This window comes from Anolis carolinensis, chromosome 4, assembly GCF_035594765.1.
Source record: "Anolis carolinensis isolate JA03-04 chromosome 4, rAnoCar3.1.pri, whole genome shotgun sequence".
NCBI lineage: Eukaryota > Metazoa > Chordata > Lepidosauria > Squamata > Dactyloidae > Anolis > Anolis carolinensis.
Window position 1 is genome coordinate 189,556,354 of NC_085844.1, and position 221,478 is coordinate 189,777,831.

Sequence of the window (221,478 nt, forward strand, 5' to 3'; positions counted from 1 at the left end):
GCATGCTTTCTTTACGTCTGCTTTTGAAATGTGGGACCACTCCCCTTAGACCAGGGCGGCCGGCCACTGTTGGCCGGCCCCACGCCCACCCCCCACAACCCATGACACAAAGATACACTCCATAACCGCAAACCGTCAAGCCTCTGGAAAAATCTAGCCATTTCTGTAGTCAATGATTCCATTACATTGTGATATTTTGCAGCCAAATTCATAAAGTACGCAATAGCAACATATCATTTCAGCATATAGAACGACTTCTTATGTCTCCTTGGTTGTATTACATGAATTTATGGTGATTTATTAGGAAAATCATAACCTCATATGATGTGTTATATGCTTTTCTTCCACAAGTCCAATCCAAGAAATTTACTTATTTCAGCTCAGGTAGGCCCGTTCAGCTTTGATCAGTGAGACTCTTCTGTGTTCATGTTGGGTCAATAAGACATAAGATAAAACTGAAGTCACAGTCAGCATACAGCATAACCAGCTTAAAAAACAGTGGTGTAAAAACACGGCTCTAGTCCGAGGACTGAAGAGGAGGTAGTTTGACAGTTAAAAAACAATACAGTGCGAAATACTATTGGCCTGGCCACCAATTCTTAAATAGGCTACAAACGACCACACAGACCTCTAAGGCTTTTTGGAAGAGGAAGGTTTTAAGGCTCTGATGTTAGGTTCATGTTTCCATGGAGTTGCACTTCAGGGAAGACTAGTGTGTTTTACAGGGGTTATTAAAGTTCTCCTGCAGATGAGCTGGATAGAGGGAAATGACTTCTGTTGGTATACAGTTAAAGTAAACTTGAGGAAGTACAATTATGAAAGATATTGTGTGTAATGGAGTAGAAATGAATTCAAAGTAGAAACAAAGCACAAATGTTGATTCCAAAGGAAACATGAAGACATAATTAAGTAATTGTTTTTAATAGCAAAAGAGTTTCTGAGTGGATTGATTCTCTACTTCTTACTCTGCGTAAGATTATCATCACATGCTGTCGACTACACCCGCACAAGGCAATGGTACAGTAAAAGAAGACAATTTGGAGAAGTGGTAAAGGCCAAGGTGTCCCACTTCTTTCAGTGATTCCGCGTGCGTGGCCAGAGGGCAAGGGGAACCAAAGGCGGCCGTTCTGCGGCCACAACGTTGAGTACACTGCCTTTCAAGGTGAATGGGACACTGTCCCCCAGTCTGTGATCACTCCACCCTCGTTATTACCAACAGACCAGCAAGAAACAGTTCCCACGAGACGGAACTTGCACCCACACATTGAAAGCAGCCGCAAAGGCACACGCCCTGATGGGCAAACGGCACCGTGCGCGTGCGCGGCCAGAGGGCAAGGGGAACCAAAGGCGGCCGTTCCGCAGCAACAGCGTCAATCACAGCCTTTCAGGGTGATGGGAGACTGTCCCACTGTCTTTGATCATTCCACCCTCTTCTATTGTTTTACCAACAGGCCAGCAAAAAACAGTTCCCACTCGGCGAAACGTTCCGCCAACACCTCGAAAGCAGCCGCAAAGGCACACGCCCTGACGGGCAAACGTCACCGTGCACGTGCGCGGCCAGAGGGCGAGGGGAACCAAAGGCGGCCGTTCTGCGGCCACAACGTTGAGTACACTGCCTTTCAAGGTGAATGGGACACTGTCCCACAGTCTGTGATCACTCCACCCTCGTTATTACCAACAGACCAGCAAGAAACAGTTCCCACGAGACGGAACTTGCACCCACACATTGAAAGCAGCCGCAAAGGCACACGCCCTGAAGGGCAAACGGCACCGTGTGCGTGCGCAGCCAGAGGGCAAGGGGAACCAAAGGCGGCCGTTCCGCAGCAACAGCGTCAATCACAGCCTTTCAGGGTGATGGGAGACTGTCCCACTGTCTTTGATCGTTCCACCCTCTTCTATCGTTTTACCAAAAGGCCAGCAAAAGGCAGTTCCCACTCGGCGTAACCTGCGCCCACACATTGAAAGCAGCCGCAAAGGCACACGCCCAGAAGGGGGAGCGGCATATACCTCTGTAAAGTTAGAGTCTGGCGTCACGTAGTCCGCGAGGCAGCAAAAAGAAAAGAAAAGTAAGAAAAAAAACAAAGGGCAGCAAAGACCCCACCCTGAGCCGGCCACAGTTGGCCGGCATGCATCCCTGAGAGTTCGGCCCGGCCCTCCCACAAAGTTTTTTGTTTTTGCGACTTAAGCCTCTACCCACACCAACACCCCACCACCCAAGGGGAAGGGCGTGTACCTCTTCTATCGTTTGACCAAAAGGCCAGCAAAAGGCAGTTCCCACTCGGCGTAACCTGCGCCCACACATTGAAAGCAGCCGCAAAGGCACACGCCCAGAAGGGGGAGCGGCATATACCTCTGTAAAGTTAGAGTCTGGCGTCACGTAGTCCGCGAGGCAGCAAAAAGAAAAGAAAAGTAAGAAGAAAAAACAAAGGGCAGCAAAGACCCCACCCTGAGCCGGCCACAGTTGGCCGGCATGCATCCCTGAGAGTTCGGCCCGGCCCTCCCACAAAGTTTTTTGTTTTTGCGACTTAAGCCTCTACCCACACCAACACCCCACCACCCAAGGGGAAGGGCGTGTACCTCTTCTATCGTTTTACCAACAAGCCAGCAAAAGGCAATTCCCACTCGGCGTAACCTGCGCCCACACATTGAAAGCAGCCGCAAGGCACACGTCCTGAAGGGGGAACGGCACCCTCTGCGTGCCAGGTCAAAGGGGGAGGGGACCCAAAAGCGGCCGTTTAACGACCACAGCGTAGACCACGGCATATAAAGGAGAAGGGACACTAGACAACCATTTGGAGAAATGCTGGCAAAGGCGGAGGTGTCCCACTGTCTTTGATGATTCCCCCCTCCGAGTTATAAAGGCACCCTCCGCGTAAGCGTGCAGAGGGCTAGGGGACCCAAAGGCGGCCATCCCATGGCCACTGCGGCGACCACACCCGCTCAAGCCGATGGGACAGTGAAAGATGAAAATTTAGAGAATTTATGGCCAAGGTCGAGGTGTAGTAATCCCAGCGGATAAAGACATCCTCAAAGGTTCAGATGGACAGATACCTCTGTAAAGTGAGAGTCTGGCATATTCCTACACCTAAAATGATTATCTGAAGTATCCACATCAAATATAACAGTGCTCTTTCTGTACAGGAACTGCGAGGATCTGGAGAAGACCTAACAGTCATGGCTCATGATGGAAATATTTTTTGCCCCCCCCCCCCAAAAAAAAGGGAATTGAATGAAATCCGAACAAAACACAAAGAGGAAGCATTTCCTACCTTGGCTTTTATGGACTAATTTTCCACAGAATATCCTTCTACCTCTACAGAGTCAGTATTACAGGAGAGAAAACGTTTTGTAACTTCCAAATACAGAGATGGGCCAAAAGTATATTAAGTTCAACAGGGACAAATGAAAGATACTTCTCTCCGCGATGGCTGTTCGGCAGTGGAACTGTCTCCCCCGGACTGTGTAGGAGGCCCCTTCTTTTGAAGCTTTTAAGCATAGGCTCGATGGCCATCTGTCGGGGATGCTTTGAATGAAACTTCCTGCGTCTGTCTTGGGGGAGAACTCGATGGCCCATGAGTTCTATTCCAACTCTACTTTTCTATGATTCCATGATTCACTGATTCGGGAAACGGCCCCTTGAGATGGATGAACCCAAAAACGACAGTGGGCAACGTTGAGTGATGAAAAAGAGGAGAAAGGAAGGGAAAAGAGAGAGGAAAGCATTGTAGGATAGAGGAGAGAGTTGTTGGACAGAGTCCAAAGGGGCCACCCCCCCGCCCGGCCGCCCAAAAAATTGGCCAAACTTACTCTGAAGCAGAGTTGCTTAAAGGAGGAGAACTGTTGCTCTAGGAGCAGTCGGTCTCAAAATCCAAATCTGGGAAATTCAACACAGGAAGGTTGGCCTTCAGGAAAACAAGTTTCTCAACTTTTTGAGGGTCCAGCAAGCTGCGGTGGGGCGTGACTACATCTCCCGCTAGGCTGAAGACCCTTTCGCTCTGGACGCTGGTGGGAGGACAGCTGAGGAACTGGCGGGCTACGTGCGACAGATCCGGCCACATGTGTTCACGTGAAGCCCAATAGGACAATGGATCACAAGAAATTATCTCTGGAGGCTCCTCAAAGTATCTGTTGACCGAGCATTCGGCCGAGTCTACCTTTTGAGCAGAAGCCAGCAAAGAGGATTCTTCAGAGCAGGCAAGTATGGCCACCGTCTCTGCAAAGAAAACGTTTCCTGTTCGCGGCTGGAGATCCGTATCCCTACGGCAACCCCCTACCGGCTCCCCGGGACTTTCAGTCTCGCCACTAGCGCTAGTGCTGGGGGTGACAGGCATTTCTGGAAGAGGGGCCGCTGTGCCCGTTTCCTCCACCCTGGCAGCAAAGACCTCCCTCACAAGGTCAACAAGTTGGGCCTTCCACACGGTAAAGTCTTTTGGGCAGACGTTGTACTTTAGCCGTGGATCACACAAGGCCGCCAGCATATGGACCTTGCTGGAAAGAAGTGGCTCTAGGCGTTTCCGTACAGCAAAGGACAACCTCCTCACCACCTCCTGGACCGGCGGTGTCAGCGGTCCAGCCAGGGAGTCCAGTGTTCGACCGGCCCCAAGCCTTTCTAGGTGCCTCCTTAGCCTCAAGACCATGGGCACTGCCTGGCTCAGAAGGGCTTTTGATTCCGAAAGGGTCTCAGTGGCATGTTTGAATGGCTTTAGTACGTCTACTAGCTGGGAGATGGTGTCCCACTCTTGCTTAGTTGGAACAAGCTTGCTAACAGGCGCAACCAAAGTGAGGGAGATGCCGTGTACCGCCTTCTGCTGCTCGACCATGCGTTCGAGCATTTTTAAGGTTGAATTCCACCGAGTCGAGACGTCCTGGAGCAGCTTGTGCTGCGGGAGGCCTTCAAGGCTCTGCCTGTCTCTCAGCTGCCGGGCTGCCTTGATGCTCCGGTGGAAGTAGCCTGCGATCTTTCTACAGCGCTCGATCAGCAGGGAGATGTTTGTGTTGCTGGCCGACTGCTCTTCCTGGCTCTTTAAACCTTCCTTGACGGTATTGTGAAGCAAGTGAGCCATGCAGGACACATTCTGAAACCCGGCACTTTCAACCGCTTTGATCATATTTTTACCAGCGTCCGTCACCATAAAGCCCCTCCTCATTTCTTCCGGCCTACACTGCATCCATTCCCCCATCATGTTTTCCAGATAGTTGCAGATGGTCTCTGCCTTGTGATCACGATCAACTACCTCCAATGCGAGGAGTGCCCAACGATGGGATGTATCCATAGTGCCTTCCTTCTCCCACCAATGTGCCGTGAGAGAGAGGTAGGAGTGGCCTCCTCCCAAGCTTGACCAAATATCAGAGGTAAAATGGATGTGTCCTCCCATGGCGGTACGCAACATCTGGATAATGCGTTCCTTACAGCCCTCGTACAAGCCGGGGATTACTTTTCTGGAAAAGGTGTGACGGGAGGGGATTTTGTAGCGGGGGCACAGTCGTTTCATAAGGCGTACGAAGCCTTCTTGTTCTACCAGGCGGAAGGGATGGTGATCTAGGGCAATCATCTCTCCCACAGTTTGGGTTATCTGCTGGGGTGTGAGTAATGTTTCCCCCGTTTTCTTTCTGGGTAATGGAATGGCCCAATCCTCCAAGGTGGACTGTGTCTGCCTTCCACCATCTTCACCAGGAGAACTTTGCGTGCTAAGGCTGCCACTGGAAGGGCTTGCAGTTCCCCCTCCTAGCGAAATGGAGGGATGGTGTCACTTCATGTGAGAGCTCAACCCCGAGGTCGCAAGATGTCTCGTGTCTCTGCCTCTGCTGATATTTGCCCCACAGTGTCTACAAACTGCCAAAGTAGCACTCTGAGAGTGGACATGGAAATGGTCCCAAATAAATGACCTTGGCCTCCCCACAGCCACTGTGGCGACGCCCTCAGAGATGGGAGTCGTGGGCACCCTTTCAGCAGCATGAGAAAGTCTACGTTTTGATGGGAGTACCTCCTCTACCTCCTCCTCACTGTCAGTAGCGGGTGGAGGGGTGGGGTTATCTATATCCTCATCCACCACCTGTAGTTCCATGACGGCAACACCTGTATGTTCCATTGATCGTCCAGTTGTCTCAGCTCCATACGACAACCGGCTCCGGGTGGATGCCTGTGAACTTTCTGCATTAGAACAGCCAGCTTCTTCATCAAGTCCACCCACTCCCATAGTTCGGCGTTCCAGACGGATGGGACCCACCTTAACTTTTTTGGCCCCCCACAGTGTCCTGGCTGTGGCTTGACCACTAGCAGGACTTGCTCCCCCAGACCCGCGTACAGCTGAGCGCTTCATGACAAGGGGAGTGTTTTCAGGTAACAGAAGGGATGATGGTAAGGTGTTGTGTTACTGGTGGGAAATATTTGTTGAATCTTGATTGGCAACGTGTTATATTCTGGCCAATTAACTGTCGCAAAAGCGCAGTCTATAACATTTAGTTAGTTTTATTGGTTTTCAAGGGGATACCTGTACTTTCCAGTTCTACAGGGAAGTATGGGATATGCAACTCTTTCCCAAACTTGGCTTAGGATTATCAGAAAGCGTCCCTGGCTGAGACACAAGCAGCCCCGCTTGTGTTTGAGACTGGGGAAGGGACAAAGGCACCCCCTTCTTTCCCCCAAAGGAGTTGTATTTTGTACAGGGAAGTATGGGATATGCAACTCTTTCCCAAACTTGACTTAGGATTATTATCAGAAAGCGTCGCTGGCTGAGACACAAGCAGCCCCGCTTGTGTTTGAGACTGGGGAAGGGACAAAGGCACCCCCTTCTTTCCCCCAAAGGAGTTGTATTTTGTACAGGGAAGTATGGGATATGCAACTCTTTCCCAAACTTGGCTTAGGATTATCAGAAAGCGTCCCCGGCTGAGACACAAGCAGCCCCGCTTGTGTTTGAGACTGGGGAAGGGACAAAGGCACCCCCTTCTTTCCCCCAAAGGAGTTGTATTTTGTACAGGGAAGTATGGGATATGCAACTCTTTCCCAAACTTGGCTTAGGATTATCAGAAAGCGTCCCCGGCTGAGACACAAGCAGCCCCGCTTGTGTTTGAGACTGGGGAAGGGACAAAGGCACCCCCTTCTTTCCCCCAAAGGAGTTGTATTTTGTACAGGGAAGTATGGGATATGCAACTCTTTCCCAAACTTGGCTTAGGATTATTATCAGAAAGCGTCCCTGGCTGAGACACAAGCAGCCCCGCTTGTGTTTGAGACTGGGGAAGGGACAAAGGCACCCCCTTCTTTCCCCCAAAGGAGTTGTATTTTGTACAGGGAAGTATGGGATATGCAACTCTTTCCCAAACTTGGCTTAGGATTATCAGAAAGCGTCCCCGGCTGAGACACAAGCAGCCCCGCTTGTGTTTGAGACTTGGGAAGGGACAAAGGCACCCCCTTCTTTCCCCCAAAGGAGTTGTATTTTGTACAGGGAAGTATGGGATATGCAACTCTTTCCCAAACTTGGCTTAGGATTATCAGAAAGCGTCCCCGGCTGAGACACAAGCAGCCCCGCTTGTGTTTGAGACTGGGGAAGGGACAAAGGCACCCCCTTCTTTCCCCCAAAGGAGTTGTATTTTGTACAGGGAAGTATGGGATATGCAACTCTTTCCCAAACTTGGCTTAGGATTATCAGAAAGCGTCCCTGGCTGAGACACAAGCAGCCCCGCTTGTGTTTGAGACTGGGGAAGGGACAAAGGCACCCCCTTCTTTCCCCCAAAGGAGTTGTATTTCGTACAGGGAAGTATGGGATATGCAACTCTTTCCCAAACTTGGCTTAGGATTATCAGAAAGCGTCCCCGGCTGAGACACAAGCAGCCCCGCTTGTGTTTGAGACTGGGGAAGGGACAAAGGCACCCCCTTCTTTCCCCCAAAGGAGTTGTATTTTGTACAGGGAAGTATGGGATATGCAACTCTTTCCCAAACTTGGCTTAGGATTATCAGAAAGCGTCCCTGGCTGAGACACAAGCAGCCCCGCTTGTGTTTGAGACTGGGGAAGGGACAAAGGCACCCCCTTCTTTCCCCAAAAGGAGTTGTATTTTGTACAGGGAAGTATGGGATATGCAACTCTTTCCCAAACTTGGCTTAGGATTATCAGAAAACGTCCCTGGCTGAGACACAAGCAGCCCCGCTTGTGTTTGAGACTGGGGAAGGGACAAAGGCACCCCCTTCTTTCCCCAAAAGGAGTTGTATTTTGTACAGGGAAGTATGGGATATGCAACTCTTTCCCAAACTTGGCTTAGGATTATTATCAGAAAGCGTCCCTGGCTGAGACACAAGCAGCCCCGCTTGTGTTTGAGACTGGGGAAGGGACAAAGGCACCCCCCTTCTTTCCCCCAAAGGAGTTGTATTTTGTACAGGGAAGTATGGGATATGCAACTCTTTCCCAAACTTGGCTTAGGATTATTATCAGAAAGCGTCCCTGGCTGAGACACAAGCAGCCCCGCTTGTGTTTGAGACTGGGGAAGGGACAAAGGCACCCCCTTCTTTCCCCCAAAGGAGTTGTATTTTGTACAGGGAAGTATGGGATATGCAACTCTTTCCCAAACTTGGCTTAGGATTTTCAGAAAGCGTCCCTGGCTGAGACACAAGCAGCCCCGCTTGTGTTTGAGACTGGGGAAGGGACAAAGGCACCCCCTTCTTTCCCCCAAAGGAGTTGTATTTTGTACAGGGAAGTATGGGATATGCAACTCTTTCCCAAACTTGGCTTAGGATTATCAGAAAGCGTCCCCGGCTGAGACACAAGCAGCCCCGCTTGTGTTTGAGACTGGGGAAGGGACAAAGGCACCCCCTTCTTTCCCCCAAAGGAGTTGTATTTTGTACAGGGAAGTATGGGATATGCAACTCTTTCCCAAACTTGGCTTAGGATTATCAGAAAGCGTCCCCGGCTGAGACACAAGCAGCCCCGCTTGTGTTTGAGACTGGGTAAGGGACAAAGGCACCCCCCTTCTTTCCCCAAAAGGAGTTGTATTTTGTACAGGGAAGTATGGGATATGCAACTCTTTCCCAAACTTGGCTTAGGATTATTATCAGAAAGCATCCCTGGCTGAGACACAAGCAGCCCCGCTTGTGTTTGAGACTGGGGAAGGGACAAAGGCACCCCCTTCTTTCCCCAAAAGGAGTTGTATTTTGTACAGGGAAGTATGGGATATGCAACTCTTTCCCAAACTTGGCTTAGGATTATCAGAAAGCGTCCCTGGCTGAGACACAAGCAGCCCCGCTTGTGTTTGAGACTGGGGAAGGGACAAAGGCACCCCCTTCTTTCCCCAAAAGGAGTTGTATTTTGTACAGGGAAGTATGGGATATGCAACTCTTTCCCAAACTTGGCTTTGGATTATCAGGAAGCGTCCCTGGCTCGGATCCCTTGTTTCCAAAAAACACTTTTGCGTGGAAAAAAGAAAGGAGAAAGCCCACCCCGCCCGCAAGAAGAAAAATGGCGCCAGGAAAAAAACACCCACAGGACAGCCCTTTGCAAAAATAAAAGAAAAAGAAAGACCCAACTAACACACACCACCCAAACTCAGCCAGCCGCCCCACCTTTTCTCCCGGTCTTCACACAGCCATGCTGTGACGCAGCAATCTTTCCTGCCTGCCAGTGCCTGCACCAAACTCTCCCTTCCACCCTCTCCAAAATTCCCAGTGCGACTGAGCCACGAGGCGTGTGCACGCTGTTTTCATTAAGGACGTCCTACCAGCCCCTCCCCCTGGTTAAACGTGCTCTCTGATTGGCTACAAGGTGCAAACAACACACTAGATTGCCCCAGTGGACTTAAACAAGTTTGGATGATTTGCCAAAGCATTTTTTAAAAACGGAAAAAAAGGCGCCATAACGGAAAACGGCCAATCGCGGTTCAAAACCGCGATATCCAGGCGTGTGGACAACCAAGGTTCAATATTGCTTCAAAACAAACGAAAATAACGAAGCAATAATGGTAAACGGGGAAAACGAATTATTTGAGCAAGCCTACTGTCTACATCTATAGAGTTGCAGCTTTTCAGATCTCTGAAATACTGTGACAAGGCAAACGGAATACTGATTCACTACTTTGTGTCACTTCTGTTAAACTAAAAGTATCAAACTGCTACAACTATTAACAAGTTTGGAAAGGCAGTTCCACCAGGGATGCAAGAATGACTTATTGCCCAATCTGTACAAAGACCCAAACAGGGACATGATAGGTATCAAATGAAGAGCAAGCAACAAGTGGAGGTATTAGGATATTGATAATCTCCCAGAGCAAAATGGTTGGCATGGCTAGGACAACAATGAGAGCTGTGGTGGAACATTTCCCCTCCTGAGTGTAGCCTTACAAAGTGAAATGTAGGTCTGGCATGTTGCGATCTCACAAGTCTGGCTGCTTATTTCTATTAAAAAGGATAACTTGGCTAAACAAACAATTGACTTGATGTAATAAATAAAAGCAGTTCCAGTTTTCTTTAAGCACACCATGGTTATTCACCAAAAGAAATTTGAAAATATACACTATGTTTGTTTGTTTGTTTCTTACCTATTATAACTGAGCCTTCTTAGGATTGATTTTAAAATAATGCCAAGACTTGGAAAAACAATAATTTGCTTTGCGGGTTGTGTGGAATAGGTCATGCTGGCATTTATAAGTAAGATAATGCATTTGCAGAAAGGACAACTTTCTGAATCAGCTAGCTGATAACCCTGAAGATTGGAAAAAATATTGTTTGGACCACAGCTCCTGCAATTCTTCTGGCTGTGAGATTTTAAGGGTGTTTCCCCATATCTGTTTTGAGTCTGCAAGAGAAAATTACTTTTAGAAGGGCCAAGGCAGTTTCATATAACCAATTTAACTTGAGGAATCCAGAATAGTTGCTTTATTGGCACTTTACAGTTTCTGCTGCCTGGCTTTTATGGCTCTAGTTTCCACATTAAAATTATTGGTAATTTCTTCTCAGAAGACTCAGAATAAGTGTGATATTACACTGCCCCCCTATGGGCTGATTAAAGATAGTGAAATACCAAGAACAGAGAAGTTTTGTTTTGCTTTTAACAGGACAAAAAAATGGAAGCACAATTTTTATTGTGACTGGAAAGCTGTTTTTTTTTTTTTTTGGTAAGATATTGATTGGTCCAATATAATAAAGTTTTTTAATTCAATGGGAATTAATGACCTGAAAATAAATAGCTGATGTTTTCAGAATGTTTTGAAAGAGGGAAGGTAGTTCTTCCTTAGAGAATGGGAAATGCCTGGGCCTTTCTCAAAGTAGCAGTTGTTGTAAGTGAGAAAGAAGCAGTTACTGGGAGTTATCTAAAGGAACCTAGTGTGTGCAGAGTGTTTCTGGGAATCCTATCTGAAAGACCAAATTTGTGTATGAGTGTGTATATTTCACTTATCTGTTGTACTTTTATGCTTTAAAATGTAATATTACAAGAAAATCCTTCACTGAAATACTGTTGTTGATTTGGGGTCAAGGGAATCCCCCCATGACACAAAGCATTTGGAAATAAAATAATATATCATGATACCTTGACTTAAGAGTTTAACTCATTCCATGACTAAGCTCTTAAGTCAAAATGCTCTTATCTCATAGCAAATTTCTCATTGCAATGCTATTAATCTATTCCACCAGCCCGAACCACTCCCTCTATTTTTGTTACTTGTTTTTAGATAAGAAAATGTAGTTTATAAATAACAAATAATGCATACTTGCACATTCACATGGAACAATAAAAAATAAAGATAAACTTTAAAATGGCAGAAGCACAAACTTGTGGCACAATGATAGAAGCACAAAGTGAAGAGGCAGAAGTATCATTTTCTTCATACTGTACTCATTCCAGCTTCCCTTCCTTTCATGTTCCCTGTCCCTCTCTTTCTTAATGAATCCAAACATACCAGGAATAAAAACCACACAAAATCAGTTAACCCAAAGTCTCTCAGAACAGACAAGAGCAAAGCAGACAGCAGTCTTCCAAAGAGGACAAGAGCACGGGGCACTGAGGCCGCTCTCTTGAAGCCCTAAAGCCCTGTACTCTCGTGCTAGCACTCCCCCTCGCACTACCTCTTAATTAAAAATTCTACTTTTATGTCAAAGCAAAACCTGGGCCAGTTGACAGCTCTTAACTCAAAATCCTCTTTAAGTTGGGATGCTCTTAAGTACAGGTTCTACTGTACATAATAAAATTGATTTTTAAAGACAGAAATCAGAATGGAGATGCATAAGTAATTACAAAAAACATTTGATTTAAAAAGTAGTTAAAATAAACTTTTAACATTACTGAAAGTGTCAGAAGGTCCTGAGGGGAAAAAAGCAATAGTGGTCAAATTTGTTCTCTAAGAGACACTATATTTAAACAATATAATATAATTCAAACAATTAAGACATGCTTAGGAAATTCTACTTTCTGAGTTAGCAATGCAAGACATTTCCATGAAACAAGTGTTTTGCCTTTTTGAAATACAACTTTATTGTAATTTTTCCAAGGCATTTCAATAGCGACAATGATTCATTGTGCTTTTATAGAAAAAGCTATAGTTTTACCAGTGAGTTCTTGCATCCTGAACAGTTGAAAGAACCTCTGGTTAATAACCCTGCGACTCACTACTCTCATGAAACGAAGTAAACCTAAAACATTTCCAGGTTTTGAATCCTACTGTGAGATAATAAAAAACTAGGTCTAAAGATCGTTCTGGTAACAGTCATTTCAGCTGGGAGTTGCAATGTCCTGTAAGCAAGTTTACTAATAGCAAAGAAAATGAAGTTAACTCATGTGGTTCAATTGGTTTGAGGCATGGTGCCTAGATATTTGCATTCCTTCATCCTGTCATGTTGTGGCACTTTCTGTGGATAATTTAACATACAGTGCTAGAAATCTCTCATGAACTCTACTTAAAGGGCAGAATCTCAAGTTCCAGAATGCCAACAGAAACTAAACTTAACCTAACTCTAGGGAGGAGTTGAGTCCCAAAGGTGGGTCCAATGACTAACTAGATAAAAACTTTCATGCAGAATATAAAACAAATGTACACCCCTCTTCCATTGCTAGCAACTGATTGACATACATGGTACTCTCAAATCCAATTTCAGTCTGGACCTTATTTCTTCAAATAAGTATTCATAACCAAGCATTCTATTCAAGAGACAATAATGAGGAAGATTTGTTGTGGTACTTCTGAATCTAAATATTATCAAAGACCCCCAGACCTCCTCCCCCCCAATAAAGGATACGCATAAATTATTCCCAATAATTAGTAGTTTTCCCAAGGACGGAGGGCCAGACGAGCTGGAAACGCCCCCTGTCCCACCACCTCTCCTCAAGCCTCCTCAAGATCAACAGCAGCCCCACGTTCTTGCCCCCGTGCCCTACAGGGGGGCTCCCTCCCCTCCCAGCTCAGCTGTTCAAGCAGAACTTGGCTGCTGGAATGGATCTCCACAAGGCTAGCAGAGATCGACCGGCTAGCTTCCCTTTCCCTAGCCAAGCCAGATGACTACAAAGTAGCACAAACACCTCAGTTCCCTTGCTACCATGTATCCCTTCCCTCGCTACTGTATATGCCTCCATTTTTATTTTATTTTTTGCTTTTTCTTAATCTCTTTTGTATGAACGTGCACATGAGAGAAGGAGCCAAAATACAACAAACACCACTAATGGCCCTTCCAGCTGCTGCTTGGCTATGGCGAAACCCCTCTTCCTCACCCCTTTCTCTCCCCCGCTATGAATTATTAGCACAAAGCAACATGTCAAGTCTGTTTTCTATTTCTACTTTTTTATCATTTTGTTTTTCATTACTATTAAAAACTATAAAATGAAGGCAAATGTTCATGAGTCTGTGAACTCTAGTAACCTTTTCTGAGTCACTCCAGATTCCACCTTCCACTCATGAGAACCTGAGTGGGACAAAAGACATTTCTGGGCCTCAGCAGGAATCCCGATACCAGCTGCCTGTCAGCTCCTCTTTGGAGCTCTCTGCCACCCTGCAAGACAAAGTTCCAAGGCAAAACTGTGGTTATGATCCCATCACTGAAAATACATCTTAGGGACTCCTTCTTTGTCTCTTGGCATGGGGTGATGTCTGGGACAACTCCCATTGTGGACAGTGGCATCTACATAATCCTGTCAAGTAGGCTCTCGGACATCCCTTTGTTCACCACATTCCATCATTGCACACCCAGAGGAAGGCACAGCCCCTGGAGCTCCCTCCCTCCCTCCCTCCCTCGGACCACCTCTCCAGAACCATTGGGAGCCTTGGAGCTTCCCTGCCCAGCAAAGAGATCCCTGGGGAGAGGGAAATTTCAAAACTATAGTGGTGAATGGAAATTTATGTTTATAAAAATATCTGTTTTACAAGCATGTTTTTTGTACTTTGGAGCACCTGTGCTATATGCAAATTGAATAAAGCCGCTGTCATTTGCCTTCATCTTGGTAAGGCTCTCCGTTCTGGATTTCTGCTTCGTTTTTCTCCGCGGTTAGCAAAGCTTGTCAGGCGTCCCTCGCTTTCCACAGGACATAGAAATGCTCCACATTTTGGCATCATAAAGAACATTAGAAAAACGATGTTGACTGTGAAGCTCTTTAGGAAGTTTCATAATTTGCAGGTAACTCCTAAAAGAGCTAGGTGTTTCAAGAACATCAACATTATGTCAGAGGACGCTTTACCACTGGTTAGAATGACCCCCACAATAGCTATCATATTAGTTTTTTAAGAGTAGTGTTGTTTTTTTTCCTGCGAAGACTGCTAACCAAGTAGCAACTTATTGCCCTGCCTGAGTGGTCCTCTGAAAGTGAAGAATTTCTTGTTTTTTTATTTAAGAGTATGAAAGTCTTTTGTTTTCTCAGACACCAGTGGATGGTTAAGGAAATCCAGTGTATACAAAGGATATTGCTGCATGAAGCAAGTCTTCTCCTAGCATGAGTTTACTGAGGATTTAGTTCTTTTGAAGTAATTCAACTTTAGCTAAAACAAACAGTACAATGATAACATCTTTCCTTCCAAGATTGGAATTTTATCCTAACAGTGGTCTGATAAGTGATCTGGATTATAGTAAATCTTTAAGCGTTGTGCAGATGTATAATGCAATATATTTTATTACATAATTATTGAAACAAGGTCAGTCAACTTGTAGCCCTCCAGATATTCTGAGCTTGTAGTTCAGAGCATGTCTCATCATGTCTAAGGCTGCTGGAAGTTGCAGTTCAATGGTATCTAAATGACCACAAGATGCTTTCTGCATGTTAAAATGTAACGTATTTTTCTTCTAAAATGTGGATCAAAAGCAGTATCAAGGCTCCTTATGTACAGAAACAGAAGTTAACATTTCTTATTTGAGGTTCAGATTTATTACACATGTAAGCCATTGTAAACTCTTATACTAATTCTAACAGATCATCTCATTTTTCTTTCCATGTTGAAAGGTGAGATGGTACTTCAATGCTGTGTCTTCATATAGTCCTGTTGATTTACAAAATCTTAGATCTTGCTTGCCCAGTTCTCTCCCTCTTTATAGAATGAATGGAATGATTGCTACCTTTCAATTAAACCACAGCCAGTAAACAAAATTTAGCATATCAGAATAGAATCACAATTTGGTGGCAACTTCCCTGAACCCAATTAAATAACTCTGAACATTTCTCCATAAATTTAGCTTTAATGAAAAAGGTTAACATTACATTTTGATGACATAATTTGGTATAAAATTATTTTGTAGCAAGTTTTGCCTTGGAATACAACTTGTATCACAAATGAAATAGAACACAATGGAATACAATTTGATTCAACAATTATTTCACCACATCTAGCCTAGCCTGATGGGTAAACCTTCAAGAGTTTTACATCATCCACAGGCCGATCTTGTGCATTGGTTTCCACCATGCCAACTCTGTTGACTATTCCAATTCCCTGGCAAACACGACCAAATATAGTGTGCTTCCCATCAAGCCACTGGGTTGGTGCTAATGTGATAAAGAACTGGCTGCCATTGGTATCTGGGCCTGCATTCGCCATAGCAAGGATGCCTGCACCTTAAGGGGAAAAAAGACTATTAGAAATGAAAAACTCCCAAGTTAATTTTTCCTGACACAAAAACGGTAACATTTTATTCTATTTTAGAATTACTTATCAGTTCTCAAATGAAATCAGGCTATTCAATGAGATCAATATAACTCCTACATAGGAGGTATCGTGGACTTTGGAAATGTCAGATGGATGAAGACTCTAAGTTTTGATGAATGAATTGTAGAAGGAGAGCAAGGAGGCTGTTCAAAAGTCTCTGTTCTGTCTATATCTTTTCTATTCCTGCAAATTTGGCTTCTCTTCCTGTGTTCCACAACTTTCTATTCTGCCCAAACCAAGGAAAAGGAGCACTGGGGGTAGGGGGAGACAGGAACATGCAGCACACAGAAATAGGAGGAATTGGATTCGAAAGATAAGTGAAGGCCCAAGTGCAGGCGGGGCTAGTTCTTTCTCTTCGTCCTGTGAGTCTTTGTTCCACCTGGAATCTTCTCTGCTTTCATGAGCAAAAACAGAGACCTGTGGCATGCAGTTAAGAGGAGAAATTGCCCAGCATTGCTTCACTTACCACGTGGATCCGGCTTGTATTCCTGTGTTCTGCGAATTTTCATTCCACCTGGGCAGAGGAAGAAGAGTACAAAGGGGAACAGAAACATGCAGCACACAGGGAAAAAAAGAGGAACCTGATCCCCTGGGCTAGTTATTCCTCCTCTTCCAGTTTGTCACATGTTAAAGGTCCCCTCAGTATCTTCTTTCCTCTGCCCAGATGAGCCATGCAGAAAAAGAAAATGGAACTAGAATCCACAGAGTAAGTGAAGTGGTATGCAGGACTATCCCCTCATTCCAATCACAACGGTGATGCTTCATACTCGGCCCCCCGGAGATGGTCACTTTTTCCCCATTTTTGTAGGGAGGCTGTGCCCTAACCCCCACAAAAGTGGAGGGACAATTTAAGAGGTAGTCAATTCTTATGATTTCACTCCAAAATTGCTGTGTCTTTGTAAATTTGCAGCTTTTTACCAAATTGTTAGATTTTTCTACTGATCTCCACTAAACTAGCACCACCATTCTTACATTTTGATGTTTATTCAAAAAATATTTTTTCACTCAAATTTTACCTAATTGGTGAGCCAGTCATATGTAGCACCTTAACTTCCTTCTTGTTTACAATTTCCACTCAGTGCACTTTGCCCAGCTCATTTTACGTTTTTATTGCTGTGTTTCTCAAGTGTTTTATAATGATTGTGATTTTTAATGCCTTTTAAATTTATTTGTGTGTTTTTGTATTTGATATTATTGTTTTATATCTGTAAGCCGCTTTGAGTCCCTCTGGGGAGATGGTGGCGGGGTACAAAAATAAAATTATTATTATTATTATTATTATTATGTTTATAGCACTGGCAAGCGGCCAACGAGGCATTAATGTTTGGTTTGGTAGAACTGTAAGATGTTAACTTGTCTTCCTTCCCCTGATAATCCCCCCCCCCCCAAAAAAAAAGCTTCAGGGGAATTCTGTTTCTAAACTGCAGAAAGATGCAAATTTGCATTGGTTGATCCTATAGCACCAGCATCACATAGATTTAAGACACTAAGCTACACCCAGTTCTAGTTCTACCTACAGTTAGTTGTAAATGGCAACTCCATTTATTTCAAATGATCCATTCTATGAAGGACTAACAATGGATTTAGACCACTGTTTTTAAGATAATGAATTAATGTTCTAGTCTACTTTACTGTCCTATAATGATCTACATTGTGAATCAAGCAGGAAATATATTTATAAGTCTGGAAATGTCTTTGTTTAGGTTATGAAGCATTTATGAAGTCTGGATTATTTGAAGATCCCTGAAAACATTACCTACCTGTAAACTTTAGCTCTGGCTGAAGTTCATCTTCAAATTGTTTGCCAAAGATGGATGCTCCTCCTCTTCCTGCCAAATAACAGGACTAAACAAATTAATATGCAGAGCCATGTTTGAGACAGAGGCATACTCATTGTTTCTTGAGAGCCTGCACTGACACACTATCTAATTTTTATTTAAGAAGTTATTTTATAATATTGTAAGAAATAAAGCACTGATTGTAAATAAATGCCAATGCATATTTTAGCCAGCTATTCCCCAACAATTGTTCTCAAGGTGTTTTGCATTTCATTTGGATTCTCCCTGACAATATACCAAGGCTGATGGGAGTTGGGCTCAAACACCTAAAGCTGGACAATTTCAGCAAGTTCAGAGATCAAATCTTTCCCACCAGCCCAAAAAGGGCTGCTTCCCTACTATCATGTTTCCAAAGATAAGAGGAAATATGTGATGCATGCATCTTTATAACAAGGCTTAAGAACACTTCTGAGAGACTTCTTGAATTTTATTAGCTTCAGAAGAAAAACACATGACTCACACAAGCTTTGGAGGTGCAAAAAAACTCAAACATAACTCCATACATGGGGAATTTCTCATCAAGCCATATGTTGCGGGGTCACCATCTTGCAAATGGCTGAGGCTGGAGGCAGTTTGTGTGCTATAAGAGACATTTAGTGGTCATCATTTGAAACTCTATGCTCCACCCTTTCAAGGGGTAAGGGTCTTATTCTTGGGAGATGCATGGTTACAGAGATATAGTTACTTTAATTTGAATCCATCTTTTTGGAACACCCTGTACTGTTGCTATGTACGGTGAGCCCCTGGTATCCACTTTAGTTTGGTTCCAGGACCCCTCTGTGGATATTAACATCTGAGGATACTCAAGTCCCATTATATCAAATAATGTAGTAAAACTGTCATATATAAGGAGTTTGTAAAATTGTGTCTTGTATATAACAGAAAAATCAAAGTTTGCTTTTGGGCTTTAGAAAAAAAAGATTTTCAAGCTGTGGATGGCTGAGTTCATAAATGCAGAATCCGTGGATACAGAAGGCTAACCGTACATTAATTTCAACTCCTTAACATCATATACTCCTTAACATCATATACAGGCGGTCCCCAAGTTACAAACATCTGACTTACAAATGACTCATAGTTACAAATAGGAGTGAGACAACAAGAAGTGAGAGAAATCTACCCCTGAAAGGGAAATTCATTCCTGGAAGAGTTATCATGGGGAAAAGGTGTCTCCACTGAAACTTTCTCACCAACCCTTGTTTCTATAACAAGCCAAATTTTTCAAAACCCAATTCTCATTGGGACAGAAAGTGGGGTGAAATCTTCTGAACAGGGGCACAGACAGCAAAACAAATGTCACGGGGGTTTTAACCCTTCCCTATGCTATCCAAAGCTAGGTATCTGGAGTTATACTTACAAAATGTACCTGTTCCAACTTACACACAAAGTCAACTTAAGAACAAACCTATCTTTTTCATAACTTGGAGACTGCTTGTACTGCACTTATTTGGAGCACAATCTTACCAGTTCCTGTGGGATCTCCTCCCTGGATCATAAAGTCCTTGATTATCCTATGAAACTTTGTTCCATTGTAATAGCCACGCCTGGCCAGTTCTGCAAAATTCTTACAGGTCTTGGGCGCATGTTTCCAATACAGTTCCACCACTATGGGGCCCATCCTGCAAAGTAAAAGCAGAAGAGGATTTCAAACACATGTGTTCACTTGTAATTATTCTAGAAGCAGATGGGAAAGTTATTATTGAAAAAATAGCTTGTTTCCATTACAGTTCAAAGCACCCTTCCTTGTTACTACGTGTTACCATTAATATTATTATCTTTATTCATACCTAGCCTTTCTCCCCATGAGGACTCAAGGTGGTCAACGCTCCACACTAGGCAATTATTTATTCATTTATTTATTACATGCATTTATAACCCGCCCTTCTCCCCGAGGGGACTGAGAGCGGCTTACATTCTGCCACGAGGGCCAGCAACAAATATACTATAAAACAAGTCTAAAAGGTGCAGCATCTAAGAAGGAACTTTCTACCTTTTTTGAAAAAAATACAGGCAATAGCCTTCTCTGCCTAAGAGTTTTGGTGCCTCACTAAACTATAGCTCCCATGATTCCATAGAGCCATGGCAGTTAACACAGTGTCAAACTGAATTAATTTGACAGTGTAGATCAGGCATGGACAAACTTTGGCCCTCCAGGTGTTTTGGACTTCAAATCCAAACTCCAAAGCCTACTGTTAGGAATCGTGGAAGTTGAAGTCCAAAACACCTGGAGGGCTGAAGTTTGCCCATGCTTGGTGTAGATGTGAGTTTTCTGGGCTATATGGCCATGTTCCAAAAGCCATGTTCCTGACATTTTGCCCACATCTATGGCAGAAGTTGTGAGGTTTGTTGGAAACTAAGCAAGTGAGATTTATATATCTGTGGAAAGTGCAGGGTGGGAGAAAGAACTCTGTCTGTTGAAGACAAGTGTGAATGTTGCAATTGGCCACCTTGATTAGCATTGAAAAGACTTGCAACTTCAATGCCTGGCTGCTTCCTGCCTGGGCGAATCCTTTGTTGGGAGTTGTTAGCTGGCCCTGATTGTTTAATGTCTGGAATTCCCCCGTTTTCTGAGTGTTGTCCTTTATTTACTGTCCATTTTAGAATGTTTAATACTGGTAGTTAAATTTAGTTCATTTTCATTTTTAAAAAACCCTCTAAAATCAGGACAGTAAATAAAGAACAACACTCAGTGGAATTCCAGACAGGAAACAATCAGGGCCATCTAATCACCTCCTAACAAAGGACTCCCCCCAGGCAAGAAATAGCCAGGCTTTAAAGCTGCAAGGCCATTCAGTGCTAATCATGGAGATTAACTGCACCATCCACACTTGCCTCAAACAGAACAGAGTTCTTTCTCCCACCCTGGGCATGCCACAGATATATAAACCTCCCTTGTCTGGTTTCCAATATCCCTCAAAACCTCTAAGGATTCCTGCCAGAGATGTGGGCGAAACGTCAGGAGAAAATGCTTCTGGAACATGGCCATACAGCCCGGAAAACTCACAGCAACCCAAAATTATTTCTCTCTACGTTACGACCCTCTCTTCACTCACGTGGTCTCCACAGTAACCGTGGGAGGCTGCCAGGTGTCGGGGGGCACCGCCGCCATGCTGGGCTTTCCCCCGCGGATCCCCCTGGCTGGGGGATTCTAAACTCCGACGGACACTTCCGGTGCTCCTGTCTTTGCCGCCCCCTTTCGACAGACGAGAGGGAGGAGGGGGCGTGGCCGGGTGGAGGCGGCTGCCCTCGGGCCAATGAGCTTAAAGGAGCGCGGAACGTGCTTGTGACGTAGCGCTGGAGGGGAAATTTGAATGTGGCTTCTTCGGTGGCGCTTTTGTTGCCTCTGGTCCAAGAGCGGGAGCGCCTCGGTGGTGAGAGGGAAGGCAGTGCGAGGAGGGAAGGGCGACTGCATGCCGCATGGGGCTTGGAGCAGGCCTGGGCAAAGCTAGGCCCTGCAGGGGTTTTGAACTTCAACTCCCACCATTCCTAACAGCCTCAGACCCTTTCCTTTCCCCCCTCAGCCCAGCTGAAGTGGGCTATATTTCAGATATTGGAACTGACAAAATGACCTCTGAGGCTCCTTTTGCACTGCCATATACAATCCTGATTATCTGCTTTGAAGTGAATTATATGACAGTGTAGACTCATGTAATCAAGTTCAAAACACATAATGTGGATTGTCTGCTTTGATAATCTGAATTATGTGGCCGTGTATTCCTGAGTGGCCTGAGTATTCCTTGCTTAAGAAAACCCTATGAAATTCATTGAGTTTTCATGAGCTGACAGGTGACATGAAGGCATATGCACATACATAGCCGGAAAGGGTTTATGATGGTAATGAACTTGCCTTCTGATGAACCTATTTGTATTTTATTAATATACTAGCTTTGGGATCCGACAGTGCCCGGGTTATTAGAAGAAGGCATTGTTTGTTTTGGGATGTTAGGTAATATCAGTTACGTTTGGTCCAGATCAGTCATTGGCTGGATTCAGTGCTGTCTGGATAAGGGTGAACTACAACTCCCAGATTCCCAGGACAATCACCCCCAAACCCTGACAGTATTTACAGTTGGCCATGTTGGGTCTGTGTGCCAAGTTTGGTCCAGATCAGTTGTCAGCTGGGTTCAAAGCTCTCTGGATAAGGGTGGCCTACAACTCCCAAAATGAAGGTCCATTCCCACAAACCCATGCAGTATGGTCAGTTGTCATGGAGCTTCTCTGTGCCAAGTTTGGTCCCAGTCCATTGTCGGTGGGGCTCACAGTATCAGTGAAGGTATTGCAAGTCCCATTATCCATGGCAAGTTTGGCCCAGATCCATCGTTGGTTGTGTTAACAGTGCTCTCTGGCTGTAGGTGAACAACAACTCTTGTAAATCATGGTGAATTCTCCCCAAACCTCTCGTTCAGTTGCTATCAATTCCTCTGTTAACTGTGTGCCATAAGAAAGCATGGGAAAGGGTTAAGGTAGAGGCAATGGGCAGGGTCATGCAAATTAAGGAACCCTGGGATGTCCATTCTGAAGGAAAAACAGAACATCTCGGATGAAATGGTCCCCACATGAAAGTCTTCACTTGGATGGGGGGCAGAGTGGTGTTGGTGGAGGACACTGGCAGGGTTTGTGCTACATGTTCATGGTGCTCACTATGATCTGCATGTCAATGGAAGGAGGGCCATTGGGTCTCCTGCTCAGTAGGAACTATAGCCTGTTTGTGGAGGTGGGAGGCTGTGTAAGTGGACACTTTCGGCACATACACATTTTTCAATTTTATTATGTGTATAGATTTTAACTGAACAACAAGAAATAAAGACTTTAGTGACCTTAGGGATCTTCACAGAATCATAGTTGGAAATGATTCCTATGAGTCTAGTTCAACCTGTTGCTACTGTTGGAAATGAGGCTCTGAACCCTATTTAATTTAATTGACTTCTAATTCTAACATTCTTTGACACTGTCTTTAACTGTTTTCTTTCTTACACAGTTATTCAATCGTTTCCTTAGATTGTACCTGGAAAACATGGCATTGTCAATAGAAGGTGAGCATTTGAATACTATCAAGAGTAGTTTTTAATAGTGTATACAGATAAACAAAGCTTCAAAGTTGTGTGTGTTGATTTTTATATTCTTACCAAGTCCATTTTTCATGATTGCCTTTGTAAAAATTACTTTTAAAAATATATAGAGGTGCTGTATATTTAGTGGGCCCTTGCTTTCTGCTGGGGTTTGATTCCAGGACCCGATGGAAAAAAAAGAAGTGAAAGCTCAATTCTCATTTTGTATAAAGCTACAGTAAAATGATGTCCCTTATATTAAATGGCTAAATTAAAGTTTACTTGTTATTTTTATTACTACCATATTTATATTTATTTATACCCTACTTTATCTCTCCCGAAGACTCAAAGTGCTTTAACATAAAAGTATTAGAATACGATTTAAAATATACAAACATAAATTAAACATATATAATTTTCAAGCCATGAACAGTTACAGAATCTTTTTTATACAGAGGCCAACTGTAAATCTAAATACTTTTGGCTACTAATTATTCAAAGGCAGGTCCTTTAACATTGGCATCCTCATGTGGTGCCATTGTGAGTATGTAGTAATAGTTAATGTCCTCCTTTTTTCCTGACATGGAATTCAAGATATCTTCTTACAACTTATCATCTAATTATCAGTCAGCAAAAATAAAAGTGGGTAAATCTGTTTAATTCTGTGTTCTGCAACTTAATCCCACAGGATTTAGGGCATGGGAGTTTGCAAGTGTAAAAAGGAGCTATGAAGTGTATTCCATAAAGTGAGCATTCCTATTTGTCCATTGGAAGAAATAGCCGTGCTCTTTCCAACAAGACAGTGTTGAAATCTTGTGGATATTGATCAAGACCTTGCTGATCATCATGATTCAGAATTGCTATTTCTTCTCCCTTTAGGTATAAAATTTATTACAGAAGAGACCCTTGATGCTGATCTGTGTACTCCATTAGATGGGTAAGGCTGGTGCTTGGAAGTCCGAGTAATGTGACTCAGCTCTACAAGCCAGCAAGAATTGCTGGTATCGATTGAAGTTTCCAATCGAAAGCAAGCTTAATTTGAAAAAAATGTATTTCCATCACTCCTATAGTCATGAATATTGTTGAATCACCTTAAAAGAAATACTTTCCTCGTTTTGCAGTTCACCTTTAAGTGCTCTACAAATGGAGACTATAAGGTCCAAACACTATGTACAGCATCTTTGTATGTGTGAACTGGGTGTATATGGGCACATAAAAGTAGAGTGACCACACCTCTGCTATCATACAGCACCCAGCTATCTCTTGGATCAGGTCCTGGGCTAAAAAGAACTCCATATATCACTCCTTGATAGTGAGATATATATGGTGGTGTAAAAGGGAATTTTGGGAGGGGACCATTGCATGAGAAGCAACACCTGCAGGCATTTCCTCTTTTACATAGCTATTAAAGGTATAGAAGCTCTGTCCTGCATTTTACTTGGCAATGCTGCTGTAGTGCATTTCTCATTTATTTCCATAGAAACAGGCCTTGGCAGTCAAAGTGATGCCAAAGCCAAACTGAGTTGTTTCAACAATGTAGATGTTTCCAATATCCCTAAATGCAAATATGTAGTATCCTGGGACTAGATGTCAAGTAATTTATTGGCATTTGGTCATTTAGGTAACTAAAGAAAGATATCACCCACAGCTATGGGGATCTTGCTGTAGCTAGATACAGACAGGAAGAGAGGGACCCTATTGTGTACCCAGCGAAAAGTATGTGGTGCAAGCAATTGACATGAATGTTTTTCTCAGGGAGAGCGAAAGTACTGGCAGACAACAGGTCTTTCAGTGGATGCCTCTCAGTCCAGAGAAGCTGACAGAGGTCATGAAGGAAGCCAATATGCTAGCTTCTCAGCTGCAGAAGTGCCAACTGGGAGAGAAGACGGGGCTTCAGACAGTTCCCGAATGTAAGCCTTTACCACTGACCAGGCTTTTGCAAGAGGAGAAGCCAAGCTTCAGGAAAACAAGACGAAGGACATTTGATGTGAAAAGCAGCATAATGGAAGCACTTCTGCCAACAGTAGACTCTGAAACTGGTTCAGCTCAACGTTCTCCCAAAGCTCCTTCTCCCAAGCAGGGAGGTCGGGCTTCCTGCAGTGTGGACTTGCCAGGTGCCAAGAAACTCCAAAATAAACCAAAGACCTTGAGTGCTGAGGATCAGCAGCTGAAGAAGTATGGACTTAGGCAGTCACTCAGGGCTTCGACTTTGATGAAGTCTACCGTTAAGAAGGTATGGTGGCTGGAGCAGCACCCACATGCACTATGTTTACACTTAATGTTTGTACACAGAGTAGTTTTGTCATTAATCCTGGTTCTTATCCTGATTATGCAGGTGTTGTTTATCCACAGATATGGCTTGCACAGCAAACAGATTTTCACATAATAAGTCCACATTGGGTTAGATTCAGGTTTCAATCCATACATTACAATTGCTCCAAAATATTGCAAAGACTGGAAACAAACAAAGGGAGCAAGAAAAGGTGCAGAGAGGTGCACTTTTTTAAGAAGGTGAAATTATTCATTGTTGAGATGCTGAAGAGCAGAAAAGCTCATCTAGAAATGAAGAGGTCAGGGACAGCAAGAGGGCTTTGAGCCATAAAATTCTCATCCTTGGAACAGAACTATGGGATCTCTGTTGAATGGAGTAGGCAGGAAGATGCGCTCTGTAAACTGAACAGAAGCACCTTCAATGAGTAGAGCCCTTTTGTCCCTTGAAGGTAGATTTTAGAGCAAATGTATGGAATCTTAGGACATAACTTTCAATTAGGCATGTATAAGATTGCACTGTTGTATTTCCCTTCTGCTGGGGTAGGGAACATGCAGCCCTCCAAATGTTGTTGGACTATAGCTCCTATCAGTCCTAGCCAGTATAGAGCCAATAGTGAGAACTCCTGGGAGTTGTAATCCAATATGTTTTCCCTCCCCTATCTTCAATCATTGGCTAGCTTGTATAGGAACTCTTTTATGGCACATATTGATGTTACTATAGGCTGAAGAATTCGGCTGAATGTCTAGTTATTTGAAGAAATTTTTCTCAGCCACTTGTGATCAAGCTAGCTCTTCATTAGAGATTATACTTTTTGAATATTGGCACCTATCCACAGACCAGTTCTTCTGATTTTTTAAAAAATTGATTAAAACCGTAGTCTTGGATTTTATTGAATCTGTCTGAATGTTCTGCTTAGTTCTATGCCTTTGTCCACCTGTTTAATATTTTAACTGATGTCCTTTGATAATGGTATGTTTTCATTGCCTCTAAGCTGCTTTGAGGGGCTTCTACTGGCAAAATGAATATGCTGTAATTTAAATTGGGTGCACTGCTGTGTTTCTTCTCTCTTAAGCCTCAAGTGGTTAGTAGGAGCAGCAGGAAAGACAGACCACCTCCACTCACCAGCCCTGATAACACAGAACATCAGCAGTCCACAGAGCATTTGAAGCCAGTCCCTCGAAACAATAGGAAGACAGCAGGAACTACTGGCAAAGATGCTCCCTGTAAAGAGCCACAGGTACTTGTGTGATGTCAGCTAAACAAAAACATACCAGAAGGGACAGAGTTGGGGTGTATTCAGTTGATAAAGGCTGTGGGCATATTACAGAAAAGCCCTCCAAATGAAGGTTGAGGAGCCTCTTCCAATGGGGCCCATTCCAATGATAGGAAGGGGACCAGCCTATTTAGCTTAAAGTTCTTAATGCCAGTAGGAGAAACTTTTCAACCTTTCAAATTGAGAAAGAAAATCATGCAGAAACCAGGAAACCACTAAATGATGATGTTTTTGGAAAGGGGGCATAGACATCTGTGGGAAAGACTGAGGACCAGATTTGGGTTCTTAGAGGTCCTAGACTAACATCTGCAGGAAAACCTGCCACTGTTTCTATCTTTTTCTGTGGAGATAGGCCATAAGTGAACAATTAAAAGGACAGCTCATGATAGTAAATGCACACTTGCTACAATTCCCTTCATTCCCTTATGTGCATGCAGCCTTTGGGCTATGCAGCCCATTCTCTGGAGGAAGCTACCTTTTAAGTTTCAGAAAGTTAGACATCCCTCTTGAGGTATCCTAGCAGGAGATGTGTAGCATACAATTTGATTTTCTTTCCCAATCTTCCTGCATCAGTCGAGCCATAAGGATTCTTCCAGGAGAGGTACCACAACTGTCGAACGTATGAAAGGAAAACCAGATCCTAAGCTTTGCCCACCTGAGACCAGAGCTCTGAAGAAGTCCCTTGCTGCTCCAAAAAAGTCAATGGACCTCCAGAAGGCAAATACAAGTATGTTGACGTAGACACACTCTTCACACACACTTTGTTAGGCTACACAGAAATATATGGCTTTTGCTGTGGAAATAATCAGCTTATTTTACGTGAAATAGTTATACTTGGGTGAAGGTGTAAGGCTGAGCTTTGCACAGCATTTCCTTCTGTTAGCCTTCATAAAACGACCCTTGATCATGTGATGCATAAATAGCATCCTGTGTTTCTTAAAATGTTACATAATATATTAAAGGGATGGATCTATATTAGGTCATAATGACTCACTGAAGTTCCATAACTTGGGTCATCCCTCACTGCTGACTTTGGTGGTTTGCACTGGTGAGAGCTGCAATTCAATAATAAAGAAATGCAATTCATCCATCCTAGTTTACGTACTCTGCAACACCACTAAATCAACTTTACTGAAAGGTATCAGTTTTGTTGGAATTCCCTGGAGGGTTCCAGTACCTTGCTTCTTTTCATGAGGAAAATCCTGTAGTTTTTGTTTCTAGTTTTTTTAAATAGTTCCACAAGAGGATCTTTTGCATGGCTGATCAGTTTTCTTGGGAACCCTTGGTGAGAAGGACCTTTTAAAATGCTACTTTGGATATCCCATCATTTGATTCTCCTTCCCTGCGCATTTGTTTATGGATTCATCTCTAGGTTGGTGAGAACCAAAGTGATACCTTCCTTTGGGAAGTTCTTCTGCTTGGAAGCATTTTAATTATTTGTCTTTGAGCTTTTCTTTTTCCCCCCACTCAGATCAGTCTAAAACAGCAGAATGTGACGAGCCACAGTTGCAAGGTATTTCCAAGCCTCATAGAAGCTCTTATCAGATTAGAAACACTTGTTCTACCACATCTCAACTTGCAAGCCGAATCCCAGTCCCAAAAGCAACCAACTGCACCACTACCTCAGGCAAGTGTCCAAAGACACTTTCAAGGAGGCCCAGTCAGCTCCAGGCATCAAACGTGGGACTGCCTGGTGGAAAGGGATCTCCAGTACCAACTCCTGCTAACAAGAAAGGTAAAAGTACCTGGAGTTTGCTAAGGAAGTTCTTGGTCCTGATTGAGAAGATGTTAGGAAGAGAAGACATCAAGTATCACTGAGAGGGAAGTTACATGGTCCCTGTCTAATGGAGAACATACTGGTTCTTGTTGGCATATACTTCAAGTGGCACCAGTTCCACTTGCATCCAGGTCTGTTTCAGAATCGTGTTCTCTTCTTCCCCTTTTATGTATTTTTTTTGTATTTTAAATTATTCTTATGTCCATGGATACAATATCTGTCTGCTTTCAGGGACATGATTCTCTAGGGTTTGTATAAAATGGGAAGTGGGGGGGGGGATTCTGGGGTTCACAGGATCAGTAGATTGCCCTTAGTGGATGGTGTGAGGGGGAAAGCAGTATTTTAAGAAATTGGACTGGTTTGCCATTGGATCACTGTTATCAGAGTTTGCTTTCCAATTTCTATGATATCATGATATTTGTTTTTTCAAATGTATACTTTTCAAAGCTCTAGAATGCTTATTTAAAGGCCTGGAAGTATATGATCCCAGGCTACACAGGGTGATACAAGTTAGAAATGACTTAAATTGTATGAAAGACCAAGATATAATATTAGGGCAAGTATATAGTGGGTTGTGTGCGAAAAAATAACTTAAGCAATTGTAGAGTCTTGAATACTGGTTTATTTATGTTACAGGAGGTTCACCTTCCATTAAACTTTGTCCTACATCCTGTTGGTTGGTCCCAAACAATGTAGATGAACTGAAGGGTGAATCAGCATGTAGGTCAATTTATTTAATTTAATGAGTCTGCTCTAGCAGGGGCTAACAACATTGTCTCTTTTTATATTTTATTTGTGCTTGGAACCCTTAGCATGTGCTATTAGACAAATTCCAGGATCAATGGGTTTGAGGAGGTCGGTTTAAAATGTATCTTTGAAGATGATCTTTCATTATCCAGTTTAAAGCACCAGCAGTCAACCCATTTTGATGCACTTGATTAATATTATTTATTGAAGTATCTGACTAGTCAGTTAACTGCTTCAAGGCAGAAATCCTACCAGTGGGAGACAAGATGGACTTTAGCATATTTAGAACATGGCAGTTTTGATACTTCCCCAAGTCTATTAGCTTTTTGGATATAAATATTTCAATGGATTTATCTCATATTATTAATCTTAATATAAATAAATCGATACAAAATATTGTACAAGATTTAGAGAGAGACAGGCTTAGATATACCGGTAATTTGTGGAATTCTATTTATACCTTGCAAGTACAGTAGAGTCTCACTTATCCAACGTTCTGGATTATCCAACGCATTTTTGTAGTCAATCTTTTCAATGCATTGTGATATTTTGATGATATATTCGTAAATACAGTAATTACTACATAGCATTAATGTGTAAGGAAATACTTTTTCTGTCAAATTTGTTGTATAACATGATGTTTTGGTGCTAAATTTGTAAAATCATAACCTATTTTGATGTTTAATAGGCTTTTTCTTAATCTCTCCTTATTATTCAAGATATTCGCTTATCCAACGTTCTGCCAGCCCGTTTATGTTGGATAAGTGAGACTCTACTGTATTTAAAAAATGAAGTACATTTTATTTTTAAAAAATGAAATACATTGTTTCACTTCGAACTTTGGTGAAAAAGTTGCAAATTTCAGTCAAAGAGGGAGAGTTCTGCCTTCCAGGGTAGTGTTTTGCCAAATATTTTAGCAGTTAAAACTATGTATTGTCTCATCAACTACAATTTGACCAAACAAAAGAATTTGACTTTATGGAGGAATCCCGATTTGAAAACTGGTAAGCAATCATATTTATGAAATGTATGGGCTGACAACAGGATTATTACACTAAATCAGCTACTTGGAATTGGTAGTGATTGGTGGAAGTCAATCTAATTTTGAAAAGTTTCTTAATATTTACGGTCATGTATATTCTTCTGAATAATTTGCCTCTTTCTTTGAAACTGACGAATGGCCAGTAGAAGTGGATTTTTCATGCCCCGTTGACTGCAAAAAGATTGATACTTTGTTACTGTAAAGATATTTTTTCTCCGCCTGTGATAATGGATAGAAAATCTAAAAATGCTTGCAACATTTTGAAAAGATGATGTATTGGCAAAATTTACAAATTAATTTATATTTGGACTTTTGATAGTTATTTTTTCTTCCCTTTGCATTTTTAATTTTCCTCCAATTATATTGCAACTAAGAACCCTTTTTAAATGTAATTTTTTTAAAAAAATAGTTGGGACTAACAACAGAATTTAGGCTTTTCTGTACTATTCTTAGGAGGAGGCTAACTTGTGTTCCTCAGCCACTCAGAATGTAGTTCATTAGTTACGATTCGAAAACAGCTCAGAACTAGGCACTTTTCTGCTTTTTAGTTACTAGGTGAATGAATCATAGGTATTTTGATTTTGCAGGCTGTGCTGTCAGAAGATGTCTTTAAAAGAAGCATTGCTACTTCTCATAGAGCTCTAGACAATGATCAGAGTTTGGGGAAATTACTTTTTTTACTACAAGTTTCAGAATGCCCTGACTACATGGATAGTGCAGAGGGCTCTGGTTTCTAATCTGGATTCAGTTATTTCATATTAGCCTCTACCAAGAGGGATATTTGGACATTTCTGTACAACTGAAGTCTCAGGAAAGCCAGTAATACACATTTCTAATTTTCTTTTTCATAAAAGAGTAGCGTAAATACTCATGTATAAGTCAACCTCGTGTATAAGTTGAGGGCAGGTTTGGGGGGCAAAATTCTGGATTTTGATATGACCTATGTATAAGTTGAGGGTCATTCCACGGAGCAGGAAGGACTAAGCTCTCAATTTTCTCCATTGTACTTCTAGAAGGGAATGGTGTCATTTTTGTTAAGAGTGATGGTACAGTATTCACATTGGCCCATGAATAGTTGACCCAGGTTTTTCGGGCTAATTTTTTTTTTACTAATATTTCTAGATTTACACATTAGTATATGGGGTAGTTCTGGCCACTTTTGACTGCCTTCTAGATGCAATAAGCAAGGCTGACATCTTCATTTCTGTTTCTTTACTCACTTCTTCAAGCTTCTACAGTTCAGCAGACAACCTCAAACAGCCCTTCCCAGAACATCAGGCTGCGGCTGAGGAAGAAAACCTCTGACAATTCAAGGTGAAGTTTTGGGACCCTGGGTTTTTAAGACATAGAAGTGGGCTTGGGTGGGGAGGGTAGCAACATGGGAGCATAACATAGTAACACTGAGGAATTTGTTACTACAGTACAGTTCTCTTATCCACCTACTCAATATCCATGGTTTCATTCAACCAAATTCAACCTATAAACTTTTGTGGAGCTCTCTAGGTTTTCCAGACTTATTCTATGGCATGCTTCTAGGCCAAGTATAGGAAAAATATAGGTTTTGCTTTTATATGTGGTTTTAGGTATCCACAGGAGGTCTTGGAGTATATCCCTTGTTGATATGGGGGTCATTCTATATTCTAAGTTAAACTGTGAAGGGAAAGATATTCTGGGAATTTCCTGTCGCAGTTGCTAGAAAGGCTTGGTTAGCCTTGATTACATTTACAAGTCTACTTGCCTTGCGTTGTTGCTAGCTGGATCTTCTAATGCAGAGACTGGCAGCTCTTTCTTCCAGAAGCCCTTGTACCTCTCCCACCATTACTGTGCTGTGGTTTGCATACTTGAAAGCTGCACCAGTATGCATAGAGTCAAGCTGTGTTCTTTATGCTTGTTGGAAAAGTGCTCGGAAGAATTACATTAGTTTCCACATATTACTGTGATGTGAACCAAGACCCTTCACAAATTAAAAATCAGTTTCCAAACTGAACTTTTCCTCATTCTGCACTTACAGGAATGGGGATTGTGTGACCCTCCAGATGTTATTGGACTGGAACTCTCAGAATAGTCAATAGTGACAGTTGCTGGGAGTTGCAAATCCACAATTCCTGGACGGCCAGACAATTCCCATCTCTTGTGAACTGCTATCTTTCTTCCTTGCACATCTGAGTTAGCAAAGTATCTTGAGCTGGTTCTTTACTACATAAACAAGAGCTGACATGGAAACCGGTGAGAATATTTGGCTGCATACTTTTGTGTGAGCAGATGTGCTCTTCTAGGATCTTTTTCAGCAACATGGTAAACCTGCTTGCTTTTCTTCTGCTGTGAGGCTATGTATTTTTGCAATTCTATGAAGATGCAACATTTAATAATAGGCATATTTTGGGTATTTCTTTTCATTTTTAAAACAAAGCTACAGGCTGGATTCCTGAATCACAGTTGTGAATATGTAACCAAGTGTTGCATGCTCATGACTTACATATTCATGGTTCCTATGTATTCCCTGATTTCGAGTCTATGCAAGGATTGTGAAATTGCTCCCAATCTACACTTATTAGGACTGGTTAATTATGTAGCCAGATGCTTCTGTGATTTTGTCTGCTCTCCACGAGATAGGGTGGATTTGCCAGTGAGGAGGAGCTTTGGAGCCTATTCAGTAAATTGTGGGGTGGAATATCTGCATGCAGACCTGCTGTGCTATTTTAATCCACCCAGGACTCTGCTAAATGTCAAAAGTATACTCGTGTTTAGTACTTGGGGAACAATTCTGAAGCTAAGAATGTATTCCTAAATTTCTTGGGGACAGGCGTTGAACTTCTGATCAACTGAGACTTCTTTCTTCTGAAGAAAAGCCTGGGCTGCCTGCTTTCCTCTCTGCTGTTATCAGATGAAACTTGTTACCACTTCTTAGAGGTCAACAACGGGGCTTCTGTTATGGACCTCCACTATAATTCCTATGCCCAGAGTCATACTATTTCACACCTACAAGCTGTAGATCTGGGACCCACCTATTCCTCCTTGCCACTACTTCATTAAGTGTCTTTTGATTTATAGCTCAGACTGGGATGGCCAGAAGCATGCTAAGCCAAGAAGAGACTTTGTTAAGTATTTCCAGTTTTATCACAAGTAGGGAACTTTTGCTTCTCTGGCTCTTTTGACCAGCTCCCATTATCCCTTCTCAACTTTATTATTACCATTGCTAGGGGATTGTGGGAATTGTAGTATGAAACATCTGGATGGTCAGTTTCCCCATTCACTTATCAGCTTAAGACAATCTTAGCTAACCTGATTCTCTCAAGGTATTTTAGACTAAAGTCCCCAGATAGCATTGCCCTGGTGCCTCTGAAGAATGTAAGCTTTGGCCTAAATACTTCATTGAGAAAAGCAGTGTTGATGTGGACCAATGCAATATTCAGTTTTCCAAGGGCAAACCACTGCAGCACAAAGCTGTACAAGTATTATGTTTTTTAAGATTATGCTGTTACTGGAAAATATGTATGCTAATAATAATTGTCATTTTGTAAAAGAGCACTATCTATAGGTAAAACATTTCACTAATGATGTAGGAGTGCGTTGTGAGAATTAATGTTTCTTTTGACGAAGTTTGCTATGTGCTAGTAGTAAGACAGCCCTTGGTTCTCATTTTTATGTGCAAAGATGGGCAGCATTTATTTCAAATTCTTTATGATGACATATTTGTATATATTATCCTTTTATGGTTCTCTGTAAAACAGTGTCCCAAGATATGAAACCTAGTGGATTCTATTTTGCCCAGATTATGGTTTGTTAGCTGCTTTTTAGTTCCAAAAACTTGCATACAGTCAGATACTTAAATGTGAAAATAAAGAAGGCTGCTATGTATTTGTCTCTTCCACTCATATCCACTCTGAAGCTCTTCTATTGTTAATGGTTACAAGAGGAAGAAATTGAAGCACAAATGTTTCAAAAGCTTCACTTGTTCTACTCTGCAGCTGCTGGAAACACAAGAGATTTGCCTGCCCCCAAACAGGTCATAGCTCTGTAATTACTGATTTTTTTTCTTCTACTTCCTGAAATTAATTTATATTTTTAATTACTCTTACCATCTTTCTAGCTTTTCTGTTCTTTTTTCTCAAGATACATTTCTGTGAGTGAAGGAAACAAAGTATGTCTGTAAGCAGAAAAGACATGCTTTGTATTGTGTTCTTTATGTGATGAAATGACAGTTACAATATGATACATTAACAAAACTTGATCCATAGCGTCCTGAGCATCCTTTGAAGGCAAGAGATATGATTGAAAGCCTGTGGAACAATTGTTTAAAATGTAGAAAATCACCTTTCAAATATGTTTGAGGTAAGGAACGGGTGATGAATGACTCCCACAAACAAATCACTACTCAATTTCTTCTTAAATCTTGTGTGAGAGTGAGGGTCATCCTTTTCCCATGGAATAATTGCTGTGTGTTGTACTATTAAAAAATATTTTTTTTAAAGACCCAACATCTAGGAATGTGTTTAGACCCCTGACAAAATTATACATGTGTGTATATTAGATTTTGAAATAAAGAAACAAGCAGCAACTTGTCTCCTTCATCAAATAGTGTACAGGAGTATGAGAACACATGTAGATATATATAGCTAAGAACCACTTCATTCCTCTGTATATGTGTGGGCATTATTAGCCACAGATACATTCTCCCAAAACTGGTGGTCAAATATTCCTTGCAAAGATCTTTGCCATTATTAAGCAAAAATGGTTGTATCACAATGCAAGGTAGCTCCCTCTGTTTCTTGTGGGAATTAGGATCCTTTGCATGCTTCATAAAGATTGTTAGTATAAGGTGGGTATGGGTAAACCCAGGCCTGGGGGCCAAATGTGGCCTTTTGGGCTCTTTTCTGAGGCCCTCTCACACCTTCCTATAAGCATGAGGACGTGGTGGTCCGTCCATGTCCTCATGCTGAGAGGACACCAGGAAAGTCACATGTGGCAGCAGCCCCAGCCCCAGGCAAAGCCACGGGAGTCAGCTGGTCCTTGCCAGCACACTCCCCTTCTTCTGGGCCTCTGTCCCCAGTGACAAAGAGGGCAGCTCTTCTTTCTCCTCCACCGCCGCTGCCCGGGCATGTGGCTGCCTAGGGCTTTCTTTTTCTTTCCTCCTGCTTGTGTTGTTCTTCATTCCAAGGTGGGGACCTGCACTTGAGAAAGGTAGCAGTAGCAGAGAAGGAAGTGAAAGAGGAGCCACCCTCCTCATTGCCAGGGGCCGAGGCCTGGAAGAAAGGGAATGCACTGGCTCCACAGGTGCCAGTGAGGAGCAGCTAAGTCCTGTGAAGGTAAAGGCCAGGAAGAGGCTCTGTTCGGGGTGCTGATGAGCACAACTTCCTGGGTACGGCTGTGGACTAGACAAGCTGCCATGTATGAAACCCTCCCCCCCCCCCCCCCGTACCAACCCATTCCGGCTCGCTATGTGGCCCCCAAGTTAAGTTTGCCCTTGCCTGGTATAAAGTAGGTAATGGTTTTCTGCTGCTGCTTAATCATTTATTTTGCAAGAGCTGTATCCTTCATGGAAAGTGAGCCCAGTTTCTTCACCTGTTTTCCCATCTCAACCACTAGCAAGACCACCACCTACCCATCTTCAGGAAATATGAGCTATCTTGGTTAGTGACTAAGAGTTAGCATAGTATAGTAGTTTAAGCATTGAACACTGACTGCAAAACAGGGTTCAAATCCCCATTTGGACATGGAAAACCACTGGGTGATTGTGGGCCCAAAACATGGCAAAGATAAACCTTCTCTGAAGAAATTCTGTCAAGGAAACTCCATGATAGGTTCATCTTAGGGTCATGAGAAGTCAGAAGCCACTTGAAGACAGCAACAGTCTTGGTTAATTGTAGTCAAATGGCCACATTGCATGTTAAAACCACATTTTCTAGCATAAGATATAGACACAACACTGAAATAGAGCCACCTGCCACAGAACTATGGTTTTATTTTTTTAGGGAAGGGGGTGAACCCTATAATATTTACATTGCCAACCCTACCTGTACACTTCAACTTTTTGTACCAAGGGAAAAGTCAGCATCATATCAGAAGTTAACAAAATATTGTGTTGCTCCAAAGGACTGAATTATACCAGGTCTCTTTCCCTATCCTCTTCACCTCTGCCCTCAGGGCCAAAGCTGTGCTTCTCATGGAAAAGTCAGGTTGCTTCCCTAAGTTTTCAGCATCTTCAAGAGTTGTCAGGTAGACATTCAAAAGAAGTACCTTCTCCTGGAAATGCACTGGTGGACAGGGGTTGGGATCTTTACTTTTTAAATTTCTCTGTGCTGTGTAGCTAGTGAAGACGCTGGCACTTTCCTGGCAAAAGGGAGAAGAATCATACCCATTTGTGGATAAGCTCTGTTGTAAACAATCTCCTTAGCTATTGCAGGGGAGAGGAGTCCATGCCAGTATTCAGAGAACGGGCCTAAGCCTATACTGACAAGTGCCCAGGTCTGGATAACAGTGACAAGTGTTCATCACCTGGGTAGAGAAGCAGAGAAGTCTGCATCTGCCAGAACTAGACTTTCAGAACTAGTGTCAGTTTACTCAGACTCCTTTTTTATAAATTATATAATGATGCAGGGTCCACACAGTTGATTTTGTACACTCCTACTACAGTTGGTAGGATGTGTGTTTCCAAGTTGAGGCAACTGGTCTCTTCTGATGACTCACAGATAATATAGATCATCCCCATATATTTCCACATTTTTCTGCCTAAATTCCATCTAAATACATAACCAATCTACTGTACTCCAGGTCTACTGGACTAAAACTCCATTATTCCTGGCTGGAGTGGCGGCTGTAATCCAACATCAAATGTGCTGGCTGTAGGAAGGCTGCTTTCATTTGCTTCAGGATCTGACTTGGATGGTGATGATTTTTCCCTTGACTCTGGTTTGTTCCAGCCCCTCCCCTAAGATGGCACAGCTTTGGACAGACAGTCTTCATTAAATATATGTATACATACTTTAAAAAAACATTAAAAATAAATTAAAATGCAGACATGCCAAATACATCATCACCATTGGTGAAACAGCTAACTGGCTTTTTATGGATAGCAGATAGATTCAAAACAATAAACTGGTTGCAGTGGATGGAGCAGAAGCCAAGCTTTTGTATGGAGTTTGCAACTGGAGTCCGTCGCTCCTTGATCCCATGATATCTTGAGGTTTAACACCTCTCTGGTGACTTATAATAGCTCTCTAGTGGAAGGACTCTCCCACCCACTTAAATCCTGTTCTCCTTTGAGGGCAGAATAATCTGAAGACATTTTTTTTCCTGGAAGTTACAGCTGTTTCAGAGAGCTGATTCTGATCACTACTGCTTTCCAGTTTGTTTCAGGTAATGGTTTCTAAATATGAGAAAGTTCTTGCATAGGAAGTTACTGTAGGCTACTCTGTATACTTGGGTTGCAGTCTGAAACCTCAGATTTAGAGGTATTTCAAGGATTGGGGTGGGGAAAGGTTACAAACTTTTTTTATCTACTAGGAGTCTTGTACCTTTAATAGTTTAAAGAGGCCGAACTTTTACAAACAAAAGTCTTCCCAGTTATAGGGAAAGCTTCAGCTGCTGCATAGCTGACTGTAATGGAATCCTGGGTGAAACTATTCAGCAAATACTAACTGGAGAAAGAGCTCCATCTGTCTAGGGAGGGTTTTATGGAAGACACTGTATAGCAGTCATTGGCCCTCCCTTAAAAATGAACACTGTAGGGTTTGTGGATTTCCACTGACACTTCGTTGGGATAGAAAAATACTTTCTCCCATGTTAAGAACTGATAATGCAAAATCTGAGAAGGAAAGTTTCTCAGATTATCTCTGTCAGTTTCTCTACTGGCTGCTTTTAATATGCCCAAAAGTAATCAGAGGTGATGGCTATTTACTTTTTTAGCTCTTTTGAAGGGATTGCCTCATTCTCTACTGTTAAACATCACATACCTCTTTGCACTAATCTATGTCCCATGCAGGAAGACTATGTCTTTCCATGGGGGAAAAACAGAGTAAGTCCATGGTTTCCCTGATCTCCCGTTTAGTGCTAGATTAATTGTAGCAAGCATATCAGAGGAGTTGTCAGGAAGAAAAAAAGCCATTGCTCATTTTCATATACATATCCGCTCTCTTGGTGATAAAGTACAAAGTTCGACTGGAATCTTCTTGTTTACTTACACTGGAAAGACATTGCAGAAAACTTGGAAATACTTGGAAAGACATTGCAGAAAACACTCTGATTTCCCCCTGGCTCTGTAAGGGTATCCAGTAGGTAGCAGGATATAATTCCACCTCATCCTCTTACTACTACTTGGCTCTACCCAGGCACTAACACAGCTTGCATTGCACAGCCAAACAAAGTAGCAGCTTTCACCCTCATGGCCCGCCAGTCAGTACACTGGAAGTGGTCTGGGAGAACAAAAGCTGCTCCTTTCCCCAAGTATACAACACAGGTTGGCTGGTATGTAAACCTTTGAATGACTGCAGGAGCACACCTTAAAGCTACTGGATTTACCTTACACAGCTAGGAAAAAGAACAGTACTTGCAGTCTAGTGTAAAAATGCTAGGCAAATTTTATACTTTACCAATAACTCATAGGATCCTGTCAGTATGGGGTTAAGCATTAGAATGATAGAATTACAGAATCATATAGTTGGAAGAGACCACAAGTGCCACCCAGTCTAAGCATCTGCCATGCAGGAAAACACAAAGGATTTCTGACAGATGGCCATTCAGCCTCCAAAGAAGGTAGAGTCTACCACACACAAAGACAGAATATTCCATTGCCAAACAGTTCTTACCATCAGAAAGGTTTTCCTAATTTTAGGAAGAAATGTCTTTTCCTGTAGTTTGAATCCATTGCCCTGTGTCCTAGTCTTTTACAACAGCGGAAAACATGCTCCTTCTTCAATATGACATCCTTTAACATGGTTATCATGTCACCTCTTAACCTTCTCTTATCTGGTCTAGGACACTTTAGGCTTCCAACATTGCTGCTTATTATGTGATGAGTGAGGAAGGATTTCATTTTCTCATTTCTCTTAATGAGGATGCAGCTAAATAGCTCACATTAGAACACTGTGTGCAGTGGAAGCAAAACTACATTAGACTAATCCATGTCTTTAAGAGGTTGAAATTGATTCCTTGCTGTATGCTTAAGCTTAGAAGGTGGCAAACACAGTAGATTTTACTAAAGTGCCAGGCTGACATTACACAGGTTTAAGAGAACCACATCCTATTAGGTCAAAACATTCCAAGAAAAGGGTTAGGAAACTGGCAAGGAGGGAAGCCATCCAAGGTTGGATGGCAATGGCCAAGATTCCAGAGGCAACGATCAGCATCCTTTGATTAGCTAGACTAAGACAATGGTCAAGTCCCAATTTAACTCCTCGTTGTGCAAACCTTGTCTAGGTCAGTAAAGCGCATTCCATTTGCGCCCCAGCTAAAGAGACTTCAACATTGCTACAAAGCTAAAGATGTAACCCAGAGGGGTGTTTCATCTCTTTAAATTAGAACATCCTTCAGCAGTGGTCAAGTTTTTTAAAAAAAAAAAAACACACCAAAATAAACAGTGCCTTCACCCCTCCCCAAGCCGCCCCCCTCTTCCCCTACTCCATTATCAGAAGAAAAAAAAAATCTCTTTCCCAAGGAACATTATAAAAAAGTACTTTCCAAAAGGACCCAGCATGAAAATCCCCAATATGAGCAGGCATCAGGCTTGGCTGAGTGTAGAAAAATGAAGGCTTCTGAGGCAGAAAGGCAGCACCCTTTTGGCATGAGAGCCAGGTGCTATCGGGAGACGTCAAGGCAGCATCCCTGCTCCAGGCCAGTGGCATATGGACCAGGTGCTGGCTGGCTGTGAGGAGCGGGAGGTGGGACTTTTTCTTTTTGTCATTTTTTATTAAAATACTGCAGCACGGACTGACAGCTCAGCAGGCATAATCTGCGGTGCTCAGCAGCTGTGGGCTGCCTCTTGGTGCAATCCCGATGGGGCCAAGTCACTGGATCGGCAATCCGAGCTTGGAGGAGTAGTGGTCACAATTGAGTGGTTTGTCATTGATCTCGGACTGAAAAGGAAGCATTTCCCTTGGGTGCCAGTGACTTAGATTGGGTCCTACCCCCTTAGTTCCACTGGGCAACCTGAAGCAGTGAGGCTGGAGCAAGCAACATGGCAGACAAGGGACACAATCCACAGATGGTGCACATCAGTACAGTCCACGATCAATGGTGACTGACATCCTGGGGAAATGGTCCTGGGTTTTTGTAAGAATCCTACCATTTCATTTAACAACAAAATTAAAGGGGGAAACATAGATGATTCTGGTTCCTGGAGTGCAATTACCAACGGAGTATTGGCACAGGGTCTAGAAAAGGCTGTTTGGATGATAATTTCCTTCCCCATTCTTGCAATAACAAAGCCAGGATGTCAATTACTATCTTTTCTATGGGTTAAACTACTAGAGAGTGGCCTACCCAGGGTTTAAGCAAGCTTCAATTGCACACTGGAAGATGTGTTTAAACCAGTGCTTATGGATTAGAGAAAAGCACACTTATGATACATACACATTGCAGAGGGAAGCAAAGGCTGTCTCCTAAGAATGTATACACAAAGGGGAGGAAAGTAGGCCTGATTAGACAGAGCTTAGCACAGATCTCATGCAGCTCTCCTGCACAGCCATGACACTCTTGGCCATAATTCAATGTTGCAATCTTCTGGTTGTAGGAGTAACCAAGATTAATTAATACCCTCCAGAAACACCCATTCCAGATTTGTTTCCCTATCCTAGAATCTACAGTTCTCAGTGTCACCCACTTCCTAATGGCAGCCCTGCTCCATGTGCACTGACCCCCTCCTACTCAGCCCCATTGTCAAATATGCAAACATCTGCACAATAATGCATATTTGGAGGCGTCGACATGTGGTTGTTGCTGAGCCTCCCCCAGTCCAGCTTTGATAGATAAGGACAAAAATATATATTCCAGCCACTTAGCAGTTCCAGACTGGGCAACAAAGCAAGAAAATCCCTGAAGACTTGGAGGTGGTCAAGTTTGTGTTTCTGTTCCTGTCCCTTTGACAATGATCCAAAGTGCATCTGTTCAAGAAGTTCCGCCTCCTGGGACCTGCCATTCCCCTGGTGCAGGGGTGACAGCAGGTCGGTTTTCATTTGGCACTACATATGGTGGATCCAGCTCCTTGGGCTGTGCTGAAGGAGACAACATTCCTCGCTGCGGTTTGAGAGCAATCCTGGGCTCCCGGACTGGCCAAAGCACAAGAGAAAAAGAGTCTGGTGTGTGCGGCATCAGATTGAGGTTTCATCGCTCCTGCTCAGTGATCAAACACAAAGCGAGACGGGACGGGGGGAAACAAACACATGAGCATGGTCATGAGCAGGTCTGAGCAAAGCACCCCCCTGGGGCTCATGTGTTAATGGAGAAAATTAAAAAACAGAAATCTGGGCGATTGAAGAGAAAGGTGAGAAAACGAGAGAAAGAAAAGGGAGAAGAGGAGGAGGAGAGGGTGGGTTAGTGCCAGAGAGCTGAGGAAGAAGTTAGAATAGGACAGCATTCCCTCAATCCCACCTCCCTTATATCATCACTGCACCCAGGATAATACTTGGACTGACTGTTCACATCTCAGAGCAACCCTGGGGAGCAGAAGAGCCCATTGTTGACATCAAATGAAGCCTCATGTACTTTAGTTTTCACAGCCTAAGAAATGTATCCTTCTTACAGTAGGGCAACCTGGTACTTCTGCCCTTCAACTCCCAAATCACCTCCCACTTAGGGGTATCAGGCTGATGGGCTACAAAAGGAATGGTTCTACTCTTGGCCAGAAGTCAGAGAAGAAATGAGGCCAAGACTGGAAAGGACAAAAAGCAAGGGTAGTGATGATTCTTAACAGGCCCCAGTGAAAATATGGCCCCAAATTTCAGAGGAACTGCAAGAGGTTGAGAATACAAAGTAGTGGCAGATAGAGAATTTTTTTTTGAGAGGCACAGCTTTGGGACAAGGTGGGGTGGAGTAAGAGATATAGTGAAGTACCAGCCCAGAAGGATTAGAAGCACCAGGCATGGTGCGGATGAGGGAGATCCACACACAAACGTAGAGGGCTCACATGTACGAGCTGCCAAGCAGAGCCCACCAAAGAGAAGGCTCCAGCATACTCACTCGGAGCCTGAAGAGTCCTCATCCACTGTGCCAGTCTTTATGCTCATAGTGATGGGTGTCAAGCCATTAAGCTGCTCCTGTAACGTCTGGCGAGGTCGGGGTGCCCCGCCCCCACGGCTGCCATCACTGCCTGAAGAGCCATGGGATGACACCATTCCTGAGCGACAGCTGGCGAGTTTGTTGTGGATGCGCTGGATGCTGTTCTTCTCACTGATGGGGGGTAAGCACTTCTTCTTTAGGATACCTAGAGAAAGAATGTGGTGGAGCCAAGAGAAACAATTCCTGAGGTGGATTCTCAGCCAAGGACAAAGCACCACACTGCATTTGTCAAGTCATTTGCCTTTCCATAGCTGGCCAAGTATGTTAGGTGGAGAAGATAGTAGAATAGATGAAGTCTATGGCATGAAGCCAAGCAGTCCACGTAACTGGCCTGAGGTGAATCAGCCACACACATGCACAGTTGTGCAATGTTATATTACATCATACAATTTGTGGCAACATTTGACTTTTTCTGCCTACTTTCTGCTAAGAGGCTACATCAAATTGAGGTTGGAGTGAAATTTACTGAGACATCTGATAGGAAAGTGACAAAGAATTGTGACTGCCTGTTGTCTGGAGCAAGACACAGGTGAGTCTAAGCAGAGCTCAACATCCTCTGCACTCAGAAAAAGACTATCCAGATCAGACAGCATGTCAAGTTACATTCTGATTTTAGGTTTTTTCCCTGACATTAAGTCTAGTTGTGTCCAACTTGGAGGTTGGTGTTCATCTCCATTTCAAAGCCGAAGAGCCGGCGTTGTCCATAGACACCTCCAAGGTCATGTGGCTGACATGACTGCATGGAGCACTGTTACCTTCCTGCCACAGTGGTACCTATTGATCTACTCATGTTTGCATGTTTTCGAACTGCTAAGTTGGCAGAAGCTGGGGCTAACAACGGGAGCTCACCCTGCTCCCCGAATTCGAACTGCTGGCCTTTTGGTCAGCAAGTTCAGCAGCTTAGCGGTTTAATCCACTGAGCCACCTGGAGCTCCTACATTCTGATACCTGTATAAATTATGCCAATCAATAAAATAGACATATTGCTTTAACCTAATGTTTTATTTGTCATTGCCAGTCAAGCACTTGATATCTACTGAGGTCTTTTTCTCATTATACTTCACTAGACACTATACACTGACTTCTTGTTTCTGAGCTAAGATTTTCAAGATACAGAATTTATAATTAAACATTAGAGGCACCCATAAATAGAGAGGGGTATGTTCCCATGGAAGCATGTGAGTGGTTGTTTATATCTTTCAGGAGTCAAACCTTCTTACCTTTATAGGGCTGGGCAGTGGAATGAGGCAGTGAGCCCATTATGCCCTCTCTGGTCTGTGTTTCCCCATTCTCCCGAGGTATCTCTTCTGCTAATCCCATCCGGTCAATCTTGCCAACTGGCTCCACACGTAGCTTCTCCGAGCCAGCATGGCCATCACTCTCGCTTGCAGTGGTCACAAAGTCACCCGGCCAGTAAGGTTTTCCAGGACCAGGGAGGTTATCCACTGGGGAGAACAGAGAAAGGAAACATAACCTTGAACAAAAAGCACAAGGTCTGTTCTGTCTCTCTGCCTTTTCAAGACCCGTGAAGAAGCCTTGCCACATTTTATAAAGAGAAACAAAAAGAGTCACCCATGAGCATGCAATTGATATCAAAACGCTTGGTTTTGGCCCGGAGGAAATTACATTACTCTGAGATGGTAGAAAAAGGCATTTTTCCTATCTTGTGATACTATCCTTGTAAGGTTTGGCTTCCCATGGGGCAGAACATGGCCCACACTTCAGGTAGTGAATTGGGCACTTTTCCCTACACCATCAAGAGAACTGACAATCTTTTTACCAACAGCAGGGCTGTTGCCAGGCTCCAAGGACTTGGTAACAGTCATACCAGAGAACCCTCCTAGACATTTTCCCTTTATTGCAGTGGTTCTCAACCTGTGGGTCCGCAGGTGTTTTGGCCTACAACCCCCAGAAATCCCAGCCAGTTTACCAGCTGTTGGGATTTCTGGGAGTTGAAGGCCAAAACATCTGGGGATCCACAGATTGAGAACCACTGCTCTATTGGGTTGAAAATACATGGCTTTCCAGGTGTCTGCTGAGTGGGAAATACATGGCCTTCCAGATGTTGTGAGGTAGCAAGTTCCACGAGTTCTAGAATAGCTGACATTGAGAATAAAACCTGAGAAGTGGCACAGTCTCCCCCCACTGCCCACTCTCCGAGCAATGGCAAATGCTGCAGCAAGTGTGCCCTGGGATGGCCACTGAGTCCAATACCAAATTCTGGCATTACTGATGCCTACCTTGAGGTCAATGAGATGTCCAGTAAATATTTTTTTAAATCTTCCACAAGTTTGACTCCTGTTTGCATTGCTTTTTACTGCTGTTTTAAATCCCATTGATTGCTTTAATACTATTCTACAATAGTGTGATGTTTTAATACATTTGCTGTAATTTAATTACTTTTGTTTAAAATTATAGCAAAATAAATAAACAAATCAAGCAAGTGTGGGTAATAACTTGGAAGTATACTGAAGGGATGGATACACATAAATCAAAATCAATCCGATACCAATAATGAGTGTAAGGAACAACACTGCTCTAGTATTCAGTGCTTATGAGATGACTTCTTGGAGCAATACCATAAAAACACAAACACACAGGGGGAAAAGCTTTGATAGATAATTGTACCCACATGATCCTACATTCTTCTTGGGTCTTGTTCATGGATCTAGCCCTAGAATACTATACAAATTAACAGCTTTTGCCACAGCATTCTTACAGGGAGCACAGGGTGAGCATCCCTTATATGGAATTCCAAAATCTGAAATATTCAAATCCCAAACAGTCCACATGGGTGGCTGAGATATTTACACCTTTGCTTTTGAACAGTTGAGTATACAGAAATGTTGTCTCTCACACGAAACTATTTTTAAAATACTGTATAAAATTATCTTCAGGCTATGTGTATAAGGTGTAAATGAAACAAATGATTTTTGTGTTTATATTTGGAGCCATCTCCAAAACATCTCATTATGTGCAAAACCGAAATCTTAGCACTGGTCCCAAGCATTTCAGATAACGGATACTCAATCTATTTATGCTTACAGAATTGTACACCCTCCTGAATGCCAAATTTTGTGGGAAGGCTGAGACATTAACCACCTACATAACATATGTATGTAAAAAGCATAAGCAAAGAAAACATTAATCGAACTGTCCAAAATCAATTATAGATGCTCTGAAGGTGCAATCCTAATATTCTAATCTACAGTGAGACCCTCCCAAACCCATTTGCCCATCATTAGAAGGCTCCGATATTCCTGGAGGTGCTAAAAGCCATTTCCAGCATTACCCTTTGGAGTGCTGTGTGCCACCAGTTTGTCATTGTTAGGGCACAGCAAGTTCTCCCAGCAGGGTTCTCTGGGAAATTCCTCATCCTCTTCACTATCTGAGGAGTGGGTGGAGGCGTAGGATCCACTCTGGTCATCCTCCAGGGAGAGGTCACTGTCAGAGTCAGTATCACGCTCTGTGAGCAGAAAAGACAAAGGGAGGGAGGGAGGGGAGACAGAGGTCAGGATTAAAAGGATTGCTTGTCTAAGCACCACCTTGCCCCCAAAATGCCCCCCAATCTACTCATACATACTCACCCTATAATTAGTTCACAATCTAGCCTTCACAAATAGGACTTAAAAGCTCTGAAGGATTTAAATAGGATGTCTGTTTAGGGGTGGAGGTGCAACCTGACTTTGAGAATGTGTAGAAATGTTGCTAAGTTAATCATTCTTGTCAAGACAGGATGACAAGGCAATTCAATCTCCAGAGTTTGTTAGTCCCCAGGAAATGTTTTGCATCCAGTGTGAGTGTGTTTTTGTTTTAAGGTTTCTGAAATTTGTGCAAAGTGTATGTGCAAAAAAAACTACTATCTTTTCCCCATTAAAAGCAAAAGACGTATTTGCAAGAAATGAGAAGGAATAACTCATTCAAAAAATTAAAAGGCTCTCCAACACCTTTGGTTTTCAAAAGCCCATGAGGTGGTAGCAGCTATTGTTTAGCTACACATTTTATGCAATTTAGGCTAAAAATAATAATCACAAACTAAAAATTCTCTGAAGAGAAACGGAAGTGTGAAGTTTCACAAGCAAGGATTTATATGCCTACCCAATTATGAAATGATTCTCGTAAGTGATTTTGGATAAATCTTCATTGTGGCATATAATGAAACTATTTAGTGTAGCTGCTTCTCCTTAGTCCAATCCACGTATACTGAACAGCCTGAGATCCAGTGATGCCATGAAGTTTAAGTACTTTTTCATACAGTGCATAAGCTCAAAAATTTGTGGGCACAAGAGATAGTGATGCTTGTCAGTCTGGGCTACTTTAAATGACAAAGTCATGCGAGTGATGGCTAGCACTAGTCTTCAGTGTATGCTATGACTCTCAATACCCCGGTTTGGTGAACATGAGCAGGACAATACTATTGTGCTGGTTGACGTTTATTCTGGTCTGACCCAGTATGGTTCTTTCTATGTTCTTATGCAGGCAAAGTTTCAAACTGGGCAAATGTATATCTGCTTCAGCAAATACCAGTCAGAATCAACTTAGTCATGGAAAGCAGACCTAAAAGATTTTTATTTTTCCTTTCCTCACCATTGTTTTGATCCTTGGCTTCCAGAAAGAGTGAGCTGGGATCTGCAGGCCCAAGGTGCACCTGGCTGTTGTTTAAGCCAGACTCTTCCCTGTAAGAAAAAAGGCAGAAAAGTTAAATAGCAGCCCCTAGCTTAGAGTTCCCCTGGCACATGGGGGGAAACTTTGAGTGAAGGAGGAAATAAGCTACAAATGCCCCATACACACTGTTGCAATACATGGACATGCCCACTTTGAAGAAACTTCTGGTGCTGGGGGGGGGGATCCATTTCATACGGAACAGGATAAGGATCACACAAAAATATGTCTCTAATCCTGACACTAACAAGATTTCTGCTAGATGTTCGTTTGAAAAAGGAGTTTGTGATGCAATCATTATTCTGATTTAAGCAATCCAAGAACACTTTTTGCTCTGTTCCTTCCCAATGGAAGATTAACAATCTAGAAAAATCATCATAGTCTGAACAGCTGGTATTTTGTAATCCTAATGAGTGAACAAAAAGAAGAAGCAAAAAAGAAGACGCTTCAAAATGATAAAAAGAAGCAAGCTTCAAAATGGTATTGGAGTCAAAAAAAAGGCTTTAATAAATGAAAAAAATACCTAACATGTTTTAGTGGAAACCTTATCCAGGAGTACAAAGAATTCAATTTATTCAGTATTTCTAGTAAAGCAGCATTCCTTAAGTTATGACTTTAAAATGCTAGTGGACCACTTACCGCAATCTAGCTGTCCTCCCCAAGGAGAATTTTTCTAAGTAGCCCCCATATGCAATTATAACATTAATTGATTATAAGTTAATAAGACTTAAATAAAGATACAGACAAGAAAAGAGGGAACTGGCTTTAACAGCAGTGTGGAATGTTTGTTCATGAGAAGTATTCTACCTCTTTAATTAGGCAAAAGCATCCACATAAACTGAACACTGACTACAGATAAACAATAAGAGGACTCAGGTGCATCTCATGCAATTACAAGTAACAAGTTATCTGAAAGCAGTGGCTCACCCTCTCAGATCCAAAGACAGAGGCTCATACAATCAAGGTAAAGAAAGGGTAGCCAATTAAGCCTATAGTAATCACTGGTTTATTCCATACTCAAGTGAGGTCTGTCCATAGAAATGCTACTTGATTTCTGGCATTAGAATTACCTGAGCACAAAAGGGATGTAGCTGTGTTGGCTCTTGCCTGAGCGGACAGTGCTGTGCAAGGAGCCAGTGGAGTCTCCAAAGGGTGTGTGGTAGAGCTGCCCATCCACATAGGTGTTGTTGCAGTTATAAGCCTGGAGAAATCACTGCAGTTAGTGGGAAGGAAGCTCCAAACAGCAGGGAGACAAAATACTTTCCACTCCTCCCACATCCATTTCATTTCTCAGGTCCACCCCATGTGCTCTGCTGCCCTGGAGACTAGCACACGGAACAATGGCTTCAAGCTACAGGAAAGGAGACTCCACCTGAACATTAGGAAGAACTTCCTCACTGTGAGGGCTGTTAAGCAATGGAACTCTTTGCCCTGGAGTGTGGTGGAGGCTCCTTCTTAGGAGGCTTTTAAGCAGAGGCTGGATAGCTATCTGTTAAGGGTGCTTTGAATGTGATTTTCCTGCTTCTTAGCAAGGGGTTGGGCTGGATGGCCCACGAGGTGTTTTCCAACTCTTTGATTCTATGCTTTCTATGGCAGGCCTCCTCCAGTTGACTGGAGATTTTGGAAACAATGAAAGCCAGAAAACATCCTCAAGGAAGCACATGTCTCCAAGGGTGCACTGTTTAAAATTGTGTCAAAAGCAACTTGAGGCAAGTTGGTTCTGGTGTGAGAGAATTGGCTGTCTACATAATTGGCCATTGTTACCATCCTACTGAGAGGCTTCTCTCATGTCCCCGCACACTAGAGTTGACAGATGGGAGCTCACCCCGTCTCTCAGATTCGAACCAGCAACTTTCAGGTCAGCAGTTCAAAGGGTGCACTTTCCTCTATGGCAGTAGTTCTCAACCTGGGGCCCCCAGATGTTTTTGGTCTAAAACTCCCAGAAATCCCAGGCAGTTTCTACCTGGGGACCCCAGGTTGAGAACCACTGCTCTATGGTGTGTAAGATTTCAATTTTTTCTTTGCACCTCTGCTGTTTTAGATCTAGAGAGTCCTTTTTAAAATCAGGAGACAACTTGAAGTCATTACTGGATTCAAAAAATAAGTCACTCCAGCCTAAAACAGCTGAACCCAAAATATAACAAAATCGCCACAAAAGGTAAAAATAAATAAATAAAAAAAATAAGGAGTTCAAAATTCCTAGGCCTGTGGGTTGCCTTGAGGCTACGAAGAAAGGTGTGAAAAGGACTGCCTCCTGAAATCAGGGGCATGGGCTGTATAGGATTTTCAGTATTCAAAGATGTCTTCCATCATTTCATGGCCTTTCCATAAAAATAGCTAAAGCACAATAAATTAGGAGAAACATGCACCTGCACATACATTTTCTTGATTGTAATATATAACAGCTTGCTAACTCCAGCTTTTCTAGGTACAGAATTTGCAATACACCCTCAGGCGAAAAACCTCCTTGTCATATCCATCAGTATCCCACACAGTTTTTGTTTATAAGGCTGCTGGGATGTTCTTCCTCCAACACTTACAGCTGTCAAGGTAGATTTGGTGGTGAGTGTGGGGTCTGTGCCATGCTTCTTGCCACAACTGGATTTGAGAGCCTTTCTAACTTCTTTGCATAGGATGACACAGAGGAGGAAAATTAAAGGGCCCTGTTAAAGAAACAAAGGAGATCAAATGAATTGTGATCTCAGAGCTTTTAGACTGTATCCAAAGTGCAATCAAGACTGTCAAGGGAAAATAAAACCAATTTCACAAAACTATGAAACAGCATGAAAGGACATTTGTAGACTAATTTGCAAAGCCTGTTTTCTACCCCCCCATCCTGTGGCTGCTTTCTTATTACCCATTTGTTCCCAATTCCAAGTATACAGTGTATTCAAACGTCTCTCAGGAACATAACAACAGATTTGTTAGATCAAGCCAAAGTCCAATTAGTCAAGGGTTGTGTTTTCTCTCACAAAAAAGCTTCAGAAAAGCAGTTACAGAGGAGAAATGCTGCATTCCTTGCTAACCCAGGTGCTGTATCCTCTCATGGCCACAACCAGAGATTTGTACGAGGTAGATTAGTGAATCTGAAGAAGGAGATTTCCTTAGCCATCATGTCTAATAATCATCAGTCCTAGCCTCCAAGTATGTATATAGTTCCCTTTAAAACCTAAGGCATTGTGGCTACAGCCCTGCGTTCAACTGTGCTGATCTCTATCACGTAGACATGCTAAGTGAAGCACAGAGACCTGCTGTACCCAGAAGACCACATGAAAATCTTTCAAACTTAGTTACAGTTTTGGCAGAAGTCAGACTAAAGCAAACCTGTGTTTGTGTAAAAGGGAAAGAAAATGGTGAAATAGAAATGTAGATTGCAATTCTGTACATGCTAACCTGGGAGTAAGATTTGCCAAACTTAATGGGACTTACTTCCAAAATGGACTTTTGTACTGTTTGCACTGCTAAAGGAAGGCATTTGGAATTGCTATCAATGGACAATGCCTTCGTGTGTAAAAGAGAAAGGACATGTACCACTGTACATTGGGCAAACATGACTAATCTCTAAAAATTCCACACCAGCTCCGTCTCCCACACATATTATTATTCTTATAATTATATTTATTTATACCCCACTTTATCTCCCTGAAGGGGACTAATTTCCCCTGTGCCAACTATACCTGGAGACAGTTGAAGCCAGCAAAGAGGTAGTGAAAGAGAATGGCATCACTGTTGACGGATAGCAGGGCCAGCAACCAAGTGACACTGATCAGCAACAGGGAGACGAAACCTGAGCGGAGGCCGGAACTACGATTGAGAAGGAACACAGTCAATGAATTCTCACTCATACAGAACCTCCAAAGCCTCCTGTCATAAACCAGGCCTGGATTCCATTTCCTAGCTTAAACCAGGCCCCAATCCTATACCATTTCCTCTACTTGATTTCCAAGTGTGAAAATTTGGAGGACAGTCCTGGATTTTTATTTTTTTTAGATGGGTTTTACTTTGTAAAAGAAATCCAACAATGATCACAAGAATGGTTATAAAGCATCAAGCACTGGGATGAACCAGCACTGAGTGTGCCAGTGAGTTGCAAATCATAAAAGGAAAAGTGAGCTGATGCAGCATCATAAAAGAGGAAATGACAGGACCTGTAGCACTGGGAAGGATAAATAAGATGACATAATGTGCACAGCCTCCTTAGTGGCGGCCTCCTGAAATCTGTAGAATTCTGTCTCAGTGTTTATTCACCAAGTTCAAGCAAGACCTAAGGCTAACATTTTCACCTTGCCTTATAATAATGGAGGCAATCTATTGCGTGCTCTTCTGTAGAGGGTTCTAATGTAGGCATTCTTACCGGCTGTTAGGAATTGTGGGAGTTGAAGTCCAAAACACCTGGAGGGCCCAAGTCTGCCCATGCCTGTTCTTAATGGTTAAACTTAAACAGAGTTGCACTAAAGGGCCTAAAGATTCCTAGAGGGAGCATATTAATCAAACCCACAAAAAAAATCAAATATGCAAAGGTTAAACCCACAACTGTGGAAGTCCAACTGTAAATGAATAAATGTTTACAGTAGGGGGACAATTGTGTGATGAATATGATGATGGGGATATTCAGGCAGTAGGCAAGCAGCAAGAGAAACCAAGATGTCGAAAGAAGTGACAGGATGGTGCAGGTAATGGAGCAGAACTGTTGGTCCTCACAGTGGGTAAGTAGAATAGAATATAAGCAATACCAGACTCACACTGTTCCTTTCTTCTCAAACCCCTGTTGCTGAGCAGCACAAGTGGCCTTAGTGGCAAGAACATAGAGGAAGACACTCATCTGTGAGAAAAGAGAGAGAAGATAGTTTAGAACAAGTCTTCTTTCCAGTCCGTCCAACATCTTCTCAAGTCTGGCATATTTCTATGCCATTAGAGCTGCTGTCAACCCTATTCCTCTGTAATACTTTGTCCTTTCCTAGCCTTGAGAAAACCAATGTTCTTTCTGTATGATGGAGCTGGAAAAATACATTGAGTAAAGGGAAAGGCAGAAAAGTGTTTCTTCCAAGTAAGTCCTACAATGTATTCACATAAGATCAGATAACTTCTGTGTGCCCTGATGATCTTGCACCTCCTTGCCCCGATCCCTTGTATCTGTCTACTCACTGCAACAGCAAAAGCAATGGGTCCAGCGAAGCTCCAGATCAGAGTATCATAGATCGACAGCCAACAGAAGTCTGGGTTCCCATAGCCTTCTGGATCCAGGCCCACAGCAAGTCCTACAAAGGATTTAACCAGTAGAGGGAAAAAATCTTTCTCTGGTAACTTCATCACTCAAGAACCATCACTATAACAACAGCTTTCAATGGGAACAGCAAGTCTACAACTGAGAAGTCCAAAATGTAGCTTGGTAGGGTTGAGGCTCAGTCCATCCAGTTCTACCTCAGTTTTAGCCTGGGCTGGTTTGTCTATGCCTAGCTTGACTTGACTGTCAGATTCCAATACAGTGCAAACAGAGCCCAAAGTTACTTGTCATCCTCTGTGTTTGCTAAACTAAGGTTTCATAAAGTCTATGACGATAGTCATGAGCAAGAATCTAAATAATGCCCAGCCTATCTCTGTGATTGCATCTCCCCCTATGAACCAGTGCATGCTCTAAGATCTTCTGGGGAGGCCTTCCTCTCGCTCTCACCGGCGTCACAAGCATGGTTGGTGGGGACGAGGGAGAGGGCCTTCTTGGTGGTGGCTTCCCGGCTCTGGAACGCCATCCCCAAAGAGATCAGACTAGCCTCCACTCTATCCTCATTTCGTAAGGATTTGAAAACCTGGTGGTTTCACCAGATCTTTGAGTAGAGCTCACTTAGCCTTCCCAGCTATGCTCTCTCTTAGCACTTTACCCACTTAGAATCATAGAATCGTAGAGCTGGAAGAGACCTCAGGGGCCATCCAGTCTAACCCCCTGCAAGAAGCAGGAAAATCTCATTCAAAGCACACCTGACAGATGGTCATCCAGCCTCTGCTTAAAACCCTCCAAAGAAGGAGCCTCCACAACACTCTGTGGCAGACAGTTCCACTGCCAAACAGCTCTCACAGTGAGGAAGTTCTTCCTTGCCCACTCTGTCTCGCAGCACCTAACATGCCTAGCACTATATAGTTGGTCACCCCCAATGCTGAATCCTGATCATTGTATCTGGGTTATTGATGGAGTTTTGTCATTAGGTTTTAATTCTTGTTACTAATTATATGTTTTATTTATGTTCATGTGGTATAATGCCCTAATTGTTGTATGGTTTTAACTTGTTGTATGGTTCTGTTATATTGGAAACCGCCCTGAGTTCCTCAAGGAGATAGGGCGGTATATAAATAAAGATTATTATTATTATTATTATTATTATTATTATTATTATTATTATTATTATTATTATTATTATTATTATTATGATGTTTGGTGCAAGCTCCTACCTGTGATGAATGCTGGCACACCCCAGCCAACCATGTAGTAGAATCGCATGGGTCCATAGTTGATGTCACGCACCTCACTCAGCATGCGGTAGATATGCAGTGCTTCTAGCAGTGCCCAGGCAAAGGTACACATATAGAGAAAGTGCAGCAAGATGGCAATCACAGTGCAGGCAAACTGGCATGGGAAGAGAGGAAGAAGGGAGAGGAGTTAGAGAGTTCAGTCTCAACAGGCACAGATACCTAAATGAAAAGGAAGCTCACAGGTGGCTGTATATCTATCACAAGCTGCACAAATCGCATTAAGGCAGTTCAGCTGACATTTCTTGTCAGTCTCAGAGGAAAGACATGGCTGACACTAGATAGCATTGCACTGTTCTTTAGTCCCCCTCAGAGTTGTCAGCAAAGGGCCCCAAAACCAAGCATATACCCTCTTGGTGCTGCCAGGCATGGCAATGATTGACCTCATAATCTGGATCTATTCAGCCAAATTTCCTACCTTCCTCCTAAAACTTCCTTTCTTTCACTATCACCACCGCTACTACTATCAGCATCACCCCTGGAACTCACCGGAAGGTCAGCCTGGTTGATGCCCAGCAGAAAGACAAGTTCAGAGAGAAACAGTGAAACCACAAGATTCTTGCAGATGCTTTGTTGATTGGATCGCAGGACTCTTAAGCCAGCCAGGAAGAGGAAAGTGAGCAGAAGGCTACCCAAGGTCACAGCAATGGAGGCATATGTGATGGTCTTCAAGGGCAAGATCTCACCATTCTGATAGAAAGAGAAGGTTTATTTGTAGACTCATCCAGAAGACATGAATTTAGCTCTTTATGTAATATTCTTCCATCCCTGAGAGATGAAAGCGTAATCTCTACCACAGTCCCAGACCTCTTTTTACATTTTCCCCTTTCACCTCAACCTATTCACATGCATCCTAGATATAGGTCCCTACTTGTCTCACCTCTCTGCGAGAAATGTCCATCAGCACAGCAAAGCTGGTCATATGGTTACATTGGCAGCTGACGTGGGTCTCATTCCTGAAGACAACCTCACAGCCTTTAGCTGACCAGCCACCAGTCCCACTTAAGCTGATAAAAACAACAGAGTCAGTGTCTACTCATTTGGCTTTACAAAGCCACTGAATGCATTTCCCTTCCCAACTGGCTTAAATAAACTTCCAGATTTGTTATTCAGCACATGAAACTTACAGAATGGAGTGGTTCCAGAAAACACAGATAGGCTTGGTGCGCTCTTCAGTTTCCAACAGCCGAAACTGCACCGTAATGGGTTTCTCGAGGGCTCGTTGCATCAATGCATCATTGTCATGAATGTTGATGCTCACCACTGGGGTGTTTATGATGGGACGCTTAGGGACTCTATGAGAACACATGACCCATATTAAATCACATATTTATACAATGTGTATATTTCAGCCTTATTTAGTTTTGCACTTCTATGTTTTCTAGCATCAAACACGAAGCCGATATTGTTGTTATCATTATGATCCTATCCTCATTCAACACTGGAGATCTCCTATTTAGTAGACAGGAGGACAGGAAACTGTTTAAAAGTTGTTAGGGTTCCAAAGACATGAAATCTTATTCCTTCAGCCAATATAGACGAGCCCCTGGTGGTACAGTGGATTAAACCCTTGTGCCGACAGGACTGATAACTTGAAGGTTGATTACTGACTTGAAGGCTGTCGGTTCTCATGCAACCTGAGGAGAGCACGGATGAGCTCAGGCTCCATTCAGGGACATGAGAGAAGCCCCCCACAAGGATGGTAAAAACATCAAAATGTCCAGGTGTCCCCTGGGCAACGTCCTTGCAGACGGCCAATTCTATCACACCAGAAGTGACTTGTAGTTTCTCAAGTCGCTCCTGACATTAAAAAAGCCAATGTAGAGAGGACCATAACATGGATAGGAGAGAAATTTAATATACTCTCTTTGAGGTACTAAGTTTCTTTTTCTTGGGTATCTAAGGAGCCGTTATGCCCTCTGCTGATGAGTGTATGCAGTTTTGTCAGAGAGGGGACGATATTACCTCAGGCTTCGCTTATCTGTGTCATACTGCTCTGGAAGCAGACCTGCCAGAGTGCGGTAGATGATCACACTGGCAATGGCCTGGCCCTCACTCAGATCTGGATGCCTCTTCTGTCTTGTCATCAGGGCAGGTTCGTCTTCGTCACTAGAGCCAGGAAGGTGCTTGGCGTTGGGCACAGAAGAGTCTGAAAAACCAGCATGGGACACTGAGCAGAATTTTACACTTCCACAGAAGCGAGTCAAACCAGGCTAGATATTTTTATGGAGGTGTTTACTTAGTTGCAACAGGTTTTTCTTTCTTTTAAGTTTTATACCATGCTCTTCTCCAGAACAATTCCAAAATAGTGTCTCCATAATTCTGGTTCCCTCAACTGTAGGAGATATTTATGAACTTTACTTCCAGCAGAGATTTGTACATGGTATTGCTTCTGTGTTATGCTATTTCACTTCCTCTTTCTAGGTTAGTGATTGAGAAGCAAAGCTCCAAACAAAGCACAACGTTTTATCAGCATGCAACATCCATCAAAATATACTGTGGCTGGACGCTATTTGGATCAAACATTGCTGCTATTGGCTTTACCTGGAGAACTGCCTGTTAACTTAGGATCTAACTCTTAATCTAGCATCAGGTTGAATCTAAGGAAAGCAAAACAATTCTCACTGGTTTTCCTGAAAGTTCCTCAGCCTGTAGTATTCAGCCTCTTCTGTCCTAGTCTCCTTTTTGTATTCCTCATTGAATTTTATTATATGTCTTTCTACCATGTTTTTAAATAAGAAACACCCAGACAGAAAAAACAGAGCAGAAAATTCAGGGAAGGGCTGAAATTTGCCCAGTTAAAATTTCCTAGCTGAGCTGCTGAACCTGCTGACCATAAGGTCTGCGGTTCAAATTCGAGGAGTGGGGTGAGCTCCCGCTATCAGCCCAGCTTCTGCCAACCTAGCAGTTTGAAAACATGCAAATGTGAGTAGGTCAAAAGGTACTGCTCCAGTGGGAAGGTAATGGCACTCCATGCAGTCATGCTGGCCACATGACCTTGGAGGTGTCTATGGACAATGCCGGCTCTTAGGCTTAGAAATGGAGATGAGCACCAATCCCCAGAGTCGGACACAACTAGACTTCAGGTCAGGGGGAAACCTTTACTTTTACCTTAAAATGTCCTAGACACTCATGTGGAAAGTTATAGAAGGAAGAGAAAGTCATGCAAAAGTGGAATTTTAAACAGGAAGAGAAAGACTAAAGTAAGACCCCTCTATACTTGTCCTTTAATTTCAGCTTTAGCCTCCTAGTGGCAACTTTACATTAGGGAAGAAAATCCCTTTACACAGGAAAACTCATCAGAAACACAATCATGTTTACTTTGGATCCAGTTCTGGTATACAGTATTAATTTGAATCAACCATCTGCTACACAGACGTTGGCCTTTGTTTCTACAAATTCTGCCAATGACGATCAAGCTCTCCAAAAAAAGTCTTCCTGCATATATCTGCAACTGATGTAAGAAATCTGTCTTATTCCCTGCAAGACAAATTTCTAAACATATACCAGATCTGTATAAAGACTTCAGTCCAAGGTTGAGGGAGTAGGAAAATTAGTTTAGCATTTGGTATTCTGAAAAACAGTAATAGAATTCAGGATTATCTATTTGCTTGTTAATGATTCCTAACTGTCCATAGTCAGGGTCCAACATGAAAGCAAAGCTTGGATAAATGATCTGCTCTTCTCAGGCCTATTTAAGTTTTCAAGGGACCTTGACCAAATGCATCAAACTCACATTTGCCTTCTGAAGCCTTGAAGACACTTTCAGGCAAGATAACTGTAGTTTCCAGGTCTGCAGGCTTCTCGCCCCGGAGTGCTTCATAGTGAGGTAGCTTTGCACCAGCAAAGTTCATCTTCTCCAGTCTCACAACAGAAATAACTATCAAGAATAGATAGGGACATAATCTTCTTTAGATAACAAACCAATTGAATTGAAGCTTATAACTCCCAGGTTTTTTTGCCTCATATCTTTCCCTTTCCGAGGAAAAGGGCAAAATATTATGAACATTCAGCAGTGCAATTGGCCTTCTATACTGATGATTTTACCATCAGTGGCTTATATATGGCAAAATCAAGGTTTGCTTTTTTGGAATATATATGCACACACACTCCCAAAAAAAGGCAAACCTTGATTTTGCCATTTCATATTATGGATATCATTTTACTATGGCAGTGTATATAATAGAACCTCAGCATCCATATATTTTGATATCCACATGGACCCTGGAACCAAACCTAAGCATATACCAAGGCCCCACAGTATTGCTTTATTCACATTAAATGTTTGAAAATTTGACTGACTGATAAAAGGCTACAATTATGCAACTAAGATATTTTTAAGTAAGAAGGCCCTGATTATTATTCTCTCACCAATATTGGGTGTAATGATGGTGAAGGGGTTCAAGTATGTCTTGCGCATGTTCTGGGCCAGAGTGCTGGCATAGTCCTCAAAGTGCTTTAGCAGCTGTGCCGTGCCACCCTCTGACTGCTGAATCAGTTCCCAGTGACGCTTGTTGCTGTTGTCCAAAAGGGCACTGCCAACTTTGAGTAGATTCTACAGAACAAGCAAAAAGGGGCAATGAGAAACAACTGGAAGTAGACATTAATCCCAAATGCAACATAATGGGGTAGGGAGTTCTCTTTAGGATTCACAGCAAGGACAAGCAATTCCAAGAGTCTAGTGGGACAGAATATCAACTGCTGGAATTCTTCAGATCAGGCTGTTACTTTGGTACTCATGGTATTTGACAGTCCAATACTACTGAGAGCATGATCTTTATTTAGGCCAGTGGTTCTCAACCTGTGGGGTCACAGATGTTTTGGCTGGGATTTCTGGGTGTTGTAGGCCAAAACACCTGGGGACCCAAAGGTTGAAAACCACTGGTCTAGGTGTAGATGCTCCTCTTAGCTGAAATCTAGGCCAGGGGAATTCTCAAGCCTGATAATGAAATCCACTCACAGACCAAGGCAGATTGCTCTAAACCTAAATGGTGCCAGGAATCATACTGCTCAAGATGACCTGAACCTCCCTCCTTTCTTCCTCTCATAATGTCTTACAAGCACAGTCCTGGACAGTTTGGTTTTCCCCAACACATGACAACAGGGTGTTCACCATGTGTTTTCTGCTTTGCCACTTGCTTTGGGTGCCCCATATTGCACTAGATAGCTAGGTTCCGCTGTAGCAATTCTATGAAACTGCAAAAACAACCAACAGTTCTGTGCTCTAGTGCCCAATTTGCTAGCTGCTTCCCTGCTTCCTCCATGAATATCTGTTATTTTACCATGACTTTGTGATAGTCAATATGGTGTAGTGGTATGGCAGTCAGACTAAGACACCAGGAGAGCAAGGTTTGAAACCTGTTAAGCTATGGAGCCCAACTAAGTACCCTTAGGCAAGTCACACTCCCTCAGCCTAAGAGGACAACAGTGGCAAACCTTCCTTAAGTAAATATTGCCAAGAAAACCTTCTGTTAGGTCACCATGAGCTGGAGTCAACTTGAAAGCACACCACAACATGCAATGACTTCAGGTGAATTTCAGCCTAGGGATATACCTCAGTGAAGTGCACGTCCTGCGTAGCTGCCAAGCCAAAGCCTTCTTGGGTGCTCTCGTGTTTGAGGAGTTGTGCTGAGAGCAGATAAGCCACCTTGATGTCACTACCAAAGAATCTGGCTGTGTTCTGTGTGGCATTGCGAAGCTGGAGAGCCACTCGCTGAGACTGTTCTGTATCCAGAATAGATTCATTCCGCAACAGCTTCTCTGCCTACTCCGCAAGCAGGACAAAGACATTCAGTACCAGGCCCTTAAAACAGAATCACTGATCAAGTGCTATCTTCAAACTTGTCTCAGACCCTTGCTGTGAAATAGCATTGATCATAACTGCGCTGATTTGTTACATCCTGGTTCTGTGCTACTACAGATGAAATATGCAAGCACAGAATTTAGAGCTTATCACAGAATACATCCACTCTCCAGTTTCTAGTGTTTATAATTAAATGATAAGATTTGAAATGCAAGGTAATGGCTTGTTAAACCTCCAGAACTGTAAAAGGCTGAGTATAGCTATCACACAGTGGCTAGAATGCAAGGCATTCGCGCCTTGTATGGCCTCTCACTAGAGCTAAGAATCTGCACAAAAGTAGTCAATGTGCCATTTAAATTTGTGTTTGAAAAATACTTGTAATATGAAATAATATATTTACCATTGCCCAGTTCACATAATTATTTGTACCTTGATGCCAACTGCGAACTAGATCCTGTTAGCCACTCAGTATTTCCACAACATAGTGGGAAATGTGATAAAAATGAATAAAATCTAAACATACGTTTTTTGGGCGCTGAGGAACAGAGTTGGTACAAATTGTATATGTGTGTGTGTATGTGTGTATTTGCACTGATCATATATCATTCTGGCTACTATCGAAGCAAAAACAATGCACTTTAAATTGATACTATAAAACTATAACAATGAATAAAAATAAAAATACTCTATTTATAACCCACCCTATCTCCCCGAGGGGACTCAGGGTGGTTTCCAGCAAGTAACAAAGTGGCAAACATTCAAATAACAAATAAACAAACAAATAACAAATCAAACAATAGACAAATGAACTCAATATATATAAAATTATAAAACTAACCAAAAAAACCGTCTGAAAATTAAACATTAAATAAACATAAAAATAACACGTCACACACATTTACCATATGATAAACTCTTAAAAATTAGACTAAAAGGCATTAAAAGCTGAGATGGTTTACAGCATCCAACAGGCTGTAAACATTCCTTCATCAATCAGAACAATTTGTGTCACTATCCAATGAATATGATCTGTCCAGTCAATGACTTGAAGGTGGTAATGGTACATCTACACTGTAGAATTAATGCAGTTTGACACCACTTTAACACAAATGGCTTTATGCTATGGAATCTGGAGAACTGTAGTTTGGTGAGGCATCAACGCTCTCTGGCAAAGAAGGCTAAATAGCTTGTAAAACCACAACTGCCATGATACCATAGCATTGAGCTATGGCAGTTAAAGTGGTGCCAAACTGCATTTGTTCTACAGTGTTAATGCACCTAATGAGAAAACTGCTACCCCTCCATCTGATCTTACAGTGAATATTGTGAATACAGGACCAGAGAAACAGCTGCAAAGCTTTCAACATCTCGTCTTCATCCTATGGTCAAGGGACAATTATTGGCTCACCAAATGATCCCAGAGAACATGTGAATGAATCTTGAGATCAATGAAACAAAAGCATTATTATTATAATTTCTGTAAATGAATAGGGATAGTGTCCTGTTTGACACCAACACAAACATATGCAAAGAAGCAATCTCACAGATTTCTGGCTTGGTTCGGAGTCAAGCAGAAGATGAGAGAAAAGCACTTACAAAGCCTTTGAGAGGAGCAAAAGTCAGAGAGGTGCAGTTGAACAGGTTGGGTGCCATCCAGCCCTTGTGTTCATCACAGTGCCTTACAGCAGTACCTGGAGGTTGACAGAAGAGAAGGGTCACTTGAAAAGATATGTCATAATATACTTACAGAGCCAATAGATTGACCATTGCTTTTTGTTAATACTTATTGTTTCTATTATTTGTGAAACTCACTTTGTACCAAAATAGGTAGGCTAATGAGATTCCGTATTTACTCAAATCTAATGTTCACCCTTTTTAACTAAATTACCTTTTCAAAATAAGAATGTGCATTAGATTCGCGTAATATGGTAAATACTTTTTTAGGTTTCAGGGTTTTGAAAACTGAGGCGTGCATTAGATTCAATGGTGCATTAGACTCGAGTAAATACAGGTAGTTTTTGCTTTTAGAGAAGCATACAATACATGAGATAGTGATATAACTCTCCTTTGTCAAGAATTCAGAAAAACAAGGCTCTGTTCACACAAAACCAATGCAATCATTGAAGAGATGCAAAGGTGTTTAATTACCAACAGATCCCCTTGGACAAGACGCAGCTGCAGGCAAGCCAAAGCGGGTGCGTGGCCACCAAATATTAGCTTCAATAGCACGTGGACAGCTATCATAATTCACTGCAAGGCAAAACAGACGGTTTATGAGTATATATTAACTCTGTGTAGCTTGTTAACTAAAAAAACTAATTAAATATTTTAATTATAAATGCACGTGTGTAGGTTTAGATGGGAAAGTGATGAGGTATGTAAATTCAGCATAGAATGGGGGAAATGGCTAAGATGTTTTCCTCCTTTCCTCATAACACTAAAATCCAATCTGATTCAATGAAGATGAATGGTGGAATATTAGAACAGGTAAAAAGAAGCGCTTCTTTGCATAGCTCATAGGTTAATTATGGAATTTGCCCCTTTCAGGGCCTGGAAAACCCAGAAAGAATAAAGCTATCAACGGCTTCTGTTTTCAATGCCTACATAGTACACCATCAGTATTAGGAGCAAGACATCTCTCTCTACTAGTTTCTGGCTGGCAACTTATTGGATTAGATACATCTTTTGTTCTGATCCAAGCAGACTCTTCTTATGTTCTTAAAATTATTACTAGAATCTTTTCACACTAAACAGTTATACATTTATGATTCCACTTTAATTGTTATGGTGGCATCCTACGAAATCTTGGAGCCTATAGAACACTAGAGCTCCCTGGATTATAATTCTGAATGCCCATCCTCAAACTCCCAATCCCAGGAGTCCATGGGATGGCATTATAATCTCTAATGCAGAATCACTGAGCTATAGCTATTATGAAAAGACCCTGATATTTACCTCATTTACAGTGGACCACGGTGGTCCATGCCTTGGTTTCATCTAGACTGGATTAATGCAATGCGCTCTACGTGAGGCTGCCTTTGAAGACGGCCTGGAAACTACAACTGGTGCAAAGTTTGGCGGCCAGGTTGTTAACAGGAGCTAGTTACAGGGAGTGCTCGACACTGCTCCTGAGGCAGCTCCACTGGCTGCCAATAACTTTCTGGTCCCAATTCAAAGGGCAGGTTATGACCTACAAAGCTCTTAACGGTTCAGGTCCTGCTTATCTTCATGACTGTATCTCTATGAACCAGACAGGCTCTCAGACCTGTCGGGAGGACCTTCTCTCACTTCCGCCTCCATCACAAATGAAGTTGGTGGGGACGAGGGAGAGGGCCTTCTCAGTAGTGGCCCCCCAGCTCTGGAACTCTCTCCCCAGGGAGATCAGATTAGCCCCTACCCTGTCCACATTCCGCAAAGACTTGAAGACATGGATGTTTAAATGTGCTTTCGAATAATTTGTCAATTTCGTAAGTTATTACTGTCCAGTCCTAACTGTTTACAGTCCTGAGTCCAGTGCTTTAATCCCACTCCTGACCTTACTGTCCTACGTTTTGCACATGCCTTGCCCCTCCCTTGCAATTTTAATAGTCCCACTTCTTAGTTTTGATGTTTGCTGAGATTTTTTTATGTTGTCTTACTTTATTGCTTAACTGTTTGAATTATATTGCTGCTATGTTTTAATTTGTATTTGTTACTTGATTTTTAGGGTTTGGTCCCCTTGTAAGCCATCCAAAAGGGACATGGAAGCAGGTTATAAAAATAAAGTTGTTGTTGTTGTTATCTATTCAGCCAGAGACAAAGCTAGTGATTTTACCTCACCAGCCCTTCCTTGCCATGAGTTCTGTGGCTAAGCTTGGTAATGAAATCCCAAGTCTACTCTGTGCCCAAGGAAACACTACTAACCTTCACAGCCATTAACGGTGACTTCTGCAAAAGGGTTGTCACAGCGATCACAGCGGCGTCCAATGACACCAGGCTTGCAGGAACACAGTCCGGTCTCAGATTCACAAGTACGGGACAGTGAGCCTGTGGGATAACAGTCACAGAGCAAACACATGGCACTGCCCAATGGTCGATAGTGGTTGTCCTGTAGAACAACAAAAAGACGTACAAGTCCAAAGAAGTAGGAATGAAACATTCACAAAAAATTGTTGAGAGGAAGATTACTTCCCTGGCTACCTCAGCACTGAAGACATCTCCCATAATAGTTAAAGCCAGTGACAATACATATACCCATGTTAATGATTCTGCAAGTATCTATTAACAGTAAACTGTTAAGGACACATATTCTTCAGGCACTAATATGATTATGGCTAATTCTTTCTGATCTAACTCATACTTGTAACAACTCTATGACTTATCATAAACTGACCCAGAATATGAATGTGTTCATATTCCACATTAAACCATAGTTTAGCATTATGGACATGAGCAGAAATGAACTGCAATGAACCTGGTGCATGCTCCCCTTCCCTGCAAGATTTGGAAAAAGTTCAGACGTTTGCTTAATCATAATATTTGGAATGACAAAGTGCAAGTAAAAATTAACCTAGGTTGTATATAACTTCAAACCATGGTTTCCAAAACTGGCTTGTTGGAACTTCTCAAATTAATACCAGTCACTATTCCAAGTCTGGACAACAGGGCAGGTAGAAATTAAATTAAGTTTATGACACAACATCTATAACAAAATAGTAACTGAAAATAGAAGCAAAGTTTCAGAATCTCACCCAACTGCATGGGGTTAAAGAACAGGATAAAGAACATCCGGATAAATGAGCTTCAGTGAGTAGGTATCTGAATATCAGATCTCTACCTCTTATACTAATCATTTGCAAATTACATTTAAAGGAACACTGGAATTTCTTGTAAATTTATCAATTTTTTTCAATGAGAAGATCTTCGTGCAGTACAACTGGACTACCACAGTCCTGCACCATGTTGAATCATTTCAAAAAACATAATCTCTCAATTCAAGCGGGACAGTGTCTCAAATCCATCAAGACCAGAGCCATATACAGAGTGAATATACATTGGAACATGTTTCACATTCCCCTGATCAAGTTTATCAATACATTTTTATAGAAAAGAATCTGAAGGTAAGACAGTTTAAAACTCATTCGACCAAGCCAACAATTATATGAGCACAGCATTATATATCACTGATTGAGCAACCATCCCATCAATACCTCTGCACCCTCTTTCATTATCCAAAGACCTCAGCCTGAAATACTAACCCGATCCAGGAACAATAATTCATAGGCTCACCTTGCAGTGACATTCTCCATTTGTTTTGTTGCAGTCAGGGTCAAAGCCTTTGCTGACATCACAATTGCAGGGTCCACAAATAGGGTGCCCCCACCATCCGCGTGGGCAGGGTTGAGCAAGCCTGTCACAAAAAGATCACAGTCACAGTGCAAATAAATCAACAGGCCAAAATATTACTACATTACACAGGACAATACACAAAAGTAGCCAGTAGTGATGGAAGCTTCAAAGTGATGACAGCTACTACCTACAAAGACATGAACTTAAGAGCAGTTTATTAGGCACACATGTAAGTAACCATACAGAAATATGCCCCTTTACACAGCAGCATTAGGTAACTCACTTGTTCTCACAGTAAGGCCCAAAGTAGTTCTCCGGACATTCACAAGTGTAGCCATGAGATGAACTGGGCTTGCGGGCACACACAGCTTGATGTTCACAAGGATTAAGGGAGCACACATTGGCACAGTTGTCTCCATAATAACCTAAGTCAAAAAAGAAAGAAATCCTGGAAGAATAACACTGAGACAAAGCACAAGGCTTTAACTGGATAAAGTAAAGAAGGAATCATCTGCCGCAGCCACTGTAAAATGCAATGATTACAAGAGAAAGAATAGGTGGGAAAAGAAAATGCCTAATGGGACTCATCCCAAGTAAGGACTACACAGAGTTCCTGACCTTTTGCATGCTTGGTCATAAAGCCCTTATTTATTTAGATACAAATGGGGAATCAAAAACCAGACTAAGTTGAAAGACAGAACAAGATGCTTGATTGAATCTTTCTTTCACTATTTGACTAGTAAACAAAGAAAAAAGAGTGTAATTCCTGATGGTACTCAGGAGTTTTATAAGCCACAACTTTATTTTATAATAATTGGTATATGATGAAAACAAAGAATAGAAAAAAATTGACAACATTCCAATAAAATACAATATAAGTTGGTCATCCCCACTTTTTCTATCTGTACTTGTATATTTATAATTTTACTTGGACTTGATGTATACTCTATGTTGTGTTTATATTGTCTATTTTGATAAGGCCAATTGGCTGATCAATAAAATAATTTTGAATAAAATACAATACAAAGTATAATCAAACATAGTATCTGCAAAAAGTTTTAGCTAAAATGCTACACTATCAATTCTAAAAATGAATTAAGTGATGATAGATTATCATACAATACATGTGCATTACTGTTCTAATGATATCACATCTATCCTTATTCACTGTTATTATACAAGTTATACGCAGGCATCACAGTTATTCTAGCTGATCTACTGGCACTGCATTACACAAGAACAAGCTTTGAGCAGCTTTTCCCCAAGTGATGTCCTAACATGTCAAGACTACAGTTCTCACCATTCCCAGCCAGCACAATCATAGCCATGCTAAAGGAAGGATGTTGGTTGGGGAAGGTAACTTTGGAGGACATCATCATTAACAAAAACATTATCATTTATTTATTTATGTAGTGTGTAGCGCTGAAACCAAAATGAAATCATTCTAGCAGTCCTTGTGAAGAAGCTCTTCCACCATCACCCCTGCCCCACACTGACCTGGGTCACAACTGCAAGAGTAGCTATCCCAGTCGTCATTGCAGTAACTGTTGACAGGGCAGGGATTGGAGTCACAAGGGTCAGGGATACTGCAGCCATGCTCTACATTCACTTTCTCAGCCTGGTTTACATTCAGAGCCACAGCACTGGCCGACGTCTCACCCATCCTTACACCCTGGGGATAAAGACAGAGCTGGTCAGATTGCGTCATTCAAAAGAGCACAGTTTTTGAGTCATTATGAATGGGATTTGCTGTTTGAAAACTAAGAGGATCCCTTTTTAGGAACCAATTGGGATTCCTTTTTAGGAACCAATCGTTGAATGGGAGAGTATAACTATATGAGTAAAACATCAGGGAGAGACTGGGAAGCAAAGCAAGCAAATAAATCAACCATGAAGCATCTGAGAATGTCAACCCCTAGATGGCACTATGTTCCCTCAAATAGAGGCATTTGGAAGAAGTAAAGTCTCAGTTGGCATTTGAAAATACATGTAGGTGTTTCCAATTCACATGTTGTCTGAGGTACTGCACATCCAACTCACATCCATCTGCATGGTGGGCAAAGTAGATATGGTGTCATCAAGTGAGGACTGTGCAAGTAAGTGCACAAAGAAAGGGAAAATAGAAAGAAAAAGATGGGACTGTGTAATACATACTGACATTCCTATGTATACAGAATTCTATCTCAACTTTTTAATGTAAAGAGAAAGAGAAATTAAGTGCAATACAGACAAAACCTACACCTAGAGCTTAGAAAATTGACCTTTTTGAATCACTCAGGCAGAATGGACAGCCATAGTTCAAAAACTAAAGTTTCTAAGCTTAGCCTATGATATACTAAAATGTTGGAGTTCCAGAACACATGGTCACACATGTGCATAAACACATGTGCATATACTTACACTCGTAAACGTTCATTCCACTGCACAATTATTATTCTGTGGTCAAGTGTATGTTTAAAAAATTCCCAAATCCTGTCAAACATTCTAATAGACACATTGATTCTCAGAATATGTGTGGCATACATACAATTTGCTCAAAATAGCACTCAATGCCTATCAGGTTAGCCCTGAAAAATATGTCACCAGGAATATTTTGGGTGAAAAATCTAGTCACAATGAACCCAAAGCCTATAGCTGATCTATCTTGATGTAGCATTACTTGTAAACAAGGTAGGCCATTAAGGCCTGAGCCCTTCCCCAGTTACCTGCATGCAACCACGGAAGCCTTGCTGCACCTGACCCTGTTCTCCTAGCACAGCACCAATGCTTAGGTTCCGCACTTTCAGGCCATGGAGCTCACTGCTGATGTTCGCCATCACCTGGAGGAAAGACAGACAAAGCAGCCATTTGGCATTACTGCCTTGTCATTTCTTGATGAAGCCAACACTTTCCAATACTGGAACATTAACCAGGGAACTAACAGTGTAGATAAAGGCTGGAGAGGAAGGGGAGGACAGGGTGTTAACTCTGGATGATGGGAGGGCTCATGGAGGCATAATAAAAGCTTCTAAGAAAGGAGTCCAGTGTCAGAATTGCTCAGGAGAGAAGTGATGATAAAATGGACCAGAATGGACCAACAATTTTGGCAATACAAATCAACATTTTCCATGGATCCCAACATTTGTCATGTTGAGGAAATAGAATAAAAAGGCACAAAGGAGCAAACAATGGACTGAATTAGTCATTGGGCTTTCGGAGTCCTGGTGCTCACCATACCTGATGCAGACCATAGTCAAAAGCCATTAAGGCTAAGCACTGAGCGTCCAAGTAGTCCTTGTTGCTGTGCAACTCCAACTTCAGGTGGTGCCAGTCACCATCATTCACCTTCACCTGATACAACCGGAGTGCTGAGACCTGGCTGTTGGCACGGTACACAGTCATCAGCACATGCCCTTCACTTAACTGGGAAAGAAGTAAGAACAAGATGAGCAGAGCCAGCCCTGAATGAAGTTCTCCCCCCACCCCCACACACAACTTAAGGGCCATTATCCATGCCCGTAAAAATAGGCTTGAGGAATGATCAGAATCAATTCTTCAGTTTCACATCTGCTATGGGTTTCTTATGCCCTTCATGGATGAGAAAGGAATATTCAACCTAGACAGTGCCCAATCTCCACACTCCCTGTTTGTATAAGAAAGCAATCTTCTCCAGGCCACTAAATCATAGGATGATAGTTGGATGTTGTCTCAGTTTTGAAACTTACCCCAAGAGTGATGCTAGAATGTTGACCAGCTGCAGCATGCAGGAGGATGCCATTGCTCTGCCTTGTGCGGAACATGAGCCCAACATGCCATGGAAGTGTAATGACCAATGCCAGGTTACTCCAGGTTACCATGCTGTTGCCCAGGAAACGCTGTGGACTTGCCATTTCTTCAGTGGGTAAAACAAAAGGTAAGTCAGCAAAAGTCTGGCCTACTGAATAACTAAGGAAGCTTAGCAGTCTCAAATACTATCTCTATATTACCATAAGTCGAGTGTAGAATATTTGGGCAACACTTTTCTTCCTTGCTTTTGTCATGACTCTTTTCTTAGATAGCCTTAAAAGCCTTAAAAACCTGTGTTTGTTGGACTCTTTACCTTTAAAAACCTGAGTCTGGGCTGATTCTTGAGTGTGGGCTAGCTATAATTAAGGCTGCTGTTCTGCCATTGTTTGGAAGGTGAGGCAAGGCTATTGTTATTGAAAGTGTTGGCTTCCTGTTGAAGCTTTCTGAGCCGGAGTTCACGCAGAGGTGAGGAGAGGAAGTAGGAAACCCACCACTACAGTAAAACACATTCTTACAGTATATACAATAAACAAAACAACATTAAAAATACACACACAGGAAGGTGGATAGCATTCTGCCCATAACACACACAATCCTCCTCGGTCACTTCACTCACCAAGAGATGGACCAACAGCAAATACTTGCCACCACATGCACCAGCTGTGGCATGTTCTGTTTTTTCACACAAAAACTAGTCAACTACATCTGCTCCAAATGCAAACAGATGACTCTGATGGAGCAGAGGATCCAACAGCTCGAGCACCGTATTAAGACCCTTAAGGACATTCAGGCACTCGAGCTCTTCTTGGACACTGCACAACATGCTGCTGTAGATCTGCAGCCTGCATCACACCAACACCACCATGACCATGATCAGGAACCTTATGGGGAGATCAACTCAAAGGTAGACAACCCTCAGGCTTGGGAGGAGGTCACCCATAGAAGGAGACACAGGACCAGGCAGCCTCCGCAGAACTCCTCTGCTCAGCTGCATTTACACAACAGATTTGAAATTCTAACACCATTAACATACAATCAGGAAACACATCTTGTGGAGGACCACAGTTTCTTAGATACCACTCAGTGGGCCACCCTTGATCAATGCGCAGGGGATAGCCCTGACGGGGACAGTGCATCACCACATTCACACTTATGTAATCATGCAAATGCTCCATCCCCAATCGTAGAACATCCTTGGGAGAGTAATGGACTCTCGGATGTATCTCAATGGATTGTCATTGATGAATGCACTGGGGATGTTGAGGAGGAGGACAACACTTTACACCTGCATGATTCACTTCAACAAGAACACTCTTCAGGGGACATGCACACTGTCTTGCACAAAAGGGACCCTGTCAATCCTCAAAGGAAACAGGTCTTGGTAGTAGGTGTCACGACCCAGGCTACAGAGCACCAATAACCATACGCAGAGGCCAGATTCTATCTAATATCTTTATTAAGGAAATATATAAAGTTAGTAAAAGCAAATGTAAAAGTTAGTCCAGAAGTAGACCTTTCAGGGAAGGTCAAAATTAGTCCAAAGAAACAATGTCCAATATGAAATATTAAGGTCCAAAGTTGTAATCCAATAACCGAAACACTCACTTTGCCAGGCAAAGTGAGGGGAGATGACAAGGTCCTTTAGTCCATGAACTTGAGCAAGGCTAGGAAATAACTTGATACTTGAAACAAGGCTTGAAACGTGGAACAAGGTAACGAGGAACAAGAACAAGGTCCGTGGAATAACTTGGTAAAATCCGTGAAACAAGGCAAGGTTTAGTCCTGGGAAAACAAGGCAAGGTCCGTTGGTAAACAAAGGCTGGGAAACAGGAGCGAAGGCTGGAAACAAGGCAAGGCTTGAGCAGGAACGAGGCTAGAAACGGAGCGCGCTGTCCAGACACAACTCGCTCCGGAGGCTGACGAATTGACTCCGCAAAGTTACTCCGCGGGTAAAACACCTATATAGAGTCTAACTTTCCCGCCGAGAGCAGTTCTCTGGGAACCAGAAACGAAAGCTAATCTCTGAGACCAGATGTTTGACTCCTTAAAGATTCTCATGGAAAGTAGGCTTAATTGGCAAATTCTTAGCAATTATTCTCGCACTCCTGCGCGAGGCTGCTTCCAAGCCTCTCTGTTGTTTACAAAACTCATGGCGAGAAAACACTGGAGATGTAGCCTCAGTATTTGTTTGACATACTTCTGGAACATAATCCTCTTGCAGGTGCAAGGTTCCCAGATCTGGCTGGGAAGAATCTGTCTGGGAAGAATCCAGTTCTGACTGGGAAGGTAAAAACCCCAAGTTTTCTTCTTCATCAGGCATCACAATGTCATGAGCAGGACTACAAGGCCCATGGGTCATCACACTATCCCCCTCCTCAAGCCCCCTCCCAAACTGGGACTCTCTTCCCGAGGCGCGAGGTCGTGGCTTGGCGGGATAGGTCTGATGGAAGCGACGGGTTAGATCAGGAGCGTGAACTGTGGAAGCGTCTTCCCAAGAGCGTTCCTCAGGGCCAAAACCCACCCAGTCAATGAGATATTGCAGGCGGCGGCGGTGAAAGCGAGAATCCAAAATGTCCTGAACCTCGAACTCGTCCTCCCCATCCACCAAAATAGGGACGGGGGCCGGCCGGTCTACATCTGGCCGCACACCATCCGCCGGAAGGAGCAGGGAGCGGTGAAACACTGGGTGAATGCGCATTGAGCGCGGAAGTTGGAGTTTGAAAGTCACGGGGTTAAGTTGCGCCACCACTGGATAGGGGCCAATGAAACGGGCATCTAACTTCCGGCAAGGGCGATGGGAGGGCAAAAAGCGAGTGGACAGAAAAACCCGATCTCCTACCTTGATTTCGGGGCCCGGCTGGCGATGTTTGTCCGCGTGACGTTTATAGTCCTCCTTGGCTTGTTCCAGTTGCTGGAGCAAAAGTTGTTGCACCGCTGTGAGTTCCTGCAGCCAATCTTCTGCTGCGGGAACTTCTGAAGTTTCAATGACAGGGGAAAGAAACGTGGATGGAAGCCGTAGTTTGCAAAGAACGGCGTTTCTTTTGTAGAAGCCTGGACTCCATTGTTGTAGGCAAATTCCGACAGTGGTAACAGAGAAGCCCAATTGTCCTGTTGGTAGTTTACATAACAGCGAAGGTACTGTTCCAAAGTGGCATTGGTGCGCTCCGTTTGCCCATCCGTTTGGGGATGATGAGCTGAAGATAAACGAGAGTCTATGCCCAATAGTTTTTGTAGTGCCTTCCAGAAACGAGAGGTGAATTGGGATCCACGGTCTGTGACCAAACTCTTGGGCAATCCATGTAGTCTGAAAACATGTTGGAGGAATAAATCTGCAGTCTCTTGGGCTGTGGGAAGACCTTCACAGGGAATGAAATGGGCTAACTTGGTGAAAAGGTCCACCACCACTAGGATCGTGGTGAATCCACAGGAAGGTGGTAAGTCAGTGATAAAATCCGCAGAAATTATTTCCCATGGGCGAGATGGGTTAGGAAGGGGGTGTAGAAGCCCTGAGGGCTTCTCCCTTCTTATCTTGGAGCGCTGGCATACTGGGCAGGTGTTAACATATTTTTCCACATCCTTGCGGATCTTGGGCCACCAGAAATCTCTTAGGATCAAATGCATGGTTTTAAATAGTCCGAAATGCCCTGCTGGTTTGCAGTCATGACACAGACGAAGTGCTTTTTCCCTGCCCGGTCCGGGTGGGATATAAACATGATTTCTATAGCAAAGCAGTCCATCTTTAAGCGAAAAGGGAAAATGCAGACCTTGACGAAGTTGATCCTGCGCCCAGGCATCTGCTTGCTGACTAGCCCTGATTTCTTGAGCACAGATGGGCCCTGGAGTAGAGGGAGTTGAATCAATGGGAGTGGATTTGGTGTTCCCCACTGTGAGCGTGGCAAAGTTCTCGGGTTGTAGTAGTTGGGATTCAAAGGTCTCCTTGCGTCCTGCAGCGTATTCCGGTTTACGTGACAGGGCGTCTGCTTGCTTGGTTTGGGCTGGGGTCACATAATGAATCTGGAAGTTGAAACGTTCAAAGAATAAAGCCCAACGTTGCTGCCTCTGATTTAGCTTGCGGGCAGTTCTTAGATATTCTAGATTCCGATGATCAGTGTGGACTTCAATGGGAAATTTGGCCCCTTCTAGCCAATGTCTCCAAGTTTCAAAAGCTGCCTTTATGGCTAATAGTTCTTTTTCCCAAATGGTATAGTTTCTCTCTGGTGCGGTTAGTTGACGAGAATAATAGGCACAAGGATGAAGGTGATCTCCCACCGGTTGTAGGAGCACAGCCCCAATTGCCACATCAGAGGCGTCCGCTTGCACCACAAAAAGGGTTTCAGGATCTGGATGCTGAAGGATTGGCTGGGATGTGAATAATTTCTTTAGTTGCTGGAACCCTTTCTCTGCTTGATCAGTCCAGCGGAAGGGCTGTTTTCCACGGATGCAGCTAGTGATTGGGTCAGACCAGCGGGCAAAATCTGGAATGAACTTACGGTAATAGTTCGCGAACCCCAAGAATCGCTGCACCTCCTTCTTGTTAGTTGGCGCCCGCCATTCCAATACTGCTGAAACCTTGGCTGGATCCATGGAGAGCCCTAGAGGCGAGATACGGTATCCAAGGAAATCTACCTCTTGTAGATCAAAAGCGCATTTTTCTAGCTTGGCATAAAGTCCATGATCCCGCAATCGTTGCAACACCATTTTGACGTGGTTCTCATGTTCTGATTGTGATCTAGAAAACACCAAAAAATCGTCCAGGTAGATTATCAAGAACCTATCTAGATAGTCCTGGAAAATGTCATTGACAAAATGCTGGAACGTTGCGGGAGCTCCGCATAATCCATAATTCATAACTCGGGACTCGAATAATCCGAATTTAGTCTGGAAGGCGGTCTTCCACTCGTCCCCTTCTCTGATGCGAACTAAGTTGTAAGCTCCCCGAAGATCCAGCTTGGTGTAAACCTTGGCTCCTCGAAGTCGGTCTAGTAGATCCGAGATTAAGGGCAGGGGATAGCTGTTCCGCTTGGTGATATTATTCAATGCTCTGTAGTCCACCACCAAGCGTAATTCCCCTGACTTCTTCTTCACAAACATCACTGGGGAGGCGGCTGGGGATTGAGAGGGTCTGATGAATCCCTTGCGAAGGTTTGTCTCTATGAATTCCCTGAGAGCTTCTTGCTCTGGTTCAGTCAGGGAGTAGAGATGCCCTCGCGGGATCGGGGCCCCCTCCACCAAGTCAATGGCACAGTCATAAGGTCTATGTGGGGGTAATTTTTCGGCTTCTTTTTCATTGAATACATCCCAATACTCGGAGTACTTCTTTGGCAAGGTGATAATGGGCTCGGTGTCTGTGGCATGGCAGACCTTGGCTACGAGGCAATGGTTTTGGCAGTACTTTGAAGCAAACTGCAGTTCTCTGTTGGACCAGGAGATGCTTGGGTCGTGAAGTGTCAGCCATGGAATCCCCAAAATCACAGGGAAATGGGGAACCTCAGTAACAAAGAAGGAAATCTCTTCCATATGTTCCCTTATCCACATCCTGGTGGGTTCCGACCACTGGCTTACGGGGCCCGTCTTGAGAGGGCGGCCATCGATGGCTTGCACCACACGGGCATTCTTGAAGTCATGATATTGTAATCCCAGAGAGTCGGCATACTCTCTATCAATGAAATTGTTGGTAGCTCCTGAGTCTATCATGGCGTGGATCATGACGGGTCCCTTTTTTGCTGACCATAAGGTGACCACTAGAAGGAACAGGACCCCGGTTGGCGGCTCTTGAATGGGTTTCTTGACCGGGTTGGCGAGCCTCTCTACGCCCGGTCGTTGGCTTCCCCCGCCGGCTGTGTGCCAGCCGCCTCAGACGTCTTCGTCTCCGTGGAGGACGCCGCCGCAAGACGGGCGGCGGGCTTCCCTTTGGCTGGGCACTCTCTGGCGAAGTGGCCCCCATTCCCACAATACCAACAGAGATTTAGGCGTTGGCGGCGGGCCTTCTCGGCGGCATCTAATCTGGGACGCACATTGCCCAACTGCATCGGCACCTCCTCGCTCCCTCTGGGGTATGGGGATGGTGGTGGGGGTCTCCACACTGGACGCGGCTGAACGCTGGCGGGAGCGGGGGGTTTTGCCCCAGCTCTACCGCTCAGGCCTCGTACCCACTGCTTCCTGTTGGCAATCATGACTTCAGCCCGTAAACATTGATCGATGAGTGCTTCCAGCGTTTGGGGAGGATCCACCTTGGAGATTTCCTCCAGCATTTCAATGTTGAGACCCTCCCGAAATTGTCCTCTGAGGGCAACATCGTTCCAGCCGGTGTTGTGGGCCAGCACTCGGAACTCGGCTATGTACTGAGACATGGGTCTGTCTCCTTGGAAGAGGCGGCGGAGTTTGTGCCCGGCTGCCTCCAAATTGTCCTCGATTCCCCAGGTCGCCTTAAGGTGGTCCAAGAAATGTTGCGCTGACCTTAGATGTGGGGAGGCTTGGTCGAACAGAGCCGTCGCCCAGTTAGCCGCTGGCCCGTCTAGGAGACTGTAAATCCACGCCACCTTGATGTCTTCCTGGGGAAACTCGGCATCACGGGCCTCTAGATAAGCTTGGCATTGGCGACGGAAAACATGAACCTTAGAAGCTTCTCCAGTAAACTTGGTTGGCAACGCCATGGCCGGAAGACGGATTCCGCGTTCCTTCAAACCCTTTATTTCTCCATCCTGTGCATTGAGCTTATCACGGATTCGGTCCACCTCATCCTTGTCGATGGTGTAGGTAATCGGCTGGCCGCTCGGCCCAGGTACGACTCCGGTAGACATTCTGGCCGAGGTTAATTGGTGCTTAGGGTGGCGGAGTCAAACTGTCACGACCCAGGCTACAGAGCACCAATAACCATACGCAGAGGCCAGATTCTATCTAATATCTTTATTAAGGAAATATATAAAGTTAGTAAAAGCAAATGTAAAAGTTAGTCCAGAAGTAGACCTTTCAGGGAAGGTCAAAATTAGTCCAAAGAAACAATGTCCAATATGAAATATTAAGGTCCAAAGTTGTAATCCAATAACCGAAACACTCACTTTGCCAGGCAAAGTGAGGGGAGATGACAAGGTCCTTTAGTCCATGAACTTGAGCAAGGCTAGGAAATAACTTGATACTTGAAACAAGGCTTGAAACGTGGAACAAGGTAACGAGGAACAAGAACAAGGTCCGTGGAATAACTTGGTAAAATCCGTGAAACAAGGCAAGGTTTAGTCCTGGGAAAACAAGGCAAGGTCCGTTGGTAAACAAAGGCTGGGAAACAGGAGCGAAGGCTGGAAACAAGGCAAGGCTTGAGCAGGAACGAGGCTAGAAACGGAGCGCGCTGTCCAGACACAACTCGCTCCGGAGGCTGACGAATTGACTCCGCAAAGTTACTCCGCGGGTAAAACACCTATATAGAGTCTAACTTTCCCGCCGAGAGCAGTTCTCTGGGAACCAGAAACGAAAGCTAATCTCTGAGACCAGATGTTTGACTCCTTAAAGATTCTCATGGAAAGTAGGCTTAATTGGCAAATTCTTAGCAATTATTCTCGCACTCCTGCGCGAGGCTGCTTCCAAGCCTCTCTGTTGTTTACAAAACTCATGGCGAGAAAACACTGGAGATGTAGCCTCAGTATTTGTTTGACATACTTCTGGAACATAATCCTCTTGCAGGTGCAAGGTTCCCAGATCTGGCTGGGAAGAATCTGTCTGGGAAGAATCCAGTTCTGACTGGGAAGGTAAAAACCCCAAGTTTTCTTCTTCATCAGGCATCACAATGTCATGAGCAGGACTACAAGGCCCATGGGTCATCACAGTAGGTGACTCCCTCCTTAGAGGAACGGAAGCCATCATTTCCAGACCGGATGGGATGGCTCGAGAAACATGCTGCCTCCCGGGGGCAAAAATACACCATATCACTCAGAGGCTCAGCAGGCTCCTAAAGCCCCATCACCCTCCCCACCTTATGTTGATTCATGTAGGTACCAATGACACCGCTAGGCATACTTTTCAAAAGATCACAAATGATTTTCGAGCTCTGGGAACAAAGCTAAAACTGTATAATGTACATGTGATCTTTTCATCCCTCCTCCCCGTTGTAGGACACGGCTCTACAAGGGCTGGAAAAATAGTACAGGTCAATAACTGGCTCAGAAAATGGTGCCAAGAGGAGCATTTTGGCTTCCTTGACCATGGTCTACTCTTCCAGGAGGATGGCCTATTGGCAAGTGATGGGGTGCATCTCACACAAGCAGGAAAACATCTTTTTGCACACAGACTCACAAACCTCATCAGGCGCACTTTAAACTAGATCCACTGGGGGAGGGGAACAACAGCCTGGCGAACACTATATTACCCACGACCACAGGGAACCGCCAAAAGGCTAAACGGAGGGCTGCACAAACACAGCAAGGACCAAGTACGGAGAGCACAATAATCCCAAATAAACAGCTCAAGGGGAGGTCACAGGGGCCTACATGTCTTTACACCAACGCTCAGAGCATGGGAAATAAGCAAGACGAACTCCAACTCTTAGCACAGCACCACACATACGATGTCATAGGCATCACTGAAACCTGGTGGGATGACTCCCATCACTGGAATGTAGCCATTGAGGGCTATAACCTCTTTCACAGAAATAGAACAAAAGGGAGAGGAGGGGGAGTAGCTTTATATGTCAAAAACAGTTACGTTGCAGAAGAAATGCAAGACTGTAATCCGGGAAACCAGCTTGAAAGCATCTGGATAAGAATCAAGGGAACCGGGACTCAAAAAGATCTTGTCGTGGGTGTCTACTACAGACCTCCGAGTCAGGATGAAGGACTTGATGAAGCCTTCTGTCAACAGCTGACCAAACAGGCACAAAGAAGAGATATAGCAGTCATGGGCGATTTCAATTATTCCGATATCTGCTGGAAAACAAACTCAGCCAAGAGTACAAAGTCCAACAAATTCCTCACTTGCCTTGCAGACAATTTTATGGTCCAGAAGGCAGAAGAGGCAACAAGAGGATCAGCAACTCTTGATCTAATCTTAACAAATGTGGAAGACCTGATCAATACAGTTGAAGTGGTTGGATCCTTAGGGGCAAGTGACCATGTGCTCCTGGAGTTTGCAATACAAAGGAATGCTGACAAGTCAAACACGCATTCTCGACTTTAAGAGAGCTGACTTCCAAAAAATGAAGGAATTACTGAGCGGCATTCCATGGACGCCGATATTAAAAAACAAGGGAGTTAAGGATGGATGGGAGTTTTTCAAAAGTGAAATACTCAAGGCGCAAATGCAAACAGTGCCAACAAAGAAGAAAAATAAGACAAGTGCAAAGAAGCCAGAATGGATGTCCAAAGAACTTCTAACTGAGCTAAAGCTCAAAAGTGACATGCACAAGAAGTGGAAAAGGGGAGAAATCACCAAAGAAGAATTCAAACGTATAGCCAACACCTGTAGGGAAAAGGTTCGCAAGGCTAAAGCACAAAATGAGCTCAGGCTTGCCAGGGACATAAAAAACAACAAAAAAGGCTTTTTTGCTTACGTTGGTAGAAAAAGGAAGAAAAAGGAGGCGATAGGGCCTCTGCAAGGCGAAGATGGGGTGATGGCGACAGGGGACAGGGAAAAGGCAGAACTGCTCAATGCCTTCTTTGCCTCGGTCTTCTCACAAAAAGAAAGCCATCTTCAACCTCAGCAACATGGAATGGACGAAGGATTGGGGGAAATCCAACCCCAAATAGGGAAACAAGCTGTCCAGGAACACCTGGCCTCTCTAAACGAATTCAAGTCCCCAGGGCCAGATCAGCTACATCCAAGAGTATTGAAGGAATTAGCGGAAGTTATTTCAGAACCATTAGCAATTATCTTCGAGAGTTCTTGGAGAACGGGAGAAGTCCCAGCAGATTGGAGGAGGGCGAATATGGTCCCTATCTTCAAGAAGGGAAAAAAGAACGACCCAAACAATTACCGTCCGGTCAGCCTCACATCGATACCAGGCAAGATTCTGGAAAAGATCATCAAGGAAGTGGTCTGCGAACACTTAGAAACAAATGCGGTCATTGCCAATAGTCAACACGGATTTACCAAAAACAAGTCATGCCAGACTAATCTGATCTCTTTTTTCGATAGAGTTACGAGTTGGGTCGATACAGGGAATGCTGTGGATGTAGCCTACCTGGATTTCAGTAAGGCCTTCGACAAAGTCCCCCACGACCTTTTGGAAAATAAACTAGTAAAATGTGGGCTAGACAAAACTACGGTTAGGTGGATCTGCAATTGGCTAAGCGAACGAACCCAAAGGGTGCTCACCAATGCGTCATCTTCATCATGGAAAGAAGTGACAAGTGGAGTGCCGCAGGGCTCCGTCCTGGGCCCGGTTCTGTTCAACATCTTTATTAACGACTTAGACGAAGGATTAGAAGGCACGATCATCAAGTTTGCAGACGACACAAAACTGGGAGGAATAGCTAACACTCCAGAAGACAGGAGCAGAATTCAAAACAATCTTGACAGACTAGAGAGATGGGCCAAAACTAACAAAATGAAGTTCAACAGGGACAAATGCAAGATACTTCATTTCGGCAGAAAAAATGGAAATCAAAGATACAGAATGGGGGACGCCTGGCTTGACAGCAGTGTGTGCAAAAAAGACCTTGGAGTCCTTGTGGACAACAAGTTAAACATGAGCCAACAATGTGATGCAGCAGCTAAAAAAGCCAACGGGATTCTGGCCTGCATCAATAGGGGTATAGCGTCTAGATCCAGGGAAGTCATGCTCCCCCTCTATTCTGCCTTGGTCAGACCACACCTGGAATACTGCGTCCAATTCTGGACACCACAGTTGAAGGGAGATGTTGACAAGCTGGAAAGCGTCCAGAGGAGGGCGACTAAAATGATTAAGGGTCTGGAGAACAAGCCCTATGAGGAGCGGCTTAAAGAGCTTGGCATGTTTAGCCTGCAGAAAAGAAGGCTGAGAGGAGACATGATAGCCATGTACAAATACGTGAAGGGAAGTCATAGGGAGGAGGGAGCAAGCTTGTTTTCTGCTGCCCTGCAGTCTAGAACACGGAACAATGGCTTCAAACTACAGGAAAGGAGATTCCACCTGAACATCAGGAAGAACTTCCTCACTGTGAGGGCTGTTCGACAGTGGAACTCTCTCCCCCGGGCTGTGGTGGAGGCTCCTTCCTTGGAGGCTTTTAAGCGGGTGCTTTGAAAGCGATTTCCTGCTTCTTGGCAGGGGGTTGGACTGGTTGGCCCGTGAGGGCTCTTCCAACTCTATGATTCTATGATTCTATCTGGCTGAACAATGTGGAAAGAGAATTCTGGACTAGTTAGTCTGACCCATCAGTGTTCATGTTTTCACTGTTGAATGAGCTTTCCTCTAGATATTTGCATATTGTTCAAATGCCCTAGTGAAATAATTCTCATTGCCCACAAGACTACCAGCTGTCATATCTTAGTATCCATGCTGTACTGTAAGTGTATCTACATAATAACCTTGCCCAGTTCTAGAACAAGGGTGTCAGTGCTTTGCTCAACTTGAATGGATACAGCAAGTAATGGGGGCTGTGCTTTCCTGTTTTCCTCTCACATGGGTTGAGCAAAGCCTACTGCCTACTCTGAAGAATTCTAGAAACTGAAAAGACAAATAACAAGGGCTGTTACTTAAAAAAAATAGATTCTGGAGGTATGCACAGAAGGGACCATTATCTACATACTTGAAGCAGTTTATAATTTGATTTGCACAAATCAGATGTGTCAAGTGAGTGAATCTAACCCCTGTAGTGAGTTAGGGGTAAAACTAATGGATATGGGAGGAATCAAAACCATTTTTAGTATTACCAGTCATCTTTTGTTACTTTTTAAAAAAATCTCAATTATAGAAAAGGACACTTACTTGACTCCTACCCTGTTTCCCCGAAAATAAGACATCCCCAGAAAATAAGACCTAGTAGAGGTTTCGCTAAGTATAAGGCCTCCCCCAAAAGTAAGACCTAACAAAGTTTTTGTTTGGTAGCATGCCCACCAAACAGAACAAAGCATGCAGGATTGTTAAATGTATGTACTATAGATTGTTGTACATGGAAATAATGGTAGTAACAAGAAATTCTTGATAGGATTCACAGTTTGGTTATGCTGGTTTGTGATAACAACTACTGTACAGTATATAATAAATGTTCATTTTTTTTGTTCAACAATAAATGTGAATTCTTCTTCATGGAAGAATAAGACATCCCCTGAAAATAAGACCTAGCGCATCTTTGTGAGCAAAAATTAATATAAGACACTGTCTTATTTTCGGGGAAACAGGGTAGTCACTATGGCCCCACTGGGTTTCCTGAAACGGTTGAGCACATCTTTAGATAGCTGGACAAGCAAGAATAGGCATTCTGTATTAATCAATTCCCTGGCCCTTCTAGTAGAAGATGATTGGAACAGCATAGAACAAAAAGATTAAGAAGGAAAGGGAATGAAGGAATGGGCTAACAGATGGGACCTAAACTAGCATTCTGTGATGTCCCATGGGCCATGGAGTCCTGATCCCAGTGCCATTGTGGCTGATGAGGAGGAAAACAGAGGATTTTTGCCGGCTCACCAAGAGCTTTCCAGATGCCTGATGTTGATGTTTCTTCCTGAGAGCCTATTACGGAAGACCTTGACCAGGCCTTTCCCTCTGCCTCCCCTCCTTTTCCCAGGAAACAGTCCTATGCAGCGGGCAGGAGCGAGAAAGAGCAGGTTCGGAGGAGCTTGAGAATAGCAGTTAAACAAGACGCTAATTAGTCATGTTCCCCTGGGAAACTCTAGGGAGGAACGCATCTGGAGGGAGATGTGTTTTGTTCTCCTTTCCCTGGGGAAAGGAAGCTGGACACCTGCTTTGCAGAGAAATGAAACCGGGATAAAACTGCCCGACACGAACAATTCCATGCGGAGTCAACAGATCTACTTCGGGAGTGATTTTGTGGTTCCAGCCAAGTGTGGACTTCGCAAAGTCCGCAACTCCAGTTCCTAGCCTTGCCTTGTCTAGCCAATTGTTCAAGAACTATCTTGCCTTGTTTCCAGCCTTGGACCTTGCTCTTAGAATCAAGCCTTGTTTCTGACTTTGCTGTGGACTTACTCTGAACTTTGGAAAGAATTTGGACATTTCCCCACTCTATTGCTTGTAAATAGAGTGTGTTTCGGTTTGGATTTACAACTTTGGACTCTAATATAAAATATTGGACAATATAATTTTGGACTATTTCTGACCTTTCCTGAAAGGTCTTATATTGGACTATATTTCCTACTTGTTTTTATTATTCTTACATATTTCCTTAATAAAGATATTAGATAGTTTTTGGCCTCCGTGTGTCGGTTCTTAGTGCTCTCGTTGCCCTGGGCGTGACACATTCTGTCCTAAGATACCAGATACCAGCTGATCTTGGAAGCTAAACAGGATCAGTCTTAGTTAATACTTGGATGGGAAACTGCCACTAGATACCAGGTGCTATATTTCAGAGGAATGAACTGGCAAACCACATCTGTTCCCTGCCTTTAAAATTCCTATTAAATTTGTGGAATTGCTATACGCTGACATGCAACTGGAAGGTAGACACATACACCTGCTACCAAATACTTGAATAACACGACAGCAACCTCTCTAAAGAAGGGTCTGGCTTTTGGTTCTCACCCCACATCCTTCAATCTTTGCCTTGATCTTTGCCTGCTTTTACTGGATGGTTGAACATGACTTATTAAAAGACACAGTATAAAGGTATTTGGGGGGACTCTGCAGCTGTGCAAATAATAGCTCCTGTTTACCTACATTCCCTGGCCTTAGCAAGAATATGTGAGCCACCTCTCACTCTCACACCTAGGACAATCACACCAAGCCCACATCCAACTTTTCTGAGCCAATGTTCTCCCTGACTCCTTCCTGATTTCTAGTAATAAGGATACATTTATACCCTCCCTTGAAGCAAGGTAAAAATAGTTTCCTCTCATTGTACTGTGTTTCCAACTGGTAGCAAACACTTCTCAGAGCACATACTCCCAAACCAATGCATGTCCCTTTAGGAAGCTGGAAGCCGTCAAGAGATTGTCGGTTCACATTCCACACCTTGTTCAAAATACTCTCAGAAGAAAGAGTCATCAAAAGCCCTCCCACCAACTCCTCTAGTTTCCCTGGTGATCAGTGTTCAAACAGCTTTCGTATCTTCCACAGTCCCCCTTCTTTCATTGTCTCATTTCATTTACCTTGCTTGCAGTCTTTGCCTCCAAATCCCAGGGGACATTCACAACTGAAGGTGTTCCATTGGTTGACACAGGTGCCACCATTGTGGCATGTGTTGCTGTCACAAACATTCTTCTTGGCTGTACAGCCTAGAAGGAGAATATGAGATTGTGTTGGAAGGGACAATAGCAGAAGAGGATTCCCTGCTGACTAGGATCGCAGGCTGACGTGATTAATGACAACCATGACAAGCAGGATCACTTCTGAGGTCCATTCTGAAAAACCTGCTGCACCACAAAGCACCATTGATGGCTAATGGCATGGCAAATGTGCTACATATTTCTAGGTAGCCTTTTTTTGGCCATCCCAAACAATTTCTGTTGGAAATAGCAACCTCTCAAGCCACTCACTATTTATTTGTTAATGTATATATTTGGTAACCCGTATTCTATATGTATATTGATTTGACTCTTTGGTGTGGAGTTATAGACATGTGATCATACTGAGCATGTGCAGATTCATATCTGTTTAGACTTCAATGGGAGCAGTCTTGCATCAGATTTCAGAGGAGATGCATGCATGCATTTATGTGTTTGAACTTCATGAAAGCAGTTTGCTGTTTGGACTTCAGAGAGAAATCAGTTTAGAGACTTCAATATTTGCTTATAGACTTCAATGTGTATAACTATACTCAAAGACTATGGACTATTGATCAAGACTGATATTCTGTGTACTCAACACTGAGAGAAGAAGCTATATCCTATCTGTAACAGAACTTTATTAAGAAATATGCCTGTATGGTGAATTAATACAAGATATGCTATTTTTCAAAGAAGACTTTGTTTTATCTCTGAATGCATATTTTAACTAAGAGGTTTAAAGGGAGTGTATATCTTTTGGGCAACTTCAACTGCGAACAACCATCCTCTGCTAACCAACTATATTTTTGTAGTGGCATGTCTTTACCCTTGGCAGTCTAAAGACATGGTTCTTCAGTTTAACAGCTGAAGATACCTGTGTGCTATTACATTAATGCTTGTGAGTATCACTTATTAAAAGAGTTGATTTCTAACAAGGTCATGCTTTTCTTGACTAGTGGTTTTCCAAATATGGTCTCCACATATTCATGAAGATTCACATTTGCCAAAAGGATATGTGCCCATAGATTGGGTGCAGTTATGTTCCAATAGCTTATGCAATAAGTTATGTTTTGCAATAGGTTATGGAATGTCCAATAATCTCACCATCAGGGTAACCCTCCAAATCCATTACCCTACCTTACACCACAAACTACATACCAGGCACAGTCCCATTGTTGGCAATGAAGTCAGCCATGTCCACCTCTCGATTGTCAATCAAGAAGTCCCGTATACAGCCTACAAAATGCCTGTTCCGCACTGGGAAGCTCTCGGGCAGGTCAGGAACTCCTCCTAGCAACAGTGGACCAGTCAGATCCAGAGACCTGAAAAGCCAAAATGAATATTACTCAGGAGAGACATGGATGAAAGAGAGAATCGCTAGTTAGGAGACTTTGCTGACCTAAGTAGATCGGGTGGCTAGTTCAACAGCAGTGCTTCAGGGTAAGACTGAATGAAAGCCACAAAGCTATATATAACTGGGGATGTTGGACACATTGAAAAACCAAACAAGAGGGAATAGGGGGTTGAGATTTTAGCAAAGGAGAACTGTCTCTCTGCATATAACGTTGCTATAGCAGAAGGGGGCAAAGGAAGGCTAAAGAGCACAGTAGCTCCACAGTGAAAAATGGTGCTGTCCAAAGTGCAGCATATTATACACTCCTGGGGAAATCAGTGTTAAAAGTTCATATTAGTCATGGATTTATGGCAGAAGTGGGCAAGTTATCATTTTCCTTCCGGCAAAAATGGGAGCACCCGGTGACACACTGTACGCCCACCATGATAGATCCCCTATGAGCTAAAGGGTCCTGGAGGGAGAGCTCTACCTTCCCTTTCTGCACTCTCTCCACAACCTATCATTGTGACAGCATTTCCCAAAGGGACAATAATCCCATGAGGAACCAGATTAAACCCAAGTCTATTCCTTAATTCATTTCTACAAGCTCATTAGGTATACTTAGAATACATGCGAAATCCTCACTTCTTGGTGCCTGACTGCATTCCTTGAGCTGAACAAGAATAGTTTCCTAGGAGAGAACCAAATTTCAAGGCCACTGATGTGTCACAGTCGTCCACCGTCACAACAGCTACTTTCTGTTCAGAGGGCCCTTGTGGAATTCCAGACATCCCCATCAGAGGCTGTAAAGAAAAAACAAAACCTGGTTGCAAATACCTTGAGGCAGCCAGTTGAGGCTGCACAACAACCTCAAAGCAGCACAATAAAGCAAGGAAGAAGAAAGAGAAGGACATCACCCACAAGAAAAAGCAAGGAAATCCCACACCCAACATCCCATGAGCTAAGTATTGGTGTTCTTCAGTCTAAACACATCCTGCTGCCCTGCTCAGATCATAGACAATCCTAGAACAGTGGTTCTCAACTTGTTGGTCCCCAGGTATTTTGGTCTACAACTCCCAGAAATCCCAGCCAGTTTACCAGCTATTGGGCTTTCTGGGAGTTGAAGGCCAAAACATCTGGGGACGTACAGGTTGAGAACCACTGCCCTAGAAGATCTACTTTAGCATGTACTCTTAACTCTTAACCAATTTTATTGGCATGATACAGGAGAATCTGGAGGATATCAAAACCATTACTACTTATCAGTTAAAAACACACTGCACACCTGCTGAACACTGGAAAAGCTAAGATGTCAGTGTAATATCAGGGTCAGATACTTCTGAAGTACTGCACACTTCTGTGATGTGAGGCACTCAACCAGTAGAGTGGTAAAGGGGCAGATTTTCTCCCTTATTCCTTGTTGCTTCACCATTTTGATGTGAAGAAGCAATTCTAATAAGCATTATCAAGTATAATGACACAGCCAGGAGCTGAAACTTGTTCTGGATTAATGAATCTGCACTAAAACTGTACATTGTGTCTACACCCCTGAGGAGAACTAAATAATCTGATCTACAGAAATTGATCCAAGATACTAACACAGTGACTAATATTGAACTATTAGCAGGCACTGCCCACCTGTTTCCACATGTCTCACAGAAGCAATAAAGGCTATGAGACTTTCTTGTGTGTGTGTGTTTTTTAACATAAATTTGAAACTCCCATGATGCTAAATTATGTTTCATTCATCTGTTGGATGCATAGAAAATACCTGTGTGACACAAATATTCAGCATGCTCACTCAGCATCCTCTCAAGAAGAACACTATGAGAGCATGAGACCAGAGATGCTATCTTACACAGGATCTCTACCAACTGATTTTCCTTTTGCCATCAATGTATTGCTGTCTTTTAAAGCAGTGTCCTTTGTGAAATTTTCATTTATTTTGTTTTATTTTGCAACTACGATGGACAGATTTGGGGGGCTTGTAGTAAAATAAAAAAATCTTGACCTCAGTGTCCAATAATCAGAAACATGATGAAAATAAGGAACAGAGGGGAGTCAGCTGCCCACTTTGCTCCAAAAGGAATAGCTGGGATTCAGCTATTCAGTCATGGAATCCCACTGGGTGTCCTTGGACAAGTCACATTTTCTCAGGCTCAGAGGAAGGCAGGGAAAACCCCTTCTGAACAAAGTTTGCCAAGACAATCCATGGAAGGTTTTCTTGGTGTCACTATGACTTAAAGGTACACAACAAGGAAAATTAGGCAAGCATGTTACCAAAGCTTAACTGGGTTTTTTTTTTTTTGGGGGGGGGGGGGGGGTGAACAAGCTAGTGGGTCCATAATCAAATTAAAAGTCTACCACAGGATCGCCAAAGCATTAAAAATAACAAATTAATCCTTCACTTTTTTTTCATTGTCAGGGTGTATGTATGAGAAGTTTCTCCAATTCTCTGCAAATATACTGGTTACTGTGCATTTTCAAGTCGTTTCCAACTGATTGAGACTCAAAGGCAAACCTATCATGGAGTCTTCTTGGCAGAATTTGTTCAGATGAGGTTTTGCCTTGCCTTCCTCTGGTCACCCAATGGGTTTCCATGACGTAGCAGAGATCCAGACCCTGGTCTCCCAGTATTCTAATCCAACACTTAAACTATTACACCATGCCGGATCCCTATCAAATATATAGTTTATGTAAGTTAAGCTTTTAAAAATATTAAATATGAAAGACAAGTACTGCTTTACAAACTGAAATCTGCCAGGGTGCTACATCACTTGGCCCTGTAAGTAACACAGCCTGAGCTTCTGGACTTGTCTCTCCCGCTTTGTGTTTGCCCACTCGGCTGGTGTTCAACCCAAGGGCCCCCACGCCTGGCGAAAGAAAAACACAGGTCATTGGTGCCTTTTTTGTGCAGGGCTGGACTATAGAATTGGGAGAGGAATTCAAAGGCCATGGCGAGGAAACAGGACAGCTCCAGACAAAGGGAGCAAAAGGGAGCTGGGGGAGAAGGAGGCGGGAGGAGGGAGTGGCCATGGCAACAGGTCACGGCACAGCACCAAGGGACTGGCAAGCCGCCCAAAACTTCAACCAGCCTTTGAGCTGCTCCTTCCCACAGAACATGCAAAGCAAAATTGGGTTGGCGGATGGAGGGAAAGGAGGAGTAGTTCAGCTTCATGTTTAGAGCATAACATCTTCCCTCACTTGCTTCCAGTGCCAGAAACATCAAGGGCAACTCCCAAGAGCCGGAATACTTTAAATACAATAAGTCTGTTTTCAGTATACACTGAGTGTAACAACACTTTACTGAGTGGCGAGCAGACATATAAATTGTTGCCCTCACCTGCAAAATCTATCTGAAAAAGTATGGGGGTCCCACTCTTAGACCAAAAATGCCAAGTGAGCACACCCATGCCATTCAAATGCGACACACAGCAGATTCTCAACACCCATGAGGATTGGTAAATGCCAAATAAAAGTAATTTTGGTTACTTGAGAATTATTATTTACAATAGGCCCAACTAATACTATACCCTATATTTTGCCACACCATAAACTCTGTATTGACTTGTTATTGATATTGAAATACAGTAATTTAAAGCAAATAAAGACAAACTGAATGTAATGTAACATTTATGCAAATAAATAATCTGATTTTTGTTTTTATTTAAAGTATTAGTTCTTCAATTTTTTGCCTTATTGCTTTGGAATTTCAGTTGACTGGGAACCTACTATATTTTCAATTATTATGAAGGTAAAGGCTTTCCCCTAACATTAAGGCTAGTTGTGTCTGACTCTGGGGGGTGATGCTCATCTCCATTTCTAAGCCAAAGAGTCGGTGTTGTCCATAGACGCCTCCTAGGTCATGACTGCATGGATCACTGTTACCTTCCAGCTGACCTATTGATCTACTCACATTTGCATGTTTTTGCTAGATTGGCAGAAGCTGGAACTAACAACGGGAGCTCACCCTGACCGCCGACCTTCCGATCAGCAAGTTCTGCAGCTTAGCGGTTTAACCCGCTGCACCATCACTGCCCAAATTATAATGATGATGATGATGATTATTATTATTATGATTAGTAGTAGTAGTATCCCATCTCTTCCCAAGACAAGGTACAACACATTAAAAAACACAGATAAAAATGTAAGACTATTAAAACATATATATTAAAAAAGAAATAGACATAAGGTGAAGACACATTGAATTCATTCATACCAATAAAATGTAAGTTGAAATTCATAGGTTAACATTCTGGGGATACATGCATCTATGAAACAAGCTCTCATGGTAGGGAAGGATGTCTTCCCCAATCTGCTTACTTGGAGGCAAATCTTACTTGCCTCGGGGAGTTAGATAAAAGGCTCCTATTTTTTGGGATAAGAGTACATTAGGAGGAGCCTGAAACCCAAGGGCAAAGAGAAAAACTTCCCTCTTTCTGCAATATCTAATGCAATGTGTCCTCAGGTAACCCACCATGAATGAAGTCATTAAAGAACGCATCCTCTTTTCTTGTTTCAGCCTGCCTTCTCAGGCTGTTGTTCTGTAGACGTGTTTGATCATGATTCTCATCAACCCTGACCAGTTCTGCTTTCAACAGCAGTTCCTCCAGCCCATTGGTTCTTTCCACCAGGTCAGAGAGGAATAAACTGACCTATGAATCTACCCTTCCTGCCTCTCATCAACACACACATAATGCAGTTCAGCCAGCCACATAACCAAGTTAGATGTGCCGTGCTGCTGACATATCCATGTTTATTCTGTAGCCCATTTATTGAGAAATGCACAAAATGCAGGTTTATTTTGAGCAAAAGTTAAAGGACTGAGTTAGCCAAAGGCTAACAAGATATTCCCCACTTTTTTGTGAGGGAGGCAGCACTTCCCTTGTCCTAAACAGGAAGAAACCTCTTTATGGAAGGAGGAGGAAGGAAAGCACAAGACCTTATTTCCCACTTATCCTAGTTTCTGCAGTTAGGATATTTAAAATAACCATAATGATTCCTTAGGCCTTCACACACTTGGACTGAGATTAATACAGTACAACTTCTGTACACACAAAATTAGTATTGAAGGTTTCATATATCCCCTTGCAACAAAATATGCCGTCTCTACATATATTCTATGCATGTTCTACGTTTCCAGTGTAAGTCTATTGGGTGTGAAGTCTTTCATTTCAATAGGTTCTGCTATGATCTGTGGTTTCACATATCCATGCAAAGTCCATGAATGTATCCCCTGCTGATACACTGTTTCTAAAAGATGATAAGTTAAGCCATCCTCCCAGAAAGAACACTTTTGTCAGCAATTTCTCAACCACAGAAGAAGCTCCAAATCACTAGAAAGTTTTAATAAAAGTCGGTGTGTATTTGCTTTCACACAACATAATCAGACAAGGACAGCACAACTGCCTAATTAGGAAAGAGGCCAAGTATACACCCTCCCCATTTCCCTGGTATTATGTTCAAAAAACCTGTTCTGGACTGAATAGCTAGCCTTACAACCCTCATCATCTTAATTAGGAGTTTGTCTTTTGTTTGAGTTGCATTAGAAAATACAAGAAAGGCCACGGGTATATTTCCACAAATGAACCTGAGTAATAGCTTCATGTGGGTGTGACAGGGAATAATAAAAAGCAGTGGAAGAGTAGTGGCACCACACCTTTCCCCTGGCCCAGGCTTTGGGACTCCAGAGCACCAAAGAGATCCCAGTATCTCTGTTAACTTTTCTTTGACAAGCTACTCTGGTTACAACTCTTTGAGCAAGCCACTGGAAGTGTGCTTGATCCCCTTTCCCCCCTTCTTTGTGCACACTGTACTTGTGGATCTCAGCTTTTAAAATTGGACAGGAAGCTCTGAAGCTGGAAGCACTGTGTAGTGCATGGCATTGGTTGCCAACACAGAGAAGCTGGCAGTCTCCCACAGTAGAGAGCAAGGAATAACTGCTGGCGCAGAGGCAGTGTGCTTGGGTGAAGCTCCCGCAGGCGATCCAACTCATTGGGAGTGACGCCTGTGTTCAGAAATATTCCCAGGAGTGGGAAGGCCAACACCCCAACTCAACCAAAGGTCTGTCAAGTGGAAGCATGCAGCCGGACTCCACCAGAAGGCTCCAGTAAAACCGTTCTGCACTAAGACTGTCTTGGTACTATTCATTAAATATGTCTGATTGACAGGGAAAGAAGTGGATATACTGGCCTAGGAAGATGAAAAGCAACTCAAAGGAACAAAGGATAACAAGAGAAGTTGTAATCCAGCACCATGACAATGTGAAATAATCATTAAGCATCCGATATGGTTGTCTGATTTTAAACTGTGTACTAGGAGTTTCTGCAAAGTTTCTGTTGATCACAATTGTGTGTAACCTCTTCATGATAAACCAGTGCAACTCAAAGTGGTAGTTCGTGGACCAGTGCAGATCAGCAAGCTATGATCTCTAGGCCCCCAGAACACTTCCAAAAAAGGAAAGAAACAGGTATTGTCCAAGGGCTCAAATATAGTACTGATCCTTGGGACAATGGAGGGAAAGTAGCCAGTCCTAATATCAGATAGCATAAGAAGTCCTACCTCAAATGATGAGACAAGGCCTTAAAATGTGAAACATATTACCATTACACCTAATGACCAGCAGATTTTGCAAAGTTATTTTTGATTACTCGCCCTGCTGGCTGAAGGTTTCTGGAAGGCGTAGTTTCCCAATATCTAGCTGGCACCTCAGGAAATGACCGAAAGACTGCCTGAATGTCATAAAGATATAGAAGCTATGACATATAGAAGGTGGATTGTTCTAGCTCTCCAGTGAAGTATATATCATTTGGTTACTTTCTGCCCAAAGGATCATCATAAATGTAGTAATCTTGAGCTTCTCTCTGGGGTACCTCTTTCCATCAAGCAGGCCTGCTTGTAGTCAGGGCTCTTTATTCAGCAAATTGATTCCAGGTCTAGACCCTCATGCTCAAGCAAGGTCTCTCTCTGCTAAGCTCCCTCTGGCTGCTTGTCGCTCTTATTCAGCATGATGCCTTTTTGAAAAACAGAATGGGAAGCCTACTGAGCCTACAAAATGTATGCTAACTCCATGGGAGAACTAGGGACAGGCAAACACAAGGGCACAGCAAGTGGGCACTGCAGGGAACAGCCCCCCCCCCTGCATTCCCCCTGCTGTGGAGCCTTAGACCCCTGAAATCCTGCCTTTCTCACTGCCTTGTAATCTTCAATTCTGCCGCCTCTGCCACCTCACATCGGTAAGACTCCCCATTCCTCCCTTCGCAGCCCCCTCTCTTGCTCCCTGTGGCAGGCCATTCCCTTGGGCAGCTCTTTTCAGACCCAAGCTTATTAAGTAAAGCAGGCAGCTGTTTGCGACAATTGCACCAGCTGCTCACCTCCTCCTGCCCCCTGTCAGTGGCTGCCTCATTAAGAGAGTGGCTTCTTGGGACCTCACTGTGCTGGGACCACCAAACCCTCAAATCCCTGCCTTTATAGCCCTATGAATGCTAATGGCTGGAATCAGCAAGAGCCAGGAGGGCAAGGCATTCGGAGATAACAGGAAGAGGTAGCGATCGCTCAGGATCAAATACACCCACCAGCCTGTCATGGTCCCAGAAGTTACCCGCACCGTCTTCTGTAGAAGAAGATTCCAAGAAGTAACAACTGAAACCACCAATTAGAGATACTGTGCTTTGGGGATACTGGTAGGAAAAACTAGGGTAAAATAAGCAGAGTTCTTCAATGATGTTACAAGTATTGTTGAAGCATTAGGTACTTTGCAAAGGCTGTTTTGATTTCTTACTTATTATTCATAGACTACTTTTCTACCCAAATCTGGATTCATGTTGGCACGCAAGTTTAAAAGCAGGTACAGATATGAAATGAATCCTAATGTTAAAATACTGAATTAGAAAGCAGTTTTAAAAACACATTGGTTAAAAGGCAGTCGACATGACTCATAAGCTACTTCCTCAGTTACTACTCAATTCCTGAAAGCCTATATACATAAAAAGATCCTTGCCTACCCGTGAAAGGACAAAGAGAGAAATAGCCCGGCTGCTCTCAAAGGGGATATTTCAGCATGGGAGCGACCATTGAGAGGAACCCATCCCATGTCCCCACCAAATATGCCTCTGATGGCAATAGAATCAAGGGAAATTGCCCAAGCAGGCACATGGGTGAATATGGTCTTACCTTGTTATAATAATGCAGGTGGACCGTATGCCATTGCCCATCGCTCACACCCCCTGGGATGAATGGAGCTACTGTACTCGTTGACTCTCCTGAGGGAAACATGAAATAGAGAGGGGAAAACTGAGGAGGAGAAGCTTGATCCTATCACTGCATCTCCCAAGGGCTCTGAAGAGCTTGTATTCAACCCCCACCCCCTGGTGCTAAGTTGCAATTTCCAGCAGCCCTAGCTCATATGGCCCAGGGTGAGAAGTGCTGAGCGTTGCTGCTCAACATTATCTGGGAGGCACGTATTGTTACATACTCATGAAACTATGGTAGTAGTATTGGGGCAAGTACAGCATGGAAGAAAAGTAGTATGGGAAGGACTAGATTCAGGAAGTGAAAGTTAGATTGAAAGGATTAGGAACAGGAGCCCTAGTGAGAAGATGGGTGGATGTTTGTTTGCTTTGTTTGTTCAAATCCTGCCCTTTATCACAGCATCTCAGAGTGGTGAACAAAATAAACAATGTTAAACATTTCCAGATTGATACCATAAATAATTTGAATGAGATGAAAACACATTACAGAAAGGAACAGTTAGAACCATTCTTAAAACTGCAAAAAATTCAAACCATATACGTATATGCGTGTGAACATATATATATATATGCCTTCAAATAACCTGCTGACTTATGGCAACCCTATGAATTTCATAGGGATTTCTTAGGCAAGGAATTTTAGATATAGTTTTACCAATTCCTTCCTCTGAAATATAGCCTGCAGCACTTGGTTTTCGTTGGTGGCCGCCCATCCAAGTACTAACCAGAGCTGACCCTGCTTAGCTTCCAAGATCAGATGTAATCTGGGTGTTTCTCAAACTCTGCTCCTCCAGGTATTTTGACTTCTGCCCAGAAATCTCAGTCATCTTACCAGCTGTTAGGAATTATGGGAGCTGAAGTCCAAAACATCTGGAGGAGCAGGGTTTGAGAACCACTGGACTGGTGGGACAAAGAAAAGGTTCTCTTCTTCATGGCCAGAACCAGAGAAAGGGTTATTGGGAACAAAGGGGGAGGGATGTGAATTGCCAGAGCAATGATAGGGTGGAGATGTATCATACCTGCAGAGAAAGTAAGCTGGACTTGCTCCTGCACAATCTCCAGTGCCACAAAATCATGCCGCTCATTGAAGCGCCCATTGTAGAGAAGAAGCCCATCCCGTTCTTTGGTGGCAAACCTGTTCAACAGAAAAAATGCTATCTCAATGCTATCTCTAGACATTCACAGAAAAAATGAAAAAAATTGTGTTACGTTGATTGAGTGGATCCAATGAAACTCGATCCATCCAGTGCATTCATTTAAAAAGTATGGGAGAAGCAGGGCTTTGAAAGGGGGAACCTTTCAAATTCCCTCAGTCACACAAAGAACTTCACATATAGGATGATGATGATGATGATTTATTTCTAAAGCACCCTATCTCCCGGGGGGAAGGGGGATGACGACTCAGGGTGGTTTACAACATACAGCGGCAAATATTAAATGCCGTAAAGTACAGGAAAACAATAAACGATCATAAACAGGTGATAACATCTTAAACATCAAATATCAAATAATAATAAAGCAGGATAATAAATTAAACAAACATAAATAAAATACACAATTAGACAATATGCATTCAAAACAAGACTCAATAATTAAAATTATTAATAGTTTAAAATCGAGAGTTGTTTAATTAATTAATAGTTTAAAACCAATATAACAAACCATTTCCATATTCCAATTCCATTTTGCTTTAGAGAAGGCCCTTTCTCTCGTTCCCACCAGCCATGCTTCAGACAGGGGTGGGACCGAGAGCAGGGCCTCATCCGCCGATCGCAATGCCCAGGCAGACTCGTATGCGGAGATGCAGTCGGTGAAATATAGTCTGAGCCCGAACCATTTAGGGCTTTAAAGATATCATAATCTGTATCTTTGGGTATCAAAAGTGTGTGTTTGTGTGTGCGTGCACCTTCAGGCTGCCTATCATTTTATGGAGACCATATAAAGTTTATAGCATTTTCTTAGGAAAGAAATATTCAGGGCTGGTTTTGTCAGTCTTTTCCTCTGAAATATAGCCTAGAGTGCTTGGTATTTGTTGGCGGTCTCCCATCCCAGTATTAACCAGAGTTGACCCTGCTTAGTTTCCAAGATCAGACAGGATCTGATGGATAAAGGGATTTAGAGATATCATACACCTACAAACAATTTTCATCTGCAAACATTCACACAGAGACAAGCTACTGTCGCTTCTTGTCGCACCTATTTATATATTTCTATAACTGTAACATTTATAGCTCCATCTTTCCTGACTTCACAAGAGTATACATAGCTTAATTCTTACTGGAGCTTGGTAATCTTACTTTGTTCACTGTAGTGTCTAAAACAGTGAAAAATAACTGGGCAGAAGGCAACATTGCACTGGCATTTTCCTTCTGTGCAATCAGCTAACTCTGATTTTTGAACTGCTAGGTTGGCAGGAGCTGAAGCTAACAGCGGCCGTTTACACCGCTCCCGGGGTTTGAACCTGGGACCTTTCAGTCTCCAGATCAGTGCTTTAACGCACTTCACCACCGGGGCTCCTTACTGTCGTCGTCGTCTCACTCGTTCAGTCGTTTTCGACTTTTCGTGACCTCATGGACCAGTCCGCGCCAGAGCTCCCTGTTGGCCGTTGCCGCCCCCAGTTCCTTCAAGGTCGAGCCAGTCACTTCAAGGATACCGTCCATCCATCTTGCCCTTGGTCGGCCTCTCTTCCTTTTTCCTTTCATTTTCCCCAGCATCATGATCTTCTCCAAGCTTTCCTGTCTCCTCATGATGTGGCCAAAATACTTCAACTTTGCCTCTAATATCTTTTCCTCCAGTGAGCAGTTGGGCATTATTTCCTGGAGGATGGACTGGTTGGATCTTCTTGCGGTCCAAGGCACTCTCAGGATTTTCCTCTAGCACCAGAGTTCAAAAGCATCCATCTTCCTTCGCTCAGCCTTCCTTATGATCCAGCTCTTGCAACCATAGGTTACTATGGGGAATACCATTGCTTTCACTATGCGGACCTTCGTTGCCAGTGTGATGTCTCTGTTTTTCAGTATTTTATTGAGGTTGGCCATTGCTCTCCACCCAAGAAGTAGACGTCTTCTGATTTCCTGGCTGCAGTCTGCATCTGCAGTGATCTTCGCACCTAGAAATACAAAGTCTGTCACTGCCTCCACGTTTTCTCCCTCTATTTGCTAGTTGTCAATCGGTCTGGTTGCCATGATCTTGGTTTTCTTGATGTTTAACTGCAGCCCGGCTTTTGCACTTTCTTCTTTCACCTTGGTCAACCACTAATACTTTGGATCCAGTGTTTTAGATTTCTGCAGCAATACTCCCAATCAGTTATAAACCACCCACAAAAGATTCCTTCCCCACTCCCTGCCTCCAGAATTGAACCGACAGCTGGGTTACTGAAGCAGCCAGTCCTGTCTTTGATAGGGAATGATAGGCTACTCAGCCATGGCCACCACTGCTTATCGGGGCTAGAAAATGCACTCCTCATCTAAGGCAACATTGCACTGGCATTTTCCTTCTGTGCAATCAGCTAATTCTGTAGGACTGGTTCAAGGGAGTGATACAGTTAACCACATGATTTTCTTTACATTTAAAATTGGTGAAAAATACATTCTTTTTTTCAATTGGAGCATCAAGGATTTTAAGGGATTGACAAAGGTGTATCTGCACTGTAGAAATAATGTAATTTGTTAACCGTCATAGCTCAATGCTATTCAATCATGGGACTTACAGTTTTACAAAGTCGGTTACCTTCTCTGCCAGAGAGTCCTAGTGCAGTGGTTCTCAACCTGTTGGTCCCCAGATGTTTTGGCCATCAACTCCCAGAAATCCTAACAGCTGATAAAATGGCTGGGATTTCTGGGAGTTGTAGGCCAAAACACCTGGAGACCCACAGGTTGAGAACCACTGTGCTAGTGCCTCACCAAACTACAACTCACAGGATGCCATAACATTGAGCCATGGCAGTTAAAATGGTGCAAACTACATTATTTCTACAGTGTAGATGCACTCAGGGACTGTGGGGCCACCCAAAGTGAGGTGTATGTGCTACATGGAACTTGTGGACTGTACTTTCTCCTCTTCTAGTCTAATCAATATCTTTTGCCTTTTGCTTTAAGCATCAACAATGTGTTTCTCAGTGGATAGTTATTTGTTAAAAATAGCTTAGAATTCACAGAAGAATTGTCAAAACCTGAAAACAAATTCTGGGGAATGCTGGAAACAGACAATGTTATTCTTATACCAAGATGTAACTTTACAAATAATAACATACTGGTACCTATGTTTTAATTCTAAGTTCGTTGTTTCCAAGCTTTGGTTCTTATAGCAACTTTGCAAGATGGGTCGGACTAAGAGAATAAAATGACTCAGAGTCTTTCAGTGATGCTCACGGCTCAGGGAAACTTGAACTTGGGATTCCCCAAGCCCTGGTCTAGCTTACTCAACTGTACCTGCACAGTAAAGCAATATGGGGCAAACATGTGGTTATTTGCACCATTTCCTATATGAAATTTCTGGGAAGGAAATCTGCCCCGGTGTGAAGTCACTCCAGCTCTTTGGATCGTTGCTAAGCTGCCGTGATTCCCTCCAGCAAGTAGGCAGAGCTTCACAAAAGCATTCCTTTGCAATTAGGTGTGCAGCTCCCCCACACAAAGGAGCACCCAAGGAGGCTGGGCTCAGCTGTGACTCATCCTGGCACCCTTCCCCCAACTCAAGCCTCCATTCATTAATTTTGGCTGCATGTGGCTGTGTGTGTAAACAAAGCCAGGAACAAGAGCAGGGGTAAGTGCTGAGGCTGAGCATACAAAAGCAATTCTACTGCTGTCAATGGAAAGCTCCAGCAAGCTCCACCATAAAATCAGTAAGGATGCCAGCAAGGGGAATTTCTAATGGCAAGCACTGGCGGATGATAGATGGCTACACAGAATCACAAGGATTTGACCACTGTGTTCCAAAATGCAAATCTAAAAAGGAATCTTCACAGGACTTAGAACACAAAATCTTTCACCACAACTAAGTTCTGTGTCTAGCAAAAAAAGTGCACCGGAACTAACATAAGGAAGCTACAAGTACAGAGAAGATCTCCAGAAGCACTAGAAACAAGTGAAGAAATGAAGAATATTGGAATCATGGCTAATTCAGGTCAAACAGGAAACAACCAAATATTGGCAGCAAACTGATCCATCTATATCTAAAAAAATGTCCAGATGGGTGACAAAGGATACTTTCAGAGTGCAGGCATGCAAACATACTCTGGTTGATCAAGGCACTCTTGGTTTTCCTTTGTTTTCTACAATAATACACTTGTTATCATAGCTGCTCTTTCTCTGTTCCACACCATCAGCTGGCTTGAAGGGAAAAATACATTCAAAGAGTACATAGTTTATATATTAACGTAATGGGAGTTAGAGCTAACTTCATGCTGCTTTTTATATGTGGCACTGATACAGCAAATTGCCAAAGCCTAAATCTTATCGTTAGTTACAAGCTGGAGTAAATGTATAGATTGAATCAACATGCTGAATGATAAGTCAACACTTACACAACTCCCAATGACTCAGTGGGTCTACTCTAGCCAAGACTAGTAATTGTACCTATTTTGTGCCAAGAATATATCTTTTAGTATAGCAGCTAAACCAGTGAGAGCAATGACAAATCATATTCACAATCAGAAGGTGGTGATGAGTTAACTTCATGTCTGTTCACCAGGCTATTTACCATGGCCCACTTCCACCCATCCACATACACTGTGGCACTTTACAGACTGGGGTCAGCAAACTGTGAGCCAACTGGACATTTTAGTGCTCACACATCCACAAGCATATGCCCAGCAAACTTTCCACTCCCACAAAAATACCCATAATGTCTGTTGGAAAAGATAGTCAAAAGATTAGTAAAATATTGAGACAGTAAGAAAGAATAAAGAAGTTGCTTGAGTAAAGAAGTGAGTCGGATGACAAAAATATTTCCATCATATGTCTTTAACATGAAAGTGGAAAGTCCACTGAATTTTTTTAAATTTTGTTTTGATTGATTGTTTTTAAGTGAGAGAGAATTATGCCAGTTCCTCCTGGACTGTACAACTGTAGATTAGACAGTTAAATGTGTATGGGGGGGGGGGGGGGGACACCAAAACCAACAATCCCCTCCTAGCATGCAGTGGAAGGACTATACCTTAACTCTTTTCTGACATGCTCTGTTTTCTATAACTACCATTAATATGCCCAATATCACCTGCCTAGACAGAAGAGGGAAATTGCTAAGGCACACTAACGGAGCAGGTCTCCATTTGCCTATGTATTTCCTTTCACTGACTTTCCCATCAGACCCACATGCAAGTCCACCTTGGAATTATCACTGATCTTAGGGCATAAAATCTCAGTATCTCATACTGTAAAAAGGTAAAGGTAAAGATTTCCCCTGACGTTAAGTCCAGTCATGTCTGACTCTGGGGGTTGGTGCTCATTTCCATTTCTAAGCCGAAGAGCCGGCATTGTCCGTAGACACCTCCAAGGTCATGTGGCCGGCATGACTGCATGGAGCACCATTACCTTCCCGCCGGAGCGGTGCCTATTGATCTACTCACATTGGCATGTTTTTGAACTGCTAGGTTGGCAGGAGCTGAAGCTAACAGCGGCCGTTTACGCCGCTCCCGGGGTTTGAACCTGGGACCTTTCAGTCTCCAGATCAGTGCTTTAACGCACTTCACCACCGGGGCTCCTTACTGTCGTCGTCGTCTCACTCGTTCAGTCGTTTTCGACTCTTCGTGACCTCATGGACCAGTCCGCGCCAGAGCTCCCTGTTGGCCGTTGCCGCCCCCAGTTCCTTCAAGGTCGAGCCAGTCACTTCAAGGATACCGTCCATCCATCTTGCCCTTGGTCGGCCTCTCTTCCTTTTTCCTTTCATTTTCCCCAGCATCATGATCTTCTCCAAGCTTTCCTGTCTCCTCATGATGTGGCCAAAATACTTCAACTTTGCCTCTAATATCTTTTCCTCCAGTGAGCAGTTGGGCATTATTTCCTGGAGGATGAACTGGTTGGATCTTCTTGCGGTCCAAGGCACTCTCAGGATTTTCCTCTAGCACCAGAGTTCAAAAGCATGCATCCATCTTCCTTCGCTCAGCCTTCCTTATGATCCAGCTCTTGCAACCATAGGTTACTATGGGGAATACCATTGCTTTCACTATGCGGACCTTCGTTGCCAGTGTGATGTCTCTGTTTTTCAGTATTTTATTGAGGTTGGCCATTGCTCTCCACCCAAGAAGTAGACGTCTTCTGATTTCCTGGCTGCAGTCTGCATCTGCAGTGATCTTCGCACCTAGAAATACAAAGTCTGTCACTGCCTCCACGTTTTCTCCCTCTATTTGCTAGTTGTCAATCGGTCTGGTTGCCATGATCTTGGTTTTCTTGATGTTTAACTGCAGCCCGGCTTTTGCACTTTCTTCTTTCACCTTGGTCAACCACTAATACTTTGGATCCAGTGTTTTAGATTTCTGCAGCAATACTCCCAATCAGTTATAAACCACCCACAAAAGATTCCTTCCCCACTCCCTGCCTCCAGAATTGAACCGACAGCTGGGTTACTGAAGCAGCCAGTCCTGTCTTTGATAGGGAATGATAGGCTACTCAGCCATGGCCACCACTGCTTATCGGGGCTAGAAAATGCACTCCTCATCTAAGCAAGCCAGGCCTTCTGTTCCCCAGTGATCCCGCAGCTCAATATTGCTCTCTTGGGCTGATTCATTATAGACTGTCAGCACTTGGCAAGCCAACCGTGCCCCCTCCCCCTACATACAATGGGGGTAAGACTGTGACAAGTATGCAGAGCAAATCGGGAGCTCCAACCGACCCTTGGCCGGGGACAAAGAGGCCTTGGCTGGCTGGCTCCTTTGTGCTGGGTTGACAATAGACTTGGAACTGGAGGGATTATGGGACAGGCAAGCCCAGGAAATGTGGGAAGAGATCTATACTTTCATTACAGTATCCTAGTAAATTCTGATAGTATTAAGAACAAATATGCAGTCCAAGGAAGAATTTTCAGAATGGGAAACAAGAAAGACAATTTTCAAAGGTGTTTATTGAGTAGGGGAGACATCCCTTCTAGAAGAGGCTCCTTTCTGAGTGCAGGCAGCTTAAAGACATTAATGCAGCAGCTGGGGAGAGGAAAATACCAGACAGAAACCACTGTGTCCCTCATCTCTAGCCAGATGTCACTAGATCTCTAGCAAGGCTAAGGCGGCCAGCAGCAAGAAGATAAGTGGTGAGCATGCAGAAAGGCACCAATACATGGGAGCTCTCCACAGCACTGATTTCCCATGAAACTGAAAGGGCAGAAAGAGTTCAGCATGAAATGGCCATTGATTCTCCTGGGCTGTGGTAACAACGATTGTAAAAAGGCAGGTAAATAGGAACCCAGAGCAAAATGGGAACTATAACATGATGTATTTTCAGCTATCCCTGAGCTTTCCTTCTTTCATTAGCCAGTAACCAAAATTATTTCATCCATTCAAATGATAAGAAAAGAATGCTGTAGGGATCTTGTGCAGAGTTATAAAGAGGAATCTAAGACACCGGTGCATAAACACTAGTTTTCTTGCATCTGAAACCTTTTGATGTGCTTCCACAGACAATATGCATTTTCTCTAGAGTGAATGTGAACAAATCTTGAAGAAACAACTGCTTCTTTACAATGGGATTTATTTGTTCTAACATCTCAGTTCAAGGACATATCAGTAGGCTATTCTGATTAAACATTATGAAAATGGCCTGAAGCATCAGTAAAAAGGGGTTTGAATATTGGAATAGATGGGATATTGGGAGACCAGGGTTCAACTCCCCACTAAGACATGGAAACCTGTTGATGTCAGGCAAGCCATACTCTCTCAGCCCCAGAAAGAGGTACGGGTAAACCCCCCTCTGCAAGAAAAGCCTATGACAGAGTTAACTTGAAAGCATGCAGCAACAACCACAGTAAAGGGGCCTTTAATTCTGCAGGGATAGGGGAAGGAGAGTGCTGCTCACAAACTTTGCACTATGCTTGGATGTTTTAACCTGAAATTGTGGAATCTGTTCCAGGTTCAGCCAATTCTCAGCCAGAGCACATGCAAAGTCTTCTCTCCCCTTCCCCCTCCCCACTGCCGCTCCCAAAATGCAAATGCCCTGCTTACTGTGTTTCTCTGGCCCACCCATGAGGGGGCACATAAACAATGCTGTCATCCAAAAAACCCCGGGGTACAAGTATTTTCCAGGAGACAGAAGATGAAATCAGAGGAGAGATACATTACATATAGGTGGAGAAAGATTGTTTGATATTCTCTTTGGGATTCTTAGGTTTTCTTTTTAGTTAAACCTCCTCTTCACCTCCTGAGGTTCTAGGAGGGGGAAAGAAAGACAAGGGAAGAGGCTGACAGCTCTCTTCAGCCTGTGGTGAAGAGATGTTTTAACAAAGGAGAGGGACAGGCTGATCTTTCCCCACACAGAAGATAGGTATAGCAAAGATATGGAGGAAGAATTTAGTCAACCTCTCCTATTCCCCTCGGGTGAGAAGGGCGGGGTAGAAATGTTGTAAATAAATAAATAAATATTCCAACTTTCCCCAATAGTAGTAAAATGCAACTTTTTGGCTTGTTTATATACAAACTTGAGTAATTTTTCTGGGGGGAAAAAATCTATCTTAGGTGATGGAAATCCCCGTTTTGGAACTTGTATCTGCCATGATATTAGTTGAAAGGTGGCTTGAAGCAAATTCTAGCTTTCTCCAACCAGCACTTTTCAGAAATGTTAGATTTCAAAACCATGCTTATAGGAAGGTAATTGGGGTTGTAGTCCAACTCACATGAAAGACACACTTTCAATTTGGATGAGATGGCCTTTGTAGTCTCTTCCGACTCTAAGATTCTAAGGTTCTAGTATGTTATATGAGGATAATAAGACTGGTTTACATTTAAGAGAGGGTGGAAAAATCACGGGGTCTAAGTTCAATTTAATCTCCTCCAAGATCCTGCCATGTTCTCTACCAATACCATTCACTATACACTCAGCAGTGCAAGAGTAACTGGAAGTGGGGGGGGGGGGGGGGGAAACAAAAGCAAAAGAGGAAAGGGGAGAGTTGTGCTTGAGGCTACACTGACAAAGGCAATGCCAAAATGTCTGTGATATATCTTACTTTGTCCACTTTACAAAGTTGCTATATGAACCACATAGTAGTACATGCCAACATTTTGAACATGCCAAACTATTAATGACTCTTAGCAATACGAAATGTGCTCCAATATTTATATTACTAAAACCATATTACATATTTGAACTCGTTTCTTATCAACTTGAGTGGTTGTTGTTGTAGTTGTTGCATGCCTTCAAGTCCATTTTATGATGTCCCTGAGGTGGACATATCAGAGAGTTTGCTTGGTAAGATTTCCTCCCTCTAAGGCTAAGAGGTCACCCTGTGGGTTTCCATAGCTGAGCGGGGATTCAGAGTCTCATCTCTCAGAGTCCAATCTAATCCAACACTCAAATCCTCTTTTTACTGTTTCTTGAAACCGTTTTCACAAAGTTTAATCAGAACAGCCTAGGGGCATATCCTTGAACTGAGATACAAGTATCTTTCTCTTGGAAAAAAGCAATCCTATTGTAAAAAAGCAGTTGCTTCTTTAGGATTTGCCCACATTAACATGACAGGTTGTTTCTTCAGAATGATAGTAGTAATATACCACATCTGTCTGACTTGGTTTCACATTTCATTAATTCATATGTGACTTTTATTATGACTCTTCTTTATAGCTATGTTTTAATATTTCAAATGATTTGTTTAAAAAAGGCAAAATCAATAATTGTAGCAGAAGTATCTTATAACCAGAGTGCCATGATTTTTTTTTAAAAAGATGAAGGACAAAATGGCAAATGAGTGAGCACAAATGAGCATACTCTTAAACTCTCCCCCTCCATACCAAATACTTACGTGAGGGCAATGGTGAAATGGAAGCGCTGGCGCAACCCCTTAAAGGTGAGGAAGGAATGAGCTGGGAAGCTGCGGGTACTCATCTGACAGTAGGGCTTCTCGTAGTCTCCTGACAGGCAATCACACTTGAACCCGCCCACCAGAAGGTTGACACATGTGCCGCCATTTCTGCAGACTCCCGGAGTGCAGCGGCCCAAGCGAGAGTTGACTTCACAGTTCTCCCCTATGGCAGAAGCAGAGAAGGCATCAACACACATTCACCTCAAAAGATCAAATTACAGAATTGCAGAAGCCTTTCATACAAAAGGTTAAAAGAGAATATTCCCCATATTCTCAAGATCTGTTAATGAAGCATTCAAAGCCTCTTCAAGCAAAAAGAATGAATGGCAATAATTCACACATTTAAATCAGAAAGTAGCTAACATGTCCTCAAACACACATGAGCCAAACACACAACTCAAACCCCATCTATTCCTGTGTTATCAGAGACTGTTAAAAGTGCTTGAAGTGGTAGAACATTAATCATAGATTAACTGACAAGCTATGTGATACAGAAATAATTCAAAATAACATGCATGCCTTTGGCATGTGGAAAATTCTGCAACTGGTGCATTCAACACACATACTGCATGTCTTCCCATAAAACAAGATGCTGCTTTGCTGAACAGAAGATCATGCGGTACATGTGTTGAGAGCACCCATTGCAGAATTTTGTAAATGTCAAAGGCATGCATGTTATTTTGAATGATTGCTGAGCCCATTAGCTCCCACTACTTCCGTTTCTTCATTCTCCCTTCCATCAATTCACTGAGTCATTGAAAGAATGTGCCAGAAACATCTCAAATCTGTTAACATCCAAGCCCACTTTGCATTGATACTTGACAATAAACATGAAGAATGATATGCAGCTCAGCTCCTGAAACGCAGAAGAAGCCGAGGGGTCTTCTATCATGAAAGCCAGCAGAGCTCATAGAGAGCTCTGCTTGGCCTCCATGCATAAGGAGATACATCATTCTGTCTGCAGCTTTAGAATGAAGCATGCAGATCAGCTAGCTGAAAGTGATGGCATCTTTTAAAAAAGACTGAGAAATCTGATGTTTCTGAAGCTGCTACAGAGCATTTTCATATATAAAAATAAAGTAGCCGACAGTATTATCCCACAACATCCCTCCAGTTTAGTTGGGCTATGTTTCTCACCAACCTAGGCAGTATGGTCATTTTCTTGGAGCTGCAGTTGGACAGCCGCCCTTTAAGAAAAGCTGTCCTGCTTTAAAAAGAGTGAATGCAATTTCTGTTCCAAGAAAGCAGTTTGCAGACTTGTCTTTTTTGTGTTTCATTATAACCCTGAAATCTAACAACTGGAGCCAAAGTGCAAAAAAAAAGTTACTGAGCACAGACATTTGTCTGGAATACCAGAAATGAACTCTGAACAAAAATCTCTCTACACCATTGAGAGAGCAATGTAACTTTGAAGGTTTGGGCTCCTCAAAGTCAACCACCTCATATGCTAGGCCAATGGTTCTCAACCTGTGGGTCCCCAGATGTTTTGGCCTTCAACTCCCAGAAATCCTAACAGCTGGTAAACTGGCTGGGATTTCTGGGAGTTGTAGGCCAAAACACCTGGGGACCCACAGGTTGAGAACCACTGTTCTAGGCTGAGAAGAGCAGTGTACTGATCATTGGCATCGTATGTTAAGATCTCAGCAAAGCAGGATTGCACTTCAAGTAAGAAAGCCACGTGTGGGCTGAAGAAAAAACAAATCCAAGCACAACTCAACCACAAGACTTGAAGAGAACAGAATCTCTCTATGAAGCTACATTGCAAACATTTTTACTTATTAAAACATTACCTGATCAAGAAGGCTGTGATCGATGCATGCATATGCACAATAGGACAAACAAGTGTGGGGACATCACGGACTACACAAGGAAAACTGTCACATACTATTCTGAGATGTGCTATTCTTACTCATGATAATAAGTTTTAAAGGTGCTACATGATTCTTGATTGTTGTGAAACTGATCCCAAGCTTCAGTCCTGAGACAGTAGCAGGGAGAGGGGGGAAATCATGGCAAATGAGGACTGGTGAACACTGTGGTTTAGAGGTGTATAAAGTAAGAAAACTTTCTCTATGCTTGAGTCCTTCAAATGTGATGAACTACAATGTCCATAATCCACAGTCAGAAATGCTAGGGCTGGTTGAGAGTGATGAATTCCATAGTCCAGCACATCTGAAGACACTGGGTAAGACATGGTTTCTCTAAAACTACTAATGGAGCATTGTTCTGTACCTTTGGAGACAGAAAGAGAAAGAAGGATTTCTCTGTCTAAAACACAGCTGCCAATGAACCAGATCAAATCTTTCAACTGCTGGCAATTACAATTAATCAGAGAAGTAACTGATTTGGTTTTACAACAAAAATCATTTATGGGATGATGAGAGACAGCACCCTGACTCATCTGCAGTATTGTTGTTTTAAATTACTTTATCTGTGAAACGCTTTATTAAAAAACACAGCAATTTTTTTTTTTGCTCCAGGCCACAACCATGACCCTAAACCTCCATCTGTGGTTCAAATCAGCAAAAGAAAAGAAGGTTGCATCACACAAAGGCTGTGGCGCAGGCTGGAGAGCAGCTGTAATGAATCACTGCAATGAATCACTCTGACCAGGAGGTCGTGAGTTCGAGGCCCGCTCGGAGCCTATGTTTGTCCTGTCTTTGTTCTATGTTGGAAGGCATTGAATGTTTGCCTATATATGTAATGTGATCCACCCTGAGTCCCCTTCGGGGTGAGAAGGGCGGAATATAAATGCTGTAAATAAATAAATAAAATAAATATTGACACATACATAGGTAGTAGCAAATGGGATTTAAAACCAAATATTATGCAGTTTGGAGAGCTCCTGTTCAGTGCTTGGGGTGTCTTTTTTTTCAGTGCTTCTTTCCATTCCATTTTGCCTTTGCAGTTTCTATCCCCCCACCACCAGATAATTCAAACCTTTTTGCGGAAACTGAGTATGCTTAGTTCTCAACCAACTATTGAGCATCCCTTCCACACAAGGTTTTCTGTCCTACTTCAAACCTTGGAATTCTTGTGTATATATCAACTTTATTCTTGTGCCCTTTCACACTTTGTAATTTTAATGCTAATTCCCTTTTAACTGCTGTGGGATCACAGAATTTGCTAGTCACTTACAATTCTCAGTCAGAGAGTTCATTTATATGAACTCGCCAAATAACAAACCCAGAATTCCACAGCATGTTGCCATGGTAGTTAAAATGGAATCATACAGCTATAACTATGAGGTATAAAAGAGTCCCTGTTTTCCGCCCAATTACTGTATCCTGTTTTGGCCTAGATAGAGGTAATAACTCAGAAAGTCTTGTGATTTTCATACCGGAATGTATAAATGATTAGTATTTTATCTTGCTCAGGCTGCCTGTTTGTTTTATGGTCCTGAAACCCCAGACACATTTTCCCCTGCTGCTAAAATCAATTTTTGTAATCTCTTGCTTGGTAATCTTATCTGATTGAAGTGTGCTGATGATCAGAACTCACATTAAGGAATAACAGATCTGGGATGGACATCCAAAGTGGAGGTGCCAATATTCATATCCACACACTGGCAGTGGGCCCCACAACACATTTTGGCCAAAGATTTCCCAGAAATTAGACACAGAAGAGATCAGAAGTCAACAGGGGGGTTTTTTCAGCCATTTTTGGCAAAGTTTTAGATTTATGGGTTGTTTAATGGCATAAATTTTTTTGTGAGTGACATTCTCTCCCCCCAAAAAACAACAACCAAAAGAAGGAGAAGATCTGGTGGCTTTAAAAGAGGCTTGTGGCAACAAAAAACAAGGTCCTGCAGGCTAGCTACGAACCGCTTCTGTGATAGATTATATGATATGACTGGTATGTTAGCTGTGGAGCCCCCGATGGTGCAGCGGGTGAATCTGCTGAGCTGCTAAACTTGCTAGCTGAAAGGTCAGCGGTTCAAATCTGGGGAGTGGTTGAGCTCCCGCTGTTAGCCTCAGCTTCTGCCAACCTAGCAGTTTGAAAACATGAAATTTGTGAGTAGATCATAGGTACCACTCCGGTGGGAAGGCAATGGCGTTCCATGCAGTCATTCTGGCCACATGACCTTGGGGGGTTCTATGGACAATGCTGGCTCTTTGGCTTAGAAATGGAGATGAACACCAACTTCTAGAGTCAAACACGACTAAGCTTAATGTCAGGGGAAAACCTTTACTTTTACTTTTACTATTTTGGCTATGCTCTCTTCCATGCAGAAATTGCTACCTGGGAATACTGTCTAAAACTTGCAACTAGAATAAAATATAGCTGCGTAGACTCTTAAGTAAGGCATGCCTAAACCAGGGACACACAGCATAAGCCTCTAGGCCTCATGCCACCCCCTCAGTTTTGTAGTATCCCAGAGCTCCAAGACACATCTCACTGTATTTTTGACACCATTTTTAAAAACAAGAAGGACTATACTCCAAGAAATATAATTCTTCTGTAATTTGAAGCATGCGGCCCTGATTTACAAATAATACCGGTGAACATTTTTATCAAAAGAAGGGGTTTCTTCCACAACTAGAAGTGATCTTGCAGGCACTTTTGGTTTAGAAAAAAAAATAAAGCACATTGTTTCCAGAAGTGCAATCCACAGATTGTCATGAGAGAATTAGACCTTATGTCCATTAAAGCTGCCCATGAGTTAAACAGCTGTTTTACACACTGATAATTGACTCTTTTCCTGGGACAATTCAAAGTGCCAGTGGTTTATGGCTTAACACCCAAAGGATCATTCTGCCTCTAAATAGGTTTTGTTTTTACATTAATCTATCTTTGTTAAGCCTGCTTCTAGATGACTCCATCATCTAAGTTGAAATGGGTGGCAGCAAGAAAGAGAAAGCACATGAAGTCAGGAATGCTCTTCCCAGGGAGTTTCCTTGGCCTCTTATTTTTGCGTTCTTTTCAGCGCCAAGCAAAAGAATTATGAATGAATGAATTGTATCTTGTTAATGTTTGTTAAAAAGATCTGGAATAGTACTTTATAAGTAATAATTCAACAAAATAAAATAAACAGATTGTTGGGCAAAATACTCTAGGCATTGTTGCCATGGAAGTGCATCCAAAGTTGCCAAGACTAGATGAGCCAGAAACCAAGGCTCTTACCCATCCAATAATAATATTGTCTGATAGTTTTCTGTTTGCATCTATTTCCTTTTGATAGTTCTACCAAAAAAGTGTAGTCCTTCTGAGAAATGCATCTTGAAAATTAGTTCTGGTCTGGCCTTAAAACAACTTGCATGAAAAGATGCAATAACAATCTTTGTTTTTAAGTATTTGACTCTTCCCTTCAGCCAAGGTTAAAAGCATTCTTATTGTGCATATTCAAGTAATTTCCAACCTATAGCAATCCTAAGACAATCCTATTACTTTTTGGGGAACAAGATCTATTTGAAGGATGTTCTCCATTGCTCTACTCTGAAGGTGAAAGTGTGTCACTCACCCAAGGCCATCCAGTGGGTTTCCATGGCCAAGTGGGGAGTCAAACCCTAGTTTCCAGAGTGGTAATCCAACCCTCAAACAAATAGCAAATATCATAATAAGCTCTAGCATAATTGTATCATAAATATTAGTGTCCATTTTATTCCTATACATAAGACTAAGGCTGGCTCTGGCTGGCATTTTCTACCAAAGCAGGAAAAAAACAGTATACACACTGAGTCTCATTTAGCACTTCAGTTCCCTCTTAAGTGTGACCTCTGGGTATGAGGTGGAGATATTGAATAATAGAATCAGTGTTGGAAGAGACATGAGGGACATTCAGTTCAACCCTCTACCCTACAGGAACACAAAATCAAAGTACTCCTGACAGATGCCCATCCAGCCTCTGCTTAAAAACCTTCAGAGAATGAGCCTCCACTACCCTCGAGGCAGCATTTTCCACTGCTGAAAAGCTGTCAGGACATTCTTCCTAATGTTTACTTGGAATCTCTTTTCCTGACATAGTCCTCACTTTTCCATTATTTGAATGGTTGTGTGTATGCATACATGCTTGCATGTTATATAGAAAGAGCCCTTTTTCTTCTTAATTCATCCAGAGATTAGCCAAGTCTTACAACCTCATCACACAACAAATTTTTAGTGTCCAAGGACGCCGCTGCCCCAGTTGAGCAACTGAGTCCCATGCCACCCATTACACGATGTAGCCTGACTTCCAGTAGGGCTCCATTGCTCAACACAGGCAGCAGAATAATAAGATGCTACATTGCCAACATGGGAGCTTCTCCATGTTCCATTTGGAACAACGGGGCTACTGCAAGGACAAACCATGCAGAGATGCTTCCCCATGTGTGATGGAGAAGCATCGCTGCTGGCCAGGTAGGGCGCGTGGTATGGTAATTGCCCCACTGCCCTGCCAATTCCCCACGGAGGCTGGCAAACCAGTACGGGGAACTTCATCAATGTGATGAGGTCCTTGGGCTGCATTTTAACAATGTAAACCTTGGATAACAAATCTTTTCCAATCAATACTGGTTTTCCAGAGCTATGCCAATCCTTAATTTGACTGCCGGAAAACGTTGACTATTAAAATAATTTCCAAAAAGGAAAATGTCATTTAAAAGAAAAAAGGATATCTCACCACGTGTACACACGCAGCTGCCTTGGATAATAATAGATAGATACTACTTAACAATGGGATCGTGTATTCAAAGAAATGATGCTCACTTCCCAACCATACGCTGTAAACCCACAAAGTTCTTTCCCCTGTGATATCAGCAATACAGAGGGCTGATTCTTTAGGCAGATGGACTGGAACATTTTCACACTCTGCTCTTATCTTTATGGTGTTTACATAGTTTCATTTCCAAGCTCCCATGGCACTGAAGGGGCAAGAGCTACTGCAGGTATTTAAAAAAAGCAAGATCTGTTTTAGTTCAAAAAAAGCTAAAGTTAAGAGGAAAAGATTTGTGATGATAAAACAGGCCATGCTCATATTTAACAAACCAATAAACTTTGAACATTTTCCCCAGCACTTTGTTGTAACCAAAACAAAGGAGGAAAAGGAAGATAATGAGAAGGAGGGGATTCTGCACTATGATAACATACTTTTATATTTACTTATTGCCAAAAGAAGCAACCTTGGTTCAGATAAGCTTTGCAGAATGCATAAATGATGCTTCTTTGTACATCTTTGTTCAATTTGCATAATTTATTCAGCTTCTAAAAGAGAAGGCTGGGGAACAAACAGTTAACCAGGACACTGAAGCCTCTCGTCTTTGAACACAAAATCCTACTTCAACCTCCTACAAAACTTCTAAGAATTCAGCAATCATTGCTTACAGCCTATACTTCCAAGACAAGAGACTATTGGGACATTCAACTGTGTAAAACTACAAAATAGATGTAGTCCTGAGATTTTCAAATGTATTCAATCTTCCAGTTATATATTCCAATTATTTCTTAATTAAATACTTTAAAGGTACCAGATATTTTCTGATCTTGAAAGCTAAGCAGGATCAATCCTGGTTAGTACTTGGAAGAAGGACTGCCAATTAATATCAGGTGCTATAAGCTATGTTATAGAGGAAGAAACTAGCCAAACCATATCTGAGAATTTCCTGCTTAAGAAACCCCTGTGAAATTCATGGGATATCAATTAGATGACAGGCGACTGGAATGTGTGTGTGAATGCGCGCACACACAGTATAGCAAAAGAACAATTACACTGGCCAACATTTTGGTTAGACCTGTTTGTAATGATTCCAAACATGGTATCTGTTTTACCCAATCAGTTCTAGATTTTGAGATCTATATATGTCATATACCACTCGTGATCTGCTCGCCCATAAAAAATAATAATGATAATCATATCTAGGAAACTAGAGCTGATGCGGACTATCCAATGCAATTTTCTGAATCAGGGCCCCAAATAGCCCCAGGAACAGGCCTAAAAACCAAGATATGCTAACAATTTGTTTTTTCAAATGATATTCTTCCATTCATGTTTTTCTTTAAATGTGATATAACTACGATATTAGTCTATTATCTACACACACACACCCTGTTCCAAATCTTTTTCCAGTTTGCCCACACATTTCTCTCCTCTCTGTAAAGACTAAAGGATGGCATTCAATTAAAAGAGTCAGGGTTATTTTTAGGGTCACCATGGACTATACAGAACATAGTCTTCTATCTGAAGGTGTCATGTATTTGAAGTCCATTCCAAATCCAATTTAAAGATAATGGAGCACAAGAACGGTGAAAAAGAGTGTTAATATTTTTCTTCAAGAGCATGTTCAGAGGAGACTAGCCAGCAAACAAGTTATCTGGACAAAGCTTTCCCCACTAAAATACGAATGTGTGTGTATTCAAGTTGCCTGGTTACTTATGATGACCCCATGATTTTATAGTGTATTTCTAAGGAATACTCAGAGATAGTTTTGCTAGTTCCTTCCTCCAAATAAAGCTTACAGCACCCACCTGGCATTCACTGGCAGGCTCCCATCTGCATACTAATGCTGGGCTTCCACGATCAGATGGGATCTAATGCCTTTGAGGTATTTAGGCTTCTACTAAAATACATGTACTATACTTTTATTTAAATGGTGATGATTCTTTCTAAATTTGTCTTCCCACATATAAGTTAACACATGAAGATTGCATAAAAAGATGAGTATGTTTTTGGCAATGCATTTTCTCCCCTAGGATGAAATAGTCATCCTAGTTGCTATGAACAAACTCAACCACTTTCCATCAGTGGCAATAAGGACTTTGCAGTTGTCGTATTTATGTTCACTTAGCTGTTCAGTCTGGGATCTACTTCCAAGCAAAAGCACAGATGATAGCAGGATTAATTCCGGATTTAAAATCCAGGAGATGCTCAAAGAGAAATTGTTCTAATGAAGGGCAAGGTTCAAATCTCTACTCAGCCATCAAACCACTCAGTGACCTTGGGTAAGTCACTCTCTCTCAGCCTCAGAGGCAGGTAATTGAAACATTTTTTAAAGAAATCTTGCCAAGAAAATCCTATGATAGGTTTGCCTTAGAGTTGCCAGAGGTGGGAAATGGCTTGACAGTACATAACAAGAAAGCAATGAAATCTAGAGTGATGAAGTGGTTTGTGGATTGGACTGGGACACTGAGGAGTCCATGGTTTGAATCCCTGCTCTGCCATGGAAACCTCCTGAGTGATTTTGAGTGAATCACACTTCCTTAGCCTTAGAGAAAGACAAGCACAAATCCTCTCTGAACAATGTTTTCTACATAGACATTGCCCAGAGGACGCCTGGATGTGTTACCATCCTGCTGGGAGGCTTCTCTCATGTCCCCGCAAGCTAAAGCTTACACACAGGAGCTCACCCCATCTCGCAGATTCACACTGGTAACCTTTAGGTTAGCAGTCCAGCGGGCACAAGGGTTTAACCCATTGTGCCACCAATCTCAGAAATGACTTGAAAGCACACAACAACAACAACAACAACAACAACAACAACAACACATTAGTACTAAAACTTCCATACTCTAGAGGGGTCATCCTTCAACCCCAATCCAAGACTCAGGTTTTTTTTTAATACTATTAGTGCATCCTTTTCTTTATGATGGCCAGATGCAAACAAAGAGCTTCTGTAACGTTTACAGTTGAGCAGAAGAGATACATTGCAGAGTTTCAATTCTCTCTTCTTGTTATGCAGTCGCCCACAGTAACCACAACTCTGTCTGTTACATTAATATTAAAGACAAACTAACCCTCACCACTTTTATAACTGATCTCTCCCTCTTCTGTTTCTCTTTCAAACAAGAGGCTAAACTAGGGATGGAAATCATGTAACACTGCCAAGACCATTTCTTGCTGTCCTCAGATTCCTCCAAGACTTTACCAATGGTACTCTCAAATGGAAGAGAAGTGAGAATTGCCACCCTGGAAACTTCCAGGAATGCAGATTTTCTAAAACAAAATTCAGCGAGGGCTTCACCTGATGCCTCTCCAAGAAGCCCTAAAAACATGCCTGTTTGCTTTGATGATGATGATGATGATGATCCACTACTCCCTGTGGCTCGAGGCAGGTTACAGTACAATTAAAGACCATGAAGTTTGCAAAAACTCAACAAAATGTATTTCTATAAAAGATTTACATTAAAATGCATTTCTATAACATACATATTAAAGTACACAAAACAGACATCAAACAAAGGACATGAGGTTTTTTTTGTTCTTAGATTTGTTGTTACAGTTTTAAGAAAATCAGAAGTAGACTTGGTCACTGGTTTAGGGGCTGGTGTGGCCCACAGCAGGCTCCAGAACTTGTCCAACCCTAACCGAAACACATATATAAACGAACATTGTAATGATGAGACTAGTGTGATCCACTTAATGTTAGGATATAACCCAGGCATGGGCAAACGCCAGCTGTTAGGAATTGTGGGAGCTGAAGTCCAAAACACCTGGAGGCCGAAGTTTGCCCATGCTTGATATAACCCACCTGAAGATTAGATCTCCTGTTACTTAAGACAGGACCTCAACCCGAGACAAGTTAAAATCAAAACTTTAATCATAATTTGATTGTTCTACAAATATATTTTTGTGTCAAAAGGTGAGCAGCACAATGTTAGCTCCCATACTCTAAGGCCCCGTCTACACTGCTATATAATGCAGTTTCAACTGAATTCTATGGTCAGTGTATATTCATATAATGCAGACTGAACTGCATTGAACTGGATAATATATGTCTACACTGCCATATAATCCAGTTCAATGCAGTTAATCTGCATTCTAAGTGTGTTGAGCACATGTGCACAGACACCAATCTATATAATAGTTTTGATGCTTATGTAAAAGATGTTAATCATCACTTGGCCCCGTTGAAATTCCTATATAGATATACTTAGGCCTCCAGCCAAAGTTATGAAATCTCCTCAACATGCAGACTGAACTGAAAGTTTCACAGGTTTCTGGTTATATGAGGCAACGAGACTTTGTTTGCAGACACAGCATCTGGTTGCTGATCTCCAAATCTCCTGGCAGGCCTTGTCCAAGCAGCTTAACAGAAAACTGGTGGTGGTGCTGCTGCTGTTCATCCCAAAAGCCCTTCCTTGAAATTCTAGGGATGTTCTGCTAGGAAGGAAGGAAGGAAGGAAGGGAGGGAGGGAGGGAGGGAGGGAGGGAGGGAGGGAAATGGGGATGTAATGGAATTACTACAAAAATTCACAGTAATTGGAATAAAAGCTTGTGCCCTACATATGATATGAGACTATTCAGCAAGTGGAGGCCCAGTGTTCCAATGCAGTGTGCAGAAGGGAGGAATTGTCAGTCTGCACTGTGGCAGTCTAGACCTGGCTCCCCCTCTCCCCTGCCTTCCTGATATTACTTTCTCATAAAATGAGTTGCTACTCAGGAGGCAGAGGTGAAATTAATATGAGATGCGGAGTTTTGCTGCAAAATTGACCTCAACATATTTCATGGGAAATTTCTGTCAATGCTTAAGACCTGAGGGTTGGAATGCCACAAACCTCTTTAGGGTTAGATGATTATTGGTCTTTAGGTGCCATGGACAGCACCAGAAAGTGTGATTTGTAAAGTTTCATTGACAGTACCAGCTCTTGGAAAACAGCCTCCATACTATACCAAAATTAGGCAATATTGCCATAGGGAATAATCAAAACAATGAGATACACACATCTTCTAGGCATCCTGATATTCTTCCATCTTGGCCTGAAAATAATGGACAGGCTTTGATATGGGGACATTATTGCCCACCCAAACTGTGACAACCTGTGTAAAGCCTCATTTCCCATTTATCTCCCATACTCCCTTCAGGACTCGGTTTGCAACATGGGTTAAAATACTTATAATGCAATTTGCATATCTCTACGCAGACATTCTATGTCACTATCTTTAGGCGGCATGCAGGAACATGAAGAACAGCTGAGGAATATGCAGAGAAAAGCACAGAAAGGAGACCAGCCGTAAGGTGAGATGATAATCCTCCAACATAATTATACCCTGAATCAAGGAGCAAGTACTAGCTTTCAAAATACAATGTAAGCTGGAAGGCTTGGGGAAAATGCATGCTTTAAGTCTGTAATAAGGACTATACAAGACAATAAATTCATAATTGCTTATAGAAATACAGTGTTCCCTCACTTATCGCTGGGGTTAGGTTCCAGGACAACCTGCAATAAGTGAAAATCCGCAAAGTAGGGACGCTATATTTATTTTAATACAGTCTGCCCTCTATAACCAAGGAATCTACATCCACAGATTCAACCAAACAAAGCTTGAAAATATTAAAGCAAGCAGGCGGGTGGGTGGGCAGGCAGGTAGGAAAGGGGGAATCCAAAAAAGTATGTTTTGGTTTTGCCATTTCATATAAGGGACATAATTTTACCATATCACTGTATATAGTGTCCAGGGCCCACTGTACTTATAAGATTTTGTTAAGATGATAGATAGTTAACTTGGTTGCATTGTTCTGACCATTGCCTGTGGCAATATTACATAATTTGGGTAAAGTATGGAGACTCCCTACCAAGGCAGCAGTAGTGGAACCACTGGGACTTCCCAAGCAACAAAAGGAAGGAGAATTTAAGAGGCTACTGTATTGTTTAAATAGTAGTTTTCAAAATTGCTTTTATATTTTTTTAAAAGTACATGTTTTAAATAGTTTTAATATTATAAGTTCCAGTTTTGAGGAAAGGGCAGGTACAGATAATCCATCATGTATCTTTTTATATATATATGGTTTAAATACAGTAAGTAAACTCTCAGTTAACCAGCATGCATGGGGATTACCAGATGGTGAATTAATGTATTTTCTGGTTGCCTTAGATCAGTGGTTCCCAATCTTTTTTTTGACTAGGGACCACTTTGACCAGGGACCACTCTACAACATTAGTACCAAAAGAGTTATGAATAGGTTTTTGCTTAACTTTAGATTTGGTTTGGTTATTTGGGGTGCCAATTCAGAAAACTGCATTGGATAGACCACAACAACTCTAGTTTCTGATACAGAACATATGCCACCCAGTAGTTGCCATCTGCTCGCCCACAGAAAACCATATTTAATATTCTAAAGCTGATGTGGTCTATTCAATGCAATTTTCTGAATCAGCACCTCAAAAAAAACCCAGGAACAGCTCCTGCGCCAATTTTCCCTGAATGTTTCGTGGACCTTACTTTAGGTCTCGCAGCCTACAGGTTGGGAACCACTGCTTTAGAAAACCTTTAAAAACAGACCAAACTAATCCTATACCCCATACCATATTATACCATACCATGAACTCTGTATTGACTTGATATTAATATTGAAATCTATACACATAATAAAAGTGAAAATCTGTATGTGTGTATGTGGCTTGGGTGTCCACTTACACAGATAGGTTCCCGCCTTCACGAACAGCTATAACTCACAGTGCTGAGGAGCCACCAAGTACCCTCCCTCCATTGATATTGCAGTTATAGCGAGTGCCATGAACATGTAGCCCAAACCCTGCTGATGTCCTCCCCAAACTCTATGGCCCACCACCCAAGGAATGCTTTCATTCTGGGACCATTTCATCCTACATTTTATATGTTTCCTCCAGCACAGGCAGGCATCCCAGTGTTCCTTACTTTCTCCATGGGCGTGGAATTTGCATGACCCCACCCACTGCCTCTCACTTAACTTTTTCCTCCTCTTTTCAACTCTTTCTGCATAACAGAGCAGAATTGAGCAGCAACTAAACATACTGGGCGAGTTTAGGGGACTTACTCCACATGATGAAAGTTGTAGTTCACCCTCAACCAAGGCAGGGCACTGTGATCCCCACTGACAATGGACCTGGACCACATTTGGCACACAGAACTCCATGACCAACAGAACGTACTGGAGGGATTTGGGAGGAATTCACCTAGATTTTGACCTTGAAGGAACTGGGGGTGATGACAGCTGACAGGGAGCTCTAGTGTGGACTGGTCCATGAGGTCACTAAACGACTGAGCAGCAGCACCTAGATTTATAGCCATTGTAGATGGGAATTATAGTTCACCTGTAATCAAACTTGGCACACAGACTCAACATGGCCAACTGTGAATACCAACAGGTGTTTTGGGAGGATTACTCCGGAAATCCAGGAGATGTAGTTCACCCTCATCCAGAGAACACTAAACCCGACCAACAATGGATCTAGACCAAACTGGACACACAGAACCAACATGGCCAACTATGAATAAAGACAGGCTTTGGGGGTAATTTCCCTTGGAATCTGGGAGCTGTACTTCACTCTTATTCAAAGAGCACTGCAGCCAGATGATGATGTATCTGGACCAAACTTGGAACACAGACCCAAAATGGCAACTTTGAATACTGGCAGTGTTCAGGGAGGACTGATTTATGATTCTAGGAATGATAGTTCACTCACACCAAACTGAGACTACCTAACATCCAAAAACAAACAATGCCTTTTTCAAATAACCCGGGCATTGCCGGGTCTCCAAGCTAATAGTAATTAAAGTCAAATAAAGACAAATTTAACTTGACATAGTGTTGCAGTAGGAGATTCCCAGAATAGTTTAGTGTTTAAACCTTTTTTTTTTTTTGGTTATTTAATATTTAATGTTTCTTTTACTTTAGTGATATTTGTCTTTACTGTTCTAATGTAGCACAAACCCTATCTAAAATCATACTACAGTAGAGTCTCGCTTATCCAACATAAACGAGCCAGCAGAACATTGGATAAGCAAAAATGTTGGATAATAAGGAGGGAATAAGGAAAAACCAATTAAACATCAAATTATGTTATGATTTTACAAATTAAGCACCAAACATCATGTTTTACAAGAAATTGACAGAAAAAGCAGTTCAATACACAGTAATGTTATGTAGTAATTACTGGATTTACGAATTTAGCACCAAAACATTGCAACATTTACTACAAAAACAATGACTACTAAAAGGCAGACTGCCTTGGATAATACAGAACGTTGGATAAGTGAAGCTTACTCTACTGTATTTCAAAATTGAATATTAAGTTGAAAATACATACAGTAGAGCCTCACTTATCCAATCTTCGCTTATCCAACGTTCTGTATTATCTAAGACAGTCTGGCTTGCAATGTTTTGGTGCTAAATTCGTAAATACAGTAATTACTACATAACATTACTGTGTATTGAACTGCTTTTTCTGTCAATTTCTTGTAAAACATGATGTTTTGGTGCTTAATTTGTAAAATCATAATGTAATTTTATGTTTAATAGGCTTTTTTCTTAATCCCTCCTTATTATCCAAGATTTTCGCTTATCCAATATTCTGCTGGCCCATTTATCTTGGATAAGTGAGACTCTGCTGTACATAGAGAAATTGGGTTGTTGTATGTATTCTGGGCTGTATGGCCATGTTCCAGAAGTATTCTCTCCTGACGTTTCACCCACATCTATGGCAGGCATCCTCATTCTTTATTTAATGAAAATATTGTTGTTTTCCTTTTTTTTTTTTGCTGGTTGCTTTAGAATTCCATGTAATAGAGAAGTCTACTGTAGTTTTTTTTGAGCCCCGGTGGCAAAGTGCATTAAAGCGCTGAGCTGCTGAACTTGCAGACCGAAAGGTCCTAGGTTCAAACCCTGCGAGCGGCGTGAGCGGCTGCTGTTAGCTCCAGCTCCTGCCAACCTAGCAGTTCGAAAACATGCCAATGTAAGTAGATCAATAGGTACTGCTCTGGCGGGAAGGTAACGGCACTCCATGCAGTCATGCTGGCCACATGACCTTGGAGGTGTCTACGGACTCAGGTCAGATAGAAACAACGGAGCATGTACTTCTGCAGTGCCTGTTTTATAGAGACATTCAAACACGTCTCATCATGCCATGGACAACTAAATACCCAGGACGTTCTGGACAATTTTTACGTAACCTTATTGCTCTCAGATACCATCTCAGCTGTGACATATAATGTCGCCAAGTTTTCCACAGCTGCAATTAAAATCCGGCAGATGATGATTGAGAGCCAAAAGAACTAAGTATCATCTATAGAATAGAGTTGGGAAAGCAGATATAGACCACTATTTATAGTTATAGGTTGTTATTTACAGTTATGGGTATTCCCCCCCCCCCCGTGCCATCCCCACTCCCTTCCTTTAGACTCCCCCCGGATGATCCTGTGAGTTGAGTTGGGTCTTAATGGTACTGGTATATGATCTTCAGTCTAGATTTTAAATTTTGTCAATGATTCAATTTTATAATGGTTTTTATTAACGTTGACGTTTTTAGCCTAGATTTTAAATTTTGTCAATGATTCAATTTTATAAGGGTTTATATTAGTATTGAAGTTTTTAGCCTAGATTTTAAATTTTGTCAATGATTTAGTTTTATAGGAGTTTTATTAATTCTGAAGTATATAACCTCTCGGATTTCATATGGATGTACAGGACTGGGTGCCCTTGATATGAGCTGGTCATTGACCGTAATAAAAGTTTACATTACATTACGGACAACGCCGGCTCTTCGGCTTAGAAATGGAGATGAGCACCAACCCCCAGAGTCAGACATGACTGGACTTTACGTCAGGGGAAACCTTTACCTTTTTTAACTGTAGTTTTAATATTGTAAGCTACCTTGAGTCCTCATTTTGAGGAAAGGATGGGTACAGGTAATGCATCAGCACCATCATTTAGCACTATACCTCCCACTAAGCCCCCAATGTGTCCTGCTTCAAGGCATGAATACTCCGTGGCCTTTTCCCTCCTCCGCTCTGCCTCCAACCCTTTCCTCGCACCCCAACACTCATCCCTCCCACCAGCCCTCCCCTCCCCACCTCCAACCCTGTGTGGATATTTCTTTCCCTGAATAAAAGATTTATTCCCAGCCTCTTTCTGGATCCCTCACCCTAGTGACCAGCTCCAGTTGCCAAGGAAACCAATGTTCTCCCACGGCGCCCCTCCTCAATCTTGAGCAGACAAAGCCCCTATCCCCCCTCCACCGCCCCCCTTCCCACTGTCTGCCTCCCCTTCCCCCTCCACCTGCATACACAGAGAGAAAGAGTCAGTATCATAAGGGACACATAACAGCAGGAAGAAACAGCAATGCTGGGGACGTGGGTTGGCGGAGACAGGAGAGCCACATTTTCACACCTCTGCTCTGCCTAAGCATCTATTTGAGAGCTCCCTTTGCAAACTGGGCAAAAGAGGCATCTCTGCAGCCAGGTATTTGGAGGGGCATCCCAAAAGTGTGCAGCAGGGTCCTAGCTATAGGGAATGGCAAAAAAGCGGGCACTGCCTCTCTGGATGAATAATCGGTCCTCTCCCCCACCCAATATTATCATCATCTTTTTTTTATCCTGCTTTTATCGTGAATGAGATGCAAAACGGCTCACAACATTAAAAAAAACACTGCAGATCCAAATCTAAGACATACAAAATAATGGAAACATCCGCAATACAGTTGTGAACAACACATGGAAGAAATAAATCTTTTTAAAAAATGCACAGCATACTAATATTAAAATGGGATTAAACAAACCAGCCAAATAAAATCCTTTAAAACACTTAAAGCAAATAAAACTGTTTAAACCATCAAATACCTTATATCAGGCATGGGCAAACCTGGGCCCTCCAGGTGTTTTGGGCTCCAACTCCCATCATTCCTAACAGCCTCAGGCCCCTTCCTTTCCCCCCTCAGCCGCTTAAGCGGCTGAGGGGGGAAAGGAAAGGGCCTGAGGCTGTTAGGAATGGTGGGAGTTGAAGTCCAAAACACCTGGAGGGCCCAAGTTTGCCCATGCCTGCCCTATACCAATCCCACCCAAGCCCATGCTCAGTCTTAAAAACTTCCCTTCAGTCCCCCGATTTCTAGCATTGCAGAGAGTGAAACACTGGAAATAATTCACATCTTAGCCTTGCTGTATTCCCTTCCTCTTGGTGACTTTGCCAACCCCCTTTCTCTGGAGGCCAAACTGCATCACTAAATGCTATGGAAGTTGCGGGTCGAAGAGAAAATTCCACAAGAAGGGACTGTGGATACAGCTATACTGTTGAATTAATACAGTTTGGCATCACTTTAACTCAGTGGTTCTCAACCTAGGGTCCCCACATGTTTTTGGCTTCAACTCCCAGAAATCCCAACAGCTGGTAAACTGGCTGGGATTTCTGGGAGTTGTAGTCCAAAAACATCTGAGGATCCCAAGTTGAGAACCACTGTATATGGCTCCATGCAATGGAATCATGGGAGTTGTAGTTTGGTGGATCACCAGCACCACAACTACCATGATCCCCTAACACTGAGCCATGGTAGCTAAAGCATTTCAAATTGCATTAATTCTAAAGGGTGCGGGTCTTTATTTGGGGTCAGTTTACATACTTCCAACCCACCTCCCACAGCTACATCCTTGTGGATTCCTTTTTCCTAGGGAACCTTGAACTGTGCTTCTCCAAAAAAGCTCCTTATGAGATCCTTGATCTTTTTCCTCACTTGGGATATAGGGCTTCACATACTGAGACAGTCAGAAAGAGCAATTCTCAGAGACTGGAGTTGTTCAGGAACAGGGCCACATTTGGATTGAAAACAAGAAGCATGGATCATGCCCTATTGATGGTTATCACAGTGATTGCATTAGACAGCAACATTGGAGACTTAGTAAAGGTAAAGATTTTCCTCTGACATTAAGTTTAATCATGACCAACTTAGAGGATTGGTGCTCATCTCCATTTCTAAGCCAAAGAGCCACCATTGTCCATAGATGCCTCCTAGGTCATGGGGCTGGCATGACTGCATGGAGTGCCGTTACCTTCCAGCTGGAGCAGTACCTATTGATCTGCTCACATTTACATGTTTTCAAACTGTCAGTTTGGCAGAAGCTGAGGCTAACAGCGGGAGCTCACCCTGCTCCCTGGATTCAAACCGCCAACCTTTTAGACAGTAAGTTCAGCAGCTCAGCGGTTTAACTCACTGCACCACCAGGGGCTCCTTATGCATTATTAAAATATTTACAGTCAGCCCTCTGTATCCACAGCTTTTGCATTTATGGAAATGCCAAAATGCCAAAAAAGCAAACCTTGATTTTGCCATGTTATATAAGGAGGACCATTTTACTATGCACTATACATAATGAGACTTGAGTATCCCTTCAGTTTGTTATCTATGAATACCAAGGGCCCACTGTATAATTATACTTCCATTATAATTCTTGGAATCAAACATAACAATGAAAACAACTGCTTGTAATGAGAATACAGCAGACCAAAAATGGTTTCAATTAACATTAGCAACTTGTATAATGTTATTGGAATCCCTATGACCAAGATTAACAGGAACTTCTCAGTAACACAAGCTATTGGAGAGGGCAGGGTTGAGAAAGAAAATGCCTGGAAAGGAAGCAGGTAAGCGGACCCCATCACCCCGCTGCTCAATTTTATAGCTCTCCCAATTTAAATTTGTTTCTAGTACTAGAAAGCAATACATTAGAGCAGGGGTCCCCAAACTAAGGCCCGGGGGCCGGATGCGGCCCTCCGAGGTCATTTACCTAGCCCCTGCCCTCAATTTTATAATATAATATATTGTATATACATATAATATTGATAATATTATAATGTAATACAATATAACACTAATATCATATAATAATATTAATTATGTATTCTATATTACATATAATATTACTAATAATATTACAGTATAGTGGTATAGTTCAGTATAGTAATATATAATGCTAATATTGTGCTATGTTAATAATATAATATATTGTATGTACATATAATTTGTAAGCCACTCTGAGTCCCCTTTGGGGTGCGAAGGGTATGATACAAATGTAGTAAATAAATGCAGTAAATAAATAAATAATAAATAAATAAATTTTAGACTTAGGCTCGCCCAAAGTCTGAAATGACTTGAAGGCACAGAACAACAACAACAACAACAACAACAACAACAACAACAACCCTAATTAACTTGACTATCTCATTGGCCAGAAGCAGGACCACACTTCCCAATGAAATCCTGATAAATGTATGTTGGTTAAAATTGTTTTTATTTTTAAATAATGTATTGTTCTTTCATTGTTCTTGTTCTTGTTGTTGTTGTTTTTGCACTACAAATAAGACATGTGCAATGTGCATCGGAATTTGTTTGTATTTTATTTTCAAATGATAATCCGGCCCCTCAACAGTTTGAAGGATTGTGGACCGGCCCTCGGCTTAAAAGGTTTGAGGACCCCTGCATTAGAGCATCCATAGTCTGCTATCAAGAAGAATGCTGATAATCACATTTCCAAGGAAAAAAACAAGCAAAACTGCACTGAAACCAATTATCAGTGAAACAATGTAGCAGCAAGCTGGTGGCAAACTGTCAAAAATAGGGCTGGAAGCACAAGGATATACTTTATCCCTACTTTTTGCTACTAGGAATTACTTTTGTATTGATGTTAATTCATGCTACTAATGGTGAGAGAAATAAGGTCGAACTTTATGAAAGCCACCCACTGCACGACTATCAGCCTCCTCCCACCAGACTCAAATCAAGGAAGGGCTTCATGAGAACCACCACTCCTCTTGATGTCTCCCCAGCAACAGCAAGGGTGTCCCTCTGGGCAGCTAAACCAGGCAATCCCAACTGGATGGCCCCCCATGAGGGTCTGCCTCCCAGGGCAAACCAAGAATGGGCAACTTGGAAGTCCCTAAATAGACTGAGAAGCGGAGTGGGCAGATCAAAAGACAACCTGGCAAGATGGCACTACCTGGAGGAATCCTCCACCTTGTGAGACTGTGGAGCAGAACAAACAACTCCTTATATGTATGCTTTCCCACAATGCCCTGCTTCGTGCATGGAGGAGGAGTTGTTTAAAGTTATGGACAATGCGATTGCTGTTGCCCACTTTTGGTCTAAAACCATTTAGCCGTTTGTGATTCCTTTATTTTATCACTTTTAAACTTATTTATTATGCAATGCTTTTGACACTAAATAAATAAATAAATAAATAAATAAATTCATGCTGCACTGTTCTCCCAATATGGAGCCCCAAGCAGCTTACGTGAAGGTTTAAACAGGATAAAGTTAGATGATACAAAGGTTTAGAAAACAATGACATAGTTTAAAACATTAAAATAATGAAATAAACTGTCATCTTAAAATATCACTCTGTTAGAGCATAAGAAAATAATATTTTAAAATAATAAAGACAAATTCTAAGAGGAGAATGTGTGTGTGTGCATGTGACTTCAAGTCACCTGTCAATTTATGGCAATACCATGACTTTCATAATATCTTCTTGGGCAATGAATACTCAGAAGTGGTTGTGTCAGATTGTTTCTCTGATGTATAACTGATAGCACCTGGTATTCATTGGTGGTCTCCTATCCAAGTATTAACCAAGATCAACCCTACTTAGTTACAAGATCAGACAGGATCTAGTGCCTGAGGGTATTTCAACCAAGGAAGAACATACACTTTTGGTGTAAAATTCCCTTACACCAAACACTTAATTGTGTAAGAAATGCCCTTTTGAATAATAGAGAAATATTTGGCACATCTGCTTGGAATAATCTTTCTCTGATATTGTGTCCTAGCCCTCTTAAAATGGGAGTTCGGAGAGTTCTCCTTTACCAGCCACCAACATCCTATCTACTTTGCTATCCGAATGAAAACTTTGTTAATTAAAGCCAGACGTATCCAGGTACATGATAGGCTTTCCCACCAAGTGCTCCTTAGCTCCAACCCACATAGGTACATCTTTTTAGTCTTCACCAACCAACCAAATCTACTTACCCTAAGCGTATTACCTCTCCCATGCAGCTCTCTCTGTTTAAATACCCAGGCACTTATTTTGTTCCCCTTATGCCTCCACCAGATTTTTCATCACTCACCTACCAGATAATCTTTCTCTATTCTCCTATTTCAGTGGTTCTCAACCTGTAGTTCCCCAGATGTTTTGGCCTCCAACTCCCAGAAATCCTAACAGCTGGTAAACTGACTGGGATTTCTAGGCCAAAACACCTGGGGACCCACAGGTTGTGAACCATTGTCCTATTTGCTTCTTCAGGGATGTTGTTGTTCTCGTTGTTGTTGATCCCAGCGCCCAGTTGGCTGTTCTCCCTATTCACTCTCTGTTTGGTCAAGAACCTTTCTGCTCTCTCTCTCTTTTCCCACTTTTTGAGGTGCAGAGGCCAGCAGCAACCTTGCCTTAAATGTTGCTTTTCCTACCATTCTTCTACCTCACACAGAGCTACCTAGAAACTCAGTGGAACAACATACCAGCAGCTTCCTCTTTCCTAGTTAAGGAATTCTGCCATCTAATAATTAAAGATAATGCTACAGGTTCAAGAAACTAATATTAATTTATCCATCAAAAGAATTCCAATGCCTATATCTCTAGGATCCAGTGAGTATGCATGCCAAGTTTCAGGAGTCTAGACTTCACAGCCTCGGAGCTATGGCAGAAATAGAAACGTGTAGATTCCCCTATTAGTATGGATTCTGGAGAATGCATAACCTATATTTCCAGTTTCGGGAGGCAATACTCAAAGAGACTTACATAAATAAAGAATAGTGTATTAACAACAAACAACAATGTGTTCCCTTCTAGCTCAAAACATGAAGGCAAAATAATTATTCTCCACAGGTATAAACTGCAGCCCCATTGACATCAAAATGGCCTTACTTGGAGCCATTTAAGCAGAATCATAGAATCATAGCAGAATAGAGTTGGAAGAGACCACATGGGTCATCTAATCCAACCCCCTGCCATGTAGGAAAAGCACAATCAAAGTATCCCTGACATATGGCCATCCAGCCTCTGTTTAAAAGTTTCCAAGGAAGGAGCTTCCACCACACTCTGAGGCAGAGTTTTCCACTGTTGAACAGCTCGTACAGTCAGGAAGTTCTTCCTAATGTTCAGGTGGAAGGTTCTTTCCTGTAATTTGAACACACTGCTCCTAGTCCTAGTTTCAAGGGCAGTAGAAAACAAGCCTGCTCCCTCTTCCTCATGACACCCATTCACATATTTATCCATGGATATCATGTCTCCTCTCAACCTTCTCTTCTGTAGGCTAAACATACCCAGTTCTTTAAGAAACTCCTCATAGGGCATGGTCTCCAGACCCTTGATCATTTTAGTCACCCTCCTATGGATACATCCCAGCTTGTCAATATCTCTTTTGAACTGTGGTGCCCAAAACTGGACACAGTATTCCAGGTGAGGTCCAACCAAAGCATAATACAAGGCATCATGACTTTCCTCGATCTAGACACTATACCTCTTTTGATGCAGCCCAAAATCCCATTGGCTTTTTAGCTGCAGTATCACACTGATGGCTCATGTTCAACTTGTTATCCACAATGACTCCAAGATCTCTATCACATGGACTATTGTTGAGGCAGGCATCACCCATCCTGTATCTTTGCATTTCATTTTTTCTATCTGTGTAGCATCTTACATGTGTCCCTGTTGAAATTCATTTTGTTAGTTTTGGCCCAGCTCTCTAATCTATTAAGGTAATTTTGAATTCTGATCCTGTCCTCTAGCGTATTAGGTATCCCTACTAATTTGGTGTAATCTGCAAACTTAATAAGCACACCCTCTAAACCTTCATTTAGAGTAGCCAGGTATCCCTGGGCTGCTTCTCTACTTATTTTAGGTTGCACTTCCCCTATTACCTGGTCCTCTCCGTATTGCTCAGGTTTAATCCAAATTTCCTTTTGGGAGAAGACTGAAGCAAAAAACGTGTTGAGCTCTGCCTTTTCCCTATCCCCTGTTAGCATTTCACCACCTTCTCCTCACAGAGGCCCTACTTTTTTCTTCCTTTTTCTACTGACATAATCAAAGAACCCCTTTTTATTGGTTTTAATCTTTCTGGGAAGCCTGAGTTCATTTTGTACCTTAGCCTTACAAACCTTTTCCTTATATATGTTGGTTCTTTGTTTGAATTCCTTTTTGGTGATTTCAGAAGTGTCCAAGACCCCCCACCCCAATTCTCCCTAGTGTATCCTTGTTCTGCCTCATTTACGATTGGGCAAAGAGCTTCTGCTTCATTCTGTGACTGCAAATACTATGCTTTAAATCAAATCATATTCAAGGCAGACTGCTAGTTGTAGATTTGAGGTATGCAGGCAAAGCCAAGTGACTGAGTAGGTGGACCAGATGATGTGGGGGAGCAAGCGTGGGAGAAAGAGATTTCAGTCTAGATGATTAGGATGGAGAAAGAGGACATGGGATTTTTGAACTGACATGATGGAGGAGATTAGCACCAAAGCTGGGGTTGCTACTGGGGCTGAGTGCCTAGTTAGCCCAGCAGTTGAAGCCCAGTCCCCTGTCAGCTCCATTTGCTTATCATGAATGGAAGAGTCATGCCTGAAAATTATGAACAAATTGCCTCTCTGCAGACTTGAAAAATGAATTTCTATTACACAGAACCAATCACAAGCATGTCACTTGACAATGATATTTATGGACATTGGCTGCATACACACCTGTGGAATGTGCCTTGAGGAATGACTGGTTAGCAACATAGTACAAAAGCCTGATAGATGACCACTTTCTAACTGATTTTCTGAAGCAAGAGAGGTGGCAATAATGCATCTTCTTGTCTCATATATCCTGGGCTTTCTCCTCACACTGGGATGGGGTGGGGATAATGGGAACAGAATTTTGTATTATTGACTGCAGATGTTACTTCTTAGGTTCAGTGTTACAGATATGAAAATAGGTCTCAAAGCAGGTGGCAAATGCCCAGAAACTAGATGGTATATGGATGAAAGCTGCACACCACTTCCAAGAGCCAGGTATTAACAAATACAATGCCATATTGCCATACCTCAGAGGGGAAAAATACCATTCTTAAAGTGGTGTCGTGAGATTTACAAGCCATGAAGCTCACTACAAGGCAGACATTGGACAAATGCCCATCCTTCAGTCTAATGGACAATACTGAACATAAATGAGCAAAGTCACAGAAGTTGCAAAGGTCACGATGACAATCAGTCCAAGCAGAATATCCATACAGGTCATTTGGGGATAAAAGACACCACCACTCCACACACATCTTGGAAATGCCTTTATCAGTCACCCAAAAAAAAAAAAAGCTCATAAATATATGCAAGTTTTTGAAATCATTAGATCTCTTCCTCAGGCATGAGCTTGGAGGGAAGAGAAATTGAAATGAGTTCAGATTCAAGTCACTGAAAACTGAAAACACAGAAGCTATGGAGAGATATTGTTTCTACAATTCTTGTTCCCAACTCTTGTAGAGGTTAAGCCACATGAAACCAAAAGCTATGACATCACACACTAGAACTTTGGTTGACCACCTACATACTCTTGGACATCATGAAGACACCATACCTTCAACATCAAGTCAGTTTTCTGTCTCCTTCCAGTGCCTCACCTCAACATATTTTCAATGATATATTTCCTGAAGGACATATCTGGTGCTCCCAAAGGGCTGTATGCATTTTGGGGCCCTTTTGACAAGGATAATAACAAAACTATTATGGACACGGATATGTGTTCTTCAAATAAAGGAGACAAAGATTCCAGATACCCAGAGCAGTATTAGCAGAACCCACTTTATAGTTCTCTTCTCTGATTAGCCTCCTTCTCCCGACCATCACTCACCTGTGTAGCCCTCTTGACACTCGCAGGTGTATCCTCCTTCACGGCTTCGGCAGTATCCATTGTTGCCACAGGGGTTAGAATAACAGAGGTCAATCTCAGTTTCACAGTAATCCCCAGTGAAACCTAGTGGGCAGCGGCAACGCAGACCATTGACAGGGTGTATAGGACGGAAAAGAATTGTTTTAGAGGCAATGAAAGGTGCAGAGCTGTCAAACTTCAGCACTGAGACGCAGCGCATGTAATTCTCACAAGGCTCCCGCAAACAAATGTTGTCATCAAAGGGCAGAACCCGCTGCTCCGAAATGGCAGCCAAGAGTGTGCGGTTGAGGTACAGCCTTTCCTGAAGGTCTTCTGAAGGAATATAGTGTCCACCATAGGCCCCATCTGGCAACAAGACTGACAGGCTGACATTGAGGATGTGGGCAGCCTGCACATCAGAGTCATTCTGAATGTTGAAAAGGACAACATGTTCACGAGGAACAGACAGCACCATTGCCACTCCTTCAAGGAAGAGGGCCAGCAGTGGGGAAAGGAAACGCTCCTGAGACATGTTCTCTAGGCGCAGGGTGATACTGTTGGTCAACATCTCATCTGTGATGATGGTCACCTGGAGCATGCACTGCGCAGCCACACTGTGGATCCCATCTGCAGAAAGGTAGAAGACAATGAGTTAATTGCTGATTTCATAGCACAGAGAAAAGCAATGTGGAAGACAGCCTGTGGGGGCAACTTCTAAAATGTCTTGTATGATAGGAAGAAGAATGAACATTCACTGTAGCAAAAACAGGGTAAGAAATGCATAACAAATTGAATGCTCTTCTCTTGGCGAAAGAAGGAACTGGCATAAGAACATTTCCTGGCCTAAACATGGCCATTCCTGGTCCTTCATGAATTGTATGTTCTCACATCTTTCAACAAGGAAAAGGTGGAGACTTGGGCTGGATCTACACTGCAAAACAATGCAGTTCGAACTGTATTATATGGCCAGTGTAGGCTCATATAATGCAGTTCAAACTCCATTGTTTCACAGGCTAAACCCAGCCAGATGGTAACTACAGACCAATTTTCAAAAAGTAGTTACAGTAGAGTCTCACTTATCCAACATAAATGGGCCGGCAGTACATTGGATAAGAGAATATGTTGGATAATAAGGAGAGATTAAGGAGAAGCCTATTAAACATCAAATTAGGTTATGATTTTACAAATTAAGCACCAAAACATCATATTATACAACAAATTTGACAGAAAAAGTAGTTCAGTAAGCAGTAATGCTACGTAGTAATTACTGTATTTACGAATTTAGCACCAAAATATCATGATGTATTGAAAGATTTTTTAAAAGGTAAAGGTTTCCCCTGACGTTAAGTCTAGTCATGTCTGACTCTGGGGGTTGGTACTCATCTCCATTTCTAAGCCAACGAGCCGGCGTTGTCCGTAGACACCTCCAAGGTCATGTAGCCGGCATGACTGCATGGAACGCCGTTACCTTCCCGCTGGAGCGGTACCTATTGATCTACTCACATTGGCATGTTTTCAAAAACATGGACTAAAAAAATGTGTTGGATAATCCAGAACGTTGGATAAGCGAGTGTTGGATAAGTGAGACTCTACTGTATATTGCAACAGAAACAACAAGTCCTGTGTTCACCTTAAAAACTAGCAAATATTTAATAACTTCTTTCTTGTGAAATTACTCATTTTAGGCACAAAGCATTATACAGAATTACAAGTACAGTAGAGTCTCACTTATCCAACATAAACGGGCCGGCAGAACATTGGATAAGCAAATATGTTGGATAATAAGGAGAGATTAAGGAAAAGCCTATTACACATCAAATTAGGTTATGATTTTACAAATTAAGCTCCAAAACATCGTGTTTAACAACAAATTTGACAGAAAAAGTAGTAGTAGTATGCAGTAATGCTATGTAGTAATTACTGCATTTACGAATTTAGCACCAAAATATCACGGTGTATTGAAAACATTGACTATAAAAATGCGTTGGATAATCCAGAATGTTGGATAAGCGAGTGTTGCATAAGTGAGACTCTACTGTATAAATAAAATACACATCTCTGTGTACAGGGGTGAGGGAATTGTCAGCAGTGAAATGAATGAGGAATTAAATGCACAATTACATTGTTAATGCTGGCTCTTCGGAAAGCCATCATCTGTGTTGTCTACAAAATAGAAGAATATCCCCAGAAGCTCCAGGCAACTGCACATCTCAGGAGCATGTTTGCCACATATATTCAAGGCCCCTTAAACATTTAAGGAATGCCTATATGTAAAACCACAGAGACTGATCTTTAGCTGTATCATATGATGCAATTAAAACACACACACACACACAACCAGAATAGTAAAAGGAATCAATTTATGCCAACTCCCACAAACAATATTCTCATGGAGTACTGTCAATTTTCACTGTTTGCAACCACAGTACATAGATCTGCACTCTTTTGTTGCTATTTCACACTGCTGGCCATTCCTGCCTGCAAGCAGAGGTCTCATACTCCTTCTCTTGTGCTCCATTCCTTTCTTGCTGCCTATTCTTGCTATTGTGACCTGCTCCCATTATCCAACTGCCATCTCATTAATGAAACTCCTCCTGTAAAAGGAACTGAGGGCCCCCTCTCTTCTGCAAGAGGTCAGAATCATTTAATAAGATGGCTGAGGAAGGGGGCACAGAAGCAGTTTTCTCAGAGTTCTTCTTTGGCAGAGAAAAAAAACTTCTGTGTATTTTCTTGTTCACTGCCAAATGTTTGTAAGAATTCAGACTGTACTTTCAGTCTAGCTTGAGATCCACTTATGGATCAGAAAACCCATTGGTCACACAAGTTGAACAATTTTTACAGGAGTACATATTGACAAATGTGACTCTACTGTTTCACCCAAGATAGCTGGCTGTATCTGACATTGTTAAATCGCTGTATTCTGTATCTGACTGCCACTGCTGAGTTTTGGTGTCACTACTTGGCCACAGTTTCAGATCTGTCTGGTGACAATGTGGCAAAACGATCATTATTAAAAATCCACTGTGGGGGATAACCTGCCGCAGCAAAAATAACAGAGATCCTTGCTTTGCCTCAAAGGTAACAGGTTTATTTGACATAAAAACGTGTTATTCTTCAAGGTGCCACAGAACACTTTGTTGTTCAGGACTTCAAGGAATGAGATGAGATGTGCGGATGACTTCCATCTTACCATTACAAATTATTTTCTCTCAGTGAAATACCAGAGTGCCAGTAAAGCTGTTCGGAAGCAGTCATATGTTTGTGTGTGTGTGTCTGGGGAGGGGGGGGGGAGTCCGTCCCTAGTTTCATTAGAAATGTTCATTACAATTCTATTTTTTATTAGAATTATTAAACTTAAAATTGGGGTGGAAAGAATCTGAGATTTCAAAATGTAAATATGAGAGCAACAAAAAATGTCACTTTCCTGTGAATTCACTCTTGTGAATTCAACAAAGTCCTTTCAGTGTTGACATCTATTTTCTAAACTTCAACATCTAAGAGTCAGCGTGGTATACTATTTTTAGATTACAATCGGAGGTCAACATTCAGATCCTTGCTTGGCAATGGAACCTACTGGATGACCTTAGACAAGTCATACTCTCTCAACCTCAGAGGAAGGAAAATCCAAAACCCCTCCCCATCCAAACAAATACTCTTAAAAAAATCCCATGACAAGTTCACCTTAGGATCACCATAAGTCAGAAATGACTTGAAGATACACAACAACAATGGAAGATAGATACAACATGAATTATCACAGATATTTGCCTTTGGCTGGTGCAAAGATGACTACATTTCCTTTCCTTTTGTTTTTGAACAATTTACAATGAGTTGTCGAAGTGGCCAGTGCATTTTCCGGGAAGTGTGGCCATGTTCCAGAAGTATTATCTCCTGATGTTTTGCCCACATCTATGGCAGGCATCCTCAGAGGTTGTGACCTCATAGATGTGGGTGAAATATCAGGAGGTAATGCTTCTGGAACATAGCCATACAGCCTGGAAAACTCAGAGCAACCCAATTTACAATGAGTTCAGACGATGTTCTTGGAAGTGAAATGATTTGTCAGGAGGAAGCAGAACAAACATGTCCACCAATTGTTAGCAGCAACTGGCTAAAAGATAGTCACAAAAATAACATTTATTACACATAGGCCAGCAAACAGGCCTTTTTCCATCTACGACAAGCGAGGCAACTGGCACCCTATCTATCTGATGAGGCTCTGGCAACAGTCATCCATGCCATGGTCACGTCTAGGCTGGACTATTGCAACGCCTTGTATGTTGGGCTTCCGATGTCCACGACCCAAAAGTTCCGTATTGTTCAGAATGCGGCAGCCAGGCTACTCACAAGAACACCCATGAAATGCCACATAACACCAGTGCTGCAGCATCTGCATTGGCTTCCAACTGATTACCGTGGTCTATATAAGATGCTAGTCCTGACCTTTAAAACTCTTTACGGCCAGGGCCCATCGTATCTTAGGGACCGTCTCTCCTTCTCCCATCATCGGAGGTCGCAACGACCATCCCAACGAGACTTACTCTATGTACCAGGTCCTAGAGAAGTGCACTTGGAAAGGACCAGGCGCAGAGCTTTTTCTGTTTCTGCCCCTGCCTTATGGAATGCCTTGCCGCCCTATATGAGAGCCATGCGTGAGTTGGGGCCTTTTACCCTAGCACTCAAGACATGGCTCTTTACTAGAGCTTTTAATCCATTTTAATATTTTTAATCAATATTTGTATGTATGTATTTTTATCCTTTACAATTTTATCTTGTAAATCACCTAGAGCATCGTGGATGGAGGGCGATTAATAAGTAATTAAATGATGATGATGATGATGATGATGATGATGATATTATAATAAATGGAGGTTTATACCCAGGAACCATCACCCTGGTGCTGACTTCACTAAAATATCAGAAAAGATCAGTTCACATCCAATGAAAATACAAGTCTCCAAAAACACCAGCTGTAAAAGTTGAACAGGTAGTCAAAAGTAAACAAAGACAGGAAAGAGATTTTGTTTCTGTCCAGTGTTTTGGCTCATTCAGTGAGAAAGCAGAGAGGGAAAACAAGTGAAATGCTTGAACAGGAAGCAGGAGGAAGAAACCCAGGTCATCCTGTTATTAGCCACAAAGCTGGAGCCACCCACAAATTGCTCAGTAGGAATTGAAGGTGATTTACAATATAGAATTGGCATGCTCCCAGGCAACAAAATTCGACACATAGGAACAAGAACCCCATAAACAGACACATACATGCCCGCATTCTGTTGTGGCTGGTACAACTCTCCTAAGATGTGGATGGGTGGGACACAAGCTTCTGGATGATGTAAAGCCAGAATAATGTCTTCTTTGATGGTAACAGCAACCCACAACCATTCCTCCATTACAACCAATCCTCCCTAGATTTGTACAGGCATTCCAGGATCCTGCTTGGGAGGGCTTTCAAGCTAAGAGGGTAAACTCCTACTCAGGATTTATTCTAAAACCCAAGCAGCTGGCTAGTTCTGCCAGATGTTGGCAATGAAATATCAGTAATGCCGCTTTGAGGCATATGATGTGATTATGCTCTGTGATGGTTTTCTTTTAGTAAAAAGTTATGATCTGTATTAATCTTGTTTTAGAAAAAAATAATTTCTATGTGCGGATGTTCATGTACTATGAAATTATATTACCAAGAAGTTTAAAATATGGATGTCACCAAATGACCTCTTCATGCTTGAATAGTTGTCAAAACACTTGCCCCTAAGAGTTGCCAGGTTTCAGGGCCTGACCCTCACACTGTGAACCCTCTTTGTCAATTCTCAGGGCAAAGTGAAGTGATTTCAATGCAAGCACATGGCCTTAGAAAGTTTACATGCATGTATCAGACTAGTCTAAATACCATACTCTATGCAACTGTGATTAGCGCTTAAGATATCATGCTTAATCCTATCTCCAAGGGCTGCCCTTTCAACAGCACCAAGGTCAGTCACTTATAATTTCACGATGGAGTTGTTCCTACTCCTAGATCGCAGTTCTTGGCTCTGAAATCTCAGGGGCTGTGACATGACCTAGCAATCTTCCTTGCATTTCAAGACTAAAAATATAATCATTTACTATCTATCCTTCACTGGTCTTCATGCAATCCTGTGACTCCCAGAAGCCCCCTCAATTTTCTATATTCTTGGAATTATCTAGGGAATGAAATTATTCTTATGAACAAGAAAAGGGCCCTTGTTCCTTGCAACTGAAGATTGACTTTTGGACAATGCATCTTCTAGGGTGATGCACACTATGGAAAGTCTGGGAAGGGAAACTGGCCTCGGAACGACTGAACTACAGCTCTAACCTATACCCATAATCAAGCATTGTTTGACACTCATTAATGTCATTGTGAATGGGGGACCTTTCATACTGCTTTTTATCCCAGGATCAGATCCCAGGTTATCTGGCATTGGAAACTCATATATTCCAGTTTAAAGCAGATAATCTGGGATCAGATCCTGGGATAAAGGCCAGTGTGGAAGGGCCCTGGATATTTTCTTTTGTCTTCCTTTTTTTAGTTTGCTTTTCTTTTTGTTGATGTTGTATTCACACACATTAAAAATAAATAAATAAACCAAGTTCTTATTTCTCTTTTCCCTCTCAATTTCCTCCTTCTACAAGTAAGCTCTTTGTGGATGAGGCCTTTCGTTTTCCTCACACAGCTCTGTAAAGCACACGGAAATTGATGGTGTCAAATAAAATTAAGACCCTGCAATTATAACCACAACAACAGCTACAACAATCACACCCAAAGCCTGGTGAATGCAAGCTTGAATAAAGCTGCCTTTGCAGACATGGTGAACTGTCCCTTGTTGGAATATTGATTCCCATGATAGTCTATTAAGCCATAATGAATGCAAAACCATTTCCCCATCCTCTTCTTATATGCAGAAATACACAGTTCCTTCCTCACAGCTTCAGTTCTCCATTGGGGGGGGGGGGGGGCCTTCGGTGCAGCCTGTTATACCTCTAAGAGTGTAAAAGAGAATAATAAAAACAAGGGGACGAAATACCCAATGAAACGGAGGGGGGCATCACTCCTCCCTGCCCCAAAACAGATGAGAGAAAATCTGGATATTGCCCATCTCAGACAGTACTGCCTTTTCCCCAGCCTCCCTCTCCTCACACTTTCAAAGCAGTTTGCAGTTGCTCTTATTTAGTCCTCTTGTTCAGTGAAATCCTGTTAATAATTCACTGCCTTAATCTGAGCAATGGCAAGAATCCGGTGCTTGAGTAGATTCCAGGAGCCTATTGGTGGCACCCCCATGTAGAGGAATTCCCTTGGGAAAGTGCCTCAGCTCCCACCCAGCTCCACTTTGGTTACATTTCACATTTAACTGTACTTGCTGAAAAACTAAATGCCCATAGCAGCAGCTCTCAGGGCCTGGTTCAGAAATATAGCTACTAGCTAGGTTGGGGAAAATCTGCTACAAAGGAGGTAAAGCTGGGACCCAGAATAGTAGTCCTTTACTACTAGAAACTACAGGGAATTTTAGGCCAAAATGGAAATCTACTCCTGGCCCTATTATCACAACCCAAGAAAATCCTGTGATAGGATAACTGTAAGTTGGAAATTATTGGATGGCACACAGCAACAACAAAAATCCCTTACAGGTCTAATCAGAAGTTGGCCCCATCCAAGTTACCTGGGTTGATCCAGCTGAAAAATTCCAATATTCACATTTGTATTAGGAACAAGCAAAGTGAGAGCCAGTGTGATACAGTATTTACCTACAATTCTAGACACCAACCACACTTAGCCATGGAGAACCCAGGGAGCAAGTTGCACTCTTTCAGTCTGAGGAAAAGGCAAAGACAATCCATCTCTAACAAATCTCAAAAAGGAAGCTCTATGATATGTGCACTTTAGGGTCCCCATAAGGCAGAAATATCTTGAAGGCACGCAACCAAGTGAGCAGAGTTTGGAGTTCTCTAGAACAATAATACTCAAAGTGAATGTTTGGTCAACAGCTACAGGTCACAGGGATTTTCAAGGAAACTATGCAAAGAATAGTAACAATATAGTACAAATACAATACTGTTCCCTCACAAATGGGGGGTGGGGGTGGAAATGCAAGTTAGCCACATCAGACTGCTTGAAAAGTACTGCTTCAGATCTCTTTGTTAGGCTAGATGTTAAATTGTTTCTGGAAAAATTAACGATACTTTTAAACTCTCCACTGAGAATCTCTAAAAAGGTAGAGTAGGGTACTGGTGGCTACTATTCATATACAAAGGCCAGTGCTTGGTTTGAAGGTTTCCCCTATTTGAAAGGCTGTCCAGATCAGAACCATAAAAACAGTCAGCACTGGACAGCAGACAGTTCAGGCAGACAAGCTAACTTGTCAACATGTTCCTCACTATGGTGAGATGATACAATATTGTATTACTTTCTTTATCTATAAACATGAATATTATGCTGATATTATGCAAACTCATATCTTTTATGTCATCTTGGTTGGCCACAGAATAACCGTTTTAGTCATAGATTAAACAATAATCACAGTTTACAGTAACTTCACTTCTGGCCCAACAAAGAAGGTAATGTTTTCCACCTCATGGAGAAGACAACATCTTGGGGCCTTGGAGCCACAACTTTGGAAGGGAGGAGATGGTTGCAACCAAATAATCTCTGGCAGGGAAGGTGAAAATTTAGAGAACTAACAAGAGTCCAACTATTCAACCCAAGAAGGGAGGAGGAAAGAATATGAAAGCATGTGCTCCAGAATCCTTGGGTTGCCACATCTCACCTGGCAAGTGCTTGACTCCATCCATGAAATAAATTCCATTGGTCCTCATATGACTGCCCATTTCAGGAAGCAGTTAGCAGAAATTAGCAGTGATGGGCATTCAAGTAATGAATCACACAAACTTATATACAAAAGACTCATGTTTCAGGGAGTCAAGGCTGGATTATGGAACAGAATGCCTTGGATTAAATGGTCAAAAGCAGAGAGAGAGTCCTGGGAATGCAAGAATCTAGCAGAAGCATGGTGTTGTAGCTCAGCCCAATTTGGAGTCAGAATCAGACTTTGGCCCTATATAAGACTTTGACTATAGGCCTGCAATGCACTTGCAGGCACCTGAATTGGTTTCTGCAGAGGATGCTGAAACCGGGGATGAACATTCCAAGGGCCAGTCAAGGACAGTTCAGCCAAATGGGCTTGTTAAGCTAGAAGGAAAGATTGATGATTTTGATAGATGGAGAATGTTTACGCAAAGCCGAACCGAAAGAGAGGCTCTGAGACGGAGCCAGTGTTTGGTTCACAGACGCGCTAATGAGCAACTTTCACATGAGAAAGAACTGCACTCTCCAGATCCCATTTGAAATACAGCCTTGAATTCTCCTTAAATATTCCTGGCTCCCTGTGTATTGCAGAGGTGTCAACTTTGCTATTCAAGTGAGAAAGATCTCTGTCTTTGTGCTCTTGTTTCCGTGATATTCCAGCCAAGATTTTGCCTTGTGGATTTCAAGTGTCTCTTGCTTTGTGGTACCTTGTTTCCAGTTGGACCTTGCTGACTCCATGCTGTGTGGATTACAATTCTTGGATTACCTTGAGTCTTCTTCTTGTACCTTGTGGCTTCCTGCTGTTTCCTGCTGGAAAGTGAACTTTGTGTGGACTATATTTGCTGCCTTGTGGGACTTAGCACAGTTCCTGTTTGGATTATAACTTTGAGAGACTTTCTTGGACTTCCATTAAGGACAGATAAGTACATTGTTTGGTGGATTCATCTACTGCATTGACTTTGAACTTTATTGCTTGTTCTTACATATAATCTTCAATAAACTGCTTGATTACTTATATTCTGGGCTCCAGTGTGGTTTTCAAGGTGTTCATGCAGCCCTGGGGTACGACACATGGGATAGTACAGTCATCCCTCTATAGTTCTGTTTTTAACTTTTGCAGAGTTGATGATTCATGGATTCTCTCAAGGAATCTCTAGCTCTTCCCATGTGGTCTTTATTGTCAGCTTCCTCCACTCATAATGGAGAACCAATAGATTTCTAGAAAAAACATCTCTCTAAGGATCATTAGATCTTCCAATATAATTCCACAGTCAGTTGCCAGTGGAAATTGACCACAGAGATATGCTAGAAGACCTGGAAATGCCTAGAGAGGGGTTTTCTCAGGTAAAAGCAATTTCTTTACTCATAGTTTCTCACTTTCACCTTGGGCCCTGTGCCCTTAACCCCAATGGATTTGGAGAGGTGACTGTACTTTGCAGGGAAAGTAGCCAATCATGCATGACAGAAAATCCCTTCTGGCAAAAACAGAAGCTAGTGGCCAGTAGTAAGGGAAATGCTCAGTGAAAATATCTCCAATGGTCCAAAGGCATGTCAAAGAGAGCATTGGCTTTGCTGCATGGAGGAAGTAAGAATCAAGTATTTTGCTTGGTATGTTTGGGATCATGTTGTAGATGGCAATACTTTCCCAGGGTAATAACTGCTGTGCTCTTCCTATCGATTTGATTCAGGATGTGTTATGGAGCATGATGAAAGCAACAGGACACATCAGCAGAAAAACTCTGAACCACAATTTCCTAACTTGGTGGTCTCAAGCTGTGTTAGACTATGCTGTAAATAAATGCTGTAAATAAAAATTAGACTACAACTCCCACTGGGAGATGGGGAATACAAAATTTGAACTCCAGCACATATGGAAGATGTTTGGAGGAGAAAGGCTACCCTATATGATAGCTGATCCTCTTCTTTGCTCAGCTTCACAGAACTTATCCCAGGAGGGCAACCTGAGTAACCAAGTGCCTCACCATAGAGATTGGCTGCTCACAGATTAGTTCATTTCTTCCCTGCCTAGAACATCAATCTTCCCTCCTCTTGTTGAATTAAGCATTGCCAGTAGCGGCTTGTTGAATGTTTACCCCTCCCCTTGCATTTGTAGACACATGACCAACACCCTGGTAATAAGCAAATGCCACCAGATAATTTTGGCTGGTGGATAAACACACCAACATTGTAGTAACTCTGCTGAGCCAACTAATGTTAATTATAATGCTAACACCATCAGCAATAGTAATTAAGTTTTGTTACCCTTTGAAAACAATCTTGTTGAACGTTTAATGAAAATTTCTGTCTAGGAAGAGAGAAAAGCTAGGAGCTTCTGAAGCACACAGAATGTACGCCGCCTGACCAGGATGGGATATCCCTTCCTCCTTTCCAACCGTTTCCTAGACTGTTTAATCAACAAGTTGCACTGAAAAGCTAGTTGATATTCTTTCTGCTGAGTGAGGAAAGTTCTCGGCTATTCTATACATGGAAAAGGTGAGCAGTCCAATCAAGAAAGATCGGATTTTGGACCATCTAGAGCTAACAATGGGTGAATCCACACTCTAGAATCAATGCAGTTTGAGACTACTCTAATTGCCATGGTTCAGTGCTGGGAATGGTAGTTTACTGGTATTATCTGGCAGGCTAAAGACATTGTAAAACTACAAATGAACAATCTTCTCTGAATAAATCTTGCCAAGAAAACTCCATGATAGGGTTGCCATAGCTCGGATTAAACTTGAAGACACACAATAGCACCAACAACACTAGTTATATATTCACATGTGATTAGGAAGCCAGCTAATCTAAGGTCTTTGCTTGACTCTTGTCTAAATTGAAGGCTATCAATTTTCCCAGAGGTTGGCAAAGGAGTAACTTTACTCTACCAGTGAATAGCCAGATTAACCATCCCTGACTACTACTGGGTTTTACAACTGTGACAAACGGATGTCCAAAATACACTGTGAGTATCATTCCTCAAGAATCTGGGTATATTTACACTGTAGAGCAGTGGTTCTCAACCTGGGCTCCCCAGACGTTTTTGGCCTACAACTCTCAGAAATCTCAGCCAGTTTACCAGCTATTAGGATTTCTGGGAGTTGGAGGCCAAAACATCTGGGGACCTCAGGTTAAGAACCACTGCTGTAGAGTTAATGCAGTTTGACATCACTTTAGTTACCATGGTTCAATGTATGGAAGTTATGGTTTGATGAGGCACCAGCACTTTTTGACAGAGAAGGCTAGGGACCTTGTAAAACTACAAGTCCCATGATTCCAAAGCATTGATTCATGGGAATTAAAGTGGTGTCAAACTGTATTGATTCAACCATGTGGATGAACCCTTTGTTTGTAACTTTCCTCAAGAAATCCATCCAGAGAAAACACATGTCACATTACAGCAAGAGACATCTGACCTTTCTCTTTTAAAATAAAACCAGTAAGTAAGGACCAATTCAGGCTGGGTTTGGGTTTACCACTTGTTTCTCAGATTATCTGCAAAACACAGAAAAACACAGATGGCAAAGTACACCAAACTACCTTCCCCTTCACAGCTGCCCGCCTTTGAGCCTTGCCTCTGACCCACAGGACTAGCCTCTGCTGAACTGTCTTGTTAATGGAGCCCCTGCTGTTGGAGAACAAAGGTGAACTTGAATTCTCTCCTATTATACCCCCTCCTGCCTTTTTTTTCGGGAAAAGATGGCTGCCTCAATACGGCCTCAGTGTCTCCATGGAAACTACTGCTAACAAAGCATCTGCACTTTCCCCCCCCCCCCTTCAGACATAAAACCAAAAGAGGCATTGTTGCAAGACTAGATGCAGTAGACTATGTCTATGAGGAAAAGGGAAATATGAGCATGGCGAAGGATGGGAAACAATGGCTCACTTGACAGTTTATAAGTTAGCTATGTATTGGGCTACATGGTTAAGAAAAGCAGAGCATCCTCCAACCTTGTGAGTACCATGCAAAAACTGAACAGGTTACATTCTCTGTGCCTGGGGATCCACAATGTGTCTACAACGCATCTATATAAGCTGTTTCAGAAGACAATTGGAGGAGGAATCCAATATTTGGGCTACTCGGGGAATTATCTGAACAAGCATTCTTACCTTCTTCATCTCAAAGCCATTGTAACCTGCCTGTGACTATGGAAACTTAAGTAAATGACGAACGGTAGGAGTATTTCCTACTGAATAAACATAAGGAATGGAATTCAAAACACACCTCAAGTGGATTGAAGGAAGATGGAAAATTAATTTTAAAGGAGAAAAGCAATGTAAGGATAGCAATCCACCAATCTAGACATGAGGATAAAACAAAAGCCAACAGTACTTTTAATTACTACACTTGGACTCTACTGAGCCTCAGTTTTCACCAGACCCTACTGCAGCATTCTGTAGAAGCACCAATCAAGCTTAGAGGATATGGGCACCTGAATCCATCAGACAACCCTTGTGCCAGCAGGATTGCTGACCGAAAGCTCAGCTGTTCGAATCCATGGAGCAAGGTGAGCTCCCATCTGTCAGCTCCAGCTTCCCATGCAGGGACATGAAAGAAGCCTCCCACAGGATAGTAAAACATCTGGGTGTCCTTTGGGTAAAGGCAGGACACTCGTCAAATCAATATTTCCTCTTATAGTACACTAACAGCAGATACCTCTTCCACTCAAATATGAATAAAGGTTAGTCTGTGGTACAGACAGATGTTTACCTATAGCATCTTGAATTCTCACATTCAGGGTGGGGAACATACAGTCCTCCCAGATATTTGGGAATAGCAACTTCCTGTCATCTTACTATATAGAGAGAGGATGGCGAGGGATAATGGGAATTATGATCTAACAATCCCCAGTGAGCCACCAATTCCCATCCCTATCCTGCATAAATAAGTAAAAACTATACGTTTTGAAGTCAAAGTATGTAACACACCTGAATCATAAGGAAACATATTGGAAGCATACTACAGATTCATGCCAGCATACTTTTTTAGATATTCCATCTGGTCTTGGAAGCTAAGCAAGGTCAGCCCTGGTTAGTATTGATTCTACAGTGTGAGAATGAATGGGAGACCAGCCAGCCAGCTGCAGTCAGCTGAGACCAATCACTCTGACCAAGAGGTCATGAGTTCGAGGCCAGCTCGGAGCCTATGTTTGTCTTGTCTTTGTTCTATGTTAAAGGCATTGAATGTTTGCCTGATATGTGCAATGTGATCCGCCCTGAGTCGCCCTGAGAAGGGCGGAATATAAATACTGTAAATAAATAAATAAATAAATAAATACCAGGGACCATGGGCTGTATTTCACAGAAAGGACTGAGAAAACACTTCCGAATTCTCCTTTTCTACAAAAACCTTATGAAATCCATGGGGTCACCATAAGTAAATAGACTGCTTGAAGGCAAAAAGCCCCCCTCTCAAATCTGCTGATATATAGCGAGTTAAAAAAACTGAAAAAACCACCTCTGAGTATTCCTTGACTAAGAAACATTTGTAAAATTCACAGGGATACCATAAATCAACACACAATTTGAAGAGGCAGGCACACACATAATACAAGAAAATGCAAGCGTTGTCAGGAAACAGAGGTGAATAGGGCCAAAAGGCCATGGATTCCAATCTTCTGTCCAACAAGATAGACTTTCAGCCCTCCCTCCAAAAACCAGCCAATGGAATCCAGAACAAGGTATGTCACAAACAAAGGGCAGGTACACTATAGAAAAGGTGCCCGCAGAGCAAACAGTACCTTTGTAGGCAACAGATTCACAATTCATGACTTCATAACACAAAGGACTCTGAGACATTAAAGGTTGCATTGAAGTTAAAGAGACTTCTTCATTATAAATTCAAACACTGTGAATTAACAGCACATTAACAAATTAATGAGTTATAGAGGCTTGAATTATTAACTCTGCATTATTCAAGTCATGAACACTGTTCACAGCAAGTCCATTTATTCAAAGAAAACAGAATGCTCCTAAAGGCTCTCTTGGGTTTTTTTTTTAAAGGATATGGGAAATCCCCATTTTGCTTGTTTGTGTCAGTTCTTACAGCATAATCCCAGAAGTTATCAATGTTACCATCAAAAACATCAGTAAAAAAAACAGAATAGAAGTATGCTACCCAAATAAATATCAAAGCCGTCTTACCTTGGTTTATTATCATATGGCAAGAGAATAGAAGGGCTACTGGTACTTGTACCTTGCCTTCCTACAAGACTAACGGTGGGAAAGGGATATTTGTTTGCAGGAAAGCACACAACTTTTTTGTTTCCAGTATAGGATGCAACAATTATGAGACAAAGGAAGGGGGCAAGAATGGGGTGGCAAGGTAAAGATAAGGACAACCAAGACAGGTGTGGAGGACTTGGGCAAGGTCAGGTTTTGTAAGTGGGGAGAAACAACATCACAGCCTTGTGAGGATGCATGTATTATGGCAAATGCCCAATTATGGCAGCTGCTGCTGTGATTTGGTTCCATATGCATCCTCTCTACATGACAAACTATTAGAATGGCAGCTTGGAACATCTTCCTGAACAGTGAATTTTTTCCAGGCTTTGGGTTAGCTCAACACATGCTTCCTGTTTGGGCAGGGACTTTGGCTCCGATGCATCCCTGCATATTTATCAGCTCTAAATGACTGGCTCTGTCACTTTGCCTCTTCTCTTGACAGCTGCCTGGCTCAGTATTGACAACATCCTGTTCACTATCCCTCATTTGGAGTTTGGGAGCTTTGGTTCAATTTTTTCCCTGAAACCTCCAAAAGCAGCCTCAGAACAGACAATAGTATGTTAGAACAACTAATGGTTCGGTAGAAGTCCATGATGCCTAGGATGGCTTAGAGATCTTGAGTTATCATCCCGCACTTCAAATCATATCCTCACCACACATCACATACCCTTCCAGAGGTGCTGGACCATAACATCCAATATTCCTCACTATTGGCTGTATCTGCAAGGGCTCGTGAGTGGAGGCGTAAGGATCTTGCAGTCCAACATCATCTACATGGCTGCATAATTCCAAGCACTACAGGATAAGAACCCCGCCTTCCTCGACTCTTGGCCCTATAAGACGTCGCTAAGAGCAGCAAATATTAGACTTGGGAGTGCTGTTCTTGCAACAGCTAAAGGGTTCTTAAGGAGGTGAATGCATACCTCAGATACTCCAGGCAGGAGTGGCCAGTTAATTGCTTCTTTTTAAGTGTTTTGTACCTGACACTGACCAATTTAACTTTTCATTCCAAAAAGGGAAAAAAGCTAAAGTACTTGAGTGGCAGGAAGTATTTTGAGGGGTGAGAATGTGTGGGAAGCCTGAGGCTGAAGCGTGAAATGACTGCAGTGTGGATTTAGGCGGCATCAGCCCAAAGTTATAAAGGGACAGGGCCATCTGCCTACATGAGGCCAGACTTCTAACAGAAAAATCTACATGTGGGTTTTCCAACCGTTATTCACTGTTTGCTGAAGGGCAGCGGCTGCTATGGCAACAGCTGGAGCCAAGCTTTTCCTATCAGGCCATGACGGAAAACCACCTTCTCTTTGGCAGAGGTCCAGGCCCAAGGTTTTATCTGGGAGAGGAGTTCCCCCCACTCACTCTCCCACCCACTTGCAAAGCCTTCCAAGTCAGAAGAACTGGCTCTCATCCACTCCTCCTCAGAGCCGCATTTCAGTCTCTAGCACCTGTCCTCTTCTTTTCCAGTTCAATACAACCCACAGTTGAATAGAAGAAAATATTTTTTTCTAAAAAATGTGTGGCAGGGTAAGGTTCAAAAGGATATTGCAGGGGAGTAGTAGACAGGAATTAATGCCTGGTCACCAGGTGAGTGCAAAATTAAGGTCCTGGGAAATTGTCCTAATACAATGTAAACTAAATGCCTCTACTGCAGGGAGAGTAAACCTCCACCACTTGGGCCAGATGTGGCTCTAGTGGTTTCCCACCAGGATGGAAAGCTGCTTCTTTTCAGGAAATGCTTCCTTAAAAACCAGGAGGCTATTGCATGGAACTGAGCAGAGCTTCATAGAAATGAGTTCCAAGTAAAGTAAGAATGGGAAACAGCCAACATCCACTCCTGCCGGGCTGTACTTCCACAATTTGAGCTGAAAATTGGCCAAAAATGCAACCTGGGAGTGACCAAAAATCACCTACGAAATGTGAGCCTTACTTTATATTATTAGTATAAAATTCTTAACAAACTGGCAGCAGTTACATCTAGCCTCACTCATTTTATTCCTATCTCAATCTTTAGTCCCTTAGTCCTATCCTCATGCTTTGCACCAAATGACAGCTTCACACTAGACACTTATAGTACTATGACTTGTCATTGCTATCCTGGGACTTTTAGTGTGATGAGGAATTACCCCTCTTTGAATGAAAATTCCAAAAACTCCTCCCTAACTGGAAGTGCCTACCTAAACACACTAAAGGCACTAGATCCTGTCTGATTTTGGAAGCTGAGCAGTGTCGGCTCTGGTTAGTACTTCTATGAGAGACCACCACCCAATGCCAGATACAGCATGGTATATTTCAAAGAAAGGGGTTGGCAAACCACCTCTGAGTGCCATTTGCGGAAGAAAACACTATGAAATTAATAAGGTCATCATAAGTTGACAGGTGGCTCAGATGCTTATACGCACAAACCGAAGATCTCAGAATTCCACAAGATGATCTCATGGCAATTAGAATGGAATATAGTGATATAACTCTGCAATGTGAAAGGCACCTATGATTCCCAAGGACTCATCACAAATTGAAAATCTAGCCTTAGACCAAAAAGGTCCACAACCCTAACCTACTTTGTGGCAATAGCAGCCCGGGGGGGGGGGGGGGGGGCTGGCCTTGTAGCATCTTTCAACTCTTGTGTTTCTATTACTTCTGTATAAATATGTTAAAGACCATACGACAGCAGTCCTAACTCCTGTTCATCCATCAAGCCCATGGTAAATCTTGATGCCAAATTCACATTCCCTCTATCTCCCACAAACCATCTGGACCCCTGAATCTTCATCAACTTCACTGATAATATCCACTGATGCTCCAAAATAATCCTCTTTATTTCCCTTCTCCCTCAATTCCAGAGGGAGACAAAGATATGGGGATATCCAGTAAATACTGGAACTATGTATGAGATTAATGATATATCAGCCTTACAGACATTTGGGAATGGCTTTGGGACTCTTCACTATTCATGCCCTGCACCTTTGGTGTGCTTGGCTTTAGTAGTACAGCAGTACTGAGGAAGCTGTATGCCAGTAATGCACTGTTGATAAGCCAGCTTCCCCAGATGCAGCTCTGTAATTGTTGGGAGAAACTGTGGGAAAACCAGGGGGATTTGCTACGAAAAATCCCATTAGGATAGCAAAGCATGAAATCCGGCATGGGGTATATGTGTGCAGAACTTGCAAGATGTCTCCACAGCCCAGACATGGGTTAATTAGGGATATAGATTCAGGAGAGGCCAGCAAAAGCAATTAAGATTAGTCCATGAATCCCTGGTTTGAGTCTGTGCAAGCAAGAAGGCCAACAACAAATACAGACAAATCCATTTGCACAAAGTAACAGCCATGATTCAGAGGGCAGAAAGAAACGAAGCTCTGACTCTTCTACAAGTCCTGCAGAATCTATACATGGTGGGAATTCTCTACGTTCCCGGTCCCGTTCTATGGCACACTGCCAACATTTCCCTCCTACGTAAAGATGAATGGTATGTGTCCTGCTGTGAATCAGGCCATGAAGTTTACATGGCAAGTAAAGCTTTCTAGAGATATAATCACACCTTCCTGCCAGCATGAAAGGTATACATGAGGAAACAGGAATGAGAATCTGAGACCACTGCCAGTCTTTGGTGATTTTCCAAGTACTATCTCCCAGGCTTTAAATGTGGGTTGTGTGGGAACTTAGCTACTGAAAATTGACAGATTTGCACACTACAGATCAGTGGCAGAGATCAGAATCGGAGTCTTGACTTGCATTAGTCTCATTTCTCTCCAGTTCTTGTTGCCACAATGTAAGAATTCCTCACAAGATAGATGAGAAAATGGATGGGAGAGGAAAGAAAGTCAGCAGTTGAGCATCTGAGGAAGAACAATCTTTATTTTTCAAACAATTCCCCAACAACATAGAATCACAGAATTATAGGATCATAGAATTGGAAGAGACCTCATGGACCATTCAGGCCAACTCCTTGCCAAGAAGCAGGAAAACTGCATTCAAAGCACCTCTCACAGATGGCCATCCAGCCTCTGTTGAAAAGCCTCTAAAGAAGAAGCCTCCACCACACTGCAGGGTAAAGAGTTCCACTGCTGAACAGCTCTCACAGTTAGGAAGTGCTGATCTTTAGGTCAACAACCCAGCCTTCATGTCAGCAGTCCTGCCGGCACAAGCATTTAACCCATTGCGTTAGGAACCCGGGGGCTCCTAACACTTTTCTTAAACCTCTGAGATATTCCCTGGGGTAACCTGCCTGAACAGTAAGACCTCTGTAACAGCAGAACCCATATATCTGCTGTTTCACTTACCCATGCCAGAGGAAAACTGATCTCTCTAGGCATTTTCTAGGTCCTCCAGGTGATTTGATGGTATCATAGTGCTATAAATTAGGGTGTAACAAATTCCTAGAGAAGATATTTTTAGGAGGTTCTATGTCTTTTATTGCAACCATATGCTGGGAGATAAAGTGAGTTAATACTGTTCAGCTATATCAATTCAGCCAGGAACATAGCTCCCACAGATGCAGGTGTCTTACCCATTGAAACTTAAATGTTGTTATAATTAAGCAAAAGTTATATTTTCTTGTGCATCTACAGCAAATCATCAGCTGATTCCCCTTTACTCTCTTATCATCCTGGCCTCAAAGAATCCTGCACTAGAACAAACTAAAAGGAACCAAAGTATACACTTCAAAATCACTCATGTATGTGAAGCGATGCTGCTGAAAAGAGTTTTGGAGTCTCATAAGCAATTCTGGGTTACAAACAGTGGGGCAGTCCTGAAAAAACATTACTGTCTGAGCAGCTTAACTCCCCTTTCTACAGACGGGGTGCACAACCAATCCTGCTGCATTAAAGTGAAGACCACCATATGGTAGAAACAACATAACGTGCAAATCCCTCTTCATTGAGTTATCTTGCGAGCAGCCAGACAGATTTCAACAGTGGACCAAATTAGAACTGGGGTGGGGGCCAGGGCAAGGGGCTGAGACTTAATGCTAGGTCAACTGTCACAGAGAAAGAGAGACGAGGAACAACTGCACGCCTTGCCATAGAGAAGGCTTGTTTACAGTATATTAAAATGTCACAGATGGCTCCAACTTTCCAAGCTTACCATTTCTTGAACCATCAGCACAAATGGCAGGAAATTGAGGAAGACAGAATGGGTGCTTTGACCCCAAAAGCAGCAGTAAACATGGAATCAGGCAGCCTGTAGGACCAAGGTTATATGGGCCCAAGGTTGTTTTTGTGGTCCCTACACATGATCTTGCTGGTGGGGCTGGCAAAATGCAAACCCCTACTGATGAAGGCTTCCAGGAGGGATGATTTGCCTTTTAAACAGGTTGAATCCCACCAACCCCCATGACCACAGAGAAAGACATCAAAATATCCCCTTTAAAACTGGAAATAAATTTCAGGTCAGTATATTGTTCTTTCTTTCTTTCTTTCTTTCTTTCTTTCTTTCTTTCTTTCTTTCTTTCTTTCTTTCTTCGGGACTTGGATTCCATTTCACAGTAGTCCAGGAGAGATCCACTTTAACTGCAATGGCAACATCCTATGGATGTTGCAAACCCAACATCCTTGCAAACCTAAGGATCATCACATAGAATAAAGCCAAGGCAATTAAAGTAGAATCGTAATACTATAATTGTGTGGTGTGAAAGGTCTCTTCTTGTGGATGCCAAGCTGGAACTGGCTCCCAGATCCCCAGAGTTTGCCCACTCTGCACTAAAGCTTGAGCAAGCAAAGAAATAATGCAGTTGAGTGTGCTCAGTACTGAGATCCCAGAATCCTACTGATAGTCTCAACTAGAGAGGACTAAATCAATTAGTTAATAGTAAGGTGACACATATAATTCCCATAGATTCAACAGGCCTATTCTAGCTTGGATGACCAACAGAATTCATGACAAAAGAGTACAACAGAGGTGTTTCTACATGTGGGATACAAAGATTATTCAAAAATATTTTTAAATGGTTGCAATGCCACTTTTCTGAGTATCAGGAAACCCTGATGAGAAAACCCCTAATAGTCAAGAAGCTCTGCAATTCAAAATCTCTTCTACATAAAAGAAATGCACAGAGAAAATTTCTGCATGTTTATATAAAAACCAGCATTTATGCACAGGGTACTTGATTTCTACACAGAAATTTTGTTTTCTGAGTAGAAGAAACCCATTTTCTGCCATAATACGGGAGCCTACTTTCTTTTGAGCAGAATGAGTCCCAAATTACGATTGGTCTGCTATAACTGCTCAAGGGGTAAAAAACAGTAAAATTATTTATTCTTGCCAATAAGAACAAAAAGTATGAACATTTACAACCCTAGTTATTTCCCTGCTTTGCCACCTTCCCCAACCTGTTGCCCTCCAGATGTGTTGGACTTCAAATCTTTGATCCTCAGCCAAGATTATGCAAGTTGAAGCTCCAAGTTGGGGATGTTTACTGTATCCTTTCTTCCTTCTTCAAACCAGACAGCCCTTTCAACAGGATACTTGGAGTAAAATGAGATGTCCACTTTTCCCAAGTCACACAGTGGCACCAGACTTAGTCCCATTTTCTATGGAAGTAAGCATGGGTTCCTTGTGCCAAATCAGGACTACAACACAATGGAATAGAATAGAATAACTTTATTGTCACTGTACATTGTACAATGAAATTAAACGCTTTCCCCAGCACACATCACAAAAACAACACACCCATCACTCCACACTCCAACCACCACCACACAGCCCCCAATGCCACATCAATAAGAAACCATGGAATTAAATATAGATACAGCTCTAGGATAAAAGCATCTCTCAGTCTGTTTGTCCTTGTCCTTGTCATTCTGTACCGCCTGCCAGATGATAATAATTTAAAAAAAGAATGTGCTGGGTGAGATGGATCCCTATGAATATTCTGAGCTTTCTTAAAGCTGCTGGACTTATAAAGTTCTTCCAAAGAGGGGAAACAGCAACTAATAGTGCAGTAGTGGTGACCCTTTGGAGCTCCTTCCTATCTGCCACTGTGTAGTTACCAAACCATACGCAGATGCAGTAGGTTAGGACACTGTCTATAGCACAGTGGTAGAAAGTCACGAGCAGTTTTTCATTCAGTTGTTAGCTCCTTAGAATTCTCCGATAGTACAATCTCTGCTGGGCCTCTTAACCAACGCTGCCGTATGAGTGTCCCAGGTCAGATCCTCCTTAACAGTGACACCCAGGAACTTAAAACTGGCCACCCACTCCACTTGGTCTCCATTTATGACCAAGGGATGGATTTCTAGTTTGTTCTTCCTGTAGTCCACTATGAGCTCTTTGGTCTTACTGATATTAAAAAACCAGATTATTGTCCCTGCACCACAAGAGCAGCCGATCTACCTCATACTAAAAGGCAGACTCATCACCTTCAGAGATAAGTCCCACCATGGTTGTGTCATCCACGAATTTGATAATGATGGCCCCCTTCCCTTCTAGTCCATTCATTTGTGGATAACACATAGCCTGCAGGCTATATATGACTTCCCCAGCATGTGGCTCTGTAACCTGAAGGGCCCAGCTTCCCCTACTAAAACATACACATACAATTTCAACCAATTTCAGCATTCCCTTCAATTCAATAAAATGCACATTTTAAAATAGATTTTGATGGCTGACCACCAGCTTTCAGAAGAAGGGGTAGTAGACTCTAGCAGGCTCTCAAATGGGTCTCTGGCCCCACTGAGTTTTCCCACCCCTGTCCTAAATGCTCCTTGATTCATTAATAAGAGAGATGGTTTCAAGCTGAGATAAATAGTTATGGAGGAATGTTCAGCAGGAGAACAGGAGCATCCCTCATTTCCCCAGTGACACAAACAGCAGGGGATGTTATGGTTTTGCAAATGTGCGGCAAATACTTTATGATGCCATGCCCATCCACAGGACACGTTGTTTGCTATTAGAATGAAAAGCAAAAGAATGTCTCAAAGCAAATGTGTCTACATTGACCACAAATTAGATATAACCTTAGACTAGGCAAGTTCAATGCTGTAAGCAAAAAATCATTATGGAATACGTTTCATGCTGTATATTTGTGTGGTCTCCATATATGGATCACAATATATGAGAGCAAACTTTAGAGAATCACTCATATGATCCCATAATTAAAAGGATGGGAGAAAAGGATGCTTAGGAAACATAGAATGGGTGGAAATAATCAACTTTTTAATAAGAGAAATCAACCTCCAGACCAAGCTTTATGAGCTGCCCAATAGACTTATGATATAAAAGAAAGCACTCACAAGTATGGAAAGGGCAACTATATGGCTCTTGGTTTTATTTTTAGTTATTATTTTAGCAAAATTATTTAGCAAAACTAAAGGCCATTCTGAACTTGTTATTCACTTCTCCTTCTTAAATGTAAATTGTAAAATGATTTTTTTTCCAGTGGAGAATAATCTTTATGCTAGAGATAGCAAATAAAATGTAACAAGAGAATAGCATATGGCTGTCCTTGCTAAATTCATGTCTTAAGAGTGGGAGCATATCTTGGTCCCCTAACCCAAGTAATCATGAAGAAAATTGAATGCATACGTCTCACTATTTTATGTAATAATTTACATTCTGTTTTCAGCACAACTATTGTTTGCCAAGATCAGGGAGGAGGGAAGAAGCATGAAAACTGGTCCCAAGAGGTGCCTTAGTCAAACAGGACACGAGGAATCAGCAGAAGGGAACATGAATTACAACATTTCAGATGGCGCTTACAAAGAAATTGCAGAACAAATAGCAAAAGACATCAGAGTAGTAAGTCAGAACTAGCAGAAGAAAGCTTCAGGGAAAAATCAGTCATTCAGAGGTAGAAGAATAAAGGGAGCGATTAAGGATACTGGGGATAGAGAGAAGCAAAATGCATTTGCAGAATACTTTCAAGGGCAAAGCAAAAAGTATGTCTACTCCAACCTGAGCAGAATATATTATTTTAAATAATAACATAAACACTTTATAATTAGGCCAGTGCTAAAGGCAAGATAGGTTAGGGGGGAAAAAGCCAAACATCGAACTAAAACTTGCATTCCAAAAACATAAGACACTGGCATAGAAAGAAGTTGTCACCTCCTTCTCTAGGTCACAGCCTAATCACATTTAACAAACTACCACAGAGTTGGCAAAGGCAAAGAGAGACATGGTTTAGAAAATATGGATAAAAATTATGTACAGAATGCAAAATACAGTCATGTCAAGTATTCAACAAACTGGTTGAATACTCAGATCAATAAGTAAAACATTCATCTTCCTAAATTGGAAAATGCATTGCAATCCCCTGATTTAGTGTGATAATGATCTTTTCTTTGGGATTCCCTCCTTAATGTAAGTTGGGGGACAGTGCCACTAAACACATGACCCACAAAGGTCTTCATCAGTCAAGTTGGCTTGTGGAGAATAAGCATCAATTTGAGATTCCTAGATCTGTAGTATATTGACAGAGATGCAATAGAAGGCCACTTCCAATATTTTTTGTAAAACACTCTTACAAATTATCCTTACAATACTATGTGCATTAAAAGTGCAAAACTGGCTAGGCATGGTGTGAAACATTACCAGACCATCCTATTCCTGGCACAAGCACCATCCACCATTCTTAGCACAAATACCATTCACACTTGATGTGAGGCATAGGCAGTTTGTATCCCAAAGCAGGCAAATAAAAGCAGGTATTTGCACTTAATGGAGGATGGTACTATTTCCACAGAACATCAGGCACTAGAGATGATCTGCTACCCTCTGAACATCAGCCTCCAACCTAGTTAATGTCTCTCCAACAGCTTACTGGCAATGAACTACTCCTTCCCATTTTCTATTTCATCCGCTTCTGCTATACCACCATCCTAATCCATATGCAATAAGGAATTGTTAATCTCCTTGCTTCTAAACCCTCAAATCCTCCTCACCACTGCACCTTTTAAACCACAATCATCCCTGATACTAAACATCGCCATCATGGTCAATGGGATGGCCTGAAAAGCTAACTGGCTGACTTCTCTATACAGCCCAGATCAATAGAAGGATGCAGATTCTCAGAGATTCAAAGATGGAACAGATGGTTAGAATGTATTATCTGCAGTCAGTCCCACCTCCACACTATCCTAGGTTGCCCTGGACTGGAGGGTGGTAGCAGCTGCCCACCCAGCCTGCTCATGCCAATGTAGTTACACACCATCCTGACATGGTTTGACCCCAGAAATCTTCATTTTGTTACTTGATGTAATTTATTCTATGCACGTGGAACACAATTTCAAGGTCAGAAAGAAGAAAGTTGTGAGTTAGAGTAGATAACACAGAAAGATTCTCTGGGGATGAAAAGAAGCCATCCAGGTAGAGAATGAAAAAGGCTGGGCACGTCCTTTGAAAACGGTATCTTCCTTTGCTCATAACCATAACAGATTTGACGAACTGTCTCTCCCTAGCCATTCCTTCATTTTGGAATCTTTTACACCATGTTATGAGTATGGCAGTCTTGAGCAAGACAAATGGAACTACTGCGAAGGTTTTGCTTGGTCAAGGTTTTTTACAAAAGAATACCCACATTCCGCAATAGATAGAATATTTTGTCTTCATCCCTCAGAAAGTGGCACCTATTGGAGTTTGAGGGCTAGACCCCAAATCAAGTAGAAGCATTTGTGGTTTGAACTGAAATATTTGCAGAGGCTCTGGGATTTTTTGGTGTTTGTTTCTTTTAAGCTGAAGAGGAAGCAAGTATATTTCATTCTCTCAATCTTCCATCACCTTCAAGGTATTCCCTCTGTTACCCCAGCTAACTAAGTATCTGGCTGAGCCACTGCAGTGTACAATTTTAGGTCAACCACACTCCTAATTTTGCCTTGCCTGTGTATCTATGGATGCATGTAAGATTTTTTTTGTTTTGTTTTTTGTTTTATATCCTGTTGTCATTATCAGTGCATTTGTTATTTGCCTTCAGGTTGATTCTGACTTATAGCAACTGCATCCTAGTGTTTTCCTAGCAGGATTTATTCAAAGAAATTTCAAAGGAATTTTCTTCAAAGGTGCCTCTTGCGCAAAGAGCGTTAGACTTGTCCAAAGCCACCAGTGGGTTTATAAGGCTGAGTATCGATTTGAACCCTGTTCTCTAGAGTCCTATTCCTAAAACTCAAACTACTATACCACACTGGCTGTATAGTCTGTTTAGCTCACTTAAATATTTTCTTTTGATCTAGAAAGCTGAGACAGCCATGTTTTGATAAATAAATATTTTATAGACAAGTTCAGTTTAGTTTAGAATGTCAGTTCATTTTAGCATTTACAAAGCATTTGCTCCAGAAACCAGATGAATCATTTAGACCCATCTAGAGTTGAGCCATATCGGTGGAACTGACATACACAAGTTCCCATTGATTCAGTGGATCTACTGTATTTGAGGCTAACCATTGAACTTGAGGCTTATTGTCTCCCAGCAATTTTTTTCATCAGTTGCTTGCAATCTCTGCTTTAATCTGAACTCCCCCAAGAAAGTACTTATGTACATGTACGCCTTTAAAATATATACACAATTTAAGAACTCTGTAAAATGGCCCCAAACAAAATAACAGTCCTTGTGACTGCATTTGAGGACATATGTTTTGTTATATTTTCAAAAACATCTACACATATAAGACACTTATTTGAGCAAATCAGCCTGGACATATCCACTTGAAATTAGGCAGCCAAACATTACTACAAATCAGACTGTGCAGGAATTTTTTCCTAGGGACTTTATATAATGGGTTGCATGAAACACAATGAACAAGGTCTTTTATTATATTTTAGCCACAAAATGTTGTGCTAATGGTATATCCTTGTATCTGTCATCTACATAATCTGTTGACCACATCTGCAAATGCATTTCCATAACTGCTTTTCTCCAATGGTAAAAAGCAAGCTCTGAGAAATAATGTTATCCGTCTTAAACAGCAAAAACCACTGGGGAGATTGTCCTGAAGAGCTCCCAAATCCCTGACACTACACAATCTTTGTCATATAACTTAAGTTTAATTATTTTGTATGCCTGAAGTACACTGCTATGTGTAGGTTTACCACAAGGCCAGGTTCAGAAAGCAGCACTGCACATCTCATTGCCCAACTGTGTCATCTGGCTTGCTCTTACTAGTATTTTGGCAAGTAGCAATAAACCAGAATCTGATGCAATAGTGGCATTTGGCTCTAATGGCTAAACCATACTTCTGTATGACAAGCATAAACTACATAGCAAACCCTGGGCATACATATTTCTACTGTAGACTAACCACAGCTTGTTGTGATGCTCAAACATGGATAAAATGTGGTTAATCTGAACTAATGGTAAGAACGGCAATTTGCTCAAAAAACCATTTTCTGATTAAAGGTTCAGTTCAGACAATGTGCTACACTCTGATTATTTAAAAAAAGAATTTGAATCATCCAGTATTTTTGTGGCCACCCAGAGGTCACATTAGTAGCAGCAGATGCTGTTTTCAATGGCCACTCTGGGTTTTACTGTGAACTTGAAAAGATGCTCCCACGGTCATGAACTCTATGACCAGAATCGCTGCTGTAGTTTGGATATGTTCTTTAAACTTCAGACTAAAACCTACAGCAGATGTGTGACTCCATAGGCAATGAAGCCACTAGCTGTCTCTCCACACCGGGATTCCTGTTTTTAATCCTCATACTTCTGAACCACGTTCAACCACAACTAATTTTAACTGAGATTACAACATTGCTTTATTTGCAAGAGGGGGAGATGATGTCCACACTCAGCAGACAGGAGTTATCCAGACAGAGGTTCAATTAGCTTGTTTTTAAAAAATATTGTGCTGACTCTCCTATACTGCTACATTGTTGTTCAGTATATATCAGTGGTTCTCAACCTGTGGGCCGCAGCCCTGCAGTGAGCCACGAGAACGAAAATCTAGTCCGCGAACCACCTTTCTCTTTATTTACTTATATTATTTTATTTATTTTATTTCCTCTCCTTTCCACAGAGCGGACCATTGCATTGGATAGACCACATCAGCTCTAGATTATTAAATATGGTTTTCTGTGGGCGAGTAGATGGTGACTACTGGATGGCATATGTTCTGTATCAGAAACTAGAGCTGATGTGGTCTATACAATGCAATTTTCTGAATCAGCACCCCAAATAACCAAACCGAATCTAAAGTTGGCCAAAAACTGATTCATAACCCTTTTGGTACTATTGTTGGAGAGTTGTCCCTGGTCAAGTAGGCCCTGGTCAAAAAAAGTTTGGGAACCACTGACAAGTCAACCTCATTCATAAATAAAGGACAGATTTGGAGGCCAAAATTATGGATTTTGATATAACTTGTGAATTAGTCAAGGATCATTGCAGGAAGAAGGGAAAGCAGCAATGGCACATCAGTGGGAAAGCTACCCTTAGCCACCACCGTGATTATCCTGTCCATGGATTTAAAAAATGTTATAGTCGCTCAGAGAAGGGGTGGCTCGATATTTTTAAATCAAAGTGATGATGCAGTATTAACACTTATCATGAAAAGGAACCAGCCCCATCTCTGAACAGAGTGGCAAAAGCAAACAGTTTATCTTTTATCTTCTCCCAGGGTGGCCTTTTGCCACTCTACTCAGAGAAGGGAATGGTTTCTTTTTTTAATAAGAATTAAAGTGCAGTACTTAAATAAATAAATAAATAAATAAATAAATAAATAAAATACTTTATTTGTATTCCACCCTATCTCCCCAAGGGGAATCAGGGCGGATTCCAACAGACAAAAAACATAGAGGCAAACATTCAATGCCTCACCACAAGTGCAAACTTAAATATATTCAAGACCCACCCAATCCCAAAGCAACCTAACACCAAGCAATCAATTATTAAAAGGACCCAAGCTTACACAAACGGTTACATTGTAAAATTATATCTCACCATAAAACCATCAAATTATTTATAACCATTAAAACATAAGCCATGCATAAGCAACCCCATTTTAGGGTCAATTTTTTAACTAATGTTTCTAGACTTATACATGAGTATGTACAGTACTCCCACCAAGTTTCCAGAACTGCAGCCAACTGAATAAATTATTGGGATGATGGGCTACCATCTTCCCAATAAGAGCCTTTATGTGTCTCTCTACTCTCTTCTGGGAAAAAGATAAGGTTGCCACTGTTGATTTTCCTGGCAGAACCTCAGATTTATGGTTAAGACATTCCTCAGAAAGCATTCCAAGGTATTTTAAGGTTTTGACTTGCTCTATTTGCATTCTCAAGAATCAAATATGCTTATTTGGCCTTTCCCCAAAAACAATAACTTTTGTCTTATTACAATTTATTGTCAGAAGTTCCTGTACACAATATCTTCAAGGCTTTCCAAATAAAACATCTCAGCCCTACCTGAGTGAGCAACACTGTCTGAGTATCACATTTCATGAAGCCTCTGGCACAACTCCCCACACTGAACGACAGGGGTGAGGAAAGTACAGCCCAACCCCTTTTTTGCACATACACAGACACAAAACTGCCTTCTCAAAAGAAATGAACATTTGGGAAAATTTTAATCCTGAAATAGCCCCAAGCCAGATAAAATTGCCTCAAGTGCTGTAGCTTTGTTTCCTTCATTCCTCACAATGCCTCAAACTCCAAATGCCCCCTAAGGAAAAAAAAAAGTTGAAATCAAACCAGAAATAATGCAGCACTATTGTCAGTTCTGGAAAAACACATGCATGTGATTGTCCAGGATTTGTTTATTTGTTTAATTTTTATCTCAACTTTCTCCTGACGGCAAACAATTGAAAAGAGTTTCATGGGTAGGAAACGGGCTACAAGTTAAGTTGCATCTACACAGTAGAATTAATACAGTTTGACACCACTTTAACTGCCATGACTCAATGCTATCCAATCCTGGGGATCTGTAGCTTTACAAGATCCTTAGTCTTTTCTGCGAAGTAGTGCTAGTACCTCACCAAGCTACAACTGGAGTAGGTTACAGCAGTTAAAAGTGGTGACAAACTGCATTAATTCTATGGTGTAGATGCACCCTAAGTGTAGTATAAGTAAGTTGTAGTACATTTAACTACAATTATAGCTTATTCTAGTTGATCCGACTTTCATTCTCTATTCTTCTGGTGCTGATTCCTTTGTGGTCTCTGAAATGTAATGATTACAGGAGAAATCTCTTTGGTTCAAAAATCTATCCTCTGATTCCTTTTCGACGCTGTGTAGGTGTGTGGCAAGAGTACTGGGTATAACAATTACAGAGAAATGGGATCCTTGCCCCCACCTTATCTCTTTAGAAAACAGTTCTTCCATATTCAACAAAAAAAGATGCTACAGTAATGTCACATGCAATTTGCAGACACTGATAGCTGGACTCCTAGTCACACAGGCCCTGAGATTCTCGGCTACTACCATATGCAGCCGTTTGAAGTTTTCACTCCAGATGAGTCTGAAGAAGTTACCTCCGCCAAGACATTTATTTCCTTGGGTTTTACTGGTCCTGCTACAGAGAAGCAGGACGAGGGAATACCCGCCCTCAGATCCAAGCCACCAGCTCTGGAGTGCCAGCTGTAGCCATTTCCAATAACGCCAGAGGCCTGGGTTCCCCATGCATCAGAGCCAGGAATACCGCTCAGCGGGGGCTGTGATGACAGCCAGGGGCCATGGATATTATCAACACTCTTTTCCCTCCACTGTGCAGTATTCCCCAGTCCCTGCATTTCTATCCCTGCAGAGCAGGTGCAATCTTTAGCCTCCATGCTGAGAGTTTAATTGCTGAAACTCAGGGACAGCTGCTCTTGATCATCTCCAAATTGGTCTCCAGCAACCATGCCTGCCACCATCTCCCTTGCTACCTAGGGCCATATTAATAAGCAGGGTGACAAGTACCAGAGTGCCGGGACAAAGATGTTCTGTCCTCAACAGTTCCAGTCTCTTTGCTTCTGCTGGCTTTATTTCGATCCTTTCGGATGCTCAACTGCTGAATTTGTGAGTAGAGTAGAGAACATTAACTACTGTCTTCATAAGGGAAAAGGATGGATTGCATTATACAGCTTCTAGTTCTTGCAACACAAACTGGCCACGCATAAGCCACCTCCTACAAAAACAAAACCTGAACCAAAGACAACATGCTTCACCAGGACCTTCTCAACAATGTGTCTACATCTGTGTTTGCCAATCTGGCACTCTCCAACCTACATTTCCATCTCTCTCAACCACATGGTGGCTTTGCTAGCTAAGGGGAATAGTATTCTAACACATCCAAAGGGAGGCTGATTTCCATGAGAGAGACACAGTATGTTCACTTGATAATGTGGTTATTTCTTAAGATTGACCCTCATTTTGGTTTGACTTTAGCAGACTATATCATTATTAATCCGAACACTTTATATCACAGTAGGGATCATGCAGTCTTCCAGATAAGGACTGCGGGTCCTAGCAACCCTAGTCAAGACACATAATAATGAGGAGTGCTTGGAATGGTAGTTTATCAATATCTGGAGAATCACATGTTTCTCATCCTGAAGGAGGATACATATGTTAAAGAATATAATCAAAGCAGAGCCGGGAATGAATATATTACAATCAACATTAGTTTTTTGGGGTAATAAGAATGTAGCATGTCTATTTTTAAAAATAAAGTAGAGTCTTGCTTATCCAACATAAATGGGTTGGTAGAACACTGGATAAGCAAAAATGCCAGATAATAAGGAGGGATTAAGGAAAAGCCTATTAAACGTCAAATTAAGCACCAAAACATCACATTTTACAACAAATCAACAGAAAAGGCAGTTCAATACACGATAACGTTATGTAATATATTGAATTGGATTTGTAATTTTATGTCTGTTTTTAATATTATTGTTTTGGTTCTGTCTTAAGATGTTGTTTATTATGTTTATTATGTTTAACTTTGTTGTATGGGATTTTTGAAAACTGAATGTTTTTTATGTTCCTGTTAGAAACCGCACTGAGTCCTCTCGAGGAGATGGAGCGGTATATAAATAAAGTTTTATTTTTATTATTAATATATTATAGTAATTACTGTATTTATGAATTTAGCACAAAAGCATCACAATGTATTGAAAACATTGACTACAAAAACACTGACTACTAAAAACTTGACTACAAATAAAGATAGAATTGCATAAAATGAACTTACAGTAACAACATAGTTGTAAGTTACATCCGTAAAAAGTTCAGTCCTCTGAAGATTTCAAAAAATCTGTGATCCTTGCCTGCCTAGAGAAACAGCTGTGGATCCGGGTGGGAGGCAGACTGTGTTGGATAATACAAAATGTTTGATGAGCGAAGGTTGGATAAGCGAGACTCTACTGTAATGATGTTACTTTTTATTTTCTACTGTGAAATTTTTGGATTGTTAGGAGAGATTTTAAAAATATTTTGTAGTAAATAAATAAGAAAATTATCCTCAAAGTAACATTAAATCCAACACTTTAAAATAACAGGTCACGTTAATCATTTTTAAAAAAATTAAAAAACAAAAAGTAAAAAATCGTTTTTCAAAAGATAGTTCCATGCTCTGAATAAGAAGAGCCAAATATAACAACAACAACAAAAAGAAAGCAAATGCAGGAACTGAAATGTGAGATTATGACATGAGGGAAGACTGCCAATATTTACTGAGCTTACAAAAAATGTGGTGAAATCACAGATTTCATGGTGGCACAAATTAAACTGAAAGTCTGTGATATTTTCTACCACTAAAAGCAGAGCTAGTCTGTGGTTTGAGTTGAAGTCAAGCAGAGTCACTCAACATAGTCAAAATGAATTGGCTTTGACAGTAATGAAGCAGAAATATTATCTGCCTAGGGATGCATCTACATTGTAAAACTAATGAAGTTTGACATCACTTTAGCTGTCATGGCTCAATGCTATGGGAGTTGTGGTTTTCCAAGGTCTTTAGAATGATAATGCTTCATCAAACTTCAAATCCCACGATCTACCATATATAGTCCCACACACCCCTGATAAGGCGGCATAGTTAAGACTGCCACAGGCAGTTGGCAGGCTTTACTTCAAGTTTCATATGCTGCATCTACCCGTCACTATCTCTCCCTGAAGGTGAATGCCACCTACATTAGAAGCAAAATGTAGACCATACACTCAACTCCTTAATTCTTCCCAGAAATCTTGTAGAACAGGTGCTGCTACAAGGACCCAAAAAGTTATAATAAATTACCAGGCAAGTAACAACTAGAAAGATTTCTGAAGGTCAGGGCTAAAGCCAATTTTGGTTCTTCTAAGGAACTCCAAGAGGAAAAAAGCTAAAACACTTATATTTCAATTTCTATGTGGGCTTCCCTGGTAAGGCTTGTTTTAAAAGGGAAAGGAACACTGTGAGCCCTGAAGAGAAAAAAAATCATTTATTTTGGCTAGAGAGCACATGTTGTGGAGACACCACATCTTGCCTGACTGCCTAAAGGAAACCACCACCTATCATTTCTTCTCCAAATCTCCATCTTTTGCTGAAAAACAAAACGGAGGCCTCTTTTGGGGATAAGAGAAATGTACGTGCCATCATGCTAACAGGTCTAATTTTAAGGAAAGGCAACACAGAGTGGGAGGCTTCACATAAGTGAGTCAACGCAGCAACCTGATTCCCAAGATTTAACATGAATTACTTGGCATGAGAACAGTGAAGATTGTAAGCTCTGTCGAGTTTGGTAGTGCTCTTTCTCCCACATACACAAATTCACACATGTTCATGGCCCACAACCCAATCACTAAGTGAGGGGGAGATAGACAGAGCTGGCATCAATAACCACTGTCCAAAGACTTAGACCTTCCCTGCCCATGCTCTCCAAAATCTAACCTGCAACTCAAAGGAGGCACTGGGAATATCTCTGAATGATACCGTACGAGACTTACTGCAGGAAAGTAAATGGCAGCTAGGTGTAGTTGCCCACCACCACAAATGCTGTTACCCTCTGGAAGATAATCACAGCCCTCTAACACAGAAGTAAGCAACACTTCACAACACTTTACCTAAAGGGCCCACAAACTTAGAACTCTACCAAGAAGTAGAGATGGGTTTTCTTTGAAGGTAAAACTTTTCACAAGCTGAATAGAACCCCCATGTCTTAAGCCAGTGGTTCTCAACCTGTGGGTCCCCAGATGTTTTGGCCTTCAACCCCCAGAAATCCTAACAGTTGGTAAACTGGCTGGGATTTCTGGGAGTTGTAGGCCAAAATATTTGGGGATCCACAAGTTGAGAACCGCTGCCTTAAGCTGTACATCCATTCATGTTCAGAATGCTGTGTTAGTTAGGTCTTATACTGTATTTCATGTTCTTAACTATTATTGGGTTTCTTTACCATACACTGAAACACACATATCAAGCACATGTTTTTAGCCATTTCCAGCACGTATCTAATGAAATTATGTAATTCTAACTTCAGATAAGGTGATGGAGTAAGCACTCATTCTCTGTTGACTTACGTGATTTGATATCTTTTAAGTTTTTCATATTATTTGGACCAATTCTGACCAGAGGCTCTCCCTTCTTGATGTCAACATTCCAGATGGCTAAAGAGAACTAAAACTGTGCCATGCACAATCAAATCCTTAGGCATTTTCAATATTCATGCTGCTTACCCTTCATCACAGTCCTGAGATTGTATAACCATGTTTTTGCAAGCTCTTGACTCCACTAGAAGGAGCTCTCCTTAGTAAAAGAATGAGAACTATGTTGACTTCAAATGCTGTTGAACTGTTCTTCCCATCATACCTCAGCACTGGCTATCTGACTATAACTGATGAGAGCTGCAGTTCAACAACATCTGGAGAACAACACGTTCCCCAGCCTTGCTTTCACATTACCTGACCTGAAGTAGCATATCTTGCAAACCTCTGGATAGAGATAGACATATTTAATTTAACTGCATGGCACTCTAATAAGCAGGCAATGTAAAAAAAAGGACATCTGCATAACTAACTATATTCTCATCCTGAGACAAATCAGTTCTCAACTCTGCTGACAGGTTTTCCCCATACAACACCAACCTTAGGCATAATTTTCCCCTTACATGTCCTTTTGTCATGTCCTGCAAAAACAAGAAATTTTGTGGTACCTTCACACAAAAATAAAAAAATTGCATTTGTTCCTTTCATCACTTTGTATAGTGTGCAAATGCATCTTATAGCAATGCCAAGGATTGCCTTACAGCACAGCAAAACAACTTCTAAGAAGATAAGATCATGTCCCATTCTCCCATCACTTTTCAAACATTGATGAATACAATTTGAGAACTCAAAAGGTCATACAAATGTCATAGTCATAGAGGGCTGCTACACTGCATTCCTCTATCTCATCCATACTGACCTGGACACCAATGGCTGTAATGGTACCATCCAACTTTCATAAATTCAACTCACATACAAAGAAAGCCAATTTTATATGGGATTAGTCTCAACCAGTTGGTTCTTTTTCAAAGGAAGTGAAAGGGGAGAGGATAAAAGCCTTTGACAATAGCGGGAAAAGGTTCTTTGGCTGGAAAAGTAGGAGTCATGGTAGTGTGAAAAAAGAAAACCTACCATTTTAGCTTAATCTCAGAGCAAAGGTTGGGGCAGCACACACAAGATGACTCTCAATATGGTCTTTATGCAATTTCCACCCATTCTAGTGCAATTTCCACCAAGAAGTCTACAGTATATTACAACTACTGATTCAAAATCCACCACAGATGAAAGGATGTCAACTAACTGCTTTCTAAAACAAAACAGCAAGCAAACTATCTGTACAATATTCATAAGTGTTGTTTAGGCATTAGCTCTTCATGAGCAAAGTTTTGCAAGTGTGATCAGCCTCCCTTCCTTAAAAAACATCTTCAAGCTTAGACACATTTTCTGGAATTGAGGTAAAAGAACTTGAGCGAGACATAGGAAGTTGGACTGGGTAGCTTCAAAAGCCCTTCACATTAAGATTTGGGCCCAAACTCACAGTGATAGCTTACCTGACACAGAAACTCTCATGACTGCCTCCAAAGGCCTGTTGTTATCCAAGGCCCTGCTCAGGCGTAGCTCTCCGGTGCTGTGGTTCAGAAGCACCAGCTTTAGCTCATTGCCTTGCTCAAAACTATAGGAAAGTGTATCAGAGACATCAGGGTCAGAGGCTGGGATCCTGCCAATCACACCAGTGGGGAAACTGCTGGACCTGTTTGTGATGTAGTTGTTGAAGATGATCTCAAAATTTTTCAAGATGGGAATGTTGTCATTTTTATCCCGCAAACGGACATGCACCGTAGCCCGGCTTACCAACGGAGCAGAAGTAGCTTGGACCACAATGACATACTCAGACTTGGTCTCATAATCCAAATCCATCAATGCCGTCAGTTCTCCTGAGAAGATATCAAGTTGGAAGACCTCAGGGATATTACCTTCCACTATCTGGTACATGATCTGAGCATTGGTGCCTTCATCCGGATCACTGGCAGTGATCCGGGCCACCACTAATCCAATTGGGCTGTTCTCCTCAACAAAGATATCAAACTCATCCTGTTCAAAGACTGGAGGATTATCATTGACATCAAGAACAGTAATATGGACTTCAATAGGTGTCCTCATGGCCGGTACACCCTTATCCACTGCATATGCCCTGAGTTCATATAAAGGAACATTTTCCCTGTCCAACCTACGCAAAGTCCTAACAATGCCAGAGGTGGATTCAATTATAAAGTCTCCATCACCATCATCCCCACCCTGAAAGGTGTAGAACACCCTTCCATTCAGCCCAGAATCTCTATCTGTGGCAGAAACCTGCAGAACACTAGTGAAGGCTGGGACATCCTCATATACAGAACCTTGGTAGTTATCTCTTAAGAACTGAGGTGCATTGTCATTTACATCATTGACTAGTATTTCTAAGTAGGTGGTGTCTGATTTTTGTGGGATGCCATTGTCCCGGGCAGTAATTGCCAATGTGTAAGACACCTGATCTTCATAGTCCAAATCCATCTGGGTGGTAACAGCACCAGTGTCCATATCAATCTTGAACTGAGGAATGCTGTCCTCCATGAAGTAAGTGATACGGGCATTCTCCCCTGTGTCTTCATCAGTAGCACTAATGATCACTACTGTGGTACCCACTGGCCTGTCCTCATTGATGTTAACAGTGTAATGAGAGCTCTGGAACACTGGCCGGTGGGTGTTGGCATCAGTCACGTTAACAAAGACCTGAGCAGTATCAAGCCGAGTGCCATCTGAAGCCGTAATCGTAAGCAGATAATGGCGCTCTAATTTGTAATCCAAGGGAAGGGCCAAGGTAATGAGACCACCACCACTCTGACTGGTTATGGAGAAGCGATTGCGGGTATTCCCATTGGTGATCTGGTAGGTGATGACACTGTTGACATCCCGGTCAATGGCAGAGACCGTAAGGACACTGGTGCCCACAGCAGCATCTTCATTGAGACGCATGCTGTATTCCTTTTGAGTGAACTCTGGATTGTTGTCGTTGACATCCAGAATGGTAATACTGACACTGGCTGAAGAGGTCATGGGGGGATTTCCATGGTCTCGGGCCTCCACCCCAAAATTATAGAAGTCCACATTCTCACGGTCCAACTCAGAGGCCACCAAAATCCAGCCTGTGTTGTTATTGATAGAAAATGGGAAATCAGAGCTAATGTCCACCAGAGCATACTCCAGACGAGCATTTTCTCCTGAATCTGCATCAATGGCTTGGATGTGGATGACAGAGTAGCCCACGGGCACGTTCTCCAGCACCGTGGACTGGAAAGGGGTGCTGACAAAGATTGGGCTGTTGTCATTCACATCCAGGACCTGGATAGCCACCAATCCACTGATATTTGAAAGCGGAGGTCTTCCTCCATCCTGGGCCCGAATGCGCAAGGAGTACTCCTTATTCATCTCATAGTCCAGTTGGCTGACAACATCAATGTTCCCCGTCTGGGCATCAATGTAAAACTGCCCCCGGGTGTTGCCGCTCATGATGCTGTAATGCACCAGGGCATTGCTGCCTTTGTCCCGGTCTGTCGCATTGACCCGCAGGACGTGGGTGTTGGAAGCCACATTCTCGGGCACCTGCACCACGTAGCGTTTCTCACTGAACTGCGGCGAATTGTCATTGTCGTCCTCCACCGTGATATGGATGGTGGCAGTGGTGCTGCGCGGCCCGGGGTCCCTGCCCTGGTCATTGGCTTCTACAATGAGCTGGTAGGACTCCACCGCTTCTCGGTCCACGAGGCCATTGGTGCGGATGACGCCTGACTTGGGGTCGATCTCAAAGATCTTGTTGACCCCACGGCCGTTCAGGAGGTGGTAGAGAATGTTGGCATTCGGGCTGGCGTCCCCATCAGTGGCTCGCACCGTCAGCACCTCGTAGCCCACCTCCAGGTTCTCCCGCATGCTCTCTTTGTACTCCTGCTGCTCGAAGACAGGGTCATGGTCGTTGGTGTCAGCGACGGTGACGGAGAGTGTGGCCATGGCCGTGCGGCGCGGCACGCCGTGGTCCGTCGCTGTCACCCGGAAGACGTGGCTGCTCTTGGTCTCCCGGTCCAGCTCCTCGGCCGTGGTGACCGCGCCACTGCGGGGGTCGATGGCAAAGAAGCTGTTGGAGCGGCTGTCGAAGAGGGCATCCATGGAGTAGTCCAGGCGGCCCCACTCGCCCTCGTCTGGGTCTACCGCCTTCAGCACGATCACCGGCGTGCCAGCCGGGCGGTTCTCCGGCACCGAGACCTGGTAGGTGGGCGCCTGGAACTGGGGGCTGGCGTTGGCATTGCGCTTCTTCCGCAGGCGGTCTCCCGGCAATTGGGGGCCACGCTCTTGGTGCACTTCACGGAGGGAAGCGGCCAGGCCCAAGTCCCAACGGACAAAGGTCTCCTCGGCCTCCTCCTCTTGGCGGCAAAGGAGGCCCAAACGCGTGGGGCGCCCTGCCCGGAGGCACAGCGCCCAGGGCGGAAGGACGGCCTCTCCGGGCTGGAGGGGGGGCCCCTGGACCCCTCGCAGGCGGCACTTCAAGGGGCTTCCTCCTCCTCCTCCTCCCCACCAGGCCTCGGGCGGCAAAGGCACGCGGGCGGCGGGCTCCAAGCACAGCCCTCGGGTCTTTCCCCGCCGCAACCTCCCGCCGGGCTCCCGGTGGGAGAGGACCAAGCGGCTGAGCAGCGAGGGCGCCCCGTCCTGCCCACCGGGTCCCGGCAGGTGCGCCCAGAGGCCGCGCGTGGCTCCAGGTGAGCGGCAGAGCCACGCTGAAGGCGGCGGCGGCGGCGAGGCGGGGAATGCGGTAGGAGGCTCGGCGGGGCTCCGGGCGGCGCAGGGCGGCGGGGGGCTCTGGCCTCGGGGGCAGGCGGGGATGCCCAGCGCCAGCAAGAGCAGCACGGCCCGGCCCGGGGCGCAGCCGCACCAGCCGCCGCCCATCTCCCGCCGCCGCCCGCAGTCTGTTCGTCCGTCGGTCAGCGGCCGCGCTTCATGCCAAGCCGGGAGTGCGGCGATGCGGCCCCCTCCTCGTCCTCGTCCTCCTCCGATCGCTTATCTCTGCCTCCTCCGCTCCCCGTCCCCGCCGCAGCCCGCCGCCTGCCAAGCAAGCCTGGTTCGGCTCCGCTGCGGCAGGCTCATTTCCATAGACCCGCGGCTCTTAAAGGAGACGCGTCCTCCTCCTCCTCCTCCTCCTCCTCTTCTTCCTCTGCCGCCGCTGCAGCTGCAAAACGAGAGGAGGCGGCGAAAGGGCCCTTTCCCGCGCCTCCACAGCGCCACGCTTCCCCCCAGCGGCGGCAGGAGGAAGGGCAGCGGGGCTTCTTTTGTGCCAGCCAACCGCGGCACCTGTTTCCGAAGCACTGGAGCGGGGAATCCACCGAGCCCTTCCTTCCGTCCATCTGGCCTCGTTGCGCGGGATCGGAGGCCTCCCACTCCCGACTCCGTGGGCTGCGTGACCGGAAGGGATCGCCAAGAGGGCAGGAGAAGGGACAGGCAGGCCTCTACAAGCAACAACCACCTCAACAGTAGTACCAGTAGTAGTAGTCATGATGAGAATAATAACACTATGTAACACGATTTTTGTTCCTGGGTTATAAATGTCCTTTCCTGATTGGTTCTATCATAAAGACATGGGAAAAGTTTATTAAACTGCCAAAACTTTGTTTTTGCGGGACATCCTGGAGCACGTTTTGCTATAGTTTTTTCGATTAATGTCTTATGGAGTTTCAACCAATTCAGCATAGTTTGTGGCAGCCACAAAAATGAAGTTTCTGGAATATAACAACTACTTTCAAAGTAAGTACTACACAGTTAAACAGGAAATATTATTTTCAAACCAGGAACAGAATTTTTTTCAAATGTTGTTACATAGTGTAATAAATTTTATTTTATTTATTACCCGCCTCTGCGGATGACTCAAGGCAAGGTACAATGTAGTCAAAAACGTGTGAATATAAAATATGTACAATAAATTACATAGATAACACAAAAATATATATTTAAAACCTGAAACAAAATTGACCTATAGTAGCCATAGAATGTAAATCGAAACTTATGATTGAAAATTGTCTGGATCGGCCTGCCAGAAGAGATGTTTTTCAATTGCATTTTAAATTCTGACTGCTCATTCAGTTGTCAGAGCTCTTCCAGCAGGTTGTTCCACAGTCTTGGGGCGGCCAAGGAAGAGGTCCTCTGGGTGACGGTCGCCAGGCGGGTTCAGGCTGGTTGGAGCAGACGCCCCCAGGGGACCTCAGTGTCCTAAAAGGTGGATTGTTTGGGAGAAGACGATCCTGTAGGTAATCTGGACACAAACCATGCAAGACTTTAAAGGTCAAAACTAGCACTTTGTACTTTCCCTGGAAACTCATTGGCAACCAATGAAGTGGCTTTAATATGGGTGTAATATGTTCACTCCTAGATGTTCCTGTAACTAATCTAGCTGCCATCTTTTGAATCAACTAGCATTTCCAAACTTGGTACAAAGGTAGTCCAATATAAAGCACATTGCAGAAGTCCAACCTTAAGGTTTCCAGTGCATGCACTACCATCTTCAGGTCCACCAAATCTAGGAAGTGGCGCAGCTGGCGTATCAGCCAAAACTGATAGTAAGCAGTCCTGACTGTCGCATCTACTTGGGCTGATATTTTGAGAGAAGGATCCAGGATCTGCCAACGCAGTCTTTCAGGGGGAGTGTAACCCCATCCAGGACTGCTTGACACACCTCCACTGCCAGATTAAGACCCTTGATGGCAAGCACATCTGTTATGACTGGATTTCCTCCTCCAGGCATTCGTTCAGAGGAGACATACTATCCTTAGCTGAGGATATTTTTGAAGGCATGGAGAAATATATTTGGGTGTCATCAGCATACTGATAAAACTCTGCCCCACATCTCTGGATGATCTCTGCCATTGGTTTCTTGTAATGTTTAAAAGCATTGGGGCAGACTGGCCCCTTGTGGGAAACCACATAACAGCTCCTTTTTGACAAGCAGTTATTCCCAAGTGACACCATCAGGAACTTGCCTGAGAGGTACAATCGGAACCACTGCAACACAGTGCCTCCAATTCTCAGCACTTCCAGGTGTTCCAGAAGGATACTGTGGTCGATGGTATTGAAAGCCACTGAGAGGTCTAGCAGCACTAACAGGAACACACGCCCTTTGTCAGTTTTAAGATGGAGATCATCCACTAAGGTGACTATATCAGTCTCAACTCTCTATCCTTCTCTGAAGCTGTTTTGGAAAGGGTCAAGGAAGTCTATGTCATCCAAAACTGCCTGGAGTTAAGGGTCAACTGCCTTCTTAATCACCTTGCCCAAAAAAGGAAGATGAGAGACTGGTCTGTAATTACTAATATCCAGGAGATCATGGGAGGATTTTTTTTTCAGCAGTAGTCTATCTACTACTTCTTTTAAACAGAATGGAAAAATCCTTTCCCTGATAGATGTATTGATAATTTGTTGTATTTGAAATCTAATTGCTTCTCCTCCCTGGAAGACCAGCCAAAAGGGGCTGGAATCAAGAAAGCAGATTGTCCTTTTTACTAGTCCCAGCAGCTTGTCCACATTGACAATACTCACCAATTTGAACTTTTCCAATGTAATCCCATTCAAAGAGTTGCTGGACACCTTGTTGTTGGCTTCTGCTCCAATTATAACATCTAAGTCAGCTCTTATGCAATATTTTTATCTGCAAAATGGACACATCTCATTTAAGAGCTACCAAAGATTCTAATAATGGGTTCAGAGGGGATGGTACCTCAGTTTAACCTCTCACCACTTCTCATTGCTTAGCTGGATGTGAATCTGTAGATGCAATACCTGCAGATAATAAAGTTTTATTCATTGCACCTCTTGCTACCTTATAAGATGTCCTCTGCATCATGTCTTGTCACATAAAATTATAGTAACACCAATAATTACGATAAAGTTGTTGTGGTGGTGGTGTGCCTTGATGCCATTTCCAACTTATGGCAACCCCAAAGCAACCCGGTCATTTTTTTACCTTGGAAAGATGACACACAAATTAAGAGATGGTGGGTAATTTTAGATTGATTGTAGTGATTTTATTTTGCATTATTTCATTGTCTGGTTGTTAGCTGCTTTGAATATCATAATAAAGAGTAGTTTATTACACTTCATTAATAAAGTATAAATGCAAGTGCCTTCAAGTCTTTTCCAGCATGACAATTCTAAAGCAACACTAGTAATAGAAATGGCTGGAATTCTATCCTTAGCTTTGTAGCAAAGTAGTCTCTTCCAGCCCAATCTTAACTTTCCAAGTAGCAGCCGCTGCAAACAATGGGAATCTGTTCTCCTATCAATCATAGAATAATAGAGTTGGAAGGGACCTCATGGGCCATCCAGTCCAACCCCCTGCCAAGAAGCAGGAAATTGCATTCAAAGCACCCTCGACAGATGGCCATCCAGCCTCTGCTTGAAAGCTTCCAAATCAGGACTCAGTAAACTGGTGTTTGGCTTATTCTCCACCCAAGATTAGGATTCAAGTTGGTGCACAAATAAACACCCCTCAAAAATCAACATTAGAATAGAATTAAACTACAGGTTGAATATGCCTTATCTTAAATGTCAAAATCTAAAATACTCCAAAATTAAAACTTGTTGACATGTGTGGCTGAGATATTGAAACCTTCACTTTCTGTTGGTTCAGTATACACAAATGTCATTTCATGCATGACATTATTTAACATATTGTATAAAATTACATTCAGGTTGTGTGTTTAAGATTTATATGAAATGATTTTTGGGTTTAAATAAGATGTGTCACTATGGATATGTAAATATCGGTATTAAAAAATCTGAAAAAATCCAAAACACTTTGGGTTCTAAGCATTTTGAATAAGAGATGTTCAGCCTGCATTAGCAATATCGAAACAAATCAAAGCATGTACTTACAGATAATAAAATCAGTGAAAAACTATGCAAATTAAACACAACAGCACTCCTTTAAAGCTCTTTCCTTATTCCAAAGTGCCTGTTGGAATAAAACAAAGGTTTTGCTGATAACACAACCCCAGGCAGTCATTTCTAGCCTCTAAGGAACGGGATTCCAGAGCTTAGGAGCAACCACTAAGAAGATACTGTCTCATTTACCTACCAGTTGTACCTATAAAGGTGATGGGACTAAAAGAAGGGCCTCTCCTGAGGATCTCATTGTCTGGGCAAGTTCATCCAGGGAGATATAATTTATCCGATATCAAAAGAGCCGATTAAAAGTGTAAGAAGAACTCTGCTGGATCAGGACAAAGGTCTACCTAATCAAGCATTCAGTTAACAACCAGATACTTATAAAAACCCACAAAGACATTAGCAGAACAAAAAGCGATATTGAGCACAATGTTGTCTCTGTGGCATATTAAGTTCCATATCGTCTCCGCTCTGCTACAATGGCAATAATACAGTGGTTAGTAGTCAATGATGGCCATATCCTCCATGAAATTGTCTAATTCCTTTTTAAGACAATCCAAGTTGATGCCATTGGTTATGTATCATGGTAGCAAATTACAAAATTTTGCTGTGGAGCATGCAAAAAGTCCTCTCAGTCTTTCTTCCATCTCTCTTAATTTGATTTCATTGAAAGATCTTGGGTTCAAGCATAAGGAATGAGGGATAAAAACATTTCCCTGCTCAGTTTCCTCATGTTGTATATCATTTTATAAACATGTATTCTTGTCCTTACTTACTTGCCTTCTTTGTTGAAGCTAAAAATCCTAAAGGTTGCAACCATTTTTTATGCTGCAGATGCTCTAGCCTCCTGATCCTTTGTCTCTGCACTTTCATTTTCAAGGTGCAATGACCAGAACTATGCATCATTCATATCATAGATTTGCATAAAGATGCAATGATAGAGGCAGTCTTATTTTCTACTGCTTTCATAATGGTTCCTAACATTTCACTGTGACCACACATGGGGGCAGCAATTTCATCCCATGTCCCCAAGATCTCTTTCTTGGCCAGTCAGTTGCCAGCTACATCACTACCTTTATTATATGGAGTTAAGATTTGTTTTTGTAAAACCCAACATATATTACTTTACACTTGCACACATGAACTGTGCTTGCTATTTCAATATCAGTTTCTTGACCAGCACGGACAATGAACATAATTTCCCACCTTACTTGCGCATACCTTTTCCTTTTGAGGTCAGTTGCAATGTTTAGCATTGTTGGAAACAGCAACCTTCTACAAGCCTTCTATACTAGTTACTGTATATACTCGAGTATAAGCCTAGTTTTTCAGCCCTTTTTTAGAACTGAAAAAAAACCTCCTCAGCTTATACTTGGATGAAGGTCCTGGTGGGCTTATATTCAGGTCGGCTTATACTCAAGTATATATGGTATATTTATTATTTTTCTCTTTTTATTATTGGTATTGTTACATTTATTATTTTACTCTATTATTGTTGTTACTTTCACATTTATTTTACTCTATTTTTATTATTATTAATACATTTATTATTTTACTCTATTTATTATCACGTTTATTATTTCACTCTATTATTATTAAAAGGATACATAAGCACATTGACATTGAAGAAGATGAAGATAATGATTTAATCAGAGTTGAACAGTCATATCTTAAATTACAGTTTGATGTAAAGATTCAAAAACATTTAAACTACTGATGCCTCAATTAATGTAATTTTATTGGTATCTTGGCTTATACTGGAGTCAATGTTTTCCCTGTTTTGTGGTAAAATTAGGTGCCTCGGCTTATATTCAGGTCGGCTTATACTCGAGTATATACGGTATTTGTTATGTAAATAATTGTGATTGCTTACTATATTGTATGTATATATTAATATGCAGTTTTCCCTTAACTCTATGTTGTTTGGGGTTGTGGGAAGGACCGCAGACCATGTAACCAGATCTGGGACCAGATCTATTCAGACTGAGACTCCATTTTAGAAGTAAAGTACAATTTAGAAGTCAGTCAGTACAGTATGCAATTGTCAGTGGTAGTATATAGTGTGAGTATGCTGCAGTGAGTAATCAGTTTTATTGAGTCAGTGTTCAGTAATGTACTAGACTGAAGAGAGTGTTAGTCTGTATGCAACAGAGAAGAGACTAAAACAGAATGCTTTAGAGAACAGACGGTTTAAACTCTCAACCAATAAGAAATGTACCTGTATGCTGAATACATGAAGTTTGTAAGTAAATCAAGGATGTTACTTTTAACAAGTCATGGTCTCTTGAGAACATGATTTAAAACCAATATATTTTATGGGAGAGTAGATGTTTCTTGGGCAAATGAAATAACACTTCTGAAGATCTGCTATATATTTTGTGCATTGGCATACCTTTGTTCCTAACAGTTCAGAGAGATAACCAGATATATCAGTCTAACAACTGAGATGCCTACTTTACCTTGCATGAATACTAGTGGATATTTATCACTAAAGAGAAGATTCATTCAAATGAGTATTTAACTCTTCTCGGGAAGATCATACTTTACAAAGGTTATGAATATTCCAAATAGTTTGAATGCCAATTAATCTCCAAAATGGTCACTCTTCCAAAAGGTTATGGAGATTCCTGGTTTTCCAAAAGGTTGTGAACTCTAAAAGTTCATGCTTTTCCAAAAAGCATAGTCTGGGAATTGTAGACAAAAATTATAGACCAAAAATAACTTTGCCAGCACAAAGAAGTTTCTAGGGAAGGGGAAGTAGTGTTATATGCAGAAAGTGCCTGTTCAGATTAAAATAGAGCTTAAAGTATAATTGTTTTGGACTATAACTCCCAGAATTCTCTAGTTGTTTGAAATATTCTCAAAATTGCTGTCCAAGGAAAAGTATTGGATATTCTAGTATCTCAGGTATCATACAATGAGAGATATCTTCAACTGAAACACAAACAGCCAATACAATTTCAGGAGACAACATTTTACTAGATGTGCAAACCATTAGAACTCATGCAAGCCTATCTTCCAGTATTCAGGTGAGCTGCATTCAGTGCTACTCTGTGACTGTGAAACAATTGATTAACAATTGATTTCCAATCAGTTTCCAAGAATACTGAAAGGAGTGAGGAATGCTGCTCATTTACTGCAAATCTTGGTTGCATTAAAGTCATTAACCTGAATTCAATGCAGCTGTGCCAAAGAACATAGTGATCTAGATGACAAGGTTAGACCTGAAGAACCATATGGACTGTGCTGGACAGCACCCTTCACCAGGACACACAATTCCTTGGCTGAAAAAAGAAAACCTCATGCCACATCCTCCAATTTGTTCTTTTGCTGGGTGGAAGTGCTTCTTTAAAAGTCAATACCTTCAGTTTTCACACTGCCTCACTCACTGCAGTTGAGCACTAAGAGTACCTTCTTTTCCTTGAATGGTATCACTACTGCTATGCTTGCTGTTTAAATAACACAAACCATGTCACCAAAGCCACTGTGGCTCTTGATGGTGGGCACTAGACAAATTTACATGGCACTAATGAAAATACAATTTTCACACATGACATCACTGAAGGTGCAAAAAGAAACTGGCCAAGTGTATATAGATTTACAATACGAATACTTTAGTTGTTCTGTGTTGCCTGTATTGCACATTTTTTACTTTCAAGTTAGTAGAGTTCTGATGGCTAACAGAACAGAAGTCTAATGTAAGACCACAAGGAAATAAGAAAAGCAAAACAAAGTTCAATTTCATTCCAAATTCTGTTCCTGCACTGGTCAACAGAATTTCCATAGGAAATGCCTAGCCAGGACATGGTTATTCACTGGCTTTAAACAAATAAAGAACAACAGTTCTATTTTGTTTGAATTTCAGCTTTTAAAATGGCGCAATGATTAATGTGTGGCTCCTTGGCTCTGGACCTCCCTCTTGAAGGACACCAGAATGGTTTCCTCCTTGTTATCCTTTAGAAAGCAGATAAAAACATTTCTGTGGAGGGAAGTTTTTGGGAATGACAATGGTTAACCAGACTAAGTGCAATGGATGTGGAAAATGGCAATGAGATGGAAACAATTTTGATTTTTAATTATAGTGAGTTTTAATAATGTTTTACCATGTTATTAGATGAGTATTATAGATTTTATATGTACTAATTTTATATATTTGAATGTGAGGTGGATTGTTGAATGGCATAGAATTGTACCGTATGTTAGCTGCTCTGAGTCCCTCAATGAAGGAGAGAGGGTGGGATATAAAACAAAGTAAACAAATAAATAAATAAATTTAAGAACATTTTGTGTTATTTTATTAATTTTAGTAAGTAATCATTACTTTACATTTGAAATTGTTCCATTTGATTTTATTGTAGCCTCCCAGAGTTCTTGCATGATGGAGCATGATGCAAAATGCTGTACATAAACCAATACTGAAAGGAATTGCCGTGTTTACTCGATTCTAATGCTCACCTTTTTTGACCAAATTACCTTCCCAAAATTAGGTTATGCATTAGATTTCCATGATATGGTAAATACTTTTTTTGGATTTCAGGGTTTTGAAACTAGAGGTGCGCATTAGATTCGATGGCGCATTAGACTTGAGTGAATATGGTATAGCCGTAAAAGTGGAAATGTTGGCCTAAATCCTATTGTTAGTAGACCCAATAAACAGAGTATTTTACCTATGAGCTGGTTCACCAACCAAACAATGGAATCACTGAATCTACTCTAGTGGAATGAGATGACTGGATTCAGGCCAATGGATAACAAATGCCATTTGTAGTTAGTATGGGACTACAATAATAATAATAACAATAACACTAATAAAAATAAGAATAAGAATAATTTTATTTCTTATCTGCCTCTTTTCGTGACAGGTTACAGAATAATTAAAACACATAAACTTTTTTTTTTGTTTTTTTGTTGTTGTTGTTTTCGTGTCAGGAGCAACCGGAGTTGCTTCTGGAGTGAGAGAATTGGCCGTCTGCAAGGACGTTGCCCAGGGGACGCCCGGATGTTTTTTGATGTTTTACCATCCTTGTGGGAGGCTTCTCTCATGTCCCCGCATGGAGCTGGAGCTGATAGAGGGAGCTCATCCGCGCTCTCCCCGGGTGGGATTCGAGCCTGGCAGCTTTCAGGTCAGCAACCCAACCTTAAGTCACGAGGCTTTTATCCCCTAGGTCACCGGAGGCTCCTATAAACATTGTAAAAATACCACAAATACACATATTAAAAATGTATTTCTATAAAAGATACATACATGAAGCCCAGAGTTTGATTCTCTGATGAAACACACTGGGTGATATTGGGTAAGTCACATATTCTCAGCCCAGAAAACCCTCTAATATGGGCACCTAGGGTTGCCATAATCAGAAATGACTTGAAAGCACACAATAAGAATAACACAACATGAAGATGATGGTAGTAGCCACTGTGGTAGTAGCAGCAGCAGTGGTAATAGTATGTGTGTGCAGGTGCCTTCACGTCACCTGTTTGTTTATGGTGGCCCCATGAATTTCATAAGATTTCCCTAGCCAAGGAATAATCAGAGGTGATTTGCAATTGCCTTCTTTTAGTCCAGAGTAACTGGTATTCTTTAGTGAACTTCCTTCCAAATGCAGTCTGGGGCTGGCCCTGCTTCGCTTCCAAATCAGATGGGATCTGATGTATTCAAATAGCTTTGTCTCACTGTGTATCCTTTCTGGTAATTTTTGACTTATGCAGGCCCTAAGGCTTTTCAAAATGATTTCTTGGCTAGATTTCATTGCCATCATCTGATGCTGAGAGGCTATGACTTGCTTGTAGGTATCAATGTCAAAACGAGGATGTGAACCGTGGAGTCTCTGTTCCAAATACTGAAACCACTACACCATTGTGGCTAGCAGTAGTATAGCAGTTTAGACTCTTCAAGGCATTTCCCAGACATTGTCCTTGCCTCATGATTCTTCCAAGTCTACTTATATACCTGCACATTCAAAGCCAAATGCAGATGGGGAAATAAAAAATCCAGGTGCTAGCCTCAGGCATGTTGTGGCTTCATAAATGAAGGGGGAGCATTGAAATGAGAATATTAAAGATCACACTGTTAGTCACTATTTAGCATCAGCAATCAGAAGATAAAGGAAGGCATTCATCGGAAACTACACAGTACATCCCCATTTCCATGCTGTTTTGTTTAAACATTTTCTAAAAACCACGCTCTTCTGCCCCAAAGTCTCCCATACAGCTGACACATAATCAGTGAAAACAGGAGAGCCTGTAAGCTGACAATCTAAAATGATGTATCACAAAAGAAAGAAAGAAATGGGGCAGAAAAATGAACATAAATATTAAATCCTGGTAAACCAATTTTCTTATTTTATTTATTTATTTATTTATTTATTTAAAAACATGACTGTTTTAATAAGAGTGCATCTATTAAACTTCTTTGGGTTTTGCTGCAAAGTATCTAAGGTCTTGAACTGTATCTCCAAATGGGTTCAGTACCTCTGAAGCCTAACTAGATTTATGATGATCCACATATGTGTATAGTTATGAATTATTATAATTTGTGGTTTTAACCTGTATTCTTAACTTCTTAAATTGTAATATGTTTTAGCCTTTTAAAATCCTCTTTGCTGTTCACATTCTTTTAAACTGATCATGTTGATTCTATTGTGTGTTCTTTAGAAAATGAGATCTTTAGCAGGGTGGGACAGACATATTTATTTTCCCCCTGAGAGCAGAGGGAACAGGGTATGTCTACTTGCTATTTCCTTTGTCCTCAGATTCGAATGTCTAATTACAATCATCCCAAGCATGTGGTTCAATATTTTTTGCTGTACACATCGATGACTAATAGTGGATTCTTGGGAACGGGCAAGCTTACAAATGTGTCTGAACAAGTGGTTGGGCCAATAAAACACAGTGGGCCAAGAATCCATCACAATAGCAGGAATGCATAGTGTAAATCTCTTCCTGCAGAGGTATATATTAATTGTGTTACACAACCCTTGTGTTAACTGGCATGGTTGCACAGTTTGAACCAAGGCACCAAATCTGCCATCAAATGCACAATCAAATTCACCTCCATGCCCAATGAAAATGCTTGTGCAGCTCTGCTTCTGCAAACTGAAATGTATATTATTATTATCATTATTATCATTATAGTTATTTATTTATACCCCACTTTATCTTCCTAAAGGGGAATCATGCCCATTTTGCATCAGCCATCTGTTCCCACAGAGGAATGTCTCCAACAGGATGCCAATTGACGAATATTTTCATTTATCTTGGACTTCCAAGACCCAGATTATCCAGAATGTTGAACCACAATTTCCATCATCCAGTGTACAACTATAAATCCAACACATCCAGAAGACACTAAGGCACTAAATTAAGAAAAGAAACTGGCCTTTGTCATTGATGGTACGATCCCACATATGTTTAGAAATACAACCCATTGAATGTATTGTGCATCACTTTCCCATAAGTAGATGGAGGGATGCAGCCTCGGTGTTGTTGTTTTTGTTATTTATATCATAGATACATTATTATATTTATTTATATCTGTGACACAGCAACTCACAACATCTAAAACAAATACAAAAATTCCTTTCTGTATTTCTACCGTTTCTACCCATAAAGGTGAGAATAAAGAGTTTCCCCAGAACATTTCAAAATATGCAGTTGGTAGCCTGACTGGCAACAACAGAACAAAAGAATTATTTTCATCCAGGAAGAATTCCTTGGGAACAGAGTTTAAGCAGAGAATAGATATCCAACCAGCATTGAACAAAGCAGACGTAGCAATGCTGGCATCATGGTTGCCTTGATACACCTTGTCCCCTACACATTCCCATGGCACAACTGGAGGCAAATTGTGGTAGTTTTCTCCCAAACTCATTTAAACGTCTGTCTCCCTGGCAAACAGCCAAGGCTTTCCCTAACTGGAAGACAACCCAAGAGGCAGGCAGGCAGGCTGGAACTATCAATGGATCCCAAGGATACGGTGAGGAATGTAGCTTCTCCTTCTAGCCTAGGGAGTGAAAACAAACAAGTTAGACAGTGTCAGTCAGAAGAAGAATAGCCATCAATTAATTACACCCTGAATTTAGCACCCAGGCAAGCAAATCATTTAGGGGAACTCAGCACCATGCAGGACACAAGCACCCAAAGTCCTTTTTGTTAAGCTTCTAAAAGCATCTCGGGATAGGAGCACTGCTGATGCACATACTTGTGTGTTATTGGAGAAGAGATGAAAGAAAATGGTACAGCCTAGAAGAGCTGATGCCAGCTCCTTTTCCTTTTATACCCCATTAGATGAAAAGGGCCATTGGGCCCATTCAATTTGCACAAATATAGCATTATATTAAACTTCAACTAACATAGCAATATCACAAAAATGAGACTCCTAATTTGGGTGCCATTGGCTATCAGTTATCTCAAGAATGTGAGAAATCCTATTTTCACAGGATCCTACTAGTAAAACCTGACAATGTATATGCTAGCTCTTTCCCTTACAACAGTATGGTAGACCCAAGTGAAGGCAGTGAGTTCTGCTCCCTAGATGCTTATTTTTATCCTGCACCTCTCAGTCATTGATGCATAACCCATTACTCACCTGCCCTCCATCATTACAGAAGACCTATTTACATATAGAATAAAGCTGAGGTTGTCTACGGGCATGTCAGAAAGGTCAGGCCTTGGCAGGTCTTGTGATTCTGCTACCCAAAGGCAGTCATGGCACTCTTCTCTGTCTCACTTATGATGGTTGCTGGGTTGAAAGTATTGCACCATTTTATTGTTAGATTCATGGCTGCTAGCAGAATATACTCTTATGCTTGTTCTTCCTCTGATTTGAAAGGTATTGTGCAGTCTTTTGAAGCAGCAACTGGGCACATGGCCGGTCCAAGGCACCGGGCTAAAACTCCATTGTATTCATGAACAAGCAGGATAAAAGGCTGTCAGGCACAAAGCAGGAGCAGTGCCCAGTCTGTTACAAAATGCACATGCCACTTCTTTCCTCCAGTGTACAGAGTCCTCAACATCTTTTGCTGTCATTTGGGTCTTCACTAACTCTCTAAGCATTGAATGTTCGCCTTTGTGTTTTGTATGCTGGAATCCATGCTGAGTCCCCTCGGGGAGATAGGGCAGAATACAAATAAAGTATTATTATTATTATTATTATTATTATTATTATTATTATTATTATTATTATTATTATTTTATAAAGCCAGGATCCAGAGCTGCAGAATCCAATCTTACTTAATAGTCCACTCACTTATCTTTTAGGCACGGAATGGAGTATATCCATGATAGCTTTTATTCTTCAGGGAGGATCTTTTGATCCTCAAATACTAGAGACTTGGTTTACAGAACTGCAGTTTTGATGGAGAAACCTTACATCCCTTCTTGATCAACATTCTAAGTAGAAAAATAGGGTCCATGGCACAGGCCTCCCTGTCATTTGAGAAAACCAAAAGATTACCCACAGAGCCCAGAAGAGTTGAACTGACTGGGAAATCAAGTTCTTGAAGATCTTAATGTAAAATTTGGGCCATGTGATTGTATAGCTTCACCCCCTGATAAGACTTTGTCCCTAATGGCTCCCAAGGGAAGGTGAGGAAATATCTATAGTCTGTATGAACTGGCAGGGATTTAGTAGTAAGACAATTAATATCAGGTGCTGTATACTGCAGAATATTTCCTGCCTGAGAAAACCATATGAAATTAATGGGGTTGCCAAAAGTCAATAGGTAACCTGATGGCACACAAGGAGGATGCTACTGTTCTGTAAAAGAAGTGACTAGTGTTATATACACAATACTAAACTACTGACCAGTCAAGTGAAGGAGCACATGGGCATAGATCAGTGGTTCTCAACCTGGGTCCCTACATGTTTTTGGCCTTCAACTTCAAGAAATCCTACCAGCTGGTAAACTGGTAAAAACATCTGTGTACCCCAGGTTGAGAACCACTGGCATAGATAGACAGAAACACATACACACTTACTGCCACACCCCTTTAGAAAAAAAGCCTTGAAACGTCTTTATACAAAGAACACAGTGTTGCCCCAGGGCAGCTTGAGAAGCTACTGGCATAAACAGAGTGGAAACAAGTTTGACAAGTATTGGAAAAGAGGCAACAGAAAAAATGACTGGATGTGCTCCATCCCTGCAACCCCAGGAACTGCTAAATCATCACATTGACAAGAAAGGAAATGTAGACCCCCCCTGCTGTATAGTTGGCTCTTCTTCTAGAAACTAAAGTGAACTCCCAAGTGTAGAGAATGGCACTTCCTAGTGGGAGGCAGAAAAATCAGGTCATCCAGAGACCCTGAAGAAGGATCATTGTAGCACCCTGGCCAGCAACTGGTTTCATATTGTCCTTGAAGACAGGTGTGAGATATTGGGCTAAGTTCTGAGTAAATCTTTTTTTCCCCAGGCATGTTCTTTTGCCTCCATTCTCCTCTTTTTCTTCTGGCTTTACAAATGTAGAAATACGAGCTGTGGCGCAGCTGGCTAGTAACCAGCTGCAATAAATCACTACTGACCAAGAGGTCATGAGTTCGAAGCCCAGGTTGGGTTAAGCCCCCGACCATTAAATAGCCCGGTTTGCTGTTGACCTATGTAGCCCGAAAGACAGTTGCATCTGTCAAGTAGGAAATGTAGGTATGCTTTATGTGGGAGGCTAATTTAACTAATTTACCATAAAACTGCCAGCAACATGCCGGAAAGGAATGAGGAAGTACAGTCACTAGTGGATGGTGAAGAAACAGCTCCCCCTGTGACCAGAATCGTGAAGCTGGAAATGTTAAATGCCTCTGTGTGTGTGTTGTTTGTCTGATGGCACTGAATGTTCGCCATATATGTTCATTGTAATCCGCCCTGAGTCCCCTTTGGGGTGAGAAGGGCAGAATATAAATACTGTAAATAAATAAATAAAATTTGTCAAGAGGCATATATGTGACTCAATCACAGTATAAATTTTGAAAGAATAATAAGCAGTGTGCAATACAGTTGCTGCCTCCATGAAATACTATTTCAGTCATCCCTAAGCACAGAAGCATGTGGATAGGCATAATGCAGTTACCGACATGGCAGGGGTCATTTTGGTGACTACATTAGCCAGAAAGTCAACTGCTGCTGCTGCTCAGTTGTTTAGTAGTCTCCAACTCTTCGTGACCTCGTGGACCAGTTCACGCCAGAGCTCCCTGTCGGCCGTCACCACCCCCAGTTCCTTCAAGGTCAAGCCAGTCACTTCAAGGATACCGTCCATCCATCTTGCCCTTGGTCGGCCTCTCTTCCTTTTTCCTTCAATTTTCCCCAGCATCGTGATCTTTTCCAAGCTTTCCTGTCTCCTCATGATATGACCAAAATACTTCAGCTTTGCCTCTAATATCCTTCCCTCCAGTGAGCAGCCGGGCATTATTTCCTGGAGGATGGACTGGTTGGATCTTCTTGCAGTCCAAGGCACTCTCAGAATTTTCCTCCAGCACATTTCTATTATTAAAGTGTGTGCCAGGGGATAATTGGTTGGTCTGCCTGTTGAGAAAGCAAAGCCACCTGTGGACCAACCCAAGACCTGGAGGGCTTAGGTAGTTGCTGCCCCAGCTAGATACAAATACCTCTTGGCATTTAATGAATAGTTTTAGTTTGTCGGCACACTTTAAAAGGAGGCTGAATTGGCACAGTGGATTTGGAGAGATGGGTGCCTTTCTCTGCCTTTGGTCCTACATTCAAGACTTCAGCTTCCAAAACTGCTTACCATTAAGTGTGCTGGTTGGGGGAGCTGAAAGATGTTGTAGGCTAAAACACCTGGAACATCTCCAATGGTCAAAGTCAGTTTATTTATTTATTTATTTCGTGTCAAAAGCATTGTACAACAAATACATTTCAAATAATGGAAATAAAAAAGTAAAAAAGGAAATCACAAGCAACTAAATAGTTTTGGACCAAAAGCGGGCAACAGCAACCGCATTGTCTGTAGCTTTAAACAACTCTTCCTCCGTACATGAGGCAGGGCATTGTGGGCAAGCATACATATGCTGAGTTGTTTGTTCAGCTCCACAGTCACACAAGGTGGAGGATTCCTCCAGGTAGTGCCACCTTGCCAAGTTGTCTTTTGATCTGCCCACTCCACTTCTGAGTCTGTTCAGGGACTTCCAAGTTGCCCATTCTTGGTTTGCCCCTGGAGGAAGACCCTCTTGGGGGGCCATCCAGTTAGAATTGCCAGGTTTAGCTGCCCAGAGAAACACCCTTGCTGCTGCTGGAGGAACATCAAGAGGAGTGGTGGTTCTCATGAAGCCCTTCCTTGATTTGAGTCTGGTGGGAGGAGGGTGATAGCCATGCAGTGGGTGGCTTTCACAATGTTCGACCTTTTTTCTCTCACCGTTAGCAGCAACTTCCCGTCGCACGTCAGGAGGGGCAATGCCAGCTAACTTGTAGAGTTTATCAACAGGTGTAGGTTTAAGGCATCCCGTGATGATTCTGCATGTTTCATTCAGTGCTATGTCCACCTGCTTTGCATGGGCAGACTTGTGCCAAACAGGACAGGCATACTCTGCAGTTGAGAAAGACAAGGCCAGGGCTGATGTTCTTATTACTTGTGGGTCTGCACCCCATGCGCTGCCAGTAAGTTTCCACAGGATGTTGTTGTGTGCAGCTACTTTGTGCTTGGTGTTCATGCAGTGTTTCCTATATGTTAGTGTTCGGTCTAAGGTGACACCAAGGTATTTAGGATGGAAACAGTGTTCGAGCTCTTGGCCTTCCCAAGTAACTTTCAGTTTTCTGTTGGCTTCGCAGTTACGTAGGTGGAAAGCACACACTTGTGTCTTGGCAGGGTTAGGCTTCAGGTGGTTCTCTTTGTAGTAGCTGGAGAGATCTTTCAAAGTCAGTTATTCTTAAACTCTAGTCCTCCACGTGTTCTCCAGGGGTTTTGGATTTCAATTTCTAGTGCCCTCAACTGATTTTGCCAATGATCAAGGATTTTGGGTCTTGAAGTCCAAAACTACTGGGAGTTTGGGAAGCAATGGTCACAGGAATGAAGAGGATATTTGAAGTTGAGGAAAATTGTGCAAAGTCCGTCTAGCAATCCAGTAGCTACATTTCAAAAATATTCATCACTATAGTGCTTTCATGTCTAAACCAGTCATTGATATAATTCACCCCTGGGTTTCACTCTTGCCATCTGAAGTTTCTATTTTAGAGTGCAAAACATCACATATTAGAAATAAGTCATAATTGTTGCTTTGGTTATCCTCACAGTACGTTTATAAATGATTCAGGTTTAGCAACTTATCCAACTGAATCCAGCACAGTTTTCTATCATGATCTCTGGAAATCAATAGTAAAACTCCATGTAAGCAACATGCCAGAAATCTTGAAGCAACCAACAACTTTTGTAGTGTTTCTCCTATATTTTCAATTGCACAGAAAGGTGAAATGCTGGTAGATTTCATTCATTTGTATGCTTGTTTATTCTGCTTTTATCTTAATATGATCTTGTATGTGTGTGTGCAAGAGAGTGCACATTTGTGTGAGCTATTAAATTACAGATGCTCACAACTTGTTAAAATCCCACCAGACAAAGGCTAGTTGCTACAAAACTACCACAATTACATGCTGATCTCCATGGCAATGAACTATTGCAGATTTTGTGCTAACTTTACACTTAAAAGAGAATGAATTTATCTTATGTCATGACCTGATCATGCAATTTTCCTTCATGGAAATTGCCATACAGCAACATCTGGATGGCTGTACCTTTCCCAGCCCTTCAATCATACCTCCATTCTTCCTCCCCTTTCCAAGGATTAGTTTAAGCTCCTCCTTTACATGCATCTTCATGTTATAAGGATGAAAACTACAAAACTGCCTAGAGGTTGGATCAGAGGGCATACTCTGGATCAGAGGGCATACTAGGCTGATTTCTTCTGTGCCTATAACCCATTCAGCATTAAGTAAACTCTATGCAAGACAACTTATCACACTCAATCCTTTCTCTTGTTCCTTCCTGGAGACACAGTATTTGCAAACTACTTCTAGCTCTGGTGGTATATTTACCAACCTTGGATTAACTTGGACCCCACTGTGGAGGGCAGATTAACTTGCTTCATCCTACTGGTTTCTATTCTTACTTTTGCTCAGCTTTAGTTTTTTTTTTAAAGAACACTGTCCATTTTCCAGAATAAATCAGGAGTCTGTCTACAGATAACTGTCTTCATGCCAATTTGGTGTGACCTCACTCTCTTTTATGATGACTGTGGTAGTAGCCACAAAATGATATTCAAGTATTGAAGATGGTGACATCATGTCTTCATGCCCTTTTGAATCCTTCCCTCCTCTACCCCCCCCCCCCCCACACACACACACACAACAAGCTGGAATATACAATTCCTCCACCTTTTTTTTTTTTTGGAATTACAAATTGGAGAGTCTCCAAGCTGCTCCCTTTGTTCCTCTTTCTATTTGGCATTATTCTCAAAGGAACCCACAGAGCAAATGCTGTCCTGGTCAGATGGATGGAAGAACACAGGCCAATGAAAAGGGTTTCTTTGCCAGCTGCTCTTTCTTGTGCCAAAGCAAGGAGTCAAACTTTTAAAAGATTAAAAAAAAACAGCCACAGGTTTTATAAGATTGTTCCTTCAAAGTGCAAGAGCATTTAACAAGCTTTGCAAGAAACTCTCAGAGGACTACTTCTGCTTGCAAGTCAGGCAGCATCACGCCTTTAATTAAAAGTGGCAATGACAATAACAATGATAACAACTTTGGAAGGGTTTCCCAAGTATACATTGACAGGAATAAGCAAATGATACACCATTGTCATCTAAGATACACCTTTGCTTCAACTGTCTTACTTGCGAGACAGGTTGGTAAATGCAGGAATTACAGTACATTGCCTGGAAGCTGTGGCAGAACCTATCATTGTAAGAAACCAAGGTCCTGAGTAAAGTTCACTTGAATTAAACACAGAACATTTCCACCTTACAGCTGAATGAATCATTTCAGACAGCTTGCCTCAAAATCTTTGGCTGTGCAAATCTAAGCATTCCAAGCAAAGTGCAATGGGGATGGTTTGTTGTGTTTTCCAGGCTGTATGGCCATGTTCCAGAAGTATTCTCTCCTGACATTTCGCCCACATCTATGGCGGGCATCCTCAGAGGTTGTGGAGAAACTAAGCAAGGAAGGTTTATATATCTGTGGAAAGTCCAGGGTGAGAGAAGAACTCTTGTCAGTTGGAGGCCAGTGTGAATGTTGTAATTAATCACCTTAATTAGCATTGAATAGTTTCATCACCTGGCTTCTTCCTGCCTGGGGGAATCCTTTGTTCAGAGTCGTTAGCTGCCTCTGATTGATTCATGTCTGGAACTCCTCTGTTTTTGGAGTGTTGCTTCTTATTTACTGTTCTGATTTTTGAGTTTTTAATACTGGTAGCCAGATTTTGTTCATTTTCATGCTTTCCTCTTTTCTGTTGAAGTTGTCCACATACTTGTGGATTTCAATGGCTTCTCTGTGTAGTCTGACATGATAGTTGTTGGAGTGGTCGAGCATTTCTGTGTTCTCAAATAATATACTGTGTCCAGGTTGGTTCATCAAGTGCTCTGCTATGGCTGACTTCTCTGGTTGAGTTAGTCTGCAATGCCTTTCATGTTCTTTGACTCCTGTTTGGGTGCTGCGTCTGGTGGTCTCTATGTAGACTTGTCCACAGCTGCATGGTATACGGTAGACTCCTGCAGAGGTGAGGGGATCCCTCTTGTCCTTCGCTGAACATAGCATTTATTGGATTTTCTTAGTAGGTCTGTAGATAGTTTGTAGGTTGTGTTCCTTCATCAGTTTGCCTATGCGGTTAGTGGTTCCCTTGATGTATGGTAAGAACACCTTTCTTCTGGATGGAGCTTTGTCTTTAGTCTCGTGGTTTGTTCCTGGCCTTACAGCTCTTCTGATGTCCATGGTGGAGTATCCATTGGCCTGTGGAGTCCAGTTTAGGTGGTTTAGTTCACCTTGGAGGAGGTGAGGTTCGCAGATTTTTGTGCACCGTCTGTCAGGGCTTTGACTGTGCTTCTTTTTTGACTTGGGTGATGGTTGGAGTTTTTGTGAAGGTATCTATCTGTATGTGTAGGTTTTCCGTAGACTGTGTGGCCCAATTGTTGATTGGGTTTGCGGATGACCAAACATCTAGAAATGGCAGTTTTCCCTCCTTTTTTCCCCCATGGTGAACTGGATGTTTGGGTGGATTCTGTCAAGGTGGTCCAGGAACATGCTGAGTTCTTCTTCCCCATGGCTCCAAATGATGAAGGTGTCATCAACATATCTGAACCATATAGTGGCTTTTTTTTGGTGCTGTTTCTAGGGCTTGTTTTTCAAAGTGTTACATATAGAAATTTGCTACTACTGGGCTGAGTGGGCTCCCCATAGCCACCCCATCTTTCTGTTAATAGAATTCATTGTCCCACTGAAAGTAGCTAGTGGTGAGGCAATGATGAAACAGAGCTGTGATGTCTTCTGGGAAGTTTTGTTTGATTAGTGTGATGGTGTCAGCTACCGGGACCTTAGTAATGGGGATCTCCATATAACCCTACATTGTTGCTTATGTCCAAAGATCCTAAATACTCAGGTACGGGAGGCCTCCATATCACTGATGCTGTGTCTAAATGGAGAAAAACATATCCACCCCCAGAGCTTGACTATGCATGGGCACTTCAGGTATCTAGAGTTTTTAGCCCTTAATCTGTCTGTGCCATGCAATAAGCAAAGCCAAGGGAAACCCTGGATTTTGCAGGAAATGTTGGGAGTATCCTAGGGCTTTGCAGCCATCTGGACAGATGGATTGGGACCATTTTGGCCTGATCCATCATCAATATAGACACAACCTCCATCACCTTTTCCTTGTGCAGAGAAGGGGATAAGTTGTCCCCATGTTGTTGACACTGTCATTCTCCACCAGACATATAACTCTCCATGAGGACCTGACTGTCTATTCTATCTTCTGTGGTCAGAACGGGGGCATCCACATAATCAGCAAGAAGGAAAGTAGCTCTGTCTCCCTCCTTGCTGATTTCACAGGTGCCCTAATATGATTTCAGCATGCAACTGCAATAGCCAGGTGTTTTTCAGGGGGTTGCGTGGCCGGCAAAGAATGTCAACGGCAACATGGAGTACATTGGAATGGTCCAATGGTGTCAATGTGGTCTCAAATTGGCTGGACACCTACATGAGTGGCCACCAGCATAGTCTATCAAGGCTAATCTGGACTGGTCCTAGATTAAGTGGCTGGTGTAGACGAGGCCTGAGAGAGCAGCATCACTTGGCAGTCTGCTTCCTCTGATGGAGCCCTCCTACACAACACAATGATTCTACTTTAACTACCATGGTTGCATCCTATGGAATCCTGAGCTTGTATCTCTCCAGTTCCCTAAACTGAAAATCCTATGATTCCATAGGATTTTGCCATGCGAGCTAGAGTGGACACATACACTAAAATTGGTTGGCATAAAAGAGACCCAATGTGTTATCACCATACCCAGAATTTAAGAACAGTGCACAGAACAGTGGTGTTAAATGCAAGGACTTTAGCACAACAAAATGATGGAAAGTCATGAGTAAATTACACTATAGGACAAGCCTATAGTTCCAGCATAAGATCAGCATAAGATCACTTTATCCATCAGCCCTGCCCTTACAACTGCACCTGCCCGCCCGCCCGAGTCCAGAAGATATTTACTATATCAGGCCATTGGTTGTTTGCTCGATAGTTGTTTTTATACAGTGTTATATGATGTTGATTTATATTGTTTTATGATGTTGTTATATGAACTTTACTGTGTTATATTTTAACTATGTTGATCAGGCTAGTCCCCATGTAAGCCACCCTGAGTCCCTTTGGGGAGATGGAGGCGGGACACAAAAATAAAGTAGTTGTTATCGTTGTTGTTGTTATTGTTGTTGTTATCATCATGTAGCAACAGCAGCAGAGGACAGTCCTGTCAAATACGCATTGGTAAAAACAGAGAATTATAACTGTAAAATTTAATGCAGCATCCCACTGCCTACATTCGCCTGGATATGTTGGACTTCAGTTTACGCAATTCCCAGTTAGCAAAGGAACTCTATCTCAAAAATCTGGAAAGTGTCTGGCTGGGAATGTCTGCTTTAAATGAAATGGGTGCTTTAAAAGGTTTGATTCTAGTTGCTGCTGACCATAAATGCCGTATATTCTAGTTTCCAAGGGTTATGAACAACTTCTTCCTGATAAACTGAAAAGGCTGCTGCTTGGTCGACCGTATAGTAACAGTGAGAGAAGCATGTAAAATGGAAATTGGTAACATATAGACTTCAAGAGGCCATCAATGGTTCTTTTACCATTTACAAATATAAAGAGCAAGAGAAGAAGTCAAAGAGGGAAGGAACGAGAGAACTCCTTTTTGTAGAGTTGTAGGGAAATGTTATGTTCAATAGGATCTGGAAACCCAAATGGCCCCCTGCTGTTTCATTATAAGGCTAACAAAGGTAAACCAATAATGTCAGAGCAGTCTTCAGCCAAATCTTTCCACAACATGTACCACAAAACCACCAAGCTTGGTTTTGTAAACTCTGTGTTCCCCTTTCAATTCACGTCCCAAACTTCAGAGGCAAATGTGTGACAAATGTTGGCAGTAAACTTCAAGAGATGTCAAAAGAAGAAAATTAGGTGAGACACTGGGAACATGCCTTTAAAATAAGCATTTCCTGTTTGTTTTAAGGACCATTTTCAATTTGTTATTCAATTTCAAGAGGATACATGTGTGCAGTCAGTCTTAGAGGTGGGAAACCAGCCTCCAGACAAGACAAAGTTGTTAACCTCTGGGCTAAAACATGCCAAAATGAAAACTGCATAGGCTTAGCTAAATGAAAACAAACACCCCAAAGGGTGCTCACCAATGCGTCGTCTTCATCATGGAAAGAAGTGACAAGTGGAGTGCCGCAGGGTTCCATCCTGGGCCCGGTTCTGTTCAACATCTTTATTAACGACTTAGACGAAGGGTTAGAAGGCACGATCATCAAGTTTGCAGATGACACCAAACTGGGAGGCATAGCTAACAGTCCAGAAGATAGGAGCAGAATTCAAAACGATCTTGACAGACTAGAGAGATGGGCCGAAACTAACAAAATGAAGTTCAACAGGGACAAATGCAAGGTACTTCACTTCGGCAGAAAAAATGGAAATCAAAGATACAGAATGGGGGACGCCTGGCTTGACAGCAGTGTGTGCGAAAAAGACCTTGGAGTCCTCGTGGACAACAAGTTAAACATGAGCCTACAATGTGATGCGGCAGCTAAAAAAGCCAATGAGATTTTGGCCTGCATCAATAGGGGAATAGCGTCTAGATCCAGGGAAGTCATGCTCCCCCTCTATTCTGCCTTGGTCAGACCACACCTGGAATACTGTGTCCAATTTTGGGCACCGCAGATGAAGGGAGATGTTGACAAGCTGGAAAGCGTCCAGAGGAGGGTGACTAAAATGATTAAGGGTCTGGAGAACAAGCCCTATGAGGAGAGGCTTAAAGAGCTGGGCATGTTTAGCCTGCAGAAGAGAAGGCTGAGAGGAGACATGATAGCCATGTACAAATACGTGAGGGGAAGTCATAGGGAGGAGGGAGCAAGCTTGTTTTCTGCAGCCCTGCAGACTAGGACACGGGACAATGGCTTCAAACTACAGGAAAGGAGATTCCACCTGAACATCAGGAAGAACTTCCTCACTGTGAGGGCTGTTCGGCAGTGGAACTCTCCCCCCCGGGCTGTGGTGGAGGCTCCTTCTTTGGAAGCTTTTAAGCAGAGGCTGGATGGCTATCTGTCGGGGGTGCTTTGAATGGGATTTCCTGCTTCTTGACAGGGGGTTGGACTAGATGGCCCATGAGGTCTCTTCCAACTCTACTATTCTATGATTCTATGATTCTAATTAACAATAGCTGGACAGGGCAAAGCAGATTTCAGTTTCTGACATTATGAGACCCAGAGGACCAGCAAAGGTTTTTACTCGATATCTTAAGAAGTGGCTCTAAGGCAGAATTTATACAGACATGGATTAGATTAGTCTTGATTCCCAGGAGTCAGCTCTTTTCAAGGGCTGTGGAAGCAACCATGCCTTATAAGAGTCCATGGAAAACAAACAGGGCATCCCAAGAGCTGTCTGGGGAACTACTGCAGACCAAAGACTTAGATTTCAATTTGGAAATACTCAGGGTCCACATGTCAGAAGTGATAGAAGGTATAATCAAAGGGAGAAGAGCCAAATTTGAATAGTTTCCTTTTAAGTTGTGCTCTATTATTTACCACTACTCACCATAGACTATGGCTTCATCACAATCAGTTTTCATTTTGTGAAATAGTATGCTTGAAACAGGTTATCTCAGATTTTATTTACTGGTATTAATATTATGCAATTTATCTACATATTTAAACTATTTATATCCTGCCTATCATTGCTGAGTTCAAGGTGACTCAATATATAAAAAGAACAAACCATAATAAAAGACTGCAATAAAACAGTTTGAAAGCAGCTGCAGTACTTGATATGTCATAAAGTGCCAGAGTGGGGGGAAACCAGAAGGATTACATATAATTACCAGCACTCTCATCTTTACTGTACAGCCATATATAATAATCTCTTTCACATATGCATAACAGCATCTGCTATGAATGTCTCTTTTTTGTTACAAACATACACTCCATTCTCTTCTTCCCATAGTCGAGCAGCTCTCTACTGCAGAGTGGGCAAAATGGACCTTGATTGTTCTTTTATGAAAATGCATGCGCAAATCATCACTATACCTCTCTCAACACCATAGTCTTGTTTGCATGCGTACACAGACCGAAATGCTACACCCCCCACAACAGCTACACACTCCAGTTACATTAACATGCACACACATATAAACCCCTAGTATCTTCTTAAACTTTGGGAGGTTTGACTTAAAATATATTTTGAGATTATACTTTTACAGGCAGTTCCTGAGTCACAAACCTCTGACTTACAAACAACTCAGAGTTAAGAACAGAGATGAAACAATAGGAAGTGAGAGAAATCTCTCCATAGGAAGGGAAATTCACTCCTGAAAGAATTATCATGGGGAAAGAGGGTCTCCACTGAAGTTTTACTACCAATCCTTGTTTCCAGAACAAGTCAATTTTTTCAAATTTTAATTACCACAGGGACAAAAAGTGAGGTGAAATCTTCTGAACAGGGGAACAGACAGCAAAACAAACACCACAAGGGGTGTTAACCCTTAGGAACAAACCTCTAAAACCTATTTTGGGGTCTACCTGTACTATGTTTGATAACATTAAGCTACACCATTAGAAACAGGTTATGCTAAATAGTGTGAGAAAAGACAGAAATATTTATCAGTCTAGTACTAATAAAAAGAACTCCCACCTGCATCAATTCTCTTCCTTATCACAAACTTTTTGAGTTAAAATAAATGCAAGTCCAAAATGCAATGGTTTTCTGCAAGGCCATGAGAGTTAGTCCAAATTGGACCCAACTATATTTCATGTTTTTTTCTCAGTAGGATCATTATTTGCCAATTGTTTTTGACATCCATGGCAAAAATTAATTAATTTCAAAGAACCTAAGTATGGTATATACAGAATTAAGTATTACAAAATACTAAAGATTCTTAGCCAGTCTCTCTTGCTGCCAAAAAGAACTGGGCTGGATTGCAATTCCTGCAAGGGAAACAAAGCAAAGGGAAGAAGCACCAACAAATGAAGGAAAAGAACAAGAATGCAAGATGGGCACAAAGCATTGGAAGGAGCCATGAGGAAAATGAAGAACCTCTAATGACAATGGCTGGAAAGAGATGAGAAGGTAATCAAGTCGACTGTGGCCTCAGCTGTCTGCAGGAGAAGCAGCAGCAGCAAGAACAGCACATCTACAAAAAAGATATTGTGCCTTTAAGTCATTTCCAACATATGGCAACTCCATCACAGGATTTTCTTGGCAAGATTTGTTCAGAGAGAGCTTGCCTTAGCCTTCCTCCAAGGTTGAGTGACTTGTCCAACATCAGCAAATGGATTTCCATTGTCGAGCAGGTGTTTGAACCCTGGTCTTGCAGTATCCTAGTACAACACTCAAACCACTATATTTATAATCAATAATCAATTCGTTCAGAATGTTCAGTCAAAATGTGGGCATTGTTATTTTTAACATGTGGGGTCTCTTTGGTTGGTCCTGGATTATTAGGTACACCCTAATTAACCTAACCCACCTAAAGCTGCAGTTTATTCCATTTGTTTCAGTGCAATCATATGTGGACTTTGTGAATTCACCTCAAACCAGCCTTTCCCTTATCAGATTATTGTAATGATCGGTGATGTTAAGCATCTTTTCATTACCCGCCATGAGATTCCCAGAAATCCCAGCCATTTTACCAGCTGTTAGGATTTCTGAGAGTTGAAGACAAAAACATCTGGGGGCCCACAGGTTGTGAACCACTGCTTTAACTCCTTTCAGACTGATAACACAAACCAACCTAAAGAAATCTTAGCATCTTGGTTTTTAGGCCTGTTCCTGAGGTTATTTTGGGTGCAGATGCAGAAAATTGCATTGGCTAGACTGCATTAGCTCAAATTTCTTAGATATGGTTCCATTTTTGGAATCGGCGAACAGAATGCTGGCTTTGATAGGTTTTAACCTAAACCAGCACAACACTTAATATGTTCTCCCTCACTCCTCTTTAACATGTAGCCTGAAAAACTCTTCTGGAGAACAAAGAGCTTGCTCACCCTTTTGCAGTATCTTCATTAGTTCTACCAGATATGTTAATTAAGTGTGGGTTTGAGTAATCTTTTTTTTGTCACACAGCTTCCTTTGTATTTTGGATGCATAAACACACTTCTGGGGAAATTCTCTCTGTTGCCACCAACTGGCAAGACCAAAACACATATCAAGCTTTGTCATGTGAACAAGATGTTTGCATTGTAGTAGCTTCATCCTGAAAGAATGGAGATAACAATGGACAGTAATTTCAAGTGATGCAAAGGTGGATCTAATACCAACATTTATTGTCTTTGTGGTCAAACTTTGAGATCGAGAGCTTAGAATAATTTTGGGCCTTTTTTTGAAGCATGAGGATCTTGGACGAATGGAATTAATTATATATACCTTTTTAAGGTTTTTATAATGTGTTTTAACAATGTTATTAATAGATCCGTATGTATTGTTTCGTTTTTATGACTGCATTTTTGGGCATTAAATTTTGCCAATTTTTGTAAGCCGCCCTGAGTCCCCTCGGGTGAGAAGGGCGGTGTATAAATGTTGTAAATAAATAAGAAATTTTTTTTTGCAGGAGGCTAGGTGAGTAGGTTACATTTATGTCCTACTTAGCTTTGCTGAGCTCCAGCTTCCTCTTTTTTGACATTTTAATTTCACAACTGCCTTGTGAGATAAGTCAGTGCCTGGACCAAGGCCATCCAGTGGTTTTTGTGGCTCAGTGCAAACTAGAATCCAGATCTCCCAAAATCTAGTCCAACATTTCACCTATCCACTAAAACACAGATAATTGAAGTTGGATACACACAATCACCTTCATAAAACATCCTCATTAATGGATGCTGAAAGGAAACTAGAGGCAGGCTACAGGCATCATGCAAAGGTATGGCTGATCAACTTCTAATGCATCACATTTACAATTTAATGATAGAAATATAATCCTGGCTAGTGATCTGAAGATTTTATTTCTAGGTATTGAGAAAGGTTGCACTTTTTTTCTTTTGAAAAAATAATAATTTACTGCAATATCTTTAAATGTTGTTCGGGTGTTTTCTGATCACTAGGTAGACCACAAGCATCTTAACTGTAAGCATGAAACATACATCACTGCACAACCTACCACTAATTTCTTTTCCCCCTTCCTTGAACCTGTTTCAGTTTGTTTGACCGTTATAAATATTACTGTTTTGCCAAATCACAATACTGTCATTGTAAAATTGTTTTACAGAGTGTGGTGCAAAGGTCGAAAACATTAACACATTAAAAATATATGGCATGTTTCAAAGTAATGGACCCAATCTCAAGTACAATTTCAAAAATCCACTTTGACCCATTCAGCTTCCTAATACAATTTTATGAGTTCGCCTTTACTAGACTCTTTCATATGGATATGCTAGAGAAATTGATGTAGGAAAAAGCTGGTTTGTCATCAACCATAGTACAAAACAAATGACTTATTTGTGCCAGACACATCAGATTCTATGATCTGAATAAGCTAGATGTGCATAAAATTATAGCCAAATATGCAGACCAGGTTATACGGAATATCTATGACAAAATGCATTACTGGTATACTATTGACTTTATTAGGAATATACTGCCAGTAGATTAATAAAAATCCCTATTAATTTATTGTTTGTTCACTGTCCATCACCTTCACCAAAATGTGCACAAAATTGTTCTATATCTGACCAAATGTAACATTCTTTAAAAAAATTCAAGAAATGCAAGAGTTACAAAACAGACATTCAGAAAAGTCTCAATTTCTTAATGTTTGATTTATTCCAAGTCCGACTGAACATGATACAATCCTATGACAATGCAAAACTGTCTCGACAGTAGTATAAGTGCTTACACTTATTTTCCCTTCTGACCTCTGTTTTAACCGCTTGCTTCTGCCATGCAGTGATTTCCAGCAAATGACAACACTACACTTTGTTCCCTCTACTTAGATGTGCAATTAGGGTTTCAACAGGAGACGTTCTCACATATAACTACCATAATTTATAACACAAAAAATGTTCAGGAAATATTCAGCACCTGAAGTATTTTCCACATTCAAAGGGTTACTGTGGCAAGTATCACCCTTTTGTACTACAAGAGAGTGGAAGCAGAGGTGGAAAAAATAACTTTCCCTATAGCCAAAGGGGGAATGAAAGAAAGCAGCCATTCATATCCAAGAGCTGGCCCCACCCCTTGATTGATGCCCTTAATGGGGCAACCTCTGTAATGTTTTAGGAGCTGTTCACATCCATGTTCTGCATCTTCCCTTCTAAGGCACAATCCCCAGCAGCTGTTTTCTTTTTGCCTCCTTCATGCTGTTTCTTTTGCTTCTTGGAAAGTTCTTGGTCAATAGGTGCAGCCTTTACAAATTTTATCATTTCTTTCAAGCCTAAAGGGAAGATTAAGTGCACATTAAGCACAGACAGGAAACACTTCTACAAAGCATCTAAGGCAGTGGTTCTCAACCTGTGGTCCTCAGGTGTTTTGGCCTATAACTCCCAGAAATCCCGGCCAGGTTGCCTGCTGGTAGGATTTCTGGAAGTTGAAAGCCAAAACATCTGGGGACCCACAGATTGAGAACCACTGATCTAAGGGCAATACTATTTTCAGAACACAGTACTACTCATTTTCATTCTCATGAACCAAAATGTCTCTTGGCACAAAGCTATCTTGTCTTGTGATGTTGGAGACAATATGGTACTGTCTCCAACGGGTTGAGGGGGATGAAATGAGATGTATTTACTCTTTTGAGATCCTAACGAGCAAGGAAGGGCCTAATTAAGGTAACATCCCTTTCCTCACAATTGCATAAACTGCTTCCAAATTGACAATGATGTCTTCAGGGAAGCAGCTCGCACTTAAACAAATGCAAAACAACTTCTGAAACATTGTGATTCAGTAAAAATTAGTAGTTGTGTTCAATTCATAGTCTAATGCAGATTTTAAAAACCCAAATGCACAACCTGTGGCATTTTAGGTGTTTTGTACTTCAACTCCCAGAATTCCTGATCATTGGCCAAGCTGGCTAGGGTTGGAGTTGGAGGCTCACAGGATGTGTGGGCCCATTCTACAGAATTCTTTCCTCAAAAGCAGAAGTGAGAATCATGAGGCTCACATGTAGCTGACCAGAAATCTGTTTTGCTGCCTGCAAGCTTCTTCTGAAGTCTCCCACATACTTGTATTAAAAAAGAAAGATGAAAAGAGAGAATTGTTGCTCATGGGGTGTCACTGATCTTCAATACCAGTCTCTGCCCATCCAAAGCCTTCCCAAAGGAATTTTACAAAACCAGAATTAGATATATCTATTTGTGTTTTTCCAGGGCCACTTAGCCACTGGCCTTCTGCCTTTGCCAAACACCTATGATATGGTTTGAAAGAGATACTACAATCTAAAGGAGAAGCAAGCAGACTCAAGACAACACAGATGGCTTGGCAAGAACTATGGATGAGTATTTCCAAGCATTTCCAGTTATTACCTGGAGGCATGAAGTCTCTCAGTTTCTCTGGTATAACAATTCCTTCTTCTGTCTGATAGTTCTCCAGGATGGCACATATCGCGCGTGTTGTAGCACACATGGTGGCATTGAGCATATGTACAAATTCCACCTAGGAGATGGGAAAAAACCTATCACATTCTTAACATTCTCCAGAATACAAATAACTAAGTATCAAGTGCATCTTTGAGGAGGGTAAGCATCATCATCCAAACAGACCATCCAATAAATGCTTCATATTCTATTCCCCAGCCACAAGGACTAATTTAGTCTTCGATTTAAAAATATACCTAATCTGATTTAGAAACAATGTTCCTAATACCATACGACTAACCAACTGTTCTGCAACATGTTCCTATCTGTACATTTGGAAATAATGATTTAGGCATATTGTATCTGTTCAAGTAAAAAAAAACCTTTTGTTTTAAAAGCAACACTTCAAAACTTGGGAGTAGCAAGTAATACGGTAATAAAAATAAAGACACTTGATTTAAAGTGGGTTGGGCAGCTCCAGATATTCCTGGACTACAGATCCCCTACCATCACTGACTATGCTCACTTAGGCTAATGGAAACTGCAGTTGAAATACAGCTGGGGCCCACAAATAATTCACACTTATCTAAATCCTTAAAACAGAGATATAAGTAAGGAAAACTTAATCTTTATTTTTTTTACAATTGCTTCTTTTTCAAATGAGCAATACTAGAACTGCAAGTGGTGTAGGTAAGATGAACTGATCATGAGTAGCCCTTTCTCAAACTTGGCATACATTTGGGAAGACACCAAGCATTTTCAAGAACAACATCCATGCTAACTCATCTCCACTGCATACTTTCAGAGTGGCAATCTACAAGCCAACTGAAATGCACAATTATGAAATAAAACAAGGTTATTTCCTTAAAGGTTACAGATGGTAAGTAGCTAGAATTCCTAAAAAAGGAAAAATCAACTGGTGGTTCCCAAATGTTGATCTTCCAGGTGTTCTGGACTCCAACTTCCAGAAACCGCGAGGAGGGAGCATTTTACCACCAAAATATTAGATGCCACCTACTTTGTCCATCATTTTCTTAGTTTGCCCATAGCGGATCCGAAGCCGGCGTGCCTGGTAATCAGTGCAGTTTGAGCAGGAAACTAGTTCACGGAAAGCTGCGGAGCCTGGGAACCAGGCCTCCAGGTCTAGCTTCTTACTGGCAGCATGATTCAAAGAACCTGTAACACCAAGATGCAGCACTCAGGCACCACTTCATTATGGCAAAACAGGAACTTAAAACGCACCTCTTCAACCCCACTAATTTTGAAACTAAAATGAAAACAAGAGCAACAAGGAAGATCTATAATAATGTCTGTAATTTAACCAGTCTGTGAAATAATCATGGGAATTAGCTGCATGTTTGGAAACTACTGACCTTGCAGTCATAGCAAATGCATCAAGTTAAAAATTACCAGACATTAAGGCTTAATGCTGGTTATTGTGCACTTATTAGGGAGTTGGATCCTCACAGTCTTAAACACACAATATAACCCCTAATGTTGATGAATGAAGAGGGTTGGAATTGCATCTTGGTTTCTCTTCAGTACTTTACTGTGATAGAGAACTTTCTGTGATGGAGTAGACTGTAAGCAACAACTACTAGAAATACCTGAAGGAAAGTCCCGCCAAGGGGCATCTACAGGTAGAAGGATCTGTCTTTCAATCTTCAGTATCTAAAGGAGCTCTGCTCCCCTGCAATAGGCCTCTTCAGGGATCATCATCTACGCAAGCATAGAGCCAATATAATGAAAAATATCAAACACTTTCTGCCTTGGCCCTTGTAAACTGGCAGGATTTTCTGCCCCTCTTCACTTCGCTCCATTCTGGATTGCTCTGTTCTGAGTTATAAACCATTTAGGGATGTGTATATACCTGAGACAATATTCACAATGTGGTAAGGGATGCCCAAGGACTGATAGAACTCCTCAGCAGTTGCAATCATCTCGTCAAACATCTCCCAAGACTTGTTATCATGAGGCGATGCATAGACAAACTGTTCAATCTGGAAAAGATCAAGGGAAGAAGAAATAAATTTACGAGTGGAGAAAGTACAAAAAAAATATTTTGTTAGTACCATACAGAATAAACATGAAGGATACTGGAACAACCATCTCCACATAACCACCACAGACTATTTTTTTATTCTCTTACACTGAGATGGTGTTAACTACCTGCAATACAGCAAAGTAAATTCTTCACAGCTATGAATAAGAGCATAACTTAGATCTCAGAATAGGTCAGTTACGCCATTCTTGAGATCACTTGCTCCTATGAGACAATGCTAGGGTTTGCTGCTTCAGGTCACTGTGCCCTTTTTGTGTGTGAAATAATACTTTAATCGATAACTATATGGGGCAGTCAGATATATGAAGGCCTTCTCCTTTTGTTAGTACTCAGATATATGTCCTGCCACTGTACTACCTTTTCAAACTGGTGCACTCGGAAAATGCCTCTAGTATCTCGGCCATGGGAGCCCACTTCCTGACGAAAGCACGTAGACAGTCCGGCGTATTTAATGGGCAGATCTTCAGGCTTCAGCCATTCATCCCTGTGCAAAGCTGCAATTGGCTGTTCAGATGTAGCAATCAGGTATTTCTCATCAATTGTGTTATCATCACTTCTCTCACTGCCCTTGCCAAGCACCTACGAAACAGAAGAAACTAGTGCCTCAGATCAGAACAGTGATACTGTCACATCTATTGACCAGTTTTCATTATTTTAAATAGCAAAGCAGAAAAATAGCTCATGTGCATGTACCAATACTCAAATCTGTCAACTCTCTTAATCTACACATCAACAGTTGATTCAGTTTTTTCTCCAAGATCTCTATCCCCACCATACAGACCCCTATGAAAACGGATAGGCTACAACAATAATTCAAACTAAAGGTCTTTCTCTCTGACAGAGACACAAGAAGGCCTTCTCAGTAGTCACTTGGAGTCTACAGAACTTCCAACCAAAAAGAAAAAAGACTTTCTGGTTAATGTTCTGCTAGCAAGTAGTGGTGTTTTCATTCAGACAGGTATTTGGTAATTAAACTGTCACTAATGAAAGACAGCAGGAGAGCAAACATGCCATATTACAGAACTGGACTATGGCCCGTTCCACACAGCTGAATAAAATCCCATGTTTTCTGCTTTGAACTGGAATATATTGCAGTGTGGACTCAGATAACCCAGTTCAAAGGAATTTTCTGCCTTGATATTCTGGGTTATATGGCTGTGTGGAAGGGGCCTGGGTTATCTGAGTCCACACTGCCATATATTCCAGTTCAAAGCAGATATTGTGGGATTTTATTCAGCTGTGTGGAAGGAGCCTAAATCTTACCAAGAAAACTCCATGCCAAGTTCATCTTAGAGTTGCCCTAAGTTGAGAACAATTTGAAGGCATACAGCAACGCTGCTGAAAATGCTGCTGCTTTTTTCCTTTTAAAACAATAACAGATTCAATTGCTTTAAAGCTAACCCTTTTGTATTTTTTACTCATAATGGTTATTGCATTTTATTGTTAGCCTTCTTGAGTTCCTTTTAAGGGAGAAATGTAGACTGTTATTCAGATAAATAAATCAAGCTCATTCTCAAATTCTGAGAAACAGTAATGTTCACAGACAAAACTTTGGTGTGTCTTTCCAAGGAATGAAGACCCAAAAGACTAGCAGCCCACCGGGCTAGCTCTGCTATCAATGCTATTTCCAATGCCATATAGGAAATTCACTAAATACTGCTTCCTCGGCCACCATTCCATCAATGTCATATTTCTAAAGGCTCCAGTATATTTCAGCACTGCATAGAAGTTGAAAAATGGTGTTAGAGAAGGAGAGATGATGAGACACCTGTGAAGAATAATGCTAGAAATTCCTTCAGCCTACCAATGGGATGGTCCTTCTCCTCACAAATTATTAAAACTGTGTCTGTCTGGGGGCAGAAACATTTATTTTACAGAAATGTCTGTGAAAGTTTGAATTTAAGGACAAGTATTAAAATATGGTTCAAGATCCTAAGAAATTGCTAGTAATATTAGAAAGCTCCTACAAGATGCCATGAACAGTCTGATTACCCAATAAAATGAAAAACATATACTGTGTCTACAAGCAATATGGTGAGTTACTACTGAAACCTTACTTTGTAGAGTTCTTCATCAAACTGGCTTAGCTGCGCTACTTCCTGCATTACTTCTTTTCTCATGAAGAAGGGGGTATAAACAGGGGTGTATCCTTTGCTGAGTAACATCTGCAAGGCGTACTGAATGAGAGCTTGCTCTAGAAAAACCAGAGGACCCTGCAGAAGAAAAATTAGAAGAGCAATTAGAAGGTCAACATGAAATTTAATATTAATGGAATTTCTGATATCCAATACAATTACTATTATTACTTCCTTTACTATGTCATCTTACTCTTTCAGTGACTTATCTGCAATTGCCTCAATTACAGTCAACCCTCCACATTTTCAGGTTTGACTTTTGAGAATCCATTAATTGGATGCCTGCTCAGCAGTTTGGGATCTAAGTGAGCAGAATAGCCTGGCACATCTATGGGGATACCTCTGACTCATGCAAAGTGCTCGCTTTGTCTGTATTTGAATAATCAGTTTTGTAGAACAAGAATGTGAGAGAATCGGCAGGAACTGCCAGGACCCCATTGTCCTCCATTCTGCCATGCAGCTTAAGCATGACATAGAGTGTGCCCTTCATTGCAACTGCTCCCTCAGCATCCATATTGGCAATTTCATATGGACAGCATCCTAGGCCTCCTCTGCCATGAAATGCCCTCCTCAATGAAGAAAATTAATCTTGAATGATATAAAATGCTATAACGTTACTACTGGAGCAGAGTGCAATGTAACTTGACATGATGCCACACAAATGTTACTGTATATTGTAGTTTGGTTTTTAAATTTCTTATTTTATGATGTTTATATTTATGATTGATGTATTTGGTCTGTTGCTTGTATGATTTTAAGATGTTGTAAGCCGCTTTGGGTCCCATGAGGGAGAAAAGTGGAGTATAAATAAAGATTTATTATTATTATTACAGCTCTGATTAAAATGTTTTCTGTTGAAATCTCTAGGTCCTCCAGTGCAATTCTATGATCGACTTCTGCCAGAGGTTGACTACAGAGTCATGTTGAAGATTCTTAACAAAATGTTCCCTCAGGTTTAAAAAAGTTTTTTAAAAAATTCTTGTTATTTCCACTTTTGTGGGGGTCATGCGCCCCTAAACCCCAGCAACTGTGGAGGGCAGACTGTACTATGTTTTATAAAAACCACAAGATTGCTCCTTCAGTTATTCTGCTTTCAGCATTTTTATTATTAATTTTACTGTTACATATTCTGCATTATTCAGTGTTTTATGAATATCAACTGCTTTCCTACATCTTACCTGTCATTTCAGTAATTTTTGATATCTTTCTGGTTGAGTGATTGTTCACCTTCATGCTTAATGGAACAAAATACAATAGCGATTTTAAAAGGAACAAACTTTCAGTCCTATTAAGATTCTAGGTTCTCACCTTAAGAAAGTAGCCCCTGCTTCCAGCTACGATGGCTCCCTTTTCACCCTCATATCCATCCACCATAACAACCAGGTCCACATGCGAGTATTTCTTCCTCACTGTGCAGTCTCCCCATAGCCTTTCCACTTTGTTATCTACATCCTACATATGTGGAAAAAAGGAAAAATGAGTGTATTCTGGAGCTTTACTGAACATCCTAAGAGAAAACGACATTAATTCTAAGTAAGCGTTTTCTTTATTTCTTCCCATGCACAACTCCACATGGTAATTGATAAACAATAACATCTGCCAGTAGCCTTTCTGACTGCCTTTACGATCTCCTTGTAACACTATGGCTCTCATCCCATGGGCTGCAGTGGAAAAGGGAAGCTGAGGTGCCAAAGAAACATGGACTACTTTTGATCATCTTGTGATCACTCATGGTTCTATCACAGAAGTTCCAGATAGCAATCCCATGTGTTTTGCAAAACTACTATTTGCAAACAAATTTATTGACCACAAAGTCTCTATCATCAGAGTGGAAACTGTGTCACCCTCCAGACCAGGGGTCCCCAAACTAAGGCCTGGGGGCCACATGCAGCCCATCAAAACCATTTATCCAGCCCCTGTGGTGGCAGCTCCCTCCTCCTCCACTGGGGAAGGAGGAAAGTGCGTGCGGTGCGGGATAGGAGGGAAAGGCGCACACCTTCCCCGTCTGGTGCATGCCTTCCAAAGCTTTGCTTGTTTATAATAGTATTTTAATTATTATTTAATTAACAATTAATTATTAAGGGGTGCTTTGCTAGTGCTTTTGGTGCAGAAAGAGGTTGGACTAAATGCCCAAGGGGTCTCTCTTCCAACCCTTTTTATTATTATGATTAACATTGAGGCTGTATTTATTCCTGTTTTGTTTTTTTACTTCAAAATAAGATATGTGCAGTGTGTACTGCATAGGAATTTGTTCATAGGTTTTTAAAAAAAAACTATAGTCCGGCCCTCCAACAGTCTGAGGGACTGTGAACTGGCCCCCTGTTTAAAAAGTTTGGGGACCCCTGCTCCAGACATTGTTGTGACTGCAATTCCCAGCAGTACTATTTAGCTGATAGTGAAAATAATAATAATAATAATAATAATAATAATAATAATAACAACAACAACAACAACAACTTTATTCTTATACCCCGCCCCATCTCCCCGAAGGGACTCGGGGCGGCTTACATGGGGCCAAGCCCGGAACAGCAATATAAAAGCAAACGCAAACAATAAAACAAATCAATCAGCAATAAAACATCAAACAAGGATAAAAACAGTCATAAAAAGTCAAAACATTGTTCAAGAACCTTTAGAGGGCTGCAAAATGTCCACCCTTCTCTACTTCAACACAATGATAGTGATAATTAATTTAATACAAAATTTAGTAAGCCCGATTCTGTCTCAGTCCTGCCAAAGAAATACTAAAATAAAATGGTTTTGTTGGACACTGACTATAATGAGATAGCTGCCTTGGGTTCATCCCCAGTTTTACGTAGGAGCAATCATTTCATAAGTCTGCAGAACAGAGGAAGAGAACAGAAAGCATAGCCATTCAACTATGTCTACTGAACCACTGCTTCTTTTGACTTCTCTTCTCCCTGGTAGACAAACTATGTCTATTTCAGCTGGCTGCTTTAAGAATTTCATATATTTTATACAAGGGTTTATTTTTCATGGAGGGAAAGTACATTTTTCTTTTTATTGATCTGTAAGCCACACTGGGAGAATTGAGTCCAAAGAACCGAGTGAAGATGCTCTACATAAATAAAATGAACTTGAATCCAAGTTAGTTTCCCTTTTTTTTTTTCTAAATGCCATGTTGGTTTCCCATGGTTGGTTTCAAACCACAATTTTATGTTTCTTGAGGATCCATTAAATGTGTGCTTCCTACTCTGCTGAAAACACTGCAGTTTAATACAAACTGTATTCCCTTCTCAATAACATCACTTCAGTCCACAGCTCTGGCAGTACAGCATTTTAATATGGAAACACATGCAGGCAACACATGGCCAATCATACACTCTGATACAAAGGATGTGGAATATATTCCTACCTCATCATTGCTTATTGGCACAGAAGGGTGAAGGAGATTTCCAATTTCTCTGAGGTTCTCAAACCGTTCTGCTTCCAGCTTCAAGCGTTCTTCATCACACTTGAGTACTGCTTCATCAATCAGAAGACGGACTTTTTTAATTTGGCTTACCTGAAGACCCTGAAACATAAAAGAACGTCATAATACATATGGAAAACAAGAAAAAAGGAACGCCTTGCAAATGAAGAGACCACATTTTAGTACTATATTTCTACTTGCAACAGGTTTATCTTTCAGCTGAAAATGTATCAGGACAATACTGATACTATGAAGCTCAGGAAACAGAGAACACTTAGTTTCTCACAAACACAAACAAAGAAAAGATATGTGCTTCACACTTTGAAAGCCTTATGCTTTCTCATACTTCATAACACTGCATGGATACTCAATGTGGTTGCACAGCTGTAACCAAGGGGCACAAAACAAAATGATGGAGTATGCTTCTAAACCAAGAGTTTATTTATTTATTTATTTATTTATTTACAGTATTTATATTCCGCCCTTCTCAGGGCGGATCACATTACACATATAAGGCAAACATTCAATGCCTTGACATAGAACAAAGACAAAGACAAACGCAGGCTCCGAGCTGGCCTCGAACTCATGACCTCTTGGCCAGAGTGATTGATCTCAGCTGGCTGCAGTTGGCTGCTCACCAGCTTGCGCCACAGCCCGGGCCAGAGTTGCTTAGGTTACACATACAGTCCTGAAAGAATCCTTCACGCTATTCTTCAATTTTCATGTTATGGTTGAGCCTCATGGCTCTTCTACTGGGAGACGTGGGCGTAAGACTCCTCGAGAGTCAGATACTCTCGAGGAGCGAGAAAGGAAGCGGCTGCGAGATATCTTTGCAGAACCATCTGACGAGGATTCTTTTGAGGGGTTTACTGAGAGAATGGAGGAAGAGATGGTTAGCTCGGAAGAGGATGACATGGAATGGACTCGTGTAAGGGAGGATTTGGGTGCCACTGGCAATGATAGTATGGAAGGCGATTGGGGACCTTCAGGATTAGACCCGTGGACAAGCTGGAGGGATGGGACGGGATCCACAGCTGGGGATGCTGTGGGGCGTAGTCAAAGGTGTTCCAGTTCTGATGAGGAAAGTGATGAGGAAACGCCCGGGCTAAGGAGAACAGCTGATAGCGATGAGGACTTGTAACTGGCATAAAATGGGGTTTGGGAGCAATAGCAAATTGCGTTGGGCAAGGTAATCTGGACGAACGCTTGGGATCTGTGTGGGAAGTTTTCCTGAAGACGGGTGTGATTCGTTTGCTGACTACCTTTGACCTTCCGTCGTCTTCTTGACGGACGCCATCTGCTTACTCTGGACTTACGGACTGACTGACTACGGCCTCGGATTCTCCTACCTGTGTCTATCGTTGGAACTGGTGAACTACAAACGTCTGCATCTGCCTTACGACCTTCGGAACGGATTGGGACTTCGCTGACTGCTTCTGCCCTCGTCTGCTGTGTTTGTATCGGGAAATTGCCTGCTGTGTGGAGGAGTAACCTCTAAGTTACTCAAACATAGCTCTTGGCAGCAGAGAAGCATCTGCTGCCAATTAGTTGCATTCCTTTGAACTTTTTGTTCACCAGCTTCTGTTTGTTTATTCCCAGGCTGAAGCAAGCTGTTTTGATTTAACCCGGATTAAACTCCGGTTTAATCCGGTTTATCTTTTGAACGTTTTTCTTGTCTCTTTTTACTTTTAAGGCCAGTGTTTGCCTAGCCCTTGTCTTTTACGGGCATTTTTGGTTCTGTAACTCCAATAAACTTTGTTATCTTTTATCTTGTGGCGTTCTGTCTCTGACATTTCATTTGTACAAACACAAAACATCACTCCATGAAATAGTTATGCATTTCTTTAAAAAGTAAAATTGGCAAGAATATGTTAAAATGCAGAATGGCCCTGTTTCAGATTTTGGCCAACGACAGCCTCCTCCAGAAAACTCCATTCTAGCACCCTGATTTGCAGTTCTCTACCCACCAAGGAGTTGTTTATTATTCAAAACTTAATTCGCATAGACAGCCTTGAATTTTGGTATCTAAGTTATGTTTCTGCCTCCCATAAAAAAATCTGTATTTTTGCAAAGCTCTGAGCTTTATGTATTAAATTCATAAAAATGGGCAACAGAAGAAAAACCACAGGAAACAGTTCATTTATTCTAATAGTTTATCTGTACTATCCATCTCTATAGCACACTTAGGGCAACACCTAACTCAAACACAAAATAATTAACTCAAATAGCTTAATAAAAATCAATAGCACAAACTAAAATTCAAAATCTCTAACAGATCAGCAAAATTTCTGAAAACAGATAAGCAAAATCTGAAATAGAAACCTTTTGGCTTGCCACAAAAATTACTCAAATACAATGTTTCACTACAAAGATCCACAATCATAATATAGTAAAACCAAAATGAGGACCACATTTCCCATTTTAGTATGGAGCAGCAGCTGCAAAGCATGAAACGAATCCTGTGACCTCTGGTGTTACCAAATGGCAAAAGCCACGCAGCCAGCAGCTGTTGCCCGGACAAAAGCCTGCTCTGCACCTGCATGCACAATGGCAGTTGTGCCTCCTCCTGGTGAAACTCTGCATTAACTGATTCAGTTCCCAGAATAGTAGCTGCTGCTGAGACTATAGTGAGCCACAGGAGGCTACACCAATGAATATGATTTCTGCTAGCTGTTAATTTGAAGGTAATAGGTACTAAAATTTTATTGTCATAATTACACAACAATTTTCACTCAGAGAAGTCAAGGAGACACACCTAGTTGTCCCTTCTGATTTAAATCTGTATGAGGTAGATTAGGCTGAATTAGGTCAGGAACTGAAAGAGTTGCAGTTCAATATCTGGAGCTTTTTGTAACGCACAAAATCACTATGTGGTGCGTGACACTTTATATTCAGTACAAAACTGAAAGGCTCAATGGCTCCCTTTCTTTGTAATATCCTAATAGCTATAATAAATGATCACAGTTTTATAGTTTTAATGGTTTTTATTCTATTGTTATATAGTTTTTTTATATTTGATGTTTACATATGTGAGGCATTGCATTTTGCCATTGATTATGATGTGAACTGCTTTGAGTCCCCCCTAGGGGTGAGAAAAGTGGTATATAAATACAATAAATAAATAAATAAATACTCTTGTAGAACATAAACAGAAACTGAGAACAAAATTTACACAATTTCAAAAAGTTTACTTACCAAAGGGTAGCTTAAAGTAAACTGAGTCTAGATATTACACAGCTGGAACTAAGAGCCAAACTAAACACAAATGCAGAATATCAATGTCCAAATTTCCATAGAGTTTTAAAAATTGAAAATCAATATAGGAAAAAGTATGAACTGAAGTTGTAGTGCTGGAAAAACTTTTAAGAGGTATTTACTGATTTGAAAGCAGCTTCCAATAGTATATTCCAAGTATATGAATCCAAGGAGTTAGGAGCCCCCAGATGGCGTAGTGGACTAAGTGACTTGAAGGTTGGGTTGCTGACCTGAAAGCTGCCAGGTTCGAATCCCACCTGGGGAGAGTGTGAATGAGCTCCCTCTATCAGCTCTAGCTCCATGCGGGGACATGAGAGAAGCCTCCCACAAGGATGGTAAAAACATCAAAACATCCGGGCGTCCCCTGGGCAACGTCCTTGCAGACGGCCAATTCTCTCACTCCAGACAACTCCGGTTGCTCCTGACACGAAAAAAAAAAAATCCAAGGAGTTAAAATCAAAATTATTAATCAAATCAAAACTACTTTTAAAACATTTTTTTTAAAAAAAGTAACACTAAAGAACAAATTAGAAGAAATTTGATTTAAATCTAACTTGCAAGCTTCTGTCTGCATTGTACAGAGGAAAATAAATAATTGGAGCACATCTACTTGTATATTTTAATCAAAAATATTTTTCCAGCACTACTTTTTAAGATCAAAATATACAAGGATAGTATAGGAACATATTGCATTGAAATGAATGGCCTCATCTCTATAAGATCAGCAAATAACAGAAAAACTATAGTAATCCAAGAGAGCACAAGAGTCACATTACACTTAACATTTTTTAGGTTGACCCACTCACACTACCCCAAATATAAACCACACAAGTGAAAGATGCTGAGGAGGGGAAACAACTCCACAAAAGTGCATATCTAACAAAGACAACATGATGGAAAGCACTGGATAATTAAGAAACGAATACAAAATAACTTACTGCTAAGATGTCTCCTGTGAGTTCATCAAGATTTTGTGCATTTTCTGGTATACAGTCATCATTTCCTACTGGCTCTTTTTTCTATATATGAGGATATACAAAGACAAAAAAGCCACAATAAACATTCCATCAAGAAATAATGTGCAAACATTACAGCCCACATGACAATCTTGGCTTGTGCTCTGAGAACACTGGTTCTAATCTGTCAACTGCAGAAAATTGTATTAAAATGCTTTAAATCACATTGCTCACCCCCCCCCCCCCCCAATCTGAAATACAGGGTGTCTCAAAAGTCTACATACATTGGAACACATTCGAAATGCAGTTACTTACGTAACCACCAATATCTTGGAATGTGTTCTCCGTGACTGAGGAAGAAGACTTTGTGTATCAAAAGAAATAGCCAACATGCAGAGAGTACTTTCTAAATATGTTATAAAATTTTGTAATGAAGATCTTGTAAGTAAAAGTACATTAAGCTACAGCTTTCAATTTTCCCTGTATATGGCAACTTTTGGGACAGTCTATCTTTTACTAAAACTAAGCATCCAATCCTGCGGTCTCTGTAAAACATCTCAGCTATTTTTTTTTCTCAAAGGCCTGGATGGGGAGGTGAGGGGCCTGTCTTTAGATGGTAAGATCTAACCTTGCCTCTTCTCTCCCCCCTCCCCAAGATGTTCACTAGCTAACCGGAGTTTACCACATTAAAAAAGGGAAATAAGACACATGCTGAGGAAGCTTTGGATTCAACATTCTCCCATTCTACATGTACACCACAAAGCAGATAGACACCAGCCTTAAAAGTGGCATATGTTGTTGAATGCTCTCCCCTTAGAACAGAGGTCCAGCTTGTAGGCAGCATTTGTCCCCAAATGTGGCTCTTCTGATCATTATGGCCATTAATTTGCCCCCAGAGGAAGATATATTTTTGCCATTTTTGGTCATCAATGCCCTTGTGGGCAGCATTTTTGCCATACTGCCCTTTATGCAGTATGGGAGTGCTATATCTTGTTGTGTTGCCTCCCTCTCCAAATTCATTTACAATCCAGAAGATGTCCCCCCTCTTTTAAAAAAGGACCTTGTTAAGAAAAGGCTTCTCTCAGGCCTGAAATGGCCCATGAGGACCTAAAAATGACAGGAAGGCCCTATGTGCACTGTAGAGGGAGTCTTGAGACATATGGCGGCCATTGTTCTTTACAATGGGGTTCATGGAAGGATGCAGCCTTCCAAGGTCTGGGGCACTAATGTAGCCCCTTCACCTTCCCCAGTTGTCCATTCCTGCTTTAGAGGCTCAACTGGCAAAAGCACTGATATTACTCTGGTTGAAAGTAAAAACATGGGGGGTTTCTTTGGCTAAAGGATGTGAAGCCTAATTTTGTCTAAATATCCATATGTGTATGTTTTTAAATTATATAATATGATTCTAATTGGTTTCAAATTATTGTGATTAAAGTGTTAAATTGCTTTTATATGATTTCAGTCTGTTTAAATTATTATTTTTATTTTAAAATGTTTAAAAGTTTACCATACGTCACCCCAATATTCTTATGTACAGGGCAGGATATAAATATTTAAACAATTCAACACTCATTCTTTCCCAATTGGTTTCAATGGAAAGGAATTAGTTAAAAGGAAATACAGGTCTAGGAATTGGATCAGTATATGCCACTTCTTCACCCACTGGCATTAACAGGGCTTTGCTTGGAATGGTTCATTTGCCTCAAATCTCCCGTCCACGCCCAGCAGGACTGAACTGCATATTAGCCAGGCGGAATTATACTGCACGAATGTGGCTGGTATAAAATGATATTGTTTTATACCTCACTAAAGAACTTGGTGACATTAGAGTAGCAAAGTTAAACAAAATGATTGTTTGATTTCACATCAAGTATTGCATTAGGTATTATATTTATTTTTCCATTGTGCCAGTGAATAACGTATTTTGCAAAATCTGGTATCACTTCCAACCATTTAGACCAAAACAGGACTAAAGGAATAGAAGTGAAAAAATGTGCTCTCATGAAGGATTAAATTATGAATCTGAAGATGCTGTATCCAATTCCCATCTTCCTGCTTTATATAAAGCCTGGTTAAACCATCCCCAGTTCAAAATATTATTCAATCCTATCAAAGCGGACAACAAAAAAATGGTGCCTTTCATATTACTACTGAGGATTAATTTTGCTTGAAAGCTTCTATGATTTTAAAGTACATGTTGAGTTTTTCTTAATTGGAATTCCAAAATACTCTAAAATCCAAAAAAGGGTGGCTGAGACTGTGACATCTTTGCTTTCAGAAGGTTCGATGTACGCAAACTTTGTTTCATGCACAACATTAGCCATAAATATTGCACAGTTCATTCCAGGCTATATGCACACAACATGTATGAAACATTCATTAATTTCATTTTTAGGTTTGGGTTCAATCTCCAAAATACCACAAGTATGTCAAAATAAAAAAATAAAATAAAAAATCCAAACATGCAACACTTCATATCCCAAGCATTTTGGATAAGAGACAGTCGACCATTCTGCCTCATTACTATTCTTTACATGTCATCTTTCAATTTGTGAAGGCTATGTGTTATGATTGAGCCTCATGGCTCTGCTTCTGGCAGACGTGGACGTAAGACTCCTCGAGAGTCAGATACTCTCGAGGAGCGAGAAAGAAAGAGGCTGCGAGATATCTTTGCAGAACCGTCTGACGAAGAGTCTTTTAAGGGGTTCACGGAGAGAATGGAGGAAGAGCTGGTTAGCTCGGAAGAGGATGAGATGGATTGGACTCGGGTAAGGGAGGAGTTGGGTGCCACTGGCAATAATGGGATGGAAGATGAATGGGGACCTTCAGGATTAGACCCATGGACAAGCTGGAGGGATGGGACGGGATCCACAGCTGGGGATGCTGTGGGGCGTAGTCAGAGGTGTTCCAGCTCTGATGAGGAAAGTGATGAGGAAACGCCCGGGTTAAGGAGGGCAGCTGATAGTGATGAGGATTTGTAACTGGCATAAAATGAGGCTTGGGAGCAATTGCAAATTGCGTTGGGCAAGGTAATCTGGACGAACGCTTGGGATCTGTGTGGGACGCTTTCCTGAAGACTGGTGTGTTTTCGTGTGCTGATACGTAAGTTGTTTTGGAATTTGGGTTCAGACGGCAGGAGGAATTGTGTGGGCTTTTGTTTGTGCAAAACCTCTGCTTAATCTCAATAGCTTTGACCTTCCGTCGTCTTCTTGACGGACGCCATCTGCTACTCTGGATTTACGGACTGAAAACTGACTACGGGCTCGCTTTCTCCTATTGGACTTGGAAAACTGCAAACGTCTGATTCTGCCTCTCGACCTTCGGAACGAATTGGGACTACGCTACTGCTTCAATCCTTGGCTGTTGAGTTTGTATTGGAAATTTGCCTTGCTGTGTGAAGGAGTGACTCCTAGTTACTCAAAACATAGTGCTGGCAGCAGAGTGTTATCTGCTGCCAATTAGTTGCATTCTTTTGAACTCCTTGTTTCCCAGCTTCTGTTTGTTTTTCCCCAGGCTGAAGCAAGCTGTTTTGATTTTACCCGGATTAAACTCCGGTTTAATCCGGTTTATCTTTTGAACGTTTTTTCTTGCCCCTTTTTGTTTTTAAAGGCTAAGTTGCCTTGCCCTTGTCTTTTACGGGCATTTTGAGTTCTGTAAATCCAATAAACTCTGTTATCTTTGATCTTGTGGCGTTCTGTCCTTGACACTATGATTTCTCTGATGTTGTTTTAATACTGCTAATCAAATTCTACATGCCTCCTAGCACAGTCTGAACCAAAACAAAATGACATACATTAAAGTTGCCTTAATAAAATCAACAAAACCTGTGATTTTAATAAATCGTACCTTCATTTTCTCGCCTATTGTTTTGCTACACAAGTTCTTCAGCTTATTCAGATTGTCTGCACGGAATCTGCCTGTAAGAAAAATATGTGAAAAATAATAAGAAAGCCATCATACTTTTATTGAATATCTGTGAGTTTAAGACCAGATTAAAGAACATTCATTTTGTAAAATTGCAGAAAGTGAAAAATTGAAAAAAATGAATATAAATTCAGTATTTTACAGTACACATCAAAAGAAACATGCTCACTAAACAATACTAGTAACTGTGGAACCAGTCTGTCTTCTCTCACACTTTTGTTTTAAAATCTTGCAGAAAATCCTTTTCCACCTGAATCTATTTCCACATCAAACAAACCTGGGTACTATTTCATTGATTTGTAGGAGAGGGGACAGTGATTTCAAATAACTTCATTCTCATACATTAAACATGGGACTCTGGAGTTAAAAGAAAGAGGAAAAATCTAAATAGATCACATTAAAATTAAAAAGCAGATTTAAACTGTGAGCAAGATCTACTGTGCTTTCTGCAGACTTAAATAGGAATTTCTGCATAGCCCCTACTCCATTTTCCCATTCCATTCTAAACCCATTTTCCCATGTCCCCCAAAAATCAGCTCATCAGCATATATTCTACACTTGGGAAATAAAAATTAAATACACAGATATAGGATGGGTAACTACTTGGACTGGATCCCTGGTGTATCTTCCATCTCTATGATTCTATATGTGTAACTATTTCAACTTGCTTCATAAGGATTCTTTACTATTTTCTTCCTTATAGCAGGTACAGGACCTGGTGGAATTGGTTGGTGATAGGTGAACATTATTGCCAGTAAAGATGTCCTTCCTTAGATTGAATTTTTTTTAAGGTTTGTGTGTAGGGATAGTTGCATATCACAATATCAGTAATAATGAACTTCCTCTTAATAGAAAATACTTTATTCACTGTAATGATAGAAAAAACAAACAAACCAAAACAATTGGAGCTTCCATATAATGGGAAGGACTGGCTCTAACCATGCGCTGAATTTCCACAGGGAAATGTGTGGCTGGTTAGTTTGATCTTACCATGATCTTTGTGGTGTTAAGAAGTTCACTACAGAGCCAGTGTGGACCGGGAAAATATGGTGTCAAACACATTTCTTTTTGTCAGTGTAGACAAGCTCCATGAGATAAAATCTGGCATAATACTGCAGACTCTCAATTAACTGGCATCCATGTGGATTGGTAGATGCCAGATAAATGCAGTTTCTGGTTGCCTGAGAGTTACTATTTAAAACAGGTCTACCTAATACAACATACCATATTGACTTGATATTAATATTGAAATACAGTAATTAAAAGCACATTAAGAGAAATAAAGACAAGGCTTCATGTAACAAAGTTTTACTGCATTATAGAATAGTTTTGTAAATGCAGTATGCATTACATCTTTAATTTTTTTTTTGGCTGGTTGCTTGATAGTCCCAGGTGCTTGAGTTCTGGTTAACGGAGAGTCCATTGTACTACCATATAAACCATCTCCCCAATTCAGAGTGGGTTATAGTTGTGTAGGAGAACTGAAGAGTATTTGTTTATATTATGTTTTGTAATACCAACAACTAAACAAAACAATGGCTTTAAAATAGTTAGAGGAAAAAATATCAAATACAGCCAGCTGTAATTCTTCTTTGAAAAATAAGTGATGATTGTTACAGAGAAAGTGAAACTCTACTGCTGCTGATCTGCAAAACCTCTGAATCACTTTCTATGGCAATGACGATAGTTACAGCAGGATTGCATCAGACTAGGCAGCATCACTCCCTGAACTATATACTGCCAAATAGGCTCACAGATTTAAAGGGCAATGCAGTACTGAAATTAGGGATACTCTCTCACTGAAATAGGATGGGGGCAAGAAAATGATTAATTTGTTAACATCTTTTTCATAAAATAAAGCAATCCCCACAGGTATTTTTACCCATAGGGTAAGAAACAAACCCAATCAGTAAAACAGCATGCTCCATATGAGTTCAGAAGGGAAATGGAAGCATGCTAAAACCTTTTTGAAAGGATGATAGCTGAATTCATGAAAGAATTCAGATCTGTTATTAGATCAAGGCTGGTTTTAAAACACTTTGTTTTCTGCAGTGTCTCAATTGGTCCTCATTCAAATAATTAGAGCTAGCACAGAGAAGGGAAAAGAGCTTGTCCTGGCCTCAGGGAAATAATGAAAACACAACAGCCCTGATGGTCCCAGGACTCTTCCACACAGCTGAATAAAATCCCACATTATCTGCTTTGAACTGGAATATATGGCAGTGTGAACTCAGATAACCCAGTTCAAAGCAGATGTTGTGGCATTTTCTGCCTTGATATTCTGGACTATATGGCTCTGTGGAGGGGCCCCCATCTTATATCTATTTATTCCAGTAGCCTAATTTTTAAATTATTTCTTACCCATCTTGAGAATTGAGGCAGGCATGGACAGACAGATACAAACTAAAATCACTAATTAAAATACACAACCAGTTCTGTGCACTGGAGTCTTTCTTCAGGATGCACATGGGTAGCAAATTCTGGGAGTGCTCAACTCCCATTTTATACAATGGCACAGTAAAATGATGCCTCTTATACAAAATGGCATAATTAAAGTACATTTGGAATTTATAAAAGTATATTCAAGCCGTAGATTGTGGTATCAATGAAAGCAGGAATGGCAAGAGTTGCTATCCAAAAGGCCCGTACCAGCTATAACTGGGAGGGAGCCATCTGGAACTATTATCACAGCTAAATATTTAAAAGTAGTATTTCAGATACAGAATCCACGGGCAAGGAGGGCTGCCTATACATATTAAAGCCATCCATTAGTTTTTTAAAAATCGTAATGTAAAAACTACAGTAGATTCTCAGTTAAAGATTAATTATGTGGACTGGGAGATGCCAGATGAATGTATTGTGTGGTTGCTTGAGAATTAGGCCCCTTCCACACAGTTGAATAAAATCCCACATTATCTGCTTTAAACTGGGATATATAGCAGTGTGGACTCTAATATCCCAGTTCAAAGCAGGTATTGTGGCATTTTCTGCCTTGATATTCTGGGTTTTATGGCTGTGTGGATGGGCCCTATGTTAAGCCTCTTTGTGTCTCCTGTGGGAAGAGATAAAGTGGGGTATAAATATAATAGCGCGATTGGTGCAGACAAGAGATCTTCTCAGTGGTGGCCCCTCGGCTGTGAAACTCCCTCCTTGCCTTTAGGAGAGTAAAAACCTGGCTTTGGGAGCAGGCCTTTGAAAAATAGCGTAGTGCAATAATTTTAACTGGAAATCATGCAATTGATTATGGAATGGCTTTAGACCTTGTTTTTTGACGAAGTGTTTCAACATTGGAATGTATTTTAATTATGCTTTTATGTACGTATCAATTTTAATCTAATTTTTATTTCAAGTTCATGTTTTTAGGCCCAAGGCACTGTACAAGTGCTGTTTGTAAGTCGCCTGGAGTCCCCCTTGGGGTAGAGAAAGGCGGGATATAAATAAGGTAAATAAATACATAAATACATATAGTGATGAAAAGCAAATAAAGGCAAGCTTTATAATGTAACACAGTTTTACTGTATTCTACATGTTTTAATTTTTTATTTAATGTATTGTTTCCTATATATAAGTTCTGACCCAGAACTGAAGCAAACCACACTGTCATATAACCCAGAATATCAAGACGGATAATCCACAATATCTGTGTTGAACTGGATTATCTGTGTCCACATTGCCAGATAATCCAATTCTAAGTGGATTTTATACAGCTGTATTGAAGGGGCCTGAGAGCCTACTGTATCTGGAAAGGCCTACTGAAGAGCCGAAGTCTTCAGTACTGTTTCATGCAGAGTCATCCAAAATTAGCATCCACTGACGCCCTAAATCAGGCATGGGCAAACTTGCCCCCCCCTTCCAGGTGTTTTGGACTTCAACTCCCACCATTCCTAACAGCCTCAGGCCTTTTCCCACTCTGCCGTTTAAGCGGAATGGTGAAGTCCAAAACACCTGGAGAGAGGGCCCAAGTTCGCCCATGCACTGCCAACCCCAATATACAGCCAGCCCGCGTACCCCGCGCATGCGCCCTGAGCCCCTTCGCCGGCCGCTTACATCTCCGCCAGGCCCCGTCGGCTTCTACCAGCGCGTCCACCAGCGCCGGGTCCTTGAAGCGCTTGCGCTGCGTCTCCCGCACCAGCTCCGGGTCGCCGCCTTTGTCAGCGCGGAAAAGGTCCAAGTCGAGCACCATGGTCGCGCCTTCCTTCCCTCGCTTCCCGACCTGACAGCCAGGCAAAGAACGGCGCTTTCACCCACACGCCGAGCGAAAGGCAGCCGGGAGAACTAGGCACGCATGCGCATTCCAGACGAAGCCGGGCGGAGTGTGTAGAAATGGAATACGCATGCGCCAGAGAACAGCCTGCGCTCATCTATCAGCCCACCCCAAAATGAAATACTGTAGTGACGTTAGAGCGCCCTCTAAAGGTCGACTGCGCGGCTGCATTTAGCATTTCCCCGCCCGCTGCGGATGTTCTACGTAAGGAATGTAGTATTGCCAAGCAGGAAGAGTAAAATCGGAATGACTGTTGCCAAAGTAGTAGTAGTAGTAATAATAGTAGTAATAATAATAATCCTACTGGGATCTGCACGCATCATCCGAAAATACATCACAGAGTCGTAGAAACTTGGGAAGTGTTCGACTTGTGATTTTGTGATACGAAATTCAGCATATCTATCTTGTTTGCTGTGTCATAAAATAATAATAATAATAATAATAATAATAATAATAATAATAATAATAATAATAATAATAATAATAATAAACAACTTTGGGTTGCTGTGAGTTTCTGGGCTGTATGGCCATGTTTCAGAAGCATTCTCTCCTGACGTTTCACCCACATCTATGGCAGGCATCCTCAGAGGTTGTGAGGTCTGTTGGAAACTAGGCAAGTGCCAAGCGGGGTATATATATCTGTGGAAAGTATAGGGTGGGAGAAAAAACGCTTGTCTCTTTGAGGCGAGTGCGAATGTTGCAATTGGCCACTTTTTTTTTTGTATCGTGTCAGGAGCGACTTGAGAAACTACAAGCCGCTTCTGGTCTGAGAGACTTGGCCGTCTGCAAGGATGTTACCCAGAGGACGCCAGGATGTTTTTGATCATCCTTGTGGGAAGCTTCTCTCATGTCCCCGCATGGAGTTGGAGCTGATAGAGGGAGCTCATCTGCGCTCTCCCCGGGTGGGATTCGAACCTGGCAGTTTTCAGATCAGCAACCCAACCTTCAAGTCACAAGGCTTTAATCCACTACGCCACCGGGGGCTTCTATTGGCCACCTTGATTAGCATTGAATATCCTTGCATCTTCAAAGCTTGGCTGCTTCCTGTCTGGGGGAATCCTTTGTTGGGAAGTATTTAGCTGGCCCTGGTTGTTTCTTGTCTGAAATTCCCCAGTTTTTAAGTGTTGTTCTTTATCTATGTCCTGATTTTAGAGCTTTTTAAATACTTTAAAACAGTGCTTCCCAACCTTTGGGCCTCCAAGTGTTTTGGACTTCAACTTCCAGAAATCCCAGCCAGTTTACCAGCTGTAAGGAACTGTGGGAGCTGAAGTCCAAAACACCTGGAGGCCCAAAGGTTGAGAACCACTGCTTTAAAATAATAAAACTTTATTTATAACTCGCCTTCTCTTCCCAAGGGGATGCAGGGTGGCTTCCAAAAACAAAATGGCAAATATTCAATGCCATGTGTTTCAAAATAAAGGGAATAAGCAAAAATAAGGCAAACAACCAACAATTAAAATGACCAGTTAAATAGATCAAAATGAACAAGTAAAAACAACCCTAGCCAGAAAATATAATTGATCAGGCCTAATAAGTAACACATTAAGCAGTTAAAATCTAAGAATATAAAAATGTGACTATTCCAATAAGAGGCAGCTGGTAAACTGGCTGGGATTTCTGGGAGATGTAGGCCAAAAACATCTGGGGACCCCAGGCTGAGAACCACTTGTCACCAGCATTCTTTGGCAGAGAAGGCTGGAGACCTTCTAAAACTACATTTCCCAAGATTCCAAGAATGCATGATTTTTCAGAATGTGCATATCTTTTAAGCAACTATTTGGTCCAATAAAGAATTTAACTGAATTTATCATTATCTGACTGCGGAGGAGTTAACAAACGGGCAATATTAAACCCCTTTGGGGCAATAGTGCTTTGCAAGTATAAGATCCCAGCTTTAAACTACTTTGCACATCTAAGATCCCAGCTTTAAATGAAGTATCTTCCATTACACTCACGTGTCAGTAGTTCTTGAGAAATACAGAGGGTACTTCCACACAGCCCGATATCCCAGAATATCAAGGCAGAAAATCCCACAATATCTGCTTTGAACTGGGTTATCTGACTCCACATTCAGATAATGTGAAATTTTTTGCCTTGATATTCTGGGATATAGAGCTGTATGGAAGGGCCCTATGACTCCAAAGTGTTGATACCAAATAGTATGTCTTGCTGCAAAACAGCTCCCTTTTTATTATTCCAGTATTTGATTAAAGTTTGTTGTTTTATCTAGACTCCACATCTTAAATGTTAGTTTAAACAGAAGGCATTAAAATAGTCCAGCGATCAGCAACAAGAATGCTGTTTGCTAAAACTTTGCTGATATGTTAGAAAAAATGCTGCCCTCAACGTTTAAGACTCAAAAGCTGCTATATTCTACACTTTCACCAAAACTAATGTGGTGAACCCTGTGGATTACCAGATTTTAAGTGTAGAACTCAGTGGAATTTAAGTTATGTGATGAAGTGGTAAAGCACTAAAAGCAGAACAATGAATTGTTCTGGTTACTAATTTTGTCCAAATTGATGTGGATTGATGTAGATTGTAAAAGAAGGCTTTCATGGCTAGGATCACTGGGTTGCTGTGAGTTTTCCGGGCAGTATGACCATGTTCCAGAAGCATTCTCTCCTGATGTTTCACCCACATCAATGGCAGGCATCCTCACAATCTCTGAGGATGCCTGCCATACATGTGGGTGAAAAGTCAGGGGATAATGCTTCTGGAACATGGTCATACAGCCTGGAAAACTCACAGCAACCCAGTTAAAGGCTTTTCACAAGAATTGAAACAGTATATGGTTTTTCTGAGAAATGACAAATCTAAAAATGTAAAAAAAAAATTCATGTTAGGAGCAACTTGAGAAACTGCAAGTTGCTTCTGGAGTGAGACAATTGGCCGTCTGCAAAGATGTAAAAATATAATAATCTGTGGTTGTGCTGATAACCTTAGGAAG

The 221,478-nt window shown here is 41.9% G+C and overlaps 4 protein-coding genes and 1 long non-coding RNA gene across 7 annotated transcripts; 2 read left to right on the forward strand and 3 right to left on the reverse strand.

The window, feature by feature from the left end:
* Positions 1-15,608: 15,608 nt before the first annotated feature.
* ppil1 (peptidylprolyl isomerase like 1) lies at positions 15,609-21,142 on the reverse strand. Its single transcript, XM_003220416.4, has 4 exons — positions 20,984-21,142; positions 19,395-19,549; positions 17,853-17,921; positions 15,609-16,001 (listed from the first exon to the last, which is right to left on the reverse strand). The coding sequence occupies exons 1-4, from the start codon at positions 21,037-21,039 to the stop codon at positions 15,781-15,783; spliced, it is 501 nt and encodes a 166-aa protein (XP_003220464.1). The 5' UTR covers positions 21,040-21,142; the 3' UTR covers positions 15,609-15,780.
* Positions 21,143-21,160: 18 nt separating this feature from the next.
* Positions 21,161-34,647, forward strand: psrc1 (proline and serine rich coiled-coil 1). Of its 2 annotated transcripts, XM_062978413.1 has the most exons (10): positions 21,161-21,301; positions 22,909-22,963; positions 23,858-23,915; positions 24,734-25,211; positions 26,323-26,487; positions 27,097-27,250; positions 27,995-28,258; positions 28,937-29,020; positions 31,319-31,403; positions 32,893-34,647. In XM_062978413.1, exons 1-10 carry the CDS (start codon positions 21,242-21,244, stop codon positions 32,897-32,899), a joined length of 1,410 nt encoding a protein of 469 aa, XP_062834483.1. In that variant the 5' UTR covers positions 21,161-21,241; the 3' UTR covers positions 32,900-34,647. The 2 variants fall into 2 exon arrangements, with proteins under 2 accessions (XP_062834483.1, XP_062834484.1); XM_062978414.1 differs by lacking the exon at positions 28,937-29,020.
* Positions 34,648-36,021: 1,374 nt separating this feature from the next.
* On the reverse strand, positions 36,022-168,549 carry celsr2 (cadherin EGF LAG seven-pass G-type receptor 2). 2 transcript variants are annotated; one of them, XM_062978412.1, is made up of 35 exons: positions 164,849-168,549; positions 128,879-129,523; positions 103,297-103,519; positions 93,381-93,496; positions 92,285-92,373; positions 84,758-84,915; positions 83,938-84,101; positions 82,663-82,788; positions 68,376-68,542; positions 67,888-68,073; positions 67,377-67,490; positions 66,169-66,343; positions 64,955-65,096; positions 64,612-64,732; positions 63,247-63,430; positions 61,492-61,593; positions 60,940-61,034; positions 59,095-59,304; positions 57,912-58,095; positions 57,277-57,420; positions 55,506-55,689; positions 54,668-54,835; positions 54,421-54,547; positions 54,030-54,230; positions 53,463-53,637; positions 52,167-52,279; positions 51,764-51,843; positions 50,699-50,825; positions 49,562-49,684; positions 48,092-48,222; positions 46,947-47,035; positions 45,652-45,825; positions 43,580-43,804; positions 42,261-42,504; positions 36,022-41,414 (listed from the first exon to the last, which is right to left on the reverse strand). In XM_062978412.1, the coding sequence occupies exons 1-35, from the start codon at positions 168,267-168,269 to the stop codon at positions 41,393-41,395; spliced, it is 8,949 nt and encodes a 2,982-aa protein (XP_062834482.1). In that variant the 5' UTR covers positions 168,270-168,549; the 3' UTR covers positions 36,022-41,392. The 2 variants fall into 2 exon arrangements, with proteins under 2 accessions (XP_062834482.1, XP_062834481.1); XM_062978411.1 differs by having other exon boundaries at positions 36,022-41,545; positions 164,849-168,548.
* A 28,179-nt stretch (positions 168,550-196,728) lies between these two features.
* Positions 196,729-218,578, reverse strand: sars1 (seryl-tRNA synthetase 1). Its single transcript, XM_003220415.4, has 11 exons — positions 218,312-218,578; positions 214,187-214,257; positions 210,323-210,403; positions 206,073-206,231; positions 204,005-204,148; positions 202,619-202,774; positions 200,919-201,140; positions 200,370-200,499; positions 199,518-199,675; positions 198,449-198,578; positions 196,729-197,361 (listed from the first exon to the last, which is right to left on the reverse strand). Exons 1-11 carry the CDS (start codon positions 218,445-218,447, stop codon positions 197,204-197,206), a joined length of 1,545 nt encoding a protein of 514 aa, XP_003220463.1. The 5' UTR covers positions 218,448-218,578; the 3' UTR covers positions 196,729-197,203.
* LOC134298398 (uncharacterized) lies at positions 212,778-214,022 on the forward strand. Its single transcript, XR_010005454.1, has 2 exons — positions 212,778-213,442; positions 213,529-214,022. It is a non-coding gene; the product is annotated as an uncharacterized LOC134298398 (long non-coding RNA).
* Positions 218,579-221,478: the final 2,900 nt, after the last annotated feature.

Bases quoted from the DNA above. Each gene is read 5' to 3' on its own strand.
- ppil1 (XM_003220416.4), bottom strand. From the start codon at position 21,039: ATGGCGGCGGTGCCCCCCGACACCTGGCAGCCTCCCACGGTTACTGTG. The intron at 19,550-20,983 runs GTGAGTGAAGAG...TTTACTTTGCAG, and splicing joins ACGGTTACTGTGGAGACCAC to GATGGGCCCCATAGTGGTGG. The intron at 17,922-19,394 runs GTAAGATTGTGC...GTTATTTGGCAG, and splicing joins AGGAGATCCCACAGGAACTG to GAAGAGGAGGAGCATCCATC.
- psrc1 (XM_062978413.1), top strand. From the start codon at position 21,242: ATGTGGCTTCTTCGGTGGCGCTTTTGTTGCCTCTGGTCCAAGAGCGGG. The intron at 26,488-27,096 runs GTACTTGTGTGA...TTCCTGCATCAG, and splicing joins CTCCCTGTAAAGAGCCACAG to TCGAGCCATAAGGATTCTTC. The intron at 29,021-31,318 runs GTAGGTCAATTT...CACTTCTTCAAG, and splicing joins ACTGAAGGGTGAATCAGCAT to CTTCTACAGTTCAGCAGACA.
- sars1 (XM_003220415.4), bottom strand. From the start codon at position 218,447: ATGGTGCTCGACTTGGACCTTTTCCGCGCTGACAAAGGCGGCGACCCG. The intron at 214,258-218,311 runs GTAAGCGGCCGG...TTTTTCTTACAG, and splicing joins CGACGGGGCCTGGCGGAGAT to GCAGATTCCGTGCAGACAAT. The intron at 202,775-204,004 runs GTGAGAACCTAG...TTTCTTCTGCAG, and splicing joins GCAGGGGCTACTTTCTTAAG to GGTCCTCTGGTTTTTCTAGA.
- celsr2 (XM_062978411.1), bottom strand. From the start codon at position 168,269: ATGGGCGGCGGCTGGTGCGGCTGCGCCCCGGGCCGGGCCGTGCTGCTC. The intron at 58,096-59,094 runs GTATATCCCTAG...CTTGTTCTGTAG, and splicing joins AGGACGTGCACTTCACTGAG to AATCTACTCAAAGTTGGCAG. The intron at 42,505-43,579 runs GTAAGAAGGTTT...TTCTTTCTCTAG, and splicing joins CACTGCCCAGCCCTATAAAG to GTATCCTAAAGAAGAAGTGC.